This window comes from Bos indicus, chromosome 28 (assembly GCF_029378745.1).
Source record: "Bos indicus isolate NIAB-ARS_2022 breed Sahiwal x Tharparkar chromosome 28, NIAB-ARS_B.indTharparkar_mat_pri_1.0, whole genome shotgun sequence".
NCBI lineage: Eukaryota > Metazoa > Chordata > Mammalia > Artiodactyla > Bovidae > Bos > Bos indicus.
Genome location: NC_091787.1, coordinates 13,607,212 through 13,882,740, shown reverse-complemented (window position 1 = coordinate 13,882,740; position 275,529 = coordinate 13,607,212). Strand labels below are relative to the sequence as shown.

The 275,529-nt window shown below is 48.4% G+C and overlaps 3 protein-coding genes and 2 long non-coding RNA genes across 10 annotated transcripts; 2 read left to right on the top strand and 3 right to left on the bottom strand.

Moving 5' to 3' along the window:
- Window positions 1-38,658: 38,658 nt before the first annotated feature.
- On the top strand, window positions 38,659-42,761 carry LOC139180350 (uncharacterized). Its single transcript, XR_011564619.1, has 2 exons — window positions 38,659-38,981; window positions 41,469-42,761. It is a non-coding gene; the product is annotated as an uncharacterized lncRNA (long non-coding RNA).
- Window positions 42,762-59,055: 16,294 nt separating this feature from the next.
- RASGEF1A (RasGEF domain family member 1A) lies at window positions 59,056-150,218 on the top strand. 3 transcript variants are annotated; one of them, XM_070781901.1, is made up of 13 exons: window positions 59,056-59,155; window positions 139,576-139,776; window positions 142,082-142,204; window positions 144,175-144,312; window positions 144,641-144,862; window positions 145,351-145,425; window positions 145,741-145,833; window positions 146,267-146,369; window positions 146,454-146,533; window positions 147,167-147,358; window positions 147,687-147,810; window positions 148,220-148,292; window positions 148,525-150,218. In XM_070781901.1, the coding sequence occupies exons 2-13, from the start codon at window positions 139,582-139,584 to the stop codon at window positions 148,547-148,549; spliced, it is 1,443 nt and encodes a 480-aa protein (XP_070638002.1). In that variant the 5' UTR covers window positions 59,056-59,155; window positions 139,576-139,581; the 3' UTR covers window positions 148,550-150,218. The 3 variants fall into 3 exon arrangements, with proteins under 3 accessions (XP_070638002.1, XP_019809443.1, XP_019809442.1); XM_019953884.2 differs by lacking the exon at window positions 59,056-59,155 and adding an exon at window positions 111,139-111,417; XM_019953883.2 differs by lacking the exon at window positions 59,056-59,155 and adding an exon at window positions 111,951-112,104.
- Window positions 147,807-156,537, bottom strand: LOC109553757 (uncharacterized). Its single transcript, XR_011564627.1, has 4 exons — window positions 151,330-156,537; window positions 150,508-150,647; window positions 148,519-150,377; window positions 147,807-148,345 (listed from the first exon to the last, which is right to left on the bottom strand). It is a non-coding gene; the product is annotated as an uncharacterized lncRNA (long non-coding RNA).
- A 672-nt stretch (window positions 156,538-157,209) lies between these two features.
- Window positions 157,210-209,570, bottom strand: CSGALNACT2 (chondroitin sulfate N-acetylgalactosaminyltransferase 2). 4 transcript variants are annotated; one of them, XM_019953879.2, is made up of 8 exons: window positions 209,426-209,570; window positions 186,225-187,154; window positions 183,895-184,111; window positions 182,423-182,524; window positions 179,049-179,227; window positions 177,334-177,428; window positions 167,304-167,385; window positions 157,210-160,386 (listed from the first exon to the last, which is right to left on the bottom strand). In XM_019953879.2, exons 2-8 carry the CDS (start codon window positions 186,982-186,984, stop codon window positions 160,094-160,096), a joined length of 1,728 nt encoding a protein of 575 aa, XP_019809438.2. In that variant the 5' UTR covers window positions 186,985-187,154; window positions 209,426-209,570; the 3' UTR covers window positions 157,210-160,093. The 4 variants fall into 4 exon arrangements, with proteins under 4 accessions (XP_019809438.2, XP_070637999.1, XP_070638001.1 ...); XM_070781898.1 differs by lacking the exon at window positions 182,423-182,524; XM_070781899.1 differs by lacking the exons at window positions 157,210-160,386; window positions 167,304-167,385; window positions 177,334-177,428 and adding an exon at window positions 181,456-181,547 and having other exon boundaries at window positions 179,047-179,227.
- A 10,512-nt stretch (window positions 209,571-220,082) lies between these two features.
- On the bottom strand, window positions 220,083-274,994 carry RET (ret proto-oncogene). Its single transcript, XM_019953957.2, has 20 exons — window positions 274,709-274,994; window positions 250,450-250,713; window positions 248,414-248,701; window positions 245,822-246,063; window positions 244,342-244,537; window positions 242,817-243,016; window positions 240,149-240,407; window positions 239,306-239,431; window positions 237,694-237,804; window positions 236,776-236,898; window positions 235,578-235,834; window positions 232,957-233,104; window positions 231,446-231,553; window positions 230,037-230,251; window positions 229,832-229,954; window positions 227,649-227,719; window positions 226,258-226,395; window positions 225,102-225,201; window positions 223,497-223,644; window positions 220,083-222,174 (listed from the first exon to the last, which is right to left on the bottom strand). Exons 1-20 carry the CDS (start codon window positions 274,776-274,778, stop codon window positions 222,017-222,019), a joined length of 3,345 nt encoding a protein of 1,114 aa, XP_019809516.1. The 5' UTR covers window positions 274,779-274,994; the 3' UTR covers window positions 220,083-222,016.
- Between the last annotated feature and the right edge of the window lie 535 nt (window positions 274,995-275,529).

Here is a 275,529-nt window from a genome sequence, read left to right as displayed (position 1 = left end):
GCTAAAGTTACAGACAAGTGTAACCTATGAACTCTAAGAAAGTAAAATCGGAACTTGATTGGTTCAGACAATTAGTGCTTCTGCTATCTGGAGAAAGACAAGACCATGGCTGGGATGTTAAAGTGATGCCTTGTTAAAGAGGTCAAAAGGCAGTTTGAGTTTGTTGAAAGAGACTCAACAAGAGTCTGAAAGACAGAATATGAATGGTCCTTTAGGCCATGGTGAGAAGTGGTTTAGCAGGAACAGTGCTGTGCTCAGTCTGCGTGCTCAATGTGTGACTCTCTGTGACCTCATGGACTGTAGCCCACCAGGCTCCTCTGTCCATGGAATTTTCCAGGCAAGAATACTGGAGTGGGTGGGTTGCCATTTCTTACTCCAGGAGATCTTCCCCACTCAGGAATCAAACCCATGTCTCTTGGATAGCCTGCACTGGCAGGCAGAATCTTTACCGCTGGTGCCACCTGGGAAGTCCTGAGAACCATGGCTGGGGGCAGTAAATCCTTAAGGTCCCTACAGCTGGTTTTCTGTCCACCTTTACCTATCATGACTTAGCTACTTAGCATGCACACAGGCTAGGCCACTCTCACCTTCTGAGATGGTTCATACTCTGTGAAGTGTGTTTCTCTCTAAATAAATACACTTCTTACAAAAACGAAACTGCCTGAAGGTTGGATGAGGTAATATTTATACTCTTTGCAACCCCATGGACTGTAACCCTCCAGGCTCCTCTGTCCATGGAATTTTCCAGCCTAGAATACTGGAGTGGGTTGCCATTTTCTCCAGGGCATCTTCCCGACCCAGGAATCAAGCCTGCATCTACTGTGTCTCCTGCATTGGCAGGCAGTTTCTTTAATGCTAAGCCACCTGGGGAGCTCTTAAAATAAATGTGTATGTCAGAATTTTCAGGTTGCTTGTCAGAATGCTGATTCTCGTGATTCTGTCTTGGTAGAACTTGGTTGAGGCACAGGAATGTTTGTTTTTAACAAACATCCAGGGGTCATTCTATGATCTGTACATTGAAAAATACCATCTTGAATTCATGGCATGAGGTCTCTAATGTTGGATTTTCAAGTGTGAGTCCTCCAGTGTAGTAAAAAAATTAAAGGGAACATTAGAATTTGTCTGGCCGGTCGAAATAAAATAGCATACACAACTACCTCTTCCTTCAGCTAAAATATATTGGCCTAGGGCTTCCCTTGTGGCTCAGCTGGTAAAGAATCTGCCTGCAAGGCCAGAGACCTGGGTTCTATTCCTGGTTTGGGAAGACCCCCTGGAGAAGGGAAAGGTTATCCACCCCAGTATTCTGGCCTGGAGAATTCCATGGACTGTATAGTCCACGGGGTCACAAAGAGTCGGACACAACTGAGCGACTTTCACCTCACTTGAGTGGTATTTTTAAAACTCTTTTCATAGACTAAATATTGTAAAGTGAATTTCAGCCTCCCCTTCTGAATCATTTTTTGCATCCCAGTTTCTATTTTCCAGGCTAATTGATCCATGCTAATTGAGGCATGGAAAAGGAGTGGGTGATACAGCAAGTTTTCCTGTATTATTGTATTCTGTACATGTCCAGAGAAGAAAGAACACAATTTAATACAAATCTTTCATTTGCTATTTTAAAAAACTAATGTTTGTTGTTTTTTTTGAAATGTTGAAAATCCAGCATTAGAGACCTCATACCATGAATTCAAAACTAATGTTTTGCTGTTAATTGTTTTTTTCCTCCTTCCTGGTAACATGTAATTTTAAATATCCATTTACTCCTTCTTAACTAAGGCTGAATTATATTGAAACCACTGTAGTAGTACTTGTGACCTCAGTTTGAATACAAACTATATTCATTAGCATCATGGCAATTAAAAGGAATATCAAATGGGTTTGTAATAGCTATGCACTTAAAATGTTATTGTTTTAAGAGCCTTACTACCATTCAAGAGTTCATTTGGGGCTCTATAAAGAGTTGATTTTGTATGTATATGGACCTCATTTTTACTTTGATAAATGTTTGGTTATACAATACCATTAGGTAATGTAGAATTACTCATTCATGCCTTCTCAGAAATTTTACTAGGATGGTATCTACAATATATGACCTGCATCATTCTCTCTTCTTTTTATTACTACAAAATTCTTTTTATTTATTTATGGTCGTGCCGGGTCTTGGTGTTTGCACGGGGAGTTTCTCTAACTGCAGTGAGTGAGGGCTGCTCCTCTATGTGGTCGGGTTCCTCATAGTGGCGGCTTCCCTTGTTGCAGAGCACAGACTCTGGGCACGCGCTCGGGCTTCAGCAGTTGCAGCGCTCGCGCTCAGTAGCTGTGGCTTTAGGTCTCTAGGAGGCACACTCAGTATTTGTGGAGCAGGGGCCTACTTGCTCCGCAGCCTGTGGAATCTTCCGGATAAGGATCGAACTTGTATTCCCTGCACTGGCAGGTGGATTCTGATCCACTGTACCACCAGGGAAGTCCACAACGTTCTTAAAAAAATAAATTCTAAACTAATGCTTTTGGGGACTTCCCTGGCGGTCCACTGGTTCAGACTCCGCTTTTCCACTGCGGGGGGCATGGGTTTGATCTCTAGTTGGATTCCACATCACACGTGGAGGAGCCAAATATAAATAAATAAAATAAAGTAATGCTTTTGCCATTCTTTATGGTCATATATATTCTTGCGATGTAACTATTATTTCAATTGTCCTTAACTTTATAAAAGACGTAGAAACAAGGCAAAGTTATTTGATTTCATACCAATTTGAAAATAAACAAATTTAATTTTACCCAAACAGAAAAAAACATTAACAGTTATCCCAGACCACAAGGATATCAACATGTTTTATATTTATATCCTTGATAATGCAAATAAACTGATATTTGAAGCTAGGGAAAGGCAGAAATCTTTACACAACGAAATCTACTTCTGAAATAAATACCTTAATAACTTGAATTTGATGAATTAGACACCAGGAGAAAGTTTCGCTTAGATCCCACTTAAGTCAACTCTTAGTTGACAATCCTAATGCTTTTAGATGGAAAAAATATTCCTGTATATTTGGAAAAGACTTATTAGCCTTTTAATAATGCTTATATGTTTCTAAGAGAAATTTTCATCATGTATTTATTTTACAAAATGTTCTGCTCTCTAAGAATTTTCTATTGAACTATTTATTCCCTACCATGTAAGTATTTATTTAAATATAGAGGTATAAAGATGATGTTTTCTACTTTTCCAACTATATTTAGTATAATTTTCATTGGTTCCCAGTGTATCATTTCTTTTAATTTCTCAATGTAGTCTTATTCTCATAAGTCATTGTTTTATTGTTTCTTTTGTTTAAAGTAGCAATATAAATTATCCATCGTTTGGGGTAGTTTGCTATTAGATCTTGCACCTATTATAAAGGAGTTAAGTTCACAAATTTGCCTGTAAAGTAAGCTGTGTAAAATTCAGTATAAACTTGATGATACTAAACTGTGATTTAATGGCAGCCAAAAGACAAGAAAGTTGCTCAGATGTGTCCAACTCTTTGTGACCCCATGGACTATACAGTCCATGGAATTCTCTAGACCAGAATACTGGAGTGGGTAGCCTTTCCCTTCTCCAGGGGATCTTCCCAACCCCGGGATCGAACCCAGGTCTCCCCCATTGCAGGCGGATTCTTTACCAGCTGAGCCACAAGAAAGGGGAAGATAGACCCTTCTGAATGCAGAGTTCCAAAGAATAGCAAGGAGAGATTAGAAAGTCTTCCTCAGTGATCAGTGCAAAGAAATAGAGGAAAACAATAGAATGGGAAAGACTAGAGATCTCTTCCAGAAAATTAGAGATACCAAGGGAACATTTCATGCAAAGATGGGCTCAATAAAGGACAGAAATGGTATGGACCTAACAGAGGTAGAAGATATTAAGAAGAGGTGGCAAGAATACACAGAAGAACTATACAAAAAAGATCTTCACAACCCAGATAACCATGATGGTGTGATCACTCACCTAGAGCCAGATATCCTGGAGTGTGAAGTCAAGCAGGCCTTAGGAAGCATCACTATGAACAACGCTAGTGGAGGTGATGGAATTCCAGCTGAGCTATTTCAAATCCTAAAAGATGATGCTGTGAAAGTGCTGCACTCAGTATGCCAGCAAATTTGGAAAACTCAGCAATGGCCACAGGACTGGAAAAGGTCAGTTTTCATTCCAATCCCAAGGAAAGGCAATGCCAAAGAATGCTCAAACTACTGCACAATAGCACTCATCTCACACACTAGCAAAGTAATGCTCAAAATTCTCCAAGTGAGGCTTCAACAGTACATGAACTGTGAACTTCCAGATGTTCAAGCTGGATTTAGAGAAGGCAGAGGAACCAGAGATCAAATTGCCAACATCCGTTGGATCATCGAAAAAGCAAGCGAGTTCCAGAAAAACATCTACTTCTGCCTTATTGACTATGCCAAAGCCTTTGACAGTGTGGATCACAACAAACTGTGGAAAATTCTTAAAGAGATGAGAATACTATACCACCTTACCTGCCTCCTGAGACATCTGTATTCAGGCAAGAAGCAACAGTTAGAACTGGACATGGAACAACAGACTAGTTCCAAATTGGGAAAGGAGTACATCAAAGCTGTACATTGTCACCCTGCTTATTTAACTTATATGCAGAATACATCATACGAAATGCCAGGCTGTATGAAGCACAAGCTGGGATCAAGATTGCTGGGAGAAATATCAATAACCCCAGATATGCAGATGACAGAGCAGAAAGTGAAGAACTAAAGAGCCTCTTGATGAAGGTGAAAGAGGAGAGTGAAAAAGCTGATTTAAAACTCAACCTTCAAAAAACGAAGATCATGGCATCTGGTCCCATCACTTCATGGCAAATAGATGGGAAACAATGGAAACAGTGACAGACTTTATTTTCTTGGGCTCCAAAATCACTGCAGATGGTGGCTGCAGCCATGAAATTAAAAAGATGCTTGATCCTTGGAAGAAAAGCTATGACCAACCTAGACAGCCTGCTAAAAAGCAGAGACATTACTTTGCCCCAAAGCCATGGTTTCTCCAGTAGTCATGTATAGATGTGAGAGTTGGACTATAAAGAAAGCTGAGTGCTGAAGAATTGATGCTTTTGAACTGTGGTGTTGGAGAAGACTCTTAAGAGTCTCTTGGACTTCAAGGAGATCAAACCAGCCAAAGGAAATCAACCCTGAATATTCTTTGGAAGGACTAATGCTAAAGCTGTAACTCCAATACTTTGGCCACCTGATGTGAAGAACTGACTCATTGGGAAAGACCCTGATGCTGGGAAAGATGGAAGACGGGAGGAGAAGGGGGATGACAGAGGATGAGATGGTTGGATGGCATTACCGACTTGATGGACATGAGTCTGAACAAGTTCCGGGAGTTGGTGATGGACAGGGAAGGCTGGTGTGCTGCAGTCCATGGGGTTGCAAAGAGTCGGACACAACTGAACGACTGAACTGAACTGACTGAAAAGATAGGAAAACGTGACGCTGGCATTTTAACCTATTTTTAGCAAAATTCTACACTTTGGTGAAGCTATCAAGAAAGTGAATTTTCCAAGTTTGTGATATGCATTATAAGAAACTATATTTGACTCTTGAAACAACATCATATAAGACATCACTCAAGTGCAACTAAAGATGGGTATTTTCAGTAAATGAGATCTATGCTGACTAGTCAGTATGTTAATCAAAAGATGAGTCATTTAATAAATTACTGTGTTAAGTACTCATACTGAAATTGGAGAATACAATTAAATGGGAACAAAGAAGGAAGAGGTAAAATTAGAGCATTAAACCTAGTAATTCAACCCAGGCAACTAGCATCTTCATAGAGGACACTGTACAGTAAGTCCCCTACATATGAATGAGTTCTGTTCTCAGAGTGTGTTCACAAGTCAACAAAGTTAGCCTTGGTACCCAACTAACACGATCAGCTATATAGTACTGTACTGTAATAGATGTATAATATTTTTCACACAAATAACACATAAAAAACACAAAAATTAAAACCATTTTAAATCTTACAGCCTAGGACCTTGAAAAGTGCAGTAGTACAGTACAGTAGCTGGTGTAAAGGGGCTCACATTGAGTGAACAGGCAAGAAGAATTACTGACTGGAGGAAGGAGAGGAGGTGGAAGATGGTAGAGCTAAAGGATTATTACCAATAGAAGACAGAGGGCAAGCCGCAATTGCACTCATGCCTGACGTTGATGGAATGCATGTTTGCATCTTTGATGTTCGAAACTTGAAGGCCAGTATACAGGGGACTCACTGTAGTTAGAAGGGACAGAATGATGCAAAAGAGATTGGAGGCTATTTCAGCAGTGTGGATCGGAGTTGGTGGAAGTCTCAGCTGGAATAATAGAGGGAATTGAGCCACAAACATTTCTTGTTTCTTGTGTATCAGGAATTGTGATGTATGATGTATAGGCTGAGACGTAAAGGATTCATGTGAGTCAAGTAAGAGGAAAATGGCAGGGGAACTTCTAGGTTTGAGATGTCTGAATGGACAGTATTCTGAGATGCAGGTCAAGAAACACAGGAGTTTGAGGGAAATGGGAGAGGTCAGAGAGGCTGCAGCAGAGAACTTAAGTGTGAGAGAGAGGAGAGCAGACAGATCAGTCCAGAGTGTCTGTGTGATGTTAAGGATTTCACTTGAAGGGCAAAGGGAATGGTTCTAAGTAGGGGGATTCTGGCTGTGATGTGGAGAACAGAATCCAGGAAGGGCAGAATGTGTATGAAGAGACCATCTGGCACAATGAGATTGGGTGAGATTGGGAGGTTCAATTGGAATTAACAGGAAAGATTTTTTTTTTTTAAGTTTAGATAGAATAAACAGGATCTGTGATTGCTTTTATGTGGAGCGACTCTGTTGTTATTTAGTTGCTAAGTCATGTCGGACTCTTTGTGATCTCATGGACTGCAGCATGCCAGGCTTCCCTGTCCTTCACTATCTCCTGGAGTTTGCTCAAACTCATGTCGTTGAGTCGATGGTGCTATCCAGCCATCTCATCCTCTGTCATCCCCTTCTCCTCCTGCCATCAGTCTTTCCCAGCATCAGGGTCTTTTCCAATGAGTCAGCTCTTTGCATCAGGTTGCCAGCTTCAGGGTCAGTCTTTCCAATGAATATTCGGGGTTGATTTCTTTTAGGATTGATTGGTTTGATCTCTTTGCAACTTTGTTGTTGTTCAGTCACCCAGTCATGTCTGACTCTTGGTGATCCCGTGGACTGTAGCACGCCAGGCCTCCCCGTCCGTCCTCATCTCCCAAAGTTTGCCCAAGTTCATGTCCATTGCATTGGTGATGCCATCCAGCCATCTCATCCTCTGATGCCCTCTTCTCCTTCTTCCCTCAATCTTTCCCAGCATCAGGTACTCTTCCAATGAGTTGGCTGTTCTCATAAGAGGACCAAAATGCTGGAGCTTCAGCTTCAGCATGTCTTTCCACCGAGTATTCAGGGTTGATTTCCCTTAAGATTGACAGGTTTGATCTCCTTGCCGTCCAAGGGACTTTGAGGAGTCTTCTCCAGCACCACAGTTCAAAGGCATCAATTCTTTGGCATTCTGCCTTCTTTACAGTCCATCTCTCACAACCATATGTGACGATGGGAAGACCATAGCCTTAACCATACAGACTCTTGTCTGCAGAGTTATGTCTCTACTTTTCAACACACTGTTGACTTTAGGAAGGTGAACATCCAATCCTCCCATGTACCTAGAGGTAAGGATAAAATGAATGACTATGAATAGTTGTAAAGCCTTCATAAGGTGACTCAAAGAGGTCATGGGAGGAGCAGGAAAAGAAAAGGAAGAAATACTAGTTTGAAAAAAATGATTGAAGGAGAGGATGCTACTAATTAAAGAGACTCAAAAATAACCTTCAGAGCAGAATCAAATTAGAAAAGCCTTACAAAGGGGAAGCTAAGGAAAATGAGTCTTGAACAATCCACAAATAACAAATAAACATAATCATGAAAACTGAGCTGTCGGTCAAGTCTTCAGACATCAAAGAAGGAAGCAGCCCCTGGCTTTGGCTCTTTGGAGGCCATTCCTGTCTAGTGGGTGGAGCCATGAAGATTGAATGGGAGGGACTTTCCTGGTGGTCCAGGGTCTAAGGATCCATGATCCCAAAGCAGGGGGCCTGGGTTCCATCCCTGGCCAGGGAACTAGATCCCGCATGTCATAACCAAGACCCAGTGCAGCCAAATAAATAAATAGAAGAAGGAATGGGAAAAGGAAACAGAAAGTGAAGTTTTTCAAAAAGTTCCATGTAAAAGGGATGGCTAAATACAGAATTGTTGCTTAATCAGGAGTCAAAGCAAGGAACTGAGATTTTTTTTTAAAATATTTTTAAGGGTGAGGAAATTATGAGTAAGTTTATAAATGTAGGAGTTGGTGGAATTTATGAGGATGAAGACATGAGAAAAGGAACGTTTAAGTCCCCGAAGAGAAAACAGAGTTTTCTGGACAAAGAATTAACACCTGCTTTGAGAAAGGAGCTAAAGGAAAACGTAGAGATTTTCTTTAAATTCTATTGACCAGTACTGTCCTTGACATTTTATCTCATTTAATTCTAAAAGTTATGAAAATGGGTTTTATTATCTGCATGTTACAAAAAACAGTGTCAAGAGGTGAATAAACATACTGAAGAAGAAAAGTTGGAAGAAGAAAAGCTGGGATTCAAAGCCTGCTACTGCTGCTGCTAAGTCGCTTCAGTCGTGTCCGACTCTGTGCGACCCCAGAGACGGCAGCCCACCAGGCTCCCCCATTCCTGGGATTCTCCAGGCAAGAACACTGGAGTGGGTTGCCATTTCCTTCTCCAGTGCATTAAAGTGAAAAGTGAAAGTGAAAAGTAAAAGTGAAGTCGCTCAGTCGTGTCAGACTCTTCGCGACCCCATGGACGGCAGCCTACCAGGCTCCTCTGTCCATGGGATTTTCCAGGCAAGAGTACTGGAGTGGGGTGCCATTGCCTTCGCCATCAAAGCCTGGGATCCATACTATTATAAATCTTTCTCTCTGACACACTGAGAAAGTTTGAACAGGTAGAGAGGTCGGCGCCCTGCTTCGCACAGTGAGGGTAGAACTGACCCGAGCAGGAACCGCACCCACCTGGACGATTCAAGCATCATGAAAGAACATATTCCCTCCTGTCATTTACTCTTTCTGTCTTTAATTATAAATACTCTTTGTCAAGTGGCCTTTGGTCAAGTCCAATATTTCAAAATAAATACATAGAAAATAAATAAAAATTAAAAAAAAAATCTTAAGGTCAAATTTCTTGAACATAGGCCCGCGCTGTCCCCAGGCTGGGGACGGGGAGGGAGGCAGGAGGAAGGGCTGCGAGTTGCCCTTAGAGCCGACCGCCACAAGAGGGCGCCAGAGCACCATCAGGGCCCGCCCGCAGCTCCCTGCCCAAACCTCCCGGCTCTGAGATTAGGGTGGATGTGGTGTTGGCAGGACCCCAAGAAGGTGCCCAGAGAGGAGGAGCTGGTTATCGGGTACCTCTGAATTTACAGCTCAAGTTGCCTCACCTCAAAAACGGGGCAGAAGTCGGCCGTCAGCTTTGCTGGTGGCACTTCCTGCCTAGTGGGCTGACCCTGTGGTTATACAGCCTGACAGGCGGAATGGACTGACTTTTGTTTCTCCAGAGGCAGGGTTCTGGACCCAGAAGTATCTGCTTTCCAGCCTGGTGGGGTGCTGGGAAAGGTTTTAAGCTGCAGCTCTGTGACGGTATCGGCATCTGGAAAACGAAGCTGCTGGTCCTGAACCCGAAGTCTGTATTGGCTGGGTGGGCTGTGCTCATTCCTGTGCCCTTTCTTTTTCTCTAGAGTTCTCTCCAAAGAATTTCTTTTCTTTCTATCTGATTCTTTACTGTTTCCAATCCCCTTCCAGGGGGACCTGACCTAAAGCCAGGTTACCTGAATTGAGGAGGAAATGATTGATTTAAAGCCTGGTGGCATCATGTGAGTCTAAGCTGTGTCTGACTCTTCGCGACCCCATGGACTGCAACATGCCAGGCTTCTCTGTTCTTCACCATCTCCCAGAGCTTGCTCAAACTCCTGTTCATTGAGTCGGTGATGCCATCCAATCACCTTATCCCTCTGTTGTCCCTTCTCCTCCTGCCCTAAACCTTTCCCAGCATCAGGGTCTTTTCCAGTGAGTTGGCTCTTCACATCAAGTTGCCAGATTATTGGAGCTTCAACTTCAGCATCAGTCCTTAGAATGAATATTCAGGGTTGATTTCCTTTAAGATTGACTGGTTTGATCTTGCTGTCCAAGGAAATCTCAAGACTCTTCTCTAGCACCACAGTTCGAAAGCATCAGTTCTTTGGCACTCAGCCTTCTTTATGGTCCAACTCTCTCATCCATACATGACTACTGGAAAAACCATAACTTTGACCATACGGACCTTTGCCAGCAAAGTAACGTCTTTGCTTTTTTTAATTTGCTGTCCAAGTTTTTCATAGCTTTTATTCCATGGAGCAAGAAAGTGTCTTTTAATTTCATCATTGCAGTCATTGTCTGCAGTGATTTTGGAGCCAAGAAAATAAAATCTGTCACTGTTTCCATTTTTTTTCATCTGATGCTGAAGCTGAAACTCCAATACTTTGGCTACCTGATGCGAAGAACTGACTCATTAGAAAAGACCCTGATGCTGGGAAGGGTTGAAGGCAGGAGGAGAAGGGGATGACAGAGGATGATATGGTTGGATGGCATCACCAACTCAATGGACATGAGTTTGAGTAAACTCTGGGAGTTGGTGATGGACAGGGAGGCCTGGTGTACTGCAGTCCATGGGGTCGCAAAGAGTCTGACACGACTGAATAACTGAACTGAACTGAACAGAACTGAACTGAATACTTCCTAAGGTCCACTTCACTTCACACTCTAGGATGTCTGGCTCTAGGTGAGTGACCACACCATCGTGGTTATCTGGGTCATTAAGAGCTTTATTGTACAGTTCTTCTGTTTATTCTTGCTACCTCTTCTTAATCTCTTCTACTTCTGTTAGGTCCCTACCATTTTTGCCCTTTATTGTGCCCATCTTTGCATGAAATGTTCCCTTGGTATCTCTAATTTTCTTGAAGAGATCTCTAGTTTTTTCCCATTCTACTGTTTTCCTCTATTTCTTTGCATTGTTCACTTAAGAAGACTTTCTTATCTCTCCTTGCTATTCTTGGGAACTCTGCATTCATTTGGGTATATCTTTCCCTTTCTCCTTTGCCTTTCACTTCTCTTATTTTCTCAGCTTTTTGTAAGGCCTCCTCAGATGACTATCTTCCCTTTTTGCATTTCTTTTTCTTTGGGATGGTTTTGGTCACCACCATCTGTACAATGTTACTAGCCTCCATTCATGGTTTTGCAGGCACTCTGTCTACCAGATCTAATCCCTTGAATCTATTTGTCACTTCCACTGTATAAGCATAAGGGATTTGATTTGGGCCATACCTGAATGGCCTAGTGGTTTCCCCTACTTTCTCCAACTTAACTCTGAATTTTGCAATAAGGAGATCATAATCTGAGCCACAGTCAGCTCCAGTGAGTTCAGGGGCTATTTAATTTAAAATGGTGGGGTAGGGAGAGGTGAGTGCCCTGGGAGATAAGGATAGAGAACTATCCTCATCTGTAGGGCACTTCATTGTGCTTAGAGGGAGAGGAGGAAGGAATCAGGCTGGCAGTGCTTAAAACCAGTGCAGCCCCTGGCATGGGAAGGAGAGGAGGAAGGGCTGAGAATTGGAGTTAGAGCTGATGGCCACAAGGGGGCGCCAGAGCACCGGTGGAGCCCACCTGTGGACCCCTGCCCATACCTCCAGATAGAGTTGGATTTGAAATTGGCAGCACCTCAAGAAGGAGCTCCGGAGAAGGGAATGGCACCCCACTCCAGTGTTCTTGCCTGGAGAATCCCATGGACGGAGGAGCCTGGTAGGCTGCCGTCTATGGGGTCGCACAGAGTCGGACACGACTGAAGCGACTTAGCAGCAGCAGCAGCAGCAGCAAGAAGGAGCTCAGAGAAAAAAGGTTGATAACTGGGCCACTCTGACTCACTGGCTCAGATATGATGGGGGCTCTTCTAGCTTGGTCGGGTGGCTAATTGGCCAGTCTACCGGCTGTCTGTAGACTGACCGCCCTGTTTCTCCAGAGGCAGGATCCTGGACCCAGCGATGGTCGGTTTGACTATTGGGCACTCAGCTTTTAAGCTGCAGGTCTACAACGGTATTGGCATCTGGAATACAGGGCTCCTGGTCCTGCATGTGGAGCCTGTTAAAGACCTGGTATTTGCTGGGCGGGCTGAGCTCTTTCCTGTGTCCTTTCTTCCTCTCTAGAGTTCCCCCCAAACTTCCTTCTTCCTTTCCCATCTGAGCCTCCTCTTCCTGTCCCCTCCTAATCTGACCAAAGCCAACTCAGCTGAATTAATGGGGAGCAAACTGAGTTAAAGGTAGGCAGCATCATGTGAGTTTGGTGGGGAGGCTATGTAATTTAAAGTAGTAGGGTGGGATAGGGAAAGTTGAGTGCCCTGGTAGACTTGGAGAGAGAAATATCCCCATCTGTAGGCCTCTTCTTTGTACTTAGAGGGAGAGGAGGCACGAAATCAGGCTGGTAGTTCGAGAAGGCAGTGGCACTCCACTCCAGTACTCTTGCCTGGAAAATCCCATGGACAGAGGAGCCTGGTAGGCTGCAGTCCATGGGGTCGCGAAGAGTCGGGCAGGACTGAGCGACTTCATTTTTCACTTTTCACTTTCATGCATTGGAGAAGGAAATGGCAACCCACTCCAGTGTTCTTGCCTGGAGAATCCCAGAGACGGCAGAGCCTGGTGGGCTGCCGTCTCTGGGGTCGCAGAGAGTCGGACACGACTGAAGCGACTTAGCAGCAGCAGCAGTTCCCAAGGCAAGTGCAGCTCCGCAGGCTAGGGAGGGAGAGAAGGAAGAGCCGAGAATTGGCTTTAGAGCTGACTGCCACGAGAGGGCGCCAGAGCACCAACGGAGCCCCGCTGTGGATCCCTGGCCACCAGGCTCCGAGATGGGGTTGGATTTGGGGTTGGCAGAACCGCAAGGAGGTGCCCAGAGAGGAGGGGTTGGTTACTGAGCCCTCTGACTCACTGGCTCAGATCGCTTCACCTCACAGAGCAGGCAGAGGTCTGCCTTTGGCTTCGATCGCTGATGGCCTGGTTGGGTGCCCAGTGTTTACTCAGACAGGCTATCTGCAGACTGAACATCCCTTATTCCTCCAGAGGAGGGACACTCTGAACCCAGAAATACCTGGCTCGGCTCTTGGGCTAACAGCTTTTAAGCTGCAGGTCTGCGAGGGTGTTGGCATCTGGAAAGTGGGGCTGGTGGTCCTGAACCTGAAGCCTATAAAAGCCCTGGCACTTGCTGGGTGGGCTGAGTTCATCTCTGTGCCCTTTTTCTCAAAAGTTCTCCCCAAATGCTTTTCTTCCCTTTCCACAGGATCCACTTCTTCCTGTGCCCACAGCCCTGCTAGGGGAACCTGACCAAAGCCAGTTCACATGAATTAATGAGGAACTAATTGAGTTAAAGTCAGGTAACTTCATCTGACTTTGGGGGGCTGATTGATTTAAAGTCGTGGTCTGGGGTAGGGAAGGGTGAGTGCCCTGGGAGACTCTGAGGGAGAAATACCCTCCTCTGTAGGGAACTTTATTGTGCTTGGAGGGAGAGAAGAAGGGATATCAGGGTGGCAGGTGTCCAAAGCCAGCGCAGCCGAGAAAGGGGAGGGAGGCAGGAGGAAGGGCAGAGAGTTTATGTTAGAGCAGATGGCCACTAGAGGGCGCCAGAGCACCAGGGCAGCTCACGTGAGGCTCCCCAGCTGGACCTCCAGGCTTGGACTGGGTTTGGAGATGTTGTCTCCGTATGGCCGCCCCAGCATAGTGGGGGCGGAGGACAGACTTCTCACCTGTCAACTGAGATACCCAAGGCTCATGTCCCAAGAGAGGTCCAGGAGGAGGCTGTGTTGACTCTTATGACTGACCTTTGGAGTCACATGCTTTTGGTTGAGACAGTTACTGAGGTCTGCCCAGGTTCAGGGGTAGGGGACTCAAGCCCCACCTCTTGGTGGAGGCAAGTCCCTGTAACACTGTAGAAAGAGCATGTGTGGCCACCTGTGGAAAATACTGCTGCAAGAGTTCCTACATTAATGTGCAACCTAAATCACAATCGATTAAAAATATGTAGCCCATCCTGTTGATAAGTTCCACCTGCATTTTTCTAAAATGACTCTTTCTCTAACACCACTTCCATGTCTGTCTTGACCATTGAGGGGGGACTGAATGATCCCCACCCACCAAAGGCAGATTACAACTTTCTGGGTTCCAGAGATGTGAGTTCCGGTTCTGCCACCTATGAATCCTGTGGTTTCGGTCAAGTCTCTGAATCTCCCCAGCCTTAGTTTTGTTATTTTTAAAATGTGGATGATAATATCTCTTTTCAGAAAACAAATATTTATGGAGCTCTTACAATGTGCCTGACCTCTTACTTCGGATTGTTGGATGCGGTGGTCAAACAAGCCTGGTGGAGATTATACTCCAGTGGCTGTGCTGGCTTGTGAGCTGTTGAGAAAATTCAGAGAAACAATGCAGAGGATGCAGGCATGCAGCCCAGCCTGGCCATAGGACTGCCTGGAACGCAGGTCATCGTCTCCAGCATCCTGCTCTCTTCAGTGCTCTTCCTCCTACGACAGGCAAAATATGTTCCCACAAACAGTGATGCCCAGGAAACCTTAAGACAGTGAATTTGCGTTTCAAATCAAGAATCTGAATCTTTTGGGACAAAGAAAGAGAAGAACTGGCTGGGGGAAAAAAAAAGTTAAAAGCATTTCAAGCACATCATCATCACCAGTGTTATAATCACTTAAGAACAGTTAAGTCAACCATGAAATTAACAAGGAGCAGAAATCTGTGCTCCTTCCACTCAGATCTCTGTGGCTGGTCTTCACATTTACCAAGATAAACGTCTCCAACCATCATCCTGTGCCTCCGAGGAGAGCGTCCCTTCTCAGAGATAATATTCTTATTAACGCTAGTCAAACAGGAGGCAGGCTTTGGCAGCAGTCCCAGCCCTGACAATCTCTGACCACGTGACAGTCTCCCTCCTGTGGAGAACCCTGGGCTGGGGACAAGGACAGAGGTCGTCTACATATGGCTCTGCCCATATCCAGCCCACCCCATGCACACCAACCTGTGCACCTGTGGTCTGCTTCCAGCCTCTGGTCTCCGGGGTCTGTGCCGTCCCACCTACACTACACGACCTGGGGACCGGCCGTAAGCCTTCGGCCAGGTGTGCTAATACCTGGGATACCTGGCTTGTCTTCTGCCTGAATGTCTAAAATAGGATATGTGACACCTCATCCCCATTAAAGGCTTTCCTGGTGATTCGGTGGTAAAGAAGCCACTTGCCAATGCAGGAGATGCAGGTTCTATCCTTGGGTGGGAAATATCCCCTGGAGAAGGAAATAGCAACCCACTCCAGTATTCTTGCCTGGGGAATTCCATGGACAGAGAAGCCTGGCAGGTTTCAGTCCATGGGGTTGCAAAGAGTTGGACATGACTTAGCGACTAAGCATGTATGCGTGCACTCACAACATTTCATTATTACTGAAAGATTTGGGGGACTTCCCTGCTGATCCAGTGGCCAAGACTCTATGATCCCAATGCAGGGGACCTCGGTTTGATCCCTGGTTAGGGAAATAGATCCCACATGCTGCCACTAAGAGTTTGCATGTTGCAACTAAAAATGAAAATATCCCTCAAGCTGCAACTAAGACCCGGGCACAATCAAACAAATAAATAAGTATTTTTTAAAATGAAAAAAGAAGGACTTGGAAGATAAGTAATGTTCCTGTTTTTACACTGAAACACAGCCAAGAACGCAGCATCACCGGGTCCCTCTAGGTCTTCAACCCAGGACATCCAGGGTTTTCTACCTGCCCGCCCTTCCCTCTGCTCCATCACTCCTGGCAGTGCCACTCCCAGCCACTGTCCTTGGTCCCCTCCTGTGCTTCTGAAATTTGGAGAATTTCTCTTCCTAATTCACTATATATACCAAGCCTGATGGATGCTTCTTCCTTCCGGGGAGATGGTGAGAAACCAACAAACACCCCTGATTTGCTGTGCTTGTATCAGTCAGCGTGGGCTAAGAGATGTTGCTGAAACAAACGATCCCAACTCTCAGTGCTGTATGACAGCAAAGGATTATTTCTCACCTGTGTCTAAAGTCCACTGCAAGCTGGCCTCAGCTCTGTGCACTTAGGGGTGTCAGGATTCAGAAGCAGTCAGTCTGTGGGACCTGCCAGTCTCCCAGGCAAGAGAAAAGAGCAATGGGAGAACCACATGATGGCTCCTTATGTTCCACTTGGAAGAGGCACATGGTACTTCCACTCAGATTTCTTTGGCCAAAACAAGTCAGTTGCCAAACCTGCTGTCGGTGGGTGGGAAGCATGGTCCTAACAGGGAGGGGCTGTAGGAGGGACATCAGGCTTTCAGAGCAAATCATGCCAACGCTACGGAACCACTTGCTGGGCTGGTGCTTCTCTGATGGTAATGCCTTGAGGCTCCTGCATGGAACCCTGCGGAGAAGATAGAAGTGACTCACCTTTTAGAGGTAAACAGGGGCTCTGGGGCCATGTGAGCAGCAATTCAGGGAAGGTCTGGAATTCTCTCTGGAGAGCCCTGGAGTGCTGCGTTCCAGCACCGGTTTGGAGTCAGTGACCTGGGAAATTCCATAGGGAATTCCAGCTCCAACCCAGGTGGACAGAGGGACAGGATGTTTAGGAAGACGTGCAGAGGCAGATGGAGTTCTAGGCAGATTGGTCAGGAGGGTCCAAGACAGCCCATGGGTGGGAATGGAGTGGTTGATGGAGGGACTGGGGTGATCCACAGGTAGATCAGCCTTTCCTGCTGGGAACAGCCCCCCTGCTCTGCAGAATACCATCTGAATTTCCCTTCTGGGACTTTTTCCAGAATCAAGGGAGGACCTTTTGGTCCTGGCTGACAAGGACCCTGTTTTCCCCATTCTTAGTTTCTAGCTCCATGATCCTGGGCTCTCAAAAGCTGGGCTTAGCAATCCATGGCCAGAGGCATTCGCTCACAGGTATTCCCTGGACCCAGTGGACTGTGGAGCCACCTTCCCTGATAGGTGGAGCCCCGTTCATTGAACTTCAGTCACACAGTCTTTTGCCACCCACGAAGTCCAAGTCCTTGGGCAGGACAGAACACAAGAGTCCTCAGTTCAGACACTCCCACTAGACTCCTCAAACCCATCTGCAAAGAAAGGAGGCTACACAGTCCCACACAATTTTCTTTCTGGAAACCACCCAGTTGCAGAGCTTCAGAATTAGGAGGGCTTTTGGACACCCTAGAGTCCAACATGCTCTTTCCAGAACTCACATCCAAGAGGAAGAAGATCAAGAGCAAGATCACCAGCTGTTCAGGGCTGAAACAGAAGCCAAGCATGTTATGGCCTACCCCCTCCTGGCCCAACAGTGTCTGGTCCTATAACAGTGAGAGCCGTACTGGGCCACCCCCTCCAGGTGTTCCTAGGAGCCAGAACATGCTGCATGGTTGAGGACCAGCCCTGTCCTCCAGAAGGCTCCCTTAGACGTGTAGCAGAATAGAGTGAGCACTGGATTCAGAGCCACCGGCCATGAGTTCAAGTCCTGACTGCCATTTATTGCCTGTGTGACCCTAAGGAATTGACTTAACCTCTCTGAGCATCTGTAAATTTTAACTGGAGCTGCATCAACCTTGTTTGCTGGGTTTCAGATGATAAGAAGACCGCACTGCCCTTTCCCACCTGCCCTGGATTTCCTACAGACAGACTAAAGACTTTTCTGGGTGTATGGAGTTGATGGGAGAGAAATCATACATTTAATCAGTTCTGAAATGTACACTTGTACACCCCAACATTTCAGAAATCATGTCATATCGCTCCATCAACAGTTTTAATTTTCTGTTGGCTCGGTGGCAGCCCTGGGGTTAATATTGCTTCCTGCACACATTACTCCTGGTAGCTTACTGGATGACCTCACCCCCTCAATGTTTCTGTCAACAAACTATTGAAGGACCACTGGAGGAAGCAACCAGAGTCTTAAATGGTGTCTGAAGTGATCTACTGATGCCTTCTGGGAAGATCAAGAAAGAGCCAGCACCAAATCGTGTAGAATGGGGACCACTGGTGTATCCTGAAAAAGCGAATGGGGCGTTGTGTTTAGAAATGCCACATCACTCATGCTCCTGCTGGCATGGAGGAGAGCTTCGTGTGGAAAACCTGGATGCTGATGTCACAGAGTTAGAAAGTGGCCATCAGCACCTCTCTGTCTCCACCCCCACACACTCATCCCCTACCTTGGGACCAGGGGTCTCCCGTGATTGGGCAGAGACTCAAGTTCTTTCCTCTTTTTTCTGCCCCAGGAAGCCTTTGTGACTGGGAAGGCAGCCCAGGAAACCTCATTAAGCATAACCAAGGCCTGGCATGGCAGGTGCTTTCACATATATGCCCACTGTTTGCCCCCAGGCAAAACAAATCTGTTATGTTTACATTTGATTATATTCATTGCACAAATAGTACATATACATGTTCTGTGATTTAGAAAAATGAAGCTTAGAGATGCGTCAGAAATCTTCCTTCATGGCCACCTGCTCCCTGCCACCAAGCCCAAGGCCCTCCCCGAAGATGACATCGTAACTGTCTGGGGTATGTATCCTTCCCCACAGTTTTTTGCTTGATTTGCTTTTGCATAATTTGGGTTTCATGGTGAGCTAACACAAATTGGAAACGAACAGAGATCATTCGGTCGTTTTTGAGACTGCATCCAAGTACTGCATTTCAGACTCTTTTGTTGACTATGATGGCTGCTCTATTTCTTCTAAGGGATTCTTGCCCACAGTAGTAGATATAATGGTCATCTGAGTTAAATTCACCCATTCCAGTCCATTTTAGTTCGCTGGTTCCCAAAATATTGACGTTCACTCTTGCCATCTCCCGTTTGACCACTTCCAATTTACCTTCATTCATGGACCTAACATTCCAGGTTCCTATGCGGTGTCGCTGTTTACAGCATTGGACTTTACTTCCATAACCAGTTACACACAACTGGGTGTTGTTTTTGCTTTGGCTCCATCCCTTCAGTCTTTCTGGAGTTATTTCTCCACTGATCTCCAGTAGCATATTGGGCACCTACCGACCTGGGGAGTTCATCTTGCAGTGTCCTATCTTTTTGCCTTTTCATACTGTTCATGGGTTCTCAAGGCAAGAATACTGAAGTGGTTTGCCATTCCCTTCTCCAGTGGACCACGTTTTGTCAGAACTCTTCACCATGACCCGCCCGTCCTGGGTGGCCATTGGAAAAGACCCTGATGCTGGGAAAGATTGAAGGCAGGAGGAGAAGGAGACGACAGAGGATGAGATAGTTGGATGGCATCACCGACTCAATGGACATGAGTTTGAGTCGGCTCTGGGAGTTGGTGATGGACAGGGAAGCCTGGTGTGCTGCAGTCCATGGGGTCGCAAAGAGTCAGACATGACTGAGTGACTGAACTGAACTAACACAAATAGTTAACATAAATAGTATTCCGGGTAGTCGGGCTTCTGCAATATGCTGTCTCTTTAACAAGAAATCCTGGAGAACCTCCCATATTAAGTGCATATAGGAAGATCTCATTTATAAACTGAATATTGATAAAATTTATTTACCCTTTTTCATGTTGATAGACATTTGGTTTTTGTTTTATATATTTGTGTTGCTACTATTGTTGTTGTTTTTGTTGAGTCACTAAGTCGTCCAACTCTTTGCAACCCCGTGAACTGTAACATGCCAGGCCTCCTTGTCCTTCACCATTTCCTGGAATTTGCTCAGACTCAAGTCCATTGAGTCAGTGATGCCATCCAACCATCTCATTATCTGTCACCCCCTTCTCCTCCTGCCCTCAATCATTCCTAGCATTAGGGTCTTTTTCAATGAGTTGGCTCTTTGCATCAGGTGGCCAAAGTATTGGAGTTTCAGCTTCAGCTTCAGTCCTTCCAATGAATATTCAGAACTGATTTCTTTAGGATGGACTGGTTGGATCTCCTTGCAGTCCAACGGACTCTCAAGAGTCTTCTCCAACACCACAGTTCAAAAGCATCAATTCTAGGTGCTCAGCCTTCTTTATGGTCCAACTCTCACATCTGTACATGACTACTGGAAAAACCATAACTTTGACTATAAGGATGTTTGTTGGCAAAATGATGTCTCTGCTTTTTAAATACACTGTCTAGGTTTGTCATAGCTTTTCTTCCAAGGAGCAGGCATCTTTTATTTTTGTGGCTGTAGTCACCATCCGTGGTGATTTTGGAGCCCAAGTAAAACTTGTTTCCACTTTTCCACCATCTATCTGCCATGGAGTTATGGGACCAGATGCCATGATCTTCGTTTTTTGAATGTTGAGTTTTAAGCAAGCTTTTTCACTTTCCTCTTTCATACTTAGCAAGAGGCTCTTTAGTTCCTCTTTGATTTCTTCCTTTAGAGTCATATCATCTGCATATCTGAGATTGTTGATATTTTTGGTGGCAATCTTGATTCCAGCTTGTGATTCATCCAGACCAGCATTTCAATGATGTATTCTGCATATAAGTTAAATAAGCAGGGTGGCAATATATAGCCTTGATGTACTCTTTTCCCTATTTGGAACCAGTTGCTACTATCAGTTGAGTTCAATTCAGTCACTCAGTCGTGTCCAACTCTTTGTGACCCCATGGACTGCAGCATGCCAGACTTCCCTGTCCATCACCAGCTCCCGGACCTTGCTCAAACTCATGCCCATCGAGTCAGTGATGACATCCAACCATCTCATCCTCTGTTGTCCCCTTCTCCTCCTGCCTTCAATCTTTCCCAGCATCAGGGTGTTTTCTAATGAGTCAGTTTTTCGCATCAGGTGACCAAACTATTGGAGTTTTAGCTTCAACATGAGTCCTTCCAATGAATATTCAGGACTTATTTCATTTAGGATTGATCTCCTTATTGTCCAAGGGACTCTCAAGAGTCTTCTCCAACACCACAGGTCAAAAGTATCAATTCTTCAGTGCTCAGCTTTCTTTATGGTCCAACTCTCACATCCATACATGACCATTGGAAAAACCATAGCTTTGACTAGATGGACCTTTCTAGGCAAAGTAATGTCTTTGCTTTTTAACATGCTGTCTAGGTTTGTCATTGCTTTTCTTCCAAGGAGCGAGCGTCTTTTAATTTCATGGCTGCAGTCACCATCTGGAGTGATTTTGGAGCCCCCAAAAATAAAGTCTGTCACAGTTTCCATCGTTTCCCCATCTCTTTGCCATGAAGTGATGGGACTGGATGCCATGATCTTTGTTTATTTAATGTTGAGTTTGAAGCCAGCTTTTTCACTCTCCTCTTTCATTTTTATCAAGAGGCTCTTTAGTTCTTTGCTTTCTGACATAAGGGTGGTGTCATCTGCATATCTGAGGTTAATGATGAAATAACTAGTATGAAAAGGCAAAAAGATATGACACTGAAAGATGGACTCCCCAGGTCAGTAGGTGGCCAATATACTGCTAGAGAAGAGTGGAAAAATAACTCCAGAAGGAATGAAGAGATGGAATCAAAGCAAAAACAACATCCAATTGTAGGTGTGACTGGTGGTGGAAGTAAAGTCTGATGCTGTAAAGAACAATATTGCATAGGAACCTGGAATGTTAGGTCCATGAATCGAGGTAAATTGGAAGTGCTCAAGCAGAAGATGGCAAGTGTGAACATCGACATTTTAGGAATAAGTGAACTAAAATGGACTGGAATGGGTGAATTTAATCCAGATGACCATTTTATCTACTACTGTGGGCAAGAATCCCTTAGAAGAAATGGAGTAGGCATCATAGTCAACAAAAGAGTCTGAAATGCAGTACTTGGGTGCAATCTCAAAAATGATAGAATGATCTCTGTTCATTTCCAAGGCAAACCATTCAATATCACAGTAATCCAAGTCTATGCCCCAACCACTATTGCTGAAGAAGCTGAAGTTGAATGGTTCTATGAAGACCTACAAGACCTTCTAGAACTAACACCAAAAAAAAAAGATGTCCTTTTCATCATAGGGGACTGGAATGCAAAAGTAGGAAATCAAGAGATACCTGGAGTAACAGGCAAATTTGGACTTGGAGTACAAAATGAAGCAGGGCAAAGGCTAATGGAGTTTTGCCAAGAGAACACACTGGTCAGCAAACATCCTCTTCCAGCAACACAAGAGACGACTCTACACATGGCATCACCAGATGGTCAATACTGAAATCAGATTGATTATATTCTTTGCAGCCGACGATAGAGAAACTCTATACAGTAAGCAAAAAGAAGACTGGGAACTGACTGTGTCTCAGATCATGAACCTCTTATTGTCAAATTCAGACTTAAATTGAAGAAAGTAGGGAAAACCACTAGACCATTCAGGTATGACCTAAATCAAATCCCTTATGATTATACAGTGGAAGTGAGAAATAGATTCAAGGGACTAGATTTGATAGAGTGCCTGAAGAACTATGGATGAAGGTTCATGACATTGTACAGAAGGCAGTGATCAAGACCAAATCCAAGAAAAAGAAATGCAAAAAGGCAAAATGCTTATCTCAGAAGGCCTTACAAATAGCTGTGAAAAGAAGAGAAGTGAACGGCAAAGGAGAAAAGGAAAGACATGCTCTTCTGAATGCAGAGTTCCAAAGAATAGCAAGGAGAGATAAGAAAGCCTTCCTCAGTGATCAGTGCAAAGAAATAGAGGAAAACAATAGAATGGGAAAGACTAGAGATCTCTTCAAGAAAATCAGAGATACTAAGGGAACATTTCATGCCAAGATGGGCACAATAAAAGACAGAAGTGGTATGGACCTAACAGAAGCAGAAGATACTAAGAAGAGGTGGCAAGAATACACAGAAGAACTATACAAAAAAGATCTTCATGACCCAGATAACCATGATGGTGTGATCACTCACCTAGAGCCAGACATCCTGGAGTGAGAAGGCAAGTGGGCCCTAGGAAGCCTCACTACCAACATAGCTAGTGGAGGTGATGGAATTCCAGCTGAGCTATTTCAAATCCTAAAAGATGATGCTGTGAAAGTGCTGCACTCAGTATGCCAGCAAATTTGGAAAACTCAGCAATGGCCACAGGACTGGAAAAGGTCAGTTTTCATTCCAATCCTGAAGAAGGGCAATGCCAAAAATGTTGCTACTATAAACAAGGCTAAATAAACATCCTTGTTTAGCCAGCTTATGTATATGTGTAGGAACTGAAATTATTTTACACTTTTAGTAGATATGGCCAAATTGTCCTGTAAAATGCTGTACCTATTTATACTCTTGGGGCTTCCCTGGTGGCTCAAACGATAAAGAGTCTGCCTGCAATGCTGTCTTATCAATTCTAAATATTATTCATTTTTTTTTTCAAACAGATTACTGAAAAATGTATCTCATATTTTGAGGTTTTACAAAGTAATATTAGTGTAAATTTATTTTATAGATTCTGTACTTTGTGTCTTAAGAATGACTTTCCTACCTCAACATATATTCTTTCATATTTGCTTCACTTAAATATTTTAAAATAATTTCTTCAAATGATTTTTATAATTTTCTTGGAATGAATCGTCTGTTTGTTTTAACTATCTACCTTTATTATATTAGAAATATATAGTTAGTCAACCCAGGACCATTTTAAAAATAATGTATATGTTTTACACTCTTTCAGTTTATATGGTAAATTCCTAAATGGATAGGCCAGTTTCAGGAAATTCTGTTCTTTCAGAGTGAGTATCTGATATTCTATATGTTTATTCTTACATATTACTTCAATTACAATAGTTTATTATATATCACAGATAATTCACATTTCATTGTTTTCCTTTTCCAAAACAGTCTTGACTAGTCTTGCACATTTTGACTAAAAGAATGTGTTCATCAATTTCATGGGGAAAAAACCTGTGATATTGTAATTACCATTGAATTTAAATTCTATACTAATTTGGGGGGAATGGACATTTGTGTCATATTTAATCTTTCCATCAAAGAACACAGTGTATCTCTTTTTTTAATTAAATTTTTTTCACAGTGTCTCTATTCATGTACATTTTAATTAGAAAATTATACACTTTATCATTTCTCATATAGGTACTGCATGAGATTTTTTTCTGTGGTTGTTGGTTTATCCCTCGCTGTGCTTTAAGAGTGCTGCTATTATGAATGACGTTTTTCTTTATATGTTACAATTCATCGCTGGTAGATAGGAGGGCTTGACATAGACAGGCAGTTCTCTCGACCTGATGGAATTTATCCAAATTATTCTTCCAGTTTGTTAGCTCAATTTGCTAGGTAGGGAATCACCCTGTCTGAAACAAATGACCCTGCATTTGAGGACAAACTTTGTACTCTCTTGCCCATTTCCTCCTTTGCAGTTATTAGTTTGAGTTTTCTCACTCATTTTGGTAATTCACATTTTTCTGTGAATTTCTCCATGATGTCTATGATCTCAAACCTTTTACCATACATGTTGGGTTGTTGTTTAGTTGCTAAGTTGCATCTGCCTCTTTTGTGACCCCGTGGACTGTAGTCCTCCAGTTTCCTCTGCTCATGGAATTTTCCAGGCAAGAATACTGGAGTGGGTTGCTATTTCTTTCCAGGGAATCTTCCAGGGGTTAGACCTGCATCTCTAGCATTGAAGGCAGATTCTTTACTGCTGAGCCACCAGGAAGGCTCACATACCAGCCTACTGTGAGTTAATCTCCTTGATCTTGCTTCGTTTTTCCTCACCTCGTCTGTGTTTTCTCCTCGTGGGTCTGACCAAGTTGCAGTGCCCACGTTATAAACACACGTGTGACAGCACTGCTCTGCTCAGCATTTATGCAAACTCAGCGTTGCTAATTCTGAGAGAACGTTTCAGCTTTTATGGATTAACAGTGCAAGGTTTTTCCTATTGTATGTTTGATTTCTATTTTATTACATTCATCTTCTTTATCAATCACTCTTCAACTTTCTTGGGTTTGTTTTAATGTTGGCATTCCTGCTTTTGAACTAAGATACTAGTTCACTTATTTTCAATTTTTCCTTTCTGTAAGTAATGCATTTAAGGTTCTAAATTTTCTTGGGCTACTGCTTTGAAAACTTTTCACACGTTTAAAAAGTGGAGTACTCTGTTATCTATTTCTCAGTTGTCATCAATTTCTGTTATTATGTGTTGGGGGCCAGAGTGAGGTACTCCGCCCATGGCAAAGGTCATGAGGAAAGAGGCTCGACATACGCAAAGGCGGGATCGAGCCTCAGGAGTCCCCCTGGAAATCCTCGAGCATCTACCCCCATAACCAGAGCCTGCCTACTTTACTACTTTGTGCTCTCACCTACACCTCTGACTTTACGGGGGGCTGTCCCCCACCACCTCTTTCGGAGAAGAAGTTAACCTAGAGCTCCAGTTAATAAAAACTCCTGGGCGTGACAAGAGTGTTTTAACCTACAAACTCCTCTGAAGGTTCTCTAGCCTGCCTGACAGGCTTGTCCGGCCACATGTGATTGCTCACAGCCTCCCAACTGTGAGAGGCACGAGATGCTTTAAACCTTCTAAAAACAGGTTCCTTAGAAAAGTTAGAAAACTATTAGTATAAGTATAATGGGCTGATTAGAAATTGTATTGGTGAAGGGTTTTTCATTTGTTGAGCCAACGTTTGTTGCTAAGTCTCCACATCCCCTGTCCTTACACACATTAATGAATATATAGAAGAAATGAGTATTAACCTTTGATATAAATCACGTTAGACCTTAGGCTAAGTAAATTCTTTCCTTAACTAAAACCCACTATACCCTCACCCTATAGGAATGTAACTTTATTTGGGTGGCGTCTGTTTTAAGAATAATCACCCCTGGAGAAATAAGTGTTCTGGTTGACTGACCGCTGTCACAAGGAGAGGGTCATAAATTGTCAGCAGGCCCCCCTGGCCAGAAGATGATGTAACACCCCTAAGACCTCTGTATACATTTGTATGAAGCACCTGACTTTGATAAAAGTCAGGACTGCTGACCCCGCGTGACTTGCGTAACATCTCAGTGTATAAAAGTAGACCATGAAAAATAAAGAATTGGGATCAGTTTCTCGAAATACTGGTCTCCCCATGTCTCTCTCTCTCTCTCACTCTGGCTGAGTCTCCATCTGGAGCGCGGAACCTACAAGCTTACTAATTATGCCTGGGCTTCTAAGATCCGACCGGGGAGGCCTCAGTGTCTCCTCTGCTTCGGGAGAAGGGAAGGACGCCTGTGGCCTCCATAAGTGGTGCAAGCTTCTTGTCTTGAAGTTTTATTGGTCTCCCGCGTAAACCAAGCTACTCAGCCTCTTTTCTGCACTGAATTTTCCTACTGAGCTATCCTCATTCTATTACTCTTTACATCTTTAATTAATATCTAATTGAAGCTATTGTATCCTGATCCTTGCCAACGCCGTCCCCGCTTCGAACTCCGTGGATCAGCCGAGGCTGGACCCCGGCAATTATGTTGGTAATTTCTGTCGTGGTGTTCTTTTAAATACAAAAGTTATTATTAAGTGTATTTTATAATTTGTTGTTGGTGGTGGTTTAGTTGCTAAGTCGTGTCCAACTCTTTTGCAACCTCATGGACTGTAGCCTCCCAGGCTCCTCTGTCCATGGGATTTCCCAGGCAAGAATACTGTAGTGGATTGCCTGGGTCTTCCTGACCCAGGGATTGAACCCACACCTCCTGCTTGGCAGGTAGGTTCTTTACCATTGAGCCACTTAGAAGATGTTATGTAATTTGGGGGATCACTAATTTCTAACTTAATTACTTTGAGGTCAGTGAATATGGCTATACGAATTACACTTTTTAAACTTAATTTAGAAGTATTTGAGAGTTTCAGTCTGTTCAGTCGCTCAGTCGTGTCCGACTCTTTGTGACCCCATGGACTGCAGCATGCCAGGCTTCCCTGTCCATCACCAACTCCCAGAGCCTACTCAAACTCATGTCCATTGAGTTGGTGATGCCCTCCAACCATCTCATCCTCTGTCATCCCCTTCTCCTTCTGCCTTAATCTTTCCCGCATCAGGGTCTTTTCCAATGAATCCGTTCTTCACATCAGGTGGCCAAAGTATTGGCTTTTCAGCTTCAGCTTCAGTCCTTCCAATGAACATTCAGGACTGATCTCCTTTAGGATGGACTGGTTGGATCTTCCTACAGTCCAAGGGACTCTCAAGAGTCTTCTCCAACACCACAGTTCAAAAGCATCAATTCTTCAGTGCTCAGCTTTCTTTATAGTCCAACTCTCACATCCATATGTGACCACTGGAAAAACCATAACTTTGACTAGACAGACCTTTGTTGGCAAAGTAATGTCTTTGCTTTTTAGCATGCTGTCTAGGTAGGTCATAGCTTTTCTTATATCTCAGGAGATTTTGTACTTTTTAAAGATTAATTCTATTGTTGATAGATTTTAATATCAAACCCAGGTATCCTGCATTACAGGCAGATTCTTTGCCATCTGAGCCATCAGGGAAGTCCAAGATTAATTCTACTGTTGATAGAAAGATTTTAATGGCATTTTTCAAATTTATTTATTGTTTTCTACTTTATATGGTGATTTCTTAGTAAGATATATAAATCTATAAGTAATTACATATATATATATGTAACCTACTATGTGTGTGTGAGCTATTTTAATATCTTCTAATGTTTCCATCAGTTTAAAAATATAGCTTTACTGACATATAATTCACATTCTATAGAGTTCACACATTTAATGAGTACAATTCAATGGCTTTTGATCTTATTACATTATTAATTTTTTAAAATTGTGGTAAAAAATATAACAAAATTTGCCATTTTAACCATTTTAAAGTATACAATTCAGTGGCGTTAATGACATTCACAAGGCCACACAACCTTCACCAGTGTCTATTCCCAATGTTTTTCATCATCCCAAACAGAAACTCTATCCATTAAACAAAAGCTCCTCATCTTCTCCCAAGACCCTGGTAATCTTTAATCTACTTTCAGTCTCTATGAATTTGCTTCATATAGTCTGGATGCCTCGTATCGTGAAATCATACAGTATTTGCACTTTTCTATCTGTTTTTTCACCTTATTTTCAAGGTTCATCCATGTTGTAGCATGTATCAGAACTTCATTTCTTTGTATGGACAATATTTCATGTATATAATGCATTTTGTTTATCCATTCATTTTTTAATGAACACTTGGGTTGTTTTCGCCTTTTGGCTACTGTGAATAATGCCATGAAGAGTGGGATGCAAATATCTGTTCCAGTCTTTGCTTTTCAATTCCTTTGGGGTACATAACCAGGAGTAGAACTGTTGAGTCACAGTAATTCCATGTTAAGCTTTTTGAGGGGCTGCCAAACTGCTTTCCACAGCAGCTGCATCATTTTAACATTCCCACTGGCAATCTCTGAGAGTTCCAATATCTGTGCTTTTGGTGTCTAATCCAAAAAAATAATTGCTAACTGCAATGCAATGCAGATTTCACTTACATTTTCTTCTAAGTATTTTATAGTTTCAGCTCTTATTTTTGAGTCTTTCATCCATTTTGAGTTAATTTTTTTAATATGGCTTCAGTCTAACTTTGTTTACATGAATATCCAGTTTTCCTAGCATCTTTTGTTGAAAAGATTATCCTCTCCTTATTGAATGATCTTGGAACCCTTGTCAAAAATCTTTTGATCATATGTGGGGAGGTTTACTTCTGGGGTCTCTATTCTATTCCATTAGTTTAAATGGAATACAGGCCAGTACTGAAGAGTACTGTACTTTAGGCCAGTACTGTATGTTTTGTCCACTGTAGCTTTGTAATATAGCACAAAATCATAAACTGTGAGGCCTCCAGCTTTGTTCTTCTTTTTCAAAATTGTTTTGGCTGTTTGGGGTCCCTTGATATTCCGTATAGGCTTTCCGGGTGGCGCAGTGGTAAAGAATCTGCCTGCCAACGCAGAAGATGCAGGAGACTTGGGTTCGATTGCTGGGTCAGGAAGATCCCTTGGAGTAGAAAATGGCAATCCACTCTAGTGTTCTTGCCTGGAGAATTTCATGGTACAGAGGAGCTTGGGCCATAGGGTTGCAAAGAGTTGGACATGACTGAGTGACTGAGCACACATGATATTCCCTATAAATTTTAGGATTTTTTCCTGTAGAAAATGCCATTGGGATTTTGATGGATTGTAATCATTCTGTAGATTGTTTTGGATATTATTTTTATGTTAACAATATTAAGGCTTCCAACCAGTGAACATGGGTTGCCTTTTCATTTATTTATGTCTTCTTTAATTTATTTCAGCAACATTTTTCAATCTTCAGTATATAAATCTTCAAGTTCTTGGTTAAAATTTTTCCGATAAGGACCTACTGCAGAGCATAGGGAACGATACTCAATATTTTATAAAAATCTATAATGAAAGAGAATCTGAAAAAAATAGCTGAATCACTGTGCTGTATACCTGAAACTAATACAACATTGTAAACCAACTACACTTCAGTAAAATAAAATAATAAAGATTATTAGTAAGACTTCTACTCTTTTTGATGTTATCACAAATCAATTAAATTTTCTCTTTTGATGTGTTTATTGTGAACATATAGAAATACAACTGATTTTTGTTTACTTATTTTATATCCTGTAACTTTGCTGAATCACGTATTTGCTCTAACAGTTTGTGTGTGTGTGTGGTTAAGAGCTTTATTGAGTTGTAATTTAGGTACCATAAAATTCACTCATTTTGTGCATATAATTCAATGAGTTTTTAGTAAATTTACAGAGTTGAATAGCCACTGTGTGTGCTAAGTCACTTCAGTCGTGTCTGACTCTTGTGACACTATGGACTGTAGCCCACCAAGCTCCTCTGTCCATGGAGATTCTCCAGGCAAGAATACTGGAGTGGGTTGCCATGCCCTCCTTCAGGGGATCTTCACAACCCAGGGATCAAAACCAGGTCTCCCGCATTGCAGGCCGATTCTTTACTGTCTGAGCCATCAGGGAAGCCCATGAATACTGGAGTGGGTAGCCTATTCCTTCTCCAGGGGATCTTCCCAACTCAGGAATCAAACCAGGGTCTCCTGCATTGCAGGCAGATTCTTTACCAGCTGAGCTGCCATTATCCCCAATCCAATTCTGAGCATTTCAATCACCCCAAAAGGACCCTTTATGTCCATCTGTAGTAAATTCCTATTTCTACTCCCAGCCCTAGACAATCACTAATCTACTCTGTCCATAGATTTGCCTTTTCTTGGCATTTAATACAAACTGAATCACAGAATGTGTGGTCTTTTGCTTCTGGTTTCTTTCACTTAGCTTTCAAGTTTCATCTTTGTTGTGGCTTGTATCTGTACTTTCTTCCTTTTTATTGCCAAATAATATTCCTTTGTGTGGATACACCAGTTCACCAGTTGGTGGACTTTTTGGCTACTATGAATAATGCTGCTACAAACATTTGTGTACACATCTTTATGTGGAGGTACGTTTTCATCTACCTTGGGTAGATACCTAAGAGTAGAGTCACTTGGATCATACAGTAAATTTATGTTTACCTTTTAAAGAAAGTACTGGCATATTTTCCCAAAGTAGATGCATTTTCCAAATGCATCCTTTTTCATCAACAAAGTATGTGTTCCAGTTTCCTGCATTCTCATCAAAAGCTGGTATGGATAGTCTTTTTATTACAGTTATGCTCAGTCATGTCTGACTCTTTGCGACCCCATGGACTATAGCACGTCAGGCTTCCCTGTCCTTCACCATCTCCCAGAATTGCTCAAACTCATGTCCACTGAGACGGTGATGCCATCCACCCATCTTGTCCTCTGTCATCCCCTTCTCCTCCTGCCTTCAGTCTTTCTCAGCATCAGGGTCTTTTCTAATGAATCAGCTCTTTGCATTAGGTGGCCAAAGTATTGGAGCCTCAGCTTCAGCATCAGTCCTTCCAATGAATATTCGGGGTGGATTTCCTTTAGGATTGACTGGTTTGATCTCTTTATGGACTCTCAAGAGTCTTCTCCAACACCACAGTTCAAAAGCATCAATTCTTCTGTGCTCAGCCTTCTTTATGGTCCAACTCTCACATCCATACATGACTACTGGAAAAACTATAGCTTTGACTAGATGGACCTTTGTTGGCTAAGTAACGTCTCTGCTCTTTAATGATGGTGACCTCCTTCAGAAGGTTTTATGCACAGTTATGCTGCTGCTGCTGCTGCTAAGTCTCGTCAGTCGTGTCCGACTCTGTGCGACCCCATAGACGTCAGCCCACCAGGCTCCGCCGTCCCTGGGATTCTCCAGGCAAGAACACTGGAGTGGGTTGCCGTTTCCTTCTCCAATGCACAGTTATGCTAGTGACTGGCAAATGATATGTCACTGTGATTTTGATTTGCATATCCCTAAATGATGAATGATGTTGAACATCTTTTCATTTTCTTATTAATGATCCCTACATATTCTTTGGTGAATATCTCTTCAAATCCTTTACCTATTTAAAAATTAGGTTTAAAAAATTTTTTTCCTGATTTTTAAGAGATCTTTATATATTCTGAATACAATTTTTTAAAGCAGATATATGACTTACAAATATTTTCTCCCAGTTTCTGGCTTGATTTTTAGTTTTCTTAATCATGTCTTTTGAAATATGAAAGTTTTTAATGTTAACAAATTTACCTGTTTATCTTTGATTGCTTGTGTTTTAGGTGTCATATCTAAGAAATCATTGTTTAGTCCAAAGTCATGATGATTTACACCTGTTTATTTCTAAGAGCTATATATATTTAGCTCTTACATTGACATTTCATATTTACTTTCAGTTAATTTTGATATATTGTGTGAGCTAGGGTCTGTCTCCATTCTCTTGCATGTAAATGTTCAGTTGTCTCCATAGTATTTTTTGAAAAGATGATTCTTTCCTCCATTAAATTGTCTTGGCAGTGTTTTCAAAATCAATTACTCATAAATTTGAGGGTTTATTTTTGGATTCTCAATTCTATTTCTTTGATCTCTCTGTGTATATCTTATGCTAATAACACAGTCTTGTTATTGTAATTTGGTGGTAAATTTTGCAACCCCTAAAATTGGGAACCCCTAATCCAGTATGGCTATGTCCTTATAAGAAGGGGAAATTTGGACATAGACATGCGCACAAAGGAGCTTCCCATGCAGCAATAGTGATAAAGAACCTGGGTGCCAGTGCAGGAGACGTGAGAGACGAGGGTTCGATCCTGGTCGGGCAGATCCCCTGGAGGAGGGCAGGACAACCCGCTCCAGTGTTCTTGCCTGGAGAATCCCATGGACAGAGGAGCCTAGCAGGGTACAGTCAATAGGGTCACAAAGAGTCGAACATAGCTGAAGCTTCTTAGCACACCAGCTAGGAGAGAGGCCTGGAAGACAGCCTTCCCTCATAACCCTCAGAAGAAACCAAACAAGCCAACACCTTTATCTTAGACTTCTGGCCTCCAGAACCATGAGACAAAAAAAGATTCTTGTTTACGAAACAGACCCAGACTTAGGGAATGAACTTATGGTGCTGGCGGAATGGATAGGGGGTCTGGTATTAATGTGCACACACTGCTACGTTTCAGAAGGATAACCAACAAGGACCTACTGTGTAGTACAGTGAACCTGCTCAGCGTTACGTGGAAGCCTGGATGGGAGGGGAGTTTGGGGACGAGGGGATACTCTGTCCACCCGAAACTATCACAACATTGTTAATTGGCTATACTCCAATATAAAGCAAGAAGTTTTTTTAAAAAAAGGAAAATTAAAAACATTTCAGTTTAAGCCACCTATTTTGTGGCATGTTGTTATGGCAGCTCTGGCACACTAACAGAGAATTGTTTTCTTAACTTTATTTTTAGATTGTTCACTGCTGATATATAAAGATAAAACGGATTGTACACTGATCTTGTATGCCCTGCAATCTTGCTGCTCTCATTTATTAGCTCTGATAGTTGTGTGTATGTGTTTTTAAAATTTACTTATTCTTTGGCTATGCTGGCTCTTTGTTGATGTGTGGACTTTGTCTAGTGTGGTGCATGGGCTTCTCGTTGTGCGGCGTCTCCTGTGTGGAACATGGGCTCCAGGTGTGTGGGCTCAGTGGTTGTGGTGCACAGGCTCAGCTGCCCCATGGCACATGGAACCTCCCCGATCAGGGATTGAACCTCTGTCTCCTGCATTGACAGGCAGATTCTTAACCGCTGGACCACCAGGGAAGTCCTTTATGTGTGTTTGTGTGTGTGTGTGAGTGAGTGTGTATTCTTTAAACTTTTCTACATACTAGAAGGCAATGGCACCCCACTCCAGTACTGTTGCTTAGAAAATCCCATGGATGGAGGAGACTGGTGGGCTGCAGTCCATGGGGTCGCTAACAGTCAGACAGGACTGAGCGACTTCACTTTCACTTTTCACTTTCATGCATTGGAGAAGGAATGGCAACCCACTCCAGTGTTCTTGCCTGGAGAATCCCAGGGACGGGGGAGCCTGGTGGGCTGCTGTCTATGGGGTCGCACAGAGTTGGACACGACTGGAGCGACCTAGCAGCAGCAGAGTACATTATCTGCAAATAGAGATGGTCTTACTTCTTCCTTTCCAATCTGGATGCCTTCAAGATTTGTAATTGAATATTTCTCTGGCTTCCTATTTAGTCTCATCTCCCTGTGGATATTAATTATACTTGTGCTAAAGTCTTTTCTGTTTGCTCACTTAACTCTAGGTCCTTGAATGTCGATGCGTTGGTTTCCTCTTTTGTGGGATTTGTTTTCCTTTGGCGCGTGTTAAATCACAGGAACATGTGACTGTCACTCATCCTCGTCTTTGCCATTTCCTGTTTACTCTGTAGGAATGTTCTATTTCTTCCTACAGCCTCCTACCCAAGGAACATGAGGGACAGGGGCAAGCCTGTGGTCAGTCATGAGCCCCAGTGACAGAGGTTTCTAGACTGGGGACTACTTGACCTCCTAGGAGTTGCCCCAGGCTTTGTCCTCTGAAGCCCAAGTGCTCACACCTACTGCTCCCGGAGCAAGTGAAGGACAGAGCACCTCAGCCTCCACTTCCTGCCCCCAGTGTCCCAAGTCTTCAGCCCTCGGGATCTCAGGTCCCCTCTGCTCTGTGTCTCTTTCCTCAGAGCCTCCAATACAACCAACCTTTCACAGAGGTCCTTTCTTGATATGCATTTTTTTTTTTTTCACGAAGGTATATTTTTATTCCATAAAGTTGTGTCTCTATGTGCTATGTCGCTTCAGTTGTGTCCCACTCTGTGCGACCCTATGGACTGTAGCCTGCCAGGCTCCTCTGTCCTTGGGATTCTCCAGGCAAGAACACTGGAGTGGGTTGCCATGCCCCCCTCCAGGGGATCTTCCCCACCCAGGGATTGAACCTGCATCTCCTGCATCTCCTGCACTGCAGGCAGATTCTTCCCTGAGCCACCAGGGAACTCAAAGTTGTAGCCACAAGAGACTAAAAGACTGACCTCATAGGTTCCATCCTCTCATCTGTAAAATGGGTATACTATTCCTTTCTCAAAATGTCAACATGGAAAGGAACACATGGAAAATTTCAGACAGCACCTGTGCACTGAAGTGCATTCAGATGTCCAAGACTGTCCTCACTGCAAGCAAGTTTGGGAAGTGCCTGCACCACACTGGCTTGTCTGTATCCCCCAGTCCCTGGCCAGTGGGTGGCCAGAGTCTCTGGGAACTCATGGGCGCAGGAAAGGTCACATTTTATCCTGGCTCCACCCCCTCGAGATTTCTAGAGGCTTCAACATGCTTTGCTACCTTCCTGGCAGTGCCCACATGACAGATGCCCAAACCATGATGGTGGCCAGTTGACTGATGCTCACCTGCAGCTTGGCAAGGCTCAAGGAAACATGCACTATTCCCACACACGCCCCCCACACCTGGCTCATGTGTGTGTGCATGCACGTGTGCGCACACTGTCCCCTTCAGGAGTCGGTTTTATTCTTTCTTTCCCCATCCTTATCTGTTTCTTCATCTTTTCCTGTCCCTTTCCCACTCTTTCTCAAGAAATCTTCTCTTCGTCTCTCTGTCTCCCTTTCTGTTCTATCTGCCTCAGTTTTGGTTTTCTGTGTGTGTGGTTTTTTAAATATTTATTTGTTTGTCTGTGCTGGGTTTTAGTCGTGGTGTGTGGGATCTTTGATTTTTGTTGTGGCACATGGGATCTAGTTCCCCAACCAGGGATCGAACCTGGGTCCCCCGCACTGGGAGTGTAGAGTCTTAGTCACTGACCACCAGGGAGGTCCCTGTTCTGTTTTGTTCTCACCAGCCATCAGCTGTGCTGCAGGCAGAGCAGGGGTGGTTGGTTCAACAACAGTCACGATGGCCCCTGAGCAAGGAGGCAAGACTGAAGCTGCCCCGTGGCCCTGACCGGGAAGGGCTGGTGTGGTCTGTGAGAATCAGGACCAGAGACCCACTGCTGTGCGCTCATGGAGCACAGACCCTGCAGCCCTGGGGTGAGGCTCAGAGCGCTCCCAGAGCACCTCATCCCTCTTCCCTCATTTCCTGCTCAGGGGTTCACGGGCCACCCCTGCAGGGACAGCTGTGATTGCAGTCCTGGGGTCCCCAGAGGAGACCTGGTCCAACCTGGAAGAATGGCCAGAGGACTGGTTGGGAGCCACTCAAGCTGCATGATGGGTGGGGCGGGCCTGTTGCTCTGGGATCTGGATTCTGCCTAAACCTTGCCGTTGGCTTGGAGCAAGTCCCCCAGCCCCTTGACTCAGTCTCCTCTGTCAGACGGCTGCCTGTTTTTCCTGTGAGATGTGAGTGTTAGGGGACCTGAGTGGCCACCTTACCAAGCTAAGCAAACACCAGTTCTCCCCTGCGTCTCCCACTTCTCTGCCTGTTTTCTTCATTCCTTCATTCACTCATTCATCCGTTCAGCCTGCCGCGTGCTGGACGTGGCCCTGTGCTTTGGAGCTGCAGCAACGCGCTCCAGCCCTGGCCCTTTGAAAACGGTTTCCTCTTTCACGCTCCAGCCCTGGCCCTTTGAAAACGGTTTCCTCTTTCACGCATCCCATCTTCCTTGCTTCTCTGGGAGCTTTTAACTTATGGGCCCCCCCAACCTGGACCCCACTGTCTGCTTCCTTGAAATTGACATTTAAAAGCAGATAAATCAGAAGAATGGAGGAAATTTTTTAACCAGTTATGATCTGCTTAGATCAGAGATAAATATTGTTAACAGAAGCACACACGTAGGAGCTTTTTATCTACCTCAGAGCTTTTTTATCCAAATGAGAAATGAGTCGTTTAATGAGCTGTGAGGAGGGGCAGAAGTTGGATTTGACAAACACATCAACCTTCAGAAAGACAAGAGTACTCAACTCTCTCGGCCTCCATTAGCAGGACACCCCCTTATCCCTTGCAACCCCATATGTGGTTCTGTTTTCTAGTAGAGAAAAGAGTGAGGAAGGGGGAAAGAGGAATGGATGTGTCCACAGACCACCAGTGTTCTGATGGGTGCGGGTCAGGAGCCTGGGTGGTGAGGGAGGCATGAGTGTGGACCCAGGACTCCATGTCCTTTCTCTTCCCCTCTCCTGTGGGCCTGGGGAGTGGGCAGCACATCGTGTGGGAAGCAGGCATGAACTGCACTCTGAGAAATGCTGTTGGCCTCAGGCATTTATCACTCGCAAAATGTTTTCATTATTCAAAACTCAGTCTCAGAGAGCATGCCCTGATGGATGAGTTAAGCAGGCTTTGAGGTGTGTGTGTGTGTGTGTGTGTGTGTGTGTGTGTGTATGTGCGTGTGTACTGTCAACCTCTGTTGATCACTGCCACTGTGGGGACTTTCCTGGTGTCTTCCACGTGTTACCTCCTCCTTTATCTAAAGAAGGAGCTCTGACTGACTCACTTGACTGAAGTGGAAACGGCTGCTTGCAGGGTATGAGGGATTGCCCAAGTTCAAACAGCCAGTGAGTGGCAGAACTGGGACAGAAATCAGCTGTGACTGCGGCTCTGTGTGACCACGCCCAAGCCCCCTGGGACTGCAGCTCTGTGTGACCATGCCCAAGCCCCCTGGGACCGTGGCTCTGTCCGCCTCTAGCGCAATCGTACCTAGGGGCTTTCCTCACCTCTCAGTTTGGGACACAACCCCCCTCCCTCCAGATCCCCATGCTCTGTGGGTTTCAAGCAGTCTCCTTACTGAGAGGCACCTTGGGCTCCCAAGGAAGTAAGTCATGTGGCCCGGGAGGCCACCATACTGGCCTTCAGCAGTGTAAGGGTAAAGGAAAGGGAAGTGACCAGGAAGTGGTCCTGGGGAAGGTTCCACCTCCCACCCCCGGGACAACAGATACACCATGATGCAGCAACTGCTCAGCCTTTATGACCCCTGGCTGGGGATCTGCTGCCTGTGCCTCAGTGTCCAGAAGGGAAAGGCTCAGTTCACAGGCCCACAACGTGCAGCTTAGCAGGAGGTCATGTCTATTGAGCATGTACCCTGGGCTAGACACCTTTTAGTGGAATTTCTTCCTGGGCAGTGCATGAGAGAGACATGAAAAGACACATCGTGGAGGCTGGGAAGTTAACACCATATGGCTATTTGTGCATCAAGGCTGGTCTTCCTGTTGAAGTCTTAATTTCAGGAGCAGAGACATTGTAAGACCAGCACTGAGCAATGCCATTTGTTTGCTGACCCTCAAATCTAAATGGCCCCTGACTACCTAGAGAAGCGCTTGGCTGTAGTGTGTCCTTTACTCCAGGATCCTCACCCCAGGAATCCTGTGCCTTGGAGTCATACAGTATGAAAGGGGGACATTGATGGGAGGCAGATCTGAGTGACAGTCCTGGCTACAGTTCCTGGCTGTAATTTACCCTCTCTTCGTCTCCCTTTCTTGTCTGCAGAATGGGAGCAGCAGCCAGATCCACCCCCCCCTCCCCTGACCGACCCGGGTTGCTGTGATGGTCAAAGAGAGGACACAGGTAAAGAGATCAGTGTTTGTGGGACATAGGAAATGGTCAGTAGAAGGCAGCTCCTCAGAAGGCCAAGAAGGAACCATGTTGTACCACTCAGTGATCTGAGAATGGAACTCTGCCCCAACCCAGAAGTAGTGTTGGAACCCTGGGCCGGAAGCTGGGGCAGCCTCTTCCCATCGTGACTCTCCCTCTTCTCCCTCTTGCAGTGATTCCTACTGCTGTCAGGATTTCTCCACCTAAAGGTGTATCTATAAAGGCACTTCCTGTCCTGTGTCAAGGGGCCTTGGGAAGCCCAGTATCCCACGTGAACAGCACGAGCACAGAAACTAGAAAGTGTTTTCTGAGCCAGGAGGCAGAGCCACGAGGCCAGCCTGTGTTGGTCAGGTAGAGCTTGCCATTTGGGGAGGCGTATCACGTATCTTTCTCCAGTGAAATTGTCCAGACTCTAGTCTTCTCATGACATCCATTTGTGCCAAATGTTTGCCCCCTAGCCCCTAAGTCAGTGTCCGTACTTCAGAAGGTGCCACTAGGTAACTCATGTTGTGATGATAAGAAGGGGGATGTCAGCTGCTTGTGGCATTTGCAGGACATCTGGGCACACCCTTAGCCTCAGTCTCACCCTTCCTGGTATCCGTGGGGAGGCGCTTCTTTCCAAACTTGACATCCAATAATTCTAATAAGCGCTGGTCCAGGAGCTATCCTTGGTGCTGATCAACATCACACCTCCTTATGGCAAGCTGTCAAGGACCCCTATGATAGGGGGTGAGCTTTAAAATTTTTGTGTAAAGCTGCTTTTGGTTTCAGAATTGCAAGCTTCTAAGTGTTCATGCTACCTGAAGCCTGATGCCTCCTGACTTCTCAGACTCAAGAGGTGCTGAGACCCCGTTTGGCCATGGGAGAAGCACAGCGTGCAGTCTGCTGCTGGTAGAGCCGGAAACAACCGACAGATCACAGTCTAGAGGAGAAGCAGCTGCAGTGAACACACTCCCCCATCAGAGGTAGAAGCTCTCCCCCATCCAGGGCAGAGAGGTATCAGTCTTGGCCATTGTTTTAAATATGTGTTTGTTTGATATTTCCCTTTCCATGTAGCTAAAAAAAAAATCCCCATTCTTTTGTGAAATGAGAAAAATTTGACATCTTTAAGGAGACAAATTGAACCCAAGCCTTGGGTACTGATGGAAATGAACTCACCACCACCATCTGGGGCAGGGTCCTTCCGTCTCTGCCGCAGGACTTCCTGGCTCAGGATGAGGACTGAGCCTCACTCAGAAGCCCCCATGCCTCTCTCACCAGGATACATCTGAATCAATCATCCTTATATCATCCATAGGTGTCTGATCAGGACTCAAGCTGTGTTCCTAGCATAGATACACACAGAGCTGCTTGGATGAAGTGAGAATACAGGGCTCTGGAGTCTCACACTCACCCTCCTTCTTACTCCCCAGGGACCCACAGGCTTTGCCATGAAAACCATGACCCTAAAAAGAGCCTTGCAAACAGTGGTCTTTGAATGGGTCCGTGTGGGGTGAACAGAAAAGCTCAACCTGGGGGCATTTTGAAGGACCCAACCTCCTCTACCTTCTAGCTTCTCCTGGGCCTGATAATTTGGTAAATGCACATACTTTAGACTACTTAAGGTATGAGCTCTTAGCCTGGATGAAAGAAAGAATGTCTCAGTTCAGAGAACGAGCCCATAATCATGTTCTAGAGGCAATAAAAATGTTTAGCTTTTGTACTTGATGCAATACACTTCTGGATAAGATGGCTACATTTGTACACAATGCTAACCTGTTTCCAAATTTCCATCAATAAAATATAGAAATAGGAAAAGCATGCATAAATGCTAGAAAGTGGAGCAATGTGGCATTGCCAAATCATAAATTCAGATGTCCGAGATATTCTTCCAGAAAAAAAATGGGATACAGCCAAATAGAGATCAACTCAACCCCTGGTAGAACACCAGGAGCATCGCCTGTGGACATCCAGGGCTTAGAGGCAAGGACAGCTTAGGATACAAATAGATTTCAGCCTTCCCCCCGAGAAAGGACTAGAGCCTTGGGTCATAGCAAAAGTGTTGCATAAGGTTGCACTTGATTTGTGTCCAATGAAAAGGGTGACTGCACTAAACAAAGAATGGGAATTCTGTCCCAGCTGTGGTTGCCATTACAAATATTGTTAAAGCAATGTCTCTGATCGGGGTCAGAGAGCAGTGCCAGAGATCTCTGAATTTTCATCTAACCCTCTATAGCTGGAGTGACCTTAGGAAAGCTACTTCATTATCTCTGAACATCAATTTCTTCCATCAGTGAGAATTATCTTAGAGTCAACTCCATAGAGTTGTGAGAATTAAATATAATAAAAATTTAATTAAAATAAGAAAAATATAATAAATTGAGCACAGGGACGGTACTTAGTAGGTAAATATTACTTCCTGGGCTCATTCCAGTGTTAGGTGAGCAAGATGATTCATTTATATCTGATTATTTAAAATAGATAAGTTCAGCTTTACCAATAGCTAATATGCAGACCGACTCAGGTGCCCGCCTTGATCGAGTGTCAAGTGGGCTTTGGTCACGCCTGGCAAAGGCCACATGCTTTTTAAAGGGCAGAGCAGGAGCTCCCTGCAGAAGGTGGACAGTGCTTCTCTCACATGCTTTGCAGCTGTCATCATTTTGTACCTACTATAGTTTCCAAGGGCCCAGCTACACACAAATGCATGTAGACTCTATTTTCTTAAGTAGCTGAATCTTTGCTTGTACTATCTCTGGTTCAGCTCTGAGGGTAATGTGAGCCTCACCAAATGATTTACAAAGTCATCCCTCTACTTCAGTCTTCCGGAAGTTTTTAGAAAATTGGAATACTTTCTTACATGTTTGATAGAATACATCAGTGAAAGCATATGGGGCTGGTGTTTTTGGTACATTATAAATTATTGATTCAATTTCTTTAATAGATGTGGGCCTATTCAGATTGTTTTTTCTCAAGTGGCTTTTGGCAGATTGTGTCTTTCAAGGAAATGGGTTGTTTCCTCTAGGTTATCAAATTTGTGAGCATAGAGTGGTTCATAATCTTCCTTTGTTATCTTTTTTAATATTCATGGGCTTTGTAGAAATGTCCCTTTTTCATTTCTGATAAGTTATTTGTATTCTTTCTTAGCCTGGCAAGAGACTTATTGATTTTATTGATTCTTTCAAAGAACTAGCTTTTGGTTTCATGGATTTTCCTTTAAAAAAAATAAAAACCCTTATATATATAGAGTTGGTTTACAATGCTGTGTTAGTTTCTGCTGTACAGCAAAGTGATTCAGAGTTAAAGTGATTCTGTTTTGTATTTAGGTTCATTTGTGCTATATTTTATTTTATTTATTTTTTTTTTGTGCTATATTTTAGATTCCATATATAAGTGATACCATATGATATTTGTCTTTGTCTGACTTACTTCACTTAGTATGATAATCTGTAGTTCTATCCATATTGCTGCAAAAGGCATTATTTTGTTCTCCCCTTTTTTTAATAGCGCTGAAGAATTGATGCTTTTGTACTATGGTGTTGGAGAAGACTCTAGAGAGTCCTTTGGACTGCAAGAAGATCAAACCAGCCAATCCTAGAGGAAATCAGTCCTGAATATTCATTGGAAGGCCTGATGTTGAAGCTGAAACTCCAATACTTTGGCTACCTGATGTGAAGAACTGACTCATTGGAAAAGACCCTGATGCTGGGAAAGATTGAAGGCAGGAGGAGAAGGAGGCGACAGAGGATGAGCTGGTTGGATGGCATCACTGACTCAATGGGCATGAGTTTGAACAAGCTCCGGGAGTTGGTGATTGACAGGGAAGCCTGGCATGCTGCAGTCCATGGGGTCGCAAAGAGTCAGACACAACTGAGCTACTGAACTGATTACTTTTAATCTATATACATCTCTATTTAAGTGGTTTATGCAGACAACGGGCTTCCCTTGTAGCTCAGTCAGTAATGAAATCTGCCTGCAATGAAGGAGACCCCAGTTCGATTCCTGAGTCAGGAAGATTTGCTGGAGAAGGGATAGGCTACCCACTCCAGTATTCCTGGGCTTTCTTTGTAGCTCAACTGGTAAAGAATCCGTCTGCAATGCGGGAGACTTGGATTCGATCCCTGGGTTGGGACAATCCCCTGGAGAAGGGAAAGGCTACCCACTCAAGTAGACATTACTTTGCCAACTAAGGTCCGTTTAATCACAGCTTTGGTTTTTCCAGTAGTCATGTATGGATGTGAAAGTTGGACCATAAAGAAGGTTGAGCGCCGAAGAATTGATGCTTTTGAACTGTGGTGTTGGAGAAGACTCTTGAGAGTCCCTTGGACTGCAAGGAGATCAAACCAGTCAATCCTAAAGGAAATCAACCCTGAATATTCATTGGAAGGACTGATGTTGGAAGGACTGATGCTGAAGTTGAAGCTTCAATACTTTGGCCACCTGATGCGAAGAGCCTACTCACTGGGAAAGACCCTGATGCTGGGAAAGACTGAGGGCAGGAGGATAGGAGGATAAGGGTATGACAGAGGATGAGACATAAGTTTGAGCAAGCCCCAAGAGATGGTGAAGGACGGGGAAGCCTGGCATGCTGCAGCTGGTTGCAAAGAGTCAGACACGACTGAGTGACTGGGCAACAACAATTTAGATGATGGACACTTAAAGTGATTATTGACATAGTTGGATTAATATCGACCATATTTGCTATTCTTTTCTATTTGTTGCCCTCGTTTCTGTTTCTATTTTTGTCTTTTAACACATTTTATGCCTTTTGTAGTTTTAAAATTTTTATTTATTTATTTATTTTTGGCTGTGCTGGGCCTTTATTGCTGCGTGTGAGCTTTCTCCAGTTGTGAGTGGGGGCTACTCTTCTTTGCAGTGCTCGGGCTTCTCACTGCTGCGGCTTCTCTTGCAGAGCACAGCCTCCAGAGCACAGGCTCAGTAGTTGTCACATACCTGCTTAGTTGCTCCACAGTCTGTGGAATCTTCCTGGACCAGGGATCGAATCTGTGTCCCCGGAATTGGCAGGTGGATTCTTAACCACTAGAGCACTAGGGTAGTCTGTGCCTTTTGTAGTTTTAATTGAGCGTTTTATGATTCCATTTTCTCTCCTTGATTAGCATATTTGTTGTACTTTTTTTTTTTTTTTTTTTACTGTTTTTAGTGGTTGCGCTAGAATTTTTACTACATGTTTACAACTAATCCAAAACCACTTTCAAGTGACTGTGGTTTCCTACTCATGAAACCTACTCAGTGAAAGTATCTTATATAACAAAATATCTCTAATTTTCCCCTCCCATCCCTTGTATCATCACTGACAATAATTTCGCTTATGTTGCTGCTGCTGCTGCTAAGTCGCTTCAGTCGTGTCCGACTCTGTGCGACCCCACAGAGGGCAGCCCACTAGGCTCCTCTGTCCCTGGGATTCTCCAGGCTTACATGTAAGTATAAATATGCTTATACATATAATTATTTTGAACAAACTGTTATCTGTTAGATCAGTTTAAGAAACTAAACATTTTTATTTTACCTTTACATATTCATTTTTGAGTGTTCTTCCTTTCTTTATAAATAAGACTTTATGACCTATATAATTTTCCTTCTCTCTGAAGAATTTCTTTTAACATTTCTTGCAAGGCTGGTCTGTTGGAAACAAATTCTCTCAGCTTTTTTGTTTGTCTGAGAAAATCTTTTTTTCTCCTTTCTCTTTTTAAGGAGATTTCACCAGGATACAGAGTTCTAGGTCAGTTTTTTTTTTTTCTTTCTTTCTCTAGTCACTTAAAATATTACACTCCATTCTCATCTTGCTTGCATAGTTTCTGCTGCTGCTGCTAAGTCGATTCAGTCCTGTCCGACTCTGTGCGACCCCATAGACGGCAGCCTACCAGGATCCCCCATCCCTGGGATTCTCCAGGCAAGAACACTGGAGTGGTTGCCATTTCCTTCTCCAATGCGTGAAAGTGAAAAGTGAAAGCGAAGTCGCTCAGTCGTGTCCGACTCTTAGCAACCCCATGGACTGCAGCCTACCAGGCTTCTCTGTCCATGGGATTTTCCAGGCAAGAGTACTGGAGTGGGGTGCCATTGCCTTCTCTGATAGTTTCTGCTGCTGCTGCTGCTAAGTCGCTTCAGTCGTGTCCCCACAACTGAAGTCGGACTCTGTGCGACCCCATAGACGGCGGCCCCTATAGTTTCTAAGGGGAAGTCAAACATCAGTCTTATGTTTGCTTCTCTATAGGTATGTTCCCCCTGCCCCCTGCCCCAGGCTTCTCTCAAAATTTTCTCTTCACCTTTAATTTTCTGAAGTTGGAACCCAATATGCTGAATTATAGGTTTTTATTATTATTATTCTTTGGCATTTGTCCTCCTTGGTGTTCTCTGAGCTTCCCAGATCTGTGGTTTAGTGTCTCACATTAATTTGAGGGAAATTGTCAGCCATTATTCCTTCATATATTGTTTCTTACCCCCCACCCCTTTTTATTCTTTTGATAGTCATATCATATATGTGTTACACAATGGCACCCCACTCCAGTGCTCTTGCCTGGAAAATCCCGTGGACGGAGGAGCCTGGTAGGCTGCAGTCCATGGGATCCCTAAGAGTCAGCCACAACTGAGTGATTTCACTTTCACTTTTCTCTTTCATGCATTGGAGAGGGAAATGGCAACCCACTCCAGTGATCTTGCCTGGAGAATCCCGGGGATGGTAGCCTGGTGGGCTTCTGTCTGTGGGCTTCCGTCTATGGGATCGCACAGAGTTGGACACGACTGAAGCGACTTAGCAGCAGCACAGGCTTTGGATGTTCTGTGCTGTTGGTTTTTTTAGATTTGATTTTCAGTTTTGGAAGTTTCTATTGTCATGTCCTCAAGTTCAGAGATTCTTTCCTCAGCCATGTTCAGTCTACTAATAAGCCCATCAAAGGCATTCTTCATTTCTGTTCTAGTCTTTGTGATCTCTAGCATTTCTTATTGATTCTTTCTTAGAATTTCTATCTGCTTACATTACCCATCTGTTCTTGCATGTTGTCTATTTTTTCCATTAGAGCCCTTAGCATATTAATTATACTTGTTTTGAATTTCCAGTCTGATAATTCCAACGTCTCTGCTATCAGTTCAGTTCAGTCGATCAGTCGTGTCCGACTCTTTGCGACCCCATGAATTGCAGCATGCCAGGCCTCCCTGTCCATCACCAACTCCCTGAGTTCACTCAAATTCATGTCCATTGAGTTGGCGATCCCATCCAGCCATCTCATCCTCTGTCATCCCCTTCTCCTCCTGCTCCCAACCCCTCCCAGCATCAGAGTCTTTTCCAATGAGTCAACTCTTCGCATGAGGTGGCCAAAGTACTGGAGTTTCAGCTTTAGCATCATTCCTTCCAAGGAAATCCCAGGGCTGATCTCCTTCAGAATGGACTAGTTGGATCTCCTTGCAGTCCAAGGGACTCTCAGGAGTCTTCTCCAACTCCACAGTTCAAAAGCATCAATTCTTCGGCCCTCAGCCTTCTTCACAGTCCAACTCTCACATCCATACATGACCACTGGAAAAACCATAGCCTTGACTAGACGGACCTTAGTTGGCAAAGTAATGTCTCTGCTTTTGAATATGCTATCTAGGTTGGTCATAACTTTTCTTCCAAGGAGTAAGTGTCTTTTAATTTCATGGCTGCAGTCACCATCTGCAGTGATTTTGGAGCCCAGAAAAATAAAGTCTGACACTGTTTCCACTGTTTCCCCATCTATTTGCCATGAAGTGATGGGACCAGATGCCATGATCTTTGTTTTCTGAATGTTGAGCTTTAAGCCAACTTTTTCACTCTCCTCTTTCACTTTTATCAAGAGGCTTTTTAGTTCCTCTTCACTTTCTGCCATACGGGTGGTGTCATCTGCATATCTGAGGTTATTGATATTTCTCCCAGGCATCTTGATTCCAGCTTGTGCTTCTTCCAGCCCAGCATTTCTCATGATGTACTCTGCATATCCCTGCTATATCTAGCTCTTATTCTGATGCTCATCCAGTATCTTCAAACTGTGTTTTTTCCTCTTTAGAATATGTTGTAATTTTTTTTGTTGAACTCTGCAGATGATGTACTGAGTGAAAGGAACTCTGGTAAATAGACCTTTAGTAATGTGGTGGTAAGTTGTGGGCCAGGGGGAAACTATACAGTCCTGTGATTAGATCTCAGTCTTTTGATGAACCTGTATCTTGGTCTGTGAACTTCACTAGTACTTCTCAGTTGTCTTCCCATCTTAGGTGGGACAGGATGGCTAGAAGGGGCTGGAATTGGGTATTTCCCTTTCCCTGGGTAGATAAGGCTCTGAAAAAGCTCCAGTTAGGCTTTGGTAAAACAGATTTTCAAGAGTCCAGGCATTGTCAAGAACAGAATGCTCTGGTGTATTTCAAAATGATTTCCTTTCCCTCTTCTCTGCCAGAAGCTTGGGGGGATTTTTCTGTGATATTCACTGTTGGGACTCGGTAGGGCTCTTGGAGATAAAACTCACAAAAGTGTCCAATGACTAGGAACCCCTGGAATTTTTAACTCTCAGACTTGTCCATATAGGGCTTTCAGAAATCCATCAATTACAGTTTAGGTTGCTCTGACACTGCTTCCTCTGAGGTTTCTGGTCCATTAACTTGTAATTCTCCCTATCTGCCTATCTCTCCAATTTGGGGAATGGTTTGTCCTGTGATTTCACTTCTCTGAAGAATCTAAGAAATGGTGTTGGTTTTTCAGCTTGTTCAGCCTTTTTTTTTGTTAGGACAGAGTGACAACTTCTAAACTCCTTACATATTGGACTAGAATACCAAAGAGCTGAATCCTAATGTTCTCTGTGAGGAGGTAGAGGACAGCCATGGAAGTCCTCTGTATCATTGACAGCTGTGCTGGTTACTACATGCAAATCACTAAAAGGAGTTATTGAAATTCATGGTGTTACACATTTTTCTTAGACAAAAGGATAAGTGTTCTAAAGTGTTGACGTTAATGGAACTTTTGCTTGATCCTAAATGTGATGGAAAATGAACATTACCTCTCAGGGAAGGGAGAGACATGTCAGATTTGAGTGTTTGAAGGATCACTGTGGCTGCATCAGACAAAATAGGTCTCAGCCAACCTCAGCAAGAATGGCGTTAATCTAGTATTTGGGGTGGAGCTCTTTGTTACTCATTTTGGATACCAAATGTATGGGTTTTTGGGTTTTTTTTCCCTCTTTGTACCGACAAGTTCCCTGACTCTCCAGACACCAACAGGGTATTCTTAATTCAATTAGATTTTGACATCCTGAGTTAGAATTAGACTCCACGGGTTTAAAGACTTATTCCCAGGGAATTTCCTGGTGGTCCAGTGGTTAGGATTCTGTGCTTTCACTCCAGGGGGCTCAAGTTCAATCCCTGGTCAGGAAACTAAGATCCCATGAGCCATGTGGCTGGCCAAAAACAAAAAACAAACAAAAAAACCCTCTCAGTCCCATAAGACTGCCTTTACTTCAGACTTCAGTCACAAATGTCAGTCCCCAGGTTACCCACATTACTGTCTCACTAGGATTCCCATGACCACCCTCTGTCCCAAGTTTTGATAATTTGCTAGAACAGTTCACAGAACTGAGCAAAACAGTTTACTTACAATGGTTTATCATAGAGGAACTCAGGAACACCCACATGGAGGAGACGCGTAGGTCATGGAAGGAGGGCACGATGTCTCGCTCACCACCCTCCCAGCTCTTCAGTGTGTTCACCAACCAGGAAAACTCTCTGAATTACATTGTTTACCTCCATTTTATGGAGGTTTAATCATGTAGGCATGCATCATCAATTATTAAATCAATCTTCAGCCTCTCTACCTCCTGGAAGTTGGGGACTGGGGATGAAACTTTCAAGATTCTTATCAAGGTTTGGTCTTTCTGGTGACCAGCCCCCATCTTGAACTAAGGCATTTGCTAAGAGTCATCTTATTAAAAGAAAACACACTTCTCTCACTCAGGAAATCCCAAGGCATATGGAGTTCCATGCCAGGGAAAGGGGACAAAGACCGAGTATGTATTTCTTATGTCACAGAGGTTCAGGCAGATTGGAGGGAGACTGTTAGTTCTTTAAAGAAGCCTGGGAATTTGCTGTATGTCTCAGGAAACTCAAACAGGGGCTCTGTATCAACCTAGATGGGTGGGGTGGGGAGGGAGATGGGAGGAGGTTCAAAAGGGAGGGGATATATATGTATACCTATGGCTGACTCATGTTGAGGCTTGACAGAAAATAACAAAATTCTGTAAAGCGATTATCCTTCCAATTAAAAAAAAAATATGTGTATATATATAAAAGAAGCCTGACTCTGGATGGGGGGAAAAATGTAGGATGGACTCTATGAGGCATGGATATTCCAGGTAGTTTTTGAAAATGAGAAAGCTTAGGTGTTTAAATGGAGGACATTAAAGAGAGAGAAGAGAGAGGGTATATTTAAATGCACCATAATAAAGAGGATGCATGTGGAATGGCAGCCAGGGCCGAGGAGGAAAGAATGACCTCTGAGAGAGAAGGGACTGTGCCCGCCATTGTGACGGGGAGGAAGGAGGGAAGGATGCAGACAAATGTATAAATTTGGGGTAAGAGCTGAGGCAGTTCCTGATGACAGTTTAGAATTTCCCTGTGAGATCCAATATTTTGGCCACCTGATGCAACGAGCTGACTCACTGGAAAAGATTCTGATGCCGGGAAAGACTAAAGGCAGGAGGTAAAGGGGATGACAGAGGGTGAGATGGTTGGATGGCATCACCAATTCAATGGACATGAGTTTGAGCAAACTCCGGAAAATGGTGAAGGACAGGGAAGCCTAGTGTGCTGCAGTCCACGGGGTCACAAAGAGACACTACTGAGCAACTGAAACACGACGACAATGAGGTAAAAGTGGGAAAGTCACCATCGGACAGGGAGAGAAATAGAGAGCAGTCCGGGGTTGGTAAAGGCCTGGAGGACTTGAAATTCTTGGGAATGTTTGGAGAATTTAGAGAGGAGTAGGGTGAAAAACTCCCAGGTGGCATAGTGGTAAAGAATCTGCCTGGCAATCTGCCTGGAGATGAAATAGAAGCAGGTCCAATCCCTGGGTCAGGAAGATCCCCTGGAGTAGGAAATGACAACCCACTGCAGTATTCTTGCCTGGAAAATTCCATAGACAGAGGAGCCTGGTGGGCTACAGTCCGTGGCATCTCAGAGATCTGGACATGATTGAGCATGCATGCATGCAACAGCACAGAGCGGGAAACTCAAACCATGAAAAAAAAAAAAAGCCATAAACGGGACTCTTTCATATGAATTATGACTATTGTCTCCATCAAAAGATAACACAGAGAGGGTGATAAAACAAGTTATGAAACTGGAGACAGTTGTCCAAACAATTGAATGTTTACCAATTTATAACACATTTAACTCTCATCATACCAGTATCTAGTGTATACAGAAAGCTTCTAAATCAATAAGAAAAAAGAATAATCAATAGAAAACTGAGCAAAGACCTTGAACAGACATTTTACCAAAGGGTAAACTCATCATGTTGATGTTTGACAGAAAACAATAAAATTCTGTAATTATCCTTATTATCCTTCAGTTAAAAAAGAAAAAAAAGAGTAAACTCAAATGACTAATAGATACATGAAAAGATGTTTGATATTATTCATAATCAGGAAAATAAAAATTAAATCTACAGTGAGATAATACTATACAACAAACAGATTATCAAAAAATGAGAAATCAACACTTGTAAAGTATTGGCAAGGATTACATAGTATTTTCCAATTTCTGCTGGAATAAATTACCACAATCCTAGTGGCTTAAAACAACACCTATTTCTGGAGGTCAGTCTCCTGGGATAAATTCAAGATGTTGGCAGGGCTAGTTCTTTATGGAGCCTATAGGAGAGAATCTGTTTTCCAGACTTCTACAGCTTCTAGAGGCTATCTACTTTCCTTGGTTTGTAGTCCTGAAACTGTATACCTCAAGCTGGGACTTGAACCCACATGCTGGTACTTGAACTCAGCCAAAACCCAGACTAGGGCTTGAACTCATGGTCTTTTAATCAGAATTACTCATGTGGTTTCTGGACTTACTGAGGCTCAGCACAAGAATTAAGCAGGCTACACCTTTATAATCAAAGGAAAGTGGGGAGGGGGAGAAGACCACCTTCCTCCTCATTCTCTGAGTAGAGGACAGGCTTACATCACTCACTCCTCCTTCGCTTCAGGCAGGAGAGCATTTGATCCTGTGAGGTCAAACTAGGACTGTCATGGTGTTTATTCAAATCAGCAGAAGGGTGGTGACATATACTAAACTTGGTTAAAATCATCTCAGGTTTCAGTGTAATGAGGTTCTCTCACTTTGGAATGTTACCTCTCCCTGATATTCCTGTCCTTGGTTCTAAGGATGATCATCTTGCTGGACTTGAGCAGCAGGATGCAGGCCTCATTTTTTTTTTCACTTAATGGCCAGGGGCATATCCTGTGCCTTTATTGATGGCTTTATAGTTAAGCAAGTCTGCTGCATTCCAATAGCTTTCTTGAGTGATCATTAACTTATAGTGGTCTCCCAAAGTTTCCTAAGTTTCCCTATCTATAACCCCCTAGTGGGATTTCTAAAACTACCTATATAACTATCCTATTCTACCCTTATCAGTCCCTCCTTTCATCTTCAAAGTCAGCAATGTAGCATCTTCAAGCCTCTCTTGGAGAAAGCAATGGCACCCCACTCCAGTACTCTTGCCTGGAAAATCCCTTGGACGGAGGAGCCTGGTAGGCTACAGTCCATGGGGTCGCTAAGAGTCAGACATGACTGAGCCACTTCACTTTCCCTTTTCACTTTCATGCATTGGAGAAGGAAATGGCACCCCACTCCACTGTTCTTGCCTGGAGAATCCCAGGGACGGGGGAGCCTGGAGGGCTGCCTTCTATGGGGTCGCCCAGAGTTGGACACGACTGAAGCGACTTAGCAGCAACAGCAGCAAGCCTCTCTCACCTCTTCTGACCTCTGCTTTTCCTATCACATCTCCTGTGACTCTGAACCTCATGCCACCCTCTTACAAGTGTCATTATCATTACATTGGCCACCCCCATTCCCTCCAGTCTCCCCAAGTCAAGAGCCTTAACTAATCACATCTACAAAGTTTTTTACAATCTAAGAAAAGGAAGCGTACTAAGAGATTCTTGGAATTAGGACATGGACTTTTGGGGGCCATTATTCTGCCTACCACAGACCGGAACAACGGGAACTCGTTGTGCTGCGGTAAATGTGTGTACTTGGTACAGCTGAAATTGTGTAACTCAGATTGAGACTTGAACACATGGGCTGGAACTCGAATCCATCCAAAACTCAGATTGAGACTTAAACCCATGGTCTTTTCATTGAGATCACACACGTGGTTTCAGGACTTAATGAAGCTTGGGTTCTTGATGTCTCATCACAGAAAGAATTCAGTGAGAGACAAAGTAGTAGATAAGAAGTGAATTTATTTAGAGAGAAACAGATTCCACGAATAGAGCACTGGCCATCTCAGAAGGAGAGAGTGGCCTTGAAATATGGCATGATTAATTTTTATGGGCTGGGTAATTTCATAGGCTAATGAGTAGGAGGACTATTCCAACTATTTTGGGGTAAGGGGTAGGGATTTCCAGGAATTGGGCCACGGCTCACTTTTTTGCCTTTGATGGTTGGCCTCAGAACTGTCACGGTGTGGGTGGGTGTGTCATTAGCAAGCATTAGCTTGCTCTGATGTGTTACGATGAGTATATGTATATGAAGCTCAAGGTCTAGTGGAAGTCTACTCATTTGCCATCTTGGACTTGGTTGATTCTATTCAGTTTATATTTATCCTCAGGCTATATAATTCTTTTAAAAGTTTGTGCCCTGCTCCCTTCCTTCCTGTTTCAAAACTGCTTTAGAAAACAATTGGCTATTTCCCAACAGAATTGAACTCGTGCATTTCCTATGACCCAGAAGTTGCACTTCCAGCCTCCATCTGAGAGAACCCTTGCACCCAGGTACCAGAATAATCAGAGAGATCTAGTCCGAGTATCTCTCTAATCTCATCTCCTTTTATTTTTGGACTTGCTGACTCTTCTTCAGACACAAACGGTGTTATAAGATGAAGAATTTCACTGACCTTTGTCCCTTGGTTCCTGGGACAGAGCTCCTGAATCCTTGGAATTTCCTCAGCGATAGAAGTGTCTTTGTTTTGTTAGTTTTTGGCTGTGCTAGGTCTTTGTTCCAGCACTCAGGCTTGGTTGGCCTGTGGCATGTGGGATCTTAGTTCCATGACCAGGGACCCTCTACATTGGAAGGTGGATTTTTAACTACCGGACCATGAGGAAAGTCCTAGAAGTGCCTCTGTTATTCATGGTGGGCCCTCAGACCACACCTAAGTTCATGCAAATGAAGTGACTCAGGATGGGGGCTGGTCATGCTAGAAAGACCACATGATAAGAGGGTTGGGGCTTTGAGTCATGTGACATGAGCCCATCTTATGGGGGAAAGGGCTGCAGATCGAACTACATGGGCAACAGATGATTTAATCATACGTACTTAATGAAATCCTGGACACAGAAATAAAACTCGGGACACAAAAGCTCAGGGGAGACTCCCTGGATAATAATACTCTGTTCCAGGAGGGTGATACATCCTGATGGTGGGGAGGAGACATGGAAACTTTGTGTTTGGAATCCTCCCAGATCTTGCCCTGTGAGACTCTTCTTCCTGATTTGAATCCTTTTTATTACTGTAAGATTGTAATCATAAGTAAAGTGTGTACCTGAGTTCTATGAGTTCTTTTAGTGAATTCCTAAACTTGAGGAGTAGGGGGAATCTCCACATGTGTTGTGGGTGGCCTGGGGACCCCTGAGCTTGGAGCTGGTGTCTGAAGTGGGGATAGTCTTATGGGGAATGTGCCCTTAACTTGTGAAGTTTGGCCTAACTCTGAGCAGTTAGTGATAGAACTGCACTGTGCAGACCCTTCTGTGTGGGATCACGCCTTGAAACTGCTACGCTGCTCCTTATTCTGCTGGAGCTTCTTCTGCTGCTGCATCTTATCACCTTAGATGGCTGCATGTCTTGTCTTAGATGTCAGCTCAGTGGGAAACCTGCTTATTTAACTTCTATGCAGAGTACATCATGTAAAATACCAGGCTAGGTGAATCACAAACTGGAATCAAGATTGCCGGGAGAAATATCAACAACCTCAGATGGGCAGATGATACCACTCTAATGACAGAAAGCGAAGAGAAACTAAAAAGCCTCTTAATGAAGGTGAAAGAGGAGAGTGAAAAAGCTGGATTGAAACTCAATAGTCAAAAAACTATAATCATGGCATCCAGTCCTACCCCTTCACAGCAAATAAAAGGGGAAAAGTAGAAGCAGTGACAGATTTTATTTTCCTGGGCTCCAAAATCACTGTGAACAGTGACTGCAGCCATGAAATTAACAGATGCTTGCTCCTTGGAAGGAAAGCTATGACAAACCTAGAATGTATTAAAAAGCAGAGTCATCACTTTGCTAACAAAGGTCTGTATAGTCAAAGCTATGGTTTATCCAGTGGTCATGTACGGATGTGAGAGTTGGACCATAAAGAAGGCTGAGCGCTAAAGAATTGATGTTTTTGAACTGTGGTTCTGGAGAAGACTCTTGACAGCCCCTTGGACTGCAAGGAGATCAAATCAGTCAGTCCTAAAGGAAATCCTGAATATTCATTGGAAGGACTAATGCTGAAACTTAAGCTGCAATACTTTGGCCACCTGATGCAAAGAGCCAACTCACTGGAAAAGACCTGATGCTGGGAAAGATTGAAGGCAGGAGGAGAAGGGGACGACAGAGGATGAGATGGTTAGATAGCATCACCAACTCAAGGGACATGAATTTGAGCAAACTCTGGGAGACAGTAGAGGACAGAGGAGCCTGGCGTGCTGCAGTCCATGGTGTTGCAAAGAGTAGGACAGCTAGTGACTGACAGTAGCAACAATATTGTTGCTAACAACAATAGCAACAGTGGGAAATACCACAAAACCTCCTGTCCTGGTACTTTCCGTCTCTTTCCCTGCTTTTGTTCCTAATTAGGACATCTCATCATTTAACATACAATATAGCCTATCTATTTTTAAAATATTAATTGTAGTCCTCCACATCTAGAATACCCATGTGGGAAGGAATTTTATCAGTTTTGATCACCGTTCTATCCCAATGCCTAAAGTAGTGCCTGGCATCTACTATAGTAGATGCTCAAGAAATGCTCATGGAGATGCTCAGGGAATGAATGAGTAATAGCAAAAATGTCAGCTCCCCAAGTGTCTACTAATAGTAGACCAAATAAATATAACAGAATACCAAACAACAGTGAATAAACTACACATACAACATGGGTGAATCTCACAAGCCTAATGTTGATGATACGAACAAATGACTGGAAAATATACAATATGATTCTGTCCACAAAAAGTCAAAAAGAGGCACACACATCTAGGAGTAAAAGTTGAAACAGAGGCATGAGAATTAATATCAGGCTAATGATCACCTCTGAGAGGGAGGTGGTAGGGAGAGGAGACAATTGGGGAGGACACATATGCGGCCTCACATGTGCTGTACAAATGTACATACATGTGTGCTCAGTAGTGTCCGACTCTTTGTAATCCCATGGACTGTATGTAGCCTGCTAGGCTCCTCTCTTCATGGGATTTTCCCAGGTAGAATACTGGAGTGAGTTGCCATTTCCTTCTCCAGAGGATCTTCCCAACCCAGGGATTGAATCCTCATCTCGCATCTCCTGCATTGGCAGGTGGGTTTTTTACCATTAGCACAACCTCTCAGGTACTGACAATGCCCTAAGTCCTGATTCCAGGGGTATTCTCATTGTGATTATTCTTGAAACTGTACATACACATTTCATATACTCTTCTGTATGTCTGACATATTTTACAGTTTAAGAAGAGGAGAGAAAAAACCATAAAAGGATGACTGAATACTGTTGAGTTCTCAGTTCCATTGATGAATTTACTGTGAATTTAGAGTGATAGCAAGGCTGTGCTGCCTCTGGCAGCACTTAGATACCTGAGGGTACATCTGGAGAAGGCAGAGTTGGATTCGTCTGTCACTGGAGTTTTGCAGGTGGGAGACATGAAGGTAAAGCGAGCAAGGAAATTTAGTGTACTGGCAAGAGAACAACTGAAAACTTGTTCTGTGGAAACAAGGCTAAAAGGGGAGGCAGGTGAAACCAGGAGGGAGAAAGCGGAAATCCTGGGAAGACCTGGTTTGGGCCAGGAATCAGAGATCTTGAGGACCCACGGAGGTCAATGAGCTGGACTCCATGAAAGTAAAAAGCTGCAAGACGATGCAGTCATGGGGTTGGGAGGTGTTCAAAGGGGGCACAAGACGATGTCTGGGTGCAGCAGGGGCTGAATTGTCATAAACATATTTATTTTAAAAATATTTCTATTTATTTATTTGTCTGTGCTGGGTCTTAGATGTGGCATGTGAGATCTAGTTCCCTGACCAGGGATTGAACCTGGGCTTTCTGCTTTGGGAGCATGGAGTCTTAGCCACTAGATCACCAGGGAAGTCCCAGACGTATTTATCTTAGTTCCCACAACCTGCAGAAATCCCTCTACCCCAAACCAGACTAAATAAAGCAACATTCAAAGCACACCAGAGTCCCACTATGCAGAGGTACCTTGGGATGGGACGTGCTCCCCAGCATGAGTCACTGGAGCCAAAGGATTTGGGGCTGCTCCCTTTTTTCTGACCCAGGCACTTCTGGCTCCATCTGCAGTATGTATCCAGTTGCAAACGTTTAGCACCATTAGCCCTATTAGCTCCACTAGGTATCCTGGTCTGTCACCATCATCTGTCATCTAACTATTGCAACAGCCTCTTAACCTCTCCCTCCACTTCCCCTGTGCGTCCTGCCGACTTCATCTTTGTGGCAACAGTGGCCATGTTCACTGGCAGTAATGGATCATCCTGATTCCCCCCCACAATAATGGATACAGCAAAAAGGAAGGGAGAGTCGCAAACTTATGGACAACATCTCAAGGAAAAGAGATGACAAAGTAGTCACAGAGGCCCATAATTATATTGGAGATTAAAAAAATTTTTAATTTACATATAGTAAAATTCACTCTTTTTGGTGTACAGTTTAAGTCTTGACAATGCAGAAAGTCATGTGATGATCACCACAAATCAAGATACAGATTTGCTCCATGGTTCCTAAAATTTTACCCAGGCTGTAGTCAACCCTCCTCTGCCCCCACCCTACCAACTCCTGGGGACCACCCATCTGTTCTCCATCTCTTGGAGTTTTGCCTTTTCTAGAATGTCATATAAATGTCATATACATGGAATCATTCTGTTTGAATTCCTTTGAGTCTGGCTCCTTTCACTCAGTGTAACGCTTTTGAGAATCATTCACGTTGTTGCTGAGTAGTCTTCCACGCTGTGGATGTATACTCACTAAAGGACTTTGGGATTGTTTCCAGTCTGTCCCAGGAACTGAGAGAATACAAGATGCCATTCAGTGGCAATATAGATTTGGACTTGACTAATCAACCTGACCTGATACATACAGCATTTTCATTCTTTTCAAAGGCATATGGCACATTTACCAAAATAGAACATATTCTGGGTCATAAAGAATCTATAAGCAGATTTCATATAATTGAAGTAATTCAGAGTCTCTGACTTTTGTATAATTAAATTGAAACTCAATAACAGGAAGATAACTAGAAAATCCCCTAATACTTGGAAACTAAGTGACACCCTTCTATTAATACATAACTCATAGGCCAAGAGAAAAATCAAAATGGAAATTTAAATATTTTGAGCTAAATGATTCTTTTAAAAAACACTTAAAACTTGTGAGAGACAGTAAAGCAGTGCCTAAGAGGAAAATTATAGCTTTAAATGTACCTAGTCAAAAAGAAGTTTGAAAATGAGCCTAGCTTCCAACTTAAGAAACAAACAAAAGGACAATAAATATCCCTCTACAGTAGAAACACAGACATGATAAACTTGGACAGAGATCAATGAAATAGAAGACACAATAGAAAAAAAAAAAACGATAAAATGGACAAAATTTCAGCAAGACTGATCAAGAAAAACACCAAGAGCCCCAATATCAGAATGAAAAGTGGGACATCACTACAGATTCTACAGACATCTGAGGGATAATATGAGGATGTTATGAATAACATGTCAGTAAATCTGAAAATTTGGATGAAATGGAAAACTATTTCAAAAACACAGTTTACCAAAGTGATACAGGAAGAAGTGGATAATCTGCATGGTCCTCTAGCAAAGGAAATGATTCTGTAATTTAAAACCTTTCCACAATAAAAATCAAGGTACAGATGGTTATTAGTATCCTCACTGAAAATCTATCAAGCAGAAATTTATGATTTATGTACTATTGTCTATGTATAAAATATATGTTACGTAGAAAGCTGTCAGTGTTCACTTAAATAATATAGGGAATGGTGGGTGAGGGTACAGATGGAGCAAAGTTGGCTACATACTGATGATTACTGAAGCCCAACATTGGGCTTATTATACCTTCTTAGGGCCTACTTTTGAAAATGCAATTTTCCATAATCAAATGTTTTTGTTTAAAAAAAAAAAAGTCAGACCATAGCATCACTGTGCAAAACCCTCCACCAGCTATGTAGCTCCCTCTGAGTCAAAGCCACAGTGGGCTGGCTGATGGCCAACTAACCAGGCTCTTCCGGATCTGGTCACCCGGGCACCCTCTGGAATCTCATCACCACCACACTCTCACTCACTCACTTTCGTATCACTCTGACCTCCTTCTTATTGCTTGCACACATCCAAGGCATACTCTCATTTCAGGGTCTTTGCCCGTCCTGTTCCCTTTGTGTCACATCTTCATTTTTCAGATTCAGCATGTTTTGCCTAAGTCAAACCTTTGCTCTAACATCACCCTTTCAGTGAAGACTTCCCTGACCAAAGTCAAAGTAAAATAACCCCATAAATTGCCCTCTCCTCATCATGCTTTTCTCCAGAGCATCTGCATCATGACATACGGAATATTTACTTGTGTTTTTATTTATTGCCTAGTTCCCTCAAAAATGCAGACTTCAACCAGACAGGGACATTCACACCTGTACCCCAGAGTCCAGAATGGCACAGTAGGTGCTCAATAAACATGTACTGAATGAATGAGTAAAAAACGTGCTCAGCTTCTCCAAGGGGTGTGGTAGGGCACCAGACCTGGTCCATAGTCCCCTGAGCCTGAGTCACTCCTGACCCCTGTCCCCGCCCCCACCTTGTTGTTAGGGAACAGTGATATCCCTTTAGAGGGAGAGATAGGAGGCTTCTCTGGGAGCCAGAAGACCTGGATCGTCCTCTTAGTGGTTTTGGAAAAATGGGGACTATGGAATCTTGTAAGATGATTTTGGACTCTGGTTCTGCCACTTATCAGCTCTGAGATGCTGCTGGGTCACTGCACTTCCCTGACCATATATTTGTTTCCTCATCTGCCCAATGGCAACAAAACCAAAACCAACCCCACAGGATGGTTGGGATGGTTGGGATAACCAAAGGGACCAGATTTGCCCACGGAAGCGCTTTCACTGCCAGATGCCGATGATAAGAATTTTGGCAGCTCTGCGAGAATTTCCAAAGGGTCTTTTACCTGAGGCGGCCACATCACCTTTCGCGGTGTTTGTTGCCTTGTCTTTTTTTAAATGAAAGGCTGGCCCTTGTCTCTCCCTGCGCCCTCCCTCTTAGCCCCCAACCCCCTGCTCCCGCCCGCCGCCCTGCGCCCTGGACACGCGCCCTACCTCTCCTTGCACCTTCGTCCCACACTTTTCGCTCTCCACGCGCCCATCCCACACCATTCCTCACCCCGCGCCCTCCCTCTCTCGGCGCCCGCCCCGCATCCTCGCCCTGCGCCCTCCCGCTCCCCGCGCTCTCGCGCCCGCCCGCTCCGTGCCCGCTTCGTGCCCGCTTCGTGCCCGTTCCGTGCTCGCTCCGCGCTCGCTCGCTCGCGCTCCCCGGCGCCGGCTGCGGAGGGAGCCGCTCTGCCCGCAGCTGGCGCAGCGCGGGGGCGGCCGCGGGTAGGCGGGTGCCGCGGGCCCGAGTGCAGAGCATGAGCCGCCGCCGGCGCCGGCCGCGCGCTGCTTGGGGCCCGACTGCGGCGCGAGGGCTGCGCGGGAGCTACGCTGGCCCGGACCGAGGTAGGCAGCGGCCGCCCGATCCTCAGTCCCTCCGTCCCTCCCTCCCTCCTGCGGGCCGTCCCCTCCGGTCGCCCGCGCGGGCAGGGCGGGGCGTACGCGGGTCCAGGGTCCCGCCCGGCGCGGCCGTCGTGGGGCCGGGGCGCGGGCTCCCAGCGCGGGTCAGGGGACGCGCGTTGAGAAGGGCGTGCGGGAGCCCAGTGCGGAGTTCCCCGGAACTCCGCCCGGGGCTGGACAGCGCCAGGACCCCCCAGTCCCCAGCCCCTGTGGGGCACCGGGCGGTCTCAGCCTGGGCGTGGCTGGAGCGCACTTGGCAGGCTGGCGTGGGCTCCCGCGCGCGGGTCGCCTGCCCCGGGCCTGGCGTGGAGGAGGGGGCTGGGAAATCTGAGGAGCTGGGGCTGCGCAGTTGGAAGTTTCCATTTGCTTGTCTGCATTCTGGGCCCCGCGGTGGCATCTCACGCCCTTGCTGTGTGGCGAGGAATTGGGGCGTGAGCGCAGCCTTTGAGGAGAGCCGGCTAGGGCGAGATGCCCCTCTCTGCACCGTGGGCAAGGGTCATTTGAAGGACCGCGCTCTCTTTGCCCCAGGCCCCCCCGCTGCTGGAAACAGTCAGGGGCAGGTGCAGCTAGTTCTGATCTGCGCCTGTGGGGCGGGGGGAGGGGGCACTGGGTCTAGGGAAAGACACGCAACCGGCCCCTCGCGCCCTCATCTCTAGCTGCTTGGGAGCGCTGGAGCTGATGGACAGTTACAGGGAGGCTGCCTATTTCTTGGGAGCCACCTGGGGCTGAGATGTGGTGGGGCTGGGACACCCTCCTTCCCTGCTTAGAACTGGGAGCCCCATCAGGTTCAGCCTCCCCACTGCTCTCATACTTCCCCCACCCTCCAGACCAATGGAAGGGCTCTGATGGCCACCTGCCCTGGGAGCTCAGGCCGTCCAGAGTGAGCTTGGCGTGCTGAGGGACCTCGAAGAGGCAGTGGTCTGTTCTGCCCCTCGGGGGTCTCCCACCTCCCTCTGGACATAGTCTTTCCCAGCCTAGCGTGGGTCCAGGCCCTTCCCTGCCCAGGTAGGAGGCTTAGAGAGCAAAGCAGTAGCTCTTGTGTGCAGTTGGGAGGCCACGGGTATTGACTTTGGAGCTGTGGGCAGGCTGCAGGCTCCTTCGAGACTCAGTTTCCTTGTCTGTAGAATGACACCGTGGTTTCAGCGACTTCTGAGGGTATGTCCCCTACACCTGGGGACACTTTACACCTCAGGACCCCAGCCCAGAATAAGAGGAGGGGATTCAGAGTAGGGGGATGTGGAGGGCCTTGGCTGGGGGCACAAGAGTAGGTTTTCCCCCCTCCTGCCTTTCTTCGTTCGTAGGGACGTGTATCATAGTGACCGCATGGGCCTGGGTGGGGGTGGCAGCAGAATCTGCAAGCCCTGCCCCTGAGAAGAGTAGGCAGTGTGGACCCACAGGCTAACACCCTCCCGAGGGCAGCTGTGTGCTTAAGCACATGGCTCCGGGGTTGGGGAGCATAAACAGGTGTCCCCAGGTATGCCCCGGGGGCCAGAGAGCCAGCCAACAAGTTTGTTTTTCTCTGGGAGGCATCCTCGAACTGCCAGCCTGATGGCTCCCTTCCACCTGGCAAATCGTGGAAATGGAACAGTTCACACAGAGCAGAGGGGTTTTTTGGTGTAACTTAGCAACTGCAGGCAGAGGAGGAGGAGGAGGAGGAGGAGGGGGAGGAGGGGGAGGGGGAAGAAGAGGATGGAGAGGAGGAGGAGGATGCGGGGAGGAGCAGTAGGAAGGGGAGGGGGAGGAGGGAGAAATACCAGCACCACCAGCATCTGTGCTGGGTTAGCCTGTGTGAGGCTGGTGGGCCCAGGCTGATGGGGTAGGGCATCCCCTGCAGCCGGCCAGGCCAGGAACAGACCCACCAGTCTGTCTCCCGGGTCCTCCAGAGAAGATCCATTGGAGGCTGTGCCCACCTGTCTCCTTATCTGTGATAATAGGCCGAATGGGTGGGACTGGAATAGCTTTGGTTGATATTTGTTTTTTTGACCACAGAACCCTGTTCTGAAGCCGTATGTTTCAAAGCCAAGTTGGTCAAATAGACCAAGTGAAGGTGCAGGGCTAGGAGCTGAAGCTGGGCCCAGGGTGGGCGAGTGTCGGCTGCACCTCTCCGCATGACCCTACCCCAGAAGAAGGGCCCCGGGCAGCCCCACAGAACCTGCTGGGGGTAGGTGCCAGGCCACAGTGTGGGAGAGGGGCAGAGAAGCAGGAGACGCCTGTCCAGGTGGTCTTGGCTCAGTGTGGCTCCCGGTCCGGTGGCCCTCCTACTGCCCCCTGCTGGGCCGCCTCCTCCCTCCCTCTCCCCTCCCGAGGCCATCTGCTTGCTTCAGCCCTGGTCCGCGCTGGCTGTTTTTTCTCTCAGAGCCTCCAAATGCTGAGCAGAAATCTGCCTCGTGGAGCTCCCACCCACTGCAGGCTGCCGCTCATCCCTTTGCCCTCGCCTGCCCACCTCCCTCCTGAGATGTGTGTTTACTTAGCAACGCGGCTTCCAGCTGAATCCAAGAAGAGAGGCAGGGAGCTCGGAGGGAGGCGGCGGGGATGAAGGGAGGCCTGGAGTCACAGGGCGGCTTCGGTGGGAGGCTGCCGGGCCCTTGGCCACAGGAGGGAAGGGTGGCCTCTGACACCCACTGGCCGCATGTCAGGGCCCCCGATCTGCTGGGGTCTGGGAGGACACTCTGCCCTCTTTTAAGACTAAGTGTGTTTCTCACTTCTTTCTGGGCACAGAGGCTGGGGCTCTGTGTGTGTGTGTGTGCATGTCAGAGAATGAACACAAGGATGCCCTGGGCAGAGTGAACTGGCCGCTGTGGATGCATTCAGAATGTCCCTGCAGTGGGGACACTGGGAAGTCCCAGTCTCACAACCCCAAAGCAAGCTTTGGGAAGGTCAGCAGATGTCAGCATGGCGGGAACCGTGGAAGGGAGAGTCGAGAACCTCATGTTCTGGCCCACACAGAGTATGGGAGGGCGGGGGGGCCAGGAGTGGAGAGCAGGGATCACCCTGGGGCAGGGAAGGGATGGGGCTCAGGCCTGCAGAAAGGTGACAGGTGTCTGGTATGGCGGTGTTAGGGTCACACGGATGCCTGTAGGGCCAGGGAGGGGCGGGGGTGTGAGCGCTGCCTGGCACTGACCCTGCCTCAGGATGGACAGACATGGCTTCCCGTGTGTGTGTGCGAAGCATTTCCTCAGAGCCCCACAGGGGCTTGGGGCAGGATTCAGGGCAACACCCAGGGATCCTGCCCTGGACGCTTCTTCCCAGCTCACTGGACAGGGCAGCTCCTCAGGGCTGGTGTGCTGGCCGGGGAGGGGAGGGGCAGGCTGTGGCCTGTGCCGCCCGGGGTGGTGGCGGGAGCTTGGGGTCCCCGGTGTCCCTTTGGAGTGGCTCTGGGTTCTCCACAGTGCAGGGTGACTTTGGGGAGTGGTGGGTGAGTGCCAGCTCAGGGAGGAGGGGCCTGGGCCTTGGTAAGTGTCCTAGCTCTTCAGAGGAGAGGCCCCCGTTTCTCCTGGGGAACACACGTGCTGAGACCCCCAGCCAGGGAGCTGGCCCGGTAGGTGTAGCCTTGAGAACTCAGGGGGCGCTTAAATCGGCTTGTCCAGCTCCCCCCACCCCGGGCTCCCCCCAGGTGCAGTGCTGCTACCCTCGATGACTTGCCTCAGAGGTGAAGCCACTTGCCTACTGCTTCTCCCAGTTTCAACACAACAACAAACCTTCCTCAGCTGTCTCCCCCTCTGGCTCTTTTGCACCCTGCTCTCCTCCCTTGCACGGGGCCGACTGTGAAGGGTGTTCTCTGCTTGCTCACCGCACACCATCACCTCCCACACAGCCCGGCCCACTCCCATCTGTGCGCCCCCCACTCCTGGGAAACAGGCTCCAGAGGCCCGGGGACGTCTCCAGCCCTGCTCCCAGGCTGTGGTCCCCTGGGCTCTGCAGGTCCCCCCTTCCTCTCCTGGGGCACTCGGTGTCCCCCTTCCTAGGGACCTGGGCCTCCACTTTCTCTTCTCAACCCTGGCTTCCGTTTCTTCCTTGGTGCTGATCCCAACCCAGCTCTTCCGGGCAGCATTCAAGCCCAGACCCGCCTGCTGCCTTCTAGGTGAGCACTGTCGTTGCACCCCTAAGCCTCCCCTGCCCCATCTCCTCTCTGAGCAGCTGGGACAGCCAGGGTCTCTCCTGGACCTCTGCCAGGTCAGCCCTGGCATTGACTGAGTGTTCAGCTAGTTTGCCCCCACCGCGACCTCTCTTCCCTTCTCCTCCCACTGCCCCCTCCTGGGGCCGGGCGGCCCTCCCCTGGCCTGGACACCCCAGCAGCCCCCTGCCCCTGCAGTGCCTGCCCTATAGCGCAGCCTGGTGACCTTTTTAACCTTCTCTTTGTAAAAATGCTGAGCCTTACGCTCCATGCAGCCCTGGCTCTCCCCACCTAGTCGGCTCCCAGCCTTCCTCAGGGTGCCTTCCTGCACAGGTGCGCTTTGAGGGTGCCCTGGGCGTGCAGTGTAATTGTCAGGGCGTGATCCCTCGGGGTCAAGTCTATACTTGGCCCACTGGCCCCAGTTGGACCACCAGCTCTGAGAGTGTGGCTGTGCTGGAGGACTCAGCAGACATTTGTGGGATGTGTGTGAAAATCTGTGAGCTGCTGTGTGTGGCGGGGTAGAGAAGTGCGGATCTGTGTCTGGGAACCTGTGTGTTGGGGGTGGAGGCGTGCCCCCTCCCTTGGCCATCTTGCTTCCCCTTTCAGGGAGGGGAGAGGGGAGCAGATCCACAGGTTCTGGGAATGGCAAGAGGGGGGCGTCTCTGGGGATCCAGACCCCTGTTCAAGAAGGAGTAGGGGGGCATCTGGGAGGCCAGGCCCTCGCCTGTTGTCACCACCACTTCCGTTTCTCCAAGTGTCACCCTCAGACTCTACCTTGAAGAGAGAGTTCTCCCTGGATCTGGTTGTCATGGCAACGCTGTTAACAAAGAGTAGCTTCCGTGGAGGAGGCTGGCTCACCCAGAAACTGAGGGGGCTGGGCGAGGGTGTGCTTTCTGACGGGTTCATTAGCTGAGCCTGTTTCCCCAACCCCCACCAAGGCTGCCCAAGTCGCATGGACCCCTCTGGCTAGGCCTGGTACCCAGACCCTCCCCATGTGACTGTCATGAAGCCTCCATCCCATCTGGGTGTGGCTTGTATTTCAGCCACAGCTGGCTCTCGGGGCAGGCCCAGGGAGGCCTCTGAGTTTGGGGGGTGCAGGCTGTGCCCTGGCACCAGGCACCTCCCAGGGTGAGGAGCCTTTGTGGAAACCCAGGCTCAGAGGCTCAGATTTCTCTTTCCCAGGACTTTCCCGAAGGCTGGTTCTGGTGCCCAAGCCCGTTTCAGTTGTGGCCTCTGAACAAGCTCTGTCCGGATTCCGTTACTGCTCTGAGATTAGGGCTTTGGTTAAATGAGGGGCAGCCCTGGCCAAGCTGACGGGGGACGGTGGGCTCTGGGGTCCAGGTCTTTGCCCCTAGAGTGGGGTGAGAGTGAAGGAAGGCAAGAGCTGGCCACGTGGACCAGCTCAGGGACAAGGCTGGGTGGATTAGGGTTGGATGGGATTAGAGGCTCATAGGGGAGGAGCTCGTGGAGTTCTGAGGCCAGCTTCCTCAGCTTTCCTGAGTTAATCACTCTGAGCAGGCAGAAGGCTCCGTCAATTATTCGTTTCACTGTGGTTATTAGCAGTGGGTGGCCCCCACTGGGCAGATGAGGCCAGGAGCAGGAAGACATCAGGGCTGCTCCGGGAAGAGCCCACGTCCTGTCCACACCGCCCAGGTGTCCACTCCCTGCTCAGCCCCACCGCAGGAAGAGCCCCCCATGCCCGGCACCCCGCCCTCCTCGAGCCTGGGAGCCCGCCCGACCAAGGCAAGTCTGAGTGTTTCTGTCAGTGTTCCCTGAGCGCCTGGGCCCTGGCCCCTCCCTGCTGGGTCAGGGGGCTCTCCGGGACGAAAGAGCGAGGGTTGACAGTGAGCAGGGTGGGCCACGGGTCCGAGCTGTTCCTGTGGGAAAGACGAGGGCAGACAGAATCACTTCCGGAGTGGGCGTGTCACGGAGGGCGGAGCCTGGAGCCTCCCACAGCGCCTGGACAGCCCCCAGGGTGCAGGGCTCAGGAGCTCCAGGCTGCTTGAGGAACCCGGCAGTCAATGATGGAAACGTTCATGGATATTGCCTACAAACCGGCCATCAGAACACCGCAAGAAGTATCAAAGACACCCTGTGATTCAGACCGTGTTTTCTGCCTACAATGCAGTTCTGATAGAAATTAATAACAAAACAGAGTCTAGGTATTTGGAAAATTTTAAATACATGTATGGCAACTCACTCCAGTGTTCTTGTCTGGAGAATCCCAAGGACAGGGGAGCCTGGTGGGCTGCCGTCTATGGGGTCGCACAGAGTCGGACACGACTGAAGTGACTTAGCAGCAGCAGCAGCAGCAGCAGCATAAAGACTTAGTGAATCCAAGAAGCAGTCATAATGGAAATGAGATGACAATGAAATTAAATGATAGAAGTATTATGAGGGACACTTGTGGCACGCAGCCTTCATGGCACTGCAGATGTTACCAGCTGACCTTGTCTGGAGAGCCCGCATCCGTGTCCAGGTGCCTCCTCCTCGACCCTGGCTGCTGGGAAAGGGGTCAGAGCAGTGGGCAGGCCTCCCAGACTGCAGGGCTGCCTAGGGGAGAATTCAGTATCCTTTGGCTTCTCCGTGTGATCAGGCCAGGCTGGGTCTGGGGGAGCTGCCCTGCCCCCAGTACACAGACACAGCTTTTGAAGAATATTTATTTGGCTGCACAGCATGTGAAATCTTCCATCTTCCTTGCGGCATGTGGATCTTTAGTTATGATGTGTGAACTCTCAGTTGCTGCATGTGGGATTAAGTTTCCTGACCAGGGATCAAACCCGGGCCCCACGCGTTGGGAGTGAGGAGTCTTAGCCACTGGACCACGAGGGAAGTCCTGAGACCAAGGCTCCTAAAGCACATACTCTGGCCACGGCCACCATTCACACATCACAGCCACTCCCACCCCTGGAGGGGAGGACAACATGTGTGTCTCAGGTTGGACTGAGACTTTGAAAAGCTGTGGTTCTGTGAGGTGACTGGGGCTTGTTAGGGGAAGAAAAGGAAGGACCAGTGCAGGGAAAGACCCAAGGCCGCAGACAAGAGAGAGGATGGAACTGTGGGCAGTGTGGTGGCCAGAGCCCTGGACTGCCCCATCTGTGCTCAGGATCTTGGCATACTGCATGTGTACGTGGGCTCCGTGTATGTGTGTGTAAACGTGTGTGTGTGCACATTCCCACAAGCACCAGCCCTGACCAGCCCTCTATCCCAAGGACTCTGCTGGGCGTTTCACTAATACCTGATGTAATTTAATGCTGCAGACTTCTTTTTTGATGCTGGCATCATTATGCCAACTTTGCTCATGAGCCTCTTGCGTCTGGAGAGAGAGGCCAAGGCTGGGTTTGAATGCAGGTCTTTCCTCTGGGCCAAGGACACTTTGGAGAGTAGGTGACGTGCTTCTTTGGGGCCTCCCCTCGTCTTCCTGTGCTCTTCGTGCTACCGTCTCCCTGGGTGCAGCCCCTGAGTGGGCTCTTGTTCCCTTCCCTGGCTTTGACTGTGACCTCCCCTGGCCCCCTGTGCTTCCCTGAACTCACACTCACACCTCAGGTCTCAGCTTGGACAGGGCTCCTGGCAGGAGGCTCTCCACCCCTTGGAGCTGCTGAGGTTCCTTTCCTCTGGGCTGTGGAGCCCCAGGGATGTGTAGCAGGCGTAACAGGCTCCCCAGGTGCTGGCTGCTCTTCTGAGTACTTTGCCTGTATCCACTCATCTCACAAACACTGTTGAAAGATCAGGTTCCCCAGACACAGAGCCTGAGATGGGGATTTCTGACGCATGGGGTGTACAGGCTGTGCTCTTGGGGGCATGTGGGGGTGGGCAAGCAGGTAGAGAAATGGGGAGGCAAGCATGCAGTTTCACAAACATGCAGTTCCTTTTCTATTTGTACTATTATAAATAGTATAATAAATTATTTATACTATTTACATTTTGTTTTGGAGTATATTTTGGAGTATACTATTTTATTGGATATAATTTACAGTGTTGTATTAGTTTCTGCTCTACAATGAAGTAAACCAACTGTATGTATACATACACCCACTCTCTCTTGGACCTCCCTCCCTCCTGCCCCACAGTCCCAACCCTCTGGGTCATCAGAGTCCTGAGCTGAGCTCCCTGTGCTATACGGCAGCTTCCCACTAGCTCTTTCACATGTTTTACTGTATATATGTCAATCCTACTCTCTCAGTTCATCCCACCCTCCCCTTTCCCCATTGTATCCATACGACTGTTGTCTATATCAGCAACTCTATTCCTGCCCTGAAATTTTTACTTTTGGAACATACGTGATTTACAGTGTTGGGTTAGTTTCAGGTGTACAGCAGTGATTCAGTTGTATATATACGTATGTCCATTCTTTTTAAATTCTTTTCCTATATAGTTCATTACAGAGTACTGAGTAGAGTTCCCTGTGCTATACAGTAGGTCCTTATTCAGTTCAGTTCAGTCGCTCAGTCGTGTCCGACTCTTTGTGACCCCATGGACTGCAGCACGCCAGGCTTCCCTGTCCATCACAAACTCCCGGAGCTTGCTCAAACTAATGTCCATAGAGTCGGTGATGCCGTCCAACCATCTCATTCTCTGTCATCCCCTTGTCCTCCCACCTTCAATCTTTCCCAGCATCAGGGTCTTTTCCAGTGAGTTGATTCTTCGCATCAGGTGGCCAGAGTACTGGAGTTTCAGCTTCAGCGTCAGTCCTTCCAATGAATATTCAAGACTTATTTCCTTTAGGATTGATTGGTTTGATCTCCTTGAATTCCAAGGGACTCTCAAGAGTCTTCTGCAACACCACAGTTCAAAAGCATCAACTCTTCAGCACTCGGCTTTCTTTATGGTCCAACTCTCATATCCATTCATGACTACTGGAAAAATGATAGTTTTGACTAGACAGACCTTTGTTGGCACAGTAATGTCTTTGCTTTTTAATATGCTGTCTAGGTTGGTCATAGCTTTACTTCCAAGGAGGAAGAGTCTTTTAATTGCATGGCTGCAGTCACCATCTGCAATGATTTTGGAGCCCAAGAAAATAAAGTCTGTCACTGTTTCTGTCAATCCCAATCTTCCAATTTATCCCTCTTTCCCCCTTTGGTAACCATGAGTTTATTCTCTACATCTGTGACTTGATTTCTGATTTGTAAGTAGGTTCATTTGTACCGTTTTTTTAGATTCCACATATAAGCAATAACATGTGATATTTGTCTTTCTCTGCTGACTTCACGCAGTATGATTACAGGTACATCCGTGTTGCTACAAATGCATTACTTCATTCTTTTTAGGAGCATGTTTTTACTTGCCCTTGCCTTTCACCTCAGGCCTCCTGATAAGGCAGACTTGTTTGGAAGTGCCTTCACCCATGCAGGAGTCCCCCACCTTAGGGTTACACACCCTCACACCCACCTACTCAGGTGACCCCGAGTTGAACTGAAGTCAGTCGTTCATCTGTTTTCCCATTGTTTGTTAACAGGTTGACTCAAGCAGTTTTCAGAGCTCTGGTCCCTGAGGGGCTCAGGCGAGGACTGGCCTCTGTCAGTGCTCCTGTGCACACCGGCCCCCACCCCCTGCAGCCCTGAGCTCACCTGTGCTGTGTGGCTTTCGCCAGGGGCTGTAAATGTCCTCCCGTAGATGACCGCTGCAAACCTGAGCCTCTGCGGCTCTGGTGTTGGAGGCCCACGTGTCCTGGCCCCAGGCTGCAGCCATGTGCCTTGGCTGGAAGAGCCGACTGCCCAGTTGGCCAGGCCCTGGGCGGTAGGAGGAGGGTGGTTGTGGGCTTGTGAGTCTATCAGCCCCAAGAGAAAACTGGAGCAGGGCCCACCTGCCCTCTGTGGGAACCCAGTGAGGATGGACCCAGTTTCCATCACATTTTACTGCAGGGATTAAAAACTATAAGCACAGCCTAATGAGATAGCCCCAGGGCTGGCGCTGGAGAATGATTACGTGTTTGCCCCAGGCCTGCTCCAGGGTGGGAGGGGGCCCTGGACTCAGGAAGCCGTCATTGCCACGTGCTCGGTGCTCTCATGGCGGGGATGAGCGAGGCGGGAAGAGTGTGCGTCACAGGACACTGGTGCTGTGTGGATCGGCAGGCCAGATCAGCAGAGGTGGGGACTGGGCACAGAGGAGTATGGGGCCCAGGTGCCCATGGGGGGAGGTGGATGTGGAGGGGTGGTCAGACACAAGTGGGCCCCAGGTGGCCATGAAAATGGTCACCCTTGTAGCAACAAGTCTCCAGGGGGTTGAGAACCTTGCCCAAGCCCGGACAGCCGAGAAGTGGCCAGTCCAGGGTGTGGACCCAGGCCTGCACTCCTTACCATACTGCGGGCCAAAAGAGACCCATAGTCTGAGGTGCTGCCCGTCCTCACCTCTTTCTGAGATGGGCTTTGGCAGAGCCATTGAAGAACTCGAAGTACCTGGGTGGATGCCCCGTCATCCTCCCATCCCTGAGGATGTGTGCGGAGGACCTGTGCACCAGGCCCAGCCCAGGATCGGGGAGCGCAGACGCTATCCCAGTCTGAAAACAGCTAGAGAAAGGCAGAACAGGGAGTCAGAAATCAATGAGGGGGAGGAGGAGGGAGAGGAAGCACCCGGAGGCTTCCAATCAGAACAGAGGGACTAGGACAGCCTCACTGGAAAGAGAGAGGAGGAAGCTGTATGGACATCGGGAGAGAGGGGTTCCTTGCAGGTGGGGTGCTGGTGGTGGTTTAGTCGCTAAGTCATGTCCAACTCTTGCGACCCCATGGACTGTAGCCTTCCAGGCTCCTTTGTCCATGGAGATTCTCTAGGCAAGAATACTGGAGTGGGTTGCCATTTTCTTCTCCCAGGGATCTTCCCAATCCAGGAATAGAACCCAGGTCTCCTGCATTACAGGCAGATTCTTTACTGACTGAGCTATGAGGGAAGCCCCTCATACTTGTTGGGGGGGGGGTCTAAGTAAAAGTACATAGTAACAGCATGGATCACAAGTCCCTTGAAAGTCTATGATCTGACAGATTTCGTTAGTAGTTCTAATTCCCCACGCAATTACGAAATGGTCAAATAGACCAGGAAAAGGTGACCGAGAAAGGAAAGTTTGGTTCACACGCTTTGCTCATCTCTGGCTGCTCCCCTCGCAAGGATGTTGAGTGTCTCTTGGCATTGGCAGGTCGGTTAAAACCCCGATAAGGGTCCCCTTTTGGGGGCTGCCTTCAGTCATTACGAGGCATCACAAAACTGCAGAGCAGGGCTCATCACTTGCTTGTGCAGGGCGGGTCATTCATTCACACGAGCATACTGTAGAAGTTAGTAAAGTAAAGCAGAAAATGTGCTTACTGAGAAAGCAGAGAGGCTAGAGCTCTGAGTCTTCTTACCTTATCCTGAAGATCCCGGACAAGCCCCCAGGGTGATAGCTTACAGTGAACAGCGTCGGATTTGTGATCTCTGAAGAAGATTTAGCTTCGGGACCAGGGACCAGCCTTGATCATTCAGGAGCATTTGTGTAGCAGAGTTTTATTAAAGTAAGAAAAGAGACAGAGAAAGCTTCTGACATAGACATCAGAAGGGGGATGAGAGTGCCCCTGCCGAGGGCGCAGCTAGCCCCCACCCCCGAGATAGACACACTCTGGAACATCTGGGAATGCCAAGTCATTGGGGGGATACAGTCTGGGGCAGACAGTGACTGTCGCCAGTAATGACAGGTCACCCTGGGGTGAGCCAGGGGAGTTGTGGCTTTGACTGGGGTCTCACACCACCTCCATGGCTCAGCTGTGTCCACGTGTGGATGGCTCTGGCAGAGGGGCAGCTGACCCACCACACCACGTGCTCCAGCCCCACGTGGACAGCACTGCACCTCCTCCAGGAGAGAGCCTGGTGGTGGGGCTTGCTCAGGGGGCCTGCCTGGGGGAAGAGGCTGAGATCAATGGAGTCATGTTGAGTTTGAGGTGCTCTGGGAAGCTGAGAGAGGCATGGCTGGCGTGTGGGCATGTGGTCGCATGGGTGGGGCCCTCTCCAGCTCTTCACCCTCCCCAGCTCTTCTTTCCTTAGGATTCCCTTCCCCCTCCTCAGTGTGCAAATTGCAGTATTGTATTTATTTTAATAGCATTCAAAAAGTAAAAAGGGGGGAATTCCCTGGTGGTGCAGTGGTCAGGGCTCAGCGCTTCCACTACTGTCGGGACTAGTTCTATCCCTGGTTAGGGAACTAAGATTCTGCATGCCACATGGTCAAAAACAAACAAAAAAAAAAGTAAGAAAAAGTGTCCAGGTGGAGCATGTCTTCTTCCATCCCCGGCCAACTGTTGGCTCCTCCCAGCTGAAGCCCTGTTTTTATCTGTTTTCTGAGTATCTGCCTTGTGTTTCTGGCCCCCACACAGCGGCAGTGCATCAGTCCCCGTCAGGCACGTGGTGGTGATGCCTGTGCCTGGCTTGGCTTCTCTCCCCGGAGCGTCTTGGAGCTCCTGTCTCAGTGTGTGTAGAGTGGCCGTGCTGCTTTTAGCACACATGTGGTCTTCCCACAGTGGATGTATGTATGACAACTCAGGACTTTCCAGGTGGCTCAGAGGGTAAAGAATCCACCTGCAATACAGGCAGATACAGATTCTATCCCTGGGTTGAGAAGATCCCCTGGAGGAGGGCATGGCAGTTCACTCCAGTATTCTTGCCTTGAGAATCTCCTGGACAGAGGAGCCTGCGGGCTATGGTCCATAGGGTCACAAAGAGTCAGACATGACTGAAGCGACTGAGCACGCATGCATGATAACTCGTTCATCCAGGGACTGAAAAGTGGACATCCAGACTGTATCCACTCTCCTTTTCTAAGCAGTGCTGCAATGAGGACCCTTACACATGTATGCTTTTGCTCAAGTGTGAGCATATTTGTAGGATAAATCCCTAGAAATAAGATAGCAGGGTGAAATGGAGGTGCATTTATAATCTTGATAGATTTTGCCCAACTGTCCTCCATGGCCATGCTTGGTTATACCTCTGCTGGCAGTTTATGTGAGCCTCTGTTTTTCTATCCTCTTGGCCAATCTGTTATGTGAGAAATGGTATCTAGTTGCAATTTTATATAGAATTTCTCTTACTATGAATGAGAAAGAGTCGGACACAACTGAGCGACTGAACTGAACTGAAGATCCACCTATATTCTCTTTGATGAATTGGTGTTTGAATTATTAACATATTATGTTGGGTTGATGGCATTTTTCTTATTGATTCACAGAAATCTCTATATATTGAGGCAACTGATACTTTGGAGTATGAGTTGCAAATCTTTTCCCCAATTCATCTGTATTTTCATTTTGTTATGATTTTTGCCATGCAATCGGAGAGGGCGATGGCACCCTACTCCAGTACTCTTGCCTGGAAAATCCCATGGATGGAGGGGCCTGGTGGGCTGCAGTCCATGGGGTCGCTGAGTCAGACACGACTGAGTGACTTCACTTTCACTTTTCACTTTCACGCACTGGAGAAGGAAATGACAACCCACTCCAGTGTTCTTGCCTGGAGAATCCCAGGGACGGGGGAGCCTGGTGGGCTGCCGTCTATGGGGTCGCATAGAGTCGGTCATGACTGAAGCGACTTAGCAGCAGCAGCAGCAGAACCATCATTTTTAAAAATGGTTTTGGGGTTTTGTAACATACATGAACTTATGTGAAATTACTATTTCTGTAGGCAAAAATGGTTGCCTACCAGTACTTTCGTGGGATTCAAATGAACAGAATTTATACTCTTCTCTGAGAGTATAAAGAAATTCTCGTATGTTCTCATAAACTTATGGTTTCATTTTTTTTTCAAGTGTGAATGTTTGATCCATCTGCTGGACTCCAACTTAATTTTTTTCCAGATGGTCATCCATTTGTCCAACACCACTTATAATTACTTTTTTCCCCACTGTTTTGAAATATCACCTTTATCATATATTGAGCTGCCATGTGTTTGGGGTTATTTCTAGACTTTCTCATTGGCTTCATTGCTCTGACTGTATATTCATGGGCTGATATCGCGTTTTAAATTTAACTGTTATTATGCAAATTTTCAAATGCCATAGAAGGTAAAAAGAATAGTCGTGAACCCTCATATTCTTATCACCCAGATTCAGTAGTTAAGGTTTTACCCACTTGCTTCACTTAAATTCATTTTTCTTTCTTCCTGTCTCTTTTTTGTCTCCTGTTTTTCTTTTCCCTTTTGATTGAAGTATTTAAATCAAATCCCCAACCTCGGTAATTTGCCCCTATATACTCTGGTATGGATCTCTAAAACAAACAAGGCCATTTTCAAACAAAACCACATGTTTATTAACACACTTAACAAAATTAACAGCAATTCCTTGCTATCATCTAACACCAAGAACACATGCCATTTTCCTTAATTGTCTTGAAAATGCCTTTTTGCAATTGGTTTGTAAAATTGGTAACCAAATTAAATCCATATGTGGCATTTGGTTTGTATTGTCCTTAAAGCCTCTTTAATCTAAAGCAGCTTATTTCCCCCACCACTCTTTTTAAAAGCTGTTGGCTTGTTGCATAATCTTCTTGAGTTCTCTATAGTATCCTGTTTTTAAGACTTGTCTGTTTGCTTCCTCTTGGTGTCATTTAACTAGTTCCTCCAGTCCTCGCATTTCCTCTACACTAGGATGTAGCTCAAACAGCTTCATTTTGAGGGGGGTTCATGTTATCTGAGCAAGAATCGTGTTGCCCTTTGCATGGCATTGTGGCAGGAGTCTATCACGTGAGGTCTGGTTGTAGTCAGTGGTCATGAACATGGGGGAGATAGAGGGAGATACCCTCATGCTCTGGCATCTCTTTGTCCTGATTGTTTGAGCCACTGATGACCACCATCTGAGTCAAGCATGGCATGCAGGGTTGCAACATGGCACCTATCTAATTGTTCTGTCTGAATGCATTAGTGGAATTCTGTAGAAAAAAGTTCCTTCATCAACCAGGGCTATTTGGCTGCCCTGAAATAATTTCATGAAAAAAAGGAAGATAAGTGTTAAATTCTTTCCTTTACCAACACATGGTTCCTCTGATTTTTGCAATTTGTGCTTGTTCTAAAACTCAGCAGCCACACCTGACCACATTCCTTCTCAAGTTGCCTTTACCATTTTTTTTTTCCCCCAAGTTGTGTCTTGAAACTACAGCCCTGTATTTACTGTAGGATTCCTTTATCTGATAGGACTTAGCCTTATTAACTGTGCTATTTACTGTGGTCACTGCGACTGTTTCCTAGTGTGACATCACACCCATGGGGGTGGTTGACCCAACCTGGTTTTCTCATCAGTCCTGATATGTTGAGGGGCAGTCTTTACAGCAGGTGAGGCTTTTTTCTCCCTGAATGCTAGATCTTGTTGGAGCAGAAATGCGTGCACATTTGAGAAGCTGGTGAAGAGGATTTGTGGAGGGAAACTGGCCTGAGACGTCTCAGCTCTTGGTCCATGGATGTGAGCTGTCTGTGCATTAGGAGAGAGGGTGGGAGGGACGCTGAAGGCCTTGACAGGCCCAGCGTCTATCAAAACCAAAGCAGCTTCTTCTCATGGTTGAGAGCATTGGAGAGCATCAGACAGTGGCAGCCTCATGACATGGCAGAGTTCCCAGCTGGGTGGAGACCCTAGGAGCTCTAGGAGAGGTGGGGCACCCACTCTGTACATACAGAAGCTGGGTTTTCCCAGTGAAGGGCTTAAGAAGGTGATGAAGAAGGGCCCCTGGAGGCAGAGACCTGGGTCTTCTGGGAAGGCAGGGTCTGTGGGGGCGGGGCCTATGGGAGGGGCCAACACAGGGAGTCCCTGTGGTCTAGATCCCAGCTCAGCGACCTGCTCCTTTCCTGCTGGCTTGTAGGGATCTGAGCTCTGACCCTGTCCTGCTGTGCCTGGGGTCTGCTGAGGCCCTGTATGGATGGGCTGATGCTGGTTTGGATCATGGGCAGTGAGCAGGGGGTCTCTGACTTCACTGGCCAGAAGAATCCACCAGTAGCAGAATCCACACTTAGGAGTCCTCTTGCCGCTTCCTTGCCAGGAGGCCTTTCACAGCCTGGTCTTGCTCCAGGGCCTGCCTGGCTGTGAGTGTGGACACTGACAGCAGGGATTTGCTGTTGTTGTTTAGTTGCTAAGTCGTGTCCAACTCTTTGTGACCGCATGGACTATAGCCCACCAGGCTCCTCTGTCCGTGGGATTTCTTAGGCAAGAATACGGGAGTGGGTTTCCATCTCCTTGTCCAGACAACAGGGATGTGTGGTGCATGTACAAAGGGTCTCGAGTGTTAGGCAGCCTCCTTCCCCCCTCCCTTCCCCCCTCCCTTCCCCCCAGCACCCAGCCCCCCGTGTTTGCCGAATGAATGAACAGGCAGAAGCTGTCTCCTCGCCAATGCATTGCTGGAGCCACAGAGGCAGCCACGCCTGTGGCCCCCTGGCTGCTCTGCGTCTGATTCTACAATGGTGGTGGCACAGCCAGAGGTATGTGACAGGGCTTTGCTCAGCTGGGGGTCGGGAGCCTCCCCGGAGGTGAAGCTGAAGGATTGGTGGGCGATGGACAAGGGCCCAGAGGCAGGAACACGCACCATGGGGGAAAGCGGGTTTCTAGAAGCTCCCAGGACCACCTGTCTGGTGTGAGGGACAGTGCTAGGCAAGGGTGCTAAAGCCCAGGGCTCCTTTCCTGGCAGGCTGGGGTGTTCCTGCCACGAGGTGTGGCCTGCGTCTTGAGCTACCTGCATCCTAGCCCTGCCCTGCCCAGCCTGGACTCCCACCGACCCTGAAACTGTCTCTGATGGGGAGGGGCGCCGGGCTCTGAGCACGGGGCCTCCTTCCTTCTGCTTTCCAGACCCTCTCCCAACTATGATTTTATTTTGCTTAAAATACTAATTTATTTATTTTTGGCCGTGCTGGGTCTTTGTTGCTGAGTGTGGGCTTCTCACTGCGGTGGCTTCTCTGGTTGCAGAGCGTGGGCTCTAGGCGCACAGGCTTTAGTACCGCAGCTCACAGTCTCAGCAGTTGTGGCGCACAGGCTTAGTTGCTCTGCAGCATGTGGGATCTTCCCAGACCAGGGATCAAACCTGGGTCCCCTCCACTGGCAGGCAGTTTCTTAACCACTGGACCACCAGGAAAGTCCTTCAACTGTGATTTTAGATCAGCGGTTCTCAGAGTGGGATCCCAGGACAGCAGCCTCAGTATCCCCTGGACCATGTTAGAAATGCAGGTTCTCAGGCCCCAGCCCCGACCTCCTGATCAGACACTCTAGGGGAGGGGCTGCCCACCAGGGGATTCTGATACGTTCTCAAGAGCAAACAGACCAACCCAGGGGTTCAGGCCTGGGTGAAAATAAGACCCTTCCTCTTGGTTCCGGCGTCTTCACAGACCACAGCCTGCCGTCCTGAGCCAACCAGGCCCCACTGACTGCCACGTCTGTCCCAGATGCGGACTGACCAGGGCCAGCCCCAGAGGTCAAGTTGAGTTGGGACCTGGACACTACCCCCGGCACTGGGGAGCCCGAAGGTCTCAGCACAGGGACTTTTCATTTGATTTGTTCTGGTCTCTGGAGAGCTGCCCGGTGGCCTTTGGCCAACTCGGCATCAGTCACAGAGTCACGGGGCAGAATCGTGGGGCAGATCAGGTCGACCGCACTCTTGGAGACCCCTCAGGGCCTGTGGTCCGTGCCCTTACCTCAGAGCCTCTGGGAGAGGTTAGTGGCTGGCCCAGGGCCAGGATGTGGGAGAGCACCTTCCCAGGCCACCCCTGCCTGTTACCCCCCCACGCTCAGCTCAGACAATCACTCGGGTGTCACTTGGATCCAGTTACTCAGAGCACAGATGAATCCGACTTCCCGTAATCAGCATTCAGGAGCTTGAAAGGGCTTCTAGGACATGCGGGGGCCTGATGTCTCTCCTTGGCGTCCCTCTCCCTGCCTGGGGCAAGACAGCGTCTGGGTCAGGGAGTCGCTGCATTAGCGGGAATTGTATCTGGCAGGAGCGTTCCCAGGTGGCTCAGCGGTAAAGAACCCACCTGCCAGTGCAGGAGACATGGGTTCGATCCCTGGGTCGGGAAGATCCCCTGGAGGAGGAAACGGCAACCCACTCCAGTATTCTTGCCTAGGAAATTCCAGGACAGAGGAGCCTGGCAGGCTACCATCCATGGGGTCTCAAAGAGTCGGACATGACTCATCATGCATGTGGTGTCCCTACCTGGCAAAGACCTTCTCTAAATTGACCATTTGACAAGGATCCCTGACTTTGGGTAAGAGAGGGGGTGGGTTGAGAAGGAAGGGCATGTCTTCAGGTGAGATCTCTTCATTCTCACTGATGCCCTAGGATAGCAGCCTTCTCCAGTTCTATAGAAACACAAAGTAGACTCAGAGAGGCTGGGAAGCCCAGTAAAAGTCGCACAGCAGTATGGATCAGAGTGGACACTCATTTCCTGTCTGGCTGTGCCCAGAGCCCCAGGCCCTCTCATCAGGTAAAATGCAAGCCTCAGCCTTTAGGAGCAAATGTGCAACCTGGGGGCCCCCTCTCCCCAAAATACAGGGAGGGATATTTAGTCATTACATAACAAGTTAAGCTGATGTGTTTATCATGGGCTTTGCTGGGACCTTAGTGTATTCACTTGGTTTCTGAAGCTTCGGGAGGGAAACAGAGTGTATAGAATCTCCATAGCCTCCGGGGAGGAGGGGCCCCTGGACTGGGAGGCTGCACAGGCAGCTGTGGGCCAAGGCCCCGGGAACCGGCCCCCAGCAGCTCCTCCAGTCTGACCAGCGGCCTGGCAGCCCGGGCCACGTGGTGCTGGATTTGCCTCAGGGTGGCAGGGGGGAAAGGCAGGTTCCATGGTGGCCATGGGGACCATAGCCTGGCTGCCTGCCTTCCCCTGGGCGGTGGGTCAAGACTGCCTCAGACCTGGTGGGTGGGAGGTCTTTGTCAGGAGTAAACAGCCCTCCACAAGGTCCAGAAAGGTCACTGGGGAGACCGCACAGCCGGAGCCTCTGCACCCACGGGGCCCAGGCCGCAGCCCCTCCCCTTCCCGCTCCAGGCCTGGGGAGAGTGGGGGCCGTCTGTTGTTAAGTGCAGGGGGTGGTGAGCGGAAGAAATGTCCCCAGGACAGGTGTTCCCTGAGAGCTCAGAGGTGGGTTCACCTGCCTGGCTGAGCCTCCAAGCTCTCATCCTCCCCAGGATCCTGGGCAGATGCGAGCGGAGACTCGGCCCAGGGAGGGTGGGAGACAGGACCCTTCATAGCCCAGGTGGAGTCCCTGGTGGAGGAGGGTCCATCTGATGCTGGGAGACCACACTTACTTCGTTCACTGACCCCTGTGGAGCTCCAGCCCACTAAGACTTTCCTCCTCACCCCTCTCCCTGTCACTCACCGTGCTCCCTCCAGTGGTTTCCATTTCACCATGGATGCTGTCCCGCCTCCCTGCCTCACCCTTGCTCTGTGCTCTCAGCCTCGCCCAGGCCTCTGTTCCACTCCCCAGGCTTGATCCCAGCAGCCTGTGGACCACCTCAGGTCTCAGGTCTGGAGCCGAAGTCCTGGTCAGGCCCGGAGGCCCTGGGCAGAGGCCTGACCTGGGTCTTCTCTGGCTCAGGCCATGTCCTTCCTAAGACCAGCATCTGTCCCTCACTGTCTGCCCCATACCCTGCAGCTCTGCCCCAGCAGGCCACCTCCCACCGGTGACCCCACTGTGGACTGCACCCCTCCCGACCTCCACCTTCCTCCCTGTGGATAAGCCACCTGTCCCCTTTCCACCCTTCCTGTCCGGGAGCAGAATACCACAGTTTGAGCCCAGACCTGGGAGTTTTGCAGCCTTTCCCGTGGAGAGGAAGCCTATGGCCCAGGGACCTCAGAGACAAGCCTGCCCTCCTGCTCCAGAGGTTGCAGAGCTGGGCTGTGGGCACAGGGGCGGGGCTGGGGTTCAGTGAGGCAGGACCAGATACGCTCATGGGGTCCTTGTATGGTAGTGTGGGCAGAGGATGTGCCGGTTATGATGGCTGCTCACAGGGGATGCTCTGTACGGGCTTTGTGAGCATCTCATGCATGGTAACTCATCTAGTCCTGAGACACAGGGCTGTTCCCACCCCCATCTTACAGGTAAGGAAACCAAGAGGTTAAGGACTGGCCAGGAGGTGTAGGCTGGCTCCAGGCTCTGCTGTTGACCGCAGAGGAGAAAGGGATGCTGCAGAGGTACCACTGGGCTCTGTGGGCACCCTGCTGGGCTCAGAGGCCCCACAACCCTGCCCTGGGCAGGTCTGTGGCTTCTGATTTTGCCTGCCACACCCTACTAGAGCTGGCCCGTTAAGTGGTACCGCAGGCAATTTCTCCGGCTGCTTGCTTGGGCAGGGTGAGGTGACCAGACCCGCCTTCCCTCTTCCTGCTCCCCAAATGCAGTGGGAGCCACGCTCTGGGCCACCAGAGTTAGCCCAGAACCAAGGCCTGCTGCCTGGCTGGGCCCAGGATAAGCAGTGTGGTACCCAAGCCTCAGTTTCCCCATCTGTGAGTCAGATAGACAGGCTGGGACTCCCCAGTGCTTCCCAGGGTCAATGCATACGGGCTGGCTGGACCCATGCCCAGGTCCCCCAGAAACCATTTCCCTGAGTCCCCAGGTGGGTTGATGGGCCAATTCTCCTTACTGTGCTTCTCATGTGAGGCCAGGTGGTGTCACCTCTTGTTGACAAGGGGGGCCCTGTGGTGGTCTGGTGGTTTGGGGTTCTCCTCAGGGCAGGAATGGTGGGAGGTACCAGGGATGCCAGACGACCAGAGGCGCTGGTCAGAGGTGCTCCAAAGTGTCTCACCTGGGGGCTGCCAGGCTGGAGCTCTGGTCTTTGCTTCATGTCTCCCCCAGATGTCTGCACCCCCAGATTCTGACTCCCCAGCATGGAGTGCCTGCTCAGGCCTGGGCTGCCTCCTCATGTCTAGAGCCAGGGGGGCCGCTGTCTCACATGATCCCCTCCAGGAGAGCCTAACAGGCACACAGTGGTGAGGGTGCAGCCCTATGTTGGAAGGCAGTTCTGCCACTTCCAGCCTGGCACAAGTAGCTGCCTCCCCCGCCCCTCCCCGGGTTTCAGACACCTCCTCTGTAGAGGGAGGTGACCTGTAAACTGTGCCCCAAGGCTGGATGGATGCACATCACTGGGGGCCGGGCCGTATCTGCCCTGCTCCCTCCCCAGCTCTCCCACCTGGTAGGGATCCCCAGCACTCCCCGCCCCAGGCCCATGTGGGCTCCACCCAGCTGTCTCTCAGGTCCAGCTTGGAGAATGAGTGAGCCCAGCTCACCCAGCCGAGTGTAGGCGAGGCTGCGTGGCAGGCCCGGCTCAGCGTGGCCCGCATGTCAGCAAGCACCAGTTCCCTACCATCAGGTCTACTTTGGGTCACCTCGGGGGCCTCCTCCCGTACATGCTTCCCCCAGGCAGGGGACACAGTGCAACTCTACTGTAAACAGTCTGACAGAGGCAGCAGGGTGTGAGGGAAGGGAGAGGGAGGGAAGGCTGGAAGGGCCTCCCGAATTCTCCTGCATGCTGAAGCTTTTAGTGTTGCCTGGCAACCAGAAGAGCAAGGAGGGTGTCATAGAGGAGCCCAGCCTGCACTGATGCCCAGCCCCATGCTGGGTAGCCTTCCTCTGAAGGGGGCTGTCAGAGGGCTAGGAATCAGGCTCCTTCAGGCCTGTCTTCTCTAAGGAGCCAAGGGTGATGGCTTCCCAGGAATGGCCACACACCTGCCACCTGGTGGTCCTGAGGCTGGTCTCCCCTTCCCTCCAGCACCAGCCTCTAGGGCACCCCTGATGTGAAGTCTCGGCTTTGATCTAGACTTTGACCCTGACCAGTGCCTGGTATCCTTGGACGGACTGCTTCACGTCTCTGACCTCAGTCTGCACTCCTATAAAATGGGCCAGTAGCCCTCCTCATAGGAGTTACTGTGAGGAATAAATGACAAAGCTGTGTGGGGCTGCAGGACACGGGAGGCTCCATGAGGAGTGGTCCCTGCCCCCAGGGGGTGACAACCTAAGAAGACGATGGTGACAGACTTTCCAGGGCCTTTGGAAGAACTGGTTGAAGGTACCGAGGTCAGCTCTCCATACCCCCAGCCTGCGTGACTATCCAGGACATCCCTGGAGGGGTCCAGACGCAGAATGAGGCCAGGGTGGTGGCAGAGGGTGGGGCAGGAAGGAGTGACACTGAGCAGGTGGCCGGCGAGGGCGTGAGGTTAGCCAAGGCCAGGGGTGGGGAGAGTGCCTGGGTGTTGGCTCCAGGGAGGGGCTGTGGCTGTGGCTGAGACATTGGGAGGGTTTTCCTGCATCTCCATGTGGCATTTCCACCTAGGTCAACCAGAGGACTTGGCCTGGGCTGAGTGGGGCTGGACTCTGCCGGGCAGTGATCAGGCAGTGGCCGAGGGGACTTCCCGGGAGGGTGCTGGAAACCCCAGCGCTGCCCGGTTTCCGCTCCAAAGGCCTGGGAATGCCGTGGCCTCTGCCCAGGAGGAAAGTCCCCAGCTTTCCTGCTGTGTGCTGTGGCCAGGGCTGCTTGGGCCAGGGGCCTGGAGTGGGTACCACCACCAGCCAGGCCGGGGGTGCCCGTGTGGTCAGACCCCCTGTGCCACCCATGTGCCATGCTGAGGCTACCTCACGGTCCCTCCCTTTAACCACAGTGTCAGGGCCTCCAGGGAAAACCCCTGCTTGAAGTTCATCCTGCAGTGATCTTGAGCTGCAGCTGTGGCTCCAACTTTGGTTTAGCAATAGACACTGTGCTCAGGAAACACCACCTTAAACAGGGCACCACCCAGAGTGACTGCTGAGCGGGGTGCCCACCATCCCCCTGCCCCTCCTGCAGCACAGGGCCCAGGAAACCTGGTGTCTCAGGGTGGTAACTGGGTGTGAAGGTGTCAGTTCCAGGTCGTCTGAGAAGCCGAGGGTGGGGGCTAAAGGGGAAGGGCCCCGGATGGAGAGATTAGGACAGGGAGGGCCAGGCAGGAACAGCCACAGACCATAGACCGCATGGAGCCTGCAGGAAAGGTGCCCGTTAGCGGAGGCCTGCCCTCAACAGGAGTGGTTTGGAGTGGGGACAGCCCCAGTGCCCTGCGGTGGAAGCAGTCTGGGGAAGTGCGGCCTCAGTGGGCACCAGGGCGGATGCAGAGAGGCTGTGCTGGGGCCTGTCAGCCTGCGGGGGCCCCTCACGGTTATCTTGGTGCTATCTTTGCAGTGTGGGGGCCTGAGAGGGTCCTGAGAGCAGCCCCCCGCCCCTGTGCACCCCCTGCCCTCTTTGCATCCCAATTCCTGGGCTTCCTCCTTGGGTATTTTGGTCCAGATTGCTTCCTCCTTGGACAGTTGGTATCATGACAGCCTCCAGGATCAAAGGAAGCACTTCTGAAGGGATGCACCTTCTCTGGGTTCCGATGCTGACACTTGCTAGGGCCTGGCACGCAGGTCCCACTCAGCCCTCACTCAGCCTTGCGGGGTGGGGACAATGGTTCTGGCCCTGGGCCCCGCTCCTGAGCTATTAGGGACAGGCAGGCAGACCATCAGCTCTGTGCATGCAGCTCTGTGGCAGCTGCTGGTTGTGGGCAGCTCCAGAGCCCACATCCAGATGCGCTTGTGCGTGGAGCCCAGGTGGTGTGTGAGGCCCCTTTCATGGTGCCACCACGGCCACCCCCTGGTGCTTTGAAGCAAGACTGGTTGCCACGGCCCCAGGGATGTGCATGGGGTGGCTGTCACAAGATGATCAATAACACACACTTATCATCTTATGGGCTTCCCTGATAGCTCAGCTGGTAAAGAATCTGCCTGCAATGAGGGAGACCTGGGTTCGGTTCCTGGGTTGGGAAGATTCCCTGGAGAAGGGAAAGACTACCCACTCCGGTATTCTGGCCTGGAGAATTCCATGGGGGTTGCAGAAAGTCCGACGGGACTTTCACTGTTTTTTTATCATACGGTTTTGTGGTTCAGAGGCCAGCAGTCTCAGTAGGGTGGCTGGCCTTCCTCTCTGCAGGCTCTGGGGGAGGGTCTTTTCTTGCTCATCCAGGTGTTCATTCCACGTGCTGTGGGACTGTGGTCCCCATTCTCTGCTGGCTATCAGCTGGGGCCACTCACTCCCAGGCCTGTCATATGGCTCCCTGTACCTCAGAGCCTCGGAGAAGGCAATGGCACCCCACTCCAGTACTCCTGCCTGGAAAATCCCATGGACAGAGGAGCCTGGAAGGCTGTAGTCCATGGGGTCGCTGAGGGTCAGACACAACTGAGCGACTTCACTTTCGCTTTTCACTTTCATGCATTGGAGAAGGAAATAGCAACCCACTCCAGTGTTCTTGCCTGGAGAATCCCAGGGACGGGGGAGCCTGGTGGGCTGCCATCTATGGGGTCACACAGAGTGGGACACGACTGAAGTGACTTAGCAACTTAGCAGCAGCAACCTCAGAGCCTGCAGTGGTCAAGGGAGGGAAAGTCTGCTCATCTCTCTGACTCTACGCTGTCGTCGCATCTCTTGCTCTGACCACAGCCTGGAAATTTTCAGACTTGTGATTAGATCAAGCCCACATGGGTGACACAGTGTAATAATCTCAAAAGCCTTAATTTAATCACATGTAAAAACTTCCCTGGTGGCTTAGACAGCAAAGAATCTGCCTGCAATGCGGGAGACCCAAGTTCAATCCCTGGGCTGGAAGATCCCCTGGAGAAGTAAATGGCTACCTTCTCCAGTATTCTTGCCTGGAGAATCCCATGGACAGAGGAGCCTGGCGGGCTACAGTCCATGGGGTCGCAGAGTTGGGCATAACCGAGTGACTAACACACACAGACAAAGTCCCTTTTGAAATGGAGTCTTTTTGCCAAAGGTCCATTTTGTCACATTCACAGTCTCAGGATTTAGGCATAGTTGGGGCCCATACCCACTGTTAGGAGCCTGGTCCCTCCTCTAGGGAGTCAGAGGGCCTTGGGCCATCACAGCCCAAGGCAAGCCTGGTGGGGCTTCCCTGCTGCCCAGCCTCTCTGGTGTGTGGGAATGTCACGCCCCATCACCCTCACTGTGCCACACTGCACACCATGGCAGTGTGTGGGGCAGCCACTCCCCACAGTGGGCTTTCCCAGGGCTGGGTGTGCAGCGCCCCCTGTTTGTGGAATGGACACCAGAGAGGCGTGGTGGGTGGGTGGTCCTGTGGGAAGGGAGCAGCAGATGCTCTGTGAGGGAAGTTTGGGGGAGCGGCATCTGCTACACGTTGTGGAGTTCTGGTGGGGTTGGGGCACGGGCGGAGCCTCTGCTCAGAGCAGGGAGCCTGGGATGGGGGCAGGGAGGGTCCCCAGGGCTGCTCTCAGGATGCTGGCAGCCGGAGAGCCCCAGTCCCGCCCGGCCTGCCACAGGGCAGGAAGGGCAGAGTTCCCATGTGCGCCATCCTGCCCAGCCCTTCCTGCGGCAGCTCTCTGCCGGTGCAGCTAGACGCAGCCGGCAAGTGCACTGCATAACACTCACCCAGCCCTCCACTCCTGGCAGGCAGTCCTGTAGCCTGAGCCCAGAGTGCCCCTCCTGTGGTGCTGCTAAGAATCCCCAAGTTTGGGGCAGGAGAGGGGAGTGCAGAGCACTGTGGGTGCCCACCCTGTGCCCCGTGGGATCTGGGTTCAGCGTGTACCTGGGTTAAGCCACTGTGCCTGACCTGGGATCTGAAACCCTGCCAGGGGTCTGACCAAAGCCTCCCTCCCTCTCTCCAGCCACCCGTCCATCTGTCCTTCCATCCCTGTGCATGGGCTGTCCCACCCCGCCCCACCCCCATCCATGATGGATGTCCCGTCTAGCCCAGTATCTCTGCCTAGCGGCCCTCTAGCCAGAGCTTACGTACTTCTCTCTTCCTCCCTCCTAGAAGAGGCTGCTGGATGTTGAACTCCCACCATGGGTCAAATTCCTCTGCCTTGGCCAGGCTGGGCCTGGGGAGGGTCAGGTCTGCTCCACCTGCTGACCGTGTCTGACCTGGAGGCCGGTCTCCTGATATGCAGAGCGTGTGTGTTTGGCAGGACATCAGACACGGATGGGAGGGATGTCCTGATTGATCCACCAGGGCCTCCAACCTCCGTTTTCTCCTGGGGGCCTGACATGGGCAAGTCTTTGTCCTGGCGCCCTCTAGGATCATTGGGGACAGGTGTCCCCCCAAGTCCTCATGCAGAACTCTGACACCACACGTCCTGGCCTGGCCAGGCAGGAGTTGGCCAAGGAATGGCAGGCCACTCCTGTGTGTCCTCAGGGATGATGCCACCACCCACCCAGGGACCTCTCCCTTGCCACCTGTTCCCGTGTTATCAGCCATCAGTCTGTCCTGGGGACTCGAGGGGCATGGCATCGTCACCTGTCTTCCTCTGAACCCAAGGAGAACAAGAGGAAACTGATACTCATAGAGGCTGGGGGCCAGTTCAGGTTATCCACCGGAGGCAGAACTGGGCCAGAGCATGGCTCGTCCTTGTCGGGCAGCACCTTGTCCACCTGGGGGTGCAGGCCTGGAGGAGTGGGCCGTGATCGGGAGCAGAAGCGCAGGCGCCCCTCAGCTGAGCTGTGAGGGCAGAGGCCGCGACCCAGATTTCTGATGAATCCGAAAGGCCTGAGGCTCTGCCACCACTGTAATTAGCTCATCGCACAGTCTGCTCAGGGTTCGCACTACGAACAGGACTGTGATGTGTGTCCCTGGCCACGTCTGGAGGTGAGATGGCATGGCTGGGGGCTCGGGGCTGACATCTCAATTTTCACAGCTGCCTGCGTCCATCACACACCCCGGCGCCTCCTGCTCCGCTGCGAATGAGGAACAGAAAATCAATCTGTGTGGTTTTTTTCTTTTCTTTTCAATACGTGTGTAGGTGTGTTCCTGCTCCAGCATTTGCGCCTCCTGAGGCGCGCCTGATAAAGCCCCGAATCGCAGGATGGCGAGGGGGTGGCCTGGGAGGCAGCATGTGCCTGCAGCCTACGCCAGGCAGATGAGGGGACCTGCTGCTGAGCCCACGGGGACACTTCTCTCCGGGGATCTGCCCAGGACTGGGGCAGGAAATGGGGTCACAGTGCAAGTGGAACCAGGCTCCAATCTCAGAGCCGCCTCTCCGCTTCCTGTTGGATTTCTGGTGCATTTCAGTTTTCCCTCATGCGCTGGCGCCCATCAGAGGAGCGAGGCATGCCTTCTGTGACCTGCAGCCGTGGAGCACACCCCCGCCCCCTCTGCCCCCGGCGTGCCTGGGTTTGTAATGTAACGTGCACTCCCCTGTGTGACGCACAGGCCTCGGTCTGCTCCTCAGGGCGGAGGCCCTGCTCACACCCATCCTTCTAGATACTCAGGGAGCTGTAGGAGCCACTGCCTGGCCTGGGACGGGTTCTGCCCCCAAGTCCCCCCCGCCCCACCCCAGGGTGGACAGACCTTGTCCCTTGAGGACTGCCCAGCCCCGTTTGGCCCCCTTTTCTCCTCCCAATGGGAAACTGCCCTTGACCAGGTGGCAGGTGGGAAATAGCTGAGCCATGATGCCTCTCGTGTGCTTTTGACTTTTTAAAAAAACATGTTTGTTTATTTTGGCTGCGCCGGGTCTTAGGCGTGGCACATGGGATCTTTGATCTTTGTTGTGGCATGCAGGATCTAGTTCCCCAACCAGGGAAGAAACCCAGACCCCCTACACTGGGAGCACAGAGTCTTGGCCACTAGACCACCAGGGAAGTCCCTGCTTTTGATGCTTTTTAGCCTGACCTTGGGCTGGTTGAGGGGCTGATGGAAACAAGGAGATGGGGTGAAGGGCCTCACCTGAGCCCACCTTCCCCTGCGGCATGCATTTCCCACACCCAGGGGTTCTCAGACCTGATTGCACAGAAGCCCCTCAAGTTGATGAGAAGTATAAATTCCTGAGCCACGTCTCCAGAGACTCTGGTTTAATTGGTCCAGGGGTGGAGCCCAGAAATCTATTTTTATCAGTCTTGTGGGGTGACCTGGGTGGGGGGTGGGGGGTGTAGTTTTTGAGAGTGAATTATGCCAGACAACAGGCAGAAACTGGACCCTCCTCTGTCTGCTGGGACAACTTGTGGTTGGTGACAGATGCTTGCCGAAAGGGGGGCTGGTCTCTGCATCACCCCAGCTGGGAACTGTCGAAGCTTCTTGGTGTGTCCCCTGGAGGGGACCCCTCCTCCAGGGTCTCCCACCTCCAGGGTCACCCTTCATAGGTCTGAGACCTTAGCCGCATCTGTGGGTATATTGTGCTGGGAGGGGAGCTGCACCCACCCTCCTGGGTGTCCATCACATGCTGTGTTTTCTAGAAGAGGAAACTGAGGCTCAGAGAGGTGGAAGGCTTGTGCCAACTCCCTCAGGGGGAACACAGAGCTAGAGACCTCACCAGGCTACCAGGCACCGCTGCATGCCCTGTGTGCCCTCCCATGGGCGGGGTGGGGAGGGCTCTACCTGAAGAGAACATTGAATAATCCTGCTTTATAAAGAAACTTTAAACACCTGAATTGAATCTCTGCAGGAGCATTTTCTCTGATGAAGGAACTATCAGAGCCTGGAGCCAAATGCTTCAGTTTGCACCCCCTGACTCAGACAAGTTCCCCTCCATCTCAGGACCTGGTCTCTTACCACAACAACCCCACACCCCAAGACCCTTGGCCTCAGACCCTTAGGGTAGTGGTGCTCACTGAGCCCTGGTCCTGAGAGTGAAAACGTGCCATGTATCTCATTCTAAAGAAGGTTCCTTCCCAGAGTCCTGTGAACGTCTGAAGGAAGATTGAGTCCATGCTGAGAGCCTGATAGCAGAGAAGGCAGAGCTTCATCCACGTCTCTAATGCATTCTTGGATCCCAGGTCTCCATCCCCCGCCCTTACCCTCCACTCATCAAGTAAGATAGGACTCAGGCCAGACTGCAGAGGGCTCAGCACACCAACCCCGTTACTCAGAGTGCCTCTTCCAAACTGGAGGCAAATATGGTGTATGCCAGGCATTCTCAAACTTTCTGTAGCAGTGAAGTGAAAGAAACCCAGGGTGATGCAAAATAAATCAAAGGGAATCAGCTCGGCTTGAAAGGAGGTGGAAAAGGGGGCCGAGAGTCTGGTAGGAGAGACAGTCACAGGATGGTCCCCGGAATAGCACACCTGAGATCTGGGAAGTGCTGCGAAGAAAAGGCTGCTGCTCCCAGGCAGGGAGGTGGGGCCGGGGGAGGCCAGGCTGGAAGAGCACCCTAAGCAGAGGGAACAGCAGCGTGGGGCCCTATCGGGGTGCAGGAGCAGAGCCACGGGACAGCAGTGGGTATGGGGTCAGGGTGAGGCTAGGCCTTGCCAGCCACGTCACCAGATTTTGACTTCTATGACGTGTTGTAAGTTGAAGAGTTGAGTGCGTGCTAAGTTGTTTTAGTCATGTCCGACTCTTTGCCACCCCATGAACCATAGCCCACCATGGGAATCCTCCATCCTTGGGATTCTCCAGGCAAGAACTGGAGTGGGTTGCCATTTCCTACCCCAAGGGATCTTCCTGACCCAGGGATTGAACCCTCGACTCTTGAGGTGTGCAGAAGCCACACGTGTGATCCCATCTGTAGAGTGATTAGTAGATGGAGAGGGGATGGGATGTGGGGCGCAGTTGTGAAACAGCCACTGGGAGGTCAGTGCGGAGAGAGGACAGCTGCTTGGGCTAGGGTGTGCCAGTTGGGATGGACAGACAGACGTGGTCAGACGTGAGAAATGCAGAGCAGGCACACTGCTGGCATCAGGTGATGGGTTGGCTGTGGGGCAGGGGCCGGGGAGGGGTCTTGGCAGCTCTTCTTGGTCCTCGATGTGGCATCCTACTCACTAGAGAGATCCAGCTTCTTAAGTCTCTCTCTTTCACAATTGTTTCTTCATTTAAGATTTCTTTTGTTGCTTTGGGGTTGGTCCTTCCCTTGGCTGTTTGTCCTTTTGCTTGTATGCAGTCTATCCTCTCAGACAGGGCCTCCACCATCTCAGGACCTGGTCTCCTGCCCTGACAACCCTCGACCCCAAGAGTCTCGGCCTCTGACCCTTGGGGCAGGGGTACTCACTGAGCCCTGATTCCCGAGAGTGAATTGTTAACCCGCCTTGTGAACATGCTAACATGCAATTGTTAACACGCCTCCTGAACTTGGGGCTGTCTGTCCATTTTAAGGAGGAGGTCTGGGGGTCCACCGAGTGCGCCCTCTGTTGTATTTGGGTCTGACTGCCCCACAGCATCTTCCCCCTGTGGCTTTGTGAGCAGATATGTGCAGTGAGGTGGGGTGTGCCAGCACTTGGAGGGCTTCGCACTGGCCTCCCGGCTCCACGCTGGAAGCCCCCTTAGAGGACTCCGTGTGGGGTCTGCACTGCCTCCGGGCCCAGTAATGACCTGTCCGTGTCCTGTGTCTGGAGGGTGGGGGTGACACTCCCCTGCCCCCAGGCAGCCCTCTGCCTTTGTCTGTGTGCCCACCTGAAAGGTGGGGTTTCCTGCTCAGGCTCCTCTGTGGTTTCTGCCATCCACCCGCCCTCGTGCCTTCCGTTTTCCAGAAGCATGAGTCAGTCTTGTCCACCAGCCACCCACCCTCTTTCACAACGGTTCCTCTGTTCTCTCTTATCTCATGGAGGTTGGAGGGGTATAAAGCAAGTGCACGTGCTCAGCAGAAGTGCTACATGGAGTACTCTTACAAATCCTCAGATTCTGTTGCCTTTCCTCGGGCCTGACTCAGCTGTGGCAGCCTTGATTTCTCTTTCTCTCAAAACCTACGTCTGATCAATGAACAGATCCTGTCTCTGCAATGAAGTCCAGAACCTGCCACTTCTCACTCCCTGCACATCTTCCAGAGCACGTAGGTTTTTGCAGGAGCTTCTAACTGGGCTTCTGCTTCGCCTCTGCCTCCTGTGGTTTTGGCTCTGTAAATCAACCAGAGTGGTTTAGATTCAATTGTGTCAACCCCCACTCCAACCCTCCAGTGGGAAGTAAAGAGATTGTGTGGATGGATGAAAGAGGCAGGGAATACCAACACAGGGACATAGACTCCAAGGATCTGAAGAGGAGCCCTGTACTGGGGTGAACGGTGTCCCCCAAATTTACATCCACTTGGAAACAGTGATGTGACCTTACGTGAAAATGAGCTTTGTTGCTCACTCGTGTCCTACTCTTTGTGACCCCACAAACCGCAGCCTGCCAGGCTTCTCTGTCCCTGGAATTCTCCAGGCAATAAAACTGGAGTGGGTTGCCATTCCCTTCTCCAGTATGTGAAAATAAGGTCTATGTAATCAAGTGAAAATGAGGCCATATTGGATAATAAAGTTAGTCACTCAGTTGTGTCCAACTTTTTGTGACCCCATGGACTGTAGCCCACCAGGCTCCTCTGTCCGTGGGATTTCCCAGGCGAGAACACTGGAGTGGGTAGCCATTCCCTTCTCCAGGGGATCTTCCTGACCAGGGATCGAACCTGGGTCTCTTGCATTGCAGGCAGATTTTCTGCCATCTGAGCCACCAGGGAAGCCTGGTTCTTAAATCCAATGACTGGTGTCCTTACAAGGAGAGTAAGTGTAGAGGCATGTGACCATGAAGACAGACATTGAAGCAAAACATCTACAAGTCAAGGGGTGCTGAGCATCACTGGCAACCAGCGGAAGCTAGAAAGAGGCAAAGGGCTGTAGCATGGACTTTTCTCTAGGACCTGAAGGAACATGGCCCTGCTAACACCATGATTCTAGACTTCCAGAACCCCAAACTGTGGGAGAATATGTGTTTCAGACCACCCATTTTTTGGTAGTTTGTACAGCAACCCTAGGAAACAGCCCTTATCCAGGCCTACAAAGCCTAGCAGGGCCTGTTCTCACCTCTTCCCACTCTTGCTTTGCCTCAGCAACACTGGCCTTGAGGAGGCCTGTTCTTTGAACAGGCCATGTATGCTCTTGCCCCCGGGCCTTTGCACTGGCTGTTCCCTTAGACCCACAGGTATTACTTTAGTCAGGGCTTACTAAGTCACGTCATCAGAAGGAACTCCCCTGAATGCCTGGTTAAACAACAAAGCCCCCACCTCCCCTATCCGTCCCTGGTCCGCCCTGCCTGCTCTGGTTCTCTGAAGGCTCTTCCAGACAGCTGGAGCCTATTCACTTGTTTGGTATTTATGTCTTCCCTCTGCCAGGGGACCTGGACTCTGTTGATTGTCTTGCTAGTGCCTAGAACAGTGCAAGTCACATGCTCAGTATGTGGTCACTGAATGAATGGATAAGAAAAATCCACAAGCCAGTTGAATAAAGGGGAAAACCCCAAAGTAGGCAATTTCCGGGGGGAAAAAAAGCCTTTTTTAATCTCAGTCTCACTCATAATTAAAGAAATACAAATTAAGTCTGCAATGAGACCATTCTCAACTATTAGAATGTATTGTCGGGGAAATGTCCTGAGCCTATAACTTGGACCATCTCTTTTTTTCTTTACAAAAGAATTGGCATATAGAATTCATATAAGGGGCTTCCCAGGTGGCATAGTGGTAAAGAATCTGCCTGTCAATGCAGGAAATGCAAGGGAGGCAGATTTGATCCCTGAGTTAGGAGGATCCCCTGGAGGAGGGCATGGCAGTCCACTCCAGTATTCCTGCCTGGAAAATTCCATGGACAGAAGAGCCTGGCAGGCTACAGTCCATGGGGTCGCAAAGAGTTGGACACGACTGAGTATGCATGCGTTGAATTCATATAATATAAAATCCACCCTTTCTTTCAAAGTGAATAATTCAGTGGTTCTTAGTATATTCATGGGGTTAATAGAAGCATCATCACTAATTCCAGTACCTTTTCATTACCCCAGAAAGAAACCGCATACCCGTTAATATCTACATCCTCTTCTCCCACCCACCAGCCCTGGCAACCACTATCTATTTTAGAACTCTACAGTGAAAGTGAAAGTGTTACTTGCTCTGTTGTGTCTGACTCTTTGAGACCCCATGGACTGTAGCCTGCCAGGCTCTTCTGTCCATGGAATTCTCCAGGCTAGAATACTGGAATGGATAGCCATTCCCTTCTCCAGGGGATCTTCCCAACCCAAGGATCAAAGCTGGGTCTCTTGCATTGCAGGTGGATTCTTTACTGTCTGAGCCACCAGGGAAGCCCATGTTTATAACTCTATGGATTTGTCTATTCTGAACATTTTGTGTAAAGGAATCGTGCAGCATGCAACCTTTTACGTTCGGTGTCTTTAACTTGGCATAATGTTCTCAAGGTTCACCCACGTCATAGCATGTACTTCATTCCGTCTTATTGCCACGCAATACTCACTTGTGGGCTTCTCCAGTGGCTCAGTAGTAAAAGAATCCACCTGCAGTGCAGGAGATGCAGGAGACATGGGCTCGATCCCTAGGTTGGGAAAATCCCTTGGAGGAGGGCATGGCAACCCACTCCAGTATCCTTGCCTAGAAAATTCCATGGACAGAGGAACCTGGTGGGCTACAGTCCATGGACCGCAGAGACAGACATGATTGAAGCGTCTGAATACCGCAATACCCCATTGTATGGATTTCCCACATTTTGTTTGTCCCTTCATAAGTTGATGGATGTTGAGGTATTTCCACTTTGTGGCTAAAATGGACGACGTTGCTATGAACACTTGTGTGCAATTTTTACATGAGCATAAACTCCCGCATTTCTTGACTATGTACCTAAGACTGTAGACATTGGTAACTCTATGTTTAAAATCTTAAGGAACTGACAGACTTTTCCAAAGTGCAAAAAAATTTTTTGGCAATGACTTTTATTTTTTAATTGAAGTATAGTTGGTTTACAGTGTTATGTTAGTTTCTAGTGTACAACAAGGTGATTCAGTTATATATGTATTCTTTTTCATATTCTTCTCCATTATGATTTATTACAGGATATTGAATATAGTTTTCTGTGCTATATAGTGGGACCTTGTTGTTTATTTTATGTATAGTAATTGTTCTTGTTTAGACGCTAAGTCGTGTCCACCTCTTTGAGAACCCATGGACTGCAGCACACCAGGATTCCCTATCCATCACCATCTCCCTGGGTTTGCTCGAACTCATGTTCATTGAGTCGGTGATGCCATCCAACCATCTCATCTTCTGTCGCCCCCTTCTCCTCCTGCCTTCAATCTTCCCCAGCATCAGGGTCTTTTCTAATGAGTCAGCTTTTCACATCAGGTGGCCAAAGTATTGGAGCTTCAGCTTCAGCATCAGTCCTTCCAATGAATAGTCAGGGTTGATTTCCTTTAGGATTGACTGGTTTGATCTCCTTGCAGTCCAAGGGCCTCTCAAGAGTCTTCCCCGCACACTTCAGAAGCATCTCTTCTTCAGCACTCAGCCTTCTTTATGGTCCAGTATATAGTAGTGTGTATCTGTTTATTCCAAGCTCCTAATTTATCTCCCCCTTACCTTTTTTGTGGTTTGTAACCATAAGTTTGCTTCCTATGTTTGTCAGTCTGTTTCTGTTTTGTGACTAAGTTCATTTTTTGGACATTTTAGGTTCTACATATAAGTATTAGATTCCACATAGGATATTTGTCTTTCTCTTTCTGACTTATTTCACTTGTGTGATAATCTCTAGGCCTATCCATGTTGTTGCAGATAGCATTATTTCATTCTTTTTTACGGTTGAGTAATTTTCTGTATCATGTACGCACCAGATCTTCTTTGTGCATTTATCTGTCAATAGACATTTTGGTGGCTTCCATATCTTGACTATTGTAAGTAGTGCTGCTGTGAACATTGGAGTGCATGTATCTTAGAATTATGGTTCTCTCTAGATATGACTACACAACTTTACGTTGTCATCAGTATTGTACTAGAGTTCCAATTCCTTAACAGCTTCATTAAGACTTCTTATAGGAGTCTCTTTATATCCTAGTGAGTGTGAAGTGGTGTCTCATTTTGGTTTTGATTTGTATTCCTCTGATGATGTTGAGTTTTATGTGTTTACTTATAGTTTGCATACTGTCTTTAGAGAAATAGTATTCAGATTCTTTGCCACTTTTATTTTTTAATTTTTTATTAAAAATATATAATTACATAGTTGGTTATACCAGGTCTCAGTTGCAGCCTGTGGGGGTTTTAGTTGCAGTATGCACTCTTACTTGAGTGTGGGCTCTAGTTCCCTGACCAGGGGTCAAACCAAGGCCCCCTGCACTGGGAGCATGGAGTCTTGGAAGCCATTGGTCTACGAGGGAAGTCCCCTCCTTGCCTGTTTCTAAAGTGAAATTATGGCTAAGGGGAGACTACTGCATATGATATACAAATGTTTTTTTTTTTTTTTTTCTTTTTTCCATTCTGGAGGTTGTATTTTCAATACCTTTATAGTGTTCTTTGAAGCACAAAATTTTAAATTGTCATGAAATCCAATTCATCTCTTTTTCATTTGGTTGCTTGTGCTTTTGCTGTCATAACTAAAAAACCATTGCCTTATCCAGGGTCACAAAGATGCTTTTTCTTCGAGTTTTATGGTTTTCACTCTTATCTTTAGATTCAGTTAATTTTTGCACATAGTAGTGAGATAGGGTTCAACATGGTTCTTTCAAGTGTGGCTCTTTAATTATCTCAGTACCATTTGTTGAAAAGACTATTCTTTCCCCAGTGAAATGCCTTGCTACCTTGGTTAAAAATCAATTGATTATCAATGCACAAGTGTATTTTTGAACTCTCAATCCTATTCCCTTGGTCTATATATAACTAACCTTATGCCAGTATTATACAGACTTGATTACTATAGGCTTTGTAGTAAGTTTTAAAATGGGGAAATGTGAATCTTCCAGCTTCATTTATCTTTTTAAAATTGCTTTTGCAATCCTTTGTTCCAGGTCCCTTGCATTTTCTTGTGAATTTTAGGAACAACTTGTCAGTTTCTGCAAAAAAATAAGAAAAGTAGCTAGAGTTTTGGGGTAATCACATTAAATATGAAGATCAGTTTGGGGAGTATTGCCATCTTAATAATATTGCCTTCTAACCCAGGAATGTGGCTGTCCTTCCATTTATTTAAGACTAAATCTCTTCCAACTATGTTTTGTAGTTTCCAGTATACAATTCTTGCACTTCTGTTAAATTTATTGCCAAGTATTTTGTTCTTTTTGATGCTGTTGTAAATGAAATTGTTTTCTTAATTTTATTTTCAGGTTGTTCATTACAAGTATATAGTATTACAATTGATTTTTGTATATCGATCTTATATCCTGCAGCCTTGCTGAACTTATTTATTAGTTCTAATTGTGTGCATTTGTGTGTATATGTGTATTTTTTAAGGAATTTTCATACAAAAGACCATGTCATCTACAAAAAAGATTATCTTACTTCTTTCTTCCAGTGTGGATGTCTTTTTTGTCTTATATCTTTCCTAATCAGTTCCATTCAGTTCAGTTCAGTTGCTCAGTCATGTCCGACTCTTCGCAACCCCATGGACTGCAGCCTGCCAGGCTTCCCTGTCCATCACCAGCTCCCAGAGTTTGTTCAAACTCATGTCCATCAAGTTGGTGATGCCATCCAACCATCTTATCCTCTGTCATCCCCTTCTCCTCCTGCCTTCAATATTTCCCAGCATCAGGGTCTTTTTCAAATGAGTCAGTTCTTCTCATGAGGTGGCCAAAGTATTGGAGTTTCAGCTTCAGCATCAGTCCTTCTAAAGCATATGCAGGACTTATTTCCTTTAGGAGTGACTGGTTTGATCTCCTTGCCGTCCAAGGGACTCTCAAGAGTCTTCTCCAGCAGCACAGTTCAAAAGCATCAATTCTTTGGTGCTCAGCTTTCTTTATAATCCAACTCTCACATTCCATACATGACTACTGGAAAAACCATAGCTTTGACTAGACAGACCTTTTTAATATGCTGTCTGGGTTGGTCATAGCTTTTCTTCCAAGGAGCAAACGTCTTTTAATTTCATGGCTGCAGTCACCATCTGCAGTGATTTTGGAGTGCCCCCAAAATAAAGTCTTTCAGTTTCCTAATAGTCCTAGTTAAAACCTTTAGTACAATACTGAATAAAAGTTGAGCTCTCTCTTCTTTATAGGCATATATTTACAGTTATTACTATCATTCTAAGCACTGTTATCTGCATTCCATAAGTTTTGGTATATTGTGTTTTCATTTCCATTTATCTCAAGTCATATAAAATTTCCCCTGTTATTTCTTTCTCCAGTGGTTATATAGTAGTGGTTTGTGTAATTTCCACACATACTTGTGAATTTCCCAGATTTCCTTCTGTTATTGACTTCTGCTATTCCTTTATGGCCACAGAACATACTTTGTATGATTTTAGTTCTTTTAAGTTTACTAGAATGTGTTTTATGACCTAACATATGTATCTTGGGGGATGTTCCATGGCCACTAGAGGAGAGTATGTACTCTGTTATTGTTAAATGTTCTATGCACGTCTGTTGGTTCTAGTTGGTTTATTGTGTTGTTCAGGTCTTCTGTTTACAAAATCACCTGCTGTCTAGTTGTTTTATCCATTATCGAAAGTGGGATATTGAAGTCTCAAGCTTTTTTTGTTGAATTGTCTATTTTACTCCTTAATTCCATCAGATTTTGCTCTTAAATTCGGGGGTTCCATTCTTAGGGTCATACATTAATAATTGTTATATCCTCTTGATGGATTGACTCTCTTACCATTATAAAATGTCCTTTGTCTCTAGTAACATTTTTTCTTAAAGTCTATGTGTCTAATAAAGTCTGTGTTGTCTGATATTAAAGTCTATTTTGACTGATCTAGCCATTCCAGCCCTTTTTTGGTTACTATTTACATGAGACATCTTTTCCATCCTTTCTTTCAACCTATTTGTCTTGGAATCTAAATTGTGTCTCTTGTAGGAAACATGGTTAGATAATATTTTTAAATTCATTTTGCCAATCTCTGGGTTTTAATTGCAGTGTTTATTTTAATCCATATATATTTCATGCAATTACTGGTAAGATAGGGTTTGCTATTTGTTTTTCATATGTTATGTTTGTTCTTCTATTCCTTCATTATTGCTTTCTTTTGTGTTGAATAGATCTTCTGTAGTACCATTTTAATTTCCTTGTCATTTCTTTTACTGTATATTTTTGAGTTATTTCCTTTGTTGCTTGGCAGATTAACACTGACATCTTTACTAATAACAATATAATTCTGATTAATATCATCTTAATTTCAGTAGTGTACAAAAACTTTGTTCCTCTGTAGTTCTGTTATCTCCCCTCTGTTTATGCTCTTATTGTCATAAAATTTACATTTTTATACATTGTGTACTCCTCAGCAATACTTATAATTATTGCTTTATACAGTTGTTTTTTAATTCAGATAGGAGAAAAAAAGAGTTACAAACATAAAAGACATTTGTGCTGTCTTTTATACTTACTGATATAGTTACTTTTATTGATCCTTTTCATGTTTTCATCTGCATTTGAGTTCCTTTAATTTCAGCCTGAAGGACTTTCTTTGGTAGTTATTATAGGGTAAGCCTCCTAATGGCAGGTTCTGTTTATATTTGCTGGGCAATCCCTTCTTCATGTTTGAAGGACAGTTTTGCTGCATAAAGAATTGTTGGTTGACATCTTTTTTCTTTCGGTACTTTGTATGTGCTATCCCACTGCTTTCTGCCCTGCCCTTCTCTGGTTTCTGATAAGGAATCTACTTGGAGTTTGTTGAGCTTTTTGGTTGTGTAGATTGATGTTTTTCATCAAGTTTGGGATATTTTAGCCATCAATGCTTCTAATATTCTTTTCATTTATTTATTTATGGTTGCACTGGGTCTTTGTTGCTGCACTGACTTTCTCTGGTTTTGACGAGCGAGGGCTACTCTTCAGCGTGGTGCACGGTCTTCTCATTGCTGTGCCTTCTCTTGCTGCAGAGCACAGGCTCTAGGCACATGGGCTTCAGCAGCTGCTGCACGTAGGCTCAGTGGTTGCGGCGTGTAGCCCAGTATTCTTATTGCTCCTTTCTCTCTTTTCTTTCTGAGACTGCTGTTATACACCTGTTGGTATGTGTGATGGTATCTGAGGCTCTCTCTATTTTCCTTCACTCTTTTTAGTTTCTGTTCCTCAGACTGGGTCACATTAGTTGACCTCACCAGGTTTATTGGTTCTTTTTTCTGCCTGTACAAATCTGCTGTTGAGTCCCCTAGTTAAATTTTCATTTCGGTTACTGTAGTTTTCAGTACTGGAATTTCCATTTTTTTAAATAATTTATACTCCTTTGTTGATATTCTTTATTTGGTGAAGCATTGTTTCCATACTTTAATTATTCTGACACAGTTTCCTTAATTTCTTTAATTCTTTTTTTCCTATTTTATTGAGATATAATTGACTTAATATTGTAAAAGTTGAAGGTATAAACCATGATGATTTCATATATGCATATTTTTCAAAATGATTAGCACAAAAGTTTAGTTGATATCCATCATGCCACAGTTACAAATTTAGTTTCTTTAAAAATTTTTTTTTATTTTCTTTGCGCCAGGTCTTAGCTGTGGCGTGCAGGACCTTCAGTCTTCATTGCTGTATGCTGAATCTCTTAGCTGTGGCATGTGAACTCTTAGTCATGGCGTGTGGGATCTAGCTTTCTGACCAGGGATCCAACCTGGGCCCCTGCACTGGAAGCATGAAATCTTAGCCACTGGACCACAAGGGGAGTTCCACAAATTGTTTCTTTATGATGATAACTTTTAAGATTTACTCTCTTAGCTACTTTTAAATATATTCTACAGTACTGTTAACTGTAGTCATCATGTTGTCATTATATCCTCAGAACTTATTTATCTTACTATGAGTTTTTACCTTTTGACTGCTTTGTCAGGATGGTCACTGAGGTACGTTTGTGGTCACTGCATCACACCACACTTGAGTGCCTCGTGCTAGGGGACAGCCCAGCCACCCAGCAGAATGTCCTGAAGCTGGTACAGAACATGAAGAGTTGCCCAGAGAAAACAGCAAGTTTAAACTAGTGTGTGAAGTGTGTGCCTTTTAGTTCAGAAAAAGAACCCCAAATGTACATGTCAATCATCTCATGAACACAGAAAATTCTGAGTGGTTGCACACAAGATTAATTAATTGTGGATGTCTCTGGGGAGGGGCTGGGACCTGGGGTGGGAGGGCATTTACTCTTCCTTGTGTGATCTTTTATATTGAGTGTTTCTTCATGAGCATATATTGCATTTTCAATTTTAAAACAGGTAAAAAACAAGCAAACTAGGCAAACAAACATGTGAACGCAAGCAAAGACCCTGCCCAGCCAGGCTTTGGTCTCTTCCTCTCCTCTGGGGCCCTGGTGCTGGATGGGAGAATGAACACTTCTCTGTAGGCGGTGCCCACAACTCCTACCGTGCCCCCAGGACAGGGGTGGGACCTGGAGGAGAGAGGGCACACGGTGTGCTCTCAGCTCTGTGCCCTTGCTGGGTCTTCTCAGGACAGGCCTCAGGCAGTGAGGGCCAGGATGGGGGTGCTGGCCCAGGGGCTGCAGTTGTCTGGGGTTAGATGAAAGGGTAGGTTGGTGGGATCCTCCAAGATGCCATGATTCTGGAAGTAACTGTGAGAAACCCCTCCTGGGAAAGTTTGTGTCTGCCTAGGGATGGGCACGTGCACAGAAGTACATGTAGAGTGCTTCCAACCAGCCTGTGTACCAGAAGTATACACGGGTCCCTTCCCACCAGCCCGGAACATCGGTTTCTCTGGATCCAGACAGGATGTGGCTGCAAGGATGTTCCTGGGCAGGCAGCCGCGGCCCCTCCCCAGGGAGGCGCTCAAAACTCCCAGAGGCCCCCCGCCTGCTCACTCCCATCAGCTCAACCAGCCTTTCCTCTGGGCTCTCCTTGGGGTCCCTCAGTGAGCCTCCCCTGCTCAGAGGCCTCCCTGTCCATCACAGACGGCCTCTTCCTGCCATAGGAGAGAGGGCTGGGAGAGAGCCTGCAACCTTCACGATGGCCCGGGTGTGTTTTCAGGGTCGTAGGGTCTCTGCAGGACCATATGTGCTCATGAGGATGGGACAGTGAGCAAGGAAATCAAAGGAGGAACCCAAACTTACCTCAACAGATAAGTAAACTGTCACAAAGCATAATGTAACTCTCCAAAATATTGAAGTCAGCCAAGTAAATAAAGAAGCTCAAGCGTAGGAGACCATATGTTCTGCTCTGGGTAAAACCTTTTCCCGAAGGTGGAATTCAAACGTACCTGCATTACACCCCACACACTTCCACCTGCTCAGCTCCCTACCCCACTGGGTCAGGTCCTCACCCAGCCTAGGTCGCTGCCCAGGGTGTGCAAGGAGTGGGTCCCCTGGTGCCTGTGCCCAAGAATCACAGGACAAGTCTCCACTCTCCTCCACGAGGAGAAAGGCTTGTGGTGGTCCTGGGACGTGTGTCTTGATGGCTTTGGGCTGGGACGTGCGGGTGAGCGGGTTCTCAGGGGCTCCTGCAGGGCTGGTTGGTGGGGAGGGCCCCCACAGAGGAGCAGCTCAGAAGGAGGGGAGCCAAGGCCAGTCCAGCATCTGGCATGGAGCCCTTGAGGACTTCCCTGGGCTTGGCAGCAGCCTGAAGCTTGGCTGTGAGCAGTTACGTCCTGTTGAAATCCCAGGCCTGGGTCAGCTGGGTGCCCCAGGATGGGTCAGGTGGCCACAGTGAGGGAAGAGGTAAGAAGACTGTTCCAGAGGCTGAGGGTTGGGGGAGGCCCGGGCTGGAGAGTGTGCGCCAAACCAGGAGAAAAAGAAGTGGCAGATGCAGTCTGCTTTTTATTTTTTAGAAATGTGGATGATAAGAGATTGGAAGACAGCTAACAGGGGTCAGGGGTCAGGGAGGCTGTGTTTGTGGGTCCAGAGAAGTGCAGAGCTGAGAGGAAGCAGAGACAGAGGCTGAAGGGGAGAGGGGGTGGGAAGGAGGAGATCCCCCCAGGGGGCTCCAAGGACCAGCCCACCTGATGGCTAGGGCTCCATCCAAAGGAGAGGATGAAGTGGGAGGGCAGACCGGGAGCCCCAGGGCCTGGGGAGGGGCAGGAGGAGCTCCAGAAGCACAAGTGGGGTTGGGAAGGAGTTTGGGAGCTGGCCAAGGATAAGGGAGAAGTGAGATGGGAGAAGTCCCTCCCCCATATGCTGGCAGCTCCAAATCCTGGCCATCCCCACCCCTACCCCACCACGCTGGGCTGGTACTGACTCCCTGTCCCCATTCCCCACCCCCACCCCAAGCAGGTCCAAAGCATCCACCCACCCCAACACACACACACACACACACACACACACACACACACACACACACGTGCTCAGGGGATCTCAGGTATGAGTTCTCTTGCAGTCTTCTCTGAGAACTGGAGCTAGATAACCTTGTGGGTAAGTCACTGACTCAGTCCCACCACACCTTCTCTGTTGTCCAGTCGCTCAGTTGTTCCGACTTTTGTGACCCCATGGACTGCAACATGCCAGCCTTCCTTGTCTTTCACTGTCTCCCAGAGTTTGCTCAAACTCGTGTCCATTGAGTCGATGATACCACCCAACCATCTTATCCTCTGTCACCCCCTTCTTTTGCCTTCAGTCTTTCCCAGCATCAGGATCTTTCCCAGTGAGTCGGCTCTTCTCATCAGGTGGCCAAAGTATTGGAGCTTCAGCTTCAGCATCAGTCCTCCCAAAGAGTATTCAGAGTTGATTTCCTTCAGGATTGACTGGTTTGATCTCCTTGCAGTCCAAGGGACTCTCAAGAGTCTTCTCCAGCACCACAGTTCAAAAGCATCAGTTCTTTGGCACTCAGCCTTCCTCATGGTTGAACTATTACATTCATATATGACTACTGGAAAAACCATAGCTTTGACTATATGGACCTTTGTCAGCAAAGTAATGTCTTTGCTTTTTAATACGCTTTCTAGGTTTGTCATAGATTTTCTTTTTTTTTTTTCCTCTGGAGTTTGTAAGCACCTAGGTTTATCGGCCTGCTGAGTAGCTGACAGAAGCAAGTGTCTTTTAATTTCATGGCTGCAGTCACCGTCTGCAGTGGTTTTGGAGCCCAAGAAAATAAAGTCTGTCACTGTTTCCACTGTGTCTCCATCTATTTTCATGAAGCGATGGGACAAAATGCCATGATCTTAGTTTTTTGAATATTGAGTTTGAACCCAACTTTTTCACTCTCCTCCTTCACCTTCATCAAGAGGCTTTTCAGTTCCTCTTCACTTTCTGCCATAAGGGTGATGTCATCTGCATATCTGAGGTTATTGATATTTCTCTGAGCATCCCTAAGAGACCACTGCTGAGTCAGCTCCCAAGGGTTTAAAGCTAGTACCTAGCTGCACCGGGACTGCTCAGGGTCTTGAGGGGGAGCATCGAACCTTGAACCTTCTGTTTCTTATTTTCTGTTGGGGAAAGCCTCACAGGTAGCTTGGGTCTCCCTGCCTCCTCTCAACTCGGCTGAGCTTCAAAAGAATTCCCAGGACAGCCATAGTGTGCGTGGTGGAACCGTGGGTAAAGAATCTACCTACCAATGCAGACACATGGGAGATGCAGGTTTGATACCTGGGTCGGGGAGATCCTCTAAAGAAGGGAACAGCAACCTGCTCCAGTATTCTTGCCTGGAAAATTCCATGGACAGAGGAGCCTGGCAGGCTACAGTCAATGGGGTTGCAAGAGTCAGACACGACTGAGCGCGTATGCACGCACTCACGCACATCTCTCACTGCAGGCCCCTACAGCAGTCTTTCTTTACCTTGAGGGCAGTAAGCTCCTTCTGTTCTTGGGGCCTTTGCACTTGCTGTGCCTTCTGCCGGGCACACCCTTCCTGGTACCTTTACCAGGACATTCCCACCCAGCATAGCAGCCTCTGCTCCAGGCTCAACCCCCCTGCCCAGGGAGGTGGCCTTGGACCCCCAGGCTCTATGCCATCCCTTTCTCATCACCAGCTGGATTTTGTTCATTTGTTTACCATTCTCCCTTCCCATAACCCTGAGGGTAAACCCTGAGTGCAGGGAGTATGTCTCTGAGAACTTGGCACATAGTAAATGTTCATTAACTTTAAAAAAAATGAATAAGTGAATAGTTAGGAATGCAAAATGCCACTCAGTGGTTGAGGAGCCCACCAATGAGGAGCTGGAGGAGTGGTGCAGATCCAGGGCCTTGGTGCCTCTTTCTCCACGCTCTCACCCAAGGCAGACATCACTCGTACCACACAGCACACGTGACTAATGGAAACCAGACAGGAACTCAGATCTCAGGGAGGCCCTCCAGGGAGCCACTAGCTCTCCTTAAGATGTGGTGGGAGGAAGACTAGAGTATAAGGTACCATACAAGGGCAAGGCCCTCGAGCATGCTCTGAGCGTCCGGAAGGCTTCAGGGAGGAGGTGACAGGGTGGGTCCCAAAGGCACTGGGACAAAGAGAGAAGAAGAACCACAGTTTGGAGGATGGGTGATCACATAAATCGTGGAGGTGAGAATCAAGTGGATATGTCCCCAAGACAGTAAAAACCAGCCTGTACAGGGAGGAGGGTGCCTGTTAGGCTGGCTCCCACAGACTGTCCTTGCCTGGGACCAAGCAGAGCCTTCTGGTCTGCCAGCTGGAGGGAGAAGCTAGTGGGATGTAAGGAGAGAAGCGACGAGCACTGCTGAGAACATACAGCAGATCACACTCTCGGTGAGCGAGGCAGCACAGGGCCCTGTCCTGAGGCTGGAGGGTGCTGCTCCCATTCAGCTGTGCTGCCTCATGCCGCCTTTCCTGATGCCCACCCAGCAGGGTCCATAGGCTTTTCTGACCCTTCATGCTGCCTGCCTGCCCTGGGCACCCTCTCTCCCTTGGTTACACGCTGGCTGGCAGGAACAGGTCTCCCTTCTCTAGGAGCAGTGAGGATGCTCAAGGGCTGGCACCCCCTGGTAGGCTACTGCCAAGCCAGCCCTGCTTCCTACCAGGCATCCTCAGGAGGAACACCATAGTATCCCATCCTGGTTTAATCAAAAGAACATATATTGTTTCAATATGCTGATGACAGAGACATTCATGTGCAGTGGAGAAAATTTGGGAAGTGTTCGATGAAGACATAGAAGAGGAGGCCAGTGGTGGGCAGGTGCCCTGATGACCCTTTCAGGGTGGATATGCCAGTTTGTGTTATAGGCACATACTCGTGCACAGGGAGGCCACAGGTACATGCATGCACACACGTGTGCACATATGTGTAGTCATGATACCCATGCACACTCATGCACAAAGAACACACATGGAAATATTGATACGTGCACACAGGCACACACAAGCCTGTGCACAAGTGCAAGATCACGTGTGTGTGCGTGGACCTGCTATGCTGTTTGTGGACCTGCTATACTTTCCACCAGGCTGCCAAGGAGGGGCTGTTGTCCTGCGAGGTGCCTTGTGGAAACCCACCTCTGTCATCCTCTTCTCGCCTTTCCCACCAATGACTCTGACACTCGCGCTAACACCCTGTGCTACATTAAAGGATATTTTTGCAGATGGCACAAGTGAGAATTGAGGGCTTCTGGTTGCCGGGAAGCAGCTTGCTCCTGGTAGATGGGCCTCTCCTGCGTCTTCATTTGCAGGCCTTCTGTCTCTCGCCAGCTCTGAGGTGGAGGCCCTGCAGGGGGCCCTGAGGACATTCCCACCTTGTCCTGGCCCCACTGGCTGGCCTGTTCCCCAGGCAGTCCTCACTCCTCTAGGGTGGGAGCTTTGTGTGGGGCAGGGTCTTTTCCTTTACACCTCCTGCCTTTGCCACCCCTGTGTATCCTCTCGTCAGGCTCTTTTTGGGTGCCTGTTTGACATTATAACCTATGTCATCCCAGGCAGTGAGTCCCTGTTTGGGGTGGGGACTGAGGCTCACAGAAGTGTGACCTGGCCCAGAGTCCAGGGGCAGCTCGCTGAGGGTCCCGTGTGCTTCCTCATCCACCACCGCCCAGAGAATGACCACCGTCTTGGACAGAGTGGCCTGCGGGGCTCCAAGGCCACAGGGCTGCCCAGCCTCACGTCACGGGCCTTCTGGAGGACCTAATCTCGGGATCTTCATCCTCTCAGTGTGGGGCCCTGCAGGACCCAGAAGTCTCACCTTGGCCCTGACCTCCACATGACCCCCCCAGGGTCAGCTTCCCCATGGCAAGGCCTCCAAATGGGAAGGTTGTGTTCTCTTGGCCAGAGGACTGTTCTCTGATGATAACCAATACTGGAATGGCTGTTTAACATCAGGGTTGCCCATCAGGTTGCCAAATATTTGACTCAGAGGAATGGAAACTTTCGGGGTGCCATGGCAGGTGGGGCCTTGCCACTCTGGTCCAGGAGGAGTCTGTCTCCCCAGGCCAGTAGCCAGGTTCCTCTGCAGCTCCCACCACTGTCACAGGCCAGGGACTCGGGTCTGGGTTCCTCAGGGAAAGGGGTTTCTTTCTCCTCCTCTGCTTTTGGAAGATAAATGCTGGTGTCTGGTTCCACACATAGACCAGAAAACCGCCTCAGTCCAGAAGTTGAACCTGCTAGGGAGTGTCACTAGAAGGGAGGCCTGGGTTGTGAGGAACTAACTTATTTCTTGGAGTTCAGGAACCTGAGTGTGGCCTCTCTGAGGCCTGGGGGTGGGGCCGTGGAAAGGGCCAGAGTGTGGCCTCTGGTGGCTCTCCTGGTACTTGCTTGCTCCCCACCCCTTCCTGGTCCACCCACTGTGGGCACCAGGGCACTGGCCCAGAGGCTCTGCAGGCCCCCCTGGGCTGGTTGCTCCACCTCTGCCTGGTGATCTCTGCCCAGTACTGCCAGCCAGGACTGGTGGGCACTCAGTGTGAAGGGGTGGCAGGATTCAGGGGATCACGGCCAGGGAGAGGCTGCTAGGACCTGGTCCCCATTCACTGGAGGACAGGACCAGATATGCTTATGCCCAGGCCCCCCTCTTCCTTTCCTCCCTCCACTGAGGGACCTCACGGACCTCCTCCCACCTGCCATCCCTCCTTCTCTGGAAGTGGGAGCCAGGCTTCTGGCACCAAGCATGGAGGGACGGCTCTCCTGATGCACCCAGTTCCCCTTCCAAAGGGCTGCTTCTCTAACGGCTGGCCCCTCCTGGCACCCTTGGTGAAAGCAGGCCCCCCTGCCCAACCCCATGCACCAGGATATCTGCCTCCTCCCAGTCCTGCCCACTGGGGCACCCAGGCCCCTCCCCAACCCCTAGGACCCTCTGGGTCTGGCTAGGCCCCTGGGGAACTGTCCCCACCTAGCCTGCCTGGCTCCCTGGTCCCCCTGTGCCTGGGCCCGGGGATGGAGCCAGGCTGCAGTTAACACACGACCCTGTGGCCACCTGAAGTCCCTTCTCCACCTACTCCTTTGCCAGCTTGTTGACAGGAGAGTGATGACGGGCCCGGGTGCAGGGAGCGGCCGCCATCCCAGGTGGTCTGTGCTGTTAGTCATGGTTAGTTACACGCCCAGGTGCACACTTGACGCAAGTTACACAACCTGGCGGATGGGTGGCTCTACCTTAATCTATTTTCACATAAGACGAAGGGGAGTGCCACAGTCAAGGCAAGCAGAGGCAACGGGAAGGCTTCTTGGGGGATCCTGCAGGGGGCTGCTCTGTTGGTAGAACAGTAACCTGTGTGCTGTGAGGGGGCATCAGAATGGTCTACTCTCCTCTCATTTGCCCTCCCCTGCCCCTTGTGCTCCGGTGGTACCTAAAACCATATCAGTTTGTTTGCTTCCAACATTATTCTCCAAAAGGGAGTATCCATGGGACAGGGCTAGGGAAGTGCAGAGACCCGTGTGTGTTCTCAGTGGACATCAGCCTGCCTACCTCATCTGGGTCCCCTGAGGACAGGGTCAGCAGTCAGGGTCCTGCCCCAGGGTGTCAAACACACGTGCCGTGAAGCTCACGGGATTGCGTGGGTGTGAGCTTGTGCGACCCATGACCGTTCAGACTGCTGACTGGCCCTCAGGGCACACCACATCCCACAGGTTCCTGTTAAACACTGTTAGCGCGGGCGTGGAGGAAACTGGAGAGGGCCTCTCCGGAGGTGGTTATGAATTCAGATGGCCCGGGCTGCTTCCCAGGGCAGATGGAGAGCCCCTGGACAGCTCAAGTCCTCGGAACTAGAAACTGAGAAGTTTCCAAGGCTTACCACGTGCTTGATTCTCTGGCCTCATGTTTTGCTGGCTGCCCTGTGACCTGGGGGTCATGAACCCTGCTTTATATCCAGGAAATGATAACTCAGAGAGGCGCCTGCCTCATCCATGACACTCAGAGTTGGAGCCGAAGCTCTGCCTGCACGGCCGCCCTGGGTGATAAGTGGCTGGTGGGGTGGGGGGGCCTCAGCTGGACAGTGTGGGGAGGGGAGTGTGTGCAGGAAGCAGAATCTGACTGTCACCTGCTCCCTCACCAGTGGCGGTCACCTCTACGGGTCCCTCAGGTCCCATCAGACTCTCACCTGAGCCTGCTGGCACCTGCCCCTGCCCCCATCACCCCCCACCCTCCCTGGAGCCCTAGCTTCTGAGGACTTAACCTCCACAGGGTCTTTGTCATGATGCTGGTCCATACCCCCTGTGTGGGCACCTGGGTCCCTGCTTCCTCTGTTCTGCAACAGCAGTCACCCAAGGCGAGGCCCCCTTCCATCTTCCGAAACTAAAACCTTGCAGGCTGTACCTTTTTAAAGGAAGGAAGGAAGTTTTTACCCAGACAGGCCTTTGGTTTTGGAGAGATAAAATGCTCCTTTTCCCAGTTCTGCTTCTCTTGAGTTGCAGCTCACAACACTTTTGGAAGGGTCTTGGGGCTCAAACAGCTTTGCCCTGACTGGCATGTTATTTCTTCTTTTTTTTTCCCTTCTCTCTCAACTTTTTTCTAAACATAAATTGTTCTGAAGTGTAATGTACATATAGCAAAGTGCATGAGTCATAAATGCTGCAGCTCAGACTTTTCATGGGGTGAATCCATGGGTGATCAGTACCCAGCCCGAGCAGACCCCTTGGATCCTGATTAGATGTTCTTTTGTGTCTGGTTTCTTCTGCTCCACGTGATGCTGGTAAGACTGGAGTGTCCACTCTTGTTGATGGTGGCGCTCCCAGAGTGATTCTACCTCCTCGCTGTGGAGGGCAGCTGGATGGTTCCCAGTATAGAACCATTGTGGACAGTGCTGCTCTAAACACGGGTGGATGGGTCTTTGGGTGTGAGTATGTAAGCATTTCTGGCGGTTCTACACCCAGCGAGGAGTTCTTCCGCCTGTGTATACTTGGCTTTCTTAGGCACTATTGGTCTGTCTTCCTACGTGGCTTTACCACTTCAGCTCTCACCACCAACGATGGGAGTTTCTCTTGTGCCACATCCTTGTCAGCACCTGGAATTTTCTGCCTTTCCATTTTAGCCACCCTGGTGGGCGTACAGCAGTATGACACGGTGGTGTGAATTTTCCTTCCCCTGATGACTAATGAAATTGAGTGCTTTTTCTTATGTTTATCATCTTTTTGGACATCCTTCTTCAAGCCTTTTGCCTATTTTTAAAAAGTTGGGTCTTCAGACTTTTTGATTTATGTGAGTTCTTTATATATGTTCTGGACATGAGGCCTGAACTGGATGTATACACCTATGTCTAGCTCTGCACACGTATTCACAGGCATACATACACACACATGTTCACTCAACAGAGAGGTGTCAAGTGCCCCCATAGGCAAACATGTCCCAGTCCCTGGGGCACAGCGGTGAACAGACCAAGGCCTTGCACTCACAGAGCTCAGTTCTCCCTAGAGGAGACACTGACAAATAAGGAAGTAGAAAGAATATGTCAGACTTAAGTGGCCATGAGAAGGAAAGTTCAGGGGGAGAGGAAGTGTGGGAGTGGAGGTTAACACTGTAAATATGTCACCAAGAAGGTGAGACATCAGTAAAGACTCAAGAGGAAGAACGCTGCACACAGAGGGAGGGCGAGCAGGGGGCGGGGGTGAGTGGAAGGTGGGAGGGTTCCAGTCGGAGCACCCACATGGCCACTAGACCCTGGCTTTCATTTCACTGAGGGTCCTGGGCAGTGGATGGGCAGGACCCGACACAGGTTTTAACAAGGCCAATCGAGCTTCTGTGTCAAGGCAGGATGGGTGGAAGCAGGGACATTAATTAGGAGCCTGTAGCCCTGAGTCCAGCCTCCTGTCCCAGTTTCTCGTTGGTCCCAGGTGTGGTACTTGTGAGGATGTCCAGGGTCACTGTCATCCCGGAATCAGGCTTTTTGCTCTTTGCTCAGAGCGTCCTCTCATGGTCATGGGATAGATGCCCTAATTCCTGGCCTCATGGCCAGCCCACACCATCTGTGCTGCCTCATCTTCCCAGAAGCCCTCAGCACATGTCTGCTGGCCGCACCACACCTGGTTCCTTTTCCGCTTTCTAAAGCCAGCTCTGGAAAGGTTACTGGGTTCCCGTATTTGTCCCCTCAAGCTCTCCCTGTAGCATCTTGCTCCCTGAGCCCAGCCCCACCCACAGCTTCAAGCGGGGCAACACCCTGGCAGGGGTCAGCCCTGGCAGGCCCATCGCCCTGCCTCCATGGGAACCAGGAAGGATGTGGCTGTGGTCCATGTACACACATGAATGCTGAGGTCACACCTGTGAACAGAGAGAGCACCATCCATGTATGTGAGGACATTCCCATCGCAGGGACAACGGGCAGCGGGTGCTCCTTCCTCCTGGGAAAGCATCTACCTTATCAAGGGATGCTGGTGAAACCTGTGAGTGAGCATGTATAGAAAGGCGCAGTGGGGCTGTACATGGGCTCAGCCACCTCCTCTGGACCACAACACCTAGAGAGGCAGAGGGGAAGGCTTGCTCTGAATGCAGGTGGCAGTAGGCATGTTAACTGCCCACGTGGACTTTCTGGAACTATACTGTGGCCACCTGAGGGCCTAATTGTCCTGCAGAGCTGTGGGATAGAGCCGAGGACTGCAGGGGTGGGTGCCTGGCAGACTCCCTCAGGGCAAAACCCCTCACCCCTCTTGGCACTATGGAATTTTCTGAAGGGGCAGGGTGGCCAGGCAGGCTCAGGACCAAGGACGCAGGCTGGTCCTGGTGCCATGAGTCCCCTGTGGAGGCCACTTTGAGCTCTGCATCCTCTGACTGGCCTGAAAGGAGATGCAGAAGCAGCAGGGGGAGGATACTGTGAAAGCTTGTGTGTGTATGTGTGGCGGGGCGGGGGGGAGGGGGGGCGGGCTGATGTATCTGCAGCCATGGGCGTTTCAGCTGATGTTGCCCCCTTCTACCTAACTACCCACCCCAGGAGCTGTACAAGGCTGTAGCTAAAGTGCAGGTGCTGGAGCAGTGAGATCTGAGTTCTAGTGTTAGAAGAGAAAGTGGGGTGGTTTCCAAACTGCTGTATCCTCTTGGAGGAGACTGGTGAAGGAACTCAGCACAGCCCCTCATTCCTCAGGACAGAAATAGCTGTCCTCCAGGACTCAGCCTGAGGGCCAGTCTTGCTGCTGCTGCTGCTAAGTCGCTTCAGTGGTGTCCCACTCTTTGTGACCCCATAGATGGCAGCCCATCAGGCTCCCCCGTCCCTGGGATTCTCCAGGCAAGAACACTGGAGTGGGTTGCCATTTCCTTCTCCAATGCATGAAAGTGAAAAGTGAAAGTGAAGTCGCTCAGTCCTGTCCGACTCTTAGCGACCCCATGGACTGCAGCCCACCAGGCTCCTCCATCCATGGGATTTTCCAGGCAAGAGTACCAGAGTGGGGTGCCATCGCCTTCTCCGCCAGTCTTGCTACTGGTGACAGAACAGGCAAAGGAGAGGGAGTAGCTGAGGGGAGAGATGGCTGTCTCACAAAGCTGCTGGGGGTGAGGTGTGAGGCTGTCGAAGGCAGGCTTCCAGGGGACCTACCTGAATACTGACAGGGTCACCTCTTCGCATCCCAGCCCCAGGCTTGCTCATGAGCTCTTTCAGATTCTGCCCTGTTCCCAGTCCCAACTCAGCCTCTGGGCCCTCTGGTTCTAGACCTCCCAGAGAGGACAGTCTTCCCTCAGTCCACCTTTCCCTTTCAGATTCTCGGAGCCTGAGTTGAGGGCAACGCAGGAACCCGGTGGAGGGGAAGATGGTCACCTGACAGGATTCTTTCTCAGCGCTGGGGCTCCTGAGGGCGGAATGACGCCTGGCTGTGCCATGTGCCAGGCCCGCCCCACGCCGTGTCTTAGATTAGTCCTCCCACAAAAGCAGCTGCTGTGTCCCCAGTGTTCACTCAAGGAAACAGGACAGAGTTCCGTGGGAAGCTCGAGGCCAGAGCTGTGTGGAGTGAGAACCCCGTGAGGGGAGGCATTCAAGCCAGGCGCTGGCCAAGCACCTGCCGTAGCTCTGTGGTGGACATCTAAGATGAGGTGAGTCTGGGGAGGGCGAAGAGAGGCTCGAGGGAGGATACGGGGGGCGCAGGGGGCTCTCCGTGAGCTGGATCTCACCAACACGACCGTTCCCACCCCGCGCGAAGCGCCTACCAGCACGCCGCCCCTTCGCCTAGTGGCAGACCCCGTCCGGAGCACCCAGCTCCGACACCCTGCTGTGGCCTCTGTACTGACGCCACTGCCTGCTCCCCCTGCACTCTCGGCGGCCCCAAACCCCGCGCCGGGCCGGTGAGCCCGGCCAACGTTGCGCGGGTCCCCGCGCCCCAACCCCTGCACCTTCCCCACCGCCCTCCAGCAGCGCCCCGCCCCGCCCTTGCCACGCCCCTACGCCACGCCCCTTTCGAACCCCGGCCGGGCGCCGGCCCCTGCCACGTGGCCCGCTCGGCCCCACCCAAGTCCCCTGCTACCCCTGGGCCCCCTACCTCGGCCCCACACAGACTCCTAACGTTCCCGGCCCTGCCCCTCCCCGGGCGCCAGCCGCCCCTCGGCCCCGCCCCTGGCCCGGCCCCGCCCCGCGGGAGGAGGCGGGCGTGGGGAAGTCCGCGGGCGGGGCTGGGGTTTGGAGCCGCCTGGGCGAGCCGGCAGAAAGGCAGCCGCACCCGAGACGCCCTGGGCGCCGGGGGACAGCGCTGGGAGCAGGTAGCCAGGATGTTTCTGGAGCCCCAGGTAGGGCTGCGGTGCGTGGCAGGTGCGGGGCGGCGGGTGGCGGAGGCGGTGACGGGGACGCGCTCGCAGGGCAACCCCCTGATTGCAGTAGGACCGCGGGGCTAGGGATTCCTGCGCCGCCGAGCTGCGGAAGCAGGTCTCACCTCCCGGCAAGGAGTGCGGCCAGCCGGAGAACATCTTCGGCCAGACCTGGAAGAAGCTTGCCCTTGGGAACCACTCCCTCTGTGGGTCCCCCCGGGCACCTGCTGCCATGTGGGCTGCGCCCAGGGCTCAGAACGGATGGGCAGCCCAGGCTGCCACTGCCTTGCCTGGCCCTCCTTGCGGAGGCCAGTGTTAGTCTACGGCTGAGCGGCACCTGCACAGCTGGTACGGACCCCTGTGGGGCGGATAGCGCTGGGAGGCAGGTGACAGCAGCCTAGCAGCAGGGCCGGCGGGAGGGTGGCTGCCCTGGGACTGGCACAGTCAGGCGTGTAAGAGACAAGACCACAGTGCATCCTTTGCCCGACTTGAGGGGCACAGAACCACCTGTTTGCCCTGGAGGAGACAGGGGGACTGTAACGAGGTGGGCACGTGGGTGGTGTGTACGTGTGATGTGTGGGTGAGAGTGAGATTATGTGAAAACCGTGGGATGTTTAAATATGGGATGTGTGTGAGAGAGGGAGAAGCACGGAGTGGGGCAGGACACAGACACCTGTGTGTTTAAGGGCAGTGAGCCTCAGGTTAGGGCTTTGAGGGATGTGGGCCCCACGATGAGGGGCAGCTTCTTTTCTATAGGAAGGAAGCTGAGAACCTGCCATGGAATTAATCCTGAGCATGAGGCAGTGTTGCATTTCCATGGCTGTTTATTACAGTTCTTCCTTTGAGATGATCAGGTGATGCGATTCAGGTGCTGCTCTTTAAGCCCTCTCAGCCTGGAGCTGATCAGTGTAGACCCAGGACCTCAGGGCCCGAGAAGGGGGCTGCAGCTGGGCTAAATCAGGCCCGGCTGTGCCCAAGAAGCAGGACTCATTCATTCTTTCACGGAGTCATTACTCATTTATTGAGCCCCTGCTGTGTGCAGGCACTGTGGATTCTGCAGGGAACCAGATACAAACCACAGCTCCTGTCCTCATGGCTTACCTTCTAGCAAGAGAGACAGGGGGAGAAAAAAAAAGCACAATCAATAAATGAGATATGGAATGTTACATGGTGATAAGTGCTAAAAGAGAAAAAGTAAATGAATAGAAAATATCAAGGGTGCATCAGGCAGGATAATTTAGATTATCAGCAGTAGCTGAACAACCCCCAAAGCCAGGGGCTGATAACAACACAGTGTAATGTCCACTTATTGGCTTGTCCGTCAGGGGTTGACAGGGCCCCACCCCGAGCCTTCCTCTCTCAAGGACCTGGGCTGACAGGTCCCATGGCAGAGGGGGAGTGAGGCCCTTGCACTGACATTTCAGTGCCCCACTTCACAGTGCCACACGTCACTTCCACTCACTGTTCTTGAGCCAGATGAGTCACATGGCCCCACTCAATCTCACTGGGACCAGCAGTGACCGTTCTGCTCAGCCTGGCGACATGTCCAGCGAGTTTGGTGCCCAGCACATTGACCACCAGTGTGGGGCTGCCTTGGGTAGGGCAGTCTGGGGAATCTTTCACCTGAGGACCTGCTGGACGAAAGGCAGGGAGATAGTGGCAGGGGGAGCAGGAGTGCCTGGCAGGATGTCAGGCCAAGCTTGGAAGAGGAAGCTGCCCGTGTGTTCAGGCACCAGACTGGAAGCCGGTGTCGGGCAGGGCTGGTGAGGGTGAGAGGATAGTTTGGCCAGCTCAGGGGCTCAGCTGAGGGAGTGAGGAGGAGAGATGGCCCGATTTGATCACACTCTGAAGGTAAAGCAAGAGGCCCTGCTGATGGTGGAAATGGGTACAGATGGAGAAGAGGCAGCAACTCCAGGAAGGAGCAGTGGGGAAGGATGCAGGTGGAGCAGGTGGGGGTGGGGAGGAGGGGGAGCAGTTTGACACCCCCTGGGGCAGTGTCACCTGGCACTCGCGGGGAGTATGGAGTCCAGGGAGGGTCTGCCTCGGGTGCTGATGCGGAGCCCCAGCTTGCTCCATCCTGCGGGCTCTTGCCACCTCTTGGCCATGCTGCCTACACTTGTACCTGCCGGTTCAGGACAGCCGGCCCAGGCGCCACGCCCCCATCTTGCTGGGCCTGCCTGCCGCTGGAGTTGGGGGAGCCTCGTGTGAGCTCCACCAGGGGAGGCAAGGGGTGTGGAGGGAGCCACAGCATCCTGTGTCCACCTGGCTGCCTTCTGAGGTGCTGGAACACTGGGAACAGTCGCATAACCACCAAGACAGGGACCATAGCGGTGCAGGGTCTGCACAGGCTGGGCCATCTAGGACAGCCGCGTCGGGTATTGGCTTTGGCATGGGTAGGGTTTGACCAGAGAGATGGAGCTGAGGTACCTGTGGAAGCTACCTGCACCCTCCACACCTCTGGGCTCCTTGGGAATCTCCCTCTGGGGAGTTGCAAGTAAGTGACCAGAAGAGGACTGGTCTCTCAGAGCTCTGGTATCAGTGAGAACTGTTATGTCTCCCTGTTATTCCTTCTCCTGACCCACTGGAAACTCCCTGGTTTGGAGTTTCCTTGGAAGCCCACCTCAAGTTCTCCCTGATGTCTCCCTACAGAGTTATACCCCCCACCCCGTGCCCCCTCAGCACCCAGGACAGACATCTGATCCCGCGTCTCTCACACTGCACGGTGGTGTTACTGCTGCCTCTGGTAGCTGACATGGTGCTCTGTGGGCTCCTCCAGTCCCAAGTGTGTGGCACAGGTCACAGGACCGCAGGGATGTTTGTCAGCTAAATAAGTGAGGGAAGAAAGAAGCAGACACAGGGCTCGAGCGGCCCGCGGGGACTGCCCAGTTCTGCTTCCTTGTTTTACACATGGGGAGGCTGAGGCCCACGGGGGCTGCGGCTGGCCTGAGTTCAGCCAGGGGTCAGAGCTGGCCCCTTGACCACGATGTCCACTGTCCCAGGTTCTGGGCTGGCTGGAGCCCTGTGGGTTCCAGGACAAGGGGAACCTGGAGGCAGACAGAATGGAGAGTCCTAGGTCTGGTGGGAGCATGTGGATGATGGCCTCTACTGGGGTTCTCCACTTCTTCTCCCTTGGAGCCCTGCTGCCCCCAAGGGCTCTGGTCCCTTGGCCTCAGGGCAGTTGGTGGGCCCTGGGGTTTCTCTGGCAAACCCACTGCCCTGTGTCTCGGCCTCCAGTGGAACCACCCCCCTCACTGTCCTGCTCACCCCCGCCTGCCTGGCCGGGGCCAAGCCCACGGCATTTCCCAAAGGTCAGTGTGGCTGCCGCACAAGCCGCCCCCTGTCCATGGCAAGTGTGAGTCAGAGGCCCTGGGAGCCAGCTCTCGGGTCTCCTCTAACCCTCACAAGGTCGCTGTGCCAGTGACACAAGAGGAGGCTGAGGCTCCACAATGTAAGGCAGCACCATGAGCAGACCAGGCGTTCATCCTGGGGCTGGCTGACCCCAGAGCCTGGACCCCCTGCACACACCAGGGGCCTGTGCAGCATCCTTAGAAGAGGGAAGCGAGTTCCCAGGGGTGCCCAGCCCAGAGGGCAACATGGGGGGCTGTCCGGGGTGTGTGACCAGGAAAGGGGGCTGTGAATCGGGTGGCTGACATGGGTGGCAGAGCGGGCGCATTGGGAATGTGTCCCTGGCCAGTGAAGAGCTGGGAAGCCCCAGGGCATGCACACATGCCCACACACGCAGATTCCTGGCTCATACCCCCTTCTCTTTCGCCACTGGAGTGAAAACACATTCCACATGGACTGAGTCGGGATGTTCCCTGAGGAGGTTGATAGGTAAGATATTGATCTTTAAAATAAAAAAATGTGTGTTAGGTAATTGATAATTAAACTCTCTTATTAGTTTGAACAGATTTTCAATTGGGCTCCCTGGAAAACCAAGAATGATTTAATTCATTTCTAATGTATCTTTTAAAAACTTTCTGATCTTACTGTTTTCTAAAAGGTACACAGCAGCTTTCAATAATAGCAGTTGTCCTTGGCTTGATCTTCATTTTAATGAAGAGGCCTCTGACGTTTTGCTGTGAAGTCTGAAATTGACCCTAAATTTCAAACAGATATTCTTCATCATGAGGTACACTTAATTCCCACGTTAAGTGCCAAGAGTGTACACCAAAAATGGATATTCATCCGAGGCTTTCCTATATCTGGCAAAATCATCAAATTCCTTTCCTCCTTGGACCTATTAATGTGTTGACTTATTAGCTTTTCTGAGCTAAATCATCCTGTTCCTGGAATAAATCCCACAGGGTCAGGCTCAATTGTGCTCTGAAATGCTGCTGAGTTCATTCAGCTGATATGTTGCTTGGGGTATTTTTCATCTATATTCATAGGTGAGAATTTATTCATACTTTTCTATTAGGGTAGATATTTGTCACATTTATAAATCATGGTTATGTTAGCTTCATAAAATGAATAGGAAAGGTTTTCAATATGAATTGTGTAGTTGAAATAGTTTAAATATCATATAAAATTATCTGACTCTCCAAGGCTTGAAATAATTCATTTTGGAAACTGGCTCAGCCGGGGCTTGCTTTTATTTTTCCCTGAGGTTTTAGTTGGCTGTGAAGTTACTTAATTTGTACTATGGTTATTGGTCCTTTTGGGTTCTAAATATTTTTAGCCTATTTTGGTTATTTATATTTCCTAGGTAATATCCCAGTTCGAAATGCTTTCAGGGCTTTTAGCACAGATTTATATCATCTATCCTTTTGAGGTTTCTTTTCCACATTAGCTTCTCTTTTTCATCCATCTTCCTCTCTTCATTCTTTGCTTCCCTCCCGTCCTCCCTCTCCCCCTTTCTGCTAGCTTCCTTCCTTTCTTCCTTTTGTTGATGAGAATTGCCAAAGGTTTATCTTTTAAAATTTTCACTTTCAAAAGAAAACCAACTCTTGAGTGTACAGCAAGTCCTACTGTCTTCCTTTCCTTAAATCCACTAATTTCTCATTTAGTAATTCCTTCCTCCTGTATACTTTGCTGAATGTCTGTTTTGTTTAGAAGCTCTTTTTTTAGCTTTTTGAATCAAGTGCTTAGTTTGTTTTCATCCACCCCCCCTTTAATTAAAATATATTGAAATCTATGAATTTTTCTCTGAGTACAGCTTTGGACATATTGAATTTCATGGGATTTCTTCTAAGGGTTATTTTTCTGATGTGTCTGTAATTGGAGTTTTGATTGCTACTTGAACACAGACATGACTTAGGGAAGCTTTTTATTAAATGGGTGAATTTTTTTGGGGGGGGTTCATCGTTTGTTTATTAATATCCAGACATATCATTCTGTCGCCTGTACATTTCCATTTGGGAACTCCATCAGGGTTTCATTGGTCATTTGATGTATGAGCAATGTGGGTGAGTACTCTTGGACAGAAGAACATGCCTTGCTGTTTTTAGGGCATGATATTTCACATATTTTTCTCTTTATGCTTCCATCCCCACGTCCTCAGAGAATGCCCTGCAGTATTTTCATTCCTTTCTACCATGCATCTCTTTGGGTCTGAATCGCATGTCAGGAATTGTAGAAAGTTCTAGTTGTTGTCCTGCCTGTTTCTGGTCCACGAAGAGCCCTATGCACTATGCTTGGGCGCCGGGCCCATTTCCTGGGCACAGCGGGGCAAGCGTGTTCTCGGCAGTGTGCCTTTCACTTTCAACCCTTGGCAGAAAGAACCCGCCTGCAGGCTGAAGCATCGGGCTGTTCCTGGCTCTGCTTGGCCAGACCGTGTGACCTCAGGCTGTCCTTGGCCTCCTGGGCTGCAGCTCATCCCAGCAGCGGTCAGTAATGCCTTGGGGGGCGCTGTGGGGATGTGTAGGATGGCCCAGTAGGTGGAAACCTTCTGCGAGTGTCCTTATTGGCAGTGACACTGCCGGCTGTTTCAGGTCAGGCCTGGATCTGGCTGTCCAACACGGGGCCCCTCGGGTGCTCGTGCACACCTGGCCCTCAGATCCTGCCCTGGCACCCCACAATGCTGTGCTCACTGGCCCCTCCATGCACTCTGCAAGCAGGTGGCTCTGGGCCAGGCCTTGTCCATCTCTCAGGGACCCTGGAAGTCTCCCTCCACCTGCCTTTGCTTTGCACCTGTCCTCCCTTCTCTGGAGCCTGCGCTGAATCCTGGGTTTCATAGCAGATCATGGTGGTCACACTCACCGGGGTTCACCACTCTGGAGCTGTAAGGCCTGGGGCTGATGACTTAAACCCCTGGGGCTTTGTTCCCTGTCTGGAAAATGGGATGACAGCTGCTGTGCCAGCCGTGTATGCAGAGCGGCGAGTGGGAAAGTGCAGTGCCCTGGGGAGGAATGGAGACAGCTGTGCTGCTGGTGCTCCTAGGGGCCAGCCAGTTCTAGACACTAGGGGGTGCAGGTCAGGCACGGGGCAGGAAAGCTGCTTGTGTACACAGCGTGTGCATAGGGAGCAGGAGATGTTTCTGTTTGAGGGTCAGGACACGTGTCCAGGTCCTGTTTCTGAGAGGCCGTGGCCACTGGACAGGCTGTGCTGTAGGGAGCTGGGTGCCTGCTGCTCTCCACCCTGAGGCTGGCACACACAAACCTCCAGCCCCTGCAGAGCGGCAGGATCCCAGGGGTGCCACTCTGGGTGTCTGCCAGGAGGATGACAATTCAGGCGAAGGAAATGGATTTTTATTTGTTTTTAAACACAAAGGAAAACGTTGTTCAGCCTAATTAGATGTCATTTAAACATGAAAGAACTGTACGTTCTTCCCCCCGCCCCCCCCAACCCCTGCACCCCCAGACAGCCTGCAGGGTGGAATAGAGGCCACTGTCTACTCAGGCCTGAGTGTGGTTTGTCTCTCCAGCCCCTCCAGCCCTAGGGGCCCAGCCTCCCTGTCTCTCAAGGACCCTCAGCTCTGACCCAGTTCCCTGTTGTCCTGCTGGCTCACAGCCATGCCCGCTGCTCCTTGGGGTCCTTCCTGTGTGGGGTACCGGGAGAGCCTGGGTCAGATGTCCCCTTCTGGAACCTGGGGTTCTGACAGGAGGCAAATTTCTGCAGACTTTTTTTTTTGCCCCAGATTTTGCTTCACATACTAAGCACCAATCTTAAGTGGACGCCCTGTAGAGGAAGGAGATCCCAGAGGTGGGATTTCAGTGGAGGTGAGGGGCTGCACAATGCCCTCCTCGGTGGCACTTTGAGGACAGGAGTGCCTCCCAAGTCTATCTCATCTTCCTCCCCCTTCTGGCTGAGGCTGTGCCCAGCTCAGCCTCCAGGAGTCTAAGAGTCACCTGCCCACATGCAGGAGTGCACAGTGATCCTTGTGGAATCTGAGGCCATGGGGGGAATGGGGAGGCCCTGAGCACCATCCTCCTGCCCTGGGGGCCCTGAGTGGGAGGTTGGCATGCCAGCAGCCTGCCCTCCAGGAAAAGGGCAAGGATTCTCTGAAATCCTACCTGCTCCTCCCTGGGCCTCTCAAGGCTCAATAATGGGATGGTTATTGGTGGACAATGACATTTTGTCCCTCGAGCAGCCACCAGAAGAAGCTGACCGGGCAGAAAGGGAACGAAGGAGGAGGAGGAAACCCGGACTCGGCAGAATCAGTGTTTAGGAGGGTGAAGAGGAGATGGCAAGATTCCTTTAGTCAATTCAAATAGGATTTGGTAATAGGAAAGAATTCAGAAGGAGAAAAAAAAATGAATCATGCATCTGTAACAAAGCTTTAATTGTTGGCATCTCTCCGAGGCCGGGCCTTTGTGGAGAAGGCGCCGAGGTGCTGCGTGGCTCCATTCCCATGGCAGCCACCTCCTGGCTGGAGTCCAGCCCACAGCCCTCCGCCAGCCTCCGGGACTGCCCTGGCCGGCCCAGAGGGTGCACGGAGGTACATACGGCTCTTCTTCCTGGCATTTGTGAATATGATTTCTTGAAGCTTGGTTTCTGTGGAAAATGCCACCCTTCGCCCTCATTCCCCACAAGATCCATCAGGCTGGGAGGATGGGAGCTGCACAGCACCCTGCCTGCAAGGATGGGGCTAGCCATGCCCTCCTGAGGGCTTCCCTGCTGGGAGGGCCACGGGGGTGCAGGGGTGAGGACTAATGAAGCCTCTCCACAGAGGCATGTCACCCCTGCCACTCTCCACCCCAGGTAGAGCAGCCACCTCAAAGGTAGAGCCAGTTCTTTTATTTAAAAATTTTTTCAAAACAATTTAGCCATGCTGCAAGGCTTATGGGATCTTAGTTCCCTGACCAAGGACTGAACCTGTGCCCTCAGCAGTGAAAGCACTGAATCCTAACCACTGGACACCAGGGAAGTCCCCAGAGTCAGTTCTGAGCCCCACATGCCAGGACAGGGCAGCGTGGCCAGGCAAATGGGTCTACTTGCCCAGAAGGAGAGGTGGCTTCCCCCTACTTTCTCCCCGTCTGCATCAGGGGCCCAGCGGCTATCCAGAGTGTATGTCCAGAGGGAAGAGGGCCCCCAGGGAAGGGTCAGGAGAGGGGCAGCACCAGCCCCCATATTGAGTCTAGAAAGGTGGTGGGGACCCTGGAGAACAAGTGTCCCTGGGGCCTACCAGTGTCCTGCAGTTCTGACTCCACGGAAACCAACAGGTACTAAGCCTGTCCCGAGCGTGGTGGCCTCAGGTCACACTCAGTACCACCTGTGAAGTCCCTGCTGGAGGTGCCAGCATATAGGGGAGGTTGCTAGCTCTCAGCTCAGGGGTGGCCAGGTGTCACTCCCAGCCTGCTGGACCCCCAGCCCATTTTTGCAGCCAGACCCTGAGTTTCTTTAGTATGTGGTCCTGGCAGACAAGAGGAGGCTTGCAGGAGCTTAAGAGACACATTTGAGCTGAAAGGTGGGAAGATCTGAAAGCCAGGAATTGGGGAGGGGAAGACCCGCCCCCAGGAGAGAGCTGTCTGCCTACTTGTGTCTGAATTCAGGCTGGCAGCTGCTCTCCTGACCTTCTCTTCTTCTTCCTCTTCTGGAGGACTGATCTCCTTTTAACCCATAATATCACATCCTTATCTGTGTAGTCACTGTGCATCCCAGCCACAGCCTGCCCCAAAGGGCTCAGTGGGGCCAGAGACCCAGTTTCCTTCATTGGTAGGTCTCCAAGGTGTGGGCGGGTCCTTGGTAACACTTGTGAATGAATGAGTGAATGGTCAGTTGGTCAAGGAGTGAGGGCTCTGTGGAACACCCATCTCTTACCCATCTCCAGCACAAATGACATCAGAGAACCAGACAGTGAGCCCTAGAAGGGTGAAGGGCTCCATTTTGCAGATGTAGGAGGCCCAGCCTCAGCTGCTCCAAGGATCCCAGCAGAGGTCCCTAGGCCAAGCAGCCAGCATGGATCTTTCCCTAACTGTGGCTTCTGAGTGCTGATGGGGCTACTGCCCTGCTCCCACCAAGCCTGGGTTTTTCTGGAACTGGGATGAAACCAGAGACAGCCCCACGTATACACTCATTCTGAAATCTCTGCCAAAGGTTGCCCTCTTGGTTGAGTGGTCCTCCAGGGTGGGGGGCCAGGGCTGGCACCCAGTTTACCCCCAGGAGCACTTGCTCTCGCTCTCCTCCAGTCAACAGAGGGGAGACTGGCAAGATGTGTAATTTTCAGTTGCTAATTGTGATGCCCTGCAGCTTGCTGAGCTAAAAATAGTCTCCATTTTGTTGAGTAGGTTAAAAAATAGAAGCCCATGTGCTGCCTCCAAAAAAGCACCCCTTGCGAAGCCTGGCAGAGGCGGGGGGCTGTGGTGCCCCTCCTCCACCTCCCAGCAGCTCCCTGGGGGCTCATGCAAGATGGGCCCTCAGGGCCATTTTTGTCCCTGTTTTCCAGGAAGCTGGGATGCTTAACTTGGCATCCATGGATGAGCTTCCGGGAGCCCGTCAGTCCCTGAAATTTTATGCAGAAGGTCGTGGGAAGGTGCACTTATCCATGTGCTCAGGGCGAGGGCCTCAGTGTTCATCTGATGCTCAGAGGGTCAAACCCTGGCCAGGCACAATGACAAGCTGGAATGACAGTCTCCAGATGGAGCAGGGAAGTGGGGCAGGCAGGCCTGGGCACACCTACTCACCGCCACCTGCCTGGGCAGCCTTGTACAAGTCCTGCGCACTTGGCACCCTCATCTAAGAAATGAGCATCTCCACACTGCCCTCTGTGGGTTGGGGGAATTGCACTGGATGAGATGACACACCCAGCACCTGTCTGGGCTCCCAACTCCCAGAGATAAACATCTCAAGTACAAAAGGTTAGGACTTCCCTGGTGGTCCAGTGGTTAAAATGCTACGCTTCTACTGCAGGGGGCATGGGTTCAATCCCTGGTCGGGGAACTAAGATCCCATGTGTGGCACGGCCACACACACACAAAAGTAAATTAAAAAGAATATATAGAAGAATATATAGAATATATATAATCAAAGAAAGCTTATCCCTGCTTCTCCATTTAGAAACTTCCAGAACTGCAGACTCCAGGATTGAAAGGAGCCCTATATTCTGACTGTACCCTGGGAACCTGGCCTAGACAGCTCCTCCCCTTCAAAGCTGAATGGAGGCCTGACATTGTTCTGTCCAGCTGCATAGGAGTCTGTCCCCTTCCTGGGCTGTTGACCTCCCTCTTAGCTGGGCAGAGCCAGTGGACAGTTATTCCTGGAGCCACCCTCTGACTCTCCTCCCTCTGGGGCTGAGAAATGGGTGACATGCAGATCCCCCTGGGGTGGGGGCCATGCATGCCCATTGGGCAGTGCCTTCCCTTTCCTGGGATGCATCCTGAGAGCAGAGTTGCTCTTAGGAACAGGTAACTGGGCATCAGAGGCCAGGAGGCTGGAGGACCCCTGAGAGCCCACAGGTGGGGTCCCTCCCCAGTGGCTCCTGAAGGTTGAGGTCTCTGCCCCACCTCCTGCCCCAAGTCCCTTCCCTCCCACCCCGCCTTCCTGCCCTGCCTTCCCACCCCACCTTCCTGCCCGGCCCTTCCACCCTACCTTCCTACCCAGAGCTTGGGGGATCGAGCCAGGGGGCTGACTAGTGCCCCACAGGCCCTGTTCCTGGGCAGGGACCATCGCCTCCCAGGGCTGGGAGGCAAGAAGTGAGGCAGGAGCAGACCTCAGGTGTGGGAACACCTCCAGGAGGGTGTGCAACGTTGCCCCAGACAGTCAGGAGCACGCACAACCCTGCACATGGATGCTGCAGTAATTGGATTTTTGTCTAGAGTCAGTGTCACTTACATTCTTTACCCAAGTATGTTTAAGTAAATCGTTTGTGATAGCTTCAGCTGTGGAAGTCTTTTACGAGACCACTGGGCAGGGTTAGGCCTCCCCCCAAGGCCTTGTTGGGTCTCTCATACCAGAAGCAGGAAAAGCACTTGGGAAAGGCCTTTAGCCAGGCCTGGAAGAGGTTGCGAGTGGAGGATGTGAGGATGTGCGAAGGAGTACATGAGCCATGGGCTCATCCGGGTACACGGAGCGGGCTCTGGCCATCTTAGTAAGGCCAGCAGCCCTGGGCCTCTGTCACAGCTGCGGCTCCCAGAGGTGCAGGGTCTCTGAAGGCCCTCTTGGGCATAGCTGGAGTTTGTGAGTGGAAGGACTGTGCCTCAGGTCACAAAAGCTGTATACATGTGCACATGTGGGTGTCTGGCTTTTGCATGCATGTGGCCAGCAGCAGATACCCTCCTCCTGATATCGCTGCCTAATGAGGAGGCATGGACTCCCCTGTACTAGGGCCACATTAGAAGGCATATAGCAGTGAGTGGCCCCCAGATCTCTAGCTAAAGTCTCTTGAAGACGTTGCAAAAGAAAATTTCGTTCCTAATCTTCGGCGGAAGAGTCCTAAAACCCCTCTTTTCCCACCTTTGCCGGTATCTCTCACAGCACAGGGGTTGCCCGAGGTCTCCTCTTACTCCCCGACTGTGCCTCCCTCACCCCCTGGCCCTCAGGCCAGCAGTTTCTATGTCCTTGATACTTTGGTGCACTGTGTTTCTTAGAAGGTGTGCACGCGTGTGTGTGTGCGCACGTGTGCAGGGCAGCTGCACATACTCTGAAGCTAAGCTTTTTGGCTGAGTCCCTAAAATGGGCCTTCGACCTGAGTTACATGGACGCAGTGTGCTGTGTGCGCACTTGCATCCGATTCTTTGTGACCCCCTGGACGGTAGCCCACCACGGTCCTCTGTCCCTGGGATTTCTTCAGGCAAGAATTCTGGAACGGGTTGCCATTTCCTACTCCAGGGGATCTTTCTGACCCAGGGATGAGCTCCTGCTTATACCCTGTGGGAAGGATCCCGTGTTCACAGAGTCCTTGGCCTGGCTGAGCAGTACCTAGGGGACAGCGTTTACTTTCTGAACAATGACACGCCTAGTGTGTGAGCTCTTGTTCTAGGCTGAAGACAGGCTCCTTGTGGTTCTCCCCCCGCAATACATCCACACTGGGAAGTTTGGGGACCAGTATCTTGTCTGACAAACACGGCCAGGGCTCACACAGATGGAGTAACTTGCCCCAAACCAACATCTGGAGGGAGGCCTGGACCCAGGTCGAGGGGTGTCGGCTCCTAAGCCCTGACCCTCGGGGCACTTAAGAGCCGCTGGGTCTCATTCAGATGTGGGGGGTGGGGGCAGGGGTGTGTGTGGAAACCAGAAGAATGGCTGCCCTTCTCTGAACTCGGCCTCCCTAAAGATGGAGGCAAGGCTAAGGTGCGAGCACTTTACTGGGGAGCTGGCCGTGGGACACAGGAGGGAGGAGGGAGAGCAGCCAGATAACGGCGCTGAGTTCTGATGGTCCGCCTTACCGCAGTCTTTGGAGGCCCTGTGAAGCCTGTGATCTGAGTCTGCCCGGGGTTTTCACCTGGCTCCCTGCGTTCGGCTGGTTGTGCGCATGCGCACACCCACACCTCGGGGGGGCGGGGGGACGGCGGGGAGCCACAGGGTCTCCCTGCCAGCTCCCAGCCCACCCTCGGCACCCACTGGTGCCCTCAGTGCCACCACCTGGCTGGTCACTGAAATGCAGGGCGTTGAGTCCCAGCCCAGGCCCGCCGGGTCATGCCTGCACTTGACCTGGACGTGCTTGTGCCTTTGAAAGTTGAAGCCTCCAGGTGACAAGAGCGTCTCTGCTCTCGGTGCTGCTCATCCCTCCGCTGCTGCTCTGTCCTGCTGATGGCTGTGAGGCTGCAGGTCAGGACTGGTGGCGGGCGGTGCTGGGTGCCACCGAGGCAAGGCACAGATGCAAGTGGCACACAGGCCCAGGTACCGCTCCCAGGGACATGTTTTTTCATCTAGCCTTCATCCCTACCCAGCGAGGGAGGAGGCGCAAGAAACTCTATGGCCCATTTTACAGCCGAGGAAACTGAGGTTCAGAGCGGCTCAGAGGTTTCCCTATGGTGTGGAGACCGTGTCTCCTGACTCCAGCCTGGACTCTCTCACTGGCTCCCAGTACTGAAACCGCAGGAGAGGACTCAGCAGGTATGTGTGCGGAGGTCACAGGTGAGGGTGCAGGTAGGGAGTGCTAACGGAATGTAGTTTCTAGGAGGCCGGGGGCTGGGCTGGACCATGGTGTAGGGGTAGCTGGTGTCTGGCTCTGGAGGGCCAGGACAGCCTGCGGTCAGGCAGTGGGGCAGCCCAGGAGGGGTGGAAAGAGGGCAAGGCAACAGTACAGCCACAGGAAGCCCTTGTGCCTCCTTGCTTGGCCTACCCGGCCCTCCTGACCTACAGCCAGCCCGCTAGACACTGCTGGTGGCAGCGTATCCAGGCAGTAGCAGAGGGCCCCTCAGGCTCAGCCTTTGCCTGACCAGACCTCCCTGCCTGCTCCCGGCCCACCCTCGGCACCCACGGTGCTGCTCTGCCCATGCAGAGGCACCTGGCACCCTCTGAGGCTTGGCCACAGGGACTCTGGGCCCAGTTCCAGGGAGGACCCTCTTCCTCCATAGTGCCCCTGGAGAGCCGGGTAGACGCATGTGTGAGACAGACAAGTGCTGACACACGACAGCTGGCGCTGCACTCAGTGCCAGTTCGCTCCCAAGCTGGCAGGAGTGCCCGCTCCCCCCTGCTCCTGGGCCTGCCCTCATGCCCACCTGCGCCTATGCGAGAGGTGGGAAACTTGAGGGCCAGGCTTCCGAGAACCAGTGAATCACTTTCACCGGCCTGACTGAGTTGATTGCATCTATAATTAGAAGGTGCTGGCCTTCCTGCCAGAACAGAGGAAGAGCTGTAAGGAGTCAGAGGAGGCAGTGCAAGTCCGTCTCCCACTGCCCTTAAAAGGCCTGCTGCCTTGTCCAGACCAGTACCAGCTGACTGGGGCCAGAGGTGCAGGTCCCCTGGGAGCTCCATCAATGTCCCCCCAACCCTAGCCCCGTCTTCCCCCTCCCTCGTTCTGGCCTCTGGAGGCTTCCAGAGAGCTCCACCAGTGTCTGAGTCTGCAGCTTTGAAGCAGGTCTGGCTGTAGGCAGGCGCAGCGGAGGCAGGAGAGAGGCTCTGTGTACTTGTTACTTTGCCTTTTCACCTGGAAAGCCTTGAAAAACACCAGTGCCCAGGCTGTACCCCCACCAGTTGGAATTGTTGCGGTGGAAGCTGGGCAAAGCGGTTTTCTAAATTCTCCAGGTGATTGTTATGCAGCCACCAGAGGCACTGACCTAGGTGAAGCTGGTCTCATCACCTGGAGGCTAAAACTTTGAAACGGACAAGCACATCCAGGGAAAGTGCGGGCATGACCTGGCAGGCCTGGGCTGGGACTCAGTGCCCTGAATTTCAGTGATCAGCCAGGTGGTGGCGCTGTGGGTTGGGCCACACCAGGTGCAGCAGCTGCTGCTGTTTAGTTGCCAACTTGTGTTGGCCTCTTGCAACCCCATGGACTATAGCCTACCAGACTGCTCTGTCCATGGAATTCTCCAGGCAAGAATACTGGAGTGGGTTGCCATTTCCTTATCCAAGGGATCTTCCCGACCCAGGGATTGAACCTGAGTCTCCTGATTGGCAGGTGGATTCTTTACCACTGAGTTACCAGGAAAGCCCACACTAGGAGTAGCAAAGCTTTCTAAAGGAGAGGATCTGAAACTTCAGAGAACAGTGAGTTCTGACTCAGGGGAAGGTGCACTGCTGCCACCGACAAGTTCTTGGTGGTGCTGACCCTGCGGCTTCAGCTTTGCATTTGTTTTAGACCATCCCTGCAGGGTCTGACTCCCCGGGGGCCTGTGTGGCTAGAATGGCCTGTGTGGGGCATGGAGTAGGAACATGTGTGGGAGTTTGCTCCTCAGGTGGGAGGTGGTACCGTGTTCTAGTGTGCAGTGCTTTACCCAAGTGAGCACATTCCATCCTCCCAGCATACCTCTGAAATAGTGTTCCCCATGCCCATTTACAGATGAGGTCATTAAGGCTCCGAGAGGTTGAGGGTCCTGATAAAGCCACAAGTGGCTGATCCAGGCACAGACGCAGGCCTGCCTGACCACCTTTGCTGCCATCCTGGCCCTGTTGCAATCGCTCCCATCTTGAACTCTTCTCTGTGTCTTCCAACATCTCCATGCCTTCATCATCACCACCTACTGAAGGTTTATCAGACTTGTCAGTGGCAGCTCTGAAGCCCCCACTGTATCTGCTTCCTCGGATTATCTGCTGTGTGACCCTGGACAGTTACTTGGCCTCTCTGTGCCTTGTCCTCATTGGCAGCATGCAGAGAGTGGCGTTTGCTCCCTTGGGGTTATTGTGAGGATGAATTAGATGATTCAACTCTAGCAATAGTGTCACTGGTGACGCATACAAAGTACTCAGAGTTTTAGCTACTGTTATTTCATTTTAAAAAAAACTTATTGGAGTATAGTTGATTTACAAGGTTGTATTAGTTTCTGCTGTACAGCAAAGTGAATCAGTTATACATATACCTATATCCACTCTTTTTTTTTTAAGATTCTTTTCCCATATAGATCATCACTTAGTATTGAGTTGAGTTCTCTGTGCTATATAGTACATCCTTATTAGTTATCTGTTTTACATATAGTATGTGTATATAGGGCTTCCCAGGAAGCACTGGTGATAAAGACCCGCTTGCCAATACAGGAGATGTAAGAGAGGCTGGTTCGGTCCCTGTGTCAGGAAGATCCCGTAGAGGAGGGCATGGCAACCCACTCCAAGTATGTACACGTCAGTCCCAACCTCCCGATTTATCCCTCCCTTTCCTCCCCCCGCTGGTAGCCATAAGTTTGTTTTCTACATCTGTTATTTCCTTCTTTACCACTTGTACCATTTTTAAAGATTACACTAATATGAGTGATACATAGTATTTGTCTGTCTCTGACTTCACTTGGTGTGACAATCTCTATGTGGTTGCAAGTGGCATTAATTCATCTGTTCTTATGGCTGAATTATATTCCATTGTGTGTACACACACCGCATCTTCTTTATCTGTTCCTCTGCCAGTGGGCATTTAGTTTGCTTTCATGTCTTGGCTATTTTAAATAGTGCTGCATTGAACATTGGGATACATGTGTCTTTTTGAATTACGGTTTTCTGTGAATATATGCCCAGGAGAGGGATTGCTGGATCATATAGTCGATCCGCATCTGGTTGTTTTAGGGAACCTCCGTACTGTTCTGCATAATGGTTGCACCAGTTTACATTTCCATCAACAGTGTGGGAGGGCTCCCTTTTCTCCACATCCTCTCCAGCACTTTTTTTTTTTTTTTCTTTCTTCTTCTTTTTTACCTCCTGTGTCTGTTGGTTTTCCAGCTCCAAACCCAAATTTCCACTGAGTTTGGTGACTAGGCTTTGCCAATTACCATTCTGGACAGCTGGTTTCCTATCAGGTTCTACCAGCAGGGGTCATTGAAATTGGCAGCCAGGGGAGCTCTCTGTTCCTCTGTATCCCACACCAGCAGTTCCCCTCTCCAGCACTTTTGATGATGGCCATTCTGATTGGTGTGAGGTGATACCTCACTGTAGTTTTGATTTTCATTTCTCTAATAATTAGTGATGTTGAGCATCTTTTCATGTGCTTTCTGGCCATCTATATGGCTTCTTTGGGGAAATGTCTATTTAGATCTTCTGGCCACTTTCCGATTGAGTTATTTTTTGTTATTGAGCTGCATGAGCTGTTTGTGTATTTTGGAGATTGATCCCTTGTTGGTAGCTTTGTACACAGATATTGTCTCCCATCCTGTGGATTGTTTTTTCGTTTTGTTTATGGTTTCCTTTGCTGTGCAAAAGCTTTTAAGTTTTATCAGTTCCCATTTATTTATTTTTGTTTTTATTTTCATTACTCTAGGAGGTGGATCCAAAAAGATTTTGTTGCTATTTATGTGAAAGAGTGTCCTGCCTATGTTTTTCTCAAAGAGTTTTATAGTATCTGGTCTTATATTTAGGTCTGTAATCTATTTTGAGTTTATTTTTGTGTTTCGTGTTAGAGAGTGTTCTAATTTCATTCTTTTACATGCAGTTATCTAGTTTTCCCAGCACTACTTACTGAAGAGACTGTCTTGTCTTCTTTGTATTCCCTTGCCTCCTTTGTCATACATTAGTTGACCATAGGTATGTGGGTTTATCTCTGGACTGTCTATCCTGTTCCATTGATTTATATTTCTGTTTCTGTACCAGTACCATACTGTTTTGATTAATGTAGCTTTGTAATATAGTCTGAAGTCAGGGAGCCTAATTCCTCAGCTCTGTTTTTCTTTTTCAAGATTTCTTTGGCTATTTGGGGTCGTTTGTGTTTCAACTGAACTGAACTGTGTTTCCTTACAAATTGTAATGTTTTTGTTCTAATTATGTGAAAAATTCCATTGGTAATTTGATAGGGATTGCATTGAATCTGTGGATTGCTTTGGGTAGTAGTCTCATTTTCACAATATTGATTCTTCTAATCCAAGGACATGGATATCTCTCCATCTGTTTGTATCATCTTTGACTTCTTTCATCAGCATCTTATAGTTTTCTGAGTACGGTTCTTTTGCCCCCTTAGGTAGGTTTATTCCTAGACATTTTATTCTTTCGGATGCAGTGGTAAATGGGATTGTTTTCTTAATTTCTCTTTCTGATCTTTCATTGTTGCTATATAGGGATGCAAGATATTTCTGTGTGTTAATTTTGTATCCTGCAACTTTACCAAATTCACTGATGAACTCTAGCAGTTTTCTGGTAATGTCTTTAGGATTTTCTATGTATAGTATCATGTCATCTGCAAACATTGACAGTTTTACTTCTTTTCCAATTGGTTTCCTTTTTTTTTTTTTTCTGATTGCCATGACTAGAACTTCAAAAACTGTGTTGAATAAAAATGCTGAGAGTGAACATCCTTGTCTTATTCCTGATCTTAGAGGAAATGCTTTCAGTTTTTCACAGTTGGGAATGTTGTTAGCTGTGGCTTGCTGTATATCTTTTTTATGTTGAGGAGGGTTCCTTCTGTGCCCAGTTTCTGGAGTTTTTGTCATAAATGGGTGTTGAATTTTGTCAAAAGCCTTTTCTGCATCTATTGAGATGATCATATGGTTTTTATTCCTCAGTTTGTTGTGTTATCACATTGATTGATTTGCATATATTGAAGAATCCTTGCTTCCCTGGGATAAATCCCGCTTGATCATGGTGTATGGTCCTTTTAATGTGTTGCTGGATTTGGTTTGCTAGTATTTTGTTGAGGATTTTTGTGTCTGTGTTCATCAGTGATATTGGCCTGTAATTTTCTTTTTTTGTGGTATCTTTGTTTTTGGTATTAAGGTGATGTTGGCCTTATAGAGTGAGCTTGGGAATGTTTTATCCTCTTTGATTTTGGGGAAGAGTTTCAGAAAGATAGGTTTTAACTCTTCTCTAAATATTTGATAGAATTCACCTGTGAAGCCATCTTGTCCTGGACTTTTGTTTGAAAGTTTTTTAATCTCTTTCAATTTTAGTACTTGTGATTGGTCTGTACATAATTTCTGTTTATTCCTGATTCAGTCTTCGATGGTTGTACCTTTCCTAGAATTTGTCCATTTCTTCTAGATTTTTCTTTTTATTGGCATATAGTTGTTTGTAGTTGTCTCTTATGATCTCTTTGCATTTCTGTGGTGTCCACTTTAACTTCTCTTTTTTCATATCTTATTGATTTCAGCCCTTTCCCTTTCTTTCTTGATGAATCTGGCTAAAGATTTATTAGTTTTGTTTATGTTTTCACAGAACCAGTTTTTTTTTTTTAACTTCATTGATCTTTTCGATTGCTTTCTTCATCTCTATTTCATTTATTTCTGCTCTGATCTTTATGATGTCTTTCCTTCGACTAACTTTGGGTTTTGTTTGTTCTTTCTCTTGTTGCTTTAGATGTAAGGTTAGGTGGTTTATTTCAGATTTTTCTTGTTTTGTGAGGTAAGATTGTATCACTGTAAACTTCCCTCTTAGAACTGCATAATATTTGGATCATCATGTTTTTGTTGTCATATGTTTCTTGATGTTTTTGATTTCCTCTTTGATTTTTTCGGTGATCCATTGGTTGTTTAGTAACATGTTGTTTAGCCTCAACATGTTTGTGTGTTTTTACTATTTCTTTCCTGCAATTTATTTCTAATCTCATAGTTTTGTGGTCGGAAAAGATGCGTGATATTATTTCAATTTTCTTAAATTTACCTAGGCTTGATTTGTGGCCCAAGAAGTGATCTCTCCTGGAGAATGTTCCATGTGCACTTGAGGAGAAAGTGTATTCTGCTTCTTTCAGATGGAATGCCCTATAAATTTCAATGAAGTCCATCTTGTCTAATGTGTCATTTAAGACTTCTTTCCTTATTGATTTTATGTCTTGATGATCTGTCCATTGGTTTAAGTGGGATGTTAAAGCCCCCCCCCCCCATTATTGGTGTGTTACTGTTGATTTCCTCTTTTATGGCTGTTAGCATTTACATTATATATTGAAGTGCTCCTATGTTGGGTATTATATATTTACAATTGTTATATCTTTTTCTTTGATCTCTTGATCATTATGTAGTGTCCTTCTTTGTCTCTTGTAGTAGTTATTTATTTGTTTATCTTTGGCATCGCTGTCTTCATTGCTCTGCAGGCTTTTCTCTAGTTGTGGCGAGTGGGGGCTACTCTCTAGATACAGTGCAAGGGCCTCTCATTGCAGTGGCTTCTCTTTTTGTGAAGCACGGCCTATAGGGCATGCAAGCTTTGATAGATGTGTCTCATGGGCTCAGTAGTTGCGGTTCCTGGGCTCCAGAGCACAGACCGAGTGGTTGTGGCACACGGACTTAGTTGCTCTGTGGCATTTGGGATCTTTCTGGCCCAGGTATCAAACCCACATCTCCTGCATTGGCAGGTGGATTCTTTACCACTGACTCATCAGGGAAACCTCTAATAGTCGTTTAATTAAAGTCTACTTTGTCTGATATGAGTATTGCTACTCCAGTATTCTTTTGATTTCACTTTGCATGGAATATCTTTTTCCATTCTCTCATTTTCTGTCTGTATGTGTCCCTAGATCTGAAGTGGGTCTCTTGTAGACAGCATATATAGTGATCTTGTGTTTGTATCCATTTAGCCAATCTGTGTCTTTTAGTTGGAGCATTTAATCCATTTATATTTAAGGTAATTATTGATATGTATGATTCTTGATCTGTATTATTCCATTTATATATAAGGTAATTATTGATATGTATGATTTCTTAATTGTTTTGGATTTGGTTTTTTTTTTTTAAGTTTTTTTTCTTCCCTTCCTCTTTTGTTCTCCTCTTTTGTGATTCGGTAACCATTTTTAGTGTGGTGTTTGGGTTGCTTTTTCTTTTTTGTGTGTATATCTATTATAGTTTTTTTGGTTTGCATTTCCCACCGAGAGAAGTTCCTTTAGCATTTATTGTAAAGCTGTTTGATGGCACTGAATTCTCTTAGATTTTGCTTGTCTGTAAAGCTTTTGATTTTCTGTTGAATCTGAGTGAGAGCCTTGCTGGGTAGAGTATTCTTGGTTGTAGGTTTTCCCCTTTCATCACTTTAAATATGTCGTGTTACTCCCTTTTGGCCTGCAGAGTTTCTGCTAAGAAACCAGCTGATAACCTTATGGGGATTCCCTTGTATGCTATCTGTTGCTTTTCCTTTTTTGCTTTTAATATTTTTTTCTTTGTATTTAATTTTTGTCAGTTTGATTACTGTGTGTTTCAGCACGTTCCTCCTTGGTTTTATCCTGTATGGGACTCTCTACACTTCCTGGACTTGGGTGACTGTTTCCTTTCCCATGTTAGGGAATTTTTTTTAATCTCTTCAAATATTTTCTCAGGCCCTTTATCTTTGTCTTCTTCTGGGATCCATCTAATGTAAATGTTGGTGTGTTTAATGTTGTCCCAGAGGTCTCTGAGACTGTCCTCAGTTCTTTTCATTCCTTTTACTTTTATTGTGTTCCATGGAAGTTATTTCTGCCACTCTTGACTTCCAGCTAACTTACTCATTCTTCTGCTTCAGTTATTCTGCTATTGATTCCTTGTTATGTATTTTTCATTTCAGTTATTGTGTTGTTTATCTGTTTTTTTGTTGTTCTTTAAATCTTCTCTTTGTCAAACATTTCTTGTAATTTCTCAGTCTGTGCTTGCATTCTTTTTTCGTTGCTGTTGAGATTTTGCATCATTTTTACTGTCATTTCTCTGAATTCTTTTCCAGGTAGTTTGCCTATTTCCTCTCATTTAGTTGTCCTTGTGGGGTTTTCTGTCTTGCTCCTTCATCTGCACCGTATTTCTTTGTCATCTCATTTTGTCTTACTTCCTGTTTGTGGTCCCCTTTCTGCAGGCTGCAAGATAGTAGTTTCTCTTGCTTCTAGTGTCTGCCCCCTGGTGGATGAGGTTGGTACTGGGGCTTGTGCCCGTTTCCTGATGGGAGCCTGGTGCCTTCCCTCTTGGAGCTGGGTCTTGTCCCTCTGATGGGCAGGGGTGTGTTAATAAGTGGTGTTTTGAGATGGCTGCGAGCTCAGTATGACCTCAGGCAGCAGGTGGCGCTGTGCTCCTGTCTTGCTGGTTGTTTGGCCTGAGGTGTTCCAGCGCTGGAGCCTGCAGGCTGTTGGCAAGGTCAGGTCCCTGACCTCTGCCTCCCCAGAAGAGTGTCCAAGATCCCTAAGTGTGTCTTGCCCAGGTTCTTGTGGAGGTACTGCTTTGGTCTTGGTGTACATAAGACCTTGTATGTGGCCTCCAGGAGTGGAATCTGTTTCCCCCAGCCCCATGGAGCTCTTGTTACTCAAGCCCTGCTGGCCTTCAGGGCTCAATGCTCTGGGGGGGTCTTCCCAGTGCCAGACCCTCAGACTGTCTTGGTGGGATGTGTTTAGGAAGGATCATCCCTATGTGGGTTTAATATTTTTGGTGCGAGGGCTCTTTTTAGTTTGGATGTCTGCCACCTCTTTCCTTGTGTATGCTGGCCGTGACGCACTTGATGAGACGTGTGACTGATGTGGTGGTGACCAGACCCTGCCCTGGGTGCTGAGCAGGGCCTCCCCTTGCTGTGGCTGTCACTGTCCTGTGAGGGTGGGGTCTCCTCCCCAACTGTTGCTGTAGAAGCCCCTGGATCTGTTGTTGATCTGTTTCTTAGCTGTGTTTCTGATCTTTTGTGTGAAGTAGGGAGGGTTGGAACACGCCCACTGGGAGAGAAGTCACTGAGTATGGGTTCCCTGGAGCAGTTCACCCATGAGCACGCTCTGTTGTGCCCTCTCACCCATGATGTGAGCTCTCGCATTACACTGTAGTTGGTACTCCTCTCTTGCATGTGTGCGTGCTTAGTCGCTTCAGTCGTGTCCAACTCTTTGCGACCTCATAGTCTGTAGGCTGCCAGGCTCCTCTGTCCACGGGATTCTCCAGGCAAGAATACTGGAGTGGGTTGCCACGCCCTCCTCCATGGCAAGACCCAGGCATCTAACTTGAGTCTCTCACGTCTGCCTGCATCGGCAGGTGGGTTCTTTACCACTGAGCCACCAGGGAAGCCCCTACTCCTCTCGGCCCCACCTTAACCCTGTGTGCACCGGCAGTTGGCCCTGGTGTCTCTCAGGCGTTGTTTTCATCAGATTCCCCCTAGGGCCTGAGGCTGCGGTGTCATGCACTTAGACCTGCTTGTGGGGACAGCTCAGACTCTGGCCTGGCCCAGCCGCCGGGTGTGCAGCCCACGAGGCCACAGGTACTAAAGGTAGACTCATCTCCAACGTGGGAGCACTGCGTGTCTGTTCAGATGTTCCGGAGGCACTGAGTTTACAAAGCAGGTTGTGGGGATGTAAATCTGTAGTTCGCATAAGGAGAGATTTCAGCTCTTCTCTCTGGCACAGCCCTTGGGGCTCAGTGGTTTCAGCCCCACCTCTGCATGTGGACCCCTTGTAGGCATCTGCTCCCAAGGCTGCCCCGGAGCACCCTCACCCATCCAGGCAGGAGGGGACGGACACAGTGACCAATATGGGGACACGTGCTCAGTCCAGCAGGAGCAGGAGCCCCTCCTAATAGCTACAGTACTCCTGATTGCAATTCCTCGTGCTGTGAGTTCCCTCCTGAGACAGGAGCCCAGATTTCCTGGTGCTCTGCTCTGAGTGGCTCCTGCCTGAGAAGAGGTCCAGTCAGGGGCGATGGACACACAGGTGTGTGGCTCTTGCTGGAACTGAGAGGAGGGCCTCACGTGTAGGAGCAGGAGGGACCACAGAGCGGGCTGGGACGGCCAGCAGAGATGCCAGGCAGAGGTCTCAACAGGGGTGGTCCTGCCATCATCTCCATTTGACAGCTGAGGAAATCAAGGCTGGTTAGATTCGTCTAGGAGCAAGGACCTGGCCTGTTGCAGAGCTGGGATTCAAACCCAGGATCTAAACTCCTGTCCTGGAAGACCCAGTCAGGGAACCTGTCTCCTCCCACTTGGCACTGAGCCTGGAGACCCTCCCGAAAGTGCTTATGACCAGGCAGGGATGGGTTCTACTAGGGACTGGGCAGGGGCTAGTAAGGAAGGACTCTGGGGGGCGGTCGTCAGGATCCACAGGGCTCAGTGTACAGAGGAGGGGGAGGAGGCTTGTGGTCAGGGAGATCTGGCCCCAGGCTGGGTCCTAGGGTAGGGGACAGGCTGGAGGAGTCCCCTGTGGGCTCTCCCAATTCCCTGAGAGGTTTTGGGCCTCTACCTCGAAGCCCACCTCACAGGTGACTTGCTGGATGGTGGCCATGCTTCTGTCTGCAGAGCCAGCACCTGTTTATCGTGCCTTTACGCATGCATGCTAAGTCTTTTCAGTCGTGTCCAGCTCTTTATGACCCCATGGACTGTAGTCTGCCAGGCTCCTCTGTTCATGGGATTCTCCAGGCAAGAATACTGGAGTGGGTCACCATGTCCTTCTTCAGGGGATCTTCCCCACCCAGGGATGGAACCCAAGTCTCTTACATCTCCCACATTGGCAGGCGGATTCTTTACCACTAGCCCCACCTGGGAAGCCTATTTTGCCTTTATAAAAAGTGCTGATTTCAAAACTCAGCTTCTTTGCACTAAAAAAGAAAAGTTAAGATAGATGTGCCATTTAGAAATGTTATCAGATAGTTGACAAATGTGTAGAATGGAAAGCGAGTCCCCTCCCTCCTCTGCTCCCTTGCAGTAATCTCTGTGATGAGCATGGCCAAGGGTGGCTGGATGTCCTCTGTGCATTGATGTGCGTGTCACGGTCACTGCTGATGTCATTTAATGACTGATATGGGGTCTTGTGCACCTGGTGAGTCCAGTGGTGGGGTCACCACTGTGAGAGGGGTCACCACCCCAAGCTGGAGGGATGGGCCTCACCCAGCTGCTCATTCCCATGACCTCCTGGGCTGTGCGTAGGCAGGTGTTGGGACACAGTCTCTGGGGGAACAGAGACCCTCACACAGGTGGGGAGCCTTGGGGTAGGAGCAGCATGATGAGTCCAGGACACGTGGATGAGGGCCCCACCCCTGGGTAGGTGACTCCACCCTGAGCGTCTGCCCCTCATCTGTCAAGGGAGACAGTGAGTGCTGAGGCTCCCAGGGAGTGGTGGGCTGGTGCCCAGAGTAGAAGTCGCCCCATGGCCTCCTGCTGGACTCGTCCATCCCCTTATGGGTGGCAAGGCTGGGGGTGCTGAGTCCCCAGGCTGGTTTCCTACTGGCTCCTGACCTCCTAGCCCCGGGGCAGGTGTCCCTGCAGGTGGCCTTGCCCTGTGGGCATCGGGTGGGGACTGTGCAAGTTAGCAGAGGGTATCAGCGTGCTCCCTCCATAGCACCTCCTGACCAGAGCAGCCTACTCCCTCCACAGGTGAGGGGCCCGGGGCTCCAAAAACACCATCACTGATGACTGAGAAGCTTGGGGTCAGGATGTCCAGCTGACCACAGTTACCAGTCTCAGGTCACCTTTTGAACCCAGAACTGTGTGATCGTGGGAAAGTCACCCCACAGCGATGGCCCCTCAGCTGAAGCTCTGGGGTCCAGGTCCCCTCCGGAGCTAGTGACAGCAGCAGAGCAGCCACTAGGGCGTCCACTGTTTCCTCCCCCAAATGATTCCTGAGTGTGGCTACGGGCTGGGCTCCAGCCAGACAGGAAGACGTTGAGGTGGGTGATCAGGCACTTCTCGCCTTGTGGGTCGGCAGTCCAGGGATTAACCCAGGGGAGCTTCCTAGAGGTGGTGGCACCTAGGCTGGACTTGGAAATCCTAGGGTTTCCTCAGTTGAGTTCCTTCTTGTGGAGCCTCTCATTCATTATCTGAAAGATGAAGAGTTTGTCCGAGTCAGTGATTATTTGACTTGAGTGGTAAAGAAGACCCAACCCAAATTTTTGACCCAGTGTGGCCTGGGAATGTTCATTTTAACATGGGTTGCACTGTTAAACAATGGGTTGCATGGGAGTGTGCTGTGAGTCTGAACCCATGGAGCAAGGGCGGCACGGAGCCTGGGGGGACAGGCTTGGCACTGTCCTGGCCTTGGCCCCGGGGACTTCCCTTGAGCACTTGCCCTCATCTCAAAGGATGTTCTGCGAATTCTAAGGTGACCTCCAGGCGTTTGGCAGGGAAGCCAGTGTCGTTTGACCCAGGGCCCCTTTCACCCTGGTGTGAGGCTCGGCTTATGTGCTGTGGGGCGGGAGCGGGTGCTGCTGGTAAAGCCTTTGGAGGGGTCCTTTGTGGCAGTAAAGTAATTGTGGCTGCTGTTTGCTCTGCACGGTGGGGAAGCTGAGGCCGGAAGGGCTCCAGGGCTGGCCCTGGTCCCAATGAGAGAGCAGACCAGGTCCGGTTGAAGGCGTCGTCCCTGGCAGGTTGGCCCTGGGGGCTCTTTCTGCTTCCCAGGGCTTGGAGAGGTCAGTGTGGCTGCCTGGGGAGCTGGGCGTGGGGTGGTAGCCCCTGCCTGCTGGTGACCCGAGAGGGTGAGACCTGGCTACAGTCCCCGCAGAGGCAGGAAGGGCCAGCTCCTCCACCCCTGCTTCAGTCTCCCTGTCCTGCCTGGGGGGACTAGCCCAGCGGGTGGGGTAGGCCCCCTCCACCTGTCCAGGAAGTAGGAAGGAAAGTGTACCCTCGGGCGCTGGCTCCCGAGCCTCGGGCTGGCAGGTGTGTACCCGCTGACACCGCGGAATCGGCTGCCTGGGCCGAGAGGAAACTGAGGCACAGAGGGCTGCAGAGTGTCCCAGGCCTCAGGAGAGCCTCCAGCAGAGCCTGGCTGCCGTGCGAGGGGGGACCCTCAACCTGTCACACTGAACCCCAGACTGCTGCCCAACACCCGCGTCTAACAGTCATTTCAGATCCAGCGAGTCCAAAGCAAGTTCCAGGTCTTTCCCCAGACCCCACCCTCAGAGCCCTCCCCCATGCCGGTCAGTGGCTCAGGTCAAAGACCAGCCATCCCAGTGTCCAGAGCCGACCCTGCCCCACTCCTCTGTCACCTGACCTGGGCCATCTCTTCCAGGGTTTTGTTATGGCAAAGCCCAGACCAGTTGGTTTTCAGATCTCTCCCTTGCTGGTCTCCACACGGCGGCCACAGTGACCCTCCCCCCCAGTCAGGTCACTCCTGTGCCCGGAGCGCCCACGCCTCCTGGGTCACTCACTGGCTGTACCCTGGGCCGCCAGTGTGTACGGTCAGGCTGGTCACTCCCCAGACTACTCTCCTGCTGATCCCCTCCCGCGCCCTGGCCTCAGGACCTCGGCACCGGCTGTGCCTTGTACCTGGGACATCCCTCTTTTATGCCGGAGGCCGCACAGCTCACGCTCGGTCTGCCTCAGGGCCGCCTCCCTGCGGCTGCCGTGGCCACCCCTACACACTTGGTGTTCCCCTGGTGCTGTTTTTACTTCTTCCCCATGGTTTGTCTTTTCTGCTGGGACGGAACCCCAGGAGGCAGAGCGCTCTGTGTCCAGGTCTCTGGAATGAGGCCTGGTATGCACAGAGCAGATGCTGAGGAAATGTTTATCAGACACCTTGATCGGTGGCTTCAGGGCCGCTGAGGAGCCTGTTCTCTGCCTGCGCTGACATCTGATGACCCCCTCCCGGCCGTGCTGGGGCTCAGGCCCTCCCGGCGGCTGGCCCTCAGGGCGGAGGAGCCTTTGATGTCTGACCGCCCCATTCTTTCCTCCCAGGAAACTATGCCCCAGACGTCCGTGGTCTTCTCCAGCATCCTCGGGCCCAGCTGTAGTGGACAGGGGCAGCCCGGCATGGGGGAGCGAGGCGGTGGGGCCGGCGGCTCTGGGGACCTCATCTTCCAAGATGGACGTCTCATCTCGGGGTCCCTGGAGGCCCTGATGGAGCACCTGGTCCCCACAGTGGACTATTACCCTGACGTGAGTGCCTGTTGCCCGGCGGGGACGGCCACGGAGGGAGGCCGGGCCGGGGAGGGAGGCCGGGTCAGAGTGGATGGAGCCGCGGGGGCGGCGCAGGGCGGCCCGGAGCCCTGCCTTCCCCTCCCCTGCTCCCCCGCCCCGCCCATCTCTGCCCCTGCTGCGCCCAGGCGAGTAGGAGGTGGCCCTGGGGGAGAAGAAGAGGCTCAGGGGCAGGCCGGTGCCGCGGGGTTCCGGGGAGGGTCCAGCCAGCATGGGGCCTGTCTCTGAGCTGGGAAGCTGACTTTGTTCCCGAGCCGCCATGCTTCAGAATGACTTCCGCTCCCGCAGCCTACAGACCTCAGGGCACCTGCCCATGCAGGCAGGGCGGCCCCAGGCCTCCCCGTCACTCCAGATGACGTTGGCACGTTCTTGGAAGCGTGAGAGTGTCCCCTGTCGTGTGTGGCTTCCCTTCTGCTGCCGGTAGTGACCACTCATGGTGGAGTGGGCTTGCTCCTGGCTCCCTCTCCAGGCGCCCCTCCGTCCTGGGGGCCGCGTCACACACGGGGCTGCAAGGGAGAGTGGGGAGCAGCCGCCCCCTCCGCCCTCCAGCTGGGCTTCCCGGCTTCCTGGCCCACCGTCACCTGTCAGGCCGCCTCCCTCCTTCCCGGGGTTCTATCCACACCTCTGTCTGTCCATCCATCCACCCCCCGTCCTCTAGGGGCCCGGCCAGGGCTGCTGTTGGGGGTGCAGGCATGGCAGCCGAGGTTCCCGGCGGCAGAGCCAGGAAGAGGGGACCCTAGGCCGTGAAGAAGCCCGGAGCGGGGCTACAGCCCCCAGGGGCAGGGACCTCCAAGCCCCGTGCTGGTCTGTGCCACAGTGGCCTTGTGTCCACGTGGGGGGAGGCTCCCCTCTCAGCCTGTCCCAGAGGAGCCTCTTCAGCCAGCTCCTCCTGTGTTGTCCCCAAAACACTGTGCTCCAGGGTCCCAGCCTGAGCACCAGGGGAGAGCAAAAGGTGGGTGGTGGCAGAATGGGGTCCCTCTGGTGAGCACCTGGGCTCCCTGCCCTCTCACGCCCCTGCCCTGCAGACCCCTCGGAGACGCCAGCTCCTGCTCTGGGCTCTCCTCTGCCCTTGGCTAAGAGTTCCCAGATGTGGCCGCCAGGCGCCTTTTTTCACATTCAAAGCCTTCTGCTTCCAAGGGGTCCTTGAGGATCTCACGCTGACCAGCTGGGACCCCAGTGTCTGTGTGCTGCACAACCTGGGGACAGGAAGTGGGCAGTTTGGAGTTGTTGGGAGTGGAGGTGGTGGGGGCAGGGGGAGGGTGCTGGTAGAGGATCCCCTGCTACTCCAGGGAAACCCGCCTCTCCCGGTGGCCTCTGAAGGCTGTGTGGGGACCATGAGGGCCTGAGGGTGGAGCCTGGTTCCAGGAGCTGCACACCCAGCACACACGGCCCGGATGGCGTTAGGCTGGAGCAAGGGAGACCTGCTTCTTTGGGCCTAGAGCTGGGGCGGAGGCTCCCGGGCCCCTCAGCCTGCAGCAACCAGGTTGGGGTGGATTACTGTCTGACTAGAGTCCCCGGGAGAGCCCCAAGCAGCCTCCCCACCCCCAAGTCCTCCCTGTCTGCAGGCAGGGGCCTGGCAGAGTCCACATCAGACAAAAGCTTCTGAGAGCCCTGGGTCCTGCTGCCTCTCAGACCATGAGCACCCCGCAGCCTGCACCAAGCCCGGTGACAAGGACATGGACATGGGACTGGGGGGTCCTGGTGTGGCAGGTGGGGGCGAGGCCCGCAGCTGACTGGTGACGGGGGCTTGCAGCAGTTTCTGATGTGGGATCCTGGGGCCAAGGAGAGCCTGCCCTGCCCCACAGATGAGACCCCCATGTACCCCCCACCACCCAGGCCCTGCCTCACTGGCCACTGAGCATCTGGCACAGAGCAAGCTTGGCGCCTGGCCCAGGGAGCACTGTGGCCTGGGCAGCAGGCCCTCCCAGGCCCGGAGGGTCCCCCCAACATGTACTTTCGGATTTAGTTCCCAGCGTGGGGTCGGGCAGTGGGTAGGGGAGCCTCCCAGCAGAGTAAGAGCACTGGGAACTGAGCTCGTCAGGGGAGGTGGTGGAGAGCCGCTACCAAGCGGGGTTTCGTCTGTGCCGTGCCTGGTGGGCAGGATTGGGGAGCAGTGAGGAGGAGGAAGGGCATTCAAGGTGAGCTGAGCTACGCAGCTGATGCTGGGTCTGGGGGGTGGCTGGGCCAGGGGGCAGGGTCGGCCGCGCCACCCCTGGGGCCACACCGGGCCTGACTCCCTCGTCACTCTCTCCATCTCTGTCTTCAGAGGACGTACATCTTCACGTTTCTCCTGAGCTCCCGGGTCTTCATCCCCCCTCATGACCTGCTGGCCCGCGTGGGGCAGCTCTGCGTGGAGCAGAGGCAGCAGCTGGAGGCTGGGTCCGAGAAGGTAAAGCAAGCTCCTGACCGTGCCCAACTTGCTCGCGCTTGGGCAAGAAGCTGGCTCAGGATGGGGCCTGGCTGAGCTGGCCAGGGCCCCTTCCTGTTGGGGGCAAGTCTGCTTGTCTGGCCTCCTGGCATCGCTGGAGTTGGGCTCCCTGGGGGTCTGCAGGGGTGCACGTGGAGCACACTCCCAGGGTGCTGGAGGGACTGTCGCTGGTGGGTGCCCACGCCCCTCCCGGTGGAGGACCACAGTGGACGGCTCTCCTGCTCCAGAGGGAGAGTCCGGCTACAGCTGGTGGAGAAGGCTGGGTCACCTTCTGGGTCACTGCCCCTGCTAAGGAGGGTAGGGTGCGGCACCCTCAGGCTGGAGTTTGCAGTGACTCAGATAGGGTTATCTGTCACTGTCATGTCTTCTGACTGAGTCAGGCTTTGGGTGGTCAGGATGGTTAAGAAATCACAGCTTATCCCTGAGGTCCTGGGGCAGAGGCTGGGGTGTGGATTTCAGAAGCCCAGGGTCTGGTACAGAAGCAGAGGTGGCAGGCAGACTGGCAAAAAGCCGGCAGGGCCTGTTCCCAGTGACCTGTCCCTCCACCTGGCCGGGCCTTCTGCCACCAGAGGTTTGCAGCGAAGGCTCTTCCGAGTCTCCCCTCGGGGTTGCTGGGCTGGGAGGGGGACGGGCACCTACTGCAGCCTGGGGACCAGGAAGGGCTCCTGAAGGCATGGGTGGAAAACAGCCAGAACAGGGTGAGTGGGAGATGGAATCTGATGTTGAGGGTCAGCGAGGGGTCAGTAGAGGCCTGAGAGGAGCCTGGGGTGAGCCCACCAGCCTTGTCTGGGGTGATGTGCAGGGCGGGGCCTCTGAGGAGGGAACGCAGACCTCCTGTTCCTGCTGAGTGTGGGTGCAGCGGGCACCTGGGGGTTCTAAGCAGGGTCTCCTGAGGTGCCATGACTGCTGTGTGTGGCTGGGGGAGGAGGCTCTGAAGGGCATGGGAGTCACCACCAGGGCATGGGCAGGGGGCGAGAGTGGAATCAGTGGGCTAAATAAGGCCGGCGTGGGTGGACAGGGACAGGCAGGTGTAGGGGTGGGCAGTGGGGTCATGAGGGGGCCAGGCCCCGAGGGCAGGCGAGGCCAGGATGGTCCAGGTAGGCACAGGGAGCTGGTCAGGGGCAGGCAGGAGCCAAGGTGGGCCCAGGAAGGGTTTGGTGAACCTGAGCGGGGCTGGGTACCACGCATCCCGTACCCACTTCTTGAGCTGTGTATGCGTGTGGACCTGGGGAGAGGACGCCTGGGGTGTCTGCAGTCCTTCCTGGCACTTGCCAACCTGCTTTTCACTGAGAGAAGGCAGTTTCTTGCTTAACATTCGTGATTCTGCTTGGTTTTCATCATTTTTAAAAAAATTATTTTGTATTTTTGGCTGTGCTGGACCTTCATTGCTGTGAGGTTCGTTCTTTCCGTTACGGCGCATGCGGGCTACTCTCTAGCTGTAGCGTGCGGGCTTCTCGCGGTGGTGGCTCCTCCTGTCGCGGAGCACGGCTCCAGGGTGTGTGGGCTCAATAGTTGTGGCTCCCAGGCTCTGGAGAACAGGCCCAGGAGTTGTGGTGCACGGGCTTAGCCGCTCCGTGGCATGTGGGATCTTCCTGGATCAGGGATCGAACCTGTGTCTTCTCCACTGGTAGGTCAGTTCTTTACCACTGAGCCATCAGGGAGGCCCTTCATTGTGTTTTTTATGGGTAACTTCTAATTACAGCAAATGAAACTAGTTTTCTGTGTCATGGTGGTCCTTTGAAAATGAATTTAAGTGGAGAGAGCTGGTGTCAGGGGAATGGAAAGTGAAGTGGAGAAAGACAGAACCACAGGTGGACGAAGGCAGCGGGGGTCTGCCCCTACCCGGTAGCCCAGTGTCGGGGCAGGGGATGCAGGTCCTGTGGGGATGGGTGGGGGGAGCCACAGACCTCACTTTACCCGCCCTGACCCAGGCCAAGCTGAAGTCCTTCTCAGCCAAGATCGTGCAGCTGCTTAAGGAGTGGACGGAGGCCTTCCCCTTTGACTTCCAGGACGAGAAGGCCATGGCTGAGTTGAAGGCCATCACCCATCGGGTTACCCAGTGTGATGAGGTGAGGTCTCTCTCAGACCCTGGCAGGGTGCCTTGTCTGGGGGAGCTTTCTACGTGGTCCCCTCGGCAGTCACTCTCCTGGAGAGGGCTGCCGGGCCGCCCCATTTGCCTCACCCTCACGGGGGCAGCTCAGCTGGCCAGCAACACACAGGCCTGCCCTCGGCATCCTCTGCACATGAACACCCTGTGGCTAGAGTGGGAATGGCCCAGGCCCCCTCCTCCTGCCCTGTGGGTGGGTGCCTAGTGAGAGGTAGGTCCCCAGAGATGAGCTGGGTACCTCCAGGGGGTCCCTCCAGCCCACAAGTACCTTCTCCACCCCCACCCCTCAGGAGAACGGCACTGTGAAGAAGGCCATCTCCCAGATGACGCAGAGCCTGCTGCTGTCCCTGGCTGCCCGGAGCCAGCTTCAGGAGCTGCGGGAGAAGCTCCGCTCACCGGCCATGGACAAAGGGCCCGTCCTCAAGGCCAAGCCTCCAGCTGCTCAGAAGGACATCCTGGGTGTGTGCTGCGACCCCCTGGTGCTGGCCCAGCAGCTGACACATATCGAGCTGGTTAGTGTGGTGAACACCCTTCCAGTGCATGGCTGGGGGGGTGGCATTCAGATGCTCATCCTCTCACCACTCCCACAGGGTGCGGCAGGGTCTCCCCTGCTGGTCAGACTGGGGTGTCAGGGGGAAGCCCGCACGGCAGCTTTGACCACTGCCTCTGGCAGGTGTCTACTTGAGCAGCTGGTTGCCCGGATCACGGCAGCCCCGTGTCCATGGCAGGGGCTTCCAGGGGCAGAACTCCTCCCACCAGCTCTGGTCCCCTAGTCCTGCCTGCGCCCTGGGCTGGGCAGGTACCCTGCATGTAGCAGCCGTGGCCCTGAGGCTTCTGCACACAATCCTGTCCCCCTGCTCCCAGGGGCGCCTTCCAGACCCATGGGGTACTTCTAGGGGGCCTGTCCACTGGGCACTCTGATCGAGGAAGGGCCGTGGCTGTGGTGCCTGCCCAGGCAGATATGGTCACCCCTCCTGTGCTGTCTCCCTGTTCCCCCCAGGAGAGAGTCAGCAGCATCCACCCTGAAGACTTGATGCAGATTGTCAGCCACATGGACTCCCGGGACAAGCACAGGGTGAGGGCAGAGGGTGCTCTGGAGGGGGGCTCACAACTGATGCTCCTGGGTCTGGTCTCCTAGCACCTGCTCCAGGGGTGGACGATGGCCATGCAGGGTGATGTATGCTGGGCGGGGGGTGGTGTTCCCAGAGGCCTCCAAGCTGATCCCTGCAGGGCTTGGGGGGATCCCCTGGGGCCCGTCCAGCAGCCCCACTCCCCTCCCCTCCCCGCTTTCACAGTCTCCTCTCCCGGGTCCTTGGTTCTGGGGGTGGGGGTGGAGCAGCACCCACTGGCAGGGTCCTTGGGCTCCCCCTGACCTGCCTTGTCCCCACAGTGCCGAGGGGACATGACCAAGACGTACAGCCTGGAGGCCTATGACAACTGGTTCAACTGCCTCAGCATGCTGGTGGCCACCGAGGTGTGCCGGGTGAGTGCTGCATGGCGGCCCCGGTGGGGCGCAGTCTCCTCCTGACCCCACCGTGTCCCCTGAAGCTCTGCCTCCCCTTTCCCGCAGAGGATGAAACTTTCTAAGTGCAGACAGGAAACTTTTATTGCCGGGGCCTTTGAAGTACCCCACCCCCGCCCCAAAGTGATGACTTAAATTACAACAGTGACCCACTGTGGAAGCACCCTGACGTGCCCAGCATGGTCCCCTCTGCCTGCCCTCCCCTCCCGCCCCTTGGCCCAGCATCAAACCACCACGGCCTCATCTCCTGCCTTTGCAGCCTGGGCATGTCCCCTCACCTGGTCCCACAGCTCTGTGGGACAGGCAGCTCCCCATCAGGCTGCCCTTCGGGGGCTGGGGCTGGAGGGGACAACCCCCAGTGGGGCCCAAGCTGAGTGGTCTGGCTGCCCTCCAGGTAGTGAAGAAGAAGCACCGGACCCGCATGCTGGAGTTCTTCATTGACGTGGCCCGAGAGTGCTTCAACATCGGCAACTTCAACTCCATGATGGCCATCATCTGTGAGTGTGCGGCCCCCGGGGTCCCCCTCCGGTGCTGCGGGGCCCGCCTCCCCCCGCCCTCACCCTGCCTGTCACCCCCCGCAGCTGGCATGAACCTCAGTCCTGTGGCGAGGCTGAAGAAAACGTGGTCCAAGGTTAAGACAGCAAAGTTCGACGTCTTGGAGGTAGGCGTCAGCCTCAGGAGGGGGCTCCCATCGTGCTTTGGCCCCTGTGAAGACGTGCTGCCCTGAGTGCCGTCTGGTGTCGGGCGTGTCAGCAGGCCTGGCTGCACTGCCCCTGGGAGGCGGGCGGCCCACGCATCCTTGGCTTCGGGACTTCAGTCAGAACTGGCACTGCCTAAAGCAGAATTCTGGGGAGAGATTGGTAGGGGTTTGGCAAAGGCAGGCCGATAGCCCCAGGCTGGGCAAGGTTGACCAAGCAGAGACTGGCCTGTTCCCTGAAGTCCTGGGTCGTCTGGGTGGCCCAGGGGCTGGCCAGTGAGTGTGCAGCTGGTCAGGTTTGGGGCTGTGGGCCTCTGCGAAAGGGCAGAGGAAGGTTTTGAAGGTTAAGACGCATACTCAGGAGGCATAGAAGAGGTGTGAGCGAGCTGCTGAGACCTCTCCAGCTCTTCCTGTGATGCTCGGACCCTAACCCAAAGGCCTAGCCTGGCGCACAGCCGGGACCCTCTGCACTTCCCCCGCTGTGCTCACTCCTGGAAACAAGGGGCTGCCCAGAGCTGGTTCCTGCAGAGGGTGTCCTGAGCAGGTCTGAGGGCTGTGGAGGTACAGTGCCCACCACGTCCTCCCGTCTGCCCACAGCACCACATGGACCCGTCCAGCAATTTCTGCAACTACCGGACAGCCCTGCAGGGGGCCACGCAGAGGTCCCAGACAGCCAACAGCAGCCGGGAGAAGATCGTCATCCCCGTGTTCAACCTTTTCGTCAAGGACATCTACTTCCTGCACAAAATCCACACCAACCACCTGCCCAATGGACACATTAACTTCAAGGTTAGCTCAGTCCCGTGCCCTGTCCCTACCCAGGGAGGGTCATGGCTACCAAGTGACCTCCAGGTGTGTGGTGGCCCTAGCTCTGGGTGGGTGATCTGGTTACATAGCTAGGAGACACAGGCTCCTGGGGAGTGAGGTCAGGGTGTGTTCTGGTTGGTGGTGCTGTGCTGTGTGGGGGGGCCCTTCTGGGGTCCGAGTTGGCTCTGTAGGGCTACCATCCTGTCTCACTGGGACCAAGAGGGTGAGCAGCAGACTGAAAGCAGAGCCTACGTCCCCTTCCCTAACCAAGGTTTTCAAGCTTAAGGTGCCAAATCTTCTGACCCTTCAGAAATTTTGGGAGATCTCCAGGCAGATCCATGAGTTCATGACATGGACACAGGTGGAGTGTCCCTTTGAGAAGGACAAGAAGATTCAGAGTTATCTGCTGACGGCTCCAATCTACAGCGAAGAAGGTGAGCGCCCCTCGCCCCCGCCGCCCAGGCACACACTGTAAAAGTCACTCTGACTTGTGGTTATTCCCATGCTACGCTGGGGAAGCTCAGCTCTCAGGGGTGAGTGCATGAGGGTGGGATGCGAGCGGATGGGAGATGAAGGACAAGAAGAGATCGGGCTCCTGAGAGCCAGGATGGGGCTGGGTCAGTGCTGCGGAACCAGAGAAATCTTAGAGTCCCCAGGAAACTGGAGCCCCACACAGCAGACCCCTGGGGACCATTCTGGGCCAGATGTCACTGCCTGCTTGGTCTGGGAGTTCCTTCCTGGGCCTCACTCCACCCTGGAAGGGAGGGTTTGAGAAGGGTATGTGTGTCAGGCGCAGACTGACCATGTGTGGACATGGCTTCTGAGGGTCTTCTTGTCTCTCAGCTCTCTTCATCGCCTCCTTTGAAAGTGAAGGTCCAGAAAACCACATGGAAAAGGACAGCTGGAAGACCCTCAGGTAGGAGAACTCCAGGAGCAGTCTCGTGACCCGACCAACCCCCATGCCCGAGTCTACAAGGAAGGGAAAGGATGAGGTGGGGGAGCATCCCTGAGGACCTGGGGTTTGAACTCCCCTGATCCTCCCTCCATGGCCGGTTCCTGGCAGCCAGACCTCCCCTAGTTGCACAGGCCCGCCCGGGGGAAGGGCTCGTGACCGCCTGACCATTTCCCCATTCCCTGCCCACCTTTAGGACCACTCTCCTTAACAGAGCCTGAAGGCACGGATGCGGCCTGCAGATGCTGGATGAAGCACACTTATGTACTGAGTTTTAATCTTGATTGATATGGGTTGAGATGAGGAGGCCTCACTGGTTGGGGTCCATTTTGTACATAACTTTTATGAAGAAAAAAATAATTATTTCATGCATCAACCTTTGGCACTTAACAAAGTTCTTTTGTTTACTTTAACAGGGCAGGGCCCTGCTTTGGGGAGGGGTGGGGAAAGAGTATCATGGGAGATGGTGTCCATGATAACATCTTATTCTAATGAAATGTAGATTTTTATTTTCTACTTTTGATTATTAACATCTTACAAAAAAAAAAAATATTTAAAAAAACCCAACCAAAACCAACGTGAGCCCTGCCTCCTTTCCAGCCAGTGTCTCTGATGTCGGGGTTAGTGCCTTAGAGGGTACTGAAGGCCAGTCTCGCCCGCAACTAGGCTGCTGGAGGCGCCGGGGAAGTGCTGCCATCAGTGCCCAGGCCTGCGAGGGTCCGGCAGGAAGGGCTCGGGTGGCCAGGGGGGTCTCATTTGCTTATTTCTAGAAGTGCACCTTGAACATGGGCTTTCCAAAGTTTACATTTTCATTTTCCTTTATCAGGGATTTATCGGAGTCAGTGGGGAGGGAAGGGGGAATACCTGGCAGTGTATTTTCTGTTGGAGTATGTCTGGCAAATTACTCAACTACAGAGAAAATCTCAATGTAAGGAGGGGAATCATGGAATTGTCAGTTTTCCAGGCTTAGCCGTAATGAAGTAAAAACACAGTACAGTGAAGGATGGGGACACTCACTGAAAGCCACCTTGAAGTCCAAGTACAAAGTGAAAAGAAGCAACTTACAAATCAGGACCCTCCTTCCCTCTGGGCAGGGGGCTCCCCTAGTGGAACTGAAACCCAAAGTTAGCCAGGCCCGTATCTGCTGGAGCCCATGCACATACAACTGCCCAACGTTTGGACTTGTTTTCCACACCAAGACTCGAGGCGTGCACTCCATTTTCTGTCTGGCTTCCTGGCCGTGGGACCATGACAGCCCTGCTCCCTCCAAGGCCAGAAGTGGGCAGTCCATGCTGACTGTCTCCCTCTTGGCGGGCTTTCATTCCACCCAAGCATACCTGGAACCCTCTCTCTCCGCACATGGCTGGCATTCGCCAGAGCCTCCAGCTGGGAGGCCTGGGTGAGGACGGATCTGTTAGTTGCCAATTCCCAGAACTCCTGGGAGAGCCTGGAGATGTGATCTGCTGCTGACGTCGCCCTCAGCCCCGGGTGGAGCAAGGATATTCACACTGTATTGTCACAGTGGTTTTGCACTTTTCAGATGTTCTAGATAGTACATACTGTATACTGATAGTACATATTGCTTTATGTATTTGAAATAAAGGTTTAAAAGTTGAGAATCTATATTTGGAATACAATGTTAGAACCTTTTTCATCCACGTGTTAAGGAGCTTCCACATCAATGTGCACTTCACTGGGTTATCAGTTCTAGTACCGACCTGCCACAGTGTCTACATTTGCTATTTTGTTTTTCCAATTTGATACATACCCCAACTCTGATGTTTTGGTATTTCGAGATGAACTCTGAGTATAAAGCTGTACCATAATGCAGGATGTCAGCTACTGGTGTGACTGGACGTACTTGCATCAATAAAAGAACATGTTGCTCCCCTTGTTTGCCTGTTCTCTGTGTGCGGCTGTGAGGATGGTGGCTCTGATGCTGGCAGGAGGCACAGGGATGCCTGGCCAGAAGGGAGGATGAGATGCCAGGGCCACCACGGCCTTTCAGAGATGGAACAGGAACTCTCACCTCCACATTCTGACAAAGGGCTTTTCAAATAATGCAAAACAAGAAAAAATTGTACAAGAGTCAGGTTCTATCCTGCTTTCCTTAAAGACAGATCCAGAAGGATATCACTAGCAGCCTTGAATTACGTGGTCGTGTAAGTTCAGGGCCTACCTTCAAGACTGCCAAGGTTCCTTTATTGCAGGGCGGATAGGAACCTTTGGTGTCCATGGGGGCTGGGGGTGTTGGGGTGCGCTGGCTGATGTGCTTCTCCATCGCGGTTCTTCTGTTTCAGTTGGTCGTGTTCAGGAGTGCTAAAGGAGAGAGGGTTGTTGAGGGGCACACAAGAGCTTGTGGAACTGAAGGAAAAGAAGTGAGATGCTGCCTTTGTCTGGATGTCTCACAGCCAACCTGTCAGGTGCCCAGGCTGGACGAGGTCAGCTGCGCAGACCTGACACTGCTCCTCAGAGCCAGCTCATTAAAGAGCGCTGCCTGCAGAAAACTTTCTGTGCTGGGGGGGGGGGGGGGGGGGGGGGCGGTGCTGAGAGGGGATAGAGTTAGCTCAGCCCATTAAAGAGTGCTGCCCGCAGAAACCTTTCTGTACTGAAGGAGCTGCTGTGCTGCGTCATCATCCACCAGTATAGTTGGTCACCAGGTATGCTGAGGGACTGGCACCGAAATGTGGCCAGTGCAAGAGGAACAGAACTCTGACTTATTTACATTTAAATAGCTAGTGGCCACTGTACTGGAGAGAGGCAAGGCCTGGCGGACCTCGTCACCTGCTGCCCCTCCAAGTGCCTTGTGGAATAGACAGCATGCGATAGGGGCTTGGGTGTTTGTGGAGCAAATGAGGACCCCTGTAAGGATTCCTAAGTGAGTTTTGGATCAATGAAAACACTTTTTAGGTCTTTCCACTCAATGGCATCCTTACTTTCTTGGTATAGTTAGTCTTGGAAGTTACTACATACCTCACCTGAAGGAGGAGCTGCACCTCACCTGGTCTGCATCTTGGAGCTTGAACTGGGAGTGGGAGGCGAGCTGGCTCGGTGAGCCACGGCACTGTCCTTCACACATGGGGTGGTGCCCTCCAGGCAGTGCTTCTCAGGGTGTTGGTCCCCACCCAGCAGGAGCAACAATGGGAGACTCAGGTATGGATCTACAGCAACAATGTTAAGGGAATAATGTTGTCAAGAATAAAAGAAAATATCCATCAACAGATGCATAAAGAAGTTGTGGTACATATATACAATGGAATATTACTTAGCCGTAAAAAGGAACAATATTGGGTCATTTGTAGTTAGTTATGTGGATGAACCTAGAGTCTGTCATACAGAGTGAAGTAAGTCAGAAAAAGAAATATTGTATATTAACACATATATATGGAATCTAGAAAAATGGTACTGATGGGCACATTTGCAAGTCTGACAGAGAACAGCTGTGTGGGACGACTTGAGAGAGTAGCACTGACATGTATACACTGCCTTGTGTCTAACAGACAGCTCGCAGGAAGCAACTGTGTAGCACAGGGAGAGAGCTCAGTGCTCTGTGAGGACCTGGAGGGCTGGTGTGGGGGTGGGCAGGAGGGAGGCGAAAGGAGGAGGGGATACACGTATACATATAGCTGACTCATTCTGTTGTACAGCAAAAACAATGACACAACATTATAAAGCAATTATCCAATTAGGGCTTCCCTGGTGACTCAGTGGTAAAGAATCTGCCTGCCAATGCAGGAGACGCAGGTCCAATCCCTAGTCTAGAAAAATCCCCTGGAGAAGGAATTGGCAGCCCACTCCAGTATCCTTGCCTAGGAAATCCCATGGACAGAGAAGCTTGCTTCCAAGAGTCGCAGAGTCGGACATGACTTAGCAACTGACAACAACAAATCCTCCATTTAAAAAATTTTAAAAATGGGAGAAAAAAGAATATAAGAGAGTTAAGCACCTGCCCTTTTCTGACAGCATGAAAGACTTAAATGCTTCAGTTCAGTTCAGTCACTCAGTTGTGTCTGACTCTTTGCAACCACATAGACTGCAGCACGCCAGGCCTCCTTGTCCATCACCAACTCCCGGAGTTCACTCAAACTCACGTCCATTGAGTTGTGATGCCATCCAACCATCTCATCCTCCGTCGTACCCTTCTCCTCCAACCTTCAATCTTTCTGAGCATTAGGGTCTTTTCAAATGAGTCAGTTCTTTGCATCAGGTGGCCAAAGTATTGGGAGTTTCAGCTTCAGCATCAGTCCTTCCACAGACTATTCAGGACTGATTTCCTTTAGGATGGACTGGTTGGATATCCTGGCTGTCCAAGGGACTCTCAAGAGTCTTCTCCAACACCACAGTTCAAAAGCATCAATTCTTCTGCGCTCAGCTTTCTTTATAGTCTAACTCTCATATCCATACATGACTACTGGAAAAACCATAGCTTTGACTAGACAGACCTTTGTTGGCAAAGTAATGTCTCTGTGCTTTTCAATATGCTGTCTAGGTTGGTCATAACTTTTCTTCCAAGGAGCAAGTGTCTTTTAATTTCATGGCTGTAATCACCATCTGCAGTGATTTTGGAGTCCAAGAAAAAATCTGTCACTGTTTCCACCGTTTCCCCGTCTATTTGCCATGAAGTGATGGGACTGGATGCCATGATCTTCGTTTTCTGAATGTTGAGCTTTAAGCCAGCTTTTTCACTCTCCTCTTACACCCTCCTCAAGAGGCTCTTTAGTTTTTCTTTGCTTTCTGCTATAAGGGTGGTATCATCTGCGTATCTGAGGTTATTGATATTTCTCCCAGCAATCTTGATTCCAGCTTGTGCTTCATCCAGCCCAGCATTTGTCATGATGTACTCTGCATATATGTTAAAGAAGCAGGGTGACAATATACAGCCTTGACATACTCCTTTCCAAATCTGGAAATAGTCTGTTGTTCCATGTCCAGTTCTAACTGTTGCTTTTTGACATGCATACAGATTTCTCAGGAGGCAGGTTAGGTGGTCTGGTATTCCCATCTCTTTCAGAATTTCCCACAGTTTGTTGTGATCCATACAGTCAAAGGCTTTGGCATAGTCAATAAAGCAGAAGTAGATGTTTTTCTGGAACTCTCTTGCTTTTTTGATGATAGCAATTTGATCTCTGGTTCCTCTGCCTTTTCTAACTTCAGCTTGAACATCTAGAGTTCATGGTTCACATACTGTTGAAGCCTGGCTTGGAAAATTTTGAGCATTACTTTGCTAGCGTGTGAGATGAGTGCTTAAATGCTCACCTACTGAAATTGACTGATAAACCTAGGCAAAACTTTAACATCCAAGGCAGAAACTCATAGCTTTAATTTTCAGTCCACAAGGGGGTCAGAGAAGAAAGTCCAGAGCCTGCTCTAGAAGGGTCAATAGGAGATCTTAGGCCATAAAGCTGACATATCAAAGAGCCATTCCTCAGCATAACAGTGAACTTGAAATAAAACACTCCTACTCCAATCCCACCAAGATGCTAAGGAAGACTGCCTGTTTTGAACCTCAGCACTCCATGGGAATGGGGAGAATTTACCCCTGATAATTGACAACCACAAACCAGTGAGTTTCACAAAGTTTAACAGCACAAACCACACTGGTCAAAAAAACTTCAAGCTCAGAATTTAGTTTAACATGGCCCTGAACTGGTATTGTCCCTAAGTTACCCAGTGGAAGCAAAAGTTCTGTCTATATTCTAGTTGGAAACGTCTCTCCTTAGCTGTGTCTAATATACCATTAAATCCACCTACTAGATTTAAAAAATTTTCATTTCTAGATGCTCTATTTGGATAAATTCTGTATAAATTACCTACTTATGCAGATGCTCTATTTTTGTCCAAATCTACTTGGACAAAATCCTGGATAAATAACTGGAATGTAACACAGAAAGGCAAAGGTTGGAAAATATGAAACAGAGTTAACATATGTTATTAGAGTTACAGAAGGAAAAAGAATGAGGCAGAGACAATGAAAATGTAATAGCTGAGAATCTTTCAGCTGACAAAAGACAATCCAATTAGCCCAAAGATTCTCAAGCAGGATCAGAAGGGAAAAAAAAAATCTGCATACAGACATATCATAGTGATTCAGAATAGAGATAAAGAAGAGATTTTAAAGACAGCCAGAGGAAAAAAAGGTTGATTACCTTTAATGGCGTGTCAACTGTTAAGCTGATAGCTTATTTCACAACAGAAATAACTGAAGGCAGAAGACAGTGGAATCATACCATCAGTGTGCTGTGGAATTAAAGAATCCTCAGCTAGAGTTGGAACAGGCCAGGAGGGGGAGTTCTCATACCCAGCTACGCATCATCAATTACTCCAAACAGCAAGAAAGGCAGCAAACATTTCCATCACAGGAAGGTGTTGCCTGCTTTATCACCAACCAGGAAGAGAGAAAACTTCTTCTTCTTCAGAGAGTACAGAAGCCCACCAACTAGAATGAACTCCCAGCTTCCTCCATTGAACATTTCGGTTAATACAGTTCCTCCTAATTCCCCATTTTACCATATAGAAGCAAGTTTCCTTTTCTTGTTCTCTGATTTGCCTATGGCCCACTGTAGTTCACTTATTCTGAACTGCAATTCCTCTGGCTATTCCTGAGTAAACTCACTTTTCCTGGTCAAATAGATGAATATATTATTAGAGTTGACCATGCTAAAAAATTTCTCAACCTAGAATTCTAAACCCTTCAAAAATATTTCTTAAATGAGATAAAGATATTTATAAACTAAAATAGAGTCTGGCATAATGCCTTCACCAAAAGAAATTCTAAAGGATGAATCTTGACTCTACTACATGAAAATTATTTCCATATGAATCACAGATCTAAATATGAAACGCAATCAATAAAGCACTTAAAAGAAAACATGAACATTTAATCTTTACTTTGGAGTAGGCAAAGGTTTTTAAAATTGGACACCAAAATCACTAGCCATAAAAGAAAGCAGATAAACTGGACTTTATTACTAACTACTTCTGCTTATTAACAGGTAATATTAAGAGAATGAAGACCAGTCCCCTGCCTGGCAGAAGATATTTGCAAAATATAAATCTGACAAAAGACTCATATCCACAGTACAGAGGTAACTCCTATACATCAATTAAAAAAAAAAAAGCCCATGAAAGAAAAAAGGGCAGAAAAAAGGAATAGGCATTTCACAAATAAGATATTCAAATGGCCAATATGCATCTGAAAAGATACTCAACATCATTTTCCTAATGATAAGCTAAAATAAAAATTAAATAACTGTACACATTCAACAGAAATTAAAGAGTCTGAATTTAAAATGTTGAAAATATTTGTGGGGACGATATGAGGCAACAAGATCTCTCATATGTGGCTGGTAGGGGTTCAGTTATTTGGAAGGACTGAGAAAAATTTGACAACACCTGGTAAGACTATTTAAGAAAAACAAAAAGCACAAATAAACAATATCAAGAATAAAAAGGTTATCATGATTGATCCCATACATATTACACAGATAACAAGAGGAAATGGCAAACAGCTTTGTATGTTTCATCTAAAATTTCAAGTTTATACGTATAAATTCCTAACAAATAGCACCTTACCTAAAATAACTCAATCAAAACTGACTCTAGTAGAAACAGAAAATCTGAACAGTTCTAGAGTCATTAAATAAATTGAGCTCGTGATAAGAGATTTTCCTGTGTAGAAAGGTTCAGGCTCAGGTAGCTTTCAGGAAGTTTTGTCAAATATTCTAAGGAAGAAATAATTACGGTCATACAAAACTTTTCTAGAAACAGAGTACAAAGGAACACCTGTAACTTAATTTATAAGTGAGCAAAACCTTTATAGAAAAGCCCAAGAATGAGAAAGGATGTACAATATATAGGCAATCTTATTCATGAACACAGATGAAAAACAGCCGAAAAAAGCACTTATATATACAACACCCGTACACAAATATATACAGATATGCAAACAAATGTTTGTATATGCATGAAAACCGAATCCAGCAATGTGTAAGGATCATACATCAGGACAGATTGGTGTTTACCCCAGGAATGCAAGGGTACTTCAGAAAATTCTATCAATTTAACATATTCAAGATGGAAAAAATCATATAATCATCTCAAAAGATATAGTAAAAACATTTAACAAATGCTTTCAAGCATGATAAAAACTTGCCAAGTGGTAACAGAAGGTAACTTTATTAACTTAATAAAGGGTATTTATTAAAAAAGAATACCATACTTACTGATGACACTGCAAACGTCTCCCTTGAAATCAGAAATACGGGCAGGACGTCCACTGTTACCACTTCCAGTCAACTGCAAAACAAATCCTAACAAGCACAGTTTAAAGCAAGAAAAATATACGGAAACTGAAAAGAAGCAAAACTTCTCTATTACTCATAGATATGTAAGTGTGTAACAGAAAAAATGCCAACTAGAAATACAATATTAGAAGTGCTTGGGACTTCACTGGTGGTCTAGTGGTTACAACTGCACTCTTTCATTCCAGGAGGCATGGGTTTGAGCCCTGGTCAGGAAACTAAGATCCCACGTGCTGGTGTGGGGGAAAAAAAAAAAAATTGTGTTTGGCAAGGTTACTGAACACAAAAATTAACACAAATCAGTTTGATTTCTAAATCTCAGCAAAAAATTAAAAATAAATAAAAACAAAAGATATTTACAGTGGCATAAAAAATGCAAACTATCTAGGAAAAAAAGCTTTAAAAAATCCACTGTGTGAAAAAGTACAAAACTTAACTGAAGATAATAAAGACCAAAATAGATAATATCACGTTCAAGGACTGGAGGGCTCTGTATGATAAAATGTACTTTTTCCCCAAAGTGATCTTATAGATTCAATGAGATTCTAATAAAAATTCACAAAAGTTTTCATGAAACAAGCTTATTCTAAAACTTTTATGAAAAGTATAAAGGTTACAAATAACCATGACAATCCTTAAGAACAAAGCCATGTATGAGGTATTCAGAAGATAATACAGAACAACAGCTTTAAGATACTTTTCTCCATTATGATGTCAAAAATTAATAATAAAAAGAATACATAAAGGAAAAAAGATTAACTAAACACATTAATTTTTATTCATCAAAAAGTACCATCAGGAATGGGAAAGGACAAGCCACATCCCAGGGAAGATATTTGCAAACATTTAACCAGTAAGAATTGGTACTCAGAATATTTGAAAAATTCTTATGAATTTAAAATAATGGGCAAAAAGACTGGAAATGAAAATTATAACTACGATTCATGCCTAAAGCCCACTAGATTAGCAAGAATTAAAAAGTCTGACATAATTAAGTATTGCCAGGGATGCAAAGTGAATCTCTTACAGTGCTGGAAGTGGTCCACTTTGGGAAGTAAGTTGAATATACACACACTGGTGACTTGGCATCATTACTCCTACAGAAGTTCTCAAATGTTCCTAAGAGACACGCACAGCAGTATTCATGGCAACATTGCTTGTGACAGCAAAAGCAAATAAGGAAACAAACAACAAAAAAACTGAGTGATCCAAATATCTGTAAAGAGCAGAGAGAATACTGCAGTATATTCATTTAGTGGAATACTAATCGGTAATTAAAATGAATTAATTTTGAGATTAACGTGAGTGAACAACAAAAAAAAACCACGATTAGAGAATATATGATGAAATAATACACATATTAATTCAAAAGAGGCAAAACAGTCTATTGTGTAGATATATATACATAGTTGGGAAAACAGTGAGGAAAAATAAGTGAAAAATTATCACAAAAATCATCAGGATAGTGACTAATATGGACAGAGTGAGGGTATGTGATTAAGAAAGTGCACACAGAGACCTTTCACCAACAAAGTTCGAGATTCTAATCTGAATAGCTGCTACACTGGTGTTGACGTCACTATTCAAAGTACACAATTACATGTCATGCAATTTTCTGTATTTGATACTTTTCAACAGAAAGAAATTAGCTTATCACATTTTCATTTAACTTTGGTAATAAAATACTTTATTGGTACCTCTTACTATCAAAAACACAGTAATGTTGCCATTGCTTAGCTTCCATCTTTAAATTAAAAGCTTGTTTTTAAAAAAAAGAAAAAATTGATTTGGTTCTGTCAAAAAACAAGCTACAACTCACTTCTGTAAATAATTAGGTTCTCTCACTTTAAATATCTTAACTCACTGGTCTTTACAATAAATAACTGTATATAAAAGGAGACAATGACCTGAACAATTTTGCAGAGACCATTTTACACATCTTAAAAGACCAAGCCTAAATGCTATCCCAACTTAATCCTTAAAAGAATATTCAGTAAGAGTTATTGTAAAATTGAATTCATGTAGCACCAAGAAGTTTGGGACTTATAATATTTCAGATGATATGATATACGCAGCAAAAAGAATAATGATTTGTCTTCCATGAATTTTCAGGGTTTTATATACACAGTAGAAAGAATTCCGTATAGGTCCCTTTTAAAAGCCAGAAGTTCAAAAATCTATGCATGCCTTTCACCACATCTCCAATTTGTGGATATAGCGATTGACCCTATGGCAAAAGATCCATGTGTGATAAACAGCACAGTACAGTCCTATCTGAATATAACTGCTTACTCATCTTGTCTCATTAATATAATTTATACCTCAATTAAAATATCATTCTATCTCCAAGTTATATATTTCCCTAAAATACTCTATAATTCAGATTTCCATTTAGACAATGTTCTGCTCTGCCCCTTTCCTTGAATCAGTATGATCTTATGGCATACCTCACTAAATTGTTTGGTTTTCTCCTCTCAGTGAAACTTCCCCTCAACTCAAAGTATTATAATAATGTAAATACAGATGTAGCATAATTAACATGTAAGACAAAAAGGATAATACAAACATATGGATCCATGCTAAATGAGACAACACAAAGCAAAAAACACACAACACTATGCTATGTTCATCTATTCTGAACCACAGGGCCCTGCTAGAGCCCTGGCTCATGTAAACTGATGTTCCAGACACCCCTGGTGTCCTGGACTCCAGCATAATTAACTGTTACATTTAAGGTGTTTCCATATTTGTTTGTTTGTTCAGAACAGCCTATAGCAACTCTGACTCCTAATCCTGAACATGATGATAAATTAGTAACACATTATATTTTTAATCAAGTCATAGATTCTATCCTTAGTATTTTCTATTATTACACATTTGTTTAAAAATAGACATTCAGGGGGCTAGGCAAAGCTGAGGAATTTTTATCTCTGCCTCCTCTTCATTAGTTGGGAATTTTAGACATGTCATTTAGTTATCCTCCGCTTCAGTGAAAAAGGATTTTTTAAGCAACTGACCAAAGATCTTCATTTAAAACCAAGCAGGTTGACTCAGTGGTCAGCAGATGAAGAACCCTTGTTGACACACTCCATCCATAACACTCCATCTTCTCTAAAGGAACAGGATGCTCCAACCTACCTTGAGCACAACACATTCCACCCCTCAGCCCAGATGCAACCAGGATACACATCAGCACATGAAGCCAGGAAGAAATTAACTTAAGACTACTCTTAGAACAAATACCAGATTTTGATTTGTCAATGATCCATAGTGAGGTATGCTCAGAAAAAGAGACTTTGCATTGCAACGCTGCTTTTTCTTCTCACACCAAGTTAAACTGCTGAAGTAACATAAGCAAGAACACAAAAGCATGTCTTCCTGAAAGAGGCACTGCATCTGGAATTGGAATTAAGGCTAAACAAATAGTGCTGGTTTGTGGTTCAGATTAATGTGTCAACGATTACATTAACCCACAGCTTCGCTATTTGTCCTGTATGCCTGTTTGTGAAGATGCGTCTCTATCTCCTCCCTGAAGACCAGCATTCCCAGGTGGGAGTGTGAGGCCTCATTCATGGCTTTGGACTGGATGCACATGCGGTACTGCTCGGGGGTCAACTCATCAGCACAGCGCTTCTCATGCCAGAGGTGGAAAAGACCAGGAACCGGAGTCCGAATCACAATCAGGTCACTGTGTAAGTATTTTCGATACAGATGAACATCTTCTCCACCCCAACCTTTTACTTCCATGTCAAATCCACCTGCAGGATCAAAACTCATACTATTAAATAGCTGCCTGGCAGAGCACAGTCAAACCTGATAAAGATTTAAACCTTCTACTTCAGATGAGATGACATGTACAATCTAAAGACACCTGAAGTAGAGGACTGACATCTTGGCTTAGAAATACAGTTATCAGCTGACAGCTGGAAGGTCAAGGGTCTGTTGTTGAGTATCAAAATAAGATTAAATATTTGAGAATACTTTGCCAACTTCAGTTTTATAGAAAATGTCTAGAAAGTCAAATAAAGGAGAAGGAAACCTGAATCACCCATAATATCACCACCATTAATGTTTTATGGTGTTTTCCCTCTATCCTTTGAGATCCAAGTTTTTCTGGGTCACAGGAAATTTTCCAGAGCGGAAAACAGAAGAAATGGGCCAAGTGGGACACATAAAATTGAGAATGGACACACAGATGAGTTAAAGCCACATTAGCGGGTGAAATTACTAATAAAGTTTACAAGGAAAACAGGGCCCAGGTCTAACTGCTAAGAAATGCCAAATATCTAGAGGGCAAACAGGCAGAGAAAGTCAGCAAAGGAGACTCAGGCAGCCCCAGAGGAAGGAGAGAATTCTGGAGAAAGTGTCATCACAGCTGTCAAGTGAGGAAAGCATCCTGAAGAAATGGTCATGTGCTGCTCAATTAAAGAGAATCAAGTAGACTTGGCAACGTTAAATGTCACTTACAGCCTTACCTAGAGCATAGGAGATCAAGTTCACACTATTTTTAAGTTGGTTTAGGCTGAACTAACTTTAAAGAAGCATGGAGAATACAAACTATTTTGAGTTTTTTGAAGAGCTAGAAAAGATTCTGAAAGATGGAGAAAAAATTAATTCTTTAATTAAAATCTAGGTTTCCAAATGATGTCTTTTTATCAAATAATTCCATGTCACTTAATTTCATACTTACAGGATGATAAGAATCCTGAGATCTCTGAAAAGTATTATTTTAAATAATCACAGCTTTAATAAATGCTATGTTTGGTATATCTTGGCTTTTCTTACTTGTATCTGAGTAAGTTCCTCAAATATTAGAGATGGTGTAGACAGTGAAAAGAAATAGAGGACTTCCCATTTCTGTCCAGCATGTACAGACAGACCTTCACTCCATCCTTCCAACAAATAAAAAGTTGAACAAACTGAAAACTCAATTCTTCTCAGATCCCTCAGAGAAATAAAGTCACAGGGCAAACTGCTCTTCCCTAATCTGAAGAGATAGGTGTGTAAGACAGAATCACAACTATTACCATTAGAGAAGAAACAGACTAGAAGAAATCTCCAGGGGAACCAGTACAGGGGTAGGAAAGTCTGAACTGATGAACTGCCAGAGGCTCAGGGGAAAAATCTAATAAGAGTTGAAAACACCAGAGGGGCCCATACACTTTTGTGAGTTTTATCCCTAGGTTTACCAGGTTCTCATGGTGAAAACTGCAGAAAAATCCCGCAGTGCTTTCAGGAAGGGGAAACTAACCCATTATGAAATATGCCAGGGTGTTTTTTGTTCTTAACAAGGTCTACCCTCAGGAAAAACTATCCTACCAGAGCCTAACCTATCTGGGGGAAAGGATATAGCCAACTAGTCCACTCTAGCCATCCTGTCCTACCTAAGATTGGGGGCAGTGTCTGAAAAATGACTGCAAAATTCATGGTCCAGACTCACAGGATCGCTAAAGAAAGGACTGAGACCTTATCATAGGACTATAGAACACTTTATCTTCTCCCACGCCTTACCATCACATCACTGAAGGCCTATTTACCTCAGTCTTCTTTACCCAGTACATCATGCTCAGTTATGAAAAAAAAAAAAAATTAGGCAAACTGAAGGTCAAAAAATATTGAAGAGAAAGAGCATCAGAACCAAACTCAGATATGGCAGGGATGTTGGAACTAAAGGACTGTGAATTTAAAACAACTATGATTAATACACTAAGGGCTGTAATGGAAAAAGACAATATGCAAGAACTGATGGGCAATGAAGCAGAGATAAGAGTCTAAGAATGAATCAAAAGAAATGTTAAAGATAAAAAACAGTAACGAAATGAAGAATGCCTTTGCAGGGCTCACTAGGAGACTGGACTTGACTGAGGAAAGATCTCTAAACTTGAGGACATGTGAATAGAAACTTCCAAGACTGAAAAGCAAAGAGAAAGAAGACTGGAGGTGGGGGAAAAAAGAAAAAAACAGAACAGAATACCCAAGAACTATGGGACAACTACCCAAGGTATAACGTTTGTATAATGGGACAGCCAGAAGGAAAGAGGGAAAGGAATATAAGCTCCAAATGAAAGAGGCGAAATTGCAAACAAGTGCTGGGGCTCCCTACCTCCCCCAGCCCACATTCACAGGATAGAGGCTCTCCATGAGGGAGAGGGAGTTGGTGATGGACAGGGAGGCCTGGCATGCTGCAGTCCACAGGGTCGCAAAGAGTTGGACATGACAGAGCGAGTGAACTGAACTGAAGAGGGAGATGGGCCCTTCGGCTCCCACCTAATATTCTGATCATAAGGCAGGGATGTTCCTCTGAGAGAACTGTGCCACCATCTCCACCCCCAGGTCTTAAGCAGAGACTCAGAACTTTTTAGGGGAAGAGGGAGTCCATAAGGACAAATACTCCAGAGCTCTTCCCAAAGGAATTGACTTTATCTGAAAGAAAGTGTACAGAAATTAAGGCCTAAAGGGGCTCCTGTAAATATTGGAGATGTGGTGATGAACAATTAAGAAGTGGCTGGTAGCCCATTAGAGCAAGCTAAAATGTAGGCCACCCAGTTTACCAGAGAGGAAGGAAGAGAAACAGCTAAGAGCCATCCTGGGGTCCAAACAAACCTCAAAAACTTGCCTCCAAAACTACCCTACAAAAGGGTTTAAGAGCTTCTCTGTGGCTCAAATGGTAAAGAATGTGCCTGCAATGAAGAAGACCTGGGTTCAATCCCTGGGTCAGGAAGATCCCCTGGAGGACAGAATGGCAACCCCCTCCAGTATTCTTGCCTGGAGAATTCCATGGACAGAGGAGACTGGTGAGCTACAGTCCATGGGGTTGCAGACAGTCAGACACTGAGCTGAGCGACTAACACTTTCAAAAGGGTTTAGTTTAATCTGTTAAGACTGGAGCAATCTATGTCCCAGAGCACTGTCCTGTGAGCAAATTAATGCAGCCTAATAGTCGGGCGTGACACCAACAGAGAGGCACGGGAGGAGACAGTGAAAAAGATATTCACTCAATCCAAGGTCATCCCAGGATGACTGTACACATGCCCTGATGAGTGACATGAGAAGTGACATGAGATGGAGGATGCGGAGCCACAGCTCACTAAAACAGTAAAGCAGAGTCAGTTAATAAACAAGTAAAGGTAAAACAAAATGTAAGCCCTGGAGGCAGGGGAAATTAATATCTAGAATCAACACAATATATAACTTAAAATGTCTCATTTTCAAAAAGAAAGGTATTGAAAGAAACAAAACTGTGACCTATATATCAAAAGAGAAGCAGACAACAGAAACTGCCTATGAGAGGGACCAGATGTCAGTTTTAGCAAAGATTTCGAAACAACCATTATAAATATGTTCAAAGAATTAAGAGAAATCATGCTTAAAGAACAGAAAGGTGACAATGTCTCATCAAGTAGAGAACATTATAAAGAGATAGAAATTATATATTTTTAATAAGAGAAATTCTGGAGTTAAAAAGCACCATAACTCAAACGACAAAGTCACTAGAGCAGCTCAACAAGTAGATCTGAACAAAAAGAATCAGAGAACCTGAAGACAGATCAATTGAGATTATGTTACACGAAGACAAGAGGAAACAGATGAAGAAAAATGAACATGTCTCAGAGAAATGTGGAACACCATTAACTGCACCAATATGCATCTGATAGGAATATGAAGGGAGAGAAAGGAGCGGTGAGAAATAACACAGGTCAGAGGCGATGATGGATCCTTACTATTTTATTAAGCAAGAAATCAGGGGAAAAATTTATTAGTTTCACTTAATAGTCTTTTTATTACTATTTGCTGATTTTCCATCATTTGTTACAGAGATAAAAAGACAAGGTGGAGGAATTTCCAGAGCAAATGGCTGACTATAAAAATGAAGGTAAAATGGACATATATTTATGTATTCTATTAAAAATACATCAGCTTCTCAGAGCAAAATTCAGGCTTAAACTTAAGAAAGCAGGGAAAACCACCAGGCCAACCAGGTAAAACTTAAATCAAATCCCCTATGCATATACAGTGGAGGTGACAAACAGATTCAAAGGATTAGATCTAGTAAACAGAGTGCCTGAAGAACTACGGATATTGCACATTGCCTCCGTAATATTGCACAGGAGGCAGTGAACAAAACCATCCCAAAGAAAAAGAAAAGCAAGAAGGCCAAGTGGTTGTCTGAGGAGGCTTTACAACTAGCTGAAGAAAGAAGAGAAGTGAAAAGCAAGGAAGAAAGGGAAAGGTACACCCAACTAAACGTAGAGTTCCAGAGAAAAGCAAGGAGACAAGAAGGCTTTCTTCAATGAACAGTGCAAAGAAATAGAGGAAAACAACAGAAGGGGAAAGACTAGAGATCTTGTCAAGAAAACTGAAAATATCAAAGGAACATTCATCCAAAGATGGGTACAATAAAGGACAGAAACAGTAAAGACCTAATAGAAGTAGAAGAGATCAAAAAGAGACAGAAAGAATACACAGAATAATTGTATAAAAAAGATATTGATGACAACAATAACCATCATGGTGTGGCCACACACCCAGAGCCAGACATTCTGGAGTGTGAAGTCAAGTGGGCCTTAGGAAGCACTGCTGTCAATAAAGCTAGTGGAGGTAATGGAATTTCAGCAGAGCTATTTAAAATCCTAAATGATGCTATCAAGTGCTGCACTCAATATGTCAGCAAATCTGGAAAACCCAGCAGTGGCCACAGGACTGTAAAAGGTCAATCCTCATCCTAATTCCCAAGAAGGGCAGTACTAAATATTGTTCAGACCACTGGACAATTGCACTCATCTCCTATGCTAGTAAGGTCATGCTCAAAATCCTTCAGGCTAGGCTTCAGCATTATGTGAACAAGAACTTCCAGACATCCAAGCTGGGTTTAGAAAAGGCAGAGGAAACAGATCAACTTGCCAACATTTGCTGGATCATAAGAGAAAGCAAGGGAATTCCAGAAAAACATATACCTCTGTTTCATTGACGATGCTAAAGCCTTTGACTGTGTGGATTATAACGAACTGTGGAAAACTTTTTAAAGAGACAGGAATACCAGATCATCTTACCTGTCTCCTGAGAAACCTGTATGCCAGTCAAGAAGCAACAAGTAGAATTCTGTATGGAACAACTGATTGGTGCAAGACTGCAAAAGGAGTATGACAAGGCTGTTTATTGTCACCCTGTTTACTTAACTTATACACAGAACACATCATGAGAAATGCTGGGCTGGATGAGTTACAAGCTGGAACCAAGATTGCCGGAAGAAGTATCAACAACCTCAGATATACAGATGATACCACTCTAATGGCAGAAATCGAAGCAGAACTAAAGTACCTCTTGATGAGGGTTAAGTAGGACAGTGAAAAAGCCAGTTTAAAACTAAATATTAAAAATATAAGATCACAGCATCCGACCCCATCACTTCATGGCAAACAGAAGGGGAAAATGTGGAAGCGGTGACAGATTTCTTCTTGGGCTCTAAAGATGGTTACTGCAGCCATGAAATTAGAAGACAATCACTTCTTGGCAGGAAAGCTATGACAAACCTAGACATATGTTAAAAAGAAAAGACATCATTTTGCCGACAAAGGTCCATATAGCCTTTCCAGTAGTCACATATGGTTGTGAGAGCTGAAGCATAAAGAAGGCAGAGCACCAAAGAACTGATGCTCTCGAACTGTGGTGCTGGAAAAGACTCTTGAGAGTTCCTTGGACAGCAAGGAGATCAAACTAGTTAATCTTAAAGGAAATCAACCCTGAATACTCACTCACTGGAAGTACTGATGCTGAAGCTGAAGCTCCAATACTTTGGCCACCTGATGTGAACAGCCAACTCACTGGAAAAGACCCTGATGCTGGGAAAGATTGAAAGCAGGAGGAGAAGAGGGTGCCAGAGGATGAGCTGGCTGGATGGCATCACCAATGTAATGGACATGAACTTGGGCAAACTCCGGGAGATGGTGAGGGAGAGGGAAGCCTGGCATGCTGTAGTCCACAGGGATGCAGAGTTAGACGTGACTTGGCAACTGAACAACAATATGCAGTGGAAAGGGAGCCCCTGAGTCAATCAGGAAACATGGAACAAATAAATCAGGTTTCAGCTTGCTTCCTTAAACTATGCTCTGATGCTTTATTTTTGCTGGGTAAGACATGGTGGGATTCGGCAGGTAGCTTAGATCAGATTCTTCATGGTCAACTTGGTTTAGGGGAGTGGATGACTAAGGCAGTGATTCTAAGTCCCTTACTCCAACTACAACCACAGCTAGAGACAGAGATTTCCCGCCCCCCCACTTTTGTTTTAGATACTGAAATTCTGCATTATGTTCAAAAGACAAATAAAGGTGGTTTCCTCTCTAAATAAAAAAATATGAAAGCCCTTGAGCTAGATAATCCAACATTACTTCTAGCTGTAACAATCTGTGACTGCAACACCAAAGTTAGGTGCAGATCTTTTGTTACAGTACTAGAAACAACTGCAAACACGGGTATTTTACCTTTATAACCTCATTTTTCTAGTCAAAGACTCTAATAATAAACTTATTTTATCTTTTGTATTTCCTGACTCTTCAGCTAATCTCAGATATTCAAAATTTATTAGGAAAACATTCAAATCTCAGACCTTTTAGAAAAACATCTTAAGATATCATAGTAAACACCTAAAGTCCTATTCTTAAAAGTAAGGTATACTTACCAATGGTCAGGAAATCTGATTGGTACTGACAAGTCATTCCAAATCCAAAATCTCGCCAAAAGCCAGAATCCTTTTTGTGAACCTTAAGTTTAAAAATCAAAACTCAATTTAATCCCTCAAAAACCAGAAGTAGTTTCAATCAACAATGAAACAAATTAAAATATTTTCCAAATAATTTTTTCTGTAAAAAAAGAATCATTTATGTGATTGATAATGGGATCACATGGCTTTATATTATTAAATCCTTATAAAAACCAACAAAAGTATAGTAATCCCCATAAGCATAGGATTCTTAACCGCCTTCAACTTAATCTGATTCAAGTCTTGTACGAGGTTTGAGCTGAGGTTACTAATAATCAAAGAGTGTGATGCTTGATCTCAGGGGGCTTACATTCTATTTTAGGAGGATACCAGTGGTGTAAGCACATACTGTAATACACCAATCACTTCCACACAGCAGACCTTATTTGATGCATGGCCAGCATCCATTCCCCTACCCCCATTCCTAATTGTGTACAGTTTTGCTCAGGTAATTACCTGGCCCCATGCAGCCCATGAGCTTCAGGGACGCTCTTTCCACTAGCAGCATCAGACTGGACTGCAAGCACTCTCCACCAATGAGACAGTCTCATCCCACTCACTCACGAACTACTTCATTAACAGGCATTAGATAATCAACCCCACAAATGTAGCCTGTCAGGCTTCTCTGTCCATGGAATTCTCCAGGCAAGAATACTGGAGTGGATTGCCATTCCCTTCTCCAGAGATCTTCCCGACCCAGGGATCGAACTCTGGTCTCCTGCATCACAGGCAGATTCTTTACCATTTGAGCTACAGGGAATTCCTAGATAATGTTCAGGCCAACATGCTAAAACAGGACGCTTGTTGGGAACTTTGGAAAACAGAGAGCCCCCTCATTCTTCTGAGAGAGATACTAGAAAAAGACGCTTGCTCCCCTTGGATAGTGCAGGGCAAGAGTAAGCCAACTATAGCTTCCAGGCTACATCCGGCCAGCTACTGGCTTTGTACATCATTTTACTGTAACACAGGCACACTCATTTGTTTATGAATTGTCTGTGGGTGTTTTCATGGTACAATGACAGAGCTGAACAGTTGCACCAGGGATTTACAGCCTGCAAAACCTAAAAGATTCCCTATGTGGCTCTTAACAGAGTAAGTTTGTCAGCCTCTGGTATAGCGTGTAAATATGAAGTCTGGAACTGCTGCAGTTTTTTCCCACCATGAGGGAAGCCAGCTTTAAAATGGAATAGTCACCACTGAAGTCCAAGCAGAGAAAGAAAAAAATCAGGGCTTTGATTATATTGGGCATGTAGAATCAAGTAAAGGTTGAAGCTTGATAGACTGCCTTTTAAAATTCACAATTCAGTGGGGACCCAGCCATGAACAGAGGTGACAGAGTCTCTGCTACCACAGAGCCTCCATTTTGATGGGAAAATAGCAAATAAATAAATATAGATCTCAGATGGTGACACATGTTAGGAAGAAAGATGCCGTAGGCCAAACACACAGCAAAACAGAAGGCCTATTTTAGATATAACAGCCACAAAAGGCCTGAGGAGGTAAGTTTGGGCAGAGACCCTAGTGAAATCAGGGAGTGAACTATGCAAATATCTGGAGATCATGCCAGGAGCACGTACCACGGCTCTGAGGTAGGAGCACATCTGGAGTGGTCAACAGTAAAGAAACGACTATGGCAAGAGCTCAGAAAACAAGGGCAAGAAGAACATGGCCCCAAGAAACATTTTTCAGACCTAAGTGGTATTACAGTATTTTTGTAGGCTAATTGCGATGATCCAAAAGAGGCAAAATGTTAGGATATGAGAGAGTGAAGAAAGCTGGAGGGATGTCCTTGTGTAGACATCAGGAATGAGCTCTGTCTAGTTCACTACAGAAGGACGAGCTGGCCTTAGCAAGGGACATGGGTAGTTCCTCCACTGGGACTGGAGAGAGAGAGGCTGAGGATGTGACAGGGCCAGTGAGGCCCATGGGTCTCAAGACAGGAGAGTAAGGAAGTGAATGCTTGACTGCTGCTCCTTCCTAAGTGAAACAGGAAGCAGGGTACGTGGAGTGAGAAGTGGTGAGGGTTGCTGGGAGGCGTAAGGACAGTGCGACTGGACTGGAGGACGAAGCGCAGGGGGACCAGAGGCAGCCTGAGACCCAGAAGCCTGTGGTCAAGTATTTAAAGTTGTGCTGTGCAGCGGGAGTGTGTTTCTCACTCTCTACCTTCTGCTGCTCAGCGGCCTGGTTGACAGTGGTGCCCTTAACTAGGCTGGGGTTCTAAGAGCAAACACTGGAAGGAGTGAGGGATGAGGGAGGTGAGTGTATATCAGAGAAGAGGCTGTAGCTCATGACTGACCATGGAGTCTAGTCAGATATGGAGGGAAGTGAGGATATGGCTGTGAGGAGGGTGACAGAAAGCAGAAAGACTGATCCCTCACCCAAATTGCAACATTCTGAGACAGCTTCCTCCAAGAAATGAAGTGAGAGCTGGGATCTGAGAGAGAAGCAAGAGTTAATCAAGTAAAAGAAGATATGCTGGGAGACAGTTTCAGGCAAGACAACAGTTTGTGCAAAGGCCTGAGGTGGGAGAGAGCACTGTGGGTGAAAAATGATGCGTCTGAATACTGGAGTCAGAGGTATCAGTGCCCATGAATGTAGAGCAGGTCTCAGGAAACGTTGATAAAAACTAGATAGTATATATTTTAGGCTCTGAAGAACACAGAATCTGTCTCAACTTTGCCAGTGTAGAGTGAAAGCACTCATTCCCAATAGTTAAAGAAATAAGCTGTATTCCAAAACACTCTATTTAAGGCCACTGAAATGTGAATTTCATGAAATTTTCCTATGTCATGAAATATTATCCTTTTGAAAATATTTTTCAACCATTCTTAACTCCTGGGCCCTACAAAACTAGGCAGGAGGTTGGACCACAGACTGCCGTCCTGACAAAGGGTACGTGATGGTCATCTCCCCAAGAGTGGGAGCCCCAGGAAAAGGTCATCCCAGGAGGAATGACGTGGAGCAACGTTCTGGACATAATGAATTTGAGTAATCTATAGGGCAACCATGTGGAAATTCTTACAGAAAGCAGGAATATAAGAATATATAGGTCTGTAGAGGCAGTAACTTTTGAGAAGAGTTAGGGGAGTTGAAAGTTTCAGGGGACAGTCTGAAAAAGTTGCTGTGCAGAATGAGAGAACCAACTGGAAAACAGAATGACCCAGGCAGTACTGAGGATCTGGCTGAAGTAGAAGCTAATAAATGAAACATAAACTTTCCTATTCCATTTGAGAGGTTTGGGGTGGGGAAGGCTTCTTTTCTCCTGCTTCTGCTGCTAAGTCGCTTCAGTCATGTCCGACTCTATGAGACCCCATAGACAGCAGCCCACCAGGCTCCCCTGTCCCTGGGATTCTCCAGGCAAGAACACTGGAGTGGGTTGCCATTGCCTTCTCCGATCCTGCTTCTAGTAGAATGTAAAACTTCCTGAGGGCAGGACCTTTTGCTAATTTTAATCACTTCTATATCTCTAGCACCTGGAACAATGCAGGGCACAGCACAGGCTTTCAATAAATATTTGAACGAATAAACAAACTTATAGAGGTATAACTTCTGTGGCAAAACCAAGATTAGGCTCTAATATTCTTATCTCTTCAAAAATATATAATACATATAATCCTGGTGTAAAGTATTAAAACATCTACTCTGACATTTCTACCCTATGCCAATTCTGATTTAATAAATATTATGAAAATTCTTCAAATATCAGACTTGTGGGAAAGAGTCATTGGCTTTGATTTTTAAATCTGCACATTTTCATGGAGGAAAGTAGAAGGAAACTCATATTATCCATAATCTCTGATTGTTTGTTTTTACTCTTATTCTTCTCCTAAGCAAGTGGGGGATGCAGCTATCCACACATAAGCTACATCTCCAGCTCTCAGCCCCTCATAAAAAACAGGTTCATGAATCCTCTGGCAACCCTGACACATCCCCTTAGGCCACTAATAAGCAATACACACCTACCAAGCTCAAACCGAAGTCCTGTTCTCTCCTCTTGCCACTCCTGTCTCTCCCTCAATCCCCACATTCTAATCCAACAGCAAGTGCTGTTTCTAAATCATACCTAAACCTCTCTACACAATTACCACCCTTGCCCAAGCCACAGCACCTCCTCGATCTACGGCAAAAGCCTAACTGGCTGCTTGCAGCTGGAGCCACACACAATTCATTCTCCACAGAATCAAAGCTCCCAAGGCTGTCTATCACCCTTAGCATAAATTCAAACCGCTCACAGGGGTATAAACAGGCTCTCCACAACCTGGCCTCTGTGCTCCCTCACCCACTGTGCTCCAGTCACCTTAGGAAATCCACTAGCTATCTTTCTGTCTGGAACTGCCTTCCCCAGTCATTGTGGGGCAGGTTCCTTCCTGTCATTCAGATGGCCCTCCAACAGCCTCATCTCAGAGAGGCCTTTCTGACCAAACAGCACAGAAATGATCTCATCATTCTTCACCACTCAGCCTCTTTTAATTATCTACTGGTTATTTGCTAACTGATTTTATTTTCTGTCTCTTCCTGCAAGACTAAAGATTCTTATGAATAATAACCACATTTGTATGGATCTCGGGGTTCCAGTGGTGAATAATGGCTGGCATAGAATGGACACTCACTATTTAATGAATTAATATAACAGTGGAGACTATGGAGCCAACATTGCCCAGGCTCCTGGCCCCACCTTGGTGAGCTGTGCACTGGGGGAGGGGCACTCATTCATGCCTAGCTCTCTCTTCATTTATAAAATACGGGTAATAACAGTGCCTACCTGAGAGGCTGTTACAGGATTAAATAAATTAACATGTATAAAAAACAGAACAGTACCCTGTATGAAGAAAAACGTACATAAAAATACTAGATATTACAGTATTAAAATATCTAACATATATATATATATATAAAACCCGCCATTTTTTAACCTTACATTTACTTCTACGTTTATGCAGTTGTATTTATTTCCATTTCATGAACAATCTCCTCTTGACACATAACATTCACCACAGTATATTCTATAATTCAACTTATAATTTTATTATTAGAGTTCTACTTGCTTTGAATGTTGTCCATGTTCTGCATACTGCTACTCTACACCTCTGATTATTTCCTCAGGAGAGACTCCTGCCGTGCAAATTACTGGATCAGAGGGATGATCCTACCTGACAACTCTCAAACCAGAAAGTGTACCTGCATTCCCACACCACTGCAGGGATGGAAGAAGCTCTACCCTGCCAGCCTCACTCATGTGACTGTTTTTTTAAAAAGTGCTTTAACAGCAGAAAAAATTATCACCTGTTGTTTTAACTCATTCTTGTGAAGAATGACTATTTCAAACTGTTTACTATGAATTATTGTCAGATGTCTTTTACCTATTTTTTTCTGTTTGGTGTATTTCCTATTTACTTTCTAATGTATCTTTAAACATTATAGAGAGCAAACTTTTGTCTTATGCTTTTTAAGGAGAATGAAGCTTAAACAGGTTAAATAACTTGCAATGGTTACAAAGTGGTGAAACTAGAATTTGAAGTGGAAGCACTTAAACTTATTTTTCTATACAACATCTAGAATGAATCTACTTCAAAACATTCTTTGTCCACATTCTCTCAAACTAGACAAGAATATTAGCTCTTCATTCTTATACGTTGAGTCCATTTTGCATTTCTTTCGGTTTGTTTTTCAAGTAAAATTTTTAGATTTTTAAATTTTGAAACAATTTCAGGTTTACAGAAAAGTTACAACATAATAAAGAGTTCCCATATATTTCTCATGTAGCTTTAGCTTCCTTTAAATGTTATGATCTCACACTGCTGTGGTACATTTGTCAAAACTAAGAAACAACACTGATACATTACTACTAACTCACTCCAGACTTTATTTGGATTCCATCAGTTTTTTCCTTTATTTGAATTCTACCAGTGTTTCCTTTAATGTTCTTTTTTCTGTTCTAGGGGATCTGTCCAGGACACTACAGTACATTTTAGTCTCCTGAGAAACTGGGAGTGCCTCTCAGTCTTCTTTTTGATGATCTTGGCAGTTTTGAGGAGTAATGGTCAGGTATTTAATAGGATGTCCCTCCATTTGGGTTTATCTGAAGTTTTTCTCATGATTAGGCTGGGGTTATAGGTTTTGGAAGAAAGACCACAGGGGTGACATGCCCTTCTCGTTACACCTTATGTGGGGGGTACAGCACTAGTGATGTTAACCTTTTACTTAGTTTAAGGTGGTGCCTGCCAGGTTTCTCTGTTGAAAAGTTAAGAAGAAAAAGTTTTCTTTTTCCTTACTTCTTTGGAAGTGAGTCACCTAGCTCCACCTTGTGGAAAAGGGAGTACCTACAAGAGTTCTTTAAAATTCTGTGGGAAGATCTGTCCCTCCCCCCGCCCCATCTAATTTAATCAACCTATCAATCTGTCATTTATTATTATTATTTATCTCCTTATTCACTCACAAAGTTATTCATATCAGTATGGACTCATGATATTTATTTTATGCTGGTGTTATAATCCAGTACTAGTTTGTTGCTCAAATTGTTCCAGCTTTGCCACTGGGAGCTCTTTCAGGGTCTTACATCCCTCTGACATATACCATCATCTTTTTTTTCCTAGAGCTACAAGATGTTCTGGGCTCCTCTATTACCCATCTCAGCACTGAGATCTGGGAGCTGGGCATGCTTATTACTCTAAGGATGTCACTGCTTCTGGGTATCTTGGGACAGAGTTGGGTAATACGCATATTATACCATGTATATACCTTTTGACTTTTTTATCCTAAATTGCTATTTAACTTTTTTTATTATGTGTTTCATCAACTATTTAAAGAAACTAATTAAAGAAGTTTTACTGGGTTCTTGTTGTTGACCACTCTTAGGTCTTCCTCCTTCAATATGCTCATTTTTCATTCTGCTAAATTAGAAAAGGCCTCTGAAAAATAGTTAAACTGAGTTCTTCAGTGTTCAAAAATGTCTATTTTGCTTTCAAATAGGTCAAATATGGATTCTATAATTGAAGTTATTTTTCTTTAGAATATTCAAGGGACTGCTTTAGTATTTTCTAGTATCAATATCATCACAAAGGCTGCAAGTGCCAACCTGATTATTATTCCTTTGTAGATAAGCTAGATTCTGCTACTTTGAGCATCTCTGGAAACTATTAGGATTGTCCCTTCTGTTCTCAAATGCCAGAAGATTTCTCTTTCCCTAGTTCTTTGATGTTTTCTTCTATTTCCTCCTCGCTCTGTTCTCTCTTTTCTCTCCCTTTCAGAACTCCAATTATTTAACAGTCTTAGAGCTTCTGAATTGATTTCCCATATCTTGATTTTTCTCTCACATTGCCTCTTGGTCCCAGTTGGCCTGTCTGCTAGTTTACAAATCTATTTCAACTGTGATCATTCTGCTATTCAGCCCATTTATTGAGTTCTATATTTTTGCAATTTCCAAGTTCTATTTTTAGTAACAAATCCTAATAATTTTATGAAATTAACATTTTCTTTAATTTCTTTAAAGATATATTTAAGTTAAAGTTGTTTTCTATTTCTATTTCTAATCTCATGTATCAATTTTTCTGTTTATTAAAATTTGGTCTTCTTTCACAGTGTTAGTTTCCCTCAACTGTTTGGCTAGCTGTGGTTAGCTGCTTATCATTTTTGTTTCAAAAATCATTGTTCAAAAACCATGGTTGTTAGCTATCATTACAAAGGTCTATCTCCAATAACAGTGAAGAAGGGGCTAAACGTGGTCTTGGACAGAATGTGCCAGTAGCAGTTCACCTTTGGAGTCTGCGGCTCCCCATCCACCCTATAATCAGTAATCCTAGGGCTCTATCCTGCCTCTCTAGCTCCAGGGACCAAACATACTGCCTCAGCCTGAGATGCCTGTGATGCCTGCTGCTCAGCACACCTCCCAGAGAAGCACACAGACTCCACCACTCCTGTCTTCTATGAGCTCGGAGGATGCAAGGCAGCCTCATTGTCACTGTTGTCCTAAATATGTTCCAGACTGCCCTCTCCTCCGGTAACCAATCCTATGACAACTACTGTCATCTTATAGAAATTTCTCAAAATTTAGATCTCCCAATGGCACTTCTCTCATTCTCCAATACTAATATGGCTTTTCATTTTTAATAATTTACTTCTACAAAGGATTTAGAATGTCAGATAAGGCAGATGTGGTGCCCAGTTTGTCATTTTGACCCCATTTGTATCCATATTACTAATACTGGCCTACAGATAAAGTAGACATCTGTGTATATGTATGCTATGTATACATGTTTTACCAGGGCTTGGCATGAAGATGGGCTTTCCTGGTGGCTCAGACAGTAAAGAATCTGCCTGCAATGCAGGAGACCTGGATTTGATCCCCAGGTCAGGAAGATCCCCTGGAGGAGGAAATGGCAACCTGCTCCAGTAATTTTGCCTGGAGAATCCCCATGGACAGAGGAACCTGGTAGGCAGATGATATGGTACTAATATTATCTGTTCTTTGAAAGTTTTGAAAAACTCAACACTAAAATATATATATATATATATATATATATATATAAAAATGAAGGTTAACTATTTGATAACTGTTCTTATATTTTTAGTTGCTCTTAATCTCTTAAGAGCTTCCACCTCTTTTATTTATAGAATACTAAGATGAGCTTTTATAAAATACTAACATGAATTTAGTTCATGTTAGTATTTTATAAACTTTCAAATTTTTCCTTTTAGTTTTTTGGTTGTGCTGCATCTTCATTGCTGTGTGTGGCCTTTCTCTACTGCGGTCAGTGAGGGCTACTGTCCGTTGCACTGCACTGGCTTCTCTTGCTGACGAGCACCGACTCCAGCAGCCGCAGTACACAGGCTCCATAACTGTGGTGTGTGCCTTAGCTGCTCTGAGGCATGAAGAATCTTCCCGGACCAGGGATCGAACCGTGTTCTCTGACTCTGCAGGCAGATTCTCATCCACCGTACCACCAGGGAATTCCTATTTAGAATTTTTAAAAACTTACTATATGAGGTTGATTTCTTGTAACGTTTTCTTATTCTAATTTCCTATGTTGTGTTTTCTTTTATACCCTGAATTCACCTAACTTTATGATTATTTTTTTCCTGCACAAAAAGAATAAGCTCCTATGTGTGGCAACCTATTATTTTTGGTTCATTAATTTCTGCTTTTATCTTTACTTCTTTTCTGGAGTTAGTTTTCATTTTTTAAACATGTTAAATTATCTTCTTAGTTTATTTGTTTCCTTTTTGTTCTTAATGTTATAAATAACAATAAAAAATTAGGCTAAACGCAATGTACTATGGACCGGATCCTGGAACAGAAAGAGGACTGTAGTAGAAAACCTGGTGAAATCCTAACAAAATCTACAGTGGAATTAGAAGTAACTTACCAATGTTAATTTCTTAATTTTGACAAATGAACCATGGTTATGCAAAATGCTAACATGAGGGGAAACTGGGTGAAGTACAAGAACTCTCTGTACTGTTTTTCCAACTTTTCTGTAAATCTGAATTATTCCATAGAAGTTTAACCTTTTTTTTTCAACACTTGTGTAACTTTGTCAATAACTGTTAAATTCTGATATATGGAATTCCTATTCTAAAACTTTCTAAGTAATTTCTCATAGTATACTATTCCTTCTTATTTAGTAGTTTTAATTTCCAGTAAGGTTTTAAAATTAAATTTTTAGTATCACTAAAAGTAATTTGGTAGAAATGACCAGAAAATTTTCACAATCTAGAATATGAATTTTTCTCTCTAGCCTAAACTTTTCTCTCCCATCCCCAACATCTCTGCCAGAATGACACAACTCTGAAATAATAAATACGAAAGCATGTTATGGAGGAGGGTACACTATGAAAATGTATTTATAGTAACTATAGTTTTCAACTGAAACTTTTTCTACTAGTGAAACAAACATTAAGGAACCATCAAAGATCTTTGAGGCTTTTTCATAACTGACAGTAAGAGTCTTACCAGCTGCTGTTCCACAGGTGGGGGCACATCCAGGTTGGCATAAACGATGGCAGGGTTGTAAAGACTGAACACCACAGGGTAAAACACCTTCTTACCTATAAATGAAAATATACATTTACACCACAAAAAGAATAAAATAAAGCACTGATCTTTACTGCAATATCTACTGCAATTTTGTTAAAGTTTTTATTACATATGATGATTTTATTTTATTAATATTGCATTCTATCAACATTCAGGTTACTAAAACCTTGTGTTGATGATCATGATAATGATTTTACAATGTATCAGTAGTTCAGGCTATGAAACTATAACCCTGCAAAAGAACAGAGAAAAAAAGACTAAAAGATGCTTTATTCCCTTTTGATATATTTATTCCTTTTCACTCTGAGGAGATGCTCAAAAGTATTCTCTTACTGTTCATGAGGTGAGTCATTTATTAATCATTATTTCATTGAATTAGCAGTAACAGATATAGGTTAACCAATCACCAAGAAACTCCGAAACATCTATTAAATCCATCCTTCAAAATGAATTGTGAAACAGTGAATCCAGAGGATATTGTACAATGGATATACAGAGAATAAGTAAACTATAGAACTGCAGACAGATCTGAACAAGATTTGGAAAACCTGGGAAGACTAGTTTTAAGTACCCGATGGCCCCTCAAAAGGCCTTGTTATTAGCTTTCAAATAGTTAGCACTGAAGAGACCACTAAGGCTAACTAGCTAGCCCACCTCCCTCCCCTCAACAGAGAACACCTTGCTGAGATTGGCTTCAATCAGACATGGTAATATAAAGTGCTCAGAAACTGCAAAGGACCCTGTAAATAATGTGACAGTCTTTTTAATACAAGATCCCCAGCAGACTTCATTCATCTTGATTAAAACCCACGTAGGGAAGGGGAGCTCAATTTCCCCAAGACAAATTGTTCTTTTACATTAAAGAAACAATTTAAAATGAATATAAAATACTTCAGATAAAATATTTATTTTACATTAAGAAAATACATCTTCAACTACCGCATTCTGGCCTTCATGCTATCTGCTACAAAAAAAGTAAATCTAACCCTCATTTATCCCCCTGAGTCTCGAAGAGTTCCTGACAACCATCCCTAACCAAAATGATTCACAAGAAGATAACCTGCATGATCTGAGTAGTTCTATAAAAAACATACACTATGAAAAATTTTAATATAGAAAAACCTCCTTATCACATTACAGTAATATCTGATATATAAAAGTCATTTGCTCTTATCATTTTTGAAATATGTACAAATAAAACAAAGTATAGTAGTCATCCCCAAATGCACAGTAGTTGCCCAAGCACCATCTATCTGTACCTAGACCTCTCCGTGACTGCACGCCTACACGCATGTTGGCACCACCTGCCTGAGGAAGAGTGCTTCTGACTCACACACATCACACTGCTTGGCTTTTTCTGATGAGTTCTACTTCCTCCTTAATCAATTTCAAGATTTTTTATTTCTTTGCATTTGTTTATTTGGATTCAAATGTATACACTGGAATCTGGCCATAAAATAATAAGTGTATGAACTTCAGAGGGGCAAATTTTTACTTTCCTACTTAATATTCCAATTAAATCATGCCAAATATAACTTTAAAAAACTTAACTTGATTCAAAATATGGAATGTGCTGACACTTGAATGTTCTAAAATTTTACACTCAATTCACCTGCCAACATTTTACGCACCTGGCTCAGCATTTAATCGGCAGCTGTTAAGGAATTCGGCTGAGAAATATATATCGACATCACAGAAAAACATCAAGACTTCTCCCTTGTCCCAGGCTCGGGCACCCACATTTAGTCCTCGTCCACGATTAAATTCTTCATTCAGTGAGACCAAGGTGTAATTGTGAAAATTAGACTCACTATGAGGAAAACACATACAACAAATGGTAAGTCCCACTTGAAGCTGCCTCTGTTAACACAAGTTACAAAAAATACTTTACACTTCAGGTATTTATTATGTTGGGTCTATACTGATATAGGGAAATCATCAGCTTTAAATGTCTCTATCATCAGGGATACAACTAAATGCCCACATCTGAGGCAACATGCTAGTGACGTGAGGTTAGTATGTGTTGAGAGGCCACTACCTTTCATGATCTTAAAAACATATTGGGGAGGTTAAGAAATATACACAGGGGAAAACAATCATAGTGTCTGGTGATAAATAATGCAATCCACATGAATGATACATACAAAGAATATTCTTTTCTCGAGTTTCTTAGATCTTTGCTCTAATGTGCCCTCATGAGAGGGATCCCCTTCACACCACATGTGAAGTAGTCCTGACCTCCCTTTGCTTCAATCTTCATCCCTCTGTCCAGCGTTGTTTCCCTCAGTATCACTGGACATGTCTGTTCCAGTGTCTCCCACTAGACTGTAAGCTCCATGAGAGCAGGGATTTTGTTTTGTTCATTACTATGGACACAGTGCTCCTCACAGGGTATGAGTTCAGTAAGTATTTTCTGATTGAATGAATGAAGTGCAGTTCAAGAAAAAAAGACTGCTTGTGTCTGTAGTAGTTAGAAAAGATGTTAGAAGCAGAATTTAAGTTATGCCTTGGTTAAAATACTGAATTCAGTGGGGAATGTAAAGGTCATTCCAATTAATTATTCTCAAAGGCAAGGAGGTAAGAAAGTACAAAGCTTTTTAAAGAACAGTAATCAGACAAATCAGACTGGAACACAGGGATAAAAATGGCAACAATGAGAGAAGACCAGAAAAGGGTCAGATTGAGGAGGAGAGGTTAAAGAATTTGGTTAGTGCTCTGACGTCAAGGAGGAGTCAGGGTTTTTCCACAAGGGCAGTGGTTTCCACAGCCAAGGGACTGCACCCACTGCATCAGATCTGCCTGGGAACGTGTTAGAAACACAAATTCTCAGGCCCCACCCCAGACCCCTGAATCGGATATCAGGGGAGGAGCCAAGCACCTGTGACTCTCTCGCGACAAGTCACTCTCAACAAGTGACTGATGTTGGAGAACTACTGCACTAGGGGATAGCTGGATCAAAAAAGAACATTTTAAAAAGATTACTCTTACAACACGATAGAATGGGGACTGGAGAGATGGATGCCAAGGCTTAAACAAGGCATGGAGTGGACTCTGAGTGCCCCTGCCCTTCCACCCGACATGCTGCAAATCTCTCTCTTCTTTTGAGGAAACTGTCAATCACCATCTCTCACTTCCAGATCAAGTGGAGGAACTAATCATAGAATATACCAACCACAGTGACTTCCTAGGGGCAGGGAGCCAGACTCAAGCTCGGCTAATCAAAATATCCCCACCCCACCTGGCCATAGTAACTGGCTCAAGACTGGGCAAAAGTCCTTCCCTGGGATTTTCTCAACTGGACCTGGGAGAAAGCTCTTTCCTCTCTGACAGCAAAGCTGAGAAGATGTGAGCCCAGAGCCGCCAACAGCCATATACCTCACATGTGGAAGGAGCCAATCTGCAACAGGAGAATGAAGTCAACATGCAGAGAAAAACAGACAAGAAGACAAGAGAATTCTGATGGTATTCAAATCTCTGACCCCAGTCACTGAGACACCAAAGCTGTTTTGGTATTCTTCATTAAATTTGGTTTTAATAATCCCTTTAATCTGGGGAGTTATCCAAGATTCTTCAATAACGCTCTCATTTTCCTCAAGTAAATTCAAAATAAGTTAATAAGTTTCCATCATTTGCCACAGAGGAGTCTTGATTAATGCAACTTCTGTGATACTAACATCAGTCACTGGCACTTAGTAGGTGATCTGCAAATGGTAAGGAAGGAAAGGAACCTGGGTTAAGGTGGTGGCAGCAGCAAGGAAAGGGCAGAGCAGAGGTCCTGGGCAGTGCGCAGAAACTGACTAATTACAGGGAAAGAATGAGTGAAAGATGCTGCTCTCAGACATCAAGCCCGGGGATTATGAGAATGAGCTTAGTGTGAACTGAAAGAGGGCCATCAGGAGGAGGAGCTAGCGAAGGGGAAGGAGAAGACAGTGTTTTTCATACCCCAATGCTGTGAGTCCCTTTGGGACCGGGAGCGCACTCCCTCCTCTGTGCCCAGTCCTATCCCAACCACCCCAGTCAGACTCCCAAGCAGTGTACCTGGAACATAGTCGGTGGGACTCAATGAATGTTAGTTGAACGACTCGAGAAGAAAGGCCGGCCAAAGCTGGACTCTTAGGGAGTGGCCACAACTAGCAGAAAGGTAAAGAAGCAAGTAAAGGATACAGAGTTGATGTGGTCAGAAAAGACAATCAACCTAGTATATTACATTATAACAAATCTACATTTACAAAATATATACATTTTACAAACATCAGAGGAGAGTTTCAAGAAGAAAATACTGGTTAGGTATCAAGTGTAAGAAAGCAGTCAAAGAGGATGACAGAGAAAAGGCTGAAATTGGCAGTTAGGTCCTAACTCTGGGCCCATAACTTAGAGATGAAAAGGAAGAGAAGCTACAGAATTAATAATGGAGTATTAAGGAATGACTAATTCATTCGTTCAAACCTCTGAGCACCTACTATGTGCCAGGTACTACATGAGTTGCTTGGTTAGAGAACTACTGTTCTGTGAGGTTTAGTTGTGAAAGGACAGAAACCTAATGGTAGTTACTGGGTACTGCACAGTTGGGTGGGGGTCTCTGAAGGATAGGGGAGACCTAAGCATCATTTGCAGGGAGAGAAAGAACTTAGGAAAATGGAAGGAAAGAAAGGTGGCAAGTAAGAGACAAGCTTAGGAGATGATATAAAAGTGAAAGGATTAGACTTAGAAAAAAGTTAAGAGTTCAAAAGAAGGAAATGAAGAGTGAATGGAGGCAAATACAAAGGTGAGTGGGCCACAGAGTAACAGCACCCTAATCATGCCACGCTGAGGTTAAGGAAGACGAGTCATTAGAGTTGCATGAATAAACTCAGGGGTGAAACGAGGAACTTACTACCACCACCACTCACATCTCAGCCAACTTTCAACAGCAACTATTCAAAATTATTAATTCATTAAGTATCTGAAATTCTCATTCTTCTGCTATTATACATACAAGACTTCAATGTGGACATGGCTCACCAACCTTGCGACAGATTCTAGGATAGACTTGACTTTAGAAAGTCCTTCTTTACCAAAATACACCACTGTGAGATGAATTCTCTTGTCCTGATGAATACATACATCCCTGACAGGGTTGAAAAATAAAGTTCATTCAGGAAAATATAGAAGGCACTGCTCATTCAGAAGGCAATCATACGAAGCTTTACAAGAAAACAAAGCATTACTCATTTAGAATGAAATCACATGAAACTAAGGAAATATAAAACTGGCAATACTGCTGAATTATTAAAGGCATCACAGCAAATGTGTAACAGCATATATGTCAAAATGAATGCAACACCTGGAGAGCCAATGTAAGCAGCCCAAGAAGCTGCCATATTTTGAAACATTTTGGGAACTTTTGCTTTGGTATTGCCTTCAGAAGCAAACTATAAGCTATTCAAAGAATAAAGTTCAATCAGTTCAAAATCAAATAAATAACTCAAGTTTTAGTTCAAAACTTATTTTGTCCTCAGACTACCTAATTAGAGAAATTATATCTATCATCAAGCAATAAATATAGGTCATGATTGAGATTATTAACTGTGGAGAAAAATGTAGCATCTGAAGGTAATTCCCAAAGGCAATTAAAAATGCTTTAGGAAATCAGTTCTCAAGCAGGCAATTTCAAAAAGGCAACTCATTTGGAAGCATGATTTCTAGATGTTCTGTAACAGAATTGTGTTAACTAGTTTTTATATGCAACAACTCCAATAAGAACAAAAACTGGGATTACAAAGAATTAAGACTACCATATTAAAGTATTAAAAACATGACAATTATTTAATTAAAAAAACCAAAAGTTTTCTCAAATCAAAAGTCTAATATGTAGTTGTTAATTTTTAACACTTCAGCGTGTAAAAATATCCAAATTTAATAATTAAAAAATGTTTTTAAAACCGTTAACAATCTTTGCTTCCCAAGATAGAATAACATTCTCCCATTTTTACTTGAATATTTGTCTTTTCTTCCAATTTTGAAATTCAAATTGTTCTCAGAGGAGTTTTCTGGGGAGATAGTAATGTTCCATATCTTAATTGGAAAGGCAGTTACAAGAATGTATAAATTTGTCAGAAGTCATGAAACCTGTATGCTTGGAATAGGTCAATTTTATTGTATGTAAGTTACGCCTCAATAAAGTTATTTTTGAAAATTCAACTTGTCCTAAAATGAATTCAAACACAATTATAAAGGTAATCAAATTTAGTTCCTAATAGTTGTCACCCTCAATTTACTTCACAGTTCAAATTGTCAACAGCATAATACATGTGTCAATAACACAATACATGCCTTAAGAATAAAAGAAATATTAAAAACATAAAAGTTTCCCAAAGCCTATAAAATTATTCTGCAATTCTAAGTAACCCTACTCAGTGAAGGTAAACTAAATAAAATGGCAAGAAATGTTTTTTTTTTTAGGAGCACTTAGCCAAATCACTAAGCTCTGGGAATTACCTGAAGTTCTGCATAAACTGTGCAAATGCCTCAGTTCTTCCAGCAAGTGGCACGATGATATTAATAACTGATCTAGTAATGTCAATCATCTCACTCTTCACTTTCATGAGAGGTCCAAAAGGGCGGAAGAGAGTCACGTGTCTGTATTCCATAAGGTCTGCTTTCTTAAAAAAGAGTTCATACTGGGTGCCCTTATCTTTCTCAGTGCGATAATAACCTAAAGGAAAGAATTAGGAACAAAGATATCTCCATATTAAAGTTCACAAATTCAGTACAACTACTGACTTTACTCAATGATCAAAAGTATGAAATCCGACTCATACAGCTTTTATACATTTGTGAAAATTTTATCCCCATGATACAGTCAGTAAAAACTACTACTTTAAAAGAAGGTTAAAAAAATATTCTGCTCTATTATTCAATCCATAAAATTTATTCCAAATGGTGATGATTCCTTTTTACATGACTTTTTAAAAAATAGCAGAATCTATCAACACAGAAACCAAATGATGAAAATAAAGAAATTACTTCTAGCAATATTAAGTTCTAGACCTGAAAGTCAAACTTCTGTTGCTTGGTTCAGCTTAACAAAAAATGAATTGAGTTTATCTGTGTCAGGTACTAATGGTATAAAGAGGGCTTCATGGTCCCAGTTCCGTCTAGCAATGGAGAAAGAAAAAGGAAATAATAATATAGTGATATACACATGCAAACACACAGACTCTAGATAGAACGAAGTCAGACAAAGAAAAATTAGTATAAATTTAAACATGGTGATTTGAGATGCCTTTGGGAGAAAAGCCTGGAAGTCTATTAGGCAATCTGATTTGTAACTGTGACACTCAGGAGAGAGATTAGACCTACAGATGTGTCAGTCAGCCAATATCTGGAAATAAAATGGTGAACAAGAGATTGGTCCCACTCCTCCTGAGGCTTATAGTCTAACAGAACTACAAATCAGGAAATGGGCAATGTGGTATATGAGGACAGTGCTCTGAGAGGGGGCACAGGGTAAAGATTACGAGAACATATAGGAACACTGCTATCTTAAACTTGTAGGTTGGTGATGACCTCCCCAGAAGAAGTGACATCTAAGCTGATGTCTGGAACAGGAACAGGAGCTACTAAATCATTGTCTGTAATTATTTTTCTGATGAGGGAAGTGGCACAATGGAGGAAAAGCAAGGGACAAAATATGTTTCACAACAGAGAAAAATCCTGTAAGTGACAGAATCCCAGGAGAATTATATTAAAAAAAAAAAAAAAAAGGCAGGAGCTACGGAATATAAAACTGGCATAGGTTCCTTTCTTTTTAAGAAGACACGAAGACATTTTACATATCTTAGCTACTTCCTCTGCAGCTTTCAATTCTGCCATAAGCTATAAACATATTGAGTGAAAAGATAAAAAGCTGAGCCTGCAGAAAAACTACAGGAGTTTTGAAAGAAACAACCCATCAAAAACTGCAGGAAGTGACGGGGTAAAAAGAGATGGCTATAAGGAGAAGATAGCTGAAATGCCACAGAAAAGCACAAGGCCCTTGCTGATGGCCTCCAAAGGCTGAAGGTATTACATTATAGCAAGTGATACCCATGAAGACTGGGGTAAAAAAACCAAACAAACCAAAAAACTACATGTGGCATACAGAATCAAGCAAAGAGAACTTTTAAGAAATATTTGTATTCAAAACGGCTTTAAGCCTACAATTAAATATCTAGCATGCGGTATAAGATGGAGATGAGTTGGGGCCTATAATTATTTCTGATATAATCTATAATTATATCAATAAACAAATTTCTTAAATGTATACGAGTGCTCCTCAACTTTTGAGCTATGTCCCATCTTGACATTTAAAAATGCTATGCCCTTTCTGCAGTCTGTATTAAGAAAATGGGTTTATTTCTTTACTTTTCCAAATGCCAAATATGCTTTTCAAAATTATGTATGCCTCCTTGATGTTCTGACATGTGTTTCTCCTCCACTCAAAATACAGAATAACCACTAATCTTAATTAGGTTCTTCTTTCCTTTAGCAAATGGTTTTCAAATTTTGAGCCTTAGTTCATACATTTTAAAAAATATAAAAAAGGAACATCAAAACCAGTTCAGAGATGAATGCAAATACATATACATGCAAATATACACACAACCCTAAGAGCCGTTCAACTTGGGGAGTATTCTGCTATACAAGCTTAGATTTCTTCTATTTCCCTGGTTCTTATTTTCTATTTTATTTTGATCACATTGTAACTTTTTCTGACATATTATCAGCATACAATAACAGAATTTTGTCATACTAATGTTAACGGATCAACACATTTTTCACATTACCTTCTACGAAGTCATTTTCATTAAATATCAGTTTCTCTCCAAGGGGACCATCCTCATCTTCCTGTTCATCATCTTCATCAGGATTATTAATGACCTCCAAGCCAGCTTCAATAACTTCTACCAATTCATCTCGCTTATCTTTTCTAACTGGCTTTTCCTCAGGATGGCGAGTGAGACCCATTTCCAACTGGAATACCTTCATTAAGGTAAAACTTTCAAAGGGAATGACTCCATACTCACTAGGTAGTTTGGCTCCTATGCTAACTTCAGCTTTGTCAATCTGTGAATGAAGAAACTCTAAAAGATCACTAGGTGCTTGTTCTTTGTTGCCTTGATAGCTTATGCCATTAGCCCCTACATTCTTTCTCTCTTGTAAAGATCTCATCTTCTCACTCATTTCTTGTAGTTCTTGTTTCAGTTGGGCAATTTGGCGTTTCAGACTGGTTGCTCTGGTTTGATAATGTTCTTCTTGCTCCTGTAGGAGGGCTTGATAATACTCTTTACCGTAATTTTCCCCAATGATACCAGGAAGAGATGCATTTCCATCAGTCTGGGGGGCACATTCCAGAAGGTATAAAAATAATATCAAACTGCAGAGTAAAGCAAGACCCAGCAGTAGCCAGTGGGTCCGGGTCTGAAGAATCAACCCTCTTCTAGGCATTCTTGTTAATCTGGACTTGCCTAATGAGATGAGCTCTTTGCTTGTTAATACCTTTTGCAAAAGGTTATAAAAAAGTAAAAACAAAATCAAGATTTCCATAAAAAGTATCAAAATGAATTTGGCTGTAGCTTAAAAAATTGCTTCCTTCAGCAGTGAAGACTACTTGCAGACATGAGAAATAATGCATTTTCCCAATACTGTTACCATGATATCCAGAATAAAAAAACCTGATCTACACAGTCAGATAAAATCCATGGGTGTTGATTTTTCTGAAAGAAACACATCAGAATCAATCAGAATTTTGTTTCCTTAAGTATATCAAACTGTTGACAGCTTTAGTAAGCTTAGCTATGTGATATCATAGCTAAGCACCATGAGAGCCACTAATATACTATATAATATTCAGTTAATGCTGGGGGAAAGTATTAAGAAAAACACCTTCTGAAACACTAAAATATATGTAATACTTTCAACCAGAATATCTACACGTCCATAACTTGAATGAATCAAGGAAACGTTAAAATTATGTTTAGCATAGTTTGTGTTACATAGATTATATCGGTCCCTAACTATTTGTAAATTACCTCATGTATAACTCTATACTAAAATAATATTTCAATTAACTCACCATTTCCCAACTATAACATATCACCATTTGGGAGTTGAGCTTCTATAAACTGTTTTTGTTATACTGATAATGGCTTTCTAGAGAGATATATTTTCTTACTGTTTATTCAATTCAAGCATTCTACTTTATTAATTTCTATACCTCAACTTAGTGAATCTAAGAGACTTAAAATTAAGGGCGGGGGGAGAAGCAATTTCAGAAGGCCACAGACATCTGGAAAACACATTAAGAAACATTTTTATATCCAAAGTCTTTCTTCCAGTGGATTATTTGAGCATTAGATCACATAATTCTTTCCACTGTATTACACAGCAACAGATTTCCTACAAGTCTGGAAAAGTTTGGAGTCTATATAAAAAAAAACATGAACATGTTTATCTGCAGGAAAAAAATTAAAGAATCCATTATGTGGGTGGGTGGGTTAGTCGCTCAGTTATGTCTGACTCTGCGATCCCATGGACTGTAGCCCACCAGGTTCTTCTGTCCATGGAATTCTCCAGGCAAGAATACTGGAGTGGGTTGCCATTCCCTTCTCCAAAGAATCCCTTATAAATTTACAAAATTATATGCTATCGTTCATACTACAACCAGTTATATGAGCTCTTCCATGTTTCTTTTTAAACTTTAAGGATACTTAATTCTAGAAATAGAGACGATTAAACCTAGGAGACAGGAAGCAGGGAAGGCCTCTACTGCAGAGAGAACTACTCTACTAAAGTGTCTGTCAAGAAGAATGCGTGATACTACAGCTAGCTTTTAACAGAATTGGTTTCTGCCACTGCAGCAGAACCTGTGGAAAAGAGTCACTGGGGAGCATTGATCCGCATCAGTTTCTTACTGATCTGCAAAGTCTGGATGCCTTCTGTGTAAAACGTGTGATTTCCCCACGCCGTGGCACATCTCTGTACAAAATCTGGGATAGATTCAAACTTCTTTGGGCTACTGGATCACAAACAATGGACTTTACAATCCTTAGCCATTTATTACTTTAGTTAACCAAAAGATAACCATGTATCCTTAAAAATTTAATTCACAAGTAAATTTTACTATGATGGCATCTTTTTTTTACTGATTTTAAATCTTATTTTAAGTGATATAGAAAAATAAGGAAAAAAATCAGTATTAAGAAAACTAAGTAAAAAATAAGGATGCAAAGCTAATAATAGTTCCAAGACTTTTAACATGTCTCAAAACTAATTCTCTGCATAAGAAACCACTTAAATTTCATTGTTTAAAACTTAAAAGACATTGCTCTAAATTATTTATAAGTTATTACTAGCCTGTTTATCAAGGGAAAGAAAGACTAAAACTAAAAATGTGGAGATATAATCTTGAATAAACTATTAATAAAGTAACACATATTTAACTGTACTATATTCAAACTCGATAATATTTTGAATGAAATAATCTAGGTACTTCAACCTTTCATTAATATGATACCTCATAATTTCTTTCTTCATATAGACTGTATTTGAAACTGAGATATCATCCATTAATGGCTTCCTAGTGGCCTGCCAATGCATGAGACGGCAAAAGACACAGGTTTGACCTCTGGGTTGGGAAGATCCCCTGGAGTAGGAAATGGCAACCCACTCCAATATTCTTGTCTGGAAAATTCGATGGACAGAGGAGCCTAGTGGGGGACTACAATCCATGGGGTTACACAGAGTTGAATCCAAGTGAATGCACCCACACGCACCTAAGGTTTACTTTTCAATGAAACAGAACAGGAAATATTGGCATACATTATGTACAGTAGCAAACTTTGTATTGTAAACCCATACACATACACACATATGAGCTAGCCACACAAAATGTTTATGAGTTGTGATCCAAAAATCTTGAAAAAATACTGATTTATAAATTCTTATACATTTCTCATGCCATCCTTTCACAACAGTGCTGTTTTAATCTCCATTTTGTCTAGGAAAAACATAAATGAAAAGATTTAATTTAAATATGGTAATATAACTATTAAGTGATCGCATTAAAGCCAAGATCATCTTTCTCTTTCCTTTAAGCAAAATACGGGTCTGAGAGATCTTACATGCCTGTTTTACAGTTAAATATCTTACGCTGAATATTACCCACTGAAATGAAAGAGAAGTTGTTGTAATTACTTTAGAATATAAATGTTAGTTGCAGAGCTCCATAGTTGTTAACCATAAAAGACGCATTCTATTTTAAGCATTCCAATTAAAGTCTTATCTACCTAGTTCCTATAAGAAATTCTTTAACAACATCCTAAAAAACTGGATTACGACAGCTCTGAATATGTTAAGAATAGTATTAGAGAACACACCCATTTTCATGCTGTTACCCCCTGACTGCCGTCACTGTAGTAGTGTGTTTGTATGATAAACAAGATTCACTCATAACCCAAAGGTAATCCCAAGCAACCAAGCACCAACAGCAGATAGTTAAGTATTCTGAGGGTGGGTTATTGTGGAAATGAAAAATGGAACTGTCACAGATGTAAAACAAAATCAAAGAGCTCGGAGTAGAAAGAAATCCTTATTGTTGTTGCTGTTAAGTCACTAAGCCTGCCAGGCTCCCATATCCATGGGGTTTTCCAGGCAGAATACTAGACTTGGTTGCTATTTCCTACTCCAGGGATCTTCCCCACCTAAGAATCGAACCCATATCTCCTGAGTCTTCTGTGTTGGCAGGCTCATTCTTTACCACTGAGCCACCAGGAAATCCCCAAACAGAAAGTTTAGGAGCCATCAATTCTTACTCTTTAAAACAGACTAAGAGATTTCCTCTTATAGCCAAGATGAAGTAATATGGACCAGATTTACTCTCACGCTTGAAACAACTAAACACAAACAAAATCGATTAAAAAATAAACCCAATATACGAAACAATGATTTTCAAAATTCTGAACATTAGGTAATAAAGTACACTGATCTCTGGAAGAACAAGAAACAAGTGCCCGCACAGCTAACTGCCTTAGTTTCTACACCACAGCACAGGAAGTCCTCTCTTAAGCGGAGCCCAGCTAACTCCCTGAGTTGAGGAGGTGAAGCTGACACTCTGAGGAGACCAAGGCAACCAGGTTCAAAGGATACAGTACCAGAGGACAGAGCTGCACACGGAGAGAAGGCCAGGGATCTTCAGAGGACAGCCTTTGGGTGTGCAGCAGAGTACTGAGAGGGCAGGCACACAAAGAAACTAACTGCAGCTAAGGAAAGAAGCGCATAAAAATGAGAAGACACAGAGCTCAGCACTCAAACAGGACCAGGAACCGTGCATGTTCCCACCAGACAGACTGGAAAACTTCAAATTCACAGGGCACTGACTGGGTAGAGGACTCAAAAAGGTCTTGCCTCAGTAGTGGGAAATAATTAGCCCCAGACTAAACATGGACCCGATCCTGCCAACAAATCTTAAAAGCAAGACCTGAAAGGATCAAATTGTTTCCATTTAATTGCACAAGCCTCACAAATATTTATAGAAATATAAAAATATCTAGCATTCAGTAAAATGAAATTCAATTTTTTGACATCCAAACAAAAATGATCAGACATACAAAGAAAAACGCAATCCATAATTTTAAAAATTAATGATTGAAATTGACCTAGAAAGACACAGATGCTGGAATTCACAGAAATACATTAAAAAAGCTATTACAACTGTATTTAAAAGACACTCACATCCAAAAAACATAGGGAGAGACAAATGACATTAAAAAAAAAACACTCAAATTAAACTACGGAGATGAAAACGTCAATGTATGAGATTTAAGATACACTGAACAGGATTAGTAGTAGGCTAAATATTTCACAACAAACTAGTAATGAATTGAAGACATAACAAATTGTTCAAAACATTGAAGGAAAAAACAATGAAAAACATGAATAAAGCACCTGGTAAACATCTCTTTCTGCTTTACTGACTATGCCAAAGCCTTTGACTGTGTGGATCACAATAAACTGTGGAAAATTCTGAAAGAGATGGGAATACCAGACCACCTGACCCGCCTCTTGAGAAACCTATATGCAGGTCAGGAAGCAACTAGAACTGGACATGGAACAACAGACTGGTTCCAAATAGGAAAAGGAGTACACCAAGGCTGTATATTGTCACCCTGCTTATTTAACTTATATGCAGAGTACAACATGAGAAACGCTGGGCTGGAGGAAGCACAAGCTGGAATCAAGATTGCCGGGGAAATATCAATAACCTCAGATATGCAGATGACACCACCCTTACGGCAGAAAGTGAAGAAGAACTAAAGAGCCTCTTGATGAAAGTGAAAGAGGAGAGTGAAAAAGTTGGCTTAAAGTTCAACATTCAGAAAATTAAGATCATGGCATCTGGTCCCCTCACTTCATGGGAAATAGATGGGGAAACAGTGGAAACTGGCAGACTTTATTTTGGGGGACTCCAAAATCACTGCAGATGGTGACTGCAGCCATGAAATTAAAAGACGCTTACTCCTTGGAAGGAAAGTTATGACCAACCTAGACAGCATATTAAGAAGCAGAGACATTACTTTGCCAACAAAGGTCTGTCTAGTCAAGCTATGGTTTTTCCAGTGGTCATGTATGGATGTGAGAGTTGGACTGTGAAGAAAGCTGAGTGCCGAAGAATTGATGGTTTTGAACTGTGGTGTTGGAGAAGACTCTTGAGAGTCCCTTGGACTGCAAGGAGATCCAACCAGTCCATCCTAAAGGAAATCAGTCCTGAATATTCACTGGAAAGACTGATGCTGAAGCTGAAACTCCAATACTTTGGCCACCTGTTGTGAAGAACTGACTTATTTGAAAAGACCCTGATGCTGGGAAAGATTGAGGGCAGGAGGAGAAGGGGACAACAGAGGATGAGATGGTTGGATGGCATCACCGACTCGATGGACATGGGTTTGGGTAGACTCCGGGAGTTAGTGATGGATAGGGTGGCCTGGTGTGCTGCAGTTCATGTGGTCGCAGACAGTCGGACACGACTGAGTGACTGAACTGAACTGAAGCTTCAAGGAGCCAGTGTGACCACTTCAAGCAGCCTAATATATATATAATTAGCTGAATCGTAAAGAAGGCTGAGTGTTGAAGAATTGATGCTTTTAACTATGGTGCTGGAGAAGACTCTTTAGAGTCCCTTAGACAGCAAGAAGATGAAACCAATCAATCCTAAAGGAAATCAACCCTGAATATTCACTGGAAGGACTGATGCTGAAGCTGAAGCTCCAACAATCCGGCCACCTGATGTTAAGAGCAAAAGAAAGACTGGGAAAGACTGAGGGCAAGAGGAGAAGTGGGCAACAGAGAATGAGATGGTTGGTTGGCATCACTGACTCAATGGACATGAGTTTGAGAAAACTCTGGGAGATAGTGAGAGAGGGAAGCCTAGTGTGCTGCAGTTCACAGGGTTGCAAAGAGTCGGACACGACTTAGTGACTGAACAACAGAGTCTCCAAAGAAGGGGGAGGGGGCTAGGGGAAATATTTAAAGCAATAAGGCTGAAAATTTTCCAAATTTGATGAAAACTATCAACATATAGATGCAAGAAGCTCTGCTGCTGCTGCTAAGTCGCTTCAGTCGTGTCCGACTCTGTGAGACCCCACAGACAGCAGCCCACCAGGCTCCCCCGTCCCTGGGACTCTCCAGGCAAGAACACTGGAGTGGGTTGCCATTTCCTTCTCCAATGCATGAAAGTGAAAAGTCAAAGTGAAGTCGCTCAGTCGTGTCCGACTCTAGCGACCCAATGGACTGCAGCCTAGCAGGCTCCTCTGTCCATGGGATTTTCCAGGCAAAAGTACTGGAGTGGGGTGCCATTGCAAGCAGCTCAATGAATACCAAATACAAAAGCCACAAAGAAAACTAAAGTAAGGCTCATGATAATTGAACTGCTTAAATCCTACTGATAAACAGAAAACCCTAAAGTGAACCCTAGGAGAGACACATCATACACATACAAGAAACAAAGACAATGGGGCAATGTCTTTATGAAACTGAAAGGAAAAATAAAAAAGTGTCTTTCAAGAATAAAGGCAAAAAACTTTTTTTTAGACATTAGAAAGTTAAAAATAATTCATCATCAGACCTGCTCTAAAGTCCTTTAAGCAGAAAGAAAATGTTAGCAGTTGAATATATGGATCAACACAAAGCAATGAAGAAACAAGAAGTGTTAACTTCATGGATAATTACAAGATTTCTTCCTTTCTTCCTTTTTTTTCTTTTGGTTGCATCACACACCTTGTGGGATTATTAGTTCCATGACCAGGACTGAACCTGGGCCACAGCAGTGAAAGCACAGCATCCTAACCACTGAACTGCCAGGAACGCCTCAAGATTTCTTTTATTATTTAAATTGCTTTAAAATATAACTGAATGAAATGGGTAAATTCCTAGACAAACTACTGTAACTGACTCAGGAGAAACAGCAAATATAAATAGATCTGTAATAAGACTGAATTAGCAATGAAAAAAACCACCCACCAAGAGAAATTCAGAACCAGATAGTTTTACCAGTGAATTCAAGCATTAATAAGAATTAATATCAGTTCTTCACAAAATCCTTCAAAAAACAGAATACTTCTTAACTCACTCCATAAGGCCAGTATTACTCTTGATATCAAAACCAGACAAAGATATCAATGGAAAATAACATTCCTTATAAATACAGACACAAAAATCCTCAACAAAATATAAGCACACTAAATCTATCAACACACAACACCATGACCAACTGAAATTTATCCCAAAAATGCAAGCTGGATTTACCATCTGAAACTCAATTAATGCAATACACCACATCAATAGAATAAAGGACAAACCCTATAAGATTGTATCAACAGACAGAAAAACATTTCACAAAATCCAGCACCATTTCCTGATAAAATCACTCAACAAACTAGGAAAGTTATTGTATTTCTTCTAAACGTATTTTTTACCCCAGTGTTCAGGATGGAAAGAAAATTATCTAGTGAAGTTTTTACAGCGTATAACTACTCATAACATATCACTGCTTACTTTTAAGTCTACTGCTAAAAGCACATGTACAATGTTTGTGTCACAATTTGGTACAATTGATAAAACATGTAGGCTATAAAATGTTTTCCTATTAGCATGCCAAAAAAAAAAACAAAACACCAGCCCTGACATCAAACATATATTAAATCCACACAGGCCACACAGGGATGCTCCTGACTATAAACAGCTCTCCAAGATTATAGTAGATAACTGTTTCTCCTAGAGAACTGTTTCTCATAGAGTAACAGAAATATAAGCAAAATGAAGAAGCAGAGAAACCAATAGTCCAAGAGAATTCCCCTGATGGAACAAGCAATAAAACAGATCTCTTTGGTCTGACACCAAGTTCAAAAGGAGGTAATGAAGATACTGAAGTAAAGAATCAAGAAAGCGTAGCAACAGAAATGCAGATTACTGTAAAAAGGAACGAGAAACTATATGGAGGAGTCAAGAAAAATTAGAAAATTGATTTGCCAAGATAAAACCTGAGCTAAATGCAATGAATAGCAGAATGAATAATGCAGAAGAAAGAATAAGTAATTTGGAAGATAGAATAATGGAAATTACCCAATCAAAACAGCAGGTAGAAAGTAAAAAAAAAATAAAAAGAAAGCAATTATAAGAGATCTATGGAATAATATAGGCTTCCCTGATAGCTCAGTTGGTAAAGAATCCACCTGAAATGCAGGAGACCCTGGTTCAATTCCTGGGTCGTGAAGATCCACTGAAGAAGGGATAGAATACCCACTCCAGTAATCTTGGGCTTCCCTTGTGGCTCAGCTGGTAAAGAATCAGCCCGGAATGTGGGAGACCTGGGTTTGATCCCTGGGTTGGGAAGATCCCCTAGAGAAGGGAAAGACTACCCATGCCAGTATTCTGGCCTGGAGAATTCCATGGACTATATAGTCGATGGGGTCGCAAAGAGTCGGATATGACTGAGCAACTTTCACTTTCATGGAATAATATAAAGCATGGGATGCAGGAAAAGCAGTTCTCAGAGGGAAGTTCATAGTGATACAGACCTTCCTCAAAAAAAAAAAAAAAAAAAAGGCAAGAAAAATCTCAAGTAAAATTAAACAACCTAACTTACCACTTCATCAATCCTGAATATTCTTTGGAAGGACTGATGCTGAAACTCCAATACTTTGGCCACCCAATGTAAAGAACTGACTCATTGGAAAAGACCCTGATGCTGGGAAAGATTGAACGCAGGAGGAAAAGGGGACTACAGAGGATGAGATGACTGGGGTATTACCGACTCAATGGACATGAGTTTGAGTAAACTCCGGGAGTTGGTGATGGACAGGGAGGCCTGGTGTTCTGCAGTCCGTGGGGTCGCAAAGAGTTGGACACGACTGAGCGACTGAACTGACTGAAAAGATTTAGAAAAAGAAGGACAAACAAAAACTAAAGTCAGCAGAAGGAAGGAAATAATAACTATCAGGCAGGAAACAAACAAAATAGAGATTAAAAAAAAATAGAAAAAAAAATCACTAAAACCAAGAGTTGGTTTGAAACAAAACTGACAAACCTCTGGCCAGGCTTACCAAGGAGGAGAGAGAGAATCCAAATAAGATAAAAAATGCAAAAGGAGAAACCTCAACCAATATCACAGAAATACATGAAAAAAATATATAAGAGAATACTATGAATAATTATATGTCAACAATGACAGTCTACAAGAAATGGACAACTTTCTAGAAGCAGCCCATCAAAACGAGACAGAGGAGCTAATTTGAACAAACCAATTACTAAAAGTGAAATACAATCTTTAAAAAATCAAAACAAACAAAAAACTGCCTACAAACAAAAGTCCAGGACCAGATGGCATCACAGGCAAGAAGAAAGAGCTAATTTGAACAGACCAATCACTAAGAGTGAAATATAATCTTTAAAAATCAAAAATCAAAACAAACAAAAAACTCCCTACAAACAAAAGTCCAGGACCAGATGGCATCACAGGCAAATTCTACCAAATATACAAAGAATTTATACCGATCCTTCTCAAAAGCTTCCAAAAGACTGAAGAGGAGGGAATATCCCGAAGACATTTTATGAAGCCACCATCAACCTTGATACCAAACCAAAGATAACCACCAAAAAAGAAAATCACAGGTCAATATCTTTGATGATTATAGATGCAAAAATTCTCAACAAAATATTAGCATACCAATCAACAACATATAAAAAGATCATACACCATGACCACGTGGGATTCAATCCAAGTTCACAAGGATGACTCAATGTATGTAAATCAATGTAATATATCACATTAAAAAAGAAAAGTCAAAAACCACATGATCATCTTAACAGATGCAGAAAACACATCTGACTAAATTCAACATTCATCCATGATAAAAACTCTTACCAGAGGGTACAAAGGGAATATATCTCTAAATAATAAAAGCCATTTATGACAAACCCACTGCCAAAATAATACTCAATGGTGAAAAGCTGAAAACTTGTCTGCTAAAATCTGGAACAAGACAAGGATGCCCACGCTAACCACTTCTATTCAATACAGTGTTAAAAGTCCCAGCCACAGCAATCAAACAAAAAAAAAGAAATAAAAGATACCCAAATTGGAAGGAGAAGAGGTAAAACTGTCACTATATGCAGATGACACGATATTATATAGAGAAAATCCTAATGACGCCACACAAAAACTACTAGATCTAGTAAATGAATTCAGCACATTGGACACAAAAACTACTAGATCTAGTAAATGAATTCAGCACATTGGCAGGATACAAGATTAACATTCAAAAATTGGTTGCATTTATTTACACTAACAATAAAAAATCAGAAAGAGAATGTAAAGAGAATGTAACATCTTTTAAAATCACACCAAAACAACAACCAAAAAAACCCAAACCTAGGAATAAACCTGACCAGGGAAGTGAAAGACTTATACGATGAGAACTATAAAACATTAATAAAGGAAAATTAAAGCATGATTCAAAGAAATGTTAAGAAATCCCACACTCCAAAAATGTATATGGAATCATAAAAGACACAGAATTGACAAAGCAATTCTGAGGGGGGAAAAACAAAGCAAGAGGCGTAACTCTCTCTCTCAGACTTCAGACAACACCAAAGCTACAGTAAAGAAAAGTGTGGTATTGGTACAAAAACAGGACATTTGGATCAGTGGAAAGTAATAGAGTCCAGAAATAAACCCACACACCTGAAGTCAATTAAACTTCAACAAACATAAAATGGGAAAAGGATAACCTCTTCAGCAAGTGATGCATGGAAAGGTGATCAGCTGCATGCAAATCAATGAAGTCAGAACATACCCTCACACCATGCACAAAACCAAGCTCAAAATGGCTCAAAGAGCTCTTTAGAAATAAGACACGACACCATAAAACTCCTAGAACAGAGCATGGGCAAAACATTCTCTTACATAAATTACACCAATGTTTTCTTAGGTCAGTTTCCCAAGGCAATAGAAATAAAAACAAAAATAAACAAATGGGACCTAATCAAACTTATAAGCTTTTACACAGTAAAGGCAACCATTTAAAAACAATGAAAAGACAAACTACAGAGAGAGAAAATATGTGCAAATGATGTCACTGACAAGGGCTTGACCTCCAAAATATACAAAGAGGCCATACAATTCAACAACAAAAAAAGCCAATTAAAAAACGGGCAGAAGACCTTAATAGATAGTTCTCCAAAGAAAATATACAGATGGCCAGTAGGCACATGAAAATATGCTCAATATCACTAATTATTAGAGAAATGCAAATCAAAGCTACAAGGTACCACCTCACACCAGTCAGAATAACCAAAATTAAGAAGTGTACCAACAGCAAATGCAGCAGAGGGCGTGGATAGAAGGGAACCCTTCTATACTGTTGATGGGTATATAAGTTGGCACAGCCACTATGGAAAACAGTGTGAAGTTTCTTAAAAAACTAACAACAGAATTACCACATGATCCAGAAATCCCACTCCTGAGCACATACTTGGTAAAACTATAATATCAAAAGATCCTATGTTCATAGCAGTACTGTTAACAATAGTCAATACATGGAAATAACCTAAATGTGCATCAACAGATGAATGTATAAAGAATATGTGGTACACATATACAGTGGAATACTACTCAGCCATAAAAAAGAATGAAAGTCATCTGCAGCAACATGGATGCAATTAGAGATTATCATGCTAAGTGAAGTGTCAGAAACAGACAAACACCATATCACTCATATGTGGAATCTAAAATATGGCACAAATGAGCCTATCAGCAAAAAAGAAACAGACTCACAGACACAGAAAACAGACTTGTGGTTGCCATGGGGTTGGGGGGAGGGAGAGGGAAAGACTGAGTTTTGGGTTAGTAGATGCACACTATTACATTTAGAATAGATAAACAACAAGGTCCTACTGTATGGCAAAGAAACTATATCCAATCTCCTGGGATAAACTATAAGGGAAAAGAATATTTAAAAAGAATGTCTATGTATGTATAACTGAATCATTTTGCTGTACAGCAGAAATTAGCACAGCACTGTAAATCAACTATACCTTAATTAAAAAAAAAAAGTTTAAGTCCTGTACTCTGAAAACTACAAAACACTGTTAAAAGAAACTAAAGATTTAAATAAATGGAAAGATAGCAATGATCACTGACTGGAAGACTTAATATTATTAAGATGGCAATACTCTCCAAATTGATTTACAGATTCAACACAATCTCCTTCAGATTCCCAGCTTTACAGAAATTGACAAGCTTATCCTAAAACTCACATGGAAATTCAAGGAACCCACAATAGCCAAAACAGTACTAAGAAAGAAGAACAAAATTGTAGAATTCAACTTTTCCATTTTAAAACTTACTTCAAAGCTATAGTAATCAAGAGAGCATGGAACTAGCATAAGACTAGACATATGGATCAATGGGGCAGAATTGAGGGTCTAGAAATAAACCTTCACATTAAGTCAACTGATTCTCAACAAAGGTGGCAAGGTAACTCAATGGAAAAAGAACAGTCTTTTTAATAAGTGGTGCTAGGCAATGGCACCCCACTCCAGTACTCTTGCCTGGAAAATCCCATGGTTGGAGGAGCCTGGTAGGTTACAGTCCATAGGGTCACTAAGAGTAGGACACGACTGAGCGACTTCACTTTCCCTTTTCACTTTCATGCATTGGAGAAGGAAATAGCAACCCACTCCAGTGTTCTTGCCTGGAGAATCCCAGGGACGGGGGAGCCTGGTGGGCTGCCGTCTATGGGGTCGCAGAAAGTCGGACACGACTGAAGCGACTTAGCAGCAGAATACCTAGATGCTCACAAGCAAAAGAACAAAACTGAATCTCTACCTTACCCTACAGTCAAAAATTAACCCAAAATGGATCAAAGATCTAAGTGTTTTAGAGTTAAAACTATAAAGCTAAGCACTTACAAAAAAAATAAGTGTAAATCTTTGGGACCTTAGACTGGGCAATGGTTTCTTCGATATGACATCAAAATACCAAAGATCAAATAAAGTAGACTTCATTAAAATTAAAAACTTTTGTGCTGCAAAGGGTATCATCAAGAAAGTGAAAAGGATGGGAGAAAATATTTGTAAATCATATATCTGATAGAGGTCTGCATCTAGAATATATAAAGAACTCTTACTACTCAACATTAAAAAGATAAATAACAGGGAATTCCCTGGCAGTCCAGTGGTTAAGACTCTGTGCTTCCAATGCAGAGGGCATGGGCTCCATTTCTGGTCAGGAAACTAAGATTCTGCATGCTGCCTGATGCAGACAAAAAAAAAAAAAGATACGTAATCCAAAAGGTATGAGTAGACATTTCTTTAAAGATTAAGTCTACAAGCAATATAAAAAGACGCTCAACATCATAATCCAACAGGAAAATGAAAACCACAATGAGACACTGCTTCATATGCACTAGCGTCCAGTTCAGAGTGAGTCACGGGGGAAGGGGCATGACAGGGGAAGGGAGTAAGAGGTATGAACTCCTAGGTATCAGTAAGATACAAGGATGTATGGATAGCACAGGGAACACAGCTGATATTTTATAATAACTTTCAATGGAGAATAACCTATAAAAATAGTGAATCACTATGTCGTACACTTGAAAACTCAAATGATATTTTAAGTTAACTACACTTCAACTTAAAAAAAATCACAAAATGAATCATAGTTCTATATGCAAACTATAAAACTAGAAGCATAGGGGAAAATCTTTGTGCCCTTGAATTAGGCAAAGATTTCTTTGATATGTAACTAACAGCATAATTAATAAATTGAACTTCATCAAAATTTGTGCTCTTTGAAGAACACTATTAAGGGAATGGAAAAACAAGTCACAGACCAGGAAAAAATATGGGTGAATCAAATATATGATAAAAGACATATTCAGAATATATTTTAAAAAGTATCAAAATGCAATAACAAAACAAACACAATTTTAAAAATCGGCAAAAGATGTGAGGAAACACTTTAAATAAAAACATGAAAAAAATACTCAACACTGTTGCTGCTGCTGCTGCTAAGTCCCTTCAGTGGTGTCCGACTCTGTGCGACCCCATAGACGGCAGCCCACCAGGCTCCCCCGTCCCTAGGATTCTCCAGGAAAGAAGACTGGAGTGGGTTGCCATTTCCTTCTCCAATGCATGAAACTTAAAAAATAAAGTGAAGTCGCTCAGTCATGTCCGACTTCTAGCGACCCCATGGACTGCAGCCCACCAGGCTCCTCCGTCTATGGGATTTTCCAGGCAAGAGTACTGGAGTGGGGTGCCATTGCCTTCTCCAACTCAACACTGTTAGCCATTCAGATCAGATCAGTCGCTCAGTCATGTCCGACTCTTCGAACCCACGAATCGCAGCATGCCAGGCCTCCCTGTCCATCACCAACTCCCGAAGTTCACTCAGACTCCCGTCCATCGAGTCAATGATGCCATCCAGCCATCTCATCCTCTGTCGTCCCCTTCTCCTCCTGCCCCCAATCCCTCCCAGCATCAGAGTCTTTTCCAATGAGTCAACTCTTCGCATGAGGTGGCCAAAGTACTGGAGTTTCAGCTTTAGCATCATTATTAGCCATTAGGGAAATACAAATTCAAAACATAATGAGACACCACAATGGTTAATCTTAGATGGGCTAAAATTGAAAAGCCTGATGTTAGTGACAAGTGGAGGAGTTAGAACTTCCATACACTGCTGGTGATAATGCAAGATGGTTTCAGTTTCTTAACAAGTTAAATATAAGCCTATCATTTGACTGAGCCATTCCATTCCTAGATATTTAACCAAGAGAAATGAAAGTATATGTCCATACAAAGACTTGTGCACAAATGTTCAAAACAGCTGTACAGGAAACAGCCAAACACTAGAAGCAACTAAAATGTCTATTAACAAGTGAATGGATAAACAAACTAGTACAGCCATACAGTGGGAACACCGCTAGTAACAAAAAGGAATAAACTACTGACACCGATGTCAACGGGTTTCCCCAATGGCTCAGTGAGTAAAGAATCCACCTGTAACAGGAGAGACAGAGTGATCCCTGGGTCAGGAAGGTCCCCTGGAGGAGGAAGTGGCAACCCACTGCAGTATTCTTGCCTGAAAAATCTCATGGACAGAGGAGCCTGACAGGCTACAGTTCAAAGGGTCACAAAGAGACAGGAGTGAATGAGCTTTAATACGGATTAATCTCAATAATAGAAGTCCAACAATAAAAAGAGTACAATGAAAGACTCAGATTCCATTTATATAAATTCAAGACAATGTAAGGTAATTTGTAGTGACAGAAAGCACAGGCGTTAGTGGTTGCCTGGAATGCGGTGAGAGTAGGGGAAGGTGATACCAGGAAGAAATTATTAAAGGGCACAAAGAAACTTTTGGTAGTGATGGATATGTCTATCATTTTGAGTGTGGTGATGATTTCAGGTAGACATGTTCAAATCATCAAATTTTATACTTTAAATGTGTAGGGTATTATAAGTCAATTATACCTCAATGAAGCTGTTTAAAAAATAAAACCAAATCCGATTTAGTTCGAGTAGTAGTGTCAAAGAGGCATTTGCAAGTAAACTCCATTTTGGTCATTTGGACAAGTACAAAGATTTGTACAAAGTACAAATCACCAGTCCAGGTTCGATGCACGATACAGGATGCTCGGGGCTGGTGCACTGGGATGACCCAGAGGGATGGTATGGGGAGGGAGGTGGGAGGAGGTTTCAGGATTGGGAATACGTGTACACCCATGACGGATTCATGTTGATGTATAGCAAAACCAATACAATATTGTAAAGTAAATTAGCCTCCAATTAAAATAAATTTATATTAAAAAGTAAAAAAAAAAAAACTAAGAATACCCCAGGCTCCATCCCTACAAAAGTAGAACTTGGATTACTCTGAAAGTCTCATTCATCTTTTCTATCTGCCTTGTGATTTTGAGACAAGAAGAGAGTATTAAAGATAGTTCATTCTACAGTACCGATCCCTACATAGTATGACCTTTCCAGTTCCTACTCAAACATTTGATTCTATAATTTTATGGAACTACTAATAAACTTTTCAAACATCACTTCCTGAATGCTTACACTGCAGGATGCCAAACTAACTTCTGCAATAAGAGTAGCCTGTCTTCTGCAAAATACAAGCAATTCATTTGAATCTGAATATTTATTTTCAAAGTTCTAGTCTGTATAATCTGCCTAAATTTTCTGTGCAGAATAATTTATTAAGTTTTTAAAAACTTAATACATAATTTTGAGTTCATTTAAACAAAGTCACAAAAATTATTAGGAAAACAAACCCTGTCAGTAGACTAAACATGAAGTACAAACATATGTGAGGGAGGGAATTAGAACTTCTTCTTTCTTGAGCAACTGATGAATATTCCAATGATACATGGATTCTTTAACATGTTACTGAATAAATGTTTTATAGATATTTAGAAATACTGATTACTAAAAGGCAGTGTGCATTCAACAAATATTTTGAGTACCTACTGTGTGTCCAGGCACTGCAATGAATGAGCCGCACCCACCACCCCCCAGCAAATTCATATGTTAAAATCCTAAACCCCAATATGGCAGTATTAGGAGTCAAGGCCTTTGGCAGTTCATCAGTTCGTGAAGGTGGAGCCCTCTTGAATGGGACTTATGCTCTTATGAGAGAACAAAAGTGAAGTCGCTCAGTCGTATCCGACTCTTGCAACACCATGGACTGTAGCCTGCCACGCTCCTCTGTCCATGGGATTTTCCAGGCAAGAATACTGGATCGGGTTGCCATTTCCTTCTCCGGAGGATCTTCCCGACTCAGGGATTGAACCCAGGTCTCCTGCACTGCAAGCAGACTCCTTACCCTCTGAGCCAGCCAGGGAAGCCCTAAGAGGGAACAAAGTAGCCCTCTTCTGCTTTGTGAAGATACAATAAGATACAGCCTGGAAGAGGGTTATGGTCCTCAACACAACCCAATCATGCTGACATCCGGATCTCAAACTTGAGAAATATACTTGTTATAAGTCACTCAGTCTATGGTCACCTGCTTAGTTGCATCTGACTCTTTGTGACCCCACAAACTGTAGCCCACCAGGCTCCTCTGTCCATGGGATTTTCCCGGCAAGCATAGTGGAATGAGCTGCCATTTCCTCCTCCAGGGGATCATCCAGACCCAAGGATCTAATCTGCATCTCCTCCACTGCAGGCAGATTCTCTGCCTCTGAGCCACAGGGGAAGCCCTCAGTCTACAAGTACTTTATTATAATTTTCCAAACTCACTAAGAGAGGCATAGTGCTGGGTGTCAAGAACAAGTAATGTCAGATGAATTAATTCTCACGAGTGTTTCTGGGGAAAACTAAACTTATGGATTTCACAAGTTTACCAAAACTAAACTTATGGTACGTGGATTTCAGCAAGATAAATGCAGTAACATCAATATCATTATAGATAAAGCAGAAAATTGTGCCAAAGGTAGCCTGCAGCACAATAAAAAAGAGTCAAATCATAGCTACTTAATAGCTATGCAATCTTGAGCATAACACTTAACCTTTCTGGGCTTGGTCTGTAAAAAGAAATGGTTTGTCTGGATGACGAAAGATAAACTAAAAATATACACATACACATACAGACAAAGATAAACTAAAAATACATATATGGACATACATGCACACACATTCTTATTTTTTGGAGGACAAATTTGATTTAAATGCACATGCCCTTTAATTCAACAATTTGCAATTCCATGTTTAAGATTCTAAACTACAGAAATATTCATACTAATACGTAAAGTCAATGCATAAGGTATTTGCTAGTGTTATGAGTGTGAGTGAGTGTTAGTTGCTCAGTCGTGTCTGACTCTTTGTGATTCCATGGACTGTAGCCCACCAGGCTTCTCTGTCCATAGACTTCTTCAGACAAGAATACTGGAGTGGGTAGTCATTCCCTTCTCCAGGGAATCTTCCCAACTCAGGATCAAACCCAGGTCTCCTACACTGCAGGCAGATTCTTTACCGTGAACTCCAGGGATATAACAGCTAAATAAAAGCAATTTAAAGTCCTTCAATAGGGGAAAGGTTTAGTAAACTGCAGAATGTCTACCAGAAAATAACAGAATGTCTATCTAAAAGGGATGAAGCAGATCCAGATGCGGCTGACATAGATAATATCTATACAATGGTGTTGCTAAGTCGCTTCAGTTGTGTCCAACTCTGTGCGACCCCACAGACGGCAGCCCACCAGGCTCCCCCGTCCCTGGGATTCTCCAGGTAAGAACACTGGAGTGGGTTGCCATTTCCTTCTCCAATGCATTAAAGTGAAAAGGGAAAGTGAAGTCGCTCAGTCGTGTCCAACTCGTCTGACCCCATGGACTGCAGCCTACCAGGCTCCTTCATCCATGGGATTTTCCAGGCGAGAGTACTGGAATGGGTGCCATTGATTAACAAACTACAAATACTTCTTTCAGGTTTTGTCTGTATAAGTCTTAGGAGCCAGATGGTCTGAGTTCACACATCTGCTCTATCACTTTCTAACTCATCAATACAAACAAATCCTGAATCTCTGTAAACTTCAGTTTTCTCATCTGTTAGGTGGGGACAGTTATAGAATCTACCTTAAAGTGTTATTGTACAAATTAAGCAAAACGTGACAATCATTAAGTGTTCAATAAGTGTTAGGCATTATTTCCCATTACACAAAGTTTTGCTTTGTTGTTGCTGTTAACGGTTAAACCTACCAATCTTTTCCTGCAGGACTTCTCAATTTTGGCTTCCCTACCAGAAATTATTCTAGTATAAAATTTATTTCCTCAAATAGTCAATTCTTACAATTTATTAAATAATCCATGCTCTTGACACTAATTTGAAATGCCACTTTAATCAAAGCAAAATTCCTACATATATGGAAGTCTATTTCTGGCCTCTAAATAAGGGGTTAGCAAACATTTTAGGTAAAGGGTCAAGCAGTGACTATCACAACCAGTCAACTCTGCCTCACAGCACAAAGGCAGCCATAGAAAATGAGTAAATGAATGGCAGAGGTGCATTCTAAAGGATGCTGAAATTTTAACTTCATATAATTTTCATGTTACAAACTATTCTTTTTTCCCCAAGCACTTAAAAATATAAAAGCCACTCTTAGGTCACACATAGTAGGAAAGTAGGATCAAACCCATGCTCTAAACCCTTACAAATTTTTACATTCTTAAAAATGTTTTGTATTTATAAAATTCCACAAACAAATACATGTAATAAAAAGGTTAAACACAATATAAAGGCATACAGTGACACCTATCCTTCTAACCCAGAGGCCAGGTTCCCCTCTCTAGTTTTTGTGTATTCTTCTAAATCCACCGACATTATTAACATCTCAGCAGAAATAGTCTTATATGTGTATACATAACTTTCCACATGTGAATTCATCTTCAGGATAAATCCCTGGAAATGGAACTTTCCAGCTGGGACAAATTTCCATAAAGCATTCATTTCAACAGTAATTGGTCAGTTATTTATAGCTTCTCCCTTACTCAGGACAAACCTTCCAACATGCTTTATCTATTATCCACCTTCCCAATTAACTTTAAAATCATGTCAAATATCTGTTGCAGATTACAGACTTAAAAACTATATACTCCGGCTTATGAATTCTTTTGCATTGCGTTAAACTTCTTAGCTAGTTATCAATACCTTGGAGTAAAGAAATACATTTTACTGTTTTCTTTCATTGCTGTTTCTTGAATTCCACATGTATTTTTCTTGGATTAATTTTTCATTTGATATAGTACATCCTGAGACATTCCAAGTGGGTCTGGGTAAAAATGATTTTATTTTGCCACTACTTTGAATGAGAGTTTGGTGAGAAATAAGATTCTGAATTCAAAACATGTCCAATGAGGTGGCGTGGGCGGGGGTGGGGTGGGGGGGGATGCTCAATGAGAGCTTTTCTGGGGGAGGAGCCACAACGCATGGCATGTGCAATCTTAGCTCCCCATCCAGGGATGGAACCCTTGCCGCCTGCAGTGGAAGCCTGGAGTCTTAACCAATGGACCACCAGGGAAGTTCTTTTTCCAACACTCTATGTTTTAATATTCAAGAACTGACTGTGTATTTTCAGGCCAGCTGGTATATATTCAGTAGGTATGTGACTGCTGACTGTGCTCAGCTGCTCAGTCATGTCCGACTCTTTGCAACCCCATGGACTGTAGCTCACCAGGCTCCTCTATCCATGGGACTGTCCCAGCAAGATTACTGGAGTGGGTTGCCATTTCCTCCTCCGGGGATCTTCCCCACCCAGGGATCGTACACACATCTACTGCATATCCTGCACTGCAGGCTGATTCTTTACCACTGAGCCACTGGGGGAGCCATACCTTCCCAAATCTGGGCATATTAATACTTATATTAAAGCTTTCTTCTTTTTCTTACATGAACTCCATTGTTTCAGGTCCAGTCCTTTGTGTTTTGTTCAGTCAGGGGTGTCTTTTATGTGCTACCATTTCCCACAAATGTTTAGTGATCTTTGTGGTCTGTTTCCATTATAAATGTATCACTATCTCAGCACAGGTGGAAATCACTGTACTCCTGTAGTAAATTCACAATTGTAACTAATCTTATAATTCAATTTTACATTTATACTCAGAACTTTGTGCAGTATGACAACAACAGTGTTAAGTGTTTTGACTTGCAATCCTATGACTCTTCAATCCATTTTTAGTCACCTTCTTTCAGTGTTTCATTTCCCCTAACAACCACTAACTTGAGTAACAACAGTTCTTACCTAAGTTTTGGGAACAAAACGGCACCAGCTTTATCCAACAGACTTAACTAAGGGACAGTTAAATAATGACAATCATAGATGTGCAATCCAAGGAGTAAATAATATGGTAATAAATCACTTAAGTCTTGAAAATATTAATGGTTATGCTTTTTACCAATCTTTAATGTTACAAAAGTTAAGATAACAAATTGTATTTTTTTAAAAAGGAAGACTCCAGGATGGTTAAGAAGTAATTTTCCATCTACTTTATGATTTAGCCATTCCACAGCTGACACAGATCTTCACCAAGACATTTGTTAAGAATGTTCATAGCAGTCTTCAAAATACACAATATAGAAAAACTGGAAACAAAAAGATCAACCAACAGCATAGTCATATAATCATGCAATGGATTCTACACACAATAAAAAAGAACAAACTACTGATACATGAAACATTATGGGTGAAACTCATAAGCAGTATGTGGAGTATACTGTATGATTCCTTTAATATAAACCCCCAACTAAACAAAACGAATAGAAGACAGAAATCTGAATACGGATGAGGGGGCGGGCACAGGGGTATAACTGACTTAGAAGCAGCAGGGGGAAACTCCTGGAATGATGGAAACGTTCCATAGGTATATAATATGATGTGGCTGGTGGTTGCAAAACTTAATAAATACATAAAAGTTCACTGAGCTGTACAACTAAGATTCATGCACTTTATGACTTCATATATATTTTATACTTCAATCAAAAAGTTAAGAAAAAATGTAATTTCCAAACTGATGGACTAAAACTATGTTTATGCCAAAATTCTCTGAGCCACAAATACTGGATATCCAAAATCCTTTTTACATTCTTTAAGTCATAAGACAATTTAAAACAAACGGTATCAGAATAATAATACAAAACCAACGTTAACATTCTCAGTCATAAGATACTTGGGAGTCCTACTTCCACATTTGAAGTACACATTTTAATACAACATTAATTCCAGCAAAAGTGAAGGCCCAGCTCCTGAGAACCATCAATGATAGTTAAATATCCAGACATCGTATATAAATCTGAAAAGCAGGCTGAAGGATAAAAGCTTAAGATTTTTACAATCAAATTTTCATTCTGCCAATAATATCAACAAAAGCCTCACTATGGCGTTTACAAATTATTCCTCTGCAAGTTGCTCTGGAATAGTATAATTTTCAAGATGAAGTCTGAAAATGCAAGAGGTTTCCCGTCCCTTGGTCTCCTCAGCCCCACTAATTGCTCCACAAATGTGTGTCTTTCAAAGGCGCCTAGCGTCTGGCAGAAAGCGAGGCTGCCGCCAGAGAATACTAATTTAACGCAATAAAGAGGTAACAGCTGACTACAAAGTTTATCCACTGAGGGGAGCAGAGACAGTGGTGTATTGGTTTTTTTAAAAAACGTGATAAAAATAAAACACGCAAACCAACGGTCTCTGGCAGCACTGTTCATAAAAAGACAACTCAAACCGCTCCGAAAAACCGCAGCTTTTCCTGACACGGGAGCCGGCTCCGGAGGGCTTGTCCGTGCGGCGACCCCACGCGGACAGGACCCCCCGGAGAGCTCGTCCGTGAGGTGACCCGACCAGGACCGAGACCCACAGTCCGGGACCCGCGCCCCCACGCGCGCAAGGGCCGGACCCGCGCTCTGGAAGCTGCAGGCCGGTGAGCCAGGAGGGCTGGGTACTCACCGCGTTCACCCATCTGCTCACGGCAGCCGCTGCCCTGCCGCCAGCTCCCCAGCCGCAGGCACTGCTGGGCGGCGCCCGGCTCTCTGAGGCCACCACCTCCTCACCTCCCACCCTCGGGGCGCGCCGCCGCGCCGCCGACCTCCACTTCCGGCGCGCGTGAGGAAATGGGGCCGCCGCAGCGGAGCGATCTCGCCACGCCCACGCCCGCCCCGCCCCCGCCCCCGCCCCATCCGCGCGTAGTGCTTGGCGAAGAAAGCGCAATAATTAGCATCCAGTACTGATTATAATCCATGATCTGTTACACTGTGTGCGTGACCGCGTGTGTATAGTTCAAAAAACGATTTGTGGAGGCTGGGAGAGTGCGGGAGGCAGGAAACCCCTTTTGCCCGAGCAGGCGTCTACAAGGACGGGAGTACCAGCTTGGGCCGGACGGCTGGCTTTGCAAAAGGGAGGGACTCAAAAGAGGATGGCAGTGCTGATCCTGCCCGGGAACCCTGACTTGGGAGACCGAGGGGGCGTTAAGTGCCTGCGTGGGAAGTGAGCTGAGGAGTGACAGGTCGCCAGAGATGTCTGAGCATCCTCAGGAGTGCTGGGCTGCGTGTTTAGCCCCAGCGAGGAAGCCCTGGCTTCCAGTCACTCCATTTCTTTGGCCTTTAATTTCCTTGTATGTGAAAGGAGGGGATTGGGGTAGATTTTGGAAGTCATTATGGAAAATGACTTCGAGATCTGACGTTGCTTGACTTCAGTGGGTGAGGGGGCAGAAAAGCCATCCCTGACATTCCCATCGTTCAATTGCTGTTCCAGAGACATCCCCAAGGCACTTTGTCAGGCCCCAAGCCGAGCAGTAGAGGAGATACCGGGCATCTGCCTTTGTCTGGGCAGGACACGACTGTGCTAAGAGGGCTTAGGTCTCTTATCTGGGCTCTGCTTTCCGCATTTGGTTACCTTGGCAGGCTTCGTGGACTTAGCCTCTTCAAGCCTGTTTTCTCAACTATGTTATGGGGACAGTAACACAGCATGTACTTCCTAAGATTGTTGTGAGGATTAAACAATTTTGTATTTGAAGTGTTTGGCACTATGCCTAGCAGGTATGTGGTAGGCAGAGCTCATGGCTCTCATGAAGTGCATCAGTTAGAGCAGAAGTCTGGGGTGACTAGGGGGTGCCTCCTGTGGGAGTGGTGGTGTTCTGTGTGTTAGTCGCTTCAACTTTTTGCGACTCCATGGATTGGGGCCCACCAGGTTCCTCTGTTCATGGGGTTTTCCAGGTAAGAATACTGGAGTGGGTTGCCATTCCCTTCTCCAGGGGATCTTCCCAACCCAGGGATTGAACCCAGGTCTCCCATATTGCAGGCAGACTCTTTGCCACTAGGGAAGGTCACTCTAGGTGGTGTTCTGAGGGGTTTCCTAATGACCGCTGTCTTTACTGGTGATGGTTGTTGGGATGTCTTTAAGCCGGATGTTCTCCTTGGATATGTCCTGTGGAAAATCCCATGGGTAGGAGAGTCTGGAAGTCTACTTCTAAGCCAGGCTTGTAGAATATCCTGTCTCTACCCAACTTCAAGGTCTCATTCTGCTCTTATTATCATTTCTGAACAAATGAAAACATTTACAGTTCTGACACCCTTTCTCCCTCAACCTGACTCAAGGGTAAAGAATTCATCTAATTATAGACTCCATGGGTCTCTAAGCTTCTGAAAATAAGGGTCATGTCTTTTGTCTCCCAGGACTTTGCACATAGTGGTCAATAAATATATATTGAATTGGTTATAGTAACACGTAATGATCCCTCTCTTTTCCAGAATCTCTACCATTTGACCAGCTTCTAGAGCAGATGACAAGCCTGATTACATTTTCTGCCTGCCACAACTACACTTCGGTCTGGTTGCCTGGTCATGCTCTAGGGAGAGTCTTTTGATACCTCTATGGAATAGGTTATGGTCTTCAGTTTACAATAGGGAAAACGGAAACTCAAGAAACTGTAGAGGCTCTCTCAGTGCAGGATCTGGCATGAAATCATAGCAGTGTGTCATTTCTTTAAAACTGTTTTTTGAATCCTCCATTAGAATTGTTTTAAAAATACAATTTAGGTGCTGCCATCGATGAATTTAAATTGTAAGCTTATTGACTGCCAAATCATACACTGCTAAGTCGCTTCAGTTGTGTTCGACTGTGAGACCCCATAGATGGCAGCCCACCAGGCTCCCCCGTCCCTGGGATTCTCCAGGCAAGAACACTGGAGTGGGTTGCCATTTCCTTCTCCAATGCATGAAAGTGAAAAGTGAAAGTGAAGTGGCTCAGCCGTGTCCAACTCTTAGCAACCCCATGGACTGCAGACTACCAGGCTCCTCCATCCATGGGATTTTCCAGGCAAGAGTACTGGAGTGGGGTGTCATTGCCTTCTCCAAAATCATACAGTAAATATATGTAATTTGAATTTAGAGAGAAGATAATGCATAATGCAAATTCTATGGGAGATAATGGGTGATATACTGGGGCTTATAAAATAGTTCCCTTGGGAAAAATGCTAAAGCGCAACTGTGGTATGATTAGTATCAGAAGGATGTAGTTTAAAGAACCCTAAATCTCCCACCAATCTCTGAGGATTTTCTTTTAAACTATAAAGTTTTCCTCAGCCTGCTTCTGCATGTCTGTGTGCGTGTTCAGTCGTGTCCAACTCTGCCAATCCATGCACTATAGCCTGCCAGTTCCTCTAACCATGGGATTATCTCAGCAAGAATACTACAGTGGGTTGCTGTTTTCTCCTCCAAGGGATCTTCCTGACCCAGGGGTTGAACCTGCATCTCCAGCATTGGCAGGTGGATGCTTTACCACTGAGCCACCTGGGAAACCCAGCGTGCCTTTGAGTCTCTGTCAAAAATAAGTGATGGGTCTGACCCCCTTTCTATGGCAAGCTCTGAATAAATGGCCTTTGCCTGTTTCATTGGGGCAATCTTCATCTGTATCATTTTCCTGGTGGCCCCACCAAGATATGGTCTGCATCATAGTCTGCTTGTTGTCTCAGACTGAAGACTTCAAGCAGATGCGATACATGTGGCCTCCTTGTACCTTGCAATTCTTCATTTGGGGTCTTACCTCTGCTCTCTCTTTTTTTAAACTTCTGCTGTCTTTATGTTAGATTCCTGGGCTATTTAGTTGCAGTCCTGGGCTATTTGGTACTCAGGTTTTGTTGTTGATTCCCATTTGACTGGCATCTTTGATAGAATCAGATCATTCTTTTGCATCTTTTTTGCTGTCTTTTGTGTTTCTATTTTGTGTTGTACTGTCTAAAAGTGTTGTCTGTCAGGAGGAGGAGAGTTATGGTGCAGAACACAGGCAGAGCCTCCTCGACCTGTGAGTCTAGGGTTCAGCCATGAGGACAAACTTTATTGCAGTTGTCAGTAAAACTGGATGGGGTTCTTCCATCTCAATTATGTGTCCTGAGAGACATGAGGTGCACAAGCATGACATTCCGATCTGATGTTGCCGGCTCTCATCGTGTTCCCTAAGTCTAATTCCTCTCCTCCTCCAGGAAACCTCCTGCTTCTTATATTGTTTCTTTGCAACATCAACCAACTCTTGGGTCTCTCTCTCTAAATGGCATAACTTCACCAAGGATGCTCTGGGCCTTCTACTCTGAGGAACATTGACTTTGAACAAGTTTGTTCATTTGAGAAATGCCTTTGAAATTATGCACCAAAAACTAACGGGGAACAGAATCAACCTGTTTATGAGTAGAGGAGTCCTCAGGAATCTCACCAGTAGTCCCCAGTACTCTGGTGTATATTTAATATTGCATTATTTTTGGTGCATGCCCCAGATAAATACTGAAACTGAACCTGACACTCCATGGGCTCACAGTTCCACTGTTATGGGAAAATAATCAGAAGAGAACCTATTAAAGTTCATATAGATCCTACCAAACCATTGCTTAAACTTCCCCAATAACCCTTGAAACTGTAAGCATAGTAAGGAATCCAACTGATAGTTGAAAGCCTTAGATCCAAAGGTCTGCTCATACCCTGCCATTGTAATATGCCCACATTACAAGGACAGGTTTAAGACTGCAGGACCATCAATAAAATTGTTACTCCTCACTTCTTAACTCAAATACCATCCTGTTACTCCTCACTTAACTCATACTTTCTGTAGTGAATCTTTGCTTAGCTTTTTCAGTGTGCTTCTAGATCAAGACAATCAACTGCTTTCTTTGTGTGTGCATGGTAAAATATACATAACATAAAATTCACAATTTTATCCATTTTAGAGTGCACAGATCAGTGACATTAAGTACATTCACATCCTGATGCAACCATCACCACCATGTCTAGAACTTTTTAATCACCCCAAAACTGAAACTCTACCAATTAAACACTAACTTGCCATTTTCCCTCCCCCCGCCACTGGCAACCACCATTTGACTTTCTGTATCTAAGAATTTGACTGCTGTAAGTACTTCATGTAAGTGGAAAAATCTAGTGTTTGTCTCTTTGTGGTCTCATTTCATTTAGCATGACGTTTTCAAGTTTCATCCATGTTGCAGCACATGTCAGAATTTCATGCCTTTTTAAGGCTGAATAATAGCAGTCAATACCTTTTCTGCCTTCATCTGGGAGGGAATATGTTACAGCAGCGAAACTTTAGGGCATCAATCCTCGGGTTCACGTTTCACAACTAAGAAGTAATCTGGAATTCCACATAATTGGAAGGCTATTCCAATAGAGGACCTCAAACTGAGGATTCTGAGACCCCCAAAAGTGGCTGATCTTCAGAAGCAGGGAGCTGACTCAAGACCTTTAGAACAAGCAGATGACCTAGGATAGTGCGCAAGATATAGAATAGTTCTCCCCAAGATATTAGACCAAAAGCCTGTCTAATTCTTGTGTGTGTGTGTATTTTTATTGGCTTGCTTCTTCTTATTCTCATTTTCTGTAGATCTCTGGTTGTCATTTACCAATAATGACCCTTTTCCTCATCTGTCTTTTCTCTTTATTACAATGGTTATGTCAGAACATACTCATTCTAACACCATTGATAGATTATCCCAAGAAGTAGCCACTGCCCTAGATCTTAAACTGACTGCTGAGTCTACCCTCCATCTAGAGACCCCCGTGATGAAAACCACAAGGAAGCTATCATCTCATCAAAGGAGACAATAAGAATTACAGTTGATGGCAGCTCCATTTGCAGCAACATGGAAAATCACCTTAAACAAGTTCACCTGTGACTTTCCTTGTGTCCTGCTTTGTCAGAAGAAAAAAAAAAAACAAAACAGTTATTACAATCTAGGTAATTGCCAGACCTTAGGTCTGAATTCTGGAGAAGGAAATGGCAACCCACTCCAGTGTTCTTGCCTGGAGAATCCCAGGGACAGGGAAGCTTGGTGGGCTGCCATCTATGGGGTCGCACAGAGTTGGACATGACTGAAGCGACTTAGCAGCAGCAGCAGCAGGTTTGAATTCAGTGACTTTCACAGAGTGATAAGTCAAATATTTGCCACCTGTAAAAGACCAACAGTGACCCAAACACGTAGCACAACTCATGTAAGCCCTGGTTCCAGCCTTCTGTTATGAGTAACTTCTTTCCTAGATCTCCATTGTCCCTACCAGATATTACATCTTTTGTAATCAGGATGCCTGGTCCTGTTTCCTTTGGGCTTCCCTGGTGGCTCAGCAGTAAAGAATCCACCTGCAATGCATGAGATGCCAGAGATGCGGGTTCAATCCCTAGATTGGAAAGATCCCCTGGAGAAGAATATGGCAACCCACTCCAGTTTTCTTGCTTGGAGAACCCCACAGACAGGGGAGCCTAGTAGGCTACAGTCCATAGAGTTGCAGAGTCAGACACGACTGAAGTGACATAGCATGCATGCACACAACATCTCATGCAAGTTAGTAATAATATTCAAAGACTTGTCTATACACAGACTCTAAGTCTCTAAATGACCAAGGCTGAAAATTCTGAGTTCCAAAACAAAGCCAGCCTTGATTATGCAGCACTCAACCTGGAGGAATTTCTGTCTCATTGTTTATGTGAACAATTAGAGCAGTGTTCCATCAGTAGAAATCATGAATATAGATTTGTAAGAAACTTAGCACTAACTCTGGCAAAAGACATTAGCAGTACCGCCTCTTCCCCAGATGGAACACCGATCAGTCCCATCTTGTTAACACAAGTAGTGATGGACAGTTGCATTGCTCTAGATTTCTTGTTGGTTAGTCAGGATCTGTGCCATTCCTAATACCCTCCTTGTGTCATTGAAACGGGGAAGCTGGGACAGACAATACAATGCCTTCAGGCAAAGCTACTTCGCTCTCTAATAAATTTGATCCTCATGGTCTATATGGGATTTGTGCTTGGCTTGGGTTGGGATTCTTGGTTCAATAAACTTTACAGGGTTTATTAACTGTTCTTGTTTTTGTCCTAGTGCTCATGATGCCGGTTCTTTGCGTCTATCTGGGACCCAGATGCTTCTGAACAGCCACTTTCTTGACAGGTGATCAACATGATGATACAACAGGAAGGTAAGGGAAAATCAAGTCCAAACAACCATGGCATATTACCTCACATTTGTTAGAATGACTCTTACGGGAAAAACAAAACAAAACAATCAATAGGGACTTCCCTGGTGGCCTAGTGGTTAAGACTCCGTGCTTCCAGAATGCAGGGGATATGGGATTGGTTGCTGGTCTGGGAATTAAGATTCCACATACTCCCCTCAGCATGGCCAAATAAATACACATTGAAAGTAAATAAATAAATATAATCCATCCTTTAAAAAAACTACCTCACAATACAGTTAACCATGGAGATGACTGAAAAATCAGCCTCTAAGCGGTGAAGGCCTGGATTTATAAACTTCCTTGTATTCATCAACTTTCAAGCAAAAAAAGGACCAAAAGAGAGGAACTGAGAGACTGAATATGCAAACAGACAACGGCCAGCCCACGTAGAACCAAAGAACTCCAACCCGTAACCTCTGCAGTAACCAGCCCCAAATGGTCAGGATCTGGTCAATGACTGCCAGACTCCCTGTTTTATTTTGCCCCTATTTCCAACTTGAAACCGCCCAAAGAAAGCCAAATATATCCTCCAAGTGAATCACCTAAGATGCTCAGTTTCTAGTTACTTTAGTGCCTTCAGCCTCCTCATGCCAATAGCCTCCAATCACAGTATACCTTAAGCCTCCCCCACTATTTCTCTTTTTTCCGGTAAAGCTTTCTTCCTCCTCTGCCTGCCTTTGAGTCTCGCCAAAAGCAAGAAGATGGTGGTCTCTTCCTTTGCAAGAGCAAGTGCAGAATAAATAAACCCTGCTCATTCTCTTTTGGTGGTCTTATTTATTTCTACAAAGCTATATAGATGATTCAACTCTCTTAAAAAGTACAATTTCCTGGGAATTCCATGGTGGCCCAGTGGTTATGACTCCATGCTTCTATTGCAGGGGGCATGGGTTCAGTCCCTGGTTGGGGAACTTAGATCCTGCAAGCCACAACAGTGCAGACAAAAAACAATTCTATTTTTTGCCACAACACTTCTTTTCATTTCTTTCAATGACTATCCTTTGAGAAACTTCCATCTTTCCCTCTTCTGGGTCATTCCTGACATTAAAAATTCTTTCCTATGGGCACTTCCCTGTTGATCCAATGGCTAAGACACCACGCTAAATAAACACATACATACATATATTTGTTTCCTGTAATCTTATCTTTCTTTTCATATGTTCATGAAGTCCTCCAACCCCTTTGCCCTGGAGTTCTGAAAAAATCCAAGAACTTTGACTTCTCATGTCCTGTGGCCAGAGAGTCTCAAGGAAAATTTTCAAGCTTTTTAAAACTCCCAGAAAAAAAAGGTACAAAGCATGGAGCAAGTCACTTGCTCTTGTTGAGAGGAGCTCCTAAGGGCAGAAGCTGTGACAAGGCACATATGGGCTCCCTGAAGTCCTTCAAAGTCCCTTGCCTCCGGTAACAAGAGGCAGCCTTATGTTCTTTCCTTCCAGGCTATGTGTGATCAGTTGCTCAGTCGTGTCCAACTCTCTGCGCCCCCAGAGACTGCAGCCTGCCAGGCTCCTGTGTCCGTGGGATTTCCTAGGCAAGAATACTGGAGGGGGCTGCAATTTCCTACTCCAAGGGATCTTCCCAACCCAGAGATTGAACCCCAGTCTCTTGTACCTTCTGCATTGGCAAGTGGATTCTTCACCACTGTGCCACCTACGGCTAGACCCTTTGCAACCCACAGGAATGACTTTCCTCTAAGGGAAACTGAAAAGTGCAGAAAAGGACTGGACCACAGGTGAAAACCAAGTGCAGCCTGAAAGAATACCACTGACAAAACTGACATCAATAAAAATAGGGATGTAAAAAATGAACTTTGCATTTTTATTAAAAAAACTGATGATATGCATGATAAATACAGTCTCTGTCTGAAGGATCTAAATTTATTTTTCTTCAAAAATGATTTTTTCCCCCTTAGTTTTAGAATGCACTTACCTCACCTGCCCACACCAGTTTTGAACTTGAACTGCACAGTGTCATCTGAAAGGACGCAAGATCATGGTCTCTCCTGGGGTGGTACAGAAGTCCTATGGTCAGTGATTGGCGTGGTCTCTGGTCGCGGCTCCCTCCATGTGCCTGGCCCCAGTTCCTGTGACACTGATGTCCCTGAAGCTGACACAGCGAGACGGCCTCCCTGTCACAGCTCCTCTGAGAGATCACCATTCGCCAGGTCCTGTGACTTAGCACATTCCAGAAACATCTGCAAAAATATCTCGTCACTTGGCACAGCAATTGAAACCTTAGGTGCACAGATTAACCGGGATTTCTTTCAAGCATTCACGTACGTGCCTCTTTAATTCCGGGAGTGAAGCTTATCCTCCCAGCTGTTAGTTAACACAGCCACCCATCCAGCCTCTTCTGGAGGCACAGCACCATACTCCACACTGAAAAACTCTCTACATACAGGTTCTGGTTTCTCCTGATCTCAGCCAAGAATTATTGATGTGAATCCCAGCTCCCTAAAGAAGTGGGAAACTCTACAAAGTTCTTTTAATTATTAAAAAAAAAACAAAAAACAAAACCTTTGGCTGTGCTGGGTGACATGTGGGGATCTTAGTTCCCTGACCAGGGATCAAACTCATAACCCCTGCCATGGAAGCACAGAGTCTTAACCACTGGACTGCCAGGGAAGTTCCTATAAAGTTCTAGTGAGCCTGCCATGGTTGTTGCCACGGAGAAGGGACGGAGTGGTGCAGGCAACCTGAGTGGATGGTGCTTTCTGGATGTAGAGGCCCACCCAGAGGGTAAGCACCACGGGCAAAATCACACGGAAGGGAGGGTGTGCCCCCACTGCAGCACATGCCCTTCAGACCCACTCTTACTGCATCTTTCCAGGGACAGAGAGGTAAGGATTTCTTCCACACTTTCTAGAATCACCCTATATACCACCATCCAAATACCCCATATATAAACATGCTCAAAGGAGAAGAGGGAAATATCCACTCCTCTGCCTGGAAAAATGCTCTGTTTCTAGTGGGGGAAACTCTGCTTTCCCTTTTATGCTAAGTGTTTGTCCAAGACGTTCTCAGACATTATATTCAAATACCTGCTCAGTTGCTCAATTGTGTCTGACTCTTTTGTGACCCCATGGCCTGTAGCCCACCAGGCTCCTCTGTCCATGGAATTTTCCAGGCAAGAATACTGGAACAGGTAACCATTCCCTCCTCCAATATTCAACTACATTTCTAGCCAAATAAGCTGACCTTGTGGCTAAGCAATCCTGTGTGGAGCCTGGTGGAGAATGTGCCTTTTCAGAAAAATAAACCACATGTAGACACACACACTACTTATGGAATGTTTCTCTGCTTGAAAAAGGAGTTTTTCGTATTTTAGTATTAGCTTTTTTCAACACGGGTTTCTAAACATTCAGAGGCAAACAACTGAGTCTAGAAATTATATTCACTTCCCATCCCTGAGGTCTAGATTGAAGGAGGCGCTGAGGGCCAGGAGCTGGAGCACCGTGGGCCTGGGGCAGCCCTTGGGTGGCTCACGCATGACTGTGTGCACACGTGTGCACCCAAGGCCCTCAGTGTCCAGTGCACAATGTAACCGCTAATCAGACTTATGTTGCTAATAACTTGTGTTTCCCTACTGACCCACCACCTGCTCCTTGCCAGGTTTCTGAGGAGCTCATAGCATTCCTGCATAACCCAACAGGAAGTCATAAACAGAAGCATTTAGTATTTTAGATTTCATAGTGGCTCAGGGCAAAGTTTTTCCTCCAGCAGACCTTTCAGTCATGACAATGCCTTTTACAGTCTCTCTCAGAAGTGTCCAACTCCAGCTTCAAGAAACAAACAGCAAATTGCAGAGAAGAGCAAATACCTGAACTCAACATTGGCTGCTGCTCTGGTTTAGGGAAGGAATCCTTTGAGTGGCAGAACAAGCTTAGTTTTCACAATTACTATAAATGCGGCTGTTTGTGTACATATTATACAAGGCAAGTCAACAACATCACCAAGTGGCCCCACAGTCCTTCAATCAGTCTTACTTCCCCAGTGGTCACCACAATAGATGCCCTTGTGACATCTTACTCCTTATATGGAAACTTTAAAATCAGAAACCTAATGTTTCCAACCAGAAAGTTAACAAGAGAAAAGAAGTTTACACATTGTACAATACATGATTTTATTTACATAACTGAAATGATTTTCTTAGTCACCTTGACTACAAAAGCAAATTGACACGGGATGGTTTAATAACCTTTCATAAATAGATTTAACAAATTTTAAAACAGATTGTTACTTAATACTGAGTAACACTTAAATACTTAGTAACTTCTGTGTATATGCATATGAAAATTGTCTGATAGACTAACAAGTATGAATACCTGGATAATTCAGGAACAGACAATTAGGTTATGAGTCAAGGGTTAACTCCCCACCACTGGGTCAGCCAGTTAGACTTGGAGTTCTCCCCGTGCTGAGGACAAACTGCTACAGCCTCTCACGCTGAGTAGGCATTTTTAATAACTTGAGAAAGTTTCTCCCTCCTTCTGCATTTAACAAGACGATCATTAAGCACATCTGAAACCCACAAATTTACTACCATGACTAGATACCTGTAAAAGAACTTATCACAGTGTGTCTGAACAATGGCTCAAACTAAAGCCATGTTGCATCTGCAGTTAAGTGTTTTTCCCGTGCTCTCCCTGAGTGTGTGCACACACACGTGCATGCACATACACACACTCACACACATACGGCTCCTCCACATAACTCATCCAAGCCTTCTTGGCCACAAAAATGCCATAATTTTACCACTTTACCACTTTGGTGAAATGGCTATAAAATCCAGCGTTTTCATGAGACATCGTTAAGTTCTTTCACAGTGCTTTAAGTTTGAAACCCAGGCAGTGTTTTGGCAACCAACCCTCTCCTGCAAAGTGACAGCGTTTGGACAGAAAGAAGAGCCCCTGGGACTTCCCGAAAGCCACCCCCGCAGGATGGGAGGAGTGCTGAGTGTCTGTGACCACAAACAAGCAGTGAAGAATGACAAGAAGCTTATGAGTCATGGTCAGAACCTAAGAACAAAAATGTCTTGCCATAGCAGCGTTACGTTACAAACACAGGAAGAATGGACACATGTAGCTTTTCACACAAGCTCTATAAGAGCCAAAACACTGTCGTTTCCCCATCAGAATCGTCATCAGAGGTGTCACAGTCCTTGGTCATTTGTCGACCCTACTTCTAACCTAACTAGCTGAGACTGAGCTCAAGTCCCAACCACAAACGTGTGAGATGAGCCCCTGCCACTTTGGGGCACTGGATGGGTAGGTACTGAAGGCTGTGGTGGGGGAGGCTGGGGAGTTTGCAGCAGCCAAGTCTCTGTGGTCAGCAATCCTTGGATATGAGTCCACTCCACTCCAAGGCCCCCTCCTCCATACACTTCTCATCACAGGGGTGTGATCTCTCAGCCAGGTGGACAAATGTGTCCTAAAAGCCCCCTCCCCTCACACCACCTACCTACATACTAAATGTGGCATCATGTTTCTCCATTGTGCTAAACCTAAGGATCATTTTAATCATAATAAGAATCAAATGTCTTCCTAAGAAAAGGTTACATGATTAAAAAAAAAAAAACAGGATATTGAAGGTTGCGGTGAGGCCTGTCCAGAAGTCCCCTCTTCCCCTCCAGCCCTGGTTGGGCTCTGACATCCCTATGCGGCCTGGCCGGGCTCTTGTTCTGAACAAGGACAGGTCGTCTGGGCCAGGTTTTTTTTCCCCTGCTGCCTTTTTTGGTGTGTGTGCTTCATGTTTAAATCATGTGGCCTTGTTTGGAGGCAACCAGAAAAAATCAAACAGTTCAGGTAGTGAGTGAGGGACCCATACGTGTGAGCGCGGAGTGCGTGGTGCCCACGGACGCACCGGCTGGGCACTGCCGAGGGCGGAAGAAGAAGGAACACCTGCACCGTCCAGCGCGCTACATCTGCTGGGTGGCAAGCCTGCCAGCCAGTGTGAAATGTGCAAGTAGGGGCCGGCAGACCTTCTGTTCTCAGCATGTGTCTTCCCCTTGCGAGTCCATTACTTTTCACAAACAAATGTTAACTATCAAACGCGTCCATTAATTGTGCCGCTGAGGGTGAAACCATCCAGTTAGCATATACACTATCATTTGCATATCTCGGACACCCAATGTTGGTGCCAGCGGCTCTCGTGAGTGGTACAGGACTCTCTTCAGGCCAGTTCGGGTCTGACATGCCTAAAAATGAAAACAGATCATTTGTTCTGCGCTGAAGAACCCAAACTTCATGTGCAGACAGTAAGGCCTTGGCAAAACTCCCTTTGAGGTTCAAACCAAACTTCTGGTTTCTGGGCCAACTGCCTGCAGGGTTTCGTGCTCCAGGTTTCCAAAACATGGGTAATGTTTGGGGGAAGGGGGGAACATCACATGTTCTCTTGGTAACTGTAGCTTACCAGAAACTACCAATTTTGACTTTTACAAGCTTCAGATTCTCAAATCTGATCAATCTCTGGTGACCTGTTTAACTCTTTCTGTAAGGCAGCATAAAGCATCAGCACCTTGCTGTACTGCCTGGCTTACTGCAGCAGGAAGCTTCTATAAAAAGTGCTCTAACGTAAAGGAGCCTACTTGTCTTCCATCCCAGCCTACTACAGAGGAGAGGATCTTCCAAATCAAGGGCGCACGCAGCCCAGTCCCACAGCGTCGACGGGACAAATGGCAAGAAACACTAGCCAGCAAGGAATCACTGACCCAGGAGGCATGCAAAAGGAACAACCTCGGCTGAGAAAGGCTTCAGACTCCAAGATTTCAAAACACTCCATGATGAAGTTAGGAAACAGGAAAAAAATTTCAAGTATTGAAGACAGAAGAAGGAGTTTTGGCAAGAACCGCATTTACTGTCCATTGCAAGACCACAGCACCACAGACTACGTTCTTTCAAAAAGCATTTTGCTCCAGCTTTTAGCACTGACTTCATAAGTGACAACTGTCATGACAGTGTGTGATACAAAGGATGTGAAAACAGCAGTCTGTGTGTGTCCCCCCAGCCAATGGTGGTCCCCAGCACTGGGTGGCCTCCAAGCCCCCCCACCCCCACTCACCCAGACAGAGCCTGGGGGGATGCTGGCTGTGTTCTCTGTGCAGGCAGGGTAGTGCTGGTTCCGCCTTTCTAGATTAAATGCCTCCCCAGGTCAGGAAAATGTACCCCAGTAGTTAAATTAGAAGTACCATGACTATGTCCCCACCCTGGAAATGATTGAGTCATCATTTCTCAATAGCCCCTGAGAGTTCTGCCCCGCCCTCTCCTCTAACATCTTAAGCTGCTGGGCAATGTGGTCATCACACATATTTTCACATCCTTTAAAAAAAACACAGTTGTAAAAAAAAAAATGCCTGAATGTAAACGGATGCAAAGTCAGACATTTACAAACAAAAAGATTCAGAGCAGACTTTGGTTTCATTCAAACCAGAAACTCTTAAAAAGCTTTACAGAGAGTAAGGACAGTGCAGAGAGCAGGAACAACGTGACTAGAATCTAGTAAATGCATGTGAAATTCTACCATAGAGTTTGTTTTCAATCCACGTAGAGGGGAGGGTGCGAGGGAGGGGAGCGTTATTACAGTCCACCAGGGGCGTCTCCTCCTCCGACAGGCCGTCGTCATACAGCAGGGAGTCAGATGGGGTGGACGCGGCCAGGTCCAGGTAGTCCTGGAAGGGAGAGACAGCTGGTCACCCCTGGAGCCGGCCACTGCTGGACACGCCCACCCCAGCCCCCACCCACACCCTGCCTGAGAGCAGAAGCCCCAGCCGAGTCCCACCCTGCACCTATCAACCTCTCGCGAGATCTGAGCCCCTGGCCAGGGTTGCCAGAACTGAGTTCCCCCAGCCTCTGCCTCATCCGGCCCTGCTCTGTGGTCCTCATCGCAGAGAATCACCTCCTTGGAGGCAGAAAGGTGTTCATTCATTGTCCTGGTCCTCTCTCTGCAGCGCTGGGGGCACTAGCCCCGGCACTGGAGAACGGGCCTGTTTATAAAACCTGAGGCTCTGGGATTGCAGCCCCATGACTCATGTGGGAAGGCCAAGACACATTCCCCGTCTGCTCCACACTTTCCGGCTTCCCTCCAGGCACTCCTGCCATCTCCAACATCAAGTCAGGACGGAGAAATCTGAGTCATCGGTGTGGGTTTTGGATAAGACGCTGCTAGAGGCTTCAGCTCCCAAGCAGGATGATTTGTGAGGACCAGCTACTTCCACTGCCCTGGTTAAAGGTGTCAAGAATGCTTTCAGTGTGTTTCTGGCTGGTTCTCAGCATTGTTCTAGGAAAGCTGTCTGTAGGCATCAGCTATTACCTCTGTTTAGGGTGAATCATAGGATTTGCCCAAACGATACACTGAGGTTGGGTTTTATTCCAAGGGGCCCAGTCCATGCATCTTGCTTTCCATGTTTGGAGAAATGACAACTTTCAGTAACTGTGTTAATGTAAGGATGAAACCACCAGAGGGCAAGCAAGGTCTGTGTCTATTTTCTTTACCTGTATCCCCAGCATCTAAGGCAGAATAAGGGAGGCGGCCCATTGCCCAATCAATATTAGTGGAAACTGTTGTCTTCCTCCATCACCTAGAGTTGTAAACTGGAGGCACACGGATACGTTGTTTGGCCCACACTGAGCTTTTGGAAATTGCTATAAAAACTGGGAAACATAAACATCCCTGAAAATTCAAAAGCCCTGGCGCTCATATTCCTACAGGTTACATGTGTCTATGGTGAGAGGTCCTTCAGAGGCAGCTGGTGGGCTGCTGTTTGTCACAGTTTCCACTGCTCCTTTCACTTCCCACCTCTAGCGGGACCCTTCATAGAATCTGAATTTAGGACACATTCATTCCAACTCTACTTTTTCAAGTTCCATTATTGAAAATAATTTTGTTCGGCTTTGGAACATCTTCTTCCCACCCCTGTCTGTGGAAGGGCTCTTCCTAAGTGTCAAGGTAAAAGTCCTAGAAGTCCAAGAGGCCTGGATGAAGGATAAAGGCTCGTGCCCGCCCCCCACTCTCCCCACCTGGAGACATGACCATCTCACTCTGCACAGCCGCACTCTGCCTTTGCACTGGGAATTCCACGAACCAGGATGAGGGAGGTGGCACCAGGGATTGGCTCTGGGTACTCACTCTGCTCTTAACCATCATCTTATCCAGGTCTTTGCTGATGTCGGCAAACACTGGCCTCTTGTCTGGTTCCTGCTTCCAGCACTGCAGCATCAGATTGTACCTGGTGGGACAAACAGGTGGGTGGTGACAATCCAGCAAGGATTGCCCAGTCACAGCCACCACACCCAGTACAGTGCACCCTGGGCCCCAGAGGCTGTGTTCCCAAACCCCAAGGCTGTTCCTGTGTCACTGACATCGTCCTCTGAGTTGGGCCAGGGTATGATGGGTCAGCAGGGGCTCACAGTGTCTGGCGCTGTGGTCCAGCCATGCTCACTATGGCAGCTACTGCAGAAATGCCAGTCCTTAAAACTCTTATGAAGGATGAACTGGGTATGAACACAAACACCTGCCAAGCACACTCTGTCTTGCACCTCCCTCCCTCCCCTGGGGCTCTGGCAGGGCTGCAGGGGCCACCCTGTGGGTGAGTGCTGGGCCTGTGCTTGCCAGTCCAGGGTGCCCAGGGAAGCAGCACCTACTCACCCTTGCACTCCCACAGCCCCGAGCCAGGCACATGGCAGGTGCATGACAGATCTTGTAGAATGAATGGACCAGTGTGTTTTCGCCCACGGACGACCCCCTCTCATGTGTTCTCAACCTATCCTTCAAGGATCATCTGATGGAACCACCATTTGATGAGAGAATTCTGGTGCCCTTGAGCTGAAGTCCAGGCGCCACCTGCCTGCTCTTTGGCTGCCTTGGTGTCTCCACTTGGGTGCTCCCCTGTATGCACCCCTGGGGCCATTCTGAATTACCTTCCCCTCCCCAAGCACCCTGGGACAGGTCTTCAGCCTTGGACTGAGGCTGCTCCCTCGGTCTGAAGCACCCCCTCATCCTTCCACCACCTCTCCTGGGGTCCTGCTCCCCCTCAGCCTTGTAAGTCCCCCCAGGAGGCCCACCCAGCCCCAAGTGGAATCTGGGTCCCCAGCATCTGCCATCATGCCCAAGGGTGGTTTTCTGTGCTTTTGTCTCAGCCTGTCGCTTCCAGCTGCCCAGTCCGCCTGGGGCTGGCACCCAGGGCTGCCCAGCAGCGGGAAAAGGATGAGTGCACGTGACCCCACTCTGCCAAAGCCCGGAGTGTCAGTGTCTGGGGAGGCTGGACCAGAGAAAGCATGCTCACATCTCCTCACTGCAGTTGTCCGGCCTCTCCATCCGGTAGCCTGTCTTCAGAAGGTTGAAGAGCCGCTCTGGAGGAATCCCAGGGTAGGGGTTGCCGCCCAGGGTCACAATCTCCCACAGCAGAACGCCAAAGGACCACCTGCAGAACCAGAGGGCCAATGAGTGGCTGCACTGGGTCTCTGGCGCCCTCAGCACCCCAGATATCCCCTCCCCGAGCAGCAACAGGACCCGAGTTCCCCGTACTGAGATTGGTCCAAGTGCCCACGGTTTCAGCCTGGGCTGACCAGACAGATGAAAGTGGAATGGAGATGGGAACAGGTGTCTGCCTGCCCCTCCCTGACCTCCCGACAAGCTGCTGCCCAAGCTCAGCCCCCACACCCAGAAGGGGCAGGTGGCTGACCCGAGGTCAAGCTCTGTAGCATCAGGGAATGCAAACGAGCACAGTGAAAAGCAGGTGGAACCAAGGCCGTGGGGCGCTGGGGGCACTCTGCAAAACCCCTTCACTTATTCTGTGTGCTTGGAAATTTTCATAAGATGTTAGAAGGAAAAAACACTGCAACGGGAAAATACCTAACTGTGAGGGAAAATTTACTGTGAAGTGGGGACAAAACAGCATTATCACACAAGCCCGCTTACAGTAATTAAGAATATATACCTGCATGCCACAGACAAATCTAGGCAAGGCCTGTGAGGGCTGGGCCGAGTTATTTAGGGATGGTGGGGTCCCAGTGACTTTTAGTCTTCGTTACGCTCTCCCCTGCATTTCCAGTTGTTTTACAGTCAGCTTGGTAATCAGAACACAGCTGTTAAAACTGTAAAGAATTGCCTTTTCACAGCCTACCTTATTCAAAACATGCACGGCTGTTTACCGCAGAACATTTGGAAACAAGTCTGTTGTGGTTTTGAAAACTATCGAGAATGTAGTTGGACTTGGAAGACTGAGTTTTGGTCTTGGAGCAGCTTGGGGTACTGGAAACCCACTCAAGGTCACCCCACCCTAAACTTGTCTCTGGGTGGGGACAAGTCCCCGGGGACCTGCTTGAAGCCAGCTCATACTCAGGCCCACAGAGAGGGGACCGTTTGGCTGGGACTGTGTGTCACTGAGATGTCCAAAGAGAGGGCAGGGGAGGCGGGGCAGGCGACGGGGTCTGCAGCCATGGCTCACGCCCTCATGCATTCCACGGTGGCACTCAGGACTACTGCCTGGGCCCTTGCCATCTGCTGTGTGAGTACACAAAGCTCCCCCACCCGCAGCCCCCGAGTTTGGGGAGGTCATTCTGGACGGTTGGAATGAGTTGACAGGCACTCAGGGCAGCTCTGTTCCCCAGTGGAGCTGCCCAGACAGGTGCATACGTGTAACCTCCACCCCAGGAAGGCAACATCCAGACTCACACATCACTCTGGGTGGTATAGATATGATCGAAGAGGGACTCAATGGCCATCCACTTGACTGGGATCCGACCCTAAGGAGGGAGTCAAAGAAAGGCATTAATGTTGCTCTGAGATCCTGGGACCTGGTGTGGGGGGGCATGTCTCAGGCTCTTTCAGCTCTGAGGGGATGCTGAGTAATGACTCCAGTGTGTTCCTGGGTGCAGACCAGCAGCACAGCCTCACAGGGGCTGGCGTCCCAGCCCCACCTTCCAAAGCTTGGCTGAGACACTGGAGGGAGCCAGTCGGCCTGCCCACAGCTGTACAAGGCGTGCTGGTCACGCACCACTTCCCAAGGAACTGATGCTGAGTGCAAGCCAGGCCCCACTGTGGCCACTTCTGGGGAGATCAGGGGCACCCTGAGTGCTGCCCAGTGTGTAGGCTGGAAGCACTTCCATCGAGATCTCCCCTGATATCTGAGGGTGAAGGAGTTTGGGAAACCGACATCCAGTGTTTCCACCTTGGCAATTTCTGACACAAATGAACACACTAAAGGCCCTTCTGAGAAGCTCTGAGGGAAGAAATCAGTGTGAGTGTCTTGAGTCTGGTTTTTCCCACTTATTTTATCCCAGGGCCCTTTTAGCATCCTCTGAAAGACTGCCCTCCACCATGGAGAGGCTGGGGTTCAACCTAACAAATCCTCTCTAATGCAACTTAAGAAAGAGCTTTTTGGTACAAATAGATCAGGTGGCTTTCCTGGTGGCTCAGTGGTAAAGAATCCACCTGCAGTGCAGGAGATGCGGGTTTGATCTGTGGGTCAGGAAAATCCCCTGGAGAAGGAAATGGCATCCCACTCCAGTATTCTTGCCTGGAGAATTTCATGGACAGAGGATCTTGCTGGGCTACAGTCCATGGGTTGCAAAGAGTTGGACATGACTGATTGATTAAACAACAACAAATAGGTCAGCCTCAAGGCACAAATCAATTTAAAAAAAGGCATTTGCTTTGGATTTTAATGCATTTATTATAATTCCTTTTTAAAAAAAGTACTATTTAGGATTCATACCCTACATGAAATGTGACTGCTTCGAGGGTGTGTGTTTCTAACAATGCCACCCACAGGCTGTGCTCTCAGGGGCCGAGTTTGGGCACCTTGTGCTTCCTTGCTGGGTGACACAGGGCCTTCCCGAGGACCAGTGCATCAACAGGAAGTTCCATCCACCCCCCTCCACGGGGTACAGAGCACCCCACTCCACTTCCCCTTCAGCACTTCTAAGACGTGCTGTCACAACGGAAACCCAACAAGAAATCAAACGTCATCCTCACAGCCCCAGGACCACCTGGGCTTCTCTCGTCCCTCAGAACAAAGCTGAAGTGTATGTCGTGGCTTTCTGTGTTTTTCTTTTTGAGCAGCATCTGTTCTGAATGCCAGCTTAGCTGTGTGTTTTGAGGGGGCCTGTGATCTGCCCTGTCTAGTCTGTCACAGGGAAGCTACTGGAGAGGGGTTGAGAGAATAACAGCATCAAGAGAGTCAAGACCAATGTCACAGGGAAGGGGACCACACCAGGGAACCAGGTTTCCCAAGAAGGGGCCCGAACCACCTGTTTCAGTGACTTGGAAAAAAGCTTCCCAAATCTCTACCCTGCGACTCCGGACTTTGTCTCCAGGACCCTCTTGATCGCCTTCCAAACTCGCTTAGTCAGCGCTTCCTAGGCCCTTGGACCAGGAGCATACCCTGCTGTAAAGTGGTTCATCCCCTTCTGTGAAGAATGACTAGCAAGCTTGGGTTTAATTCATTTTTTTTCCCCAAGCGAAGGACTAAAGTTACACAGAGTAAAACAGTGACCTTCACTCTGCAGCAGTGAGAGGAACAACTGCAGACAAGAAGACTGTTATTTCTGCAGTGGTAGGTGACCTTTAGAAGTGATAGTGATGAAAAGCAAGAGAAGCTGCAGGAACCCCGCTCCCCAGCAGGCAGCTCCGAAACAGCACGTGTGGCTGTGAGGAAGAGAAGGAACAGGCTCAGGACTGAGTCCTGCTCTGGGTCTCTGGAGACCCAGGACTAGGGAAGAGTTAGGGGATGTGGACTGGAAGTTTACACTCTAAAAACCTGCTTTATCTTCTTCAGATTAAAATCTGTCCCCACCCCGTGGGCACCCTGACCACTGCCCTCTGCCCTCAGGCCAACACACCCCAGGACCTGGTACCTTGCTCCTCTTCACATAGGAATCCTCTTCATAAACATCTCGGGACAGACCAAAATCTGAGATCTTCATCCTGCGGCCCTCAGCTACCAGGACGTTTCTGGCTGCCAAGTCCCGATGGACAAGCTGTGGGGAAGACAACAGCAGGGACCCCTGAAACCCGGGCCCATCACCGGCAGACGGGGCGCAGGGCTGGGGTGGCACGCACCTTCATCTCAGCCAGGTACTGCATCCCTCGTGAGATCTGCCAGGCAAAGGAGATGAGGTCGCCCATGGTCAGGGCCCGCTCCTCCGGGTTGTCCAGGTAACTGGAATTGCGGCTGCCCCCGCTGCCCACGTAGCCAGGCCCCGCCTTGCGGCTCTCTCGGAGGAAGCCCCGCAGGGAGCCGTACTTGGCATACTCCACGATGAGGAGCAGTGGCCCTGGGGGCAGAGTGGTAGGTACGTGGGCTGGCTGCCTAGGTGGCCCTGGGCAGGCAGAAGTTGGGCCAGCATGCGGCAGTCACTTCCGGCAGCCTGAGGACTCAAGCCCCAGCTCACTCTCACATCACTCTGCTCTCCACCTTGCAGCGCTATGTTGCTTCAGCCGTGTCTGACTCTTTGTGACCCTGCAGACTATAGCCCGCCAGGTTCCTCGTCCGTGGGATTTTCCAGGCAAGAATAATGGAGTGGGTTGCCACGTCCCCCTCCAAGGGATCTTCCCAACCCAGGGATTGAACCCACGTCTTTAACGTCTCCTGCATTGGCAAGCAGGTTCTTTATTACTAGTGCCACTTGGGAAGCTCCTCTATCTTGCAGGGGCTTTGGATTCCAAAGCCAGCTGCCTGGACGGTTGACCACAACCTCTTTCCTGGGTGCCCAGGGCAAGCAGTCACTGCATTTGGAGCTGCCCTGGGAGATAACCGCTGCTGCACAGATGTCAGGCCTTTCTGTACCCCTGGTCTTGCCATACTATTACCTGGGGACGGCTGATGGAGGCAGAGGTTCTGGACTGCCCGTGGCCACCCTCTCCCTGCCCTGCCTGCTCTTGGGCCGCAGTCCTGCCCGAGGCCCGGCCCTGAGTGCTACTGGTGCTGACCGGTGTCCCTGCTGCTCTGTCCCTGTCGGCCTCCCATCTCCCTCACACCCCACACACACGTGCACACACACACAAAGTGAGAGGCCCCCAGGGTGGCAAAGCAGTTTTGGAAGCCCAGTAGAGCAAGATGCTCTTATGTGAAAAATGGTGATGCTGCCTTTGCCACCCCAGGCTGGGGTGGGGCTGAAATCACCTGGAGGTTATGGCGTATCTAGTTCCCAGTAGGTGCCCAGGAGACACTGCTCGTCTCTGGACTTCCCCGTCTTAGGGGCTTGGCCTGGGGCAGGGTGCTGACAACCAGGATGTTGCCAGAGACCTCACGGCAGCCCTGGAAGGCCCAGGGAACGCTCCTGTGGCTCCCCTCATGGTCCACTGACACACAAGTTCCAGGCAAGGGCCAGAGTCAGAGACCGTGCTTCCGGGAAGAGAGAGGACAGGGGCCAGAGAAGAAAAGGATGGGGAAGAGGGAGAATGCAGAATGCAGCGGCCCGGAGCCCCTGGCCTGTGCCCGGCAGCTGCTAGGCCCCGGCCGCTCTTACCGTCCTGGCTGCAGGCCCCGTACAGCTTGATGACTTGCGGGTGGTTGACCTGCTTCAGGAGGTTGAACTCTGATAGCAGGTCCCGCAGCTCGCTTGGGGAGGCATTCTCTGAAATGCACAGAAACAAAGCGGGTTGCAAAGCCCCTGCTACCACCTTGCTGGGTCACAGACGCACACGAGGGGTCTACACAGACTCGTCTCCTTCCCAAACATCCTACCCAGGTTCAGACTGAGGCCTGCCAGGACTTCACTGCTTGGGGCTACTCTCAGCCCATGGAGGGTCAACAGGGGCCTCAAGTGCCTCCAGGGAGTAAGAACTGGAGGAGTGCACTTTCATGTGAGCAGATCTTTCCATGGAAAGCCTTCTGGGCTGGGCTATGCACGCAAATGGCATTATTTCCCTGCAATCACCATCTCTCAAAGACAGTGGTGCACAAAGACACCCCTCCATTAACCCTTCTGGGGAGGTAAAGGGACTCCCTGGTGTCCCCAAACACCTGCTGACCAAGCACTTGGCAATGGGGGTGTGAGGCCCTGGAGAAAGGTGAAGGCCATGAGACTTCACGGAAGTCCTCTCACCACACTGAGCATGTGAGTCCCAAGGGCAGACAGAGTTGTGCTCAGGAGCTTGGGTGTGGAGGTCTCCTGGCCAAACCATTCTCCTGGGTCATGGCCCCACATCCCACTGCCCAGCTGTGCCACCACCTCTGGCTGTAGACTTGTCTGGAAACGAGAAGACAGCTGGGAGATGGGGCATTTGGACCACACGTAGGTGACCCAGGGCCAGTCTCACTGTGCCCTCTTAGGGCCTGGGGTCTCATAGGCAAGGGGTGACCCCAGTCTGAGGGCCTGGGTAAGTACACAGAAGTACCCGGCACTGCATGGCTCCCCAACTGCTGAAGATCAGTGTGCATTAGACCAAAATGTGCCCACCACATGGCTGCTGGGCCCTCAGTTGGTCCAGCTGAGCCAGAGCTGGGCCATGGCAGAGGACCGGCTACCCAGTCCCTGCCGAGAAGCAGCAGTGAAGACACCCAGCTTGTGCCAAGACTGGAGCAGTGCTTGCCCGCTAAGGGCCGGTGGGGGACTGGGCAAGGCAGGGCCCCGGGGGGCAGGGGCCAGTCCTTACAGGTGGTCTCTTCACCAGGACTTCAGTGGACGCTTGGCGAAAGGAATAAATGCGGCAGACTGGGGTGGGGAGAGCTGTCAGTTTTGAACTAAAGGGCTTTTCAACTCCGATCTTTACCCAACAGAAGCAGCATGGCTCTGGAAGCTTTCAAGGGAGGAATGCCTTACCCCGCTTCGCCAGGGACCACACCAGCCCACATCATCCGTGGTGGGGGGTCCCTAGACTGCAGCCGCTCAAGAAGAGCAGGGGTGGGGGATTGGTTCTTCAGGAGGCAGCAGGCTGACTGCCAGAGTCCTGGCTGTCACTAGGGCTTCATCCACCCGCTGGGGCCCCCGCAGGTGTGACTGGCAGAGCCCCCTCTGTGTACTGCCCAGTCAGGTACCTTTCAGCATCTTCACAGCCACAGTCGTGTACCCCGCTTTGCCTTTCAGCCGGAAGGCTGTGGCCTTGACCACTTTTCCAAATTCGCCTTCTCCCAGAGTTTTTCCAAGCACCAAGTTCTTCCGAGGGAATTCCCACTTGGGATCCTCCTACATTGGGTGTGAAGGAAGAAGAGAGAGAAGAGAGATGGTGAAGGTAAGAGGAAAGGAAGAAGGCAAGAGCCGGCAGACAAGCTCCAGTGTGCAGATGACCGACTGTCACCTGAAGTGACAGGTGACAGTCACCATGTCCAAGGGCAAGACCCCACAGTCAAGCCCTGAGGTGCCATGACAAGATGCGTCCCCCCGACAGGAAGGCAGGTGTTGCCACAGACCGGCTGGACTCCGTATGCTCATACCCTCACTGGCCTCCATCTACTGTAGATGCCCTGGGCCACCCCAGGCCCAGGGCCTGGTATCTCCAGTGAGGGACTCAGGGTTTACTCAGCACCCAGTGCTCACAGGGGAGCACAGCCTCTTCCCCAGGAGTCAGGCCCAAGCCTCATGGCGCCTCCTCTGCTTTGGACATCAGGCATTGACAGCGGCCCGGGCTCCAGGACTTCAAAGAGAACTCGAGCGGCACCTGTGGCCCCAGATGCCTACCAGCCCTGGACTCCCAGCTACAGGTGGGAGTGTCAAGGACACCTTTCTGGTGTGGCAGCCTCTAGAAAGTTACCACTGTGCCCCTCAGAACCCTCCCCACCACCCCTCCCTGCCAACATGTGGAAGGGTCTGCTCCCCCCACAGCCCAGCCACTACCCAGAACTTGCACACACCAGCCTTCCCAACACGCCATGCCCACTGAAGACCCCTCTGGGGTGGGGCCTTCCCAGACCCCGAGGCTGGCTCGAAGACCTGAACTCTGGGGATGCTGAAGCCTGTCTGGAACCTGCCCTCCTGTCAGCCCTGGGTGCCCAGGTTCCCAAGTCTCGCTGCAGCTGGGTGTGGGCGTGGCTCCAGGGGCTGCTTATGATATGCCTGCCAGGCTCGCCTAACCCACAGACACACCACCACTGGGGACCCACTGCCCCCCAGAGACCAGAGCCCTGTGTTCTTACATCTGGGAGCAGAGGCAGCCTCCTCTCAGCACCACGGCCAGGGGCGCCTTCCAGCCAGCTCCCCAGGCGTCCTGGTGTCTCAGCTTCCCCAAGAACCCATTTTGTTTGTTCTTTAAGTTGCAAAAGAGTCAGTCGTGTCTGACTCCCAGGGACTGTAGCCCACGAGGCTCCTCTGTCCATGAGATTCTCCAGGCAAGAATACTGGAGTGGGTTCCCATTTCCTCCCCCACCAAGAACCCAGAGTCAGGCTCAAAGGTGACAACACAGTCACCACCGCCCTGGTGTCCACACTGCACTGGATAACAGCTGACTGCACGCAGAGACTGGGCTAAGAGGGGATATCATGGATTTGTTTCTCTTTAAAAGTGCTAAAAACCCAAAGTGTCCTCCCCACTTTATGTAAAACACAACTAAGGCCAAAGGGTCGAGTAATGTGTCTAAGACCTCAGAGCTGGTCAGTGTGGCCCCTGGGCCTCAGGCCCAGCTCTGGCTTCTCTGCACTCTGGGCTGGAGGCCGAAAATGGTCCGTGGCCCCCCAACAGAAGAACCGCTCTCATTGTGCATCTCAGCACAAACTGCCAGGGCATATAAGGGAATCAAATGGCTCGTCCCTGGGCCACGAGGGCCATCCCCAGATGTGGTGGCCTCAGGGGCCTCCCTCCTGACTTTGCCGGTTCCAATCACTCAGCAGCCCCCAGTCCCCGTAGCATTTCAGTCTCCTCAGCAAGCACACTGGAGGGCAGACAGGCAGAGGAGCGGCCTGGTCGGGCAGGAGGTGGTGTCTGAGGCTCCTGCACTGACTGCAGGCCCAGACCATGCCCTGGAGGAGGAGGCTTGGGCTGACTCTCCCCACTTGGCAGGCCAGTCACTGAGTCCTGGGGCCAGGCTCCCCCGCAGATGCCTGAGAGGCCTCTCAGCGCCCCCACTCTCCAAGCCACAGACAGACTCCCCTCCCGGCTGCTGCCGCCATGGCCAAGCCCCCCACCTGCCAGTCTCTCTCGCCTGGGTAGGGACAGTGTTTCATCACGGGGCTCCTACCCAACAGGCTCCCCAACAGAGCGACCTGTGGAAATGAAGGCAGAACAGTGGCCTCCAGCCCTAGGGCGGTCCTACCCTCTGATAATAAAACTCACACTCCTTCTCAGGGCCTCCCCCCAGACTTCGTCCTCTAGCACTTGGGGCCTACGCAGGAGCGATCTCAGGAGGGTACAGAGTGGCCTGCCCTTTTCTTGGAGCCTAATGGCCCAGATCTCACTCATTTAAATCAGCACCCATCCTTCTCCACCCTGCTTCACACTCTCTGCCCCACCCCTGCCTTCTGCCCTCCCTGAAAGGCAGCACGGTGGAGGTAGAGGATGACTGGAAGCTCACAGGGTCCTCCCAGCGGGCAAGGGTGCAATAGCCCCGGGGGCCCTGCACCCTCTGTCCCCGCCATTCCTTCCCCAGCTGCCCTAGACCAGAGGATACCCACAGGGCTCCCTGGAAGGGCTGCCTCCCTGGCCCTGCTGCCACCTGGAGAACCTCACCGGGATCTTGAAGGTGTCCACCGAGACCTGGTTCTCCATGGAGTCCAGAGAGGGCCGGCGGGCGCCAGACGAGGAGTAGCTGACCGGGAAGGCTTGGGCGGGCCGGCGGAAGGTCATCTCGGCCGAGGCAATGGGCGGCTTGTGGGCGTTCTTGTGGTAGCGGTGGATGCAGAACGTGGACAGCAGCACAGACACGATGAAGGAGAAGAGCACGGCCGCCGTGATCACTGTGCGGCAGAGCTCATCACACAGGGAGTCTGCGGGCAGGCGGGGGCCGTGAGAGAAGACACCCCGGGAGAGGGACCCCCAACTCCCAACAGAGCCACACCTGTGACAGCCAGGAAGTGGCTGCTGTGACTGACTGTGAGCTGCCTGCCAACCCTCCGGACCCATGGCAGGTACTGTTCGTATGTTTTTGCTACAGGAGACTGTTATTGCCCTTTTCTGGAAGGAATGAGCACTCATAAGCAGCCTGCCTGAGGTCACACACCAGAGGTTGTGCACCCCTGCACCCCACCACCCCCGACCCTGGAATGCTGCACTGAAGCCAGAGGCCCAGGGGCTCTGGGGGTGGGAGGAGAAGCTCTTCTCCTGCGCTCCTAATATCGTCTGTATTTTCTTTATGTTCGATATATAGTGGAGAGGAAAGACAAGTAGCCCAGGATCTGGGCTGTGCAATGATCACTCAAATGCCAGAAAAGCTCCCCATGTGTTCAGTGGGGCCCCCCTGTTCTAGAAGAAGCACCTGGAAGCTGCTGGGAGGGGGGACCCAGCTGGCCAATGCCACAGGCCCAGAAAAGGCTTTACACAGGGACAGTCTGAGGAGATGCTGAGTTATTTGGTGGAAGAACTAATTTTTCAGTCCAATCTTTATTATAGAACTTGAGGCCGAATTCTTTGGTGGTCCAGCGGTTAGCACAGGGAGCTTTCACTGCCGTGGCCAAGATTCAATCCTTGGTTGGGGAACTAAGATCCCACAAGCCTTGCGAAAAAAAAAAAAAGGAACTTCAAGCCACAAGGCGGTCTTAGTAGCCCTGAGCCAGCTCCTTGTCTGCACACATGGGGGAACCAAGACCCCAGGGAAGGAGAAGTTCTCCTAGGTATCTCTTCCTTCCTGCAATCTTCTCCCTCGCTCCCTGGAGGCTCAGGGAGGCATGAGGATCCCAGCCAGCTGTGCCCCCCGCCTCCCCCAACGCACCCTGGCTGTCCTCTGGCTCGCAGAAGCACTTCTTCTCCTCAGGGAAGCAGTTGCAGATACCGAAGCCAGCTTTAATCCCCCGGCGCTCCCCAGGCTCGTGCCCACCAATGATGCTGCCGCCCCCTGAGGACAGACATCACCCACTCAGCAGCCCACTCTCAGCCTCCAGGGGGACCTGGCCAGCCAGGACCACCAGACAGGGTCATGAGAGGCCCCTTCCCACCTGATGTCAGCACTCTCAGGCCCAGGAAGCACAGTGAGCTCAGAAGTCTGGGTCACCCTGGGCAGGAGCCTCAGCATGCATGCATGTGTGCTAAGTTGCTTCAGTCATGTCAACTCTTTGCAACACTATGGACTGTAGCCCACCAAGCTCCTCTGTCCATGAGATTCTCCAGGCAGAAATACTGGAGTGGGTCACCAGGCCCTTCTTCAGGGGATCTTACCGATCCAGGGATCAAACCCGCGCATCTCCTGCATTGGCAGGTGGGTTTCTTTACCACTAGTGCCATCTGGGAAGCCCCAGTCGCAGCATGATGGGCCTCCAAACCAGCTCCCTGGCCGCATTGGGCGAGAGGAGGAACCTGCAGGCTGCCCTGGGCCCTGGCCAAGGTCCACACTTGGTTACTTTTCAGAAGCAGAAAAGGGGTAGTGGGGGCAGCTGGGAGTCAGCAAAACAAGGGACAGGGAGTCATGGACAGGAGTTGGCCAGGGAAACACTGGAGAATGTGGGTCAAGCCGGCAAGCTCTAGTTTTGGGGGAGGAGCGCCTTTATTCAAACAAAATGTTAGGAAAGGGTTCTGCACTCAAAACCCAGGAACTCGGCTGGTCTGGCTGAAGTGCAGGTGAGAGTCGTTACTCCCCACCCATCCAGGCTCCTGCTCGCTCAGGCTCATGGTGCAGACTCCTCAGGTTGCTTACGGAGGCAGTCCTGGGGGCAGATGTTGGGGTCTCTGCTCTCCACGGCGTCACAGTGGCCATCGGGGCAGGTCCTGATGCTGGGGGAGCAGGTGGAGAAGTTCCTGGTGATCCCTACAACACAGAGCGGGCAGGTATGACCACAAGGGAGCAGCTGCCCTGTTCGGACTGCAGAGCCAGGAGGGTCGCACCCCAGGGCCTTCCAGGTCAACCCTGTACCCCACCCCATCCCCTACAAGGAAAAGCAAACTGAGATCTGAGCAAAGAAGAACCACACACAGAGCCCCACCAGCGGGGCATGCCTGAGGTGCAGGGCAGCCAGGATGGTGAGGGCCGGAGGAGCCAGGCAGTCCCAGAGCTGTGCCAGGGAGACCAGACGAGGCTGGGACCCTCTCTAGGCCGCAGTGTGGGTGGAACCCTCTGATTGGCGGACCCAGCTGGCAGCCAGCCACTGTCCACACCCAAGCCTGCTCAGGTCCCTCCTATTTGGGTCCACGTCCCCTGGACTGGGACCTCCCGGGTACAGCCTCTCTGAAGACCATTTTGGATATTTTGAATTATTTTAAGGTTTGTGTTTTCATGAAGTAAAGCCAACTACAAATGACATGTCAACAGTGTAGCCTACCTTAATTCCTCCACTTCTTGGACGCACAGTAATATTACCAAGAGATCTTCGAAAAGGGTCTGTGAACTATGTGTCTAAAAGCATTGGGTGAATGGGGGGAAGAGTGGGGAGAAGGGATAGTCAGGGAGTTTGGGATATACATGTACACATGCTATATTTAAAATAACCAAAAAGAACCTACTGTATGGCACATGGAACTCTGCTCAATATTCTAAAAAAAGCCTCAATGGAAAAAAAATTTGAAAAAGAATATATACATGTGTATGTATAACTGAATCACTGTGCTGTAGACTGGAAACTAACACAACATTCTTCATGAACTATGCTCCAATATAACATAAAAAGTTCAAAAAAAGAAGGCATTGGGTGAATACAGTGGCTCAGATAGTAAAGAGTCTGCCTGCAATGCTGGAGACCTGGGTTCAATCTCTGTCTGGCTTGGGACGATCCCTGGAGAAGGAACTGGCTACCACTCCAGCATTCTTGTCAGAAAATTCCATGGACAGAGGAGCCTGGCGGGCTGTAGTCCACGGAGTCGCAAAGAGTCAGACACGAGTGAGCGACTAACACTTTAACTTTCACATTCACAACTGCATGTGTATCTATGTGTACATGGGTAGAGAAATGGATATACTCATATTAATTACCATCTGGTTTGGGCACCAATACAGAAATTCAGAATTTTAGAATAAAGTAAAAAGAAAACACACACATCTCAACTTTGGCCCCAACCTTCTCAAGTCTAGAGCGAGTTCAGGCTCAGGCGCCTGTGATTCCATCGGTGATAAACAGTTGGAAAGTTCCCTGCTCCCTGCGCTTGTGACCATCGTCTCTCGGCATCAGGAGCCACGGCAGGGACCGAGCACAGGGGAAGACTCGATGGGCAGGGGTGGGAGGTGTCGCAGAGGCTGGCAGGGCCCGCACGCACAGACCCCACTCCCACTCAGCCCTCATCACGCTCCCCACCGCCTGGCTCTGCCCAGGGCCTACCTTTGCCGTCTCCCTGTCTCCACTCGCACCTGCCCGTTAGAGAGCCCAGGCCGCCGCATTCCTCACATTCGGGCCGCCTCTTGCTGACCGCGCAGGACAGGGGGCAGCCAGGCTCCTCAGGCACGTCTAGGGGTGGCAGAAAGCAGTCACAGGGGGCCAGCCTGCCACGGGCACCCATGGGTGCAGGCAGCACTGGCTGAGCTGTCCCCACGAGTTGAGCCCAGAGGGGAGGCAGTCACTAAACTCTGGGGCCGCGGGGTAGTGAGGGGGCTGCTGGGGGAGGGGTGGCATCGCAGTCACACAGCGGGGCAGCTAGGGGGCTGAGTATGGAGTGGGGATGGGAGGTGGCCAGACTCAGCCAGGGACACACAGGACACCCAGTTAAACTTGAACTTCAGAGAACAGTGAATATCTGCTTTGTGTAAACACGGCCCTAACATCACAGGGACATAGGGGAGTTTGTCTTCTAACATACTGCAAAGGCTACATGAGACGTACTTACACCACAAAAATTGCTTGTTGTTTACCTGAAATTCACACTCCACCCGAATCCTATATCGTACCTGGCAGCCCTAAAACGAGTGCACAGGTAGGACCTGCTGACAGACGCGATGGGCAGCAGGGGCCACCCACAACGCTGTCACTCTGAACTAAACTGTGTCACACCTCCCCCCGTCATCCTCCCAGCACAGCTGGACGCTGTTTTCTCATCTTACAGAGAAGGAGGCTCAAGGAAGCCCACCAGTCAGTGACGGGGTACAGGACCGCACCCTTCTACAGGGACAGCCCGAGGCTCTGCCACACCCCGTCCACCCCGACCCTTCCCGCAGCCCGGGCACTCACATATCCCTTCCACGCTAACGAGCAGCGGGGCCTGGGCTTGCTGGCGGGTTGGTTTCTCGGCGGCCACCACCGTGTACTGGAGCTGGGCACACTCGGGCCGCTGCAGGGCCTCTATGTCATTCACGAACAGGGTCCCCGAGGTGTCCTCAGCCGAGGTGACCATCCCCAGGGCGCTGCAGTTGGCGCTGGAGGGCTGCAGCCTGTACTGCACTTGGATGCCGCTGAACTCCTGGCAGTTTTCCACGCAGACTTTCCCGATCTAGGCATGGGATCAGGGAACCCTTAGCCGGGTGGCTGGACCACCTGGGACAGTGGCTGGAGGGGCTCCGTGCCAGCTTGAGTCCCAGGACAGTTTCCCACTCAGCCCAGAGATGGCGGCCCCCAATCTCCCCATCCTCCAGGCCCCTGGAGTCTTTAGACCCATCTGCCTGCCTGGCCTGGCCCTGCCCAGGCCATGACACCACCCTTCACTCCTGTTCCTGGGAGGCGGAGGTGGAAAGAACACAGGGTTCCGGGCTTTGGTTTAGGGACTGGCCCTCCAGGGAGGCGCTTGCCGGCTTGCCCGGCTCACCCCTCACTTGCTTCCTCATTCGAGCACAAAGGCAGCCTGGATGCCTCCCACACACCTCCCTCTCCTCTGGGCAGGCCCGTCGTGCTCTGGGGACCACTAGGGTCCATCCTTAGTGTCCTGTCCGGGTCACCTGCCTGGTCAGTCAGAGCACGGCACTTGGGCCACAGTTCACACAGCAGGGTTACTGTCCCACCCAGGACCCGCAGCCTCCTAAGACTTGGGCCGGAACCCCTGGGAGAGAAAGGATACTTCTCTAGGGATGCCTCATGGCCGCAGTGGTCACTGGGGCCTGGAACTCTCCTTTTCCCTCCCTCACCACCCAAGTTGGAGTTAGGGTTGCTGGGGCTTGAGATCAGAAGCTCTGACTAGTCAGGGCTGAGGGCTGGGGGACTGGAGGCAGGCACAGGGCCCCCTGCCTGCAGCCACAGGCCCTTGCTCAGGCCCAGGGCAGAGCCAGGCTCCACCAAGCCCACTCCTGATACGACAACAAAACCACCTCCTGGGCTCCGAGCACTTCCTTGTACACAGCAGGTTCACTTCCACTTTCTCCTGTGATCCTCAAGACTGCCTGAAGTCACCACCTTCAATTTATAATCATGAATACTAAGCGGGGGGCGGGGAGGCTGGTGAGAGACTGCAGTGTGTGTAAGGCCGGGATGGGACTCAGGTCCCTGCACCCTCCTGAGTCCAGGCTCAGGGAAAGACTTAGTGGGCAGGGCTGGGGGGCATCGCAGAGGTTGGCAGGGCCTGCCCTCCCAGATGCCACTCCCACTCAGCCCTCATCACCCTCCCCACTGCCTGGCTCTGCCTGGCAATGCCTGTGCCCACCTCAGCCCCCCTGGACACCCCTCAGGCTCCTCTGCTTCATCACCTCTCACCACCCTTGCCCTCTACCTCCAGGAAAGGCCTGGCAGGAGTGGCAAGTGGGGAGTCTGGCTGTGCCCAAGAGTGGGACTCTTCTTGTGCTGGGTCCTGAGTGACTGCCAGGAGCGGAGAGGGCATGGGAACCACCCACAGAAACTGGCAGAGCCGCTGTCCTATGTAGGAGATGACCCTAAATGGGACATTCTAAAGGAGACATAGCCACAGCTATGCGATTAGGAGAATGCAGTATGTTAAGTCATATGCTTCCCGTAACTGCAAGTAAACTTTAAAAAGTGCTTCAGAGAAACATTCTAGACAGAACTGCACCAAAACGTTAAACACTGGCTGATATGAGGAAACGAGATCGCTCCTGTCTATCCCTTATACCCTTCTGACGAATTCTTACTACTTTTCCTTTTTTCCCCCTACTATTAATCACTATTTTCTGATGACAAATGCAAAATAAGCTCTAGCAAGCAGACTTGCAGGAAAGAAGAAAGTAGAAGCACTCCCTGTCTTTCCCTGATGCTGCTGCTAAGTCGCTTCAGTCATGTCCGACTCTGTGCGACCCCATAGACGGCAGCCCACCAGGCTCCCCCGTCCCTGTGATTCTCCAGGCAAGAACACTGGAGTGGGTTGCCATTTCCTTCTCCAGTGCATGAAAGTGAAAAGTGAAAGTGAAGTCGCTCAGTTGTATCCGACTCTATCGACCCCATGGACTGCAGCCCACCAGGCTCCTCCATCCATGGGATTTTCCAGGCAAGAGTACTGGAGTGGGGTGCCATTGCCTTTTCCGCTTTCCCTGCAGAGGTCTCCACTAAGGCCTGTGTTTGCACACTTGGAAATTTCCGGCAACGAAGACTTGGTTTTGAACATATGGAGCCACCTGAGACCAATACTTCTGCAAAGTACTTTTTCCCACTTCATTCACCCTCAGGAACATCTTTTCAAGTTGGCACAGATTTACCTGGCACTGCTCTTTCATTAGTAAAAAATGTAAAAATGCTGAGAAGGGAGAGGCCAAAGAGGGGCCCACAAAGCCCCCCAGCCCCTCTCACGACTGCTCCATTCTCCCACAGCCTTAGCCTCCCTGGCTCTGTGCCTGTTGCTCCCCAGGGACACTCTTTGTACTCAGGGAGGGAGTGTCCACATATGTCCCCCATGTGACCCCCATCCTGGGGGTCCCTGCTCCTCTATTCCCCTCCCCAGGTTGGCAAGAGGCCAGGGGCTCACCTGGGCGAAGCGGTGGGCCCGCCTGCTCACGGAGAAGGAGTAGGCGCTGGGCAGGCGCAGGCTGACGGGCAGCACGGACACGTTGAAGTGGAGGAGGACGACACCCTCCCCTGGGCCCTGGAAGTCTGAGTCGTTGACCAGCACGGCCAGCTGCACAGCCCAGCTCTCCGAGATGGGGAGGCTCCGGTTGAGAACCAGCTCTGCGGGTGGAGACATGTGATGATGGGCAGGGGCCCTGCCGAGGGTGGAGACCACTGCCCCACGCTGCTGCACATCTCCCCTGCAAAGCATTCCCTGGACACATGGGCATATGTGTGTCAACAGGTACTTCTACCCACATGGTACACAGACAACAGACCTGGCAGGAGGCACTAAGGTTGAACTATTTTAAACATGAGTCACTGTGCTGAGCTGAGCCCAGAAGACCCTCCTCAGCTGGGAGGTAACCTCAGCGAGGTGTGTGTGTGTGTGCGCCTGTGTATAAGGAAGATGCGTGTCGGGGGCAAGCACACACAGGTAAAGACCCACCACCACCACCACCATCACCACCTTCAAGATCCTAGGAAGACTGTCCTGGCCCCTGAGCACTTGTTGCAACAGCACCAGCCTCCTGTGGACCCTCAGATTCCACAGGCCTCAAGCACCCGGGAGCTTCCCACTCCTGAGCAGTCACCATGTGCCAAGGCTAAGATCCCCATTTAGTGGAGCACAAAGGAGGCGAGGATCTCTGGGAGCACATGGCATAGAGTGAGTGTGCAGGGGCAAGGATGACATTTTCCCTCGCACAGAACAGAGGTCATCAGAGGCTTGGTGAGGAAGGAGAAGACGGGAAACAGGATCAGGCCAGGCAGAAAGGGGTATAGGCACCAGTGGTCCTGGGTTCCCCAGAAGCAGGCCCCCAAACAAGGATCCAAGCACAAGGGGCATATTTGCAAGGTGATCCTACAAAACACAGGCAGGAGGGCAGGCGAGGGAGGCGGGGTTTGGCAACTGATGAGGACACCCCATCCTGCAGGTGAGCCCTGGGGGCACATGGTGCTTAGGCCTGAGGGTGGGCACGTTTCAGAAGCCAGACGGGATAGTCATCCCAGAACCCTCCAATTTGAGGGCACAGAGCTGCTACTGGACATCAATTCCTGTTAGCAGAGAGTTGCTGGTGGGGGGTCAAGGATCCCTGAGCACTTGGGCACCTAGGAGGTGGCACAGCTGGTGCCAGGGGCCAGAGGGAGATAGGTGTTGCAGTGAGCCCTGGTGTGGTCAGCACAGGGTAGTGTGGTTGGGTCCTGCCACGGTCGGCCTCGGGCTTGGGGCAGTTCAGGGAGAAAGGACGGCCTGTAAACACCCACCAAGGTGGCCAAGGTGAGCCCAGCAGAGACAAAGGCTGGGAAGAGGGTTGGAAGGGATGGCCACCTGGGCTGAGAGGGCCAGGATAGGTGTTTACGTGTGCAGGGTGCTGCCCTGCCCACGGAGAGTGGGCTGCCAGTTCCCCAGGGGGCCGTGTCAGGCCACACTGCTCCCCTCTTACTGTAGTCATGCACGGTTGCCCTCACAAAGCTGCCGTTGGCCTGGGCCAAGGTCTCATTGGGCGCGTGCTCCACTCGGAAGGTCCGGAGGGCCTTGGGGTCCCCAGAGAGCAGCGTGTTCGTGTACCGTCTCAGGAGCTCCCCGGAGGCTGGCACCACGTCTGCATCGAAGACACGTAACGTGGCTACCACTGTGCCCTGCAAAGAATACGGGGGCCAGTCAGGGCCCCGAAAGCCAGAGCCCATAGGAGGGCACGTGCCCCACAGGTTGATCACGTGTGTGCGGTCAGAGCTGGCTCCAGGGTCAGACTGACCAGGATTCGAGCTGCAAGGGGCCCCCAGCCAGCATGCTGGTCACCCTTCCTGGGCCACTGCACCTCACCTTTCCAACAGGTGCGATGGCATCTCCAGACTTCCCATGATTATTGGTTAGAACAGACGCCCTGGTGCTCTGTGGAAGACCTCATTCAGGTCCCCACAGTGCAGAGTGGTCACCCCCACACTCCTTCGAGGAAGCTGGGCCCCGCACAGTGGATAAGTTAGCTCAGTGTCATGGAGTGAAAGACGACAGAGCTGGGACCTAAGCACAGTGTCCACCAGTGTCTCTCCTAAAGCTTCTTCTGTACCCCAGGCTGGATGGGGGTCATGAGGGGCTTTCTGAGTAAAGTCACAGGTCATTTCTGCTCTCACTACTGACCAGGCTCCACAGTGTCACCATGGAGTTGCCCTGCAAGGCTCATGAGACATTTCCCTACGCCATGTGCTTTCCTCCTGCCCATCCATCCACCAAACCTGCTGCCGGGGTGCCCAGAGAAGCAGGCAACCACTGCATATCCGACTCCGACCCTCCCCTTGCCCCCGCCAGCCTGCCGGCTGCAGGAGAGCCCAGGGCCCAGCAGGTGGCAGTCACGCTCCGCCTGCGCGGGCCAGAGGAAGACGGGACCCGATGGGCGGGGCGGCGCAGGGACATCCCTGTCAGGTCCACTGGCCTGTCTTCCTCCACTCCGGGGTACCTTCCCTGAACTCACTGGCCCTCCCTTGAGGGGCCGACAGCCCGAAGAAGGGAACGCCCTCCTGCAGATGTCCTCTCCGTCTCCTCGGGGCAGCGCGCCCCGCCTGTGCAGCAGCACAGTTGCGCCCCTCTGATGTGAGCCCTGCCGGGTGACTCAGAGGCTGGGCACCCCTACTCCCAACCCCACAGGCACCCCAGCCCCTCCCCTCACCCTCCTCCCGGGGCAGGGATCAGCTCGGTGCCAGTGGGGCTGGTCCTCTCTCCTCCTCAGCTGTCCTGGAAACCAACAAAACCCCGACAGACAGACTGATGGACAAATGAAAGACGAATAACTAGAGTGGTCAGCCACATGACTGGATGGCTAGATGGACAGCTGAATAGACCAAGGAACAAATGACGAATGGAGGGACCCAGATGCCCAACAGAGAGACGACAGACACTAGACGAGCACCAGACAAACGCATAGGCACCTCCTTCCGCTTGAACTCCACCACGGCGCTGGCGCTGTCGACGCCCCCGAGGAAGGTGGGCGCAGAGTCGTCCTCGTCGTACACGGTCACGGGGAAGGGCACCATCACCTCCTCCTCGCGCGCGCCCACGCGAACCGTGCACGCGGCCACCAGCTCATACTTCTCCCGCTGCTCGCGGTCCAGGGCCCAGCGCGTGCTCACCTCCAGGCTGTCCGGATCGCAGCGGAAAGGCAGACTCTCACCTGAGCACCAAGCAGACCAGCAACCCCGGGATGACCCCGAGCTGCGGGGAGGGCGAGCTGCCTTCCTCAGGGGCCCGCAGGAGAGGAGACAGAGCTGGGGTGCATGCTGGCCCTGCGCTGCGACCCCTGTTTAGCTCCACAGTGGAGCACAGCCTCCAAGCACAGTTTGCAGTGAAGACACTGCTCTGAGCATCACTGTGCCTGCAGCCTGCACCGGTGCTGATAGGGAAGAGAGGGAACCAGGAGGTCTGCCTCAGGTCCTCAACCTGATCACCTAGGAGAGGCACACCCCTTCACACACCCTGCCTGCCTCCTCTGTGGCGAGGGCTGGCACCAGTCAGGCTGCAGCCCAGAGATCCAGCTCCTAGCGTTTGCTGGTTTTCGAAAAACTGTTAGGAATTTCCTTAACTATGGAAGCAAGACATGCTCATTTTAGAGAATGTGAGAAAAAAGCCACAATTCCACCACTTGAAAACCAACATGGGGGACATGTGGTGTGATTTCATGTTAACACACAAATATTTCTGACTGTCTGGTTTGGATCCCTGCCCTATACACCTGCAGGCTGCATGGCCTGAGGCTGATGGTTCTTGTCTCTTTGTGCTTCAGTTTCCTCGCCAGAAGATGAAGTGAAGTGAAAGTTGCTCAGTCGTGTCTGACTCTTTGCGACCCCATGGACTATACAGTCCATGGAATTCTCCAGGCCAGAATATTGGAGTGGGTAGCCGTTCCCCTCTCCAGGGGGGGGTCTTTCCAACCCAGGGATCGAACCCAGGTCTCCTGCACTGCAGGCGGATTCTCTATCAGCCAAAGCCACCAGGGAAGCCGCAGAAGATGAGATGCTGTGTGTATTCAAAAGTTCAATGACTCACTGCAACGTGATGAGGGGAGGACCAGTAATAACAACATACTCTTCAACCCAAGCCTGTCCCGGAATTCGTCCTCCAGAAACGACCCAGAAAGGGGGAAAAGCTGAAGGCTTGAAGGTGAACAGTGACCACCCCATAGCCAACCTCAGGAGGGCTGTCAACTCCACTTGGTGGAAAAATCACATCAAAGCCACATATTACATGTGAATTACACGTTTCCCTCTATTGATTATGGTTACAAAAACAGCTTTTATTTTTCTTTTAAGTGAAAAAGGCACCACACTAAAGCATAAGCTTTGGGGACAATTTTGTACAAAGACATCCATCCCTGTTGCAGGATAAATGAAAGGATGCTGGGAATGTGAGTGACTACTTTCCTTACACTACTGAGATTTCCTCTAACATTATGACCATGTGTGGGTGCCATCAACCTGGTGGGAATCCAGGCTTCATTTCCTAGCTGACCAGCATAGTAAGTGTCCCCTTTAAGTCCCCTTTAAACTGTCTAATGGCACCTCACACATGGCGGCTCAGTTGCCTTATCTCATCTCCACTCGAATCCAGTGCCCTTCTCCTACCCCATATCCATATGGCCTCCCCAGGGCCATTGTATATTAGGACCATCTTGTGACAAGGTCCACTGTCCTTACAGTGGCTCAGGTGGAATCCTGGAACCAAGGTTTGTCCCCTCGTGAATCTCTCAACACCCCACATTCAACTCCCCAGGAAATCTTGCTGGATCTTCCTGCAAAAACATGCCCAGAGCCTTCCTGCTTCTTGTGGCCTAAAGGCTTCCACCCTCAACCCCAGTCCTCATCCTCTCACTCAAGGATTTCTCCTGCCTCTTAATTGTTTTCCTGCTTCCTCCAAACCACTTACCCCAAATCATTTCTCACACATCAGCCAGACACACCTTTTAAAGGGAAGTTATAGCCTGTCAATGACACCCTCCCCTCCACCCCTGCAAGTACCTTCTACGGGTCCCTAGTCCCCTAACCAGGAAGTCCTGCCCCTTCCCTTGAATTTTTCTGCCCTCAGCAGCCTCTGCCCTCCCTTCCAGCTACAATTCCCCCTTGGCACTTTCAAAAGAGCTCGCCCTGCTTGCTGGGCACCCTCCTTTACCTTGCTCCAGCCACCTGACTTGGGACAGTGGTCTCCACCACTCTATGCCCTCTCAGCTTTACCTCCAACTAGTCTCTTCAGAGGCCACCCAATGTCCTTAGCACCCTTGTGGGCTCCACCTGCTATGGGCGTGGAAGGTCCAGACAGGTGGGATTTGGGCCTGAATTGTTCAGTTTCATCCTTGGTCCCTAGAACCACGCCTGGCCTGTGGCCTGCATACATGAGATACACACGGACCTCTGAATGAATGGATGATGGGGTGGTGCAGAGTCAACTTGGACAGCTCATGTAGAGGAACCACAGTGCTGTGCCTGGCACTCGGCAGGCATCGAGGAAGGCTCCATGCGGCTGGCACTCACCTCCCAGGAGCCTGTAGGCCACGCTGACGTTGGGGCAGAGGAACTGCACGGGCAGCAGGCGGAACTGGTGGAAGGTGCCGGGGGGCCTGTTCTCCCGGATGCGGAAGGACAGGCCTGACTCGGGGAAGCAGAGCTCCCGGGGTTTGAGGGCGCCGCAAGCTGGGAAGGAGGCATTGATGACGGAGAAGTACACACGGGCACAGCCCGGCCACTGGCACTCGCCCTCACGAACGGACGCGGGTGACAGGAAGACCCAGAGATAGACGGTAAGCAGTGGGAAGCCGCCGTCTGCAGAGAGACAAGTCAGGCCCCACTGGGGCATCAGCCACACCTGCCCAGCTGGGACCTGAATGGGGAGAGGGCAGGAGCTCGGGGCTGATGCAAAGCCTAGCCCTCACCAAGGCCTGCAGGACTCTGCTGGGCACCCCGCCTGGCCCCCACCTCCTGCTTGCCCCCTACGGCCCTGGACTTGGGATCTTGCAGCCTCAGGGCCCTGTGGCTCTGCTCCCTTGTCCTCACAGGCCCACCTCTCTGGTTATTCCAAGACTCAGTTCAAATACCCTTCCTCAGAGAGGTGCCCTGAGCCCTGGGTCTAAGACGGAGTGCTTCCCCAAGGTGGGCTCTTGGCACCTCAGGCGACCTCCCTTCCCTCCCTCACCCACTGCCCCAAGCACTTTCTTTCTTTTCTCACTTTTAAAAACACTACAGGGGTGGGATTGGGTGGGAGGTGGGAGAGAGGTTCAAGAGGGAGGGGACATATGTATACCTGTGGCTGATTCATTGTGATGTATGGCAGAAGCCAACACAATATTGTAATTATCCCTCAATTAAAAATAAATAAAAATAAAATACTTATTCTATTTTTGCCCATGTTGCTGCTTGTGGGATCTTAGTTCCCTGACCAGGGACTGACCCCAGGATCTCAACAATGAAAGTGCAGAGTCCTAACCACTGGACCCCCAGGGAATACCATGCCACCCCTGCAGAGACACAGACTTCCCCAGAGAGGGGATTTCTGGCAAGTTCCATCATGGAGGCACTATAGCAACCCCCCTCCAACCTGTCTGGATCTCAGCTGGGGCAGGGGCTCTTCCTGGGCCTTCTATCTCAGCCCTAGGGAAGTGTCCCCGCCTCACACCTGCTCCTCCCATATGTATCAGTCCTCTGCTTCTTCCTAGCCTGTCCTCTGTTGCTCCAGTCCCCTGCTGTGATTAATAATTCTCCATATAAACTTTCTCTGTTCTAATTACCGTGATTTCTCTCCTGACTTGAGCTGGCAGGTGCATGGGGCCACTCTCTAATTATGAACAGAACACGCCTCCTATCAAACTCAGACCCTCGGCAAATTCCACTCTGGCAGTACTGTTCACAGCACTCACAGGAGTTTGGGGCTGGCGTGAGGGTCCAGGGAGGCCCTGTCTATGGAGCAGGAGGTGGGGTTGTGACCACCACTTGGTGCCACAAGGCAGCACTCTGCTCCACAAACACTCTCCTCCCAGTGCCAGGGCACATGTGGGCTTCACTCCAGCTTGGACCCCTGCTCTGAGGAGCCGGCCAGGCCTTCCTCCTGCTCCACTTTCCTCCCTGGCACCAGGCCCCCGTCCTCACCAGGTGCCAAGGGCAGCCTGCTGCTGATGGCAAGGTGGGTTCTCCGTGCAAACAGCTGCTTCTCCACCAAGTTCCAGATCATCCACTAAATCAAGATCTTGGGATTTTTCTAGCCTTTCTTAACTCTTCTCTCACAACCCCACATCTCTGTTAATCCAACTGGAAAAGACATTTGGAGCCAGCATGGAGAGAGCCCCTCAAGTTCTACACATAAGTTCTCCAAAATCCCAACAGCCTCAGAAGGCCTGAGGGTCATCAGTGGTCCTCAAGCTCATCCTGGCTCCCTCACAGGCTGGACAAAGAAGACAGGCCAGCACCATCTCACTCCTTGGGAGCTGTGTGATGGGCGCTAAGGAGGGACAAGGAGAGGGCGGGGCGGGGCGTGGGCAGTGAGGCGTGTGGGGGTGGGGTCAGGGCCGCCCCCTTACTGCGGATGTTGAGCTTCTCCCAGGAGCTGTGGTCCAGGCTCTGGTTAAGGTAGAGAAGCCCCGTGTCCTCCTGGATGCGGACCCAGTCGTTCTCGTGCAGCCGCGTGCGGTAGGCGCCGTAGAGGTGCTGGCCCAGGCGGAAGCTGGGCACCTCCTCCGGCACGTCCCGCAGGGCGTGGACATAGAGCAGGGGCGTGCCGGCCGGCTGGTCCACGTATAGCTTCTCCCAGTAAGCATCCCTGGAGAAGTAGAGTCCCAGCGGGGCTGTGGGAGGCAGGGAAACACGTGAGGGAGGGAGGGATGACCACGGTGACCGTGACGGCAGAGCCCAGCAGCCCTCCCAGGCAGACCAGCTTTCCCAGCGGCTTGACTTCACATTTTAGCAATAGCTTCCTTGTGGGCCGAAAAAGAAAACCTCACTAATTTAAAATTCTGATCTAAGTAGGTCTTTCTCATCTGTAGTCCTAAGAACATCAACACACAGTTATCTGTATAGCTAAACACTAGCTGCAAACACACAGCTTTAAAACAGAAAGAGGAGGAAGTGAGGAAGCATAAACAGCTACAAAATCATCCTCAATTGCCCAAGATAGATAAGCACTTAAGCCACTCGGCTTTCACCCAGGCTTCTGCTCACATCACCTGGAGCCAGAGTTTTCAAGTGTACAAGACGCTGCCAGACAAGCAGAGCAGGCAGGGGTCCCCAAAGATGAACGAGAGTACTTTATAAGTAACAACGTGTGTGTGTACTAAGTTGCTTCAGTTGTGTCCGACTCTTTGTAACCCTATGCACTGTAGCCCTCCAGGCTCCTCTGTCCTTGGAGTTCTCCAGACAAGAATACTGGAGTGGGTTGCCACGCCCTCCTCTAAGAGATCTTACTGACCCAGGGATGGAACCTGCATAGCTTACGCCTCCTGCATCGGCAGGTGGGTTCTTTACCACTTGTGCCACCTGGGAAGCCCCTATAAGGAACAAAATCTTCATCTAAAGTCAAACACGCTTCTACCATAGTACCGAAAAATTCCACTCCATTTATCTGAGAGAAATGAAAACATATGTCCGTCAAGTGACTTGTTCACAAATGCTGGGGTTATTCACAGAGCCAAGAACTGGAAAGAACCCAGATGTGCTCCAGTAGGTGATCAGATAACAAACCTCGGTCCATCACACCATGGAACCCTATGCAGTCAGGACGGGGCACAAACTATTGATACACACAACAGCCTGGACACATCTCATAGACATCCTGCCAAGTGGAAGGAACAGCACAAAAGAATCACATGGCACCGTTCCAGACTGATTTTAGGGGACAGAAAATCAGCCCTGGGTGTTCACTGGAAGGACTGATGCTAAAGCTGAAACTCCAGTACTTCGACCACCTCATGTGAAGAGGTGACTCATTGGAAAAGACCCTGATACTGGGAGGGATTGGGGGCAGGAGGAGAAGGGGACGACAGAGGATGAGATGGCTGGATGGCATCACCGACTTGATGGACATGAGTTTGAATGAACTCCGGGAGTTGGTGATGGACAGGGAGGCCTGGCGTGCTGTGATTCATGGGGTCGCAAAAGAGTCGGCCACGACTGAGTGACTGAACCGAACTGAACTGAACTGAACCAGCTGGGGGTGGGAGGGGCAACAGACTAGAAAAGCAGGGGGCACATTTTGGGAAACATACAGGTTTCATATCCTGATGGGGTCACACAGGCACATCCATTTGTCACCAACATACAGCCAAGATTTCTGCATTTCAGCCTATGTAAATGTGGCCTAAATTGATCACTGAGGGGCTGTGGGAGAGCTGTAAAATGCCATGCGGAAGAGGGGTGCTGACCATGGCCACGCTGGGTGAACCCATGGACTGCTCAGCCTACTACTCTCTTGACTTGGTTTAGGTTCAACATTTTGCATCATAAAAAGTTATTTTTAAATAGTAAGAAGTTTTAAAAAGATGGATAAATGGGCAGGCAATGCTTAAAAAAACGACTGAAAACCTGCCAACATTCTCTACAAAGCACAAAAAATACTACCGCACAAAGCAAACATGAGAAACATTGTACTTGTGTGTAAGTACAAGTTCTCTTTTCAATCAATTTGTTTCCACATACATTCTGCTTCTCCTGCAGCCACCAGGGTGAGTGGTTGGTCCGCTCGGCACAGTGGAAGACACCCTGGGGCTGCCTGGGTCCTCGAAGACACACTTGTGTGTGGGCAACAAGTGCCGAGTGGAGTCAGGTGAGGAGAACAGGTTAAGACCTTTTGGATCCCAAAGTGGCGAAACAGTAAGAAAACTGGAAGGTTGCCAGCACTGTGCCAGGTTTCCCAAGGATGACTTCAAAGGCAACCTGGCTGGGAATGCCAACTTGGAGGGAAGTGTGCATTGATTGGGTTCCGCCCACCCAGAGTGGGTGCTGCCCTGCCGGACAGGCCTGGACCACGGAGCCAGCAGGAGAGGGAGGGAACAGGAAGAGAAACGGAGAGAGACAGAAGGAGGGAAAAGACAAAGGAGGGTAAGGAGTAAGGGGGAGAGGATGGAGGCGAGAGATGCTCTGGCCAGTAGTCAAAGGTCTGGCCCTGCACACCCGGGACTAAAGACAGAGATGGAAGGAAGGGGCTGCAGGCACGGTGCTGACCTATTAGACCTTTGGAAAACTGCTCCCTAGGAGTGCTGTCCCTGGAGTGGGACCCAGAGTCACTGGGCCTCTTCAGGTGAGGTGTTGGGAAGGGCAGCTGGACTTCAAGGAGCTGGCACTGTGCCCAAGTTGGGCTCTGCACTGGGGCCTTCCTGCCCCACCACCTCTTGAGGGAGGGGATCCACCCAGAGCATCATGCTGCCTGCCGTCCAAGGGGGTGGCAGTTCCAGGAGCCCCAGAAGAAGTCACCCTGAGGAACTCTGGGGAGGGAGCACGGAGACCTGACTTCCCCTGCCAGGGGTCTCACTGGTAGAGACCACGACAGGAGCCGCCCACACATGGCTGAATGCCACCCTCCTGTCCCACAGCCTCCCAACTGGCCACAAGGACATGGGCTTCCTCTCAGATGCACTCAGGATGCTCATTTCTTTTGGATTTAGTAGCCAACTCTCAGAGAAGGCAATGGCACCCCACTCCAGTACTCTTGCCTGGAAAATCCCATGGACGGAGAAGTCTAGAGGGCTGCAGTCCATGGGGTGGCTAAAAGTCGGACACGACTGAGCGACTTCCCTTTCACTTTTCACTTTCATGCATTGGAGAAGGAAACGGCAACCCATTCCAGTGTTCTTGCCCGGAGGATCCCAGGGACGGCAGAGCCTGGTGGGCTGCCGTCTTTGGGTCGCACAGAGTTGGACACGACTGAGCAACTCAGCAGCAGCAGCAGCAGCAGCCAACTCTAGCAGGGACGGCTGGCAGCTCAGAGAACTGTGTCAGCCCTAAATGGCCTCAAGACTGGCCTTGTCCCTGCTTCTGTGAAAGGGCGGCCAATGGCACCAGCTCGGAGCAGGCCTTTTGCAAGCTGGGCAGAGTGATGGGCCGCAGCTGACAGATCGATCCTCCTGCACAGCTAGGATTCACTCCACTGGCTCACGCTTCCTGAAAAGTACATACACGTCTACAGAGGACCCTACAGCATTGCTCATCACTGCTCTTGTGACAAAGACAGGAGTGCCCCTGTGGTGTTTCCTCAGCCAACGGGAGGGAAGGGGCAGCCGCAGAGAGGCTCCCCACCTGTAATGCACTGGAACCCCACTGCACTGCCTGGTAGAGTAATAACCCTGGGTCTTCCCTCCTCACAGAAACCAGAAGGGCTCCCAGTGCACAGCAGCCCCCTGTCCCGCCCCAGTAAGGCCAGATCTGGGAAGGCAGATTCAAAGTGGGGGTCAACACCAGACCCAGCCCTGCTGCCCCAAGACAAGTGCCTGATTCATAAGCAGCAGCCTGGCTTCCTTTCCCTCCAACGCTCCATGAAGTTTGCAAGTCAGAGGGTCTTGGGGGAGCTCTGGAGTGGGCTGTGGGGGGCTGGGGAAGGGGCGGGGAAGATGATGCTCACCCCCGTGGACAGGAAGAGGAGTGGCTTGCTTTTCCCTCCACTGCCACCTTCTCCAGAGGACCTGGCCCGCCGCATCTGCCCACCCTGCCTCTCAAAGGTACAGAGTGGGGTGAGCGTGGCCAGGTGGACCCACACAGCGCGAGGCCAGGCCCCGTGCACATGTGACCCTCCACTTTCTTGCAGCCCTAGACGGAGCTGCTGATGGGATCACTGCTTTGCAAGCAGGCACCGGGGCAGGACAGGAAGAAAGCTGTTTGTATGCTCGAGGGCACACGCATAGCCAGCCAGGGGATTGGGATTCGGAAGGCCGTCTTTCCAGCGGCACAGACCTCACCGGCCTGCTCAACCCCATGTCCCACAGTCTGGAACCCACGGTTACTGTGCCCACCCTCCATCCCCACCCCAAGCCCTGAGTGGTGACTGCAAGTCAGGGATGCTGGCCTGCAGAAGAAAGCAGTCCCTGAGGGCACACCGTCTCTCGGGAAGCTTGACTTTCTGGCCATAAAGAGAATGAGAGATTTCCCAGTGGCTTGACAGGGTGGTGGCCTGGTGGCAGTCCAGGCTCGTGACACCATGCTGGATGGGAAGGAGGCTCGGCTGGGGCTGGTGCTGCCAGCCTCTTCCTCATCCTGGCAGAAAGGTGAGCACCAACCACTAGCAATCTGAGATGCTGCCTGCAGGGCCCCAACCCCAGAGCTGCAGGAGACTCGGCTGGTGGGGAGGGGGGTGAGCCCAGGGTGGGTCCCCCAGATGGCACGCAGCAGAGGGCAGCCTGTGTCTCCCAGCCTGCCTGGCCACCAGCTCTCCTTGGTGTGCCAGAGCTCTCTGTGGAGAAGTGAGGTCTGCATTCTGGTCCCCGGAGTACTGGGAAGGATACTGTGGGATGCCTGCACCCACATCAGAGGAGTATCATGACTTCTGCCTCCTTATTCTCTCAGGATATAACCCCTGTGGCCTTGGTCAGCTGTGCAAGAACCGGCAGCCCTGGGAGCCACACGTGGCGGGGGGACCTTGCAGATGGGTCTTCTAAGGGGGTGAGATGCTCACTCCACCTGCCAGGTAGCGAGGAGCAGATCCAGATGGGGCTCCTCCCTTTGGGCCCCCTTGAGCACATGTACTTTCAATGGTCAGGGGGCTGGGAGGTGCCTGAGCTCCAGGCAGCCCCCACCTCCGAGCTGGTCGAGTCCCCACCACACAGACCTCACGTGCGGGATGACAGCACTGCCTGCTCTCATCTCTGAGCCAGGTCCTACGGGATCCATGTGGGGCCTGGTCTGTTGCTGCCAAAAGGGATTTGTGGGTTGGGCGTTGATTGTGAACAGAAACAGTCTTAAATGCACTTAAAATGCTTCCCAGGTGGTCCCTGCTCAGGGCATGGCCGCCTTAATGCTCCTCCTTGTCACAGACACTTTTAGATGGAAAAACACATGGTCCAAGTCAGGGAATGAGGGTGTGGGTGCAGGCAGGGCTGGCCTCAGGTGGGTGTAGCCTGGGGAGACCACAGGTCCCCATGCTTGGTTTAATGCTCTCCTGTCATTGTCCTAAAATAATTCATAATTCTAGAACAATCCGCATGCCATGCTGGGCCCCACAAATGATGGGGCCAACCCCAGGGGGTGAAGGAGAAGAGCCCGGAATGGGCCATCAGAGGTGTCCAGTTTCCTGGGCTGTGCAGCCTTTGTAGAGTTCTGGCCTCCTCTGGGCCTCGCTTTCTCTGACTGTGAACAAGAGAAGGGCAGGCTAGGGAGAGAAGGAGCTGGGGCAGGTGCAGACAGGCCTCACCTTCGCACAGGTACACACAGTATGAAGTTCTCACTTCCGATTTATAATCATTGGGCAAACCCCTTCACTGCCCCAGTAAACAGGTAAGAACACAGAGGCTGGGAGGTGAGAAGCCTTCCCAGGACCAAACAGCTGGAGGTTGGGCATCTTGGGGTTTGGTACGATGACTAACAAAGCGGCGATGGGACTCAGGACCAGGGCAAACGCCATCCCCTCCGGGAAGCCCCAGGCCCCGCCAGCTGACCACCCCTCCCTGCTGGCACCGTTTTGCCAGGAAGGGCTTCTTGACCAACCTCTGATGAGAGTCTCCCCTGGAACTTGGGGCAGGTCGACACAGCAGGACTTGCAAAACCTGTCCCACCCACGCCTTCTACCCATGAATGCTGCTGGGTGACAGGGTCCTCCCCCCACACTTAGTCTCACGTTTCTGCCTCGACAGGTGTGGCCAGCACCACCTGGGGTTCTGGCCCCTCAAGTTGCTCTGGCATCACACCAGGGAGTGAGGAGCTGGGCTTTGCTCTCACAGGAGCGGGGAGGGGACCCACACTGCTCATGACATACCTGCCAAAGGCCCAGGTTGCTGCTCGCATTTGCAGAGACCCCAGGCCCCCTTCATGGCCTGTGTGTGTATATGCATGAGTGTGTATGTGCGTGAGTGTGTATGCACAAGTATGCAACAGGAGAGAGAGGCACGTGGCCCAAGATCCCATCGCTCCCACCCCTGCCGGAGAAGATGTGCAGCTAATGGTCAGTGAGGACAACGGGCTGTCCTGCTCCAAGCAGGGCCTCCTCCAGCATCTTTACAAGCAGAGCCATCAGGCACGGATGGTCTCATTCAGCGCACGCAGTCACCAGCCTTTTGGTATCCTGGAAAGGCAGTCTTCAATGTTCCACACCTGGCTGGATGTGTCATTTACTCACATTTGTATGCAGAGAGAAGCAGGCCCAAGTCTCTACTTCACTTTCACTCATTCAACCGTCCACAAGCTCAGCCCCATGTGAACACTCACACGTGCACTCCTACCCACACCGGTCACACTCGCACACATTCTCAGACCTACACAGATGCTGTGAGCCCCCTCCTGTGCGGTAGAGGACCATGCAGGTGGACTAGCGTTTCTGGTTGTCATCCCTCACTTCTGCAGTCAGGGTGTGGGGACATCCTGCATGCTCCTCCTCAGTCCACGCCAAACGCACGCAGCCCCTTGGCGCCAGTGTAGCCCACGCCCTTGCCCCGTGATCATCTCCCACAGCCCCCAGATGCACTCATTGACAGCCTCTGCACACCAGCCTCAGCTCTCCCGTGTACTGGAGGGTCACCTCCCGCTGGCCCCAAGGCTGCAGACCAGTCCTGGCCCCTGCAACCCAGCGAACTTCTCAACGTGCAGTGAGCTGTGACCCTACTCTGGGAAGGGAGCCCCTTCCCCGAGTTCCCGCCCTCTGCCTCGGGGTGGCCCACAGAGCTCTCCTACACTCATCACTGCCGATCAACTCTTATGTTAACCTCCTCTGGTCCAGTCGCTGTGTAGGTGTCTCTGGATTGGACCCAGACTGATACACACATCTCTCTTACACTTAGCATCTCACATGCACGTTATCTCACACTGTTGCAGACCCACTCCCACCTCCCCCATCCTCTTGCTTATTTAGTGAGACATACCGAGCCTACCAGCCCTGACTGCAGGCTCACCTCACCAGTGCCCCCTAGTCAGCCCTGGCCATGAGAGGCCATGCACAGCTTCCCTGAGGTTCCTTCCACCTCCTTGCTACCCTCGACAGAGGATGTGCTGCCAGTCTGACCATACCAGCCCAGATCCAGGCAGGTGCTTCCTAACTGGGCTGCTGCTGCTACTGCTAAGTCACTTCAGTTGTGTCTGACTCTGTGTGACCCCATAGATGGCAGCCACCAGGCTCCCCCATCCCTGGGATTCTCCAGGCAAGAACACTGGAGTGGGTTGCCATTTCCTTCTCCAATGCAGGAAGTGAAAAGTGAAAGTGAAGTTGCTCAGCCGTGTCCGACTCTTCGAGACCCCATGGACTGCAGCCTGCCAGGCTCCTCCATCCATGGGATTTTCCAGGCAAGAGTACTGGAGTGGGGTGCCATTGCCTTCTTCATCCTAACTGGGCGCCCTTGACTAATCAGAGTGAGTGGCAGTCACTGTGGTTATCCTACACAAGGCCCCGGACAACGAATGTCCTAGGACTGCAATGTAAAAGCCAGAATTTGGGGCTCTCAAGAAAAAAACACACGACGAGATAGTCTGATCTAAGAATGGAGTGGGGTGACCATAGTACCCACATCTGTGTGCAAGGCAGTACCTTCCCACAAAATCCACTCACCGGGCAGCCCTGCTCCTGCCTGTGACGAGCACCAGATCCTGCAGATGACAGCTTTATTATGGCCCAGCACAATCTCCTTAACAGACGGTTTCCTAATGCCATCATCTTCGCTGCAAACAGGAAGCAGGCCTCATGGACTCCTCCCCAGGGACGGCCCCTCTCCCTGAGGGCCAGCTGTCCCTGTGGGGGGTCCCCCCAGCCCCACCGCCCAGACAACAACTTTTGGCACCATTACCCTCTCCTCGTCCACCCCACGCCCCTCCTCTCATATCCTGTTCACGTTTTCTCTTTATTCTAGTTGAATATTTGATATGTACAAACAGTATATTTTGCAGAACATTTAAGTCAAAATAGTATTCTGCAACAGACACTCACGATCCCACGGACAACTTAACTGGACATTTAGCAACGGTGCTGCCCCCTCACACCCCCCCTTCCACCTCATCCACTCACAGCAAACATGAATCTGGGTCTGTGTTTTCCTTGCCCTTCTTTTTAAATCACTTTTACCTCATTCTTGAAAGGCACTTCTGGGCAGAGAATTCTGTGTGTGCAAGAGTGCTCAGTCATGTCCAACTCTTTTGGGACCCCATGGACTGTAGCCTGCCAGGCTCCTCTGTCCATGGAATTTTCCAGGCAAGAATATCTGGAGTGAGTTGCCGTTTTCTCCTCCAGGGGGATCTTCCCGACCCAGGGACTGAACCTGCATCTCCTGCATTGGCAGGCAGATCCTTCAGCAACTGCGCCAACTGGGAAGCCCACTTGGGAAGCCCTGAGACTTCTACAGGTCAGTTATTCTGTCCTTCAAAAGCACGATTCCGCTGCCCTGCTCCTGAGCGCTCTGTACTCGCTCTAATGGTCCCTTCTTCGTTCTCTCTTCCCTCTGGTTGCTTCAGGACCTCCTGTGTTCGGAGCTCTCCTATTTCACTCTGATGAGCCAGCCTGCTCGCCCCCATGTGGGTTTCCTCCGTCTCAGCTTATCTTCTAGGTGTTCTCTCCAGAGTCTCCTTAAGCACACGGCAGCCAGTCCCACAGCTCGAACGGCTGCCTCTGGGCCAAGAACTGCCACGCTCACCAGCCCTGACCTCCTCCCGAGGACCAGAGACACCCCTACCAACTCGCTCCACCCTCTCCCTCATCTCAGCTCAGCTTAGGGACCACTTAGCCTCCCTGAGCCCACTCTTTTTTTTTTTTTGGCTGTACTGGATCTTAGCTATGGCATGCAAGATTTAAGTTCCCCGACCAGGACTGAAGCCAGGCCTCCTGCTTCGGGAGCACAGAGTCTTAGTCACCGGACCACCAGGGAAGTCCCTCCTTGAGACCACTCTTGACCCCAGAGGCGCCTTGCCCCAGAGCAGCCAGGGTCAGTCAGATCAGGTCACCATCTGCCTGAAAGAACTGTCTGAAGGAACAAACTAGTGAGCGAAACAACAAATGATCTAGGAAGGAACAAACTAATACATAAATGGATTCATGGACAGAGTGGCAGGGGGTGGGCGGGAGGGTAACGGCTGGGCAAATTTGGAAAACAGTGAGAATTTGGGACAGGAGAGGGGGTAGGGGATCAGAGAGGTGGGTGAGATCACCTTGGCCCAGACCCCTGGCTTGGTCTGACAGGCACTGGGAGCCACAGCTGGGTGGCCAGTGGCAGGATGAGCCCAATGCAGCCTCGCGGATGCCCATGAGGCTCGCGTGGGGCACACAGCGCCCTCTAGTGCACAACCTGCCTGGGTGAGACCAGAGTTGGCATTGAGCAAACAAGCCCTGAGGACAGCGAAGAACAAAATCACTGACCACGGCTCAGGAAATGACGACCTGGTAACTGAGGAACACTGCCAACAGGGAGACGTTAGGCAGAACAGCACACAAGTGCACACACACACACACACACACGTGTGTGCACTCACAGGCAGGGTCACCTTGTAGGACGCTCCACACACCCTACAATCTCCATGTTTTGTCGCAGGTGGAGGCTAGTTTTGCAAGGGATTGTAATGTAATTTCTGCTTTTTAGGAGAAAAGCACAGATCAGGAGAGCCTGTGCCTATGAGCGCAGAGCGAGCCCCGCAGGCTAGCCCCACTGTGGCCGTAAGTGGGACTGGTGGGATGCTCTGTTCCTCCTGTGTGTGGCCATAAAACCACCACCACCATCACCACCATTACACAACCCCAATCACCACCCCAGCTACACCGTGACCACTATTGTCCCCACATCCACCATCACCTTCACCCCCCACCTACACAGCATCACCACCACCATCACTAACTTCCCCTGAACTCAGCCCCCCACTATATTATCATCCCCACACCCTAACCACCACTGACACCATTACCACCCTCCCCACAACCGTCACCTCACACCTTCACCCACCACCTTCAGCACCACTGCTGACCATGCCTACAGCATCACCAGCCACCATCACTCCACCGTCCAACCATCATCACCATCTTCACTCTGCCAGGCATCCAGAGGCTTCCAAATGAAGCAACTTTGCCAGATTTGACCCACATAAGATGTGGGAAGAAAGCTGGACTGGAAAGACTCACCAGGCCAGCCCTGGGCCTGTCCTGCTCACTGCTGCGTTCCCAGAACCTTGCCTGACGCCCGGCACAGAGCAGGCGAGAAGGGAAGGCCTGGGTTGGCTTCAGTAATTTGATGGTTCACGGACACCTCACTTTGAGAGCCAGCCACCTCTGTTCACGGGTCCTGGGCTCAGCTTAGCGCTCACAAGCCACTGCCTCCCTGCGGGGAATATGACAGCTTGTCCCAGTCCTGATGCTGGGAACTGAAGCTTCTGTCTACAAAATCATCAAGAAAACTCTGGCCTGTGCAGGCGTTCCCAAAGCTGGACAGCTAAGTGCATACGTGGGTGGTGAATAAAAGCCAGGGCTGGCTACTTTACCTGGTGCCCTGTGAGGACACTAGTCACCACGAGGGCAGCCTCAATTCCAGTCTTAAATTCCCTCTTCCCAAATGCTGCCAGCAGCCCTCAGTGGGCAGCTTGTGTGCCACTGTGGCCACAAAGCTGAGTGGCCTTCCGGGTCTGGCCTGAGCAACCAACAAGGGCCAGCTGGATGGCCTGGCACACAAGGAGGAGTGAGCAGCCACCCTGGCACACCCTGGGTGCCCGGGGCTCTCCACGCTCCTGAGGATTCTGTCTAGCGCAGAGCCCAGGCTCCTGCCTGCCTGTCTGGTCAGGGGCTTCACACACAGCCCAGCTCTGCAGGCCTTCCCTCCATCATCCCTTCAGACTGAGCCTCACTGTGTGATCCACGGTGGGCAGGACGGGCGACCCCATGCAGGGGCACTGTGTCTCCCCACACACCTGTCTGCCTGGGCCCTGCCTGGACAGGGTGGCTGGGGGCCTGGAAGAGCAGGTGGAGAGAGGGGGAGAGACCCGAGGAGCAGGCCTTGCCTCAGAGGCACCACAGACCTGTACGCACGGGCACCTTCCTCCACACGTGAAAAGCTCTGACTTGCCCGCCTTGCCCGAGCTCTCACTGCAGACCTCACTCTCCCCGTCTGTTTCCCAGTTCTGGGAAAGAGAATTCACCTCTTGCTCTCAGAATGGAACTGCGACCTGGCCTAGGTCTCCTGACAACCCCCTCCTCCGCCATGCCATCCACATAGTCCTCCGCTGATGGGAGGGAAGGGGTCAGGCTGTGGCTGAAGTTTGGGGTAGTGAGGTGTGCACACGAGGTCTGCAGCCCAGATGCATGGAGCCAGCAGCCCAAACTCCTCCCTTGAGCCCAGGCCCCAACCTTCTGCTCCCAGAGGCCTGGGGGCCAGGCTGCACCCAGCAAGCGCCCGCGGCCACCACCCACGTCCCCACCCGCCCGGACCAGCTGCAACAGCCTCGCTCAGATGATGGACACTCCTGCCCAAATGTGATTTCCCAGCTGCCGCTGAGTTAATCACCAGCCTCACTGGCAGTTCCTTCCGGCTTCTATGCAAAGGAAACAGCCAATTAGGTTACAATTAATTTCTTTACCCAGGGCAAGGCCTGGCTGGAAAAAGACTGGCCACCCAAGTGGCCTGCTGATGACTGTGTGCAGGTCACCAGGCTCCCTTGGCTCTGGGGTTCCTGTGCTCTGTGGCCCCAGCTAACGGCAGGTGTGTCAGCCCTGGCCTGGGGTGGGGGCGACAGGTCATGACATCCCCGCTTTGACTCTGTCCCCCTCACACCCAGAAGGGCACTATGACTCAGACCTCAACAAATCCGTCACCTTGCTGGATCTCCTTGAATAGCCACGGTCCTGCCCGTTTCTGCCCCTCCCCCCAGCATCGTTCTCGCCCAGCCCAGGTTTAACATTAACCAACAAGGGCTTCCCCAAAGGCTCATCAGGTAAAGAATCTGCCTGCAATGCAGGAGACACACGAGACACGGGTTCGATCCCTGGATTGGGAAGATCCCCTGGAGGAGGAAATGGCAACCCACTCCAGTATTCTTGCCTGGAGAATCCCATGGACAGAGGAGCCTAATGGGCTACAGTCTATGGGGTTGCAAAGAGTTGGATTTGCCTAAGCACGGGTGAAACTTCTATTGGGCTGGCCAAAAAGTTCGTTCGAGTTTTTATACACCATATTACAGAAAAACCCAAACGAACAGTTTGGCAAGCCAACGCATCTTCCTGACAGGCTCTATTCCAAATGCTTCAAGTGCTTCACCCTACTAATGGACAGGGCAACTGCCAGAGGTAAGGACAATTTCCGGTTCCTGTCTTAGAGCAGGGAAACCAAGGCAGAGAGAGGCTACCTTGCCCAAGGCCATACAGAGTGAGTGAGCCAGGACTTAAGTGTGCGTGGCCACCAGGCTCCTCTGCTCAGTGACGGCTGTGCACACACATGCAGAAAAGCCAGGGAACCATGACCTGGGACTCCAGGCCACCCATCCACCTGCTTGCTGACCAGGTGAAAAATGCAACCTAAATAATCCTCCATAGCCTTCTTCAGCCTCCTCGAAAAGGCAGGTGCCCCTAAAAGTCTCCTCATGGAAATTTGCTCTTTCATATCTCAGTGAAACAGAGCAAAGGCCCAGGAAGGCGCGACCAGGTGGGAGTTTGCTCAGCCAGCGCTGTCCAACAGGGATGGACATGGTCAAGGTTGCTGAATGTGCAGGCACCTGAGGATGCTGGGCGCCTGATGCGCCCATGGCCCCTGGACACAGGAGTGAGCCTTGAGGGGTCCTTCTATCTGCCACTCTTAGATGCTACTATTGCCAGTTCGATCCCCAGGTCGGGAAGATCCCCTGGAGGAGGAAATAGCAACCCACTCCAGTATTCTTGCCTGGAGAATCCCATGGAGAGAGGAGCCTGGCAGGCTAGAGTCCATGTGGTCGCAAAGAGTAGGATACAACTGAGCATGTGTGTGTGCACATGCATGTGTACACACACACACACACACACACATTTCACCTTGAGAAGTGAGTCTAGATACAAAGCAGAGATTTCAGCGTGACTCATGAAAGCAGAGAGACAAGTGCAGAGGCCCAGGCCACGCTCCTTCTCTGCCTTGCCGCAGCCGGCTCAGTGCTCTCCCTCTCTGCGTCTGTTCCCAGCTGTGAACAGGACAGGGACCCTCCCTGGAAGGGCTGCTGGGACCAAGCGCCTACTGCTGGGAGCCAGAGCCACTTCTCCGCCTTTCTTTCTTTCTTTTTTTTTTTTTTTTTAAACAAAGAACACATGGTTTATGAAAGACAACTTGTCATCAGCAGTATTTATTCAAAGAACAAAACAGATGAAAAAATAAAAGCAGACTAACCTTCTGACCCTTGGAGTGAGACTGACAGGATTCATTCAGCCCAGTGTCCAGAGTCCTAGGGGCAGCTTCCCAGGAGGAAGCCTTGGAGTCTCGGGGTCTCTTGGCAGCTCCCTTGAGAGTCTTGGGAGGGGGAATTGCCAAAGGAAGATCCTCTCATTGGGGGAACTCAGTCTAACCTGGGTGTGGTCCCTGTGCTCTTTTGACCTTCATCACAAGGTCAAGGAGAGGGCACTGGACCCAGGTCTGCCACTGAGGCAAATGAGATGCAGTGATTCAAGGAGGACGGTCCCAGGAAAGAGGAGGGCAGAGGGACAGGCAAGAGGGAATGCACTGGGATCCTGGTCTGTGTCTGCTGGGTCACAGGCTGGGGCCCCAGCCTCGGGCTGTGAAGGGATCACGCAGGGGCTGACCACCAGCAGATACGTTCTGGGACGAGGGCGAGCCAGGCTGCTGGGAGGAGGTGTGTTTCTGCCCCATACTGGGGTCTTTACACCCTAGTTCTCCCTTATACCCAGTCCTATTACAGAGCTCAGTGCTCCCCCAGCCAGGACCTCCTGGAAAACCAGGAAGGTCCCAGAGGTAGGGAGAGAGGATGCTGAGACTCTGGAAGGTCAGGAAGACCATGTCTCCAACTGGCTTCCTCCTTTCCAGACTTACCCTTCATTTCCAAATCAAGCACTTGCCAACCTGTAATAAATAACCAGGAGTCTGAATAAAGAGCAAAAATCTCCCAGATACTGTGTGGGAAGAGGAAGAAAAAGGGAAGCATACAAAGTCCCAGAAGCATCCACGGGACAGCCTGGCAAGGAGCCGCCTCCTCCCTGACTGCTGAATGAGACCTCCCTGGGCCCACAAAGCCTTCCTGCTAACCCCGGTCAAGGCCGTCCCACCCTGAGCAGGGTCCCAGCGCTCATGCAGCTTCTGGGTGCGAGGCGTGGGGCGCAATGCTTTGGTACATTCTGCTGTCCCAGGAAACAGCTTCAAGGGACTGGCGGCACGACATCACACAGCTGCAATTACGGTAATCAACTTACCCCAGATCTGCCTGGTTATTTTTAGAGTCTGGATTGAGGTTTAGTAAGACAAGACAGCCCTGGGTTCTTCTATTGCTCAGTCCTGCCTTGTCAAGTGGGCTGGGTAGGTCACTGGTCCCCAGAACCCCCCAACTTCCTCCCCAGCCCCAGATCTTCTACAGGATGGTCCTTCAGTTCAGTTCAGTCACGCAGTCGTGTCCGACTCTCTGTGACCCCATGAATTGCAGCACGCCAGGTCTCCCTGTCCATCACCAACTCCCGGAGTTCACCCAAACTCATGTGCATCGAGTCGGTGATGCCATCAAGCCATCTCATCCTCTGTCGTCCCCTTCTCCTCATGTCCCCAATCCCTCCCACCATCAGTCTTTTCCAATGAGTCAACTCTTTGCATGAGATGGCCGAAGTATTGGAGTTTCAGCTTTAGCATCAGTTCTTCCAAAGAACACCCAGGACTGATCTCCTTTAGAATGGACTGGTTGGATCTCCTTGCAGTCCAAGGGAACTCTCAAGAGTCTTCTCCAACACCACAGTTCAAAAGCATCAAGTCTTCGGGGCTCAGCTTTCTTCACAGTCCAACTCTCACATCCATACATGACCACTGGAAAAACCATAGCCCTGACTAGATGGACCTTTGTTGGTAAAGTAATGTCTCTGCTTTTTAATACGCTATCTAGGTTAGTTATAACTATCCTTCCACGGAGTAAGTGTCTTTTAATTTCATGGCTGCAGTCACCATCTGCAGTGATTTTGGAGCCCCCCAAAATAAAGTCTGCCACTGTTTCCACTGTTTCCCCATCTATTTCCCATGGAGTGATGGGACCAGATGCCATGATCTTCGTTTTCTGAATGTTGAGCTTTAAGCCAACTTTTTCACTCTCCTCTTTCACTTTCATCAAGAGGCTTTTTTTTTTTTTAGTTCCTCTTCACTTTCTGCCATGAGGGTCCTTGGCCACTGGCATCTCACATATAAGCAGGGACACCATTGCTTCTGGGACATTTGAGCTCAAAGTGGCTTTAGGGTCTGTGTCTTCTGAGACTATCCTTAGGGTCCCAGTGACTCAACCCCACAGAAGGACATTGGATGAACCCATGTCCTCTTCAAAAGGGACCTGGGGTTCAGACACTGAAATGTCTCTGGCCAAAAACTGCTTCTTGGCAACACCTGGTAGAAATCTGATAAAGCAAAGTAAACTCAACAACAAAAGAAGGTCCACCCAATTAAAACAGGGGCACAATAGTTACTTCTCCAAAAAAGATACAAATGGCCAAGAAGCTAGTGAAAAGACTCTCAGCATCACTGATAATTAAGAAAAAGCAAATCAAAACCATAGGTAAGGATACTGCTGTGTATCCAAGAAGATGGATACAATTTAAAAATATAAACAGAAAGTAACAAGTGTTGGTGAGGATGTGGTAAAACTAGAACCCTCACACACAGCTACTAAAATTGTCAAATGTTTCAGTTGTTACCAGAAAATAGCTTGGCAGTTCCTCAAAAAAGAAAAGTTAAAATTATCGCATGACCCAGCAATTCTACTCCAAAGTAAACACCTAAGAGAACTGAAAACAGGGATTCAAACAGATACTCAGACATAAATGTTCACAGCAGCATTATTCACAGAAGTCAAAAGATGTAAACAACCCAAATGTCCACCAAGAGATGAATGAATACATAAATGTGATACATGTTGCATTGGCCCAAAAGTTCATGGACCCAAACAAACTTCCTGTCCAGCCCAATACATGCAATGGAATATTACCCTTAAAAAGGAATGAAATACCAATACATGCTACAATGTGGATATACCTCCAACCAAGTAAAAGGAACCTGATACAAACCAAAGGTCAATTGACATTAAATATCCAAAATAGACAAGTCCATAGAGATAGGTGCAGAGTGGCATTCACCAGAGGCTAGTGTGGGGGACCTAGGTGTACTGCCTCATGGGTATGGGGTTTCCTTTGGGGGGTTGACAATAATGTTCTGGAACTACACAGGGGTGATGAATGTGCAATGCTTTGAATGTACTAAATCCCACTGAATTGTTCACTTTAATTTTGTTATGTGAATTTCATACCTCAAAAGAAGTGAATTTTAATTGTTTACCACCCCATTCTTGCCCCCATCTCTGCAGGAAAGACCACCCTGGAAGAGGCAGGGGCACAAGTCCAGAGGGGACCCCAGGAGTCTGCACAGGTGCCCCAGTGTGCATCCCATTTAACCACCATGCTCTCCTCTGCACAGCGGCTTCTCTTGCAGAGAGAAGGACCCTGTGATGGGATTCCAACCTGTGGACAACGGCAAAGAGCCCAGGGCCCTACAGGCCTGACTCCTCAGAGCTCTGGGCCCCTCCTGTGCACACAGTCAGGTGGGGAGTGGCTACCAAGGGTGGGGGGCAGCCAGAAGCAGGAGACAAATGAACAGTGTTGAGACGTTGAGACTGGGGGTTTCTGTCACCCCCAAGTTCACAGTCTTTCCTGCTCATATAGGTACAGGGGATAGGAGGCTGCAGAAGCAGATTCAAGAGGGTCCCAGGCGAGACTTCTTAAGGCTCTGTGGAGTCACACATGTGGTCTCCTGTAAAGATCCCCTGCAGGTGCCAATCTGATGAGGAGGCTCAACCCAGTGGCAAAGCATGTGCTCACAGCACAGACTGCATGGTAACCTTGAGCCCATGTCATGGCTAAGAGGTGACAGAATGGAGCCCTGATTCCATCCTTTCTCCTTGACAGAAAGAAAAAAAAGAGACAGCAGTGGATGTGCCACGGGCAATGCTGGAAGGGCAGGATGGGGGAGGAGGCAAGGAGAAAGCCCACTCATGATCAGCCCCCCAGCTTCTGGGTCTTTCTCTGTTTAAATGTATCAGTGTCTTTGACTGTTTCAAGGGAAGAAAACTTGAGGAAGAAACTTCATAACCTCCTTCCCTCCACTCAGACTCCCACCACCACGCTGTGCACCCCAGATCACCCCCCACCCCCACACCTGTCTCACTCTCAGGTTCTGGCACACAGACCGTATATCTTCCCAAGCATTTTCCAGGCTGTTCGTTAAAGCTTAGGAACTTATACTTTCTCTTTTACTCTTTTTGTTAATTAAAGTTTAAGAACTTACATGGTGTCTTTTTCCCGTTTGCTAAGACTAAGAACCACTGGAAATTTCTGGCAATCCCATAGGTGGGAATGGGGGACTAGAACCAGTTCTGATGTCCATTGTCTCACCAGGGAGGTTCTGATTGTTTCAGAAGCAGAATCCTTTCTCCAATCACAGGGCAGTCAGAGCTGGTACTCAGGGCACAGCTCGGAGCTCTGCCTCGCTCTCCCGGCCACCCTGCCCCTTGGGCACTTTTCTGGAGCCCACAGCTCTGTGGAACCCAGACAGTAGCTCCCAGGTCAGAAGAGTGAAGGCTTAAGATGGGGATAAAGTAAAGTCACAGTACCTGAATCTGGGGGCGGTGGGCTGAGGCCCATCCTGAGACCCAGGACCTGGGTCTGTAAGGGCAGGGGCATCTTCCCTGAACTGGTCCCAGGACTGGGCCCTGCCTGCCACAGAGCCCCCCAGCCCCACTAGGTATCGCTGATGTCATGGAGAGCCTGCATTGGCCAGACCAACAGGTGGGCACACACCTGTCCAGGTGCACAGGTGACCTTTCTACAGTGGTGCCTTGGCTGCTATACTCTGTGGAGCCACTCACCAGGCAAAAGCAAACAGAGGTGTTTGCTCAGGGCTGGCCACCTGCTCTCCTTGAGGGCCCAGATGGCGCCTGAACTGCCTTCCCCAAGGTCCTGCTGGCGTCTTCACCCCCACAACCACGTTTTCTAGGGGGAGTCAGTTCTGCCTCCCCACCCTCTCTCGCTCCGCCCTACCTTGCCCAGGGTCTTGGAGTGAACAGCTCACAGGGCCACCGGCTTACAGCTGCCAGCCAGTGGACAGGCGCCAGGGGCTCCCACATTACCCAGCTGTGACGGAAGCCCAGGTCTCGTCTGGCCCAGAGCTCAGGCAAGGTGGATGGGGGGAAGGTTGGGAGGCGAAGCCAGGCAGGAGGTAGGCTCCGTCCACAGGGGCTCCCAGGGCTTCGGCCCAAAGAGGACAATACTCTCAGGTCCTCTGAGATGTGGCGGAGCCCGTCTTAGGAGCCACAGCCTCCTTTGAGCATGGCAACACGGGGGTTGGGGGGGGTGCCTGGGCTGCCACTCTTCTGCTCTGGAGCAGGGAGGGAAAGCCGTGTGGGCTCTGGAAGCCTGAGTCTTCACATCCCTTACAGTCCCCCTGAGACCACCCAGGTCATGGCTCTCAGAGGGACATCCTGGGCTGATCTCTCTGAGTCATACTGATCCCCCAGCCTTCCAGGGGCTGAAGCGCGCCCACCCATAAAGCACAGCACTCGGCCCGTGAAGACCCAGGGGAAGCAAGTGAGAGGGAGGGAGGGAGGGGATGACCTCCACTGCCATCACACCCTGTGGCCCAAGCCCAGGAGGGCCCCTTTCCTGCCTGGCAGCCCACCATTGCCCCTCCCACCCGGCCCCCCAGACTGCCTTCTGCCAGGCACTTCCATTTGAAATCACACACACACATCTGAGATAAGTGACCGCTTGGTGCTTCCTTTATTGCCCCTTTCTCCTATAGGGAGACAGCTCTGAGGTCAAAGTCACCTTCTGCGTTCTCCCCGGGTGTACCCCTAGTCCTGGAGAAGCTCCCTGGGCAGCAGGTGGACCCTCGGAGGGTGTTTGTGGGCTGCTCACCAGTGTTATTGTGTTATTATTACTACTAGTAATAGAAATAGTGTTATAGTGTTATTGTTACTATTAAGTCACTCTCTCAGAAAAACAATTGCAGAAACCAGGAGGAAGAAGAGAAAGAAATGAAGAGAAGGAGATGAGGGACTGGAGCCGGAACACAGCCCCCACAAGAGGAAGTGTCCTCCCCCACATCCACAGGAAGGGGTTGGGTCTCCACAATGGAAACTAGCCACTTCTTCAGAATAGAAGGAAGCAATACTGTTGCGGGGGGCACTTCTCCAGCTCTGCCTCTTTCCTGGGGTGCCCAGTGGGCACTTTCTTCTCCCAGTGTGTCCTGGAGTCCAAGTAAGGAGACATAGTTGTACCCACGCGCCCTGAAGCCCAGCCCCTGCCCCCCACCCCCACTCCTCAGCACAGTGGCTTCTGTCAGGTTCTAGGTCCCCAGGCAGAGGCGGGTACAAGGGTCACATTCTCAGCCTACACCACTAGCACGCCCCCTCCCCTGGGGCCAGTTATGACAGGACCCCACCTGGAGGCAGTTCCTGGACCCCTAGGATTCCCAGACATCAGCTACAGTAGCAGTCCCACCTGAGAATCAGCCAGAGTCTTGGGGGCTCCTGACTCAGGTGTTGGGGAGCATGGCAGCACACGTCCCTCCCAGAGCCAGGCCAGGCTGTCCCTCGGGCCCCAGAGCACCCCACCAGAGGGTGACCAGTGGGTGAGCAGGCTCAGGGCCACCTCTCCTGCCAGGACCCCTCCTGAGCCCTGTCTCAGGTCCCCACCGCCGCTGGCCCAGAAGAGGGGCTTGCTGAAAACCAGAGGACCAGGGGTGCAGAGTCATGAAGTCCTCTTCACAGGCTCAGGTACACAGGCTGTGGGAGCCTCAGTTTCCTTACCTATGAAATGGGAAAACAAGGCCACATCCCTCAGGGTTTCGGGAGGATACAGTGAGTAGCAGACAGGCGGTGCTGAGCACAGGATCAGCAGGCCATGGGCCTCCTGGGGTGGCCTTTGCTGGCATCACCTGATCCAGTTAAGACCAATGGGCAGAGGACACCTCTCTAGGATCACAGGGGGAGAAGCCCTCAGGCGAGGCAGCAGTTTCCTGCCCCCCACCCTGCTTCCCCTTGGCACCCCATACTCCAGTTTAACAGATACCATAATTTTTAATTTGTTTTCTCCTCCCCTGGCTAAAAGGCCATTAGCACCCCATTAGGTGAAAGAATCCCATTTTCTTCACACCACCAAGGAAACAGTGATTTACTTAGCCATCCCTAATGCAATTCTGCAGAATAAAGGCAATTTTGCAATGGTCTCAATAAACTTCCCCATTTGCTCTCTGCTCACAGACCCCACCCTTAGGAGCCTACCATATGACCCAATCCCTTGCTCCCTCAGAAGGCTAGACTCTGCTAGGGCCCAGGACAGTCAGTGTGGGGCGCAGGCAGCTCCCAGAGGCCAGAAGGGCTTAGGAGGGGGAGAAAGGAGCCGGACCCGGGTGAGCCTGGTGAAGCACACCATCACTCGTCCCTGGCCAGAGAGGGAAGGGGCGGAAAGAGAAACAAAGAGGTTGGAAGAGCAGCCTTCCTGGCTGAGGGGCTGTGCTGGCACCCGCTGGTCCGGGCAGAAGTGGCACACCCAGGTCCAACTGCAGAGGGGCAGGGCCCGCAGCCTGGAGAGCAGGCTGTAAGTCATGGCCAGTATTGGGAGTGAGAGGCCCCAGGGGCATGCAGGCACAGAGGGCAGGTTCCTCCTAGTGGGCAGAGGGGCTGAGCAAAATGGGACCCCAGAATCCAGGCCAGGAAAATGGGAGGTGTGAGGCCTAGTGAGGAAGAGCAGGGGGTCAGGGAGAAGGTGCTGGGTGAGCGGTCAGCCTGAGACATTCAGGGCGAGCCCTGGAAGCTGGGACTCAGTTTCCTCATCCACGCCACAGGGACGCCGTACCTGCACTGGAGCAGCCAAACGCCACACACTCTTCTGAGAACAACTTCTAGATGGGAGTTCTTTAGCTCTGGATCCAGGATGCCCCAGGTGGACGGGCTGTGCCCCTGAGTGTGAGCAGGGAGGGGCAGGTGTCCCTGTGTATACACACGGGGGTCCCAGTGTGTGGGAGTGGCAGGGAGGGGAGCTGGGTTTCCCAGATGAGGGTGTAGTGTGAGGAGCCGGGCATGGGCGTGAGTGTGTCTACAGGTCTCATGATAACGTATCCTTGAGAAAGGGCAGTGGTGTCTCAATGATCGCCAAGAGTGAGTGTGAGAGTGTGTGAGCATGGATTTAGGAGTGTGTGTGTGCCCGTGTGTGCCCTCACACTGATTCCAGAGTGTGGGTGAGTAGTCCTGCCCTACTCTGGAAGTCTGTGTCTGGGATGGCACCTTTTTCTGAAGGCATGCGCATTCTTACACAATGAGAGTGTGTACACGTGGAGGGGGTCACACCCTAGGGGTCTGGTGATGTCCTATGACCTTGCTCTGAGCACCCCTGAGCCCTCTAGCCCATCCCTGCCAGCCCTGAGGCAGTGCTTTGCTTCCCCAACACTCGGGTCCAGGCCATCGCCGCTCCATCTGGTTGCCTCCCTACCCGACCTCTCATCAGCCGTCCAGCACAGAAGAGAGCTTCCGGTCTCGGGGAGGTAGGTCTAGGCCAGCAGGGAAGGCTTTCATCCCCTAGAGACCCAGCCCATCCCCCAGGTAACTCATTTGAGGAAGGAGGGTACCATGAAGGAAGGCCACTGAAGGGCTGCATCCACAAGGGGGCGCCCCGAGGCCGGGCTACTCCCAGCCTGGGCGCGTCCCGGAGCAGTGGCCCCGACTCACTAGCGGCAGGCTGGAGCACACCAAGAGAGCCCCAGGACTGCCACTCTGAGTAAAGTGTGCCCGCAGGCCTCTCCAAACGCCCCGCTGTCTCCTCCTGGGTACCGCGGGGCCACCTCTCCACTCTCAGTGTCACCAATCATGTTTCTTACTCATCCCGTTGGAAGGGTGGGTGGGGCAGGAAAGCTGCTTTCCCTGGATTGGAGGGCCTTTCTCCCACCACCCAACTCCGTGAGTCCAGGCTGTGAAAAAGCCACTTGCATTCCTACCAAGCGTCACAGGTCCATGCTAGCGGCCCCGCTCCCAGTCCAGTCCTCCTAGCCTCAGCTGGACACCCTGGCTAAACATAGGAAAGGCATGGGAAGTCCTCTGCTAGGTTCTGAGGCCGCCCAGCCCACCCTGGCTTCCGGCTCTCACCTGATCACCCGCCCATCACTACAAAGTTGCAAAGCAGAGTTAACAAGAAATCTTCTGAACACCTCGTCTGTGTTTACTTCTGTCCTGTCTTCAGCCTTCTCCTGCCTGTTTCCCCTTCACAGCATCTTGACCCCAGACTCCCAGTGTTTCCCCCATTCTTCCCCCGGGCATGGAAAGGATTTTTCCCCTGCCTTTCCTGTGATGGGCTGGGGACCCATCCTAGTCTAAGTATCTGCCTCTAGAGCTTAGGATCCAGTCACACAAATGAAACCTTGGGCAGGCCTGTGAACCCACGGTCTATGCAGGACCCAGGGCCAGAAGCAGGAAACCTTTTGTATTACCAAAGGCCGCAGGGAAGGGTGGGGGAGGGTGGCGGGGGCTACTCTCAGAGGGAAATTTGGTGCATACATTTAAGTATTTAAGAAAGAGAAATCGGGGACAATTTGAGAGAAACTAAAATTCGTGGCCACGGGGGTAAGGAGGAAAGATTCCACAGCCTTGGGGTTCATTCATCTTGTCAAGAGTTTTGGAGGTGGGGGCCTTCGAATCCTCCCAGCACCGATGCTGATGGCACACAGCCCTACTCCACTCCAGGATGGTCAGAGCGCTTGGTGCAGGTTGGCCCCGAACCGTTAATTGGTACCAAAGGCCACACCTTCAGGTGCCCCTGCGGGGCAGCAGCAGGAGACTCTAAAGACGCAAGTGGGACTGGAACCAGGGCCGGAGGCGCTGGGCCAGCCCGAGCGGGCCCTCGAGGGCAGCCTCCCCTGGAGGCCACAGGCTTGGGGGATTTTTAAGGAGTAGGGTGGCAACAACGCACAAGGGAAAAGCAACCGTTTTAAAAAGAGCAGATCTCCTCCGCTCTCACCTGAGAAAAGACATCAGAGCTGGAGGAGAAACGCACCGACGTGGAGTGCGAAAAGGAAACCAAGACGGAGCAATCGTTTACAGAAACACAAGTCCTCCTGCCCCAGTGACAGGCTTTCTAGGGCTACCTTACCGTCCTCCCCCACCTGCACCGAAACGTCGGCAAGACCCGCTCGGTTCGCCCCGAGACGCCGCTGTGGCGCGAGGCGCAACCAGGCAGGCAAGCGCGGCTGCGACTCGGGCCCTGGGCACCGACCCTGGCCGCCCGGCCCGTGTCCCGCTCCGGCCCGAGACCCGCCCAGCCTGGGGCCCGAGGCGCGCTGCCCGCCACACAACCCCACTCCCAGTGGAGCCCAGGAGGCCAGTAACTGCGTGGCCCGCTGCCCGCCGCAAACAGAAGGGCGTTTTCGAACGCGTCCACTCCACCGCGCGGAGCCAACTTCGCCCCGGCCGCCGCGGGCACCAGTCCCCGACAGAACTCACCTTCGCCGAGCAGGGGCAGCAGCAGAAGCAGCAACCGCAGCCCCACGGTGCTGGCCGTCGCCTTCGCCATCGCCGATGCACGCTGCGGCCGCGGCGAGAGGGACGCTTCCTTGGGCTGGGGGGCTCAGCGGCGGGGTGCGGTACTCAGCCGGGCCGCCCCATGCCCGTCCCGGAGCGGAGGACGCGGCGAACACTGCGGGCGCCTAGCGTCGGGGCGCCGGCTCCCAGGCACTCTCCGCAGCTGTGCGCGGGGCTCCGGGCGCGGGACTGAGGCGGGGAGGGCGCGGGCTGCACCCGAAGCGAGGGCAGGGGCGGGGCGGGGCGGTGAGGGGGGCGGGCCGGGGGCGGGGCGGGAGGGGCCAGGGTGCGGGAGTAAGGGCGGGGCGCGGGGTACCACTCCAGGCGATGCCCGGTGCGGTTTCCCCGGGGCGAGGGTTAGGAGACCAGAGCCGGACGCAGGGTGCAGCTCCGCGAGTAGGGGCGAGGTGTGGGACCCGGGTACCGGCCTGGCAGCCGCAGCCCCAAGCCGCGCACCTCCGCACGCACAGTCACTCTTCCTCAGCCTGTGCGTCCTCTCGCTGTCTCTGCGCTTCGACCTTCCCTGCCGCCCAGAGAGGACAGGGGAACCAGGCGGGGATGCGGGGTCTGGGGGGTGGGGGGGGGGGTGCGCCGGAGCGGACATGCAGACTAGGCAGGCGCCCCGCCTCCAGGCTCCGGGCGCGGCGCGCATCCTCCGCCATTTCTCGGAGGGGGAGGTGCGGTGGGAGCGCGGCCTCTCTTGGGGCCGGAGGAGGGAGGCGGGGAAGAGCCCCCGCGAGCGG

Bases quoted from the DNA above. Each gene is read 5' to 3' on its own strand.
- RET (XM_019953957.2), bottom strand. From the start codon at position 274,778: ATGGCGAAGGCGACGGCCAGCACCGTGGGGCTGCGGTTGCTGCTTCTG. The intron at 250,714-274,708 runs GTGAGTTCTGTC...TGCCTCCCACAG, and splicing joins GCTGCCCCTGCTCGGCGAAG to CCCCGCTGGGACTCTACTTC. The intron at 240,408-242,816 runs GTGAGCCCCTGG...TCCCATGCCTAG, and splicing joins GGGCCCACCGCTTCGCCCAG to ATCGGGAAAGTCTGCGTGGA.
- CSGALNACT2 (XM_019953879.2), bottom strand. From the start codon at position 186,984: ATGGAAATCTTGATTTTGTTTTTACTTTTTTATAACCTTTTGCAAAAG. The intron at 167,386-177,333 runs GTAAGACTCTTA...TTTAAACTTAAG, and splicing joins CACCTGTGGAACAGCAGCTG to GTTCACAAAAAGGATTCTGG. The intron at 160,387-167,303 runs GTAAGTATACCT...TTGATCCTGCAG, and splicing joins ATCAGATTTCCTGACCATTG to GTGGATTTGACATGGAAGTA.
- RASGEF1A (XM_019953883.2), top strand. The intron at 145,834-146,266 runs GTGAGTGCTGCA...GCTGCCCTCCAG, and splicing joins TGGCCACCGAGGTGTGCCGG to GTAGTGAAGAAGAAGCACCG. The intron at 146,370-146,453 runs GTGAGTGTGCGG...CACCCCCCGCAG, and splicing joins CTCCATGATGGCCATCATCT to CTGGCATGAACCTCAGTCCT.